This window comes from Hemibagrus wyckioides, linkage group LG08, assembly GCF_019097595.1.
Source record: "Hemibagrus wyckioides isolate EC202008001 linkage group LG08, SWU_Hwy_1.0, whole genome shotgun sequence".
NCBI lineage: Eukaryota > Metazoa > Chordata > Actinopteri > Siluriformes > Bagridae > Hemibagrus > Hemibagrus wyckioides.
Genome location: NC_080717.1, coordinates 16,143,429 through 16,420,878, shown reverse-complemented (window position 1 = coordinate 16,420,878; position 277,450 = coordinate 16,143,429). Strand labels below are relative to the sequence as shown.

Here is a 277,450-nt window from a genome sequence, read left to right as displayed (position 1 = left end):
ATACAGCTGACAGTTGACTGTGGAATATTTAGGAGCGAGGAAATTTCACGACTGGATTTGTTGCACAGGTGGCATCCTATCACAGTTCCACGCTGGAATTCACTGAGCTCCTGAGAGCGACCCATTCTTTCACAAATGTTTGTAAAAACAGTCTGCATGCCTAGGTGCTTGATTTTATACACCTGTGGCCATGGAAGTGATTGGAACACCTGATTCTGATTATATGGATGGGTGAGCGAATACTTTTGGCAATATAGTGTATGTGTGCTCTAAGTCTAGAATCCAGACATCAAACATATGCAACCATTTCTGTTTAATAAAACAATTTCTATTATTATACATACATACTACTACTACTACTACTAATAATAATAATAATAAGATGATGATGAAACAGTGTTTGTTATCACTCTATGTAAGCATCAGACTCAGATACAATGTATTTCAGTTGATAAGATGACAAACTGAAGGTAGGCCAGTTACTTAGATCAATGTTGTGAAGGTGTTTAAAGATTTCAGTGTGGTTGCTTTAAGCTTTTCTTATCTGTTAGTCTTACTGTTAGTACTTTTCTTTTAAAGGCCTTAATAAATAGTTCTACTACATCAAAATGTGTTTATCAATTTTATTTAAAAAACAAACTGTACAGGAAATTATTTACAGAACAAGAGAAACATTTAAATGATTTGCTCACAATAAAACAAACTAAACTAATTAACAATAAGACAACTGACACTTTCTAGTAATATAGTATTGTACTAGAGTAAGGGCAATACAACATAAATCATTTAAATGACAAAGATACAAAACAACACTGTAAATGTTACACAATTGCTGTTTATGTACTATTACTATTCACAACTGCTTACACAGGACTAGTGAACAGTCTGATCAATAATTAATGAAATAAAAAAAAAACCCCATCTCATTAATCATGGTCCACTGTGAATTTTCAAATCTAAAATCCCCACTTATAGAAACCAGCAGTGACAATATAATATGTGCTTCCAAGATGGGGGACTGAACCCGATGCAGCAGATGTTTTACTATAAAAGTACACAAATATCTCTTCATAAAGTACCACGCTGACACACTTACTACTCTAAACATTTTTAAACCTTTTAACAGTTTAACCAACAATATATTTTCTAGTACTCTTTGGCATCCTGTAATTTTAAAACACACTTCTGTTTGTTACAAATAAAATGGTGAATCACAAATAAACACTGCATTTTCATTCCAATAGTTAAATACAATATTTACATTTTAAAGTAATTAAACAAAATCTATAGGAATCGGTATAAACAAAATTAATGTGTAAACTTGATTATATGTAATCGCTCTTTGAGGCACAACTCCATAAAAGACACATACATTACATTAAAAAAATGATAACAGCTGCAGAAAACATTGTGGCATGGCCACACTTAATGTATATAAAAAATACACTATGTTTGAGCCTTAGAACCAATGGATCTCATCCCTTTAACCATAACTCACTTATGTATCACTTGCCAAATACTGATCAGATAATACAGTAATTCATTATCTATACATTTCAAATTACTTCTTGATCAGAAGTGTGAAGGAAATTTCAGACCAAAAGACAATGTCTATACTGTAATATTTGTATGTAGTGCTTAATGATTAAGGAGTTATTATGTTGGATGGTGCTGTATTTTAATAATTCCTATGAGAATTTAGTGGCTGTGTGCCCTGCTGACGTCACAGGGGGACATTATGCTATCACAATTGTAATGGTACTTAATAATAAAAATAAAAATAAATATAAAACATTAAAAAAAAAAAAGAAATTCAGTCAGAATTTTTTGTTCTTGGGTCCAAAAAACAAAAACAGTAAGACCTTCTTTTATTACTCACTTTTCTTCTATTATTGATATGTAATTCATAGACACTATCCTGGGCAATTAATAACACTAGCCTCATGAGATTTATACAAAACATAAGGCCTGTATACCATATTATACTCGTACTTCTTAAGCCACACTTCCTTCAACCTCGCTGATATTTTTACAAGAATATGTCTCCCTCTTTCCTTCCAGAACAGCTTCTGAATTCTGCATGGCTTCTGAGCTGTTCTTGACTCCATAGCCAAAGTAAATCAAAAAGCCTAAAAGAAACACAAAGAAATGATAAGAGATCACAGTAAACAGAAAAATCACCAATGACATTATACACTATTCACTGACTGGTAGTGATACATGGTAGTAATGCTCCATTCTTCAACCCTCATGTTAGTTATGTCTTTCTTTGTTCTTTCTACAATCATCTATCAGTTTTCTGTTCTGTTTATCCTACACAGGGTTGTGGGGAGCCTGTAGCCTACAGCACAAGGCAGAGGGACACCCTAGATGTGGAGCCAACCTATTGTAGGGCAAAATCATGCACACACTCACACTATGGAGAATTTAGAGATGCTAATCTGTAACCTTGGAAGTGCAAAGCAAATGTGCTAACCACTAACAATTATCTTTTTTTAATCAATCTTGCAGTGCTTGTATTATTGGCAGCTTCTGTTACTCTAACTCCATGCTTGGATTAAATTCTGACTCACTTATAAGTAGGATTAAATAAAAGGCTATGATTGAATCGTAAATGTAAATTTTATCTCAGGTCAAGTTATTCTCACTTTAAGTGATTAAATGTTTCTCTTACCAATAACCATCCATACTGCAAAACGAATCCATGTTGGTCCATCCAGCTGCATCATGAGGTAGATGTTAACAAAGATACTGACCAAAGGCAAGATGGGAAGCAAAGGCACCTGGAATGAAAGATATATAAGATGATAAGAAAGGTGCATGCCTGTAAAAGGAGGGATGAATAGCATTTTGTACTGTGCAGTCAGATCATTACAGAAAGAAAGCTACTGAAGAAATTACCTTGAAGCTGATGGCCTCGTTGCTCTGAGGCTGTCTCCAGATGATGACAACGCAGATGGTGGAGGCGATGCTGAGCACTGTCACTACAGTGACCCATACAGACTCCCCCTTTATGATGTTCTCACCCCACACTGCCAGCACTATGCACAGCAGAGTGAAAAACAAACCTACACACACACAGACAGAGAGAGCAAAAGAGAGAGAGAGAGTTAGAAAGGCAGACTTAAAGTCTCTAAAAATCTAGGGATCTGATACTGAATAACAGAACCAGGTTGTTAAAATACTGAAAGACTATACTGGGTTTGATATTTGATCCACTGTTGTGTTTCACGTCAGGGACACAATATATGTGGTGGCACGGGAAACCTCTTTAAATCTGGAAATTTCTTTGACTGACATTTTTGCCACTGCATTTGTTAAACCAGTTCCTTACACTTGCCTGATCTTTAAGGGAAAAATAGCTAGGCAAGAAACTAGAATTAAATAAAAAACATTTCTGTGAAATATTTCACATCCCATGGGATTTTCCAGGCCTTCACACATATGATGTTGACTAACTCAACAGAGATTTTTCATCTGAAAACAAGACACAGATTGTATTAAAGCTCAACACTTTCATGCCTCTGTTGTTTTGCATGTCTTGACAACAACAGCTTGTGGAGACTTGGCTCAATTACTGAGAGGATTTTGCAGCAGAGTTTGGTATCGCATTAAAAATGGGAAAAAAAACAGATACTGGCATATCAGTAAATTCAGGACTTCTTTTACAGAAATGAAAAGACTCTGGATTAGGATTTTACAGAAATATTTACCCTCTGCTAAGCCTAAAGGCACGGTGATGCTATACAAACATCAGCTTTTTGAAGATTAACATTTTTTTTATCTTAATCAAAGGTTCATCTGTTTCCATGTGGAAGCACAATGGGAGTAAACATGTTGCAGCTACAGAAACTGAATTCTTCAATATATCCATTATTAAGAAATAGAATTCTAAACACTACCTATAAGTTCATTTTATTTGCCGGATCTGGTGAGAGAATTGACTCATGTTTCTTTTGTCGGTCTTTTGTGGCCACTGATCATTGCTCACATCTGTTTCTAATGGTGTCAGTATATTTATACTTCTTAGTTATCACGTTGTCTTCACAATGTCTTAGATGGTTCTAGCTAGAATGTTAAGCCACAATTGCAGTTCTTGAGAAATCCCGTTTCTAAATCAAGCTTCATTTCTTAGTTTATAGCATTCTCTCCCAGTTCTAAGTAAGTACATTTTATTCTAAATTTTGGCCATGTAAAAAAGCCCCCTGTTTTTATTGGTGAAAACCCCCTTTTTTAATTACATGCATTCCTGGCTTCCTTCCCTTACAAATTTCAGTGTGAGTGTCAGACCCTACAATAAAAAAAAGCTGTTAAATGCACAGAGACGTGTTATGTGCTGATAGACAGAGCAGTGAAGGATTTCTTACAGGTAACAGCTGTAGTGACATAGACAATGAGGCCTGAGGTCTTGGTGGGTGACTCAGAGCTGGGCAGCAGCAGATGTCTGAAGGAGAACGTCTCATTAAGTGGCTTTTTCTCCTGTTCGGTCACATTCTCCTTTTCTGTCAGTGTCTGCAGCTCCATCTGATTTTTGTCTGTGCTGTAAGTCAGGCTGCATGGCTGGTACCTATACATAAATGTAAAATAAACATAAATCAATATAATATAAAGCATAATAAAAACATTAATAAACATAAATTATGCAGGAATAATGACCTAATCATAGCAAAAAAAAAAAAAGTTTTCTTCTACTCTTAGGAAGATAATAAGATCAGTCATTTGGACTAAAAGTCACATACCGAGTTAAAACCATTAGCTACGCCTACCAGTGCCTTTCTTTAAACATGTTTGTGTGCCATGTGAAAGGGAACCAACCTGAGGATAAGCACACATACTGCCACGAGTGTGTAAGCCAACAGGGTCCCAATGGACATCAGATCCACCAAAGCAGCCAGATCAAATAAGAAGGCCATTAGAGCTACACAGAGAAAAGAGGTCAGAGCACAGAAGTTTATTCATTATGTAGAAAATAAAGCTGTAACCTGTAGAAACACAAAAGTCTGGACTAGGCTTGTGTGATATAATAATTTTATCATCTCTAAATGATATTACAATGGCACAGTGGTATTTATGAAGTGATTAGACTAGCACATACTTGCTTAACACTAATCAGCATATTTGTTTAAAACTATTATGTTGCGGGTTTTGCTAGATTTTGAAATTGTGAGGAGGGAAAAAAATCTATATCACACAAGCCTAACCCTGAATGGCATTCCATCTCTACCTGCAACGACACCAGACACAATGGTGGCAAGCACAGGGGTCTTCGTTTTCTTGTGCATGCGGGAGAGGAAACGGAACAGCAGGCCATCCTCAGCCATGGCAAAGATTACACGGGGCATGGGGAACATGGAGCCCAACAAGCTAGAGCGAGGTAACAAATAATACAAATTAACATGCAAACCCTAACGAGAAAATAAAACTTTCAGGCAACAGAAATGAAACAATCAAATAATAAATAAGAAAATGAATAAATTAAAAAGGATGCAGAGATTATCTGCAAAATCATATCACTGCTTTAACCCATATGTTCTTTACATCAGCAAGTGAAGGGGTTTTATATTGTTTGTACTTCTAGTAAGTCAGGTAATAATAAGATACTGTATATTGGGTATTCTAAAATAAATGTACTGCTATAAAAATCAAAGGGATGTATGTTGCCAAGTAGTGAAAAGACACACACCTGGTGGAAAGAGCGCAGAGGGAGCCTACAGCCACAATGTATCGGGCAGGCATCCAGTTCACATAGTCAAAGGCCTCAGGCAATGGGCTTTTAGTGTTTAAAAGGTAGTAAGGCATCATCAGAGTGAGAGCTGCAGACACTCCAAAGTAAGCAACAAAGCAGATGAGCAGGGCCGCCACTATGCTGATTGGAATTGAACGCTGTGGGTTTTTGGCCTCTTCACCTATGTAAAGGGGAAAATCAGTTAGTTGGTACTTTACCTACTAGAAGACTGGATGCTACACTAGAAATTGTAAGTGACCTACTTGTGGTGGCAATGCAGTCAAAACCCACAAATGCATAGAAGCAAGTAGCTGCACCAGACAAAATCCCAGAAATGCCAAATGGTGCAAAACCTCCTGTGCCAAATTCCGTCATTCTAAAAAAATACAAGATATATACATACATTATTCTGTAAGGGACGGCATAAAATGTGAAAAATAACCTAGAAGATATGTTGCACTGTTGCTACAATGTAATAGGATGTAATATATCTACATACATTAAGGATTTATTGCTCATTAACCACAAAGCTAAGTTTTGTTTCTACAACAATATCCACGCTGTCTAAGGGATATAGGATTGGCATGTGACCATATTTCATGATCAGCACAATCAACACTTTCTTGAAAACAACACCTTCTGTCACCGCCTATACATCAGAGGTAGGGTTAGTTGACTCACTCGGGTACTGGAGGACTTTTGTTGTTTTTGATGTCCTCCACACTGATGTTCCAGTTGGCAGTGTCGCCCTTCACAAAGCCAGCAATGATGACAAAACTCAACACCATCAGGTTGATGCCTGTGAAGATCTTGTTCACCAGGGCTGACTCACTCACACCAAACGCCAGCAGGCCTGCAGAGTGGGAGGTGAGAGATGCAGAATTACTGCCATTACTGTTTTTTAGAACAGACTCTTTCTCACTAACAGCTAAAGTTGGGCTTTAGTGTATATCACTTTTCTATGTAACTGCAAATCTCAAGTGGTGTACACAATACTCACTACATAAATACACTTAATATTATTAGTATAATAACATGATGTGCTGTCAGTGTATTAAGTTGTACTCAGTAATATCATCAGAACTGCATCAACCAGTTGTTTCACTTTCTCAGCCGAGCAAGAAAAGACTTAAATGAGAAATGGCATTAAAATCTGTTGCAAGATTTAAAGAAATCTGACTCACAAGTAAGCAGCATGATAAGCCCAAGCGCAAACAGATCTGGATATTTCGCCAGCACGTTGCCGGTGTCTGGAAGAGACATGTATTCACTGAAAACGTTTGAGATGCTCTGATTCACCAGGTTGTCGAAAGTAGAGCTCCAAGCTCGAGCTACACTGGCTGTGCCTAAAAAGGAAAGCAAAAAGAGAGCATGAATGTAGTGTAATCAAACCCTCACTACACCTTCAGGACCTTTACAACCAAACAAACACTTTTTATATAAATATTTTATGTCAAACTAACTGTAACAAGTTCTAGCATTTTGCACTTATTTATAAGCTCTAATGGAGAGACAGCTAAATCATCTATTAGGATTCAACACTGGCAAATCCACACTTAACAAGTGTTACGAGGGTTCTTTTTAATGTCAAGTGGTCACTTTCAGTAGGAATTAATTGCAAGTGGCCTCTTCACTGTGTTCTTTCATTCCCAGTTGCATCGTTCATTTTCTGGAACACACTTCGCCAACTCACCTATTACGTAGGATAGAATGAGGTTCCATCCTGTGATGAACGCCCAGATTTCACCCACTGTCACATAGCTGTAGAGGTAGGCGGAGCCTGTTTTCGGGACCCGTGCTCCGAATTCAGCATAACATAGACCAGCAAGCACCGAGGACAGAGCAGCAATCAGGAAGCAAATCACGATGGCTGGGCCAGCTTTCTCCCGGGCCACTTCTCCAGCTAGAATATACACTCCAGCCCCTAAAGTGGCTCCAACCCCCAGAGCAACGAGGTCCAGAGTAGACAGACAGCGAGCAAAGCGAGTCTCCATTTCGTTGGTGTCCAGGACACGCCTACGCACCAGCATCCTCCCAAATGCAATCAACTTCGAGTGCATCATGGTGGCAAATTACAGGGGACAATGAATGTTGAAGAAAAGACTGAAAAGAAGAGAACAAAAAACATAAGCGGGTTCAATACTCAATTGTTCAAATAAATATATATATATGTATATATATACATATCTTTATTACACATCTTTCAGAGGTTCATTCAATGAAAAAACAGGGTGAGTTAGTGTAATAGTGTAAACTGAGAAAAGAGGAACACTGATGAATAAAAGAGATTCCTGTAAATCTACACATGAGCAAATCAAGCAAATGATTCACAAAGGAACGCCAAGAATGGGGAAAAACAAGACAGAAAAAATGGCAAAGATGTGTGTCTGGCCTGAAGGAGCAAGTCTAGCCAAGTAACTAAGGGCTCATTAAATTTTTAATTTGACCCTGTGTGAATGAATAATGATGCAGGGAAGCCTACCAGTACATCAACAGATTAACCGGAATGTCTAGTTTTCTCTCTTGGTGGACTAGGGCATAAAAACACTACACCCTGGAACCTTATCAGATCTTAAAGAAGAAAAGCCAGACAGGAATTTTCCATTTTAGGGAACTTATTTTGAGTCAGGTTCTTGGCTTGCTCAGCAACCTGAGCAGCCGGGCATGTTTGCTCAAGCACTATCCGGCGATTATAAACCTTATAAACCAGAAGAAGCTGGTACAGATGATGATCCATGCTTTGCTATAAAGGAAATGAGTTACACTGAGATCATTTCATCATTTGGTAATGACTTACAAGTAGCTTAAGGTCCGCCAGAAAAAAAAATGTGTGCATGTTATGGATAAGCAGAATAAAGACAGCAAAATGTTTCCTTGAAAACAAAAAAAATAAAGAAGGAAACACAAGACAGAGATTCAGTCAGGAACAGTCAAAGAATACTGACTACTACAAACCACCCACTTTGTTTACTAGATCTACACTGAATGTATATATAGAACTATCAGCTTCACAACCACCAAACAGCACCTGTATATAGTAGTAACCTCATGGTGACAATGAAGGAAGTTACAGAAAACCACAACCTACTACGTGTACCTCTAAATTCCACAGAATACCAGGTTTCTTCTCTGACAAGAAAACATACAAGCTTACATGAAGTGGTCGCTTCAATGAATTTAACAAGAATCATGGCAAATTTGATAGTAAATAAGCATATAAAGCTCGCCTGCATGTTGCCTCTTAAATACAGAGAGCAGTTAACACACTGCGTTTCATGACCTGAATGCTAATACTGTTATATGTCATATTTTATACTTGTGTTTGTGCAAAACCCTCTGATTGGCAATAGATCTCACTCATCCGAGTCCTGCTATGGCAAAACAACAAAAAAAAACCTCTCTCTGCCTGGATGACCACCTCGGGCTCCATATAAAGAATGTTATTTTAGAGCAGGGATAATGGATTTTAGGACAGCGTGTGATGTGCCTGCTGCGTGTACTACAGAAAGCCACAGTAACAGCATTTTTAACAAAATCCATGAAGTAATGTCATTTAACCCCTGAGGTCATTTGCGCAAAGGAAAAGAAAAGCTGGTGCAAAGCAATCACATAAGTATTGACTATTCTAGTGTAACTTCAGCATGTGTTTCATCAGCAAAAATATATTCTTGCCTTTTAATAACCATAGTATATTTGCACTTGTTCCGATACAGGAACTCTACCATTCAGACCAGAACTGATGCAACACTATAATCAGGTTTGCATCATTGCAAGAAATAGTGGGCGAGAATCATCGGCATATTTTAGTAAAGTAACACATTCATGAAACCATGGGTAGTATTAAGAAAAGGACAGAAAATGAGTGTATGAACATTTGTAGTCTGTGTGTTTTGCTTCAGAGAAATGTCTGTCCCATTTCCCATAGATAGATAGATAGATAGATAGATATGCAATGTAGAAGTACACAAATGCAATAAATAAATAAAATTAAAAACGTTAAAGCAAATACAACAAAAGAAAATCCTTGTTACTGACCTAATAATCAATATCTAATCATAAAGTGCCTGAATGACAGGATGTAAAGCCATCCTGCTCACCATTCACACCAGAGCTGATGTAACACTAAGCAGGTTTGCATCATAAGTAAGAAACAGCAAGAAAGAATTAGAAGATATTAGTAGATCATGAAGCCATGGTTAGTATTTAGAAAAGGACAGGAAAAGTGTTTAAAACATGGACAGGAAAAGTGTTAAAACATTTGTAATGTTTTAAAATTAGCTCAGAGAAAACTAAGAACTTAATGCTGTGTAGTGCACGTGGTCAAGAGGATTAGCATAAGGCACAGACACAAAGATTCACATATCAAAGATAACAAATATCCTGACAAACCAGGACTTTATAAACTCAACAACAACAACAAAAAGTCACTTCGGTGTTTGAACATATATTCTACTGGTTATTGTGAATGAATGGTATAAACTCGTGTAGATAAGATCACAGTGAAGCGTCTCGTGGTTTGATTGATTTGCGCGGCAAAACAATAACCAACATATTGCATTTATTTCCCTCTCATACAGTATATTTATTACATTTACACAAATAATATCAGCTTCTACACATCGCCTGGTTTGCTGCTGTTTGTCACCAGATTGCGGATTGAATTAGGGAATAAATTAGATGACGTCGTGATCTACATCACATTTTCTTCCTTTTGTTTTAAACAAAACTAAACATTTTCCTCATCTGATAATCCTTAACAAGTCTACTCAGAAGCTAACCCGGCTTTTTCTAACCCGATCCGACTTATTAGCTACGTTATAAAGTATTTGCGAGATCAGATATCTGACATTTGTGAGTATTAGGAATGAGAATATAATTACCTGTGATGTGTTTGAGTGTGTGTGTTTGAGTGGGTTTACACTCCCAGATGCGTCCAGACACAGAAGATGAAGAAGAAGATGATGATGATGAAGAAGAAGAAGAACCGAGACAAGGTTGTGTTTAAGAGCCGGTGTCAACTAAACTGTGGTGGAAATTCGGCTGACTTTGGTTATTGACTCAGACAGGAAATCCATGTAAGGGAAAAAACGCGGGCATTTTGTCAAGGTGACGTTTAGGGTTGAGTGACGTCAATGAACTAGTTATTTCCAGTTGGCTCAGGCGCGATGTCCGGTGTCTCTGTCAATCAGCACAGATAATTACAAATAATATATAAAAATCTGATTAGAATGCCTTATTTGCCTGAAATTAGATTATTTGTTATTTTGATCACATTATTGTATGTGGTTAATGGCACTGATGACGTCATTGAGGAGTTGGGAGGTAGCGATGCAACAAGTACCTACCAACCTCTGTTAAAACTATCTATTCAAGCAAACTCTCTCTCTCTCTCTCTCTCTCTCTCTCTCTCTCTCTATGTATATATATATATATATATATATATATATATATATATATATATATATATATATATATATATATATATATCCACAATATTGCCAAAAGTATTCGCTCACCCATCCAAATAATCAGAATCAGGTGTTCCAATCAATTCCATGGCCACAGGTGTATTTACAAACATTTGTGAAAGAATGGGTCGCTCTCAGGAGCTCAGTGAATTCCAGCGTGGAACTGTGATAGGATGCCACCTGTGCAACAAATCCATTCGTGAAATTTCCTCGCTCCTAAATATTCCACAGTCAACGGTCAGCTGTATTATAAGAATGTGGAAGTGTTTGGGAACGACAGCAACTCAGCCACGAAGTGGTAGGCCACGTAAACTGACGGAGCGGGGTCAGCGGATGCTGAGGTGCATAGTGCGAAGAGGTCGCCAACTTTCTGCAGAGTCAATCGCTACAGACCTCCAAACTTCATGTGGCCTTCAGATTAGCTCAAGAACAGTGCGCAGAGAGCTTCATGGAATGGGTTTCCATGGCCGAGCAGCTGCATCCAAGCCATACATCACCAAGTGCAATGCAAAGCGTCGGATGCAGTGGTGTAAAGCACGCCGCCACTGGACTCTAGAGCAGTGGAGACGCGTTCTCTGGAGTGACGAATCGCGCTTCTCCCTCTGGCAATCTGATGGACGAGTCTGGGTTTGGCGGTTGCCAGGAGAACGGTACTTGTCTGACTGCATTGTGCCAAGTGTAAAGTTTGGTGGGGGGGTATATTGTTGTTGGTCCACCTTTTGCTGCCAAGTCAGCACTGACACATCTTGCACTGTGTATTCCTCAGCAATATGAGCAATATTAGCTCGTCTGTTGGATCAGATCACACAGGCCAGCCTTCGCTTCCCACATGCATCATTGAGCCTTGGCCGCCCATGACCCTGTCGCCGGTTCACCACTGTTCCTTCCTTGGACCACTTTTAATAGATACTGACCACTGCAGACCGGGAACACCCCACAAGAGCTGCAGTTTTGGAGATGATCTGATCCGGTCGTCTAGCCATCACAATTTGACCCTTGTCAAACTTGCTCAAATCCTTACTCTTGCCCATTTTTCCTGCTTCTAACACATCAACTTTGAGGACAAAATGTTCACTTGCTGCCTAACATATCCCACCCACTGACAGGTGCCATGACAAGGAGATAATCAGTGTTATTCACTTCAACTCTCAGTGCTCATAATGTTATGGCTGATTGTGTGTGTGTATATATATATATATATATATATATGTAATTAAAAGGTTATTTAGCTTGTACAATGAGTATGTGAACTTGGATCAACCACAGTTTAACAGTTTGTGTGCATGTTTGTATAGTATTGCCTCTGTGTCTGTTGAGAATGTGCAAAGATAGAATGGTACTTTAAAACAACCAAATTTAAGACCATTACATTTATACAAAATGAATTGATATTAAAATGAATTAAGCCATCATGTTTACAACTGTGACAATGAGCACAATGAGAGGATCAGCTAAATGACAGATTTTCGAATGATGTGAAATTCGACTCATTAATTTGTACAACTTTCTTAAATGAGCTATCTACAATTGCACACCAGTCTGTTTTTATAGGGACATCGGCTACACAAACGAAATGTGATTGGTTGTCTTAAATGTTAGTCAGACGTTCTCTTGGGCAAAACTACACTACCGCTCAAAAGTTTGGGATCACTTGCATGTTTCCACTTGATTTCAGCTACGGAGGAAGACTCCATCAGCCAATCCATCTCGTGGAAGATGTTCCAGGAAGCATGGGGTGAAATCTCATCAGATTCTCTTGAAAAAATTGACCGCTAGAATGCCCAGGCTGTAATTGCTGCAAAAGGTGTTTTTTTTTTGACGAAGGCAAAGTTTGAAGAAAACATTCATCATTTCCATCAAAATCATTATTTCTAACTCTGACATGTCAGAATGTCCTGTTCTTTTGCTATATTTTCTATTCAGACTAATTTTGTGTGTGTTTCCTTGGAAACAATACAATTTTTGAGTGACCCCAAACTTTTGAGAGGTAGTGTAGATGATCACAAGTTCAGTTTACCCGCTAAATGAATCTTATTTTCTCCTAAAATAACCTAGTATTTCAAAGAATCCATGAGGTCACACAATGTCAAGATCACCAGTTCCCGCAACAGGACACTTGCACAACAGGACTGAGCCTCGTCCATAATTAAACATGCAGAGGGTGTGCTTTTTGCAATAAGCCTTGCTTTTCTTATGCCAGAAATACTGCTGATTATGATCCATGAGTTCCTGTTTAGTTTCATCACCCTGTAAAACTACCAGAGCTTTATTAGGCCTGTGCAAATTCCTTTTTGCACATTTAATTCGACTTTTGTGCTTCAACAGTGGAGTGTTGTGATGTATCTGGAAATAAAGTCCGTGCCTGTGTAGTGTTCTTAGATTGTTCATTGATATTTTTGTACCTGCCTTCACCAGGTCCTCGTGCAAGTCTTTTGGCAGTAATATGATTTGTTGTTTTTCCCCCCTCAGCTGTTCTGTTCAAATGTCAGATTCCTCTTGGCCAAATATTGCTCTTTCTTCCATGCCCAGGTCATTTTGCTGCTGTACAATGAGATTTAAACTCATAACACTGACAGATTATGTGAGGGCTCATTTTTTTCTTAGAAATGTTTAGTGCTGAGCTTGAACACATGCATGGTGGGATTTATATACACTATATTGCCAAAAGTATTCACTCACCCATCCAAATAATCAGAATCAGGTGTTCCAATCACTTCCATGGCCACAGGTGTATAAAATCAAGCACCTAGGCATGCAGACTGTTTTTACAAACATTTGTGAAAGAATGGGTCGCTCTCAGGAGCTCAGTGAATTCCAGCGTGGAACTGTGATAGGATGCCACCTGTGCAACAAATCCAGTCGTGAAATTTCCTCGCTCCTAAATGTTCCACAGTCAACTGTCAGCTATATTATAAGAACGTGGAAGTGTTTGGGAAAGACAGAAACTCAGCCACGAAGTGGTAGGCCACGTAAACTGATGGAGCGGGGTCAGCGGACGCTGAGGTGCATAGTGGGAAGAGGTCGCCAACTTTCTGCAGAGTCAATCGCTACAGACCTCCAAACTTCATGTGGCCTTCAGATTAGCTCAAGAACAGTGCGCAGAGAGCTTCATGGAATGGGTTTCCATGGCCGAGCAGCTGCATCCAAGCCATACATCACCAAGTGCAATGCAAAGCGTCGGATGTAGTGGTGTAAAGCACGCCGCCACTGGACTCTAGAGCAGTGGAGACGCGTTCTCTGGAGTGACGAATCGCGCTTCTCCATCTGGCAATCTGATGGACGAGTCTGGGTTTGGCGGTTGCCAGGAGAACGGTACTTGTCTGACTGCATTGTGCCAAGTGTAAAGTTTGGTGGAGGGGGGATTATGGTGTGGGGTTGTTTTTCAGGAGCTGGGCTTGGCCCCTTAGTTCCAGTGAAAGGAACTCTGAATGCTTCAGCATACCAAGACATTTTGGACAATTCCATGCTCTCAACTTTGTGGGAACAGTTTGGAGCTGGCCCCTTCCACTTCCAACATGACTGTGCACCAGTGCACAAAGCAAGGTCCATAAAGACATGGATGACAGAGTCTGGTGTGGATGAACTTGACTGGCCTGCACAGAGTCCTGACCTCAACCCGATAGAACACTTTTGGGATGAATTAGAGCGGAGACTGAGAGCCAGACCTTCTCGTCCAACATCAGTGTGTGACCTCACAAATGCGCTTCTGGAAGAATGGTCAAAAATTCCCATAAACACACTCCTAAACCTTGTGGACAGCCTTCCCAGAAGAGTTGAAGCTGTTATAGCTGCAAAGGTCGGACCGACGTCATATTGAACCCTATGGATTAGGAATGGGATGTCACTTAAGTTCATATGCGAGTCAAGGCAGGTGAGCGAATACTTTTGGCAATATAGTGTATATATATATAAATAAAATATATACATATTATATATATATATATATATATATATATATATATATATATATATATATATATATATATATACATATATACATATATATATACATATATATATATATATATACATATATATATATATATATATATATATGTGTATATATATATATGTATGTATATATATATATATATATATACACATACATACATACATACATACATATACACACACACACACACAAACTGGGGTTGGACAATGAAACTGAAACGCCTGGTTTTAGACCACAATAATTCATTAGTATGGTGTAGGGCCTCCTTTTGCGGCCAGTACAGCATCAATTCGTCTTGGGAATGACAGATATAAGTCCTGCACAGTGGCCAGAGGGATTTTGAGCCATTCTTCTTGCAGAATAGTGGCCAGGTCACTACGTGATGCTGGTGGAGGAAAACGTTTCCTGACTCGCTCCTCCAAAACACCCCAAAGTGGCTCAATATTATTTAGATCTGGTGACTGTGCAGGCCATGGGAGATGTTCAACTTCACTTTCATGTTCATCAAACCACTCTGTCATCAGTCTTGCTGTGTGTATTGGTGCATATTGGTCATCCTGTTACACGGCACCGCCTTCAGGATACAATGTTTGAACCATTGGGTGCACATGGTCCTCCAGAATGGTTCGGTGGTCCTTGGCAGTGACGCGCCCATCTAGCACAAGTATTGGGCCTAGGGAATGATATTGCCATGATATTGCAGCCCAAACCATCACTGATCCACCCCCATGCTTCACTCTGGGCATGCAACAGTCTGGGTGGTACGCTTCTTTGGGGCTTCTCCACACCTCTCCCGGATGTGGGAAAGACAGTGAAGGTGGACTCATCAGAGAACAATGTTTCACATTGTCCACAGCCCAAGATTTTCACTGCTGGCACCATTGAAACCGACGTTTGGCATTGGCACGAGTGACCAAAGGTTTGGCTATAGCAGCCCGGCCATGTACATTGACCCTGTGGAGCTCCCAATGGACAGTTTTGGTGGAAACAGGAGAGTTGAGGTGCACATTTAATTCTGTAGTGAGTTGGGCAGCTGTGGTTTTATGTTTTTTGGATACAATCCGGGTTAGCACCCGGACATCCCTTTCAGACAGCTTCCTCTTGCGTCCACAGTTACTCCTGTTGGATGTGGTTTGTCCTTCTTGGTGATATGCTGACATTACCCTGGATACCGTGGCTCATCACAAAGACTTGCTGTCTTAGTCACAGATGTGCCAGCGAGACGTGCACCAACAATTTGTCCTCTTTTGAACTCTGATATGTCACCCATAATGTTGTGTGCATTGCAATATTTTAAGCAAAACTGTGCTATTACTCTGCTAATTAAACCTTCACACTCTGCTCTTACTGGTGGAATGTGCAATCAATGAAGATTGGCCACCAGGCTGGTCAAATTTAGCCATGAAACCTCCAACACTAAATTGGCCAGCGTTTCAGTTTCATTGTCCAACCCCTGTATATATAATGTTATATATATATATATATATATATATATTGTTATATATTGTTGTTGGTCCACCTTTTGCTGCCAAGTCAGCACTGACACATCTTGCACTGTGTATTCCTCAGCAATATGAGCAACATTAGCTCATCTGTTGGATCAGATCACATAGGCCAGCCTTCGCTTCCCACATGCATCATTGAGCCTTGGCTGCCCATGACCCGGTCGCCGGTTCACCACTGTTCCTTCCTTGGACCACTTTTAATAGATACTGACCACTGCAGACCGGGAACACCCCACAAGAGCTGCAGTTTTGGAGATGATCTGATCCGGTCGTCTAGCCATCACAATTTCTAGCCATCACACCAAACTCGCTCAAATCCTTACTCTTGCCCATTTTTCCTGCTTCTAACACATCAACTTTGAGGACAAAATGTTCACTTGCTGCCTAACATATCCCACCCACTAACAGGTGCCATGACAAGGAGATAGTGTTATTCACTTCAACTCTCAGTGCTCATAATGTTATGGCTGATTGTGTGTGTGTATATATACATGTAATTAAAAGGTTATTTAGCTTGTACAATGAGTATATGAAATTGGATCAACCACAGTTTAACAGTTTGTGTGCATGTTTGTATAGTATTGCCTCTGTGTCTGTTGAGAATGTGCAAAGATAGAATGGTACTTTAAAACAACCAAATTTAAGACCATTACATTTATACAAAATGAATTGATATTAAAATGAATTAAGTAAATTAAAACAATTTAATTTGTCATTCCCAAAACAAAACATCAACTGGCAAATAAACACTAATACTGGCTGTGTGGCTGACTGAATGAAAAAGAGGTTAAAATGTGTGTTTTTACTTCAAAAAAGTAGTGCATAGGCTTTTATATTAGTAGGTGTAGATGCCACAGAACATGAAATAACCCATGCTTTTCCAAACTTACAAGCTTTCCTTTGCCAATTTAGTCATTTTGTCTTTATTTACATTGTGACTAATTGCATGTATTTATGTATACTTACTATTTACTTTATTAGTAACACATGTACACTGGCTCATTCATGCAATTATCTAATCAGCCAATGCATACAGTGCATAAAACGATGCATATACAAGTCGAGAGCTCTCAAGTCTCAGGGCCAAGATGTTTCTGAATAGGTAAAGCTGAGTACTATCAGTAACATTTAAATGAATGAAGAATAATTGTAGTGGACATGATGCAAACTGGTCACGTTTTTACTACATTTTGCTACTCATCTGAGCTGCTCACAAAAGTAGTGAAACGTTTCGATCTGACTAGAAAGAATTCTAGTCAACATAACTCAACTTCCAGATAATCGGACATGGATGACCGAGAATCTTCACAGACACATTTAGTGTACAGGGTTCATAAGAAAAAAAATTATGCATATTTGCATTTCCTTGGGTTCATATGGGGGTGGTGATGGAGTAAGATTTACGGATAGTTATAGAGGAACTTACTTAAATAGATGTGCTGACGGTTTAGTGATTTACTGGCTGCAGTGGTGAAATATAGAAGGCCAGTTATTTTTTTTTTCAACCTACCAGAGATTTCCTTACAGGAATTAATAGAAAGAATAAGAGAAATGCCAACTCAGCTGGAACAACTGGTCTTTTTTTCCTCTACAGGTTCCTCATGCCCCTGGATCAGTTTCTTTTTATTCTATTACACCTTTCTCATCAGGAAACAACTACATGAATAGTTGTTCAGAAATACCTTTTTGTTTCATTTTCTCATCACAATGAAGAAATCATAGAAAAATCACAGTGAGAATGTATCTATAAAGGTGAAACAAAAAACAGAAATGTATGATGTTATGATGTAATAATGAATTATGCTTCAATCATTATTGACTGTATTTTCCCAATTACAGGCTGTTCTATTAGAACAGCAAAATACTGACAAAAAAGTTGAGTATAGCACACTGTAGAAACAAAATGTTTCAACATCGCTTCTCGTCAAACATCGCAGTGTCAATTACTGGCAAGAACAGGAAATCCACATGTAACACACCCATATAATGTCATAAAAAGAAAAATCAGTGGTTTAATTTAAAAAATAAAAGGTTTTCTTTCTAAAAGGGGGGAAAAACAAAAATAATGTAAAGTGGGAAAAAATGAGAGGCTACATTACTTAATAAATAATCCTATTTAACAAAGTAGATGACAACAACCTACATACATGAAGTCATGCAGCCTTGTGCTATGTTCCAGATCGTTAAAGAAGCAGCTGCAGTTCTGTTTAATACATGTAGATAAATGAGTTTATGGTTTGCCATTCTGTCAGTGGTAAACAGGAAGTGGTAGCAAGAGGTTGGACAACTGGTCAGAAGGTTGGAAGTTCAAATCCCAGGCTCACCAAACTGCTGGGCTCTTGAGCAAGGCCCTTAACCCTCAACTGCTCAGTTGCATAAAATGACACAAATTTAAGTCAATCTGGATAAGGGCATCTGCGAAATGCCAATAATCTAAATATTACCTCAATCCAAAGCATGTTAAACTAGAACAGGACGTCCACAAGCGATGCCCCATCACTGTCTACGCCACAGAAACTCTATGTGCACTGTAACTGTTGTACAACTACAGACCATAACGTGTCATACAGTCAGTGTATTACATGCTAGAAAAACAGCAAAACACTACACCTGGATCTATACTAATACTATACGTCTTACAAAATACTAATTCTATAAAGCATATAATAAATAAAACAAAATACTCTACTATATTGTACTGTACTAAACTTTGAAAACAAACCACTTCTGAAGAAGATTCAGTGTTGTAATTGGGTTTCTGTAATTTCTGAATGTTCTAATCCTGTGTGTGGACAGAATTTGTTTTATCCACAAACCAAACAACATTACATATTGTATCTTTAATTCATGTATTATCAAGTCACCACAAACATTAAAAAGGGAAACAGACAATTTTGACTGAACATCGACTTTGTTAAATACAAATGTATAAAATCGATTTGAAATGGCTGTAATGACCATTTTTTAACAGTCTGTTTACTTGTCTGTTCACACAATCAACAAACAGAAATATTGTAGTTTAATATATTAATGTGTAGTGTACAACCATTAACAAGTTCAATGACTGAATTAAATAAAAAAGGCCTGATGGGCTCCAAGTTCACAAGTGATTTATGTAGTCACCTGTTCCAGTAAGAAAACTAAGGAAAAAGAATAGCTTTAAACAGTTTGATGATCTGTTAAAAAGGACATTATGATGAAAAATAATAAGTTAATCTTTTTATGAACAATATTACATTCTATTATACAAAATACATCAGGTTTGTAGCCCAGCCAAGTTCCTCTTCCTTAATGATGATCTGTGAAAAGATTTAAAGTTTTAAATACACTATATTGGCAAAAGTTTTAGGACACGCCTACAGTTTGTTGAATTTAGGTGTCGTTTTTCAGGGGTTGGGCTCGGCCCCTTAGTTCCAGTGAAAGGAAAGACATAATGCTTCAGCATACCAAGACATTTTGGACAATTTCATGCTCCCAACTTTGTGGGAACAGTTTGGGGATGACCCCTTCGTGTTCCAACATGACTGCACACCAGTGCACAAAGCAAGCTCCATAAAGACATGGATGAGTGAGTTTGGTGTGGAGGAACTTGACTGGCCTGCCTAGAGTCCTGACCTCATCCTGATAGAACACCTTCGGGATGAATTAGAGCGGAGACTGCAAGCCAGGCCAAAACTGGGATGTCTGCCTTTACATTCACATGAATTTAATATGGAGTTTGCCCACCCTTTACAGCTATAACAGCTTCAAGTCTTTCTTTCTTTCTCTCTTCAAGTCTGGGAAGGCTTTCCACAAGGTTTAAGAGTGTGTTTATCAGAATTTTCGACCATTCCTCTCTAGAAGCGCATTTGGGAGGTCAGGCACTGATGTTGGACGAGAAGGCCTGGCTCACAGTCTCCGTTCTAATTCATCCCAAAGGTGTTCTATCGAGTTGAGGTCAGGACTCTGTGCAAACCAGTCAAGTTCCTCCACACCAAAACTCACTCATCCATGTCTTTATGGACCTTGCTTTGTGCACTGGTGTGCAGTCTTGTTGGGGTCATCCCCAAACTGTTCCCACAAATTTGGCAACATGAAATTGTCCAAAATGTCTTGGTATGTTGAAGACATTAAGAGTTCCTTTCACTGGAACTAAGGGGCTAAGCCCAACCTCTGAAAAACACCACCTGAATTCAATGATTTGGAGTGGTGTCCCAAAACTTTTGGCAATATAGTGTATAGCATTGTAAGGAATGCCAATAGGTCAGTTAAAGAGTGCAAGTGACAGAATGCATACATTATTAATGTAAATAGCAGCTGATACCAGAAGAAAATTGAGTCACTTGAAGATGAATACCTGTTTGTAAACTTTTAACCTCCTTTAAATACGACTCCAATGTGTGTTGAAGCGAAACCCATTTTTTACAGTCTGAAAAAGATTGTCACAAAGACTGTCACAGTAGATTCATAACATCGCAAACAACTAAATATGCCAAAAAGATGTTTGAGAGCATTTTAGCAAGGCTAAAAATGCGGGCTAACATTATTACAAACCTGCTGGCAGTCGACCAAGTTCTTGTAGAATTCCCCCCAGTTCTTCATGAAATGTGTGTAATTTCTCTTGAAGTAGTGTACACTTTCCACAGTCTGAGTAAGGGAAATAGGAGGGAAAAGCTCATTTAGGAATGCACTACTACTGAAGCCCTAATCATACAAAAACTGGTCACTGACTTTGGTCACTGTAAACATCAGACTTTATTGAAAAGTCCATTCATTCATTCATTCAAACTGAAGCTTTTCTAAAGAAATTACATTTTACAATTACCTGTTTATCAGAATCTGAGGAAAAGGATATTTGTCCTAATTATTCAATAATACTAGTTTTTAAATCATTTGCTAGTCTGCAGGGCTACAGGACTGTGCGAAAACCATTGAGAACATTACAATGACATTCAATTTGTAACAACTGTGATATATATATATATATATATATATATACACACATACACACACACACACACACACACACACACACACACACACACACACACACACATGCACAGTCATGTTGGAAGAGGAAGGGGCCAGCTCCAAACTGTTCCCACAAAGTTGGGAGCATGGAATTGTCCAAAATGTCTTGGTATGCTGAAGCATTCAGAGTTCCTTTCACTGGAACTAAGGGGCCAAGCCCAGCTCCTGAAAAACAACCCCACACCATAATCCCCCCTCCACCAAACTTTACATTTGGCACAATGCAGTCAGACAAGTACCGTTCTCCTGGCAACCGCCAAACCCAGACTCGTCCATCAGATTGCCAGATGGAGAAGCGCGATTCGTCACTCCAGAGAACGCGTCTCCACTGCTCTAGAGTCCAGTGGCGGCGTGCTTTACACCACTGCATCTGACGCTTTGCATTGCACTTGGTGATGTATGGCTTGGATGCAGCTGCTCGGCCATGGAAACCCATTCCATGAAGCTCTCTGTGCACTGTTCTTGAGCTAATCTGAAGGCCACATGAAGTTTGGAGGTCTGTAGCGATCGACTCTGCAGAAAGTTGGCGACCTCTTCGCACTATGCGCCTCAGCGTCCGCTGACCCCGCTCCGTCAGTTTACGTGGCCTACCACTTCGTGGCTGAGTTGCTGTCGTTCCCAAACACTTCCACGTTCTTATAATACAGCTGACAGTTGACTGTGGAATATTTAGGAGCGAGGAAATTTCACGACTGGATTTGTTGCACAGGTGGCATCCTATCACAGTTCCACGCTGGAATTCACTGAGCTCCTGAGAGCGACCCATTCTTTCACAAATGTTTGTAAAAACAGTCTGCATGCCTAGGTGCTTGATTTTATACACCTGTGGCCATGGAAGTGATTGGAACACCTGATTCTGATTATTTGGATGGGTGAGCGAATACTTTTGGCAATATAGTGTATATAAATCCCACCATGCATGTGTTCAAGCTCAGCACTAAACATTTCTAAGAAAAAAATGAGCCCTCACATAATCTGTCAGTGTTATGAGTTTAAATCTCATTGTACAGCAGCAAAATGACCTGGGCATGGAAGAAAGAGCAATATTTGGCCAAGAGGAATCTGACATTTGAACAGAACAGCTGAGGGGGGAAAAACAACAAATCATATTACTGCCAAAAGACTTGCACGAGGACCTGGTGAAGGCAGGTACAAAAATATCAATGAACAATCTAAGAACACTACACAGGCACGGACTTTATTTCCAGATACATCACAACACTCCACTGTTGAAGCACAAAAGTCGAATTAAATGTGCAAAAAGGAATTTGCACAGGCCTAATAAAGCTCTGGTAGTTTTACAGGGTGATGAAACTAAACAGGAACTCATGGATCATAATCAGCAGTATTTCTGGCATAAGAAAAGCAAGGCTTATTGCAAAAAGCACACCCTCTGCATGTTTAATTATGGACGAGGCTCAGTCCTGTTGTGCAAGTGTCCTGTTGCGGGAACTGGTGATCTTGACATTGTGTGACCTCATGGATTCTTTGAAATACTAGGTTATTTTAGGAGAAAATAAGATTCATTTAGCGGGTAAACTGAACTTGTGATCATCTACACTACCTCTCAAAAGTTTGGGGTCACTCAAAAATTGTATTGTTTCCAAGGAAACACACACAAAATTAGTCTGAATAGAAAATATAGCAAAAGAACAGGACATGCTGACATGTCAGAGTTAGAAATAATGATTTTGATGGAAATGATGAATGTTTTCTTCAAACTTTGCCTTCGTCAAAAAAAAAACACCTTTTGCAGCAATTACAGCCTGGGCATTCTAGCGGTCAATTTTTTCAAGAGAATCTGATGAGATTTCACCCCATGCTTCCTGGAGCATCTTCCATGAGATGGATTGGCTGATGGAGTCTTCCTCCGTAGCTGAAATCAAGTGGAAACATGCAAGTGATCCCAAACTTTTGAGCGGTAGTGTAGTTTTGCCCAAGAGAACGTCTGACTAACATTTAAGACAACCAATCACATTTCGTTTGTGTAGCCGATGTCCCTATAAAAACAGACTGGTGTGCAATTGTAGATAGCTCTTAAGAAAGTTGTACAAATTAATGAGTCGAATTTCACATCATTCGAAAATCTGTCATTTAGCTGATCCTCTCATTGTGCTCATTGAAACCTCATTGAGGCAACCCATTAAAAAACAAACACTACACACATCTTCCGGAAATCCAACAAGTCAGATGACAACTTAAAAACTCCTGAATTGTTTCCAGTTTTGTGTGTCATATATGCATTAGACTTTCAACCAATGATTCAAACATCCAAAGCTGAGACTCATCAGACTTTCTAGCAAGACAATGATAACAAGCAAAGTCAGCCAAAGATTTCTTGCAAGATTGGTCCTGGAATGTTTTTTAGTGACCACTGATTTAAATGACAGTTTCATACTCCCAACTTTGTGAGAATAGTTTGGTGATGACCCCTTCCTGTTCCAACATGACTGTACACCAGTGCACAAAGCAAGGTCCATAAAAACATTGCGATGAGCAAGTTTGGTGTGGAGGAACTTGACTGGCCTGCACCTCAACTCGATAAAACATCTTTGGGATGAATTAGAGCAGAGAATGTGAGCCAGGCCTTCTTGCCCAACATCAATGCCTAACCTCATAAATGCACTTCTAGAGAAAAATTCCTATAAACACACTCCTAAACCTTGTGAAAAGCCTTCCCAGAGTTGAAGAGTTGAAGCTGTTATAGCTGCAAAGGACGGACCAACTCCATATTACTTTCATGTGAATGTAAAGGCAGACATCCCAGTTTTCGCATGGCTTGCAGTCTCCGCTCTAATTGGACCTTGCTTTGTGCACTGGTGTGCAGTCATGTTGGAACAGGAAGGGGCCATCCCCAAACTGTTCCCACAAAATTGGGAGCATGAAATATCTTGGTATGCTAAACCATTAAGAGTTCCTTTCACTGGAACTAAGGGGCCAAGGCCAAGCCCTTAAAAACAACACCTGAATTCAATGATTTGGAGGGGTGTCCCAAAACTTTTGCTAATATAGTGTAGTCAGTGCTTATAAGCAAAACAAGGTAAAAGCAACAATAAAAAATAGCTATTTAGCAATTCAAATCTTTGATCATATTCTTTGTAGGTACTTTAGGTTCCACTAGGTGTAACTCTAACCAGATACAGATAAAATTCAAAATTTGTACTAGAAATGCAGGCATATCTGATTAAAAATAAAAGCCTGACTGATAAAGTGATTCAGGAGACAAAGAGACAAGGCAGTCAAATACAAAGTGAACGGTCTATATTATTATATCACACACTCGTACCAGCACTGGGTCTCTTTGATGTGATGTCTGTGGGAGCGGCTACATTCTTCTGAACACCTTCTGCTGCCTCTGAGTCTGCTGGAGCTTCAGCACAGCTGGGCTGGTTCTGCACATCTGAGGGAGGAAAAGCACTTGAGCTAACATTCATCATATTTGTCAAGCCACACAACGAGCCTCATTTATCTTTTAATAAAGTTGTCTGAAAATAAAAGATGAACAAACATTTTTCTGCTGGATTTACATAACTGTGTTCCTGTCACAGCTCATTTGCGTTTGAGTAAAGGCAGAAGTGGAAGTTACTTTGACTCACTTTTATGCCAATAAAATAATTACTACAACTAATACTACTACTACTACTAATAAAAAAACAATACTAATAAGTGGTGAGGGCTAAATCTTGTTTCAGCTGAGAATTTGTTTATGGTTTACTTTAACTGTCATAATTCAATGAAAATAAAAATCAGTCTTAATTTATGGGCTTGTCTTGTTGCTTCCTTTATATTTTATACTCTTTAATACATAGTAGTTTTAGCTGCTCCCTGTTCGGGGTCGCCATAGCGGATCATTTGGTCCGCATGTTTCGATTTAGCACGAGTTTTAATGCTGGATGCCCTTCCTGACGCAACACTCCAATTTTTATCTGGCCTTGAGACTGGCACTGAGAGTGGCTAGGTTAGATTCCTGCCCGGGAATCAAACCCGGGCCACAGCAATATTACGCGGGATCCTGCTGCTGGACCACCAGGAGGCATTTTTATACTCAGATGTTTTTAAAACATCTGATGTTCCCCAAATTTCCTGAATAGTAATACTACTTCCTGAGCAAGTGTACTTTTGGCAGAGACAAATCACTTGTATACACTATATTGCCAAAAGTTTTGGGACCCCCCTCCAAATCACTGAATTCAGGCGTTGTTTTTCAGGGCTTGGGCAGGAACTCTTAATGCTTCAGCATTCATGCGCCCAACTTTGTGGGAACAGTTTGGGTGTGACCCCTTCCTGTTCCAACATGACTGCACACCAGTGCACAAAGCAAGGTCCATAAAGACATGGTCATAAGTAACATGACCATCAGTATAATCCGTATATGATCCGTCATACATACGTGATTTGAACTCGATCAAGTGGTGGCTTACATTAGGTAGCCTTCTTGTACATATATTTACACACTCACTCAGGATGATGATAAGGATAGAAATATTTTTTGGAATTTACATAAATATAAAATTTCTTGTGCAAACACTAGTATAAGTGATAAATCTTTAAATAAATCTTTTCCTATCCAGCTTGATAAATGAGGCCAAGTGTATTGTAAAAGATTAGCAAGTGATTAATCATACCAGTTTTCTTCCTTTTGGCCACTGGCAAAGCATCACTGCTTGCATGCTTCTGGGAAAAACCTGGAAGCAGCGACGTCCTTGTCCTTATACCTTTAAATGAGGTAGAAAAACAAGAAATTAACCAAAAGTACATACAAAATGGGGAGGGAAATGTAAAAGAAAGCTACCTGAATTTACTTTGGTGAGTAACATTAACACAATTTATGTACAAAAATCCCTGAATAAAATCTAACACATAACAGTTCACACGTGAGCTGGGAAATCAACCCACAACACACTTTAACCACAATAACACACCTCTGAGCTATACAAACATGAATGTTCTCATCAGGGCATCCTTGTCGGATTTCACAGTGTTTAAGTGTTTATGCTTTATGTTAATATTACACAAATTAATCACGCTCACATGTGACATTTAATTTACTGTCAGAACTTATAGAAAACTTGATTTAAATAAGAAACAAAATCACTGAATATTTTTTTATGTAAACAATACATAATGTTTTTTTTAAATCTGACCGACAACATTCCTTTTTCTCAATGTCTGTGTAAACAGATAGAAGAAATCTACATGTGGACAAAAGTCTGCAGTAAAGCACCTGATAAACCAGTTGGTTTGTTGTTAGTCTGGGCATGACTAGTTTCTTCCGAGGAAACAGCACTCCCAGGTGGCTTAAGTCCAAACCTCCCTCGACAAGGGGGTTGCAACCCAGAGGGTTTGGCCAAGGTCATACACACGTTTCCAGCCTTTTTATCTGCAAATACAAAACAACAGGACAAATTTCACTACAGGATTTCTCATCACTGTAACTCTTAGCTGTAATATATGGTGTTCAAAACACACATTTCACAGATGTGGTATAATCTGAACATCATAACAGCTGCATAAATACAGGTTGTATACTGTAATGATTTATATTGTATAGTCTTTTATAATAAACCTCTGCAAAGCTGAAATTACAATAAAACCTCTTCTAAAGCTTTTTGTGTGGTGTTTTTACATTTCTCAGGCGTTTCATAAGTGTTTGTGTATTTTAATGAATTTCCATCAAATAAATAATTCTGTTCATTAATTTTTACAAGCCTAGCTTTAATACTATATCACATCAACAGGTTCAGTGTTTATTGTCAGGGTTTTATAGTCATTCAGTCATATAATTTGTGCACAAGGGAACATAATGTTTCTTTAAAATTAGAGTGCAACACAATGTAGCAGCACAATGTACATAAAGTGCAAAAATAAAAGTGTCACATGAGATCAGTTTTTTTAGTGTCTGGCGACAACAAAAAATGTCTCCGAGTACCAGCAAAAAGGCCAGCAAAGCCGATAACAACCCAGTGGCTAAAAAGTTAGACAATTCAGCCAAACAAAACTGTGTGAAATGTGAAAAAAAAACAGAATGTTACATGTAAAAAATGCATGAGCAGGATTTCAGATGTCCTCATTAGTAATTTGGCACAACAGGACGAGTTGGAGCCACTCTGCCCCCTTCTGTGCTACCCGAGTTTAACATCACAACTCGTAAGCAATGAACATACTGCAGCTAAACACTTACTGTCTGCTATTGCTCTAAATAATATCAAAACATCTTAGGATAGGACTACGCCACACTAAGCGGTTACTGACCTGATGTTCTAGTTATCCTGTGGCAAAAATAACTTTAGCTGCATTTGACCTCCTTACAGGAAAGATTCTCCAGCTAACTGGATCAACATCATTAACGAAAGAATGAATGAATGTATTTCATTCATAGTTTAATAGAAAAGCCTACACTATATTGCCAAAGGTTTTGGGACGTCTGCCTTTACATGCACATGAATGTAATATGGAGTTGGTTCGCCCTTTGCAGCTATAACAGCTTCAACTCTTCTAGGAAGGCTTTCCACAAGGTTTAGGAGGGTGTTTATGGGAATTTGTGACCATTCCACTAGAAGCACATTTGTGAGGTCGGGCACTGATGCTGGACAAGAAGGCCTGGCTCACAGTCTCCGCTCTAATTCATCCCAAAGGTGTTCTATCAGGTTGAGATCAGGACTCTGTGCAGGCCAGTCAAATTCCTCCACACCAAACTCACTCATCCATGTCTTTATGGACCTTGCTTTGTGCACTGGTGCACCAGAGGAGGAAGGGGCCATCCACAAACTATTCCCACACAGTTGGGAGAATGAAATTGTCCAAAATATCTTGGTATGCTGAAACATTAAAAGTTCATTTTGATTAGGAACTAAGGGGCCGAGCCCAACCCCTGAATTCAATGATTTGGAGGGGTGTCCCAAAACATTTGCCAATATAGTGTAGATACCCTGAACTAAATGGAGAAATCATATAGGAACAATGTAAATTGCACTTATTAGCTAATTATGACAACATGAAATTAGCAGAGTAAGCATGGTGTGTAAAAAATAATTAAACACTCTTACCTGCAGTAGGATTACATGTAGTGGTAGAGAAAGCTGCAGATGAAGACTAAGGAGAAAAAAAAAAAGAGCAAGTTAGCCAAAATCAGTATACATTAATCATAACTTAACTAGAGGCGTCCTGTAGTTACCAACAAACCACAATGTCAGTTTATTAGGTATGCCAACCTGGTCCCCATATTCAGTATATCAGGTGCAGCAGTGATAGAGGATTTTTAAACATTTTGCATTTACTAGCCATGCTATCAGACATTGCTTCTTACACATTAGGACTATACAGTTAAGGCTCTTTTACATCCAGCTTGTCTGGGGCGAGCCAATCAAACATATCACCAATATAATCACTCCATCCATGACTGGATGCAGAAACAGCTGTACCACAGTCCTCAGTTCAGATCTCTTTCAGAATAAACAGTGGTGCTGGTGTGAGCATATTTATGACCGGCTCTAAACTAAAAAGAACGCCCTTTTAGGTTTATGGTACGGTTAGTGTTAGTCAGGGGATGTGAAAGTGGTTGGAGGATGTTATAAACAGGAAAGGGTGGGCATACAAGGGGCATTTTTTGTGAAATTTCTGTTAAGATTAGAACATCTGTGAAAGGCAACACAGTAAATGCCCCATTTCTATAAATATCGTTTATCTGACTTCTATATTTAGCCCTACGGCTTTGCATTCAACCAAAAAAGCTGCCAATGTGTTGTGTGTTATCTGTAAGCTTGTGCGTCACTGTTTATTATCAGAGTACTAAATGACAGGTTGTAATCAGGAAATACCAGAAACCTTCCAAACTACAAGTACAGCAATAAAAGCAGAGAACGCACCCGAGGGCCACTGATCTATTCTCTCTTAAGTATTACTCTCTGATGCTACATTCACACAGTGATTTTATCGCTGCAAGTCACCAGGGAATGTACTATGAAGTCGCCAGTAGGTGTTCCTACTACTGGTTGCCATGGCAATCCTTTTTATCAGTGGGTGATGCAACTAGCATTCCTCTTTTCTTGCAACTGAAATGAATCATTCTGGAGGGAGATTTGGCGTTTTATATATACACAATGAATACACTATATTGCCAAAAGTTTTGGGACACCCCTCCAAATCATTGGAACAGGAAGGGGTCATCCCCAAACTGTTCCCACAAAGTTGGGAGTATTAAATTGTCCAAAATGTCTTGGTATGCTGAAGCTTTAAGAGTTCCTTTCACTGGAAGCCCAACCCCTGAATTCAGTGATATGGAGGACATTTGCACACCTCTCGTCAATCATACTAGATTCTTCATCTGACACTTTATTAAGGAAAAAAGAGACAGTGGTTACATCCACACCATCCAAAACACTGCTATAGTTGTGTATCTCTGTGGTTCTAGAAGAGCTAACTTCAAATAAAATATTTTATTATTATTATTTTCCTTAGTAGTAATATTATTGCCCCCATAATAGTAATAATAACCGATGCTATAGTCACTGTAAAGATGAACCATGTTTCCTACCTTTACAGTAGAAGCTGCAGAAACCTTCTTTGGAGAAGCAAGACTTTTCCCTTTATTAAGCTGGACTGTCCTCCTCATGCTGTGCAGAGCAGATGAAGATGTCTCTGGCTGATTAGAGGCCTGTGCTCCTGCTGCAGTCTTTGATTTTACCACTGCTGATGTTACTTGTAAGATGGAAGGCCTTGGAGGGAGCTGGGTCTTGGGAATGCTGGATTTAAAAGAGGGCTGGGGAATTTTTCTTCTGACTGCAAGTTTTGATGGAGGTTTGTTCACAATCGCTGGTACAGAGGTAGTGGAATTGGACGTGTTGTTTGCTACAACTTTTTGGATCTGACCACAGGTGTCAGACCTGACAGACAACGGATTTGACTTTGATGCATCCGATCCTTCATGCTCGCTAACGCCAGCTGTGTCATTACTCAAGTGGGTGTTAATACTGTTGATCACAGAGAGTTGATTTTGTATGTTTTTGGGCTTTGCAGAGCCCAGCCTTTCGAAACCTCTTCCAAGGACTATAGGCGTGGATGCGACGAGGGGACAGGGTTTCCATTCAAGCATCTCATCCAGTGAAAACATACTACTTTGGCTGATGTCCAAGTTGACATAGCCCTCACCATCGGAAGTTCCATTTCTTCTCCTAAATATGTCCTGTTGCTCTTCTTTACCATCAGTCTCAGGAAGATCTAGAGTTCTATCAGAGCAATCGGTCACATCAACTCTCACTGGTGCGGCATTGTTGACTGGAGCCGATGTTTCGGATACAGGTGCGTCTTTTACAGTTGCACTACAGTTCGTTTTTGACTGCATTGGTAATTCGGTGTTAGAGCTTTTGATCATATTCATAGTGGTATTTGTCAAGTCCGGAAAAGGCTCTGGAGGTGTGAGGTCAGTGGTTGTGTTGTGTTTAGTGAATGTTCCATCAACTTGCTCCACATTTACAGAACCAGGCTGAGCAACTTCTGTGGAAACACCAGCAGTCAAGTCAACAGTTTCATTGATCTCCTCTGTAGCCTTCGTAAAAGTGCTTTGCTTCTCACAGTCCTTACTACATATGCTCTCCTCATTGCTCTGCTCTTGCTTGGGTCCATTTCTATTTGACTGAGTAATATCTACAGTTCCATTGAGCTTCTGCTCTGTGGTAGAGTTGGAGAGGCCACAGACATCAACAGTTGAATTGAAGCGTTTTTCATTTGAATTCTTCTCTTCCACACTTGCATCGTCATTAGAAATAGTACAACTAAGTCCTGAAGACTTTTCTTGTTCTACTGACTTTTCAAAAGTAACATTGCTTGACGTGGATTCATTAGGAACAGGTTTGGTCAAATTCAATCCAGAAAATCTCTCTTTAAGGTCTTTAGCCATATCAAAGGTATTATTCTTTGATTTTTCTGTACAGCTTGTGGACTCTAGGGAATGACAGCTGACATCAGGTACATCTCCTTTTGGATCGGATTTGGTTACATTGTTCATGTTTTCGTGGTCTTCCTGTGCAGATGTATTGGCCATGCTGAAATCTATTGAATGACCACAATCTATTGGCATACAAAGCAAGCTGTCAGATACAGCTGTTGCTTGATTTCCTGAAATAACATCATCATGAGAATTTGTAACTGCTTTTAACTGTTCCTGATTAGGCAAATTTGTGATCGCTACTGGTCCATTTGACATGAAAGAAGGATCCATAGTCTCATCGTAAATTCCTGACATGTAGGGAAAAGTCTCGTCAGCGATTTTACAAACTGAGCAATTGGAATACGAGTCTGGTAATAAGTTAGACGCGTTCCTCCGAAGAATGGGAGTCCTAAGCCCATTGCCATTGCTGCAAGCCTGCTCCTGGTGAATGCTCTCCATAATCACCTGAAGTTACTAAAAAGAGAAACAATGCATAGAACTCTCAAACGTTATGAAATAAACTTTCATTATTGTTTTACACCGACCAGGCACAACATAATGACCACCTGCCTAATATTGTATTAGTCCCACTTTTGCTGCCATTACAGCCCTGACCCGTGTATTCTGACACCTTTCTATCAGAACCAGCATTAACTTCTTCAGCAATTTCAGCAACAGTAGCTCGTCTGTTGGATCGGATCACACGGGCCAGCCTTCACTCCTCACATGCAGCAATGACCCTGTCGCCGATTCACCACCGTTACTTTCTTGGACCACTTTTGATAGATACTGACCACTGCAGTATCGGGAACACCCCACAAGAGCTGCGGTTTTGGAGATGCTCTGATCCAGTCGTCTAGCCATCACAATTTTGCCTTTGGTCAAACTCGCTCAAATCCTTACGCTTGTCCATTTTTCCTGCTTCTAACACATCAACTTTGAGGACAAAATCTTCACATGCTGCCTAATATATCCCACCCACTAACAGGTGCCATGATGAGGAGATAATCAGTGCTATTCACTTCACCTCTCACTGCTCATAATGTTATGGCTGATCAGTGTAAATCCTATACATTTTAATAGCCAACCATCAGGAACAGAACTAAGTGACAGCAAATCATACCATTTCTAATATTGTAGACTATACAGAACACAAGAAAGGAAGTCAGAAGGAGGATAGTATAATGGTAGACAGTGAACAGTCTGCATCCAGAAGACCTATTGCTTGTGTGTACTTTCCTGTGTTACAAGAAACCAGTGAATAATATCCAGGTCTGCCTCATAAGTTAATACACACACACACACACACACACACACACACACACACCAAACGACCATGAGCTGGCTGCTTTCTGGCGTGCTCGCTAGTTCTACTACCGGATCATTTCTATTTACATCAGAGGTCCTGTAATGATTGAACCCTTTTAGCAAAGAAATTAAAGCGCAATACTATGTAACTAAGAAGATATGACAGACAGAGCGACTTACCTAGTTACTTGTTTTAGCGCAAACTTACTAACCCAGCTAGGGAACTACATTGCAATGCGGAAGACTTTTGACTCGGAGAAGATTTGAAAGTTGCATCGCAGTTTTTGATTTGATCTGAAGAGAAACACGTCACAGCAGAGAACACGCCCCGGAAAATATTTCGATTATAACGGAAGCAGGTTCAAGAGAATATCATATCAGATACATACGAATAAATATAATAACGGGTACACATCATTTGACTGTACTAACATTAGTCAAATCTCCACCTGAAATGTCTGTTAAGTTTAAAATTTTTTTTCATTTATCGATAAGCTTTTTGCGTCACATCCGGTCCCGAGAAAACGCGGGTCTCCACTTAACATCTGTTCTATCAAACCCCTGGTTCAAACCCCTGGTTCAAACCCCTGGTTCAAACTGTCATGACTACATCACACAATCCCTGGAGGTTTTTAGAAGCACTTACATACTGTAACTCTCCCGTTCTACTTCATCTTAAATGGATTTAGATCCAGTGACTGAGAAGGCCTTCTACACTATATTGATAAAAGTTTTAGGACACCGCTCCAAATCATTAAAACTCAGGTGTTGGGCTCGGCCCCTTAGTTCCAGTGAAAGGAACTCTTAATGCTTCAGTATACCAAGACATTTTAGACAATTTCATGCTCCTAACTTTGTGGGAACAGTTTGGGGATGACCCCTTCCTGTACCAACATGACTGTACACCAGTGCACAAAGCAAGGTCTTTCTTATACTTGAGTAGATAGATGTCTAGATGTCTAGATGTCTTGTCTTGCAAAAAACAAGAGTTTAAAGGTACAGACCTAGTGAGGTGATGTGCAAAAACCGTTTATGTGCAAAACCTGCGGGTTTGAGTCCTGTGCAAAATCTTAGTGTATCGAAGAGTTCTGTGCAAACCGGAGTGTATTGTGTGTAGTGTGTAGTTTACTGTACAGTCCAGGACAGAGAGTAGCATCAGCACTGACTTTTCCCACCCCGTGTGGAATTAAAGAGTTGCATGGCATGGGGGAGGAACGACCTCCTCAGTTCAATCGAGCCCGCCTTCCTCACCAGCTTGTCCAGACGTGAGTCGTCCTTCATCTTTATGCTGCCTCCCCAGCACACTGCTGCATAGAAGAGGGCACTCACCACAACAGTCTGATAGAACATCTGCAGAAGCTTTATGCAGATGTTAAAGGAATGCAGCCTTCTTAGGAAGTACAGCCAGCTCTGTCCTTTCCTGCACAGAGCGTCTGTGTTGGCATTTCCAGTCCATTTTTTCATCCAGCTGTACTCCAAGGTATTTGTAGGTCTTGACAATCTCCACACAGTCACTGTTGATAGTCACAGGCTCAGGTTGAGGCCTGGGCCTCCTGAAGTCCACCACCATCTTCCCTTGTCTTTGTGGTGGTGAGGTGCAGATGGTTAACATCACACCATGCAACGAAGTCCCGTATCAGTTTTCTGTACTCCTCCTCCTGTCCCTTCCTGATACAGCCAACGATAGCAGTGTTGTCCGTGAACTTTTGCATGTGGCAGAACTCTGAACTGAACTTAGGTAGTTCAGAACTTAGGTAGTCTGTGATCCACATGACCAGGTGTGAGCTTACTCCCATCTCTGTTAATTTATCTCTGAGGAGCAGCGGCTGGATGGTGTTGAATGCACTGGAGAAGTCCAAAAATGTTATTCTCACAGCCCCGCTGCCGCTGTCCAGGTGAGAGAGGGATCTATGAAGCATGTAGGTAATGGCATCCTCCACTCCCACCTTCTCCTGGTATGCAAACTGCAGAGGGTCGAGGGTGTGGCGGACCTGTGGCCTAATGTGGTGTAGCAGCACCCGCTCCATGGTCATTATGTGAGACGTCAAGGCGACTGGCCTGAAGTCATTCAGCTTTCCAGGGCGTGGTTTCTTTGGGACTGGGATGATGCAGGATGTTTTCCACCGCTGAGGTGACATCTCCTGCTCCAGGCTCAGGTTAAACATGCGCTGTAGAGGGTCTCCCAGCTCCATTGCACAGGCCTTCAGTAGTCATGGAGATACTCCATCTGGGCCTGCAGCTTTGTTGGGACGGAGTCTCCTCAGCTCTCCACACACCTGGGCTGCTGTGATCATGGATGGAGGGATATTCTCCTCCTCTGTGCCACAGTTGTTCTCAGTGGGTAGATTGAAAGCAGAAGTGGGGGTGGGGGTGCAGTGTACTGAGGTGTGAATGAGTTGGAGTCGTCAAACCTGTTGAAGGATGAGCGAGTTTGGTGTGGAGGAACTTGACCTCAACCTGATAGAACACCTTTGGGATGAATTAAAGCTGAGACTGTGAGCCATTCCAAAACTAGGATTCACATGCATATGAATGTAATATAGACTTGGCCTGCCTTTTGCAGCTATAGCTTCAACTCTTCTGGGAAGGCTTTCCACAAGGTTTAGGAGTGTGTTTATCAGAATTTTTGACCATTCCACTAGAAGTGCATTTGTGAATTCATCCCAAAGGTGTTCTATCAGGTTGAGGTCAGGACTCTGTTCAGGCCAGTCAAGTTTCTCCACACCAAGCTCACTCATCCATGTCTTTATGGACCTTGATTTGTGCACTGGTGTGCAGTCATGGAACAGGAAGGGGTCATCCCCAAACTGTTTCCACAAAGTTAAAAGCATGAAATTGTCCAAAAAGTCTTGGTTTGCTGAAGCATTAAGAGTTCCTTTCACTGGACCTAAGGGGCCAAGTCCAACCTCTGAAAAAACAACACCAGAATTGAATGATTTGGAGGAGTGTCCCAAAACTTTGGCAATATAGAGTATGTGACATTATTATTATTATTATAATTAGTAGTAGTAGTAGTAGTGTTATAAAATAGTAGAAGATAAGAATAAAAGTGTAGATTTTTTTGCAGCAGGTGGTGAGTTCTTCTTTACAGTTCCAGTGGTATCTGGTTATCTAGTTTGATCTTGAGCTTGGTTTACTGTCTGTGAAGGTCCCATCTTGCTTCTTTGGTTTCCTTTGACCTCCCAAAAACATATCAGTAGGGAACTTTCGAAGATAAATTGACCCTATTGTGAATGTGCATCTGCATGGTGCACTGCAATGAACTGGCATCATCTAATGCGTATTCTGGCCTCAGGCTCAGTTTCTGGGACAGACTCCAGGTCTTAAGGAACAAACCAAAGGGGTAGAGTGCTGCAAGGAACTTTGTTTTCAAGAGTGTATAAAGATAGGAAGATGATACGTGTTCACTTGACTTGAAAAAAGAGTCCAAGGCACGGAGATGAACAAATAAATGGATTTATTTATTTACATCTATTCACCAAGCCGACACTTTCATTTCATTGTATGTGAACCCAAATAAGATTGAATTCAATCTCAGTATTAAGAGCTGACAGCTGTACAACAGCGAGATGACCACCAAATGACCAGAAATCGAAAAACAGTAGTTAAAGCACGATTTTATTTCATATAATATTAGAAATATATTTATTCCATAATTATATTAACAGTAGAGGTGATATCATCATATAACAACAATATTAATAGAATACAGTTTTATCAGAATAGAAAATAATAGAGCAGAATTTATTCTTCAAGAAAGAAGTCGTCTTTGCTCATGGCACCACAAACTAAACTTTTACTCGTTATATAATAAAAATAATATATTTTCTAGCAAGAACACAGCCAAAAAGAGTCAGTAAGATGTTGTGAAAGACGAGCAGTAACTTAGACACATTAACTAGCTTTTTATACTATCTTCGAGTTTAAGGAACGTTTAAGTAAGTGGTGCTCAGTGATTGGCCACTGGGAAAAAATCTGATCAGTGATTGGTCACTGGGAAAAAATCTGATCAGTGATTGGTTGCAGGCGCACCACAGTCAAGTTTACACACTGATAGTGAATCTTGCTCTCGTATCGCGTTGAAGTTTTATTGAAGTGTGCTCATATAGGCGCAAACCTATTTAAAAAATTAAAGTCGCTAAAATGGGTTTTTAAATCGCCAAATTTAGCGATAAAGTCTAAAGTTAGAAACAGTGTTTTTCTCTGTTGTATTATGCAACGTGTCGTCTCTACCACCCACCATCGGCAGCAGCAGAGCAGCGCGCGCATACTTCTGGTTAATGTAGTTTAAAGAAGAGACCCGACTTTAACTAACACTAGTGGGTTAACTAAAGGCGGAAATCCGGTCACCTGCAGCCACTGGCTCCACCTCAGCTCACTGCTATTGTCTACGTATTGTGACACGCTTTTTACAACTGAACATAACATTTTAAATGAATAGGCCTTTATATTGAATAATCCTTTATACAAATGATACCGTTAAGATATTTCCTTCTATGTAAATATGTTTTTATATAAATTAATGTAAAATTAAGCATAGATTACTGGCTAGAAGCCTATGGCTTCTAACATCCACTGAGTAAAGTGTAATGATTGGCACGATTATTTAAAAATACTTTATAACAACTGTAATTATTCTATTGAACCCTTTATACTCTCTGTCGTTGTAAATGTTCAGTTATTTGTTTGTTTATTGAATTCCGTTATTAATGAAGCCAATAAATCGATCCGCAGCCACATAGTCACCTCAATCTATCATACAGTGTTAAGAACATTAATAAGACTACACCGATTTAGCACCACAACACTTCTAGAAACTCTTACATAAGAAAGATTTAGAGCAACCCAGCTTTATCTGGATTCCTGCCATCCCTGTACACCGCGGTGTAACATCATACAGCTTAACTTCATTTCCCAGACACCTCGTTCGCGCATGCGCAGTAGCGGTTGGCTGGCAGTGGTAAACAGACGTCAGAAGGGAGTCTTCGCCTCGAGTCAAAACAAAACAAAACAAGATCCATACGATGAATGACTTTGAATATCAGAATCGGGCACACGACGGAAAGGATTGAACCCTAACTACAGCGGAAAAACAGCTTCCATGAGAAAATCTGCTTTCTTCCACTTTTAAAAGAGGGATTTTTTTAACTAACCGGAGGAGTTAGCCAACTAGGTGGCTACCTAGTTTGTTCTCACGTTAAAAGTCTGGTGTCGAGTTTTGTCCGGAGCGACGAGTTTGTGACGACGGAAGTCAAGATGCGGGGTTGAGTTCTTGCACTTTCGGATTACAAGAAGTACGAAAATTTCGCCTGGAATTAGCGAAGTGTGTACGGACGCTTTCGGCGTAGTTGCCGCGCAAGCATCGTGTGTGTGTGTGTGTGTGTGTGTGTGTGCGTGAGAGGGAGAGAGATAGAGTGTGTGTGGAGGAACATGGCAGATGGTGACACGCGCCTACACACAGCGTGTCGGAGCGGACACACTTGAACGAGAATAACACGGACTGGTTTATTTCCATTCCTCCAACAGATAAACATAATCAGGACTAACTAGTTCATATAACCAATAGTGTGGAAAGGTTGGACTATTAAAATTGCCTACTCAACACGTTTACTAGGCGACGCTAGCTGTGTGGCGGGGATCTGGGTGGAAGAATCAGTATAGTACAAATAACCTCCTACTGATCTCATCATATAAACTGATATCTGACTTCAGTGAAATGGAGTGTGGTGTGAAGTGACAGATGACTGGCTGATTTTGATGGACATGATGTTGCGCGTAAAACTATTACCCTTTAACAAGCTCTTCCTCACCGCTAATGTACGGTATTTTACTTTAAACAGCATGTCATTGCGGTCATAGTTTAATGACAGCGACCACAGTTTATCACAATAGATTTTAAAACATTGTCTATTATTATAGTAATGACTTGATTGATAGTAACTGATCTCATTTGTTGATGATACCTGGTCGGTTCAGGTGCGCGTTTAATAATCTAATATAACTTTACTATTTACTGAATTATTTTCTTTCCCTCCTTCATTACGCTTTCCTATCTCTTGTCATTAACCTTAGTCTTTAAACTCTAGAGATGATTTAGTCTTTCTAGTATTTGTCTCTCTTTCTTATTATTATTTAAACCTCATCCCTGACAGTCAGCTCGTTTTAATGTATTCAGTACAGTTTGTCATGTGAATTTCCTTTGTTCTTTATGTAAACAAAGAGACCCTCCGTGTCAGTGGGAAGGTTTATGATAGTAACTATTAAGGAGATTATTTGGCCCCTTTAATCTCCAATCTGAGGATTAAACGGCGCTGTGGATATACATATATATATATTTATATCTATTGGTGCGCACGGATTATTACGTCCCTGCTCAATCCGCCGCAAAAAAAAAAAATCAAGTCTTCTGAAATTATTATTGTTATTATTTTTAAAACAAATATCCATACAAATCAGCTAAACTACAAGTATACCATCCGCATAATCTTTAACGATCAAACAGCGTTATTAAGTGAAATCTAAACTTAGGCTGCTGTACAGTTGTAGTAGAGAACAAAAATAGCAGGTTGTTATTTTCAGAGCGTAATCTGTCAGACTCTCCTCCTGAAATTGGAGTAATTGCTCTGCACAATGGAGACGGACAAGGCACCCCCGATTGACCCAGATTTCGAGCCGCAGAGCAGACCGAGGTCTTGCACATGGCCGCTGCCTCGGCCCGACATCTCAGCTGTCAAAGTAGAGGGGCCAGACGGCACCGGGTCCGCCGCGGGAACCCCGCCTGCCGAGGAAGAGAAACAGGAGCCTCAGCCAATCGTATCCGAGCCCGAAAAATCCGCCGCTTCGGAGGGAGGAGCGCTATCGGGAGTGGGCGGGGCCGCACCTCGAAAGGGTTCATCACGGCGCAACGCGTGGGGGAATCAGTCCTACGCTGATCTGATAAGCCAAGCGATAGAGAACTCTCCGGAGAAAAGACTCACTCTGGCACAAATCTATGACTGGATGGTCAAAACAGTGCCGTATTTTAAGGATAAAGGTGACAGCAACAGTTCTGCTGGATGGAAGGTAATATTAAACATTCGACAGTCAATAATAATAATAATCATTATAATAATTACTATTATTATGATTATGATTATTATTGATTCAAATTACTCAAACCACATGCATTCATTATTCTGGACTAGGGTTATGCAATGTTTTAATGTTAATCTTGCATGTGTGCATTATTGAATGCTTTACTATAGATTTATTAATGCTCAGACATTATTAGCTATATTGTGTCCGGTCCAGTCACCTTATAGTTTTTGTGTGTGTGTGTTTTGCTTTCACTTAGAACTCAATTCGTCACAATTTGTCCCTCCACAACAAGTTTTTGAGAGTACACAATGAATCTACTGGAAAGAGCTCCTGGTGGATGCTTAATCCTGAAGGGGGCAAGACTGGGAAAGCCCCTCGGCGTCGTGCTACCTCCATGGACAATAGCACTAAATTGCTCAAAAGTCGCATGCGGGCAAAGCAGACCAAGAAGCAAGCAGCAGCAGGTGGTGTTGGTGGTCCTGGCAGTGCCATACAGGGTGAGGGAGTGTCTGGGGCAGGGAGTGCAGACAGTCCTGGCCCTCCAGGACAGTTTGGAAAGTGGGGAGTGAACAGTAGCAGCCCATCATCACGGGGTAGCTTGGATGACCAAGACATGTGGACAACCTTCAGACCACGCACCAGCTCAAATGCCAGCACTTTGAGTGGCAGGCACTCTCCAATTCCCCCAGTGAAAGAAGATGAAGATGACTTGCCTGAAGATGGACTTCTGAGCGGGTATCCCACTAGCAGTCTTCCACCTACCCTTACTGAGACCCTAATGGAGGAACTGGACCTAATCGATGGTCTTACCTTAATTACATCACAGCAAGGCGGTGCGAGCCCGAGCACAGCACCGCAAGCCCCACCTACTCCACTGCCATCTGCTTCTACCCTTCTGCCCCGTGGGCCTAATTTTACTCCATTTCGTAAGATGCAGCCAGTGAAGGGCTCTCAAGGACCATCTCAACCAGGGTCACAGAGCTCTGTTCAGCAGGCCGGGGAGCCCAACACAAGCCTATCAAGCTTTGGAAACTCCCTCTTTAACCCTTTGCCTGGTCCAGGATCTCGAAGTAGTTTCGGCACCCATGTGCCGTCCAGTCTCGAGGCACTCCTCACCTCTGACTCACCCCCACCAGCTGATATATTGATGACGCAAGTTGACCCTCTGATGCCCAGCCAGGGAGGTGCTAATCTCTTGGGCCTCGGGGATCCCATGTCTGGCAACCAGACAAAGGCTGGTCAGATGATGTTGGGCAAGACTATGGAACCTAGACCAGTGCCGCAAATGACCCTTCAGCCTCAATCCCAGCTACAGCCCCAGCAGCACCAGCAGCAATCTCAGATGGGCTTTGGCATGATGCTGTCTGGCATGGGCCAGGAACTCCCACAGCTAGCAGCCATGAAGACCCAGCATCAAATGCCAAGCGGAGGGCTAGTTCAACATGGAGCTATTCCTTCTGCAGCTGGGAATGGAGGAATTCAGGGCATAAGCCAATATGGGACACCAGCTTGCTTTCTGCCCTCTCAGGATCGTCTGCCCACAGACTTAGATATTGAAATGTTTACAGAGAACCTGGACTGTGATGTTGATTACATCATCAACAGTGACCTTATGGATGGAGATATGAGCGACTTCAACTTTGACCCCATTGTACCTGGTGGGCAAAATTACCCTGGGCCGGCCACCACACAGAGCTCATCTCACAACTGGGTTCCCAGCTAACTCTGCTAAGGACAGGAGTAGGTAAAGCACATCACAATTTTAGCATTTTGGCTTCAAAATGACTACAAAGCTTATTAATCACAATAGCTATTAAATTATTAACATATCTTTTCTTGTATATTATTAGTCCATGATATAATATGGTCACATTTAGGGTTTTTTGTGCCATTTCTTAAATAGCATGTTTAACCATTCTTCTGTTTGTTTATTTTTTACTTGCAGGTCAGCCCTTCATCCCTAACCAAATAATGGAATCTCACATGGTGCATTAAGTAAAATGTCACCCCTTCAGTTTTTTTTTTTTTTTTTTTTTGCCTCCACATTCGCCATTGTACCTCAAATCCATGAACTGCTTTGGCTGAATATACAAACTTTGGCCAATTTTTAAGAATTTTTTTGGCTCACAAAAACAAACCTTACACAAGTGCCAATATACACAAGGAAGTCAGCTATTAGACACCACACCAGACCCTGAAGATGTCTACCCAGAAGAAGTAGTTGTTTTCTTTTCAGTGATATTGACTAGGAAAAAGGAGAAGCACAAAAACTACTAAACAAGCCGATTACAGAAATGCCTCTTACTAATACCAAAGTAGTACAGGGCTGAGATGGTACTTTCCTAGATTTGAAGACAGAACTGATTTGGCCAGCAGAATCAAACTTTCCTGATACTTGAGAAACTTTCTTCACTGGTCAACAACTAAAAACAGCAACAACAACAATGAATGGAGTTAAAATCATCATGCAATTTCAAAATCATTGATCATTTAGTTGGAACCTTCCATATGAACATCTTCAGCATTAATCCCAGTTTGAATGGGGACTGTCCCAGTGAGCCCAGAACATGAATATTTGGACACTTATACACGAGTCGCATACTCTCAGTGGTACGAAGTGTGCCCATATTTTACATTGGAGGCAAACTATTTCGAGGTGGTTGATAATGATTCTTGTCATGATGATTAATGCTTTTACTTTAGCATTTATGACTCTACTCAGGAAGGTGTTTGTTTTTTCCCCCTTTGTGTCCGAAAGAGTGGGGACTGATCATTTTGAGTGAGAATTTGATGATTTGTTCTTAAATTGTTAACAGTATGAAGAAATGTGATTATACACCGGGCATTTTGATTTGACCATAGAACTGTAAAGCTCCAGGTTCTGTGGGTTTTTACCACTTTGCCAACTCTGTCAAAATTGAACGGCATTGTGTTGTTATCAATGTGCCCATTTGCAGGATACAATATTTGAAGGGTTTGTGTGTGTGTGTGTGTGTGTGATGATTTAAGTACTTACAAGTGCTTAAATTCAGCAGAGAGAAAAACAATCAAAAAATGACGTTGAATAATTTCATTCAAAGGGTGAAAGCGATTGAGTGATTCAACGTAAAATGTGCCCTTAATTATATAGAATTGTGTACAGCTGCACAAAGGGCAAAACATACTTTTCTCAGTGATTGACTTTTTCTTATATAGTACTAACAATCTTTTGTATGAATTTGTTAAACAGAAACGGAAAACAGTTTAAGGATACTGACTAATTTTAGTGTCGAATTTTACATTAGGGGCTGTATCACAAAAAAAAAAAGAAGCATTCATACTAATCAGAAAAATCCCCTCTTAAAACTGCAGAAATTATTTTTAACGGTCATTTTCTATGTAATCTTTTATTTTTGTAAAAGATGAGACGCATGTAGATTTTATACATAACCAAAGGAACACTAAGAAGAGCAGGTCAGAGTGGGATGGCTTGAGAGGAAAGTATTGCAGCTTTTATTACACCATGTTAACTTTATGTCGAGTAAATGGATCGCATGGGTGCAGTTAACAGTGTAACGCCTCGCAGATTAGAAACTCGCCGAGCGATCGCTACTATATTTGGAGTAATTTTTAAAAAAAACGACAAAAAAAAAAAAGAACGTAAAAGAGGATGAAATGATGAGCTCGATCATTTCTCCAGGAAATTTATATTTTGTCAAACAGAAAGCCGATGATAACGATGCAATGTCTAACTCTCAGGGTTTAATACAACAGTAGTAATATTAAGTAAATAAGTAATATTGATTAAAAACTTCCAGATGGAAGCGGAAAGATAATCATTGCTGATTTTTTTTTAGAAAAGCCACTCAGCCAACGATGGAAATGTTCTAACGTTACAGAAGTATAGCTTGATGCTCCACTTGAAAACGAGAGGTTGTGTAACATATGCATTCACCGAATTTTCGGTAAAGAAAAAAAAAATATATATATATATATGTAAAAGTTATAAACTGCCAACAAACACTAGCATGTTGCTCTAGAACAAACGATGTATCTCCATACTCTTTCTTTTCTTTTCCCTTTGAGCTGTTGATGTAGAAATGATGTAGTTCTTCCTTTGATTTGATTTCCCTTTTGTTTATGTAGATTGAACTTTGGTTTTCAAGCTGGATATTATTCATCATTTAACGGTAATAATCTGAGTATATTAAAGTATGAATTAACTGTTAAAGCGCTCTGGTCTTGCAGAGGATGGTCGTTTCCTCCTGTCAGTTGGTGCTAGACATGACAAAGTTGGCCATATTTAGATTTAAGGGCCTTTATCTTATGCAGCACATCTTCAGCACATTTTTTAAAATAAATATAGAATCCTAGATACGATGAATTTACCTTTATTAATCCACAAACATTTGTTACTTTTGTAGATCCTGAGTAAATTCCGTAGAGGCAGAAATGAGTGATTAGCTACGGAACGAGTCTCTTGACACACATCATGTACATTTCTTGAAATCTGTCCTTTTTTGAGGGGGGGAAAAAAAAGGAAACAGTGTTACTTCGTTCATCTGTATTTTAATGAACCGTTTACATTGCTGCTCTCGTCTTTCCGGACCGTTTCGTTGTTCCTCTGAGGTTCCACACGTTAGATGGGGTTTGGGTGATCTCGTATCGGATTCGAGGACGAACGTCTGCAACAGCTTGAGCGATGAACCAGCAGGCGAGGTTTTAGAGAAGAAGGCTGAAGAGCTGTGAAAGTGAAATCTTTTCCACACTGATAAGAACCTATTGTGATTAAGTTCAATGAAAACATGGCAGAAAGATTGCACACACACAAAAAAAAGATCACACAGAGCCGCATGTCGAAACAAAAGTCTGAAGGTTCGAATACTATTGAAAATAGAGACGACTAGCAGCATTCATTTCTCAGTCCGCTTGAGTGGTTGAATGAACAAGACGATAATTCCCCATAGACGGAGCAAGAAACTTTGGACAGGAGTTTAAATATCTTGACCTCAGATCACACCTCTCTCCTGTGCTTTCTCATGTTTAATATTCATTTCTTATTATGTTTTATTTTTTCCCTCCTGTTCTCCTTAAAAGGTCTGCTAAATATTCCAGTTGATAAAACACTATTTTTTAGTTTGTGGATAGATTTTGTTGTTGTTTTTGGGGAAGGGGGTGTAAAAGTTTGGTAAGTGCTTAGCCAGTTCACTATATATATATATATATATATATATATATATATATGTATGTATTTCATTCATTGCTTTGTATTGATTAATGTATTTTCTTTTTCTTTCCCCTGCTCTTCTTACTTTATCATTACGTTAGCCAGAGGTGACTGTAAAACAGTCCAAAAATATCTGAAATAAACTTAATCAGTTTAACTCAGCTGCCCTCTTTTGTTTGTCATGCTGTAAATCCCAGATTTATTTATTGAAGCATCAATGTTTTAAAGGTCTGGAACAATAATAATGATTTGAAGTTCTTAAATACAGACACATTAGAAGCCTTTATAAACGTTCATTAACTGAACCAGACTAAACGTGAATGAGGAGACGAATCATGAAGCTTCTTATATCTTAAAGTTTCTATGCTAAGCACCTGAAATAGTTAACTCTGGGTCATTGTAAACTCATGGGTTATCTAGTTTTCACCTTTCACACTGCTCACACTTTGCCTGGGATTAACAGATAATCCCGAGTATTCCTATTCTGATGTTTGAGCAGGTTAACTCTCAGTGCTGGTCCCAAGCCTGGGTAAAATGGGAGGGTTGCATTTGGAAAGACATCCAGTATAAAACCTGTGCCAAATTCAAAACATGTAGATGAGATAGCTTATCCTCTCTGGTGACCCCGAACAGGCCGCATTTCACACTGAATGTTCCTAAACCCTGGCTTAATAGTCTTATTTGCATATTTGCTGCATTGACGATCATGATTGGATAAATACAGCTTTTGTGACTGCTTTTAAAAAATGTCTCCATGTAAATCCTCCTTGGCCGGTTTAAACCTTCTGTGAAAACAAATACAAAAAGATAACAGAAGCAGATTATAGGAATGTATTGCAAAATTTCTTTACAGTATGTAGAGACTCCAAATGACGAGTCGTTCCCTGGCAGCATCATCATCAGTGGTGGCGTGTTTACTGAATTTACCCCACTTTCTCAAACGCGACTACGCTTTATAAAACACGTGGCGTTTCTGTGACTGTAAAAAGCACGTGACATAAGGTACATGTTTAATTTCTGACTTGTTTGACATCACAATGCCATATTAGCGCCACAAAATCTAAGCTAATCCTGCTTCTAAATTACACACAGGGTTGAAAACTCAGTGGGAGTGTTATGAAGTTATTTTAGGTCCTGGGTGTCAGTTAACTGCAGATTCAACATTCCATCCAGTTTATATAGCACTTTGTGCAAAACAAAGAAACATTCAGCAAGCATCAATTCCATGTGGGCAAAATCATTAATGATGTGAGGATGTACTGGATTTGAGCTGACCACTTAAATAGTCACTATTTATAACTGCGGTGAACAGAAAAGCATCTCCGAGCACATGTTAAACCTGAAGGTGAAATATAGTGGCGTTTTTTACAGTGGAGTCTAGAGATGAGGTACTGCCTCACACTCCTCTACCTGGCTGATAGGAGTAGAGTAGTATCTGCACCGTGGTCTGATGTGTTCGGAGATACTTTTCTGTTTGGCACAGACTGGTTATGAGATATTGTAGCTGTCTTGTCAGTTTGCATGTCCAGTCTGGTCATTCCTCCTTTGAGCTTCTGCTTGAAGATGACAATTTATCCACTTTATCATATATAAGGATGCTGGCAGTCAGAAGTGGTCATTCTTGATTAAAGTCATGACATAAGATCAAATAGTGGTCAGTAGTCTAAACATATAGAAATACATCAGTAATTATTAGATCTGTGTGAAATTAAATCATATAAAGTTGATATAACTATCCGAAAAAGATTACTGAATGGCCATGTTAATGCACTAAGGAAAAGGAAGGTGATGAACCTCGTCTCAGTATCATCCAATCTGATTAGCTTCTTTATGGTCTGGGAAGTGAGAATAAAAGATCTGGCACTAGATGGCACAGTAGTGCAAGGAATAGACAAACCTGTTCAGTCTTCACCATGGTGCTTATTGGCGTATATAAAAATAGACACTCGGGCCTTTAAGAAGCAGTAGTTTTTCCTCAGAATTTTTGTTTTTACCTCGCCTACTAAAGGTGATAACGGTTATTCCCCCACCACACACAGTTGTTTCTATCTTCAGGAAAAATGATAGGTGATATCAAATCCGCTTCTACTCTCCGAGACGCCCCAAGTGCTTGTTCATAATCAGCTAAAATATGTTGTTCTCTTCCAGCACTAAAATTCTGTGTAAGGTTATCCCGACAGAGGGGAAAAAAATATCCCACACTAAAAATAAAAGTCTTGACTAATATTATATCAGACTTGCTGTGATAAAAGATGATGTTTGTTTATACTGATCGAAAATGTCTGATTTCCATTCTGGTTAAAAAAAAGTACTGGTAAAAAGGGTCAAGCGATCTCAGGCAAGAAGCATCCAGATGAAATCTGTGCATTAGAAATCAGGAAAGAAAAACACACAGACACAAGTGGTATAGCATATCTTTATAGAAAAAATAAGTTCTTATTTCAGGGGGAAAAAAAGTTTGTTTTCTTGCTTAATTTTCCATGTTTTGACTTTTTTTTTTTGTGTTCTTTTTTTTAAACATCTCTACATTTACGTGGTAAATATTAAACAACTTGGCGAAAGCCACACTTGCTCAGTCTTTCAGTTTCCACCAGGGATCAGAAGGAAAGCCGAATAGGGAGATAGTCCACTGCTGCGATTCGATGTCACACACAAGGCTGCAGTGAGGGAGAAACCGATCCGGACATGCTGGTGGCAGGCAAATGACAGCACGTGAGCTGCAGAAAAAACGTGGAACAGCTTGAGAGCGCTAGGGATTGGGCAGTAGTGAGAAGTAAACCACTGTCCCTGTTCTGTTGGACCGCTTGGGAAGGAGCAGGAAGAAGCAGGGTGAAGACACCAGCTTGGCTCGTGCTACCAAAGCAGGCCTGAATCCACAAGCTTCAAACGTGCCCTCCAGCGTCGCAGCCACACCACCGGTCCACGTTTGCCTTACTGATTTAAAGCTAAAGGCACTGCGCTTAATAATCTCCATTGCTTCACACAGTCCAGCGCTTTGCTGAACGCTCATTAAGTGGAGACTCTCCACCGTAAAGTTCTTAAATCCGACAAGTTCAGCATTAGATGAAATGAATCCTTTTTTTTTTTTGCGTCTTTTCTTTCTCCGATATGTGACTGGGCATTTCCCAATAGTCCCACAGTGCTGTACTAGATAAAAGGCTGATGAGATTCAGCACTGACGTGGGCCATCGTGCCCCACCTCCTCTTCCCTTCCACAACAAAAACCATCAACAACAATCATCACTGGCTATGTTTAAACAGGCGCTTATGTTTAAAGTATTTCTCCTCACATGAGGATGTAATGCAGAAACACATTAGTTCCAATTAATATCCTGTCAAAATGTAGAAGACCAATCAGAATTGGGGGGGGGGAGTAAACCCTGTCTGAACATAGCCGTAGTGACACAGTAATGCAACATGTTTAAAAATAAATAAAAAAAAAAAAAAAAAAAGAAAGAAAGAAAGAAACCATTGGTGCCCATTTGCCACCTGTACCCTACATGAGCAACACTTCTGCACCAATTCAATACTATCATGGCTTTATCTAGCAAGTAACGCTTGGCCTTTCCCCCCCAACCAAAACATTTGCAGTAAGTATGGCATCAGCGTGGTACCAGTGAACGGAGGCCTCACCGGGTCATTTGTTCCAATAACTGTTACAGCTGCTCAGAGGCAATGCAGGTCACTTATGCAGTTCTGTGCAAAATAGTCCAGTGCAAGGAAACAAGTTGTGCAGGTCAGTTACAGGAAGCATCACAGCAGGCCTGACCTTTGACCTTCTTCGCATTATATAAAGTATCACAGATGGCAAAGTTTCACTGAAATGTTCTGCAGATAAATCAGGAAAAATAGTAATAATAATAATAATAATAATGTCCTTCATTTGACCAGAACAGACTGACATTAAAAACCACGAATTGAACATTAGCTTCTTTTTTTTTTTTTCTTCTAAACGTTGTAGTTGGGGATGGAGTGTAGGCTACATCATAAGCTAACTTATGCAGTAAAATTCCTAAAAAAAAAAAAAAAAAAAAAGAAAAGAAAAATGAGCCAGTTGGGTTGAAAAGTGCTGCCAGATTCACAAAAATCACTACCATTTTGTGTTCTCTGGATCCTTCACCAGCAGCACAACTGGCATTTCAACTGAAGCACAACCTGTTGTTATAAACCAGTCCAAGATTCTGTAGAATTTGTGCATAAACGGTTTTTTTTTTTTTAATCTAAATCTTAAAAGTGCCATTAAAACAAAGTTATAGCCACATAACTTTTTTTTTTTTTCCTATGTTGGCTGCTGTCTTGTTGTTCTGAGCTTAAATTCAAATGAAAGATTCAGGAAACATGCTGAGCTTCGTCAACATTCGTCTGTTCGTCTCAGCTTCAGTAAACACTGCCTTCCCTCCATTTCGGGAGAGGTTCGAGTCATCTGCTTTTGTCTTTTTTTTTTTTTTTTTGCACCCTTCAATACTCTAGGACCGAAATCGACACGCTCTTCACCTTTTCCCGACTGTCAGTTAACAGAGGAGCAACAGGCAAAAAACAAAAAGAACCTCGACAATACAAGGAAGAAGAATAAAGATAATTGCACATGAACAATCTAGGAAAAAAAACCAATATACAAACTGAAGAGTAGAAAACACACACACGCGCGCACACACACACACGCAAACACACACGCACACACACACACACACACAACATAGCTGAGGTCTTAAAAAGAAATGAAGGGAACAACATACAAAAAAAAAAAGAAAAGGTTGAGACAGAGAAATAAAGATTGTTATTGCCTTCAAGTGTCACCTTGAAAACGCTTCACAGCAGTACCTTAAGTCACACTTAGGCAACCTTAGAACAAACAACAAAACAACAACAACAACAATAACAACAACAAAACCCCACAAGAGATGGAGAAGAAGAAATATTGCTCTTCACAAGTCCTCTCTGTCTTTTTTTTAATCACGGATTTCCTTTCCCCATTGCCCCAAGTAAGGTCCTTTTTTATTTTTTATTTTTTGTACCATAAGTGACTGTGCAACTCTTTCTCCGTCTCTCTCGCTGTCTCTCTGCATGTGTCTTGCTGTCCTAGGCGATCATGTACTGAGTGATTGCTCGGAGTGCGTAGAGCAGCTCTGCCTGCAGCCGTGCCTCCATCACCAGCAGGTTGATGTGTACCTGAGAGAAACAGATCCACAACGTTAACAATTTCATTCAATTTTCATTTAATGTTAACTTTCACAGATTCTGGGTTTAGTACAGACTACCGGTCTTTTCAGTAGGTTTGTGCTTTGTTCTGAAACGTGGGACTTCTTTTTGGCTCAGTTCACTTTCATGTGGCAAAATTTCAGTGTATCAACGTGTTTATGCAAGTAAACTGTTCAGAATGAACCGGTTTATGTTCTGGTGTTTTGCTCATACATCGATCAGGCATAACATTATGAGCACTAACAGCTGAAGTGAATAAGACTGATCATCTCCTCATCATGGCACCTGTTAGTGGGTGGGATATATTAGGCAGCAAGTGAACATTTGGTCCTCAAAGTTGATGTGTTAGAAGCAGGAAAAATGGACAAGCGTAAGGATTTGAGTGAGTTTGACAAGGGCCTAATTGTGATGGCTAGATGACTGGATCGGAGCATCTACAAAACTGCAGCTCTTGTGGGGTGTTCCTGGTCTGCAGTGGTCAGTATCTATCAAAAGTGGTCCAAGGAAGGAACAGTGGCGAAACGGTGACAGGGTCATGGGCTGCCAAGGCTCATTGATGTACGTGGGGAGAGAAGGCTGGCCCATGTGATCCGATCCAACAGACGAGCTACTGTTGCTCAAATTGCTGAAGAAGTTAATGCTGGTTCTGACAGAAAGGTGTCCGAATACACAGCGCATGATGGGTCAGGGCTGTTTTGGCAGCAAAAGGAGGACCAACACAATATTAGGTGCAGGTGGTCATAATGTTATGCCTGATCAGTATAGCATCTAGATGGAAAGTCAGCAGCTCTGTGAGCTTATTGTGGCTTTCTTTTTAGCTGTAATCATTATAATTTATCAGTTTGGGCAGGAATCAAGGTTTCATCAGGACAACAGTTTCAATTCACTTTTAAAATGAAGAGGTTTGTGTTTTTGAATTGCTCCGATGTGAATTTGGTGATTAAGATCTCTAAACACGTTAAATTCGTGTTGCACTCTATCAGCTAACCAAACCCGCAGTAATGCAGTTCCCAGAATGCACTGCTATATAGAATGGTTTGATGATACATTGACACGTCGTGCTTTTTTTTTTTTTAACCATTTAAAATTTCATTTAATGTTGTGGAACATTCACAAGACAAGTCTCCTGTCCATTTATGTAATGAAAGCTATTAAAAGTATTAAAAAAAAAAAATGCAGCTAGTCACGAGCTATATGCAGCTTTGTGTTACGAAGTACCTATAAAGAGCAAAGGATGTCCTCTGCTCTGAGGAAACTGAGGATTTTCCTGTGCTGGAAAACGTGTCAATGATCTGTTTATTATTGGACTTAGATTACATAGCCTGTCCAGTCAAATCCCTGGGAGTGAGTTGATAATGATAATGATAATGCAGTATACTCAGCACATTAATATAAAACATCATTTGAATTAAACAGCCCACACTATTATTAGAGCTGCTGTTACATTTAATCAACATTTTGAGAGTTCATCAACAGTGTGGTATAAAAAATAGTGCTGATTTTCTCAAGGTTACCTTTTCTGAGGCTTTGAGAGAAACTAAAGGCAGAGGGCACAGAAGGTTCTTAGTGGAGTCAGGATAGCAGGCCACAGCCTTAATATAAAGCTTCAGTCCGCGTTCCAGCAGCTGGTTCACTTCTCCGTAATCATAATCATCATACCTGTGGAAACATACAAGCACCATGTTATGATTCCTGACTACAGTGAGATACACAACCTCCATGTTTTCCTGCTTGATCTCATTGTTCCTATTGTATCATCAGTATCAATTACTTTAAAAGGCTAAATTTTATTTTATCGTTCTTTTGTTAAATTGCTACTGAGCACAGAATTATACTATAGCAGTGATGGGGTTTGGAAACGCTGAACTGTTTCATGTCTCAGAAGAAAATGTTCTTGCTGCAAGTTGTCTTTTTTTTTTTGTGTGTGAAGGATTGTGAACTTGTGAAAGAGCATAAAAATAGAAAGAAAACCAAGTGATTAAGCCCTGAAACGAAACAAAAATGCACATTCATTGTACCTAATTCCATAACTGCAATGGATGTAGTTCCAGATGGCTCTCTTGAGGTCCGGATTGCGAGGGGACGGTAATGAGGCCACGCTGCGGAACCGCTCGTCTAACAGATGCCCGATGTCCGAGTAGAGACGGTTTACCAAGGAGAAACCGTGGTCCTCCCACGAGTAGTCCTACACACAAACACACACATCAGTATTCACAAATAGAATGAACTGTTTAAGGCTGAATTCTGCGAACACCACAGGCTTCTCCTTCCTCTAATATAACCACACTGGTACATCCGAGCTGCATTTTGGATCAGTTAAACAAATCCAAATTGACAAACAATCGAGTTGACCTTTGAGTACCGAGTACAAAGTCTCTCTTAGCCTAACTCCAGGGAAGACGAAGTGTAGAATTGCCACCAAGGGCACAGAGTGTGACTGAGCAGCTGCCATGTTATAATCTAATACATTGGCACGCTCCTCACCTGCACCCGCAATACTTGGAAATGGTCTTCTTCCTGCCGGGCGAATTCCTGATAGCCAAAATCAGGGTCCTTGACGAAGCGGGAGGGGTCTGTCGAACACATCATCTCTTCTTCTTCCTGCTCGTCCATGTCTGAAGCAGAAGAGTGGAGTGCGAGTCAGAGACAGGAGTGTGAGAGTGTTCCTCTGGCATGTTTGATGGTGAAACAGGTGAACACAGCTTACCTATATGCAGGAGGGTATAAGACTGAAGGCCTGCATGTCCTTTTCTCTCTTTCTCTTCCTGTGACTTGTGTATTCCTTCTCGTAGGCATGCCAGGTCACAGCTGGAGTCTAGAGACTGTATAAGAGAGGAAAGCCACCATTACACACAATAACCTCCACATCTACCATAATACCATACACACATAAATAAAGTCTTATGTGTGTGTGTGTGTGTGGGGGGGGGTATCTGACGATCTTCTGCTCACTATTTATGGATATCCAGAGCATGGTTTGGGTTTTACCGATTTCTTTATGCTATTGAAATGATCTATATATTTAAAAATAGAAAATGCAATGCTATATACAGAAAGCACAAAAAGGCAACGGCTTTTCTTAATTTTCTTGTTTGTGTGTTTTCAGCATTTCTGCTTTCTTCCAATTGTGGAAATGAATCACAGAAAATTCCATAGAGACTTTCCAGACCTGCACAAGCATTTTCGTAAATATACTTAACCAATTTAGCTAATGTTCAACACAATATACAAATATTTACTGAAATAGACACACGAGACTTTCACATGACTTTGGATCCTTTTAATAGCAGATGGGTTTTTTGATCTGGTGTGAGAGCAAATAAGCTACAGCACAGGTGGCATCACCGCTAACAGCAACAACAAAAAAATCCTAGCAGAGAGGAAAACAGAATTCCACCACAAAACCCCTCAAATATGTAGATATACAAAGCAACAGAAACGCTTCTAAATTGCACTGAACTGAAGTTTTTGGGTTTTTTATCGGCTCAGTCTTTCATGAATTCATAGTCAAAGTCACCTAGATAAAGTCAGTGGCAAGCGAAAGTACGTGCTATCAGAAGGAAATGCGTCTTTCACATCCTGCTTCGTTTCCCCTTCGGTGAACTGGCTGTTTTGCCTGCTCAGTATTACCAGTGCTCGCTCTGACTGCTGCTTTATCTCAAAGCAAAACGGCGTCGTTTTCAGGTGGCTCCCACATCAGCGCAGCAAGACGGAAAAAATCACAAGACATATAAATATTTCCGGAAATACACACAAAGGTTTATCAACCATACATGTCGGCACCTGTGCTATACTAAACTAAAAATGGCATTTTGAACACGTCACCCTGACCTTAGAAATCCCCAACCAAATGTTTTCACAAAACACGATCCTACAGGCTAGGCTTCACTGTCTGAGACTCGGGCCGTGTTAATGACAGAAAGCTGTGTGTGGGTGAGATGAGCCCTTTAAGCACTTACCCTCCTGCGAGGTGGGAAGGTGGCGTTGCCATTGGCAGCATCACAGAGGCAGTAGCCTGGGGGCGTTCCATGTGGCGCTCTCGGGCCGGGTTGTGTGTCCTGTTCAGAGCCAAACACGAAGCTGCAGAGTGCATGGCAGTGAGCCAGCAGAACTACAGCCTGGACCAGCTCAGCCAGAGACCAGCACTGCTCACCTGACTTCAACAAAGCCTGCAGACACAAACACAAACCCAGATCAGCACAACCACGGCATGACCGAGCTGTCGGGAGGAGAGCTCAGCTTTCTTGGTGCACAACAGCATAACTAATTATGTGCGTATCACTCTAATGTACTGAGATTTACCTTTAAAACACATGTTGTGCCCTTTCAGTACACACAATGCAAAGTGGCATTAATATTGGAACTTCCCCAACCCCACCCACTGTACCTGAATGTGGGAGCGAGCAGTGAGCCAGGGCTGGTGAGCGAGCACTTTGTTTATGTGGTCGAGCTGCTGGAGGCGAGGTGGTGCAGACTCCAGCCCTTGCAGCCACACCGGGTCTCCTCCCACCCGCAGGAACACAGCCGAGTGCAGGGACACCAGGTAGCTGCAGTGATGTCGAGCCGCAGCCTAAAAGACACACACACCGGTTTTCCATTTGTGCAGGTCATTTTCATTGGTTGATATCAATATGCCAAAGTGACTTGACTTGGGGTTTAACTGAAGACAACAGCCATCTTTTTCTACTACTACTACACATACTGCGCATTACTGGTTGCATCTTTCTATTTGTGTTTGTATGTGCAAATCTCCTCTCATAGCATGCAAATGATTTATCCAGCCCTGTCTTATAAAGCTGACGCATTTTCTTTCTCAATATGAATGTGTGCGAAGAGTTCGCCTAAAGGCATTCTTACCATGATGGCTATGTAGTGGCGGTAGTGATGGGGCAGAGGGCCATCCATGTTAAGGATGTAATGCTGTGTGCGCAGGAAGCTCTCTAAATACTGAGGATGGGAGGCCATTTGCTGTGATACTGTGTCCATGCGCCCCCTGCTGGCCAAAGCCTTCATGCACAACGGAGAGGAACTGTCCTTATCAGAGCTCACCTTCATCACCTGCACATAGAAAAGGACAATATATATAGCACATCTGGCATGCTTGTAAAAGTAGGGATAAACAGAGCAAATCTGTCTTGTTTTAGATGTTATTTATCCACATCCTGTATTAGCATTGTGTTTTACATTACAGAAAAAAAAAGCCAACCCAAAACTAGCTATCATTTAGTTCCCTGAAGTGAGGCTGTACTGCAGAACTTTAAATATAACACCGTAAACTGACAAAAGACTTGACATCTACAACACTACCATGGCTAAATAGCTTAAATCAGCTGAACTCCTCAGGCTCCTGAAAAAAGGGCGAAAGAAATACCAAACAACTCTACCAGCAGCACTCTAAATAACTCCTCAGCCAAAAAAAAGAGGAAGGGGGAGAAAAAAAAGAACAAAGAAGGACTCTGCAGCGCGTCCTGGAGGCATGCAGGCAGACTGAGAAAAATATTCCGCAGCGAGAGAGAGAGAGAGGGAGAGAAGGAGAGAGGGAGAGAGGCCTGCTAGTCTGGAGTTTTTAATCTTTGAGACAAAAGCCAGACTGGTGTCCAGCTGCAAAGAGAAAACAGGCAGAAACTGCTCGGCTAAAATCATTAGGTCTTTAAACTTTAAGTCAAAACATGTAATCATTGTAAGCAGTGCTCAACAAAGTCCGTGTTTGACAAACATTCAGGTTATGTGAGTGTTGAAGAGCAGGGTTTGACTCTTGGATTGACGTAATAGAGGGTAAGCTTTGTGCTTGACTGAAGAGATGAGAGAAATTTGCCCTGGAACCTCTTTCAGTCTCTTATCTGTGTATCCATAAACGCACGAACGAATGCATGCACACACACACGAAAAGAAGTAAATAGACAGTCCCAAAGCCAAGGACAGATTTAAATAAGAGATAGCTATAAGGAAAATAATCCAGAATTAAATTCTGACAGAAAATTCCACAAAAAATTCCTAAGACAAACCAGTTTCTTCTCTGAAAACTACTCCAACAGTTGTTCTAGAGTTATTATTATTGAAACTAAAATGGGTCATGCCTCTCTTTCCTGGTATGGGAAACAGGAGAGCAAGGCCTCCCGGAGCCAAATGTCTCCGTGCCAAAAGCACAGCAGTGCTGGCAGCAGTTATTCCTTCGAGTAAACCACTGCTCAGCAGGCCGGGCTGACAGGCAGTCATGGTGGGAAGGAGGTCAGTTACACACTGGGAGGGGGGTGGGTCGGGGGGAGAGAAGCAGCACAGCTTCTGACTAAACTCACACATGTTCACCAGCACGTAATTTCTCTTGTATGTTCTTGCACCATGGCTTAAAGAGAACTGAGTCATAGCTGATAGTTAATAGAACTGTTCACAAACACGTTTTCCCGTTAAAACACACAGCTGAGTCAACTATTAGCAAACACTAGTTGTCTATGAACTTGCCTTAGGGAATTTCAACAAGATTAACCTTAATACACGATTACACCTGAAAAACATACTAAAAGCAACAAGTAATTGTGCTAATACAGCTTGTTTTCTCTTAGATAAAAAAGTCTGAGGATACAGAGCTGAATTTCTTTTTAAACAGCTGGCCTATCAAGCAACGCCACCACATTTTGGGTTATAAACCTGGTGGTTGTGTTAGTTAGAGGCTGGTCTGGTGCTGGTATAGTGTCAGAACTTCAGACCTGACTACCATAAAAATGTAACCAGCTACCTACCATGTGTCCATACTCACTCCATCACATTATTCACAGACATGCTCGTTTATACACAATCTGTGCGAAAATATCATCCGAACCTTAATCAGTGCTCATGTAGAACAAAGTTAAAGGGGACAAGCCTACAGCTAATGATACCTTGAAGCCCTGAAGCAAGGGGGCAGTTAATCAACAGCAAGGCAGAATTGCTTCATCTAATGAAACAGGAATTAAAGCAGGATTCAACGCTACAGACTGTCCCCTATTTCAACTTCAATAGATAATCTCATTTTATACTAAACTAAGAGGTTTATTTATTCTAGCCTACTGTCTCCATTTCTACCTTTATCAGTTAGAACACAGTGCTTTACGACCGAACCCATTTTTCTTGTTCTCCTGAGCTGTGCTAAATATCTTGCTTGGAAATAATACCAATTATCTATTACTTGGCAGCAGAGTGACGTTCATGACGCAGACTTGTTTGTGCAGTTCAAACAAATACATGCACATGCACACATACTCCCGTTATTACATTATAAGCTATGGGAAAATGGGATTGTCGTGGAGTCAAATATCCAAACAAACAACAAGAAAAGATGTGAGAAGGAATTCGGTATGAAGTGAAATGACCAGCCCAATTTTGTATAGAGTATGTCATGCAGTTACGCCAGTGAAAGAACGTGTAATGCAATACAAATATCAGGAATAGCTTTGTGACATATGGAAACCTTGTCGCTGACGAGTATGGTCTCATCTCAGGGGGAGCGAAAGAAACCCCACCCAAACAACAACAACCCCTCAATCACAGTGACACTTAAACGCCTGTGTTCTATTTTTAAACAGCGATTCTCAAAACTTATTCAGATTTTATGGAGCCTTATTCAGGAATTTAAAGAGGCCAGGTGTAAATCTCATTAAGCAGTACAAATTCCAAACTCCCGAGCACTAAGCCGCACCAGCATGCAGACCGGTGGAGGGACGACCAGACCAGGGCTGATGTTTCCCTTCTCTATACAGCGGAGGCCAAGCCACCAGCATCGGGCAGTTATAAATATCTGAGTGAGACAGCTGGGATAGCAGTTGGACAGATAAGAGCAAAGTGGCATTCAAGCACAAGAAACAACAAGCAACAAAACACTGGAGCTCTCACATTCGCTCAGGCTTCAGCTGCAGTCCTCATGTATGGAGGAGCAGGAACCTAACACATGACCAGGATCTTCCTCAACATGTGCATGTTTATAGTAAATCCCACCTCTGTACACCAAAGAATGTGTTAATCAACCAATGTGGGTCACTGCAGGGGTTTTTTTGAGCGTGTGTGTGTGTGTGTGTGTGTGTGTGTGTGTGTGTGTGGTGTGTGTGTAACACACCAAGGTGCAGGTGTCCAGCTCCAGAGTCACACTGTGCACGCAAATCTATTACACCAGACGTCTGAATGAAGCAAAGGGAAAAATGACTCGCTATTTTAAATATTTAACCAGTTAATTGCTTCCAGGTTAGTTAGATATCAAACAATGGGCGGCTTGAAATATCCAGCCGTTTTTTTAAGAAATCGGCATCGACCGATGAAAGCAGATGTTACAGATTACGTGGGTGTCCATACAGAAAGGGGTCGGAAAATCCAGACATAAACGTGCTAATTAGTGGACACCTGTGTGAACATGTTATCTAGTCTGTTAGTCAGTCACTACAGCTGAATAAATGTCAGGGAAAAAAATAGAAAGCTGAATGAACTTATTGTTAAAAGTAGCATGTGTGTGGGGAAAGCTCGCATGTTCGGAAACACTGCTTTCCTGAATTTTTTGGAATTTCTGTTTACTTGCTTTTAATGAAAGGTTTCTGACCAAAACAACAAGGAAAGGTGTTTATTAAGGTTTAATGTCTCAAACCTTGGCTTTCCTGAGAAAGGCTACAGAGAACACTGAACCGCCAAAAATGCTGATAAACACACTGGACTGGCAAAGTGCCACAGAGTTCGGGTTGTTTTCCCATCAGACTGCAACCTGAAGCTTATATCCAGAAAAATGCAGAAAAGCTGCACGGTGTGTTAGCATGACAGAATCTGTTTATCATCATTTTGATTAATCATGACTGTAGAAGTCCGTGGATGCTTTTTCAAAGAAAAGGAAGGTCGTTTCGAAAACTGTAGACAAACTTTTGGGTTCCTACACATTTAACACACAGCGGTGAATCCTTTCAGGAATGATGTAGCAGCCAACTGCAAAGATGACACAAGCCTGTTGACTGAGTCAAAGAAATTACCCAAGAAATTATTATTTGCTGTAAATTGGTAGGGTAATAAAATAAAGAGAGTGCATGCTGTTCAGCGGCGTAGAAAAGGCTGCAGAAGTCTCTTTGGAGAAGGAATTTTGTGGTGGTGTTTTGTGATTGTTGCAACCAGAAAATGCCAGATTTTCCTTTGGCTTTTTTTCCCCCCTTCACATTGTGCAACTAACAGTTTCTTGTGCTTTAATTTAGCAGAAAACTTCACTTGGTGAAACTGGATTCCTTTTAAACTACTAACAGTGAAACATGTGATCACTGTCTATATTAGCTGTCCTCATGCTCAACACAAATGAAATGAAGAGGGATTTGGCTGAACGAGTGCTTCGTTGACGTCACCCGAGGCTTCTCGAGCCAAATCAGAGGAAATGTTGAAAGCGCCGCTGAATATTGCGGAGTGGACTTGATTTTGCATTATCGCATAATTGCAAAATTCTGGAAGGACTGGTTTATTAACTGCTGGCCAGCACATGCACTGTCCATGCATGTCATTTAGTGTTATTCAAATTTTGTAAACATTTTTTAATTATACTTAAATGACCTCAAATTCAGTGTTTTGTTTTTTTTGCAATCTTATCTGACAGGATTTCCTAGCTGACGGCGCAAATATTCCTTCTTAATTCCCTACATAAAAGGTAATTTGCTTAACAAAGAGGGTTAGGTGTGGAAGGGCTGGGTGTGTATCTGATATCTTGTCACTTCATGTCATGCAAAAATTGTGATAGATAGATAGATAGATAGATAGATAGATAGATATGTGGCAGTGTGTGAAATTTCCTCTAGGCACATTGCTAAACATAATCGAGTGCCACTGGATCAAATCCTGCAACATAATACATGCTACTTAATAATAAACCCACATGGGAAAAGCCATTCACAACTGAAATGAAAACATATGGCAGCCCCAAGCGCCCAAAGATTCCTATTAGGCGGGAAGCTAAAAACTGGTAACTGAGCTAACCGTTAATGGGGCTGCGAGCTGCAGACCTCGGCCTCCTGTAACAGCTCAAACGCTTCTCTCTCAGCGACTCTCCAGGGGGCACTTTCCGGGTAAATAGCTCTGCGATCTCAGGGTCCTAATATTGAATCCTACAGATCCAAAGCACTATATAAAACAGATTACTGTACATGCTAGAAATAAGAGAAATACTAACCCTGAACAATATGATGGGACATAGATCCATAATGACATGTAAATACCCAGCAGGGTCTTAAAGCAGTATTGAGAAGTGACAAGATTTCAGGATGTGTGCGTGTTGATTAATTGACAGGAAATAAATGATCTCTGTATATGTACCTGTCATTACTCATCTGTCTAATGAAATTTAGCTGCATTGACCTTTATTGTAAGCGCATGCTTGTGGCCGTTACATGACGGTAATGTAGGCTTTACCTGTGCTCGGTACTTACCTAAATCCCCCAGGAGCATTACTTATCTCACAAATCCTTTTAAATATCATCTAGATTCAATTATTCGGTGTGTACATATTGGCCACTACACTACAAACAGAAATCAGCACTCCCTGGGGAAAATGTTATACAAATTACTATACTGAAAACCTTTTTATTTTTATATAGGATACAAAGGACAGCTAACTTGTTTACTAGCAAGAGTTATTTCTACAAGTAACAGACACAGTAATAAAAAATGTTCCTGACGTGATAGATTTGACAGCAATACATAACTGTAATAACTACATCAAGTCTCAACGGAAAACACTAGTCCATTGTGTGACTGCTTGACAATGCACATACTAATGGGTGTTCTGAATTATTAACCCACACCTGCCTAAAGAAAGTGAAAAATTAAACACGTGTTATAAACGTTTCAAACGTGTCAAACGTGGCCATTAGGTCTCAACAGGTGACCCTGTCTGGTCATCTATAACATGCACAGGCATGCCCTTACAGACATTCATCATGAAACAGGAAGCCAGTCATGCATCCTCCTGGCAAGTCCCTTTAAAGTTCAGCCCAGGGCAAAAGTGAAGTTAGTACTTTCAGATTTGCATTAAGAGAACCCAAGAATTCACCTAATAGCACACTTTTGTTTTCCTTCCGAATGTCTCACCTCCAACAAATGATGTCAATAATGTTTGCTCGCTGCCACAGCAAACGATCTGGTTTACTCACATAGACAAAGACTGCCTCAACTCGTACAGCTGGTATCCGAGTCTGTTTACATCCGACTTATCGTGGACAAACCAAACAGTGAGCAGATTTGACTAGGTTTAAATGTATCCACTTTGAATGGTACCTTGCAAGGTGACAAGAAAATATCCGATGGTAGATAACAAGACCATAACCCCATTCAGGTGGTTTTTATTTCTCTACAGTACTTTATAACCAGATCATAGATTTACATACTGTGAATCTGAGGGATAAAATGGTGCAAAGCATCGCCCTATCACTTCTGAGAGACTGACAACTAAAGCACTCTGAAAAAGTCAGAGTATTGAACAAAAGGAGAGAGCAGAGACGGGTTTAGATAACAAGACAATAATTAAGCTACACCCCAAATCATCTAAACAAGTGTGGGACTCCAGCAGCAGGACAAAACAAGAGCTGGGTGAGATTCAATCTGCCTTCTCCGAGTGCTGGGAGGGGTCCGTCCTTGTCGTGCCCAAGTGTCCCTGGTGCTGTTACAAAAACAAAAATCCTTCTTGCTACAGTGGAAACACTCTTTTGGTTTGGCAACCTGAAGCCAGGGAGGGGAACAAAACAACCAGCTGCAACGTTCTGGGGGTTAGACGAAACCCAAGACAGCAACACACACACACACACACACACAAATGGCTGGAATACTTTCAACATGCAGGAGAACACGAACATAAAATCCAACATGACACAGCAATTCAAATAAAATAAAAAATCTACAAAAAATGTCCTAATAATACGGCTTTGTCTGTACCACCTTATCACTTTGGGGATTTTTTTTTTAACAGTATGAATGAGTTTATAATTACTAGATGGCTTCCTGATCATTCCGTCCGATTGCACTATTTGAAACAATAAATAATTTTAATAGCACCGAGTCTGAAATGCACGTCGGGTCACTAATAGGAGCACGTCTTAAAAACCACAAGAGTATGTGGCGTCTTTTATCTTCTGTACAGTCCATGCTATAATAGAATTTATACAAAAGACTTACATGACCTTGCCTCTTCTAATGATGCAAGTTAATGCCATTCTAGGTTATATTCTGAGTTTTAATGCCACTCCTTATTGTAAGGATAATGAATAACAGGTGTGTATACGTTGCATTATACCTGACAAACCTTCTAAACAGGTCATATAAAGGAAAATTACTGAAGATAGCTGGAAAAAAGCCCAGTACATCCATTGTTCCTTACAATACTGAAGCAGTGTTCTGGGCGCAGCGCCCTCTAATGGCCAGAGGCGGGATAGCAGATAACAGAGGAGAAAAACAACTTTGATTGGCAGTGCATCAGCATCACAGCACACAAATGCTAACAAAAAAAGGCCGCACAAAACACACCATTATGAAGCTAAACATAGGAAATCCAGCACGGAGAAATGTCACAGCAACATTTGGACCCTTTTTTTGTGTGTGTCTGGACAGACAGCATGCCTTCCCCCCCCCCAGCTGACCAGGACAGCTTATCCGAATAAGGCCAATGTTCATTCAAACTACCGAAACGACATTACTCATCTCCTCACACAAGTGTCTCTACTCAGAGGTCATTTTCTACATTTCTACAACTATAATCTTTATATGTGCATATTAAACATAATCCAGCTCTGCTATTCGTTGCTTTGTGAAAATGTGTAGGACTGTCGAAATGTTAGAAAATAAAATGTTAAAACGGGACATTTTCAGTGTTGCATATGCAGGAGGAAGGGGGGGGGGATGTAAAAGGCTTTAGTAACATATGCGAGTTATATGCTTGAAGCATTAATAGCATGCAATGCCCCTTTTGTGCAGAACACAGTGAACAAAAAGATTAGCCATCTTTCAGCCTGCTACCTCTAACACAGTCAAGAAGACCAGCACTAGACAGACAGACCTGCTGTTCATATTAAGCTTAATAGGCATTACAACACGACTCAGGACCATTTCAATGATGCGCAAAGCGAAAGGCTAGTTATACAAGGCCGAGTGTCTATGAATAAAGAGAGCTGCTACTTTGACTTAGTTAGCTAACGTTAACGCTAAGTTAACACAAACGCCCCCTCAAGTCAAGGGAAGTTTTAGGTTTAACTGCTACGAGCTAAGTTAGCTCACATCAGCTAGCTAACAATAGCCAGACAGCACAGGTTACCTTGACCGAGCTAGATATTAAGATTTTTTGGAAATATTCAAACTAAAAAAAAAAAAGATGTTAAACGAGTTTAGTATAAAAAAAAATCGCGTTATGTGGATATTCACAGTGATCTGACGTGATACAAAACAAAGTAGTTGAATTGAACATAGCAGGCTTTAGTTATAAATGACAGAGGAAAGGCTGAAGGAGGAAATGAATGAGACTGTATGATTTCATTATAATGTTAGAACTTTCACATCGACATGTCGAGCTCTGTGAGCTGCAGGTCAGGGGGAAAACGCAGCTAGAAAATGCTCTAATGTTCTTTATAACGCAGTGAACCGACCTGACTCCGGACACGCTGGCACTGGGTTCCAAAGCGATAATCCATTTTTTGCGCACAGATGATCATTTTCCTCGGTGTAAGTGCATGAATACGGCTCCTCCGTCTTTCCTGGGCTTAAAGTAACTCGCGAACAAAAGCCGAACTGCTCTGAAATGTAGTTACAAGTCCGGACATCAACCGCAGTGTTACTGGGTGAAAAGCATAGACTGACACAGACGAGGCCGCAGCGACCAATCAGAGCGGGACGGGGGCGGGACTATCACGGGGGGCGTGTTAAAGGCAAACATCCAATCAGCGGCCGCTTGTACGCTTTTGGGTTACAGCTGTAAGCGACCTCAGCCAATCATCAGCCAATAGAAAAGTATCCGCATGTTAAATAACGGCGCTTCTTCAGCTTCTGAGACTGAATTCCATCCACACTGAGAGAAATAGGAGGCGTGATAAGACCGTACTTCGAGAGTTCACACTATGGAAAAACACTATGGAGTTGAGCTTTACAAACAGTAAATAAACCTTTTTCTCTGGGTGAGACTCCACGATTACATAACCAACTTCCTGTTTTATTCCCAATGAATGCAAATTATATTATTGACACAGGCGGTGAGTGTGTGTGTGTGTGTGTGTGTGTAAGAGTGTGGGCATGTTTTTCTAGATATGAACTTTATATAGTTATGAACTTGCCACAGGACAGTGGTTAAGGCTCTTGGTCAGTGACCGGAAGATTAGGGTTCAAGCCCTAGCACTGCCAAACTACCACCGTTGGGCCCTTGAGCAAGGCCCCCAACCCACCCTACTTCAGGGGTGTTGCATCATGGCTGACCCCATCCCCCAAGGATGGGATATGTGAACAAAGAATTTCCCTGTGCAGTAATGTATGCGACAAATAAAGACAACTCAACGTAACTTATGGAGATATTTGCCAAAAGCCCTGTAGCACACAACAGCACAGAATAATAACTTTAGTTCGGGGAAATATTTTACCCAATGTTTATTCTAGCATCATTTTTTTTACCTAGCTAACTTTGGGTTTGGTTTGATCTGACTCAGGGTTTCCTGTTTCATGCATCACTTTGTACATAACCATCAGTCTAGGATGAGTTAAATTCAGGGCTGCAGGTCATAAACAAACAGCTTGTACCAGTCCAACACGGAAAATCGATTGTTTCTCCTCAGAGCGATCATATCTTTCCCTGATCTATGAAATTATGCTCTCTGTTCTGTTTGCATAATATTGCAGGTATGCCTCAAGGAATGACAATTATAAAGGATTATAGGAACATGAAAATTTGTATCAACCTGTTCTTGTGGCCCAGGCAGCTCACTTTGACTGGTTTTAGATATAAACACACCTGCTTTATTAAACACTGACTTTTTTGTGTGACACAACAGGTGCATTTCCCATCAAAGTCTACACAAAAGATCTAATGTCATTAACCAGGGTTGCCAGGTGTGAGCAAAATTTCCAACCCAACCACATCTGAAAACATACACAAAAGACCTGAAACTAGGCAAAGACTTGGAAAACTCGTTTTTATCTCTATTGTGCATAAGCATTCTGGATGTGCTGTCCTTATCTACTCCATAATCCCACCTTTTCCTTTCACTGTCATCACGATGTACCATATCTTAGTAATGTTCTGAATTCTGTACATCAGAGACATCTGCCTTTGTTGTTGGAAATGTATTAGCTATAATTCTGATTCTTTTTTAGAAGAGGAAGCCTTTATTTTGTCACATGTACATTACAGCACATTGAAATTCTTTCTTCACATATCCCAGCTTTGGAGGTAAGGGTCAGAGGGTCAGCCATGATGCAGCACTGACCTCGATCTTCTGATCAACAGCCCAGAGCCTTAGCCAATTGAGCTGCCATTTTTTAACCACTTCAACTACCTCTTTTTAACCACTTGAGCTTCCAATTTATTTTCTATGAAACAAAACATTGTTGCTGTATTTTTAACCTAGACCAATTTGGCAATCTTGTCTGTAACTGCCATTTCTCAGCATGGGGCAATACGATTTCTGACTCATTGCCTTTATTAGCACTTTTTGGAGTTCCCAATCTTGACTAGTGGGTGCAATAACAACTTTATGGAGTTAATGGGGCAGGTTATGACTGTGCAACATCTAGAAAGGCAACCATTGGCTTATATCTCGAATAGTAACAATTTTTAAAATGGTTGGTCACTCAACAATTTAATATTATAAATCTATGGGGTTTTGAATAAGGATTACAGACAGACATGTTTGACAGTCAGATCAGATAGAGTTATGAGATTTTGTGCCTGTTGTAAAAGAATGGAAACTACTCTGAAAGAATATTCCATGAAGATGGTAAAAAATAAGTTGATGTAGTTTTACTGCCACAGCAATCTAGACCTGGTCCTGTTTAGTGTAGAGTGATGGACAAAGGAACAAAGAAAATTAGGATAGTGAGCACTTTCAATATTTAATATTATAATAATCTAAAGTCATAGTGTAACTGCAATGATCAAGCCTTTATCTGGTTTTTGTTCATGTATTTTCACTTCAAATCAGTTATTATTTTACAAAATGTAACCGAACCAGATGGTAGCAAGCTGATCAAATGTTCACAGGCTTCACACAAAAGTGTAAATAATCCTGACAAAGCAAGCTAAGCAGAGTCACTAATGTCTTCCTATAGGTTACTTCTGTGTAGCCATGAGTGCAGTCATACATTCATTGTTCAAGTAGCTGTATATATTTACTTACACTGCATCAGGTTTTCTTTAAATGGTTAAAAACCTATTTATAGTTTTATACTGTACTATATATATGTACACTATGGCTCTTAGCTGAATAAAGCGGGTCTACTACTATAGGAACCTTTTCTATAAGGCAAATTCTCTGTTATTGGGTTTTAGATAAAACCTGTAAGGGTGCCACCAGAAGGAAAACTAAAAAGATCTATTAGTAAAATGTATTAATTATACAGTCTAGATTTATTAGCATTATAAATGTCATAAGACATTTATTCTATCCTTTTATTTACCTTTTTTTGTTTTTCCACAGTAAACAACTTAATAGCTTAATTGTACTGTAAGTCATGCCAGCATATTTTCTGATTATTATACAGCGTACAAAGCAGGGAAGTGAATAACCATGCACATATTTTTGTGCTTTCTTTGCTATAACAGAGATTGATTTGGCTCATGAAGGGCTTTCTAACCAGCTATATCAATTTCAAGATAACAAACACAAAGATTCTTGGGACAGGGTAGATTAGATTGAGGCTTAAAATTGTACCATCACTTTATGGCCTGCGTTGAGGAAATGTTGATTCAGTCACTTTGGGAGAAAAGAATCACTTGTAAGGTGATAATGATAGTGAACTTGATGTAACACCACCATGTCATTTGTGTTCCATTAACTTAAGCTATTAGAATGTAATCCTTGTTTGAATTGTGATCATGGATGACTGTTAGACTGCTATTTACATTAGTATTACATACGTAAAGGTAACAGTAGTAACAATAATAGTCTAGTTCTCTAGACTACATGCCATTTTCAAATGTTTTATCAAGATATTAAGAGGGTATTTACAAGACTCCACTGAATACCTAGAAAAACTAGTGATCATTTGTTTGTCTGTTTAGTTGTTTAAGGTTTTTGGGTGGAGATGGATTTTCTTTTGAGTCTTTGCTTCATGCAACAGTACTTTCTCAAATCTGTTTTATTAAATAATTGAAAGTCAAACAGACTCACAATTCCATGTCATGCCAAATCGAGAGAAAATCTAAACATTTGGATTATGGGTATAAATCATTTATGCATGAAAGGGTTAAAAAAAGGTTCTGCTTCAGATGCCATAAGAGATAGGCAACAATATTTATCTGCAATTCAATCTCCCAACTGAGGCTTTAAAAAATACCAGCACTGGGTAATGTACAGTATTTATGGTATACTATTGAATTATCAGTTCAAAGCAGGGCCCTGTTAGGAGGCCTGGGGTGCAGAGAGATAACTGACTCCTTTGTATTGTTTTTACTGGCTTTAGTGCTTAAGCAAACAGAACAAAAACTTTTAAAGCAGTGAAGGAATATACAACGTACTGAGCCTGGAATTTCAGAAGAAAGATCATGATTGTCGAAACGGCTAAATCGTCACGCATTTGTGATGGAAATAAAGGAACTGACATGTAGTTCGTTTTCTCGCTCAGAGTTCTAAACCACAAAACAGCATATTAAAAGCACTCTGGCTGCTCCCCACACTGACACAACTCTTAATACAGGCCTCTCTGGCCTTCGTTATTTTCTGCTTACTCTGGACTAATTCTGTCATTTCACTGACCCCAAATGAATAGTGCCGTTGTTTAGGAAAAGAACTTACTAACTGGGCTTCATTCAATTCTGCTTATTTAACTGGAGTTGTTTTTGTTTTCTCTAGACCAAGATCCTTGTGACATTCATCATACAGTTGCACAATTTACTGTTTATCAGTCAGGCTCAATAATGGCATTAACTGCATGGATAGTATTTTATGTGTGCTTTTTTAAAGTAGTCAGCCTTATCAGTAAAGGCTGTTTGAGAGTTTAGTATTAGTGCCAGTTATTTATTATCCTCTGAGAGCATTATCGCCAGTACCATTTCATACTGGCAATGTTTCCTCTCAGGCTTTATTTGTTAGTGAAGTTATTGTATTTTTCCAGAAGTGTCATATTTTGTAAGGGTGGCCCAAGGCTAGGAATAAAAATAGTTCATAAATGCCCAGGAGTGTCATTTCTACGATGTAATTAAGGTTAATTATGGCAGTAAGTTCACTGTCACTGGAACCACTCCCTAACTTTACAGTGTATTTAGTCTATTTCACATTCTGATACATGGAAACAGACTGATCAAAAGCATATGAAACGTTTATATGGAATATTTATACGTTTAGTGCCCCATCTATAAAACTATAATAGAGAAGAATGTTTTGTTCAGAAAAAACTATTAATTTTACCCTTTATAAAGTCATTTGCTGAACACACAGTTTAATTTTGTAGTCAGAGCTGAAGGTTCATTAAATGAGCTCAGTTCACATAAGAGGAGAGAGACTGTGTGTCTGGGTGGGTGGGGTGATATCGTTTTTGTCAAACACACAAACAGGGAAGAGTTGTAATCAGAAGCAAAATGATTGCGAGCCTCATTCCCTCTGTGTGCCATGGAACAAGCAAGCGATTCAGTAACATCCCTGCAATGGGCCTCTTAACAGTGCTAGTTACTGAATTATAAGTACTGAGAGGTGAACAGGGCCCGTGCTCAGAATTCTGCTCTCTCACACCCACACTGTGCAAGGACTCAGCTCCACAGGGAGAGGGCACTTCAGTCTCCAGCCTCTTCAGTACATAAAGCACTCTTTAATAGACAGGCATTATGAGGTGACACACAAAACACACACACTGGCACTGACACACGCGCACACACACACACATGCAACAATAATAATGATAATGAATTTACTGTGTCATGCTGTGTCTAATTATGAGTTAGTTTTTTTTTATATTCTATTAGACTCGATTATTAGGAACCAGTAATGACACACCAGAAGAGGACACACAAACAAACACACACACACAAAGAAACAGACAGATAGGCAAGCAGGCAGACAGACAGAAAGACAGACATACACACACACACAGACACAGACAGACAGGCAAGCAGGCAGACAAACACATACACATAATAATAATAATAATAATAATAATAATAATAATAATAATAATATAATGCATTTACTGTGTTCTACCTGGTCTAAAAAGAGTTTGCAGATTTCATATTCTATGATACTTAGTTTTTGGAAACCAGTAATGACTAAAAGAAGAAGCAAAGCTGGCAATATGGCAGATTAAAAATAGACAAGCTTCTCAGGAAAACCTTAAAATAGCTTTTATACAACTTAAAATTTCCAAAGCTCTATATTATGCATCTCACTGAGAAATCGTTTTCAGCAGTGAAAAACACCTTTGCAGCCATTTAAATGATTTATTTAAAACATCATATAACTATACTCCTTTTATATAACAGCAAATTGTCAACAATTCAAATTTTATTTGATTAATGAACAACACATTTCTAGTTACATTAAAAGTTGCTCCACAAGACAAGTTAGTTTCTAATTCATTTTATGTAACAGCTGCTGGTGGTGCACTATTTTCACACCATTATATACTCTATTATTTTTCCTAAAGGGTTAATATTATCACATCCTGCTATTACACCACAGCAATTTGCCCAAACATAACATTTTTAATATTTAGATAAAGACACATATTTACTTTTTATCACTTCATATTTGTATTTAATGTTGTGGAACATCTGTAAATTAATAGGACATACAGTCCTTTATTTCTTATCAGGGACTGCTTAGCACCTGTGTGTGTGTGGTCTTCACCAACATCTATAAACAAACAACCTCAGGGGGCAAAAAAACCCAACAAATTTCAGTATGTAGTCATTTTTTCTGCAAAAAGTAAACCCAAATTTAGAAACAAGGTGGGAAAAAATAAGTACACCCTAGACTTTAGTAACATGTAGTGAAGCCACCTTTAGCAACTTGAAATGTTTTCTGTAGGAGTTTTTGCTTAGATCATTTGCCAGAAGCCCTGATGAATAAAAATAGATTTAGTGTTAAAACACAGAAAGATAGATGTATGTACTTTTCCTTTGACTATTCACAAAAGAAGTCTATAAAAATAAACAGAATTATGAAAGAAAACCACACAGTCTGTCTTTAACCCATTTACAGTATATTGCACAGATTAAAAATAAAACAATCCTAGAACCGTTTCGCCGCCTAATATCAGGGAAATATCACTAAAAGGCAACCACCATCAGCTGTAGAAGTAAATGGTTACATTCGTCTTTACTAACAGAGGTCCCAGAGCGTGTCAGAGGAACACTGGGCTTGAGGTGGAAATACACTCTGGATGAGATGCCAGTCCATCACCATGCACACACACATTCACCCACTCATTCACACCTAGCAGCAGTTTAGTGTAACTAATACACCAGTGTTAGAGAACCCAGAGGAAACCCACATGGGCATGAGGACAGTATTAGTTTGTATATTTAATGGATGTGTTAATGCTGGACATTTTCCGAAATCAAACAAAAAAGCAGCTTCCTTTTTCTTGTATAAAACTCATATTTCATGAATAAATATCACTACATATGTATATGTTGAGAAGATTCAATAAGACCATGTTTTATGTAATTATGGAAAAGATTTTGCAATGGAGTTTTTTTTGTTTTCTAATTCTCACTTCCTTCATAATGAAAGAAGCTTTCTAACCACATCACCACTCTGCCACAGCAGTGCAACCTCAGCTTAGTGCTGTTATCTTACCACACATGTCCGTCATCTCTTAGTCCCTCACACTTTTCCACCCTGTAGCCTTCGACATTTCATAACAATAAACTACCTGTTTACAAGATCAGAGGGGCGATTTGTTCGGCATGGGTGTGAGAGACAAAACGGTTTGCTGACATTTCAGTCATTGCTGCACAGCTGCATTCCACCCACATGTTGCAGAAATATGTCTGGAGCTGCAAAAATGCTCCCACACTCAGGACGGAGTTTTTACCGAAAATCACAACCACATTAATGACTGTATGAAAGAAGAGAGCAGACAGCAAAAGGGAAAGATAGGAGATCTGATGTGGGGTTTGATTTCTAGAAGGCTGTTTATCTGTAAGGTTCCTGCCTTCTTGACACAGCTACTCATTCAGGCTGAGCACAGAAAAGGGGAAAAAAACAAAACAAAACATGGAAACGAGCATAAATGTTGGCACAACACCCTTGCCTACACCTTTCTAAATATAAACCCGCATCTTGAGTGTTTCATCAATTTTCTCCCAGCTGAGTGATTCGTGCTAACAAACAGGTATTCATACAAACCAATCACAGCTGACTGTGGCTGAGTGTGATGACATCATCTGTTACTAAATGTCAAAGCAGGTCTGCTGGTTGCTTAGAAGTGGAGTGAGATGGAAGATGGAGATAAGCGGCCTAAACGAAAAATGACTGGAAATTTACTACTCCTACATGCCTTAAGTCAAATACATAGACATCACATAAAGAGACAGAAAATATAATCACTGCCATAAACACAGAATAGCCTCAATTAATACACAAACCATTTTTGATAGTAACTGACCTAATAAATGTATTCATTCCAGGTCTGCAGATATAAAACATGCGTGCAACAACATTTCTTGTTCACTTCCTATATGACCTCAAAATTATAACATCTCGAACCCTTTACCTAAATCAAATAGAAAATCATTCAAAGAACCCATTACAGCTCATATACCGCTGATTCATATCCACATTGCTCAGCTTTTTGGCTTTGTCTGCACATCTATCATTGTTTGGTTGGTCATATCTGCACCTCAACATCTCCACTTGCCCTACTGCAGCACTGCTTACTAATATTTCTTCATTATCAGTACCCAGCTCCCTCAAACCCTTTATAATAATATATCACTCACTATTGCTAAAATGATTATACTACTGAACTGGAAGTGACAGCAACAGCAACATTCCTACTACCTTACTATACAGTTAACAAAAAGAGAAGTGAAATAAAGCACTATATATGAGTTCTCAGTATTCATTTCACTTTAAACAGCAGACAGGAAATACCTGGATGACTTGCTCTGCACCATAAGGCAACAGGACTGGCTTGGAAGAGCTGAGGTATTAAACATTGTTCCTTTTGGTTAAACTGTACTTATTTAACAATAACTGTTGTATGATTAAAGGAAGGGGCCTTTCTGTGTGGCGTTTGCATGTTCTCCCAGTGCCTGTGTGGGTTTACTCCGGGTACTCTGGTTTCCTCCCACAGTCCAAAAACATGTACATTAGGTTTATTTGGTAAATCTAAATTGCCCATAGGAGTGAGAGTGAATGTGTGGTTGTCTCTCTATATGTGGCCCTGTGATGGACTGGCGACCTGTCCAGGGTGTACCCCTGCCTTTCGCCCAATGTGCCCTGGGATAGGCTCCAGCAGACCCCCGTGACGCTAATTAGAAATAAAGCGGGTATAGACAATGGATGCATGGTTGGATGATTAAAGATTTAAAAAAACAGTTGCTGTTATGCTTTTATTATGATGTTGTAGGTCACATGACACTGCCAAGATTACGGATATATTGTGTCCAGACTGTATTTATACCACACACATATACTGATCAGTAAGCACTGTATCGATGGCAGAGCAGGAGATACTGAATTAAACCGAATGTTTATAAAATAATAAAATATTTTCTTTTTCTATTTAAGTCTGAATTATTCATATCTTACCTCTAGCAAGTTCAAAACAAAGGAAAAACATTATTAATTATTTTATTAATTTTTTTTTACTTTGAATCTATGCGTTTAATCGATGTATCTATCTATTATTAATATTAATCTATGATTACTTGTGAAAATGTATTTTTATGGGCATGTCTATAATTCACATATACAAGATTTATATTTAAATACATTTTTCAGCTTCCAAGCTCTGTACAATTTGTAGTGTTACAACCAGAAAGAGGAGGATGGACAGAAAAAGGCCAATTATGTTGTAAAAGTGTAGCTGTATAGTGTATTAATTTGTTCTGGTGCAACTGCTAACATCCATGACTTAAAAAACTGTAAAGAAATGGCACAAGCACACTCTGGCTAGAGGAGGCAGACAGGGTAAAGAGAGCTTTATTTTCATCTCTATCTGAGTCATTTATGTGCAGTCGATGGGCATTCTGATCAAAAACATGCTGTAAATGAAGCTCTTTTCTGGAAGGGAATTGTGGAGGTAGGAATGTAATAAACTAGGAGCATACACCTCATCTGTTTACTGGATTAGGAGTTCTGACAGGTTGTTTCTGAGCCTGTACTGATGTTTTATGGCCCTCCGAAGCATGCAGTTTACGCAGTTTACGCCGAGCCTGCTCAAGACTGACTAACTGATTCTGCAGCGCTCCTGAAAAAAGGACAAACACAATCAACTCTCTGAATATAATAATAAAATATACGCTCACTGGCCACTTTAGTAGAAACACATGCTCATTCATGTAATTATCTAGTCGGTCACTCATGTGGCAGCAGTACAATGTACAGTATTAAAAACCAGAGCACACCTACGACTGTGTGACCACTTCCAGCTCCAACAACATCATTAAGTTTGCGGACGATACTGTGGTGGTGGGCCCGATCTCCAACAACGACGAGACGGCCTACCAAGAGGAGATTAGAAACCTGGAGTTATGGTGCCAGGTCAACAATCTCCTCCTGAATGTCAGCAAGACTAAGGAGCTGATAGTGGACTTTAGCACAAAGCAGGAGAGGAATTACCAGCCCCTGACTATCAACGGGACCCCAGTGGAGAGAGTGGACAGTTTCCGGTACTTTGGTGTTTACATCACGCAGGACCTCACATGGTCCTGTCACGTCAACATCCTGGTGAAGAAGGCCCGGCAGCGTCTTTATCATCTTAGACACCTAAAGGTGTCTTCAAAGGTGCTAAACTGCCTTCAAAGGTGCTAAAGACATTCTACACCTGCACCATTGAGAGCATCCTGATGGGAAGTATCACAGCCTGGTTTGGAAACAGCACCAAACAGGACAGGCAAGCTCTCCAGAGGGTGGTGCGATCAGCCGAGCATACCATCCACACCGAGCCATCCACACCGAGCTTCCTGACCTGGACACTATATACAGCAAGCGGTGCTGGACCAAGGCCAGGAACATAATGAAGGACCTCAGCCATCCCAACAATGGACTCTTCTCTCTGTTGCAGTCAGGGAAACGTTTCCATTCCTTGAAGGCAAACACAGAGAGAATGAGGAGGAGCTTCTTCCCGCACGCCATTCGGGCCCTCACCAGAACACCTAGAACCTGGACTTTCTGGACTTCCCCCACACATGACATGACATTCTACCTCAGCTGATTGTCGCACACTCAATAATTGCACTACTTGCATACTCTACACACACAATAACCACACTCACTGTACATCTTTGTGTGCGTACTGCACTGACACTTTACTCCCTGATATTCCTGCACATTTGGACATTTATATTTGCCTTTTATATCTATATTTATATTTATCTTATGTATGTACACTGTACATACTGTATTTATTATTGTCATAACATTTATATTTGTCTTTTACATATATGTATATATTTTATATATTGTATTTTTCTATATATTATAGATGTTTATACACATTTATTATTTATATATTATTTGCTATATATTATTATACTATATATATATATATATATATATATATATATATATATATATATATATATATATATATATATATATATATTTGTATATGCATATCCGACAACTATTGGCTTTTCATAACTATTGGTATTTCATAATTTAACATGTCTTAAATTCTAATTCTTAATTTTAATTTTACTCTTTTTTCTTTCTTCAAACGTAGAACAGTTGTAAAAAGCATTTCCCTACATGTCGTACTGTGTATGATTTTGTATGTGATAAATAAAATTTGAATTTGAATTTGAATTAATGAGTCTTTATAGCAAATATACACCGGTCAGGCATAACATTATGACCACCTACCTAATATTGTGTTGGTCCCCCTTTTGCTGCCAAAGCAGCCCTGACCCATCATGCACTGTGTATTCTGACACCTTTCTATCAGAACCAGCATTATATTTTTCAGCACTTTTGGATCAGATCACATGGGCCAGCCTTCGCTCCCCACATGCATCAATGAGCCTTGGCCGCCCATGACCCTGTCGCCGGTTCACCACTGTTCCCTCCTTGGAGCACTTTTGATAGATAGTGACCACTGCAGACTGGGAACACCCCACAAGAGCTGTAGTTTTGGAGATGCTCTGATCCAGTCGTCTAGCCATCACAATTTGGCCCTTGTCAAACTCGCACAAATCCTTACACTTGCCCATTTCTTCTAACACATCAACTTTGAGAACAAAATGTTCACTTGCTGCATAATATATCCCACCCACTAACAGGTGCCATGATGAGGAGATAATCAGTGTTATTCACGTCACCTCTCAGTGCTCATAATGTTATGCCTGATCGGTGTAAATGGAAAAAATGACATTTCAGTGACTTGTGGCCTACTTGTAGGCTCATTCAAGTATTTCAGAAACTGCTGACCTTCTGGGATCTTCATGTACAATAGTCTCTAGAGTTTATACAAAATGATGAAGAATAAATATCCAGAGAGCAGCAGTTTGGCATGGGAAACACATTATTGATATTAGATGTCAAAGGAGAATGGACAGACTGGGTCAAGCTGAGAGGAAAACTACTAATACTGTCACTGTGGTGAGTCCAAAGGCATCTCAGATTGCACATCACACTAAATCTTGAGATGGAAGGAACAACAGCAGAGAGCACATCAGGTTCCTTCCACTCTTTAAGCCAAGTGTCTTAAGAGAATCATGATTTCTGCTCTGAGAGGCAGATGTTGGGGTCAGAATTTGGTATAAACTGATGAAACCAACCTGCTTTGTGTGATCATTTCAGGCTGATGGTGGTGGGGTGAATACATTCCTGGCCCAATCGTTTTAATGCTGCAGTTTATATCAGTATCACTGCTGACCAGCATCACTTTTTTTATTAACAGTACACCATTGTGTAAAAGATTCATCCAGTCTGATTATGTCACAAACAAGCTCTATGAATATGACAGTGAGTTCAGTGTACTTGAATGGCCTCCACAGTCACCACTGGGATGCTATTCATAGCATGAATGAGCAGCTGAAAAAATCTGCAGCACTTATGCCATGCAATCCTGTCAACATGGACCAGAATGGACCTACACCTTGTGGAATCTACGGCACGAAGATTTCAGGCTGTTCGTAGAGCAAAAGATCCTCCTGCCGAGTATTAGCATGTGTTTCTAATAAAGTAGCCTGTGAGTGTAAAATATTTTATTACCCTGTAGAGCCGTGTCAAGATTTGCCACATGTGGAGTGATGGAGATATATGCTCCTACAGAGTTACCTGAAGTAAAGAAGAGAAAATGCAAAATGAGAACTGTATACGTCTTCATTCATTCATTCATTCATTCATTTATTTACATTTATGATGACTTTTCTCTCTGGTTGAAAACAAACTGATCAGAAATAAGAACTCACGGTTGATGGTGCATACTATATATGTTTTGCGAGGGGATAATATTCGACTCGCATAATCCTGGAGTTGTCTGGACATGAAGAGCAGTGCTCCTGTTTCATCACACAGATCCACTAACTCTAAAACGCACACACACACACACACACACACACACAGAATAATTATACTAAAAAACATTTTAGCCATTAATACAAAGCCAGTGACTCTTTGCACCTTGTATTAGGCAGAGTGTAGAAAAAACAAATAAAGTTAATGGAATGAGCACTGCATTAACACTGGGTGTGCCACAGGTGTAAACAGACACCAGCCAGTATGAGTTAAGAGCGAGCCTGAAATATTTACATCAAGGTCAGCTGTGAAGATCAGACACATTACACATTTCTTTCTTTCAAGAGCTTTTAATATAACCGAGAATGATTTATGGACAGGCAAGTGTTGGGGAAATGTATTTATTACATGATATTCCTGTAATTCACTGTTCTTCTCACTTTTCTTCTGCTAGGATCTGCTAGGATTCCTACTGAAACCTCAGTATGTGTATATGATTGCAGGAAAGTGCATGTAGAAGTTGTTGTTCTGTAACAGGAGGTGAAACTTCTATACGTACTTACTGCGTGATTATGAATATTTTGTAATATAAGAGGAACCGGGTTTATTGTATACATTTCTCCTAAATGAGAACTCGCTCCTGCTGTATTGATGAAGAGCGTTCACACTGCAGAGAAAAAAAAAAAAACTCCTCTCCGTTTGGCTGTCTGCTGCGCTGTATTGAGCGAACAGAGGAAATTTTTCAGCAGTGTGTTGTGAATGTGGATACCTGACTCAGTTAGTCCTAGCTTGGATCTCACGTACTGGAGCAGGGAAATGTTGGAGCAGTTGGTGTTGACCAAGAACTGCTCATCCTCTAAATATAGATATTCTAATCAGTGCTTGAGATTTGACTATATCACAAAGAAATTAATGTGATTAAGCAGTAATAGATACAGAGAGATATAGAAGATCATAAATGACTTACCCCCATGTTTTATGTAAACAAACATCACGGTAATAATGCAGTAGAATCACCCGATGCCCGCAGGTCAGTTTATCTTTGTTGTGGACTGTAACACTGACACTGTGGGGCAGAATGATGTCACTTAGGATGTGAGTCCTGGCAAAGCTACATTTAAAGGGGCCTATGTTATTATTATCTCACATGATTTGTATTTTGAATGGTTGTATAAAGTGCTTTTTGTTCTGTCACGCCAACCCACTGATGCTTTTCCTTGACTCCGCCCACTAATAATTAATATTCATGAAGACAACTCCCAACAATCTTCACACTGCATTAAACCTCAGTGATGCTGAATTTTTAATGCTAATTAGTTAGATACATTTTCTAGAACAGAAGCACTGGTGATAGTTTGGCTGTAGTGCAGATTTATTTTACTGCACACAGTAATTACATTAATCATTGCTAATCTTAACTAATAACATTGAAAAAAAGGAAAAAGGCTGTTATTTAATGAAGAAAAAGCAAACGTTTTCTGTCACAGGACACAAGACAAGCTGCATTTTTCTGCTAATAACATTGAAAGAGCAAAGAAAGGCAGGTGAGTGGGCTTCTATTAAGCAAGATATCAGAAACTAATCTGGTTCATAGATGTTTCACAAAATAACTATATACTGATATAAATTTCCAAATCTCCAGTCCATCTTTAAGTAATAAAATGTTATGAAAGTTTAGTAGTTGAGAAATCTATCTATCTATCCATCCATCCATCCATCCATGACACATTTCTACCAGAACCAGCATTAACTTCTTCAGCAATTTGAGCAACAGTAGTTCGTCTGTTGGATTGGATCACATGGGCATCAATGAGACTTGGCGGCCCATGACACTGTCTCCGGTTCACCACTGCTCCTTCCTTGGACCACTTTTGATAGATACTGACCACTGCAGACTGGGAACACCCCCACAAGAGCTGCAGTTTTGGACATGCTCTGATCCAGTGGTCTAGCCATCACAATTAGGCCCTTGTCAAACTCGCTCAAATCCTTATACTTGCCCATTTTTCCGGTTTCTAACACATCAACTTTGAGGACGAAATGTTCACTTGCTGCCTAATATATCCCACCCACTAACAGATGCCATGATGAGGAGATAATCAGTGTTATTCACTTAAGACTGATTAACACTTAACACATAATGTTATGCCTGATCGGTGTAAATGGGAAAAATGACCTTTCAATGACTTTGATGTGGCCTGCTGTATATATACTGCTGAATTTGTTGAATACAAATGCCAAATCTGCTTCCACAATGTTTCATTTCAACAGCAAGACTAATTTCGAAAGCTGGTTGCACCACCCACTGATAAACGTTATTACCATAGCAACCAGTAATAGGTATCTACTTCTTCATACAGTAAAATACAGAGATAAAATCACAGTATGTGTACACATAGCAAACATAGCTTTACAGTTCTGTCCTCTGTCCCTTTGTGTAATTTGTTCTACTACACATCTATTGTATATCTTCTTTTAGCTTTGTCTCCAGGCATAGAGAGAAAAGTATAGTGTGCCTAATTCATTCATTCATCTTCTATACCCGCTTTATTCCTAATCAGGGTCACCAGGATCTGCTGGAGCCTATCCCAGCACATATTGGGCAAAAGGCAGGGGTACACCCTGGACAGGTCACCAGTCCATCACAGGGCCACATATAGACAGAAAACCACACACACACTCACTCCTATGGGCAATTTAGAATTACCAATCAACCTAATGTACATGTTTTTGGACTGTGGGAGAAAACCCACAGAAGCACGGGGAGACCATGCAAACTCCACACAGAAAGGCCCTTGCCTGTTCGAACCCGGGATTCGATCCCTGGACCTTCTTGCTGTGAGGCATCAGTGCTAACCACTAAGCCACGTTGCTACTGGTGCCTAATTCACTTCATTCATAATTCAGTCAGTGTAGATGATATCTTACCGGATGTTTAAGTGAAGCTGGCAGAAAAAAATCATCACAAACGCACAGAAAATCTACAGGTTGTCTGGGCTAGAGAGATTCAGCCACAGCATTGCTTTTTCATACACAGTTCTGTGTATTTTCTCTTTTCACCATCGATGCTTGCTTTCAGAAAAATTCCAAGTCATTTGCTAGCAGCAACCGAAAAAACAAAACAAGACCTTTCAAAGGATTACAAACGATAGAAAGTATGTCTATACACTTAGTGTTGATAATTACTTACATAGATATATTTCAAAGCCCTAAACAAATGTTCAAAAACAAGAAAACATGTTAATAATCCCAAAACTCTATGCTCTATGAATCAAAACATGCATAGATTGTAAATGACATCACAGTAACCATAGCAACAGGATTCCCTGTAACTCAGCTGCACATTGTCTGGTAATGTATTTCCACAAGAATCAGATATATTCTGAGATAAGGTCTGGGGGTGTTTTGTCTCATGAGTCTCACATCATTATGAGAGTGATATCAATCAGAAGTAGAGCCCAGAAGGTCATCCGTTACTCTTAACGTGGGGTTCTTTTCTCCATGTTATCTCCAGCTTGTAGTTGTGAATCTCTTTTCTTAGTACTGCTACATTTTCACAGCTACATTTTGTAACTGTAAGCAATCTTTTCTGATGCCCAAATAACAAGGAAGTCACGAGTCAAGACTCTTCTCTGTTCTGACGCCGAGGTGGTGGAATGAACTTCCCCTAGATGTCCGAGCAAACAAAGTGCTTAAATTAGCACTTAACCAAACAAAATTTGTGTTATCTGTCCAATTTTCTTTCTATATTCCCTCCCAGCAGAGGCTTTTTAGACTGATGTTGTTCTTAGTCAGTGACCTAATGAACCAGTATCAGGATGTATTTATTGACACAGATTTCAAAGCACTTCTGGAAATCACTGTATTGCCATAAATGTTGAAATATAAATGTAAATACAGCAAATTACAATCATGTAAATAAGTTGTTTTTTTTTTTTTTTCAAATCCTGAAATGAAAGAAATGTCTAAAATCTAATCTTGACCCACAGTGTTGATTTGCTGGTCAAAGCTCTTTCACTAACACCAGTACTCTACCCATACCTTGCTCAAACATATTTCGCCAGTACTCTAAAGTTATTTAATAAACTATTTACAGATTTAGACCAAAAAGAATGAACTGCCTTAACAAGATCAGATTATGGTTTAGTGACATCCTCGGACGTGTATTCAGACCCTTTGGAGGTCCCCCACCCACCACCCGGTTCTAGGGCACACATCCTCTACCTTTCACAGATAAACCACAGCACTATCTGCACTAACGTTGAAAAGGCGTACACTCACTACTCATTTTCTACTGTCTGACTTTCTCCGGGGATTGTTTACCAAAAAGTCCTTTTATATTCTGGTCAAAATTTATATTGAACTTTCTACTGTTTCAACTGAGACAGCTAGATTCCTGAGATGGTCCGAGATGGTCTTCCTGTAGAAATTCAGATTCCTAATAAAATGAATGAAATTTTCTGTTTCAAAATAGTTTTTTTTTTGTATTGTGGTCATGTTTATGTTAAAATTGAGATGGAAAAAAAGAAGCTAAAATTCATATCCAGATATCTGTGTAAAGCAGAGAGAAGCATTATAACTCATTTCTATGGCTAATTTGGATAAGGGCTACATAATTATTTGGACTAATCCTAAGTTTCTGTTAAAACGTATACTAAATCCCTGATCAGTTATAGTGTTATTTAGAGAGGTCTTAATATTTAGCCGAACAAACATATTACCTCTATATAGAGGAACCTGAGTGATGCCTTAAGGCAGCCAGAAGGTTAAAATAGGGCCAGGCCCAGGCCCAGATTGTCACCCTCGGCCTGTTTTAAAACTACAAGAAATAAAAGCAGCAGCTTGAGTTGTACGGTTATCTACCCTCCCTTAAAGGTAAGATTTGACCTCCAAATATGATTAAAACCTGCACTGTTGTCAGGCTTGACTTCAAAATCCAAATGAAGGGGAAAAAAAGTTAGTTGTTCCAAAATAAAGTATATTGACATGACAACATCTGATCATAAATCAAGCAAAATGAAGCCTTTTAAAAACCTGCTACTGACAGATATAAAGGTTTTTCCTAGAGCAGACCTCCATTCACTCTAGCTTAGGTTGTGTTTCACCATCAGAAGCTTGCTGAACAGAAAAGGAACTCGTTGGAATCCAAGAAAGGCAGAATGAAGAACACGAGCATTCAAGACTGCCAAAATACACTTGGATGATCTTCAAGTAGCACAATCGGGTTTATTTATAAAGACTGGGTCAACTAATGTTCAGTGTCAAAAAATATGAAATATGATCTTGTTTCAGTTGTAAGTCTCTTTTGAATAAAACAAAAGAGTAAATGAAGTAAAGGTAAATCATCCACTTGGCTTGTGGTCATTAACAGCAATCAGAGTACAGCATACAAGTACAGTATAGGTTTAGGAGATGGACTGCTCCGTAGGACCAGCCTCGGTTTTCGTCTCTGAAGTGGGACTTGGGTCACATACAACACACGGAGACTCAGTGTAATCTGGCTCAAAAGCATCCTTCAGGTCTTTGGAGATATAAACCCAGCTCTGAGGAGGAAGATTCAGGGAAAAAAAAAAAAAAAGCATGAGCGGTGATTTAGTTAAACGGTTAAATTATTTTAAGAATCAATACGTCTTTACCTCAACATTGCCGTTATGTTTCTTGAATAAATCCTGCAGACTCTTGCTTGGGTCAGGTACCACAGGAACGAAAACAACTCTAATCCTTCAAGTAACAAAGGCAAGCCTTAACAACTTAATAAAACAGCCAAAACACTTGTAATGATTTGTACAAATCTGTGTATCTGCGTTACCGTTCACTATAATACAACATTGTAGAAAGGATGATGAGGACAACGATTCCCAGAAATGAGCCCAGGACATGCCAGTACACCGGAGTCTGTGTTGTAGTCGATACAACTACAGAAAATAAGAAAGTGTGTGTACTAGATGAAGGTGAAAAATGACACTCTTTGTTAGTGCTGATGTAGTGAACACCTCCACACTCCAGTACCTTGGTTGTCGTTCCATTGTACTGGATCGCTCCAATCACTCCAAAATTCAGAACCACCGCAGGAATCTGTCAATCTGCTTCTGACTTGGAACGTATAGTCGACTCCACTGGAGAGAGGAGACACGTGGTCTAAAGAGGAACTCTGTATGGAACAGAAAAATTCCGATTTATTCAATTATGAAATAGGAGGCATAAAAATGGCAAGAAGAACATCAATCTACCGCATATCCTACACAGAGTCATAGGAAGCCTGGAGCCTGAGAGGGGATATAAGGCACAAGATGGGACACACACACACACACACAGGACAATTTAGAGATGCCAATCGTGGACTGGGTGAGGAAACTGGAGTATCTCAGGAAACCCATAAAGCACAGGTAGAAGATACAAACTCTAAATACACAGGAAAGAGGCAGGAATTGAACCCCCAACCCCTGAGGTGTGAGGAAAACATTCTGACCACTAAGTCACCCTACCCCCTAAAGGGAAACATGAGATTTCATTTGGGCTCCATCTTTAAGGGTACACAGTTCCCTATTGAGTCGCACATAGACTCTCTCTCTCTTGCACACAAACAAACTTCACACAATCAAACCCTGGGTCATGGAGCTGCACAAACAGCACACACTAAATGCAGCAGTTGAGTTATAGATAAACTACAGATTACAGTACTGATACTGATCCATTTTCATTATACATTATATCCATTAAAACCTTTTGCATTTATACTGCTCTCGAAGTAACAAGTCGAGGCACAGATATTCAGGCTCATGAACCAGAATTGAGTCCAGCAGTGGACTTGACAGCTCGATGAAGTTCACTGACACCAACAGAGCCTGTTCTCTGTTACAATAACACTACAGGCACAGATCTGACATCAACGTGCTAAGCCAGGCTGCTCACCTTCCAAGGACCGGAGGCTTTCCGATAGCGTACTGTATAGTCCAGGCAATTCTGCTTGATATTGGTACTCCATGTCCAGCGCACACAGACCTCTCCTTCTCTACTAGTCGAGTTCACAGAGAGGTTATAGGGAGGGTTGAGCTTCACTGGACATAGAAACAACACAGAATCCATGAGCAATCTCTGCAGTGTTGAACTGGTAATAATATATTTGCTTTTATTGAACGCTGTTGTTGATGCATTTAGAGCATGTTATCTCAGAGCTTTAACTTCTTACGCTTCTACTTAGGAGGTTGAAATCCACAGACCCCCCTTTAGTTGCAAAAAAAATGTATCTATGAACATAATTTAAGTGATCACAGTGGGATTACTATATCAAATTAAACAATAGTGTTTTTGACCATATAGTCTTTTCCCCTAAACCTTTCAGTCAAAGAAAACTTCTTTATTAAATGTGTCATTACACCTGAGTTACATTACAAGGTCTGGATTAATCACAAGACCAATTATGTATAATTATAATTATGAGAGTGAAGTAACTCTGATAATGTTAGGTTGTGATTTTCACCACTGTAACAAAATAAATAAAGGACTTGCAGAGCCACAGGGTTATGCTTCACGGGCTCTTGGCATGACAAACACAGAAGATTTGGAGTGTTTCAAAACAGCGAATTCTTTTCTTAATCCAAATCAAATAAATATTTTAGCATGTTTGTAAGTTGTTGGTATTAACTGGTACTAATTCGAACTGGGTCTGACACATCACTGGAAATTCAGATCTAAACGTATTCAAATCTTTCCTCATGCACGGGGATTTTACAGAAAGTTACAGCTTATCGCAGAGGACGTTCCCTCTTACCTCTTTGTTTTAGATCGGCGTAATTTTTACAAACTGACTGATTTCCTCCAACAGAGAGCACTGTATTGAAAGGTCCAAATCTCTGTGTTGGATTATCAAGAGGGATCCTGCAGCCTACGCGCTGACCGTGCTCCCAGAGGTACTCCGGACACTCCCGAAAGGAATTATACAAAAATCTGATTTGGAAAAAATGTGTGTTAATAAAATGACACGTGTATGTGCTAACTGTAAATAACATGAATAAATAAATGCTGGAGTGGAAACATACACACTGCTGAAGCTGTAGTTTGTCTGCTGCATCTGGAATTTTCTCCAGCTGCATTCAACGTACTCCAGATTGATGATCAAACAGCTGATGTTGACTTCATGATCCGTACTGATACATCTCACATCTGCACCTGGAATAGAAGACATGACCTTGAGGAGTACACAGTGGCACCTCCATGAGAAATGTTCGTATTTATTCATTTAGTCAAGTCTTTTAGCCTGACAGTAAAGAAGCAAAAGACTAAAATGCCATCTATCACCTGGAAAAAAAGTCAAAGTATTTGTAGAAAAAAAACAACACAAGAGCAACAACTAAACATGAACGTTGGAGCAAGTGCTTATATTCCACTAGCCATGTGGAAAACAATGCAGCATGCTGATACTGGAAAATAATCAACAACAGGTTTGTGTGATGCTGCCAGAAGCAAAGCCCTAGTCATTGATCACAACCAACAATAACAGCGTTTCCATGACTTATTGCTTTTAGACCACAGTAACTTGCTACTGATTTGCTTGCTGATGAAGAAAATGTTATTGTTGCAATTTGTGGAAACAAGTTAGATCTGGATTCATCGCCTACGCTCTAAAAAAAAGGTCACTAGCTCACCAGTTTCTATATTTTAACCTTTTCATGTCACCATAAAGCTCTCCATTCTAAATACTTTACCAGGGTCGGAAAACTTACAGCTAACTCAATACAGCGTATTTGAATACAAATATATCCAAGAAAATGTTACATAAAATACTTCAGACTCTTTTTAAAGGCACTTAATCAGCATATGTCTTAATGTCACAAGTGACACATGGGGAATCCCCATAAACTTTCCAAGACTTTCACTGAATTTAAACTACCACACTAAAGAAAATACTCTTAGGATTTTGATATATACTGAGGTTTTAAATTGCACATTCACATTCAAGACATTCACAAATTACCTCTCATTCTATCCAGCATTTGAACCAATTAAGGTCCATACTGATTTTTGTTGACTGGCTGTAATTATTAGAAACATAATTAACGTTAAAGAGTAGTTTATTTCTACTTACTAGGTGAGAAGTGAGAGCTAGACCAGCACACCTGAAAAAAGAGTAAAAGGCATCCTGGTAAAATGACAGCCGCTGGTAAATAAGTCATAGTAATGCTCAAGAGCGAGAGCTGTGCGTCAGATAGCGCTTACAAAACACAGGATGTAGGTTAGGACATGCTTCCTCTTTTTAAAACTTCCTCCCATGCTTACTGCCTACGTCAGATTTATGTCATCGAGTCAGAGGAAGACACATGTGTGGAACGGTCTTCGTAGAGAAATACTTTATTAATCATTTAGAAAAGAAATATGCATAATATTGTGCATTTGCTATTGTACAGCGGTGCTACTGAAAGCAATTTCTGTAATATAAAGTAACAATGTGAACACCACTATTTATCTCTGACTGGTTTGTTATGACATAAGCAGTGGTTTTCTCAGTCTTTGACAGTCTGCTATTCTCCAAAATGTTGGTATGTTGTGTAGTTTCTCTCAGTGCAAAACATCCAGCAATGCTCAAACAAATCCAACTGCTTTGTCCATGAACTGGGCAAAGTTTTCAGGCTGACCTCGCTGGAATGGCAGCAGTGTGGACAGGTCCATGTTACGCAGAGTCTCTGCCAGAGTGCTAGAATGACAAAGAAACCAAGAGAGAGAGTTTAAAACCTGCTGACTGCATAACATGCAAAAATAATATATTATGATACAGTAATCCCCCGTTATATCGCGGTTCATATATCGCGGTATCTGCAAACCTTATAGTGAATTGTTTTTATGTTGAAATAACGTAATTTATTAATAAAAAATATAATCATTAATTACAAAATATAAACATTAATTGAAAATGAAGTGAAATGTGCGGTGCGGGGATGCTGAAAATCAAAATACAGCACAGCTGGAGGAACGAGTGTGTTTTCTGTGTGTGTTTAGAGTGTGGGAGGGTCATTTACGGCTTAAACAATAAAAAAAAAAGCATTTGGGAGTGGCGTCCGTGTATCGCGGATTTTCGTTTATCGCGGGTGGTTTTGGAACGTAACCCCTGCGATAAACGGGGGATTACTGTATTGTATTAAAAGTTATCGATTCCTAAAATATTACTTGCATAAGTGCAAAAAATGTATGTTTTAAAAACCTTTAATGCCACATTAAGGTTTAGTTTTGTAGCAGATCCTGCAAGTACTGTAAGTTGTAGGTCTCCATGGATCAGACTTGTTTGTCCAGCACATAGACACAGATGTTCGATCAGATTGAGATCTAGGGACTTAGGAGGCCAAATCACCACCATCAACTTTTTGGCATATTCCTCTAACCATTCCTGAACAATTTTTTACAGTGTAGCAAGCAGCATTAGCCTGTTGAAAGAAGCCACTGCAATTAGGGAACACTGCAACAGTGTTTAGGTAGATGGTACATGTCAAAGTAACAGCCACAGGAATGCGAGAACCCAAGGTTTCCCAGCAGAACATTGCCCAGAGCATCACACTGCCTCCACTGGTTTGCCTTTTGGTAGGTACTTTGTTAGGTGCTTGTGTAAACAGTCCAGGCTGGTGGAGGTGGTGTAATGGTGTAGCCATGTGTAATGGCTACCTCCAGCATGATAAGGCACCATGTTACAAAGAAATAGTCAACACAATCTGGTTTGTGAACAAGACAATTAGTTCTGTGGTCTTCCCAGCCACGGGATCTGTGTCCAGTAGACCACCTTTGAGATGTGGTAGAACAGGAGATTCACAGCGTGAAAGTCCTCTTGAGAAATCTGCATGAATTGCGTGATGCAGTGACAGTCAACTTGGAGCAGAATCTCAAAGAAAATTTTCCAACATCTTGTTGAATCATTGTCATGAAGATTTTTGACTGTTTTGAGGGCAAAGTGTTCCTAATAAAGTGCTGGGTGAGTGTAGTAGGGTGTATGGAGCTGGTACGAGTATACCTGGCACAGCAGTTTTTATTAGTAACTTTATTAGACATAATTACCATTAATGGTTGATCTTGTAGGTGTACAGTTGGCTCCCTTTTTCATGCCATAATGTGTTAATCAATCTCTCTCTTTTTTATCATCAGTTTCAAAGAACAGCTACAGGCTAGACTTAATAATGACAAATAAATATAGATACAAGGTAAGTGTATGCAGTAGATGGGTGAAAGAGCATTAGTGTGTGTGTGTGTGTGTGTGTGTAGATAAAACCACATAATCTATACCTGCAGGTGCAGTAGAGGAGATGGCCATCAGCCTGCAGTTGCTTGGCCAGTTCCAGTTGATGGTTGTCCATTAATTTATCATTAATCACGACAAGAAGAGGCTTCCCAGTGCCCAAAACCTCCAGACAACTTCCAGCTCCTAAAAATACAAAATAAACAGTTAAAACTACTACCGAATAGACCAGATGGAAACTTAATGGAAATTCTAAAATGCTGATCGTATAAGACAAAGTGTAATGTGGCTATAAAAAAAAACCCCCAAAGTTTAATGTGGTTATTAATGCACGAAAACCTAGATCACAAAACAAATCACCAGGATCATTTTTGAAAAGAAACACAAGCCATCTGGATCCTGTGCAAATCACCTAGAAGACCAACCGCTCGCTGGATGATTCAGTCAGCATGGGCCTCCACTACATCCTTGACCTTGTGGAAAATACTGGTGTCTATGCCAGGATCCTTTTTGTGGATATCAGCTCACCTTTCAATAATCTCATTCCTAAATGACTGCATGCGAGGCTGGATGTCCCCACCTGAAACCTTGTCAGTGGATGACTAAACACCAGACAGACAGGATGGTGTGTATGCTCTTCATTAATATCTTTATTTTTGTGCACCACTCAGTCAAACTAATAAGGCTTGCAGATGAAACCATGATAGCGGGGTTCAAAGGACAAGGACGAGTCTATGCGCCACGTTAACACAGCACAGTTTGCAGCCTCAGAGTAATAACCTGTAGCTGAGCTTTCTGAACTTTCTGAGGCAGCTGAGGAAGCTCGGTGTATCTCAGCCAATAATGGATCGGTTTTACTGAGACATCGAAAGAAGTCTTACACTGCTGCTAAGTCAAAGAAACTATTACGAGTAATCTCTACTGCTTAGAAGATCATCATAACCCCGTTCACACCCATCAAAGGTTTGATCACTGCTGAAGCAAGGACAATGGGGTCAGAAAACTGTAAAGGACCCCCACCAATATAGGCAACCTCCTGTTTCTAAGCTACCATCAATCATGTGCTATTGAAGCATATGCACTCATCACCACAACAGCCTCTTTCCATGAGCTTTCAATCTCACTTACCAAGATCAGTGACGTTTTTTCTGGGTTCTGAACTCAAGCTGTTCAGTCAATCACCTAGAACTTATTAATGTGCTTAGACACATTACATCTGGACTGCAATCACTTGTCAAATAGTGACGTCCTGTAGACTACATCAACACAATGCACCTAGTATGATTACACTTCATTTACAATCCGTTCTTTGGTTCTTCTAAGTTACTGTTTTAACACATTAAGTCATGTTAAAGTATTTATTAGAATTGTTTATAATTTAGTAAACTAACAGGAAAGTTGTTATCTTATGAAAATACATGCTCTAATAATTATATGAGCTTAGAAAATAAATAGGGTACATTTCTTTCTTTGTTGTGGTGGTACCCTCACCATCCAGATTAATAGGAACACCTGCTCATGTATGAAGTTACGCAATCAGCCACGGATGCAGCAGCAGCACAATGCAACTGTCAGAACAACAGATTTGGAAGAAAATGTGATCTCTGTGACCAAATTGTGCCAGATGGGCTGCTTTCAGTATTTCAGAAACTGATGATCATCTGGGATTTTCACACAACAGCCTCTACAGTTTACACAGAATGATGTGACAACAACAACAACAACAACAACATCCTGTGAGCAGAGGGTCTGCAGGCTGAAACACCTTCTTAAGAAATCAGTGGAGAATATACTGACTGGTCTGAGCTAACAGGAAGTTAAAAGTAACTTAAATAATTACTCTTTAAAAACTTTAATGAAGTGGAGGTTATTATAACAGCAAAGTGAGGATTAAATCTGGAATAAGATTATCAAAAACGGTACATGAATGTAGTAGTGCGGTGTCCGTAAACTTTTGATCACATAGTGTACTTACAGTAGTAAAGGCACAAAAAGGTGTATGTCTGAGTGTATCACCCCTGTGACAATGAAAGTACAGTCTGAGGAGAATTCAGGTGAAAAAATTCCATGTCTCCAATAAATAGGCAATATACACCTATCAGGCATAACATTATGACCACCTGCATAATATTGTGTTGGTTCCCTTTTTGCTGTCAAAACAGCCCTGACATGTCGAGGCATGAACTCCACTAGATCCCTGAAGGTGTGCTGTGGTATCTGGCACCAAGATGTTAGCAGCACATCCTTGAAGTCCTGTAAGTTGCAAGGTGGGGCCTCCATGGATTGGACGTTTGTCCAGCACATCCCACAGATGCTCGATTGGATTGAGATCTGTGGAATTTGGAGGCCAATTCAACGCCTCAAACTCGTTGCTGTGCTCATCAAACCATTCCTGAACCATTTTTGCTTTGTGGCAAAATTTTATGGAATACTGTTTCCATGAAAGAGTGTACATGGTCCGCAAGAATGCTTAGGTAGGTGGTGCATGTCAAAGTAACATCCACATGGATGGCAGGACCCAAGGATTCCAAGCAGAACATTGCCCAAAGCATGACACTGCCTCCGCCAGCTTGCCTTCTTCCCATAGTGCATCCTGGTATCATGTGTTCACCAGGTAAGCGACACACACACACCTGGCCATCCAAGTGATGTAAAAGAAAACATGATTCATCAGGCCAGGCCCCCTTTTTCCATTGCGCCATGGTCCAGACCTGATGCTCACTTGCCCATTGTTGCTGCTTTCAGCAGTGCGCAGGGGTCAGCATGGGCACCCTGACTGGCCTGCAGCTATGCAGCCCCATACTCAAAAAAATGTGATGCACTGTGTATTCTGACACCTTTCTATCAGAACTATCAGAACTTCTTCAGCAATTTGAGCAACAGTAGCTCGTCTGTTGGATCGGACCACACGGGCCAGCCTTCACTCCCCACGTGCATCAATGAGCCTTGGCCGCCCATGACCCTGTCACCGGTCCACCATTGTTCCTTCCTTGGACCACTTTTAATAGATACTGTCCACTGCAGACCGGGAACATCCCACAAGAGCTGCAGTTTTGGAGATGCTCTGATCCAGTGGTCTAGCCATCACAATTTGGCCCTTTGTCAAACTCACTCAAATCCTCACACTTGCCCATTTTTCCTGCTTCTAACACATCAACTTTGAGGACAAAATCTTTACTTGCTGCCAAATATATCCCACCCACTAACAGGTGCCATGATGCTCCTAGTGGGTAGGATATAATCAGTGTTATTTACTGGCAGTAAATATTATCTGGCAGTGCTCATAATGTTATGCCTGATGCCTGGTGTATCATTGTATACATGTAAATAATGAGCTTAAAGTTTGAACAGTTTATGTTTGAAGGGATTTTTTTTATTGCATTAAGCCACGTTATATGCTTTTGTCTGCGTTAAAAGAATTGTAGAAAATCCTACTTAAATCATGAATCAACATAAACCTGATATTCTTTGCGTTTACAGTGTTTTATTCAGCTTCTTACCAGCATGACTAATAACTACATCTGCGCTCTGAATGTTTTCAGCGATGGACTCTTTAAAGCGAAAAACCTCGAGTCTCAGTCCAGGACAGCTGTGTGCATCTGGAATATTGGAGCCACGACCAACCTGAAGCACCAGGTCCGTGTATCCTCGCTGTATTAACGCCTGGGATTAGAAATGAGAAAAGAAAAGAAAAGAAATTGCATGAAGTGAAATTTGCTTGGCTAGCTAACATGAACATTTAAATGGCATGCAAAAGCTAAGTAGCTCGGGCTAACGTTACTGTATTCAGCTAGCAGTAGCTAGTCATATCATTGCCTTTAATGTGCTACCTGAGTACATTTTAATATACGTTCGACTTTGACTACCTGTATAACTTCATCTGAAGTCAGACTGACTATCAAGTCGTCAAAGCAAGTTGTTCCAACTGTCACAAATACGGTTTTCATTGTACCAGTGATGTGACTGTTTACATAGTGAAGAGGCACACAGTGACCGTCACTACACGAGCCGTTCCGGTTTGTTCTGCGCATGCGCGAAATTGCTACCAACAATATAACATTACATTATTAGTAGTATTATAACAACACTATATAGCGAAAACTGCCATAAATCGTTTCGTCATAATTTTTATTTTCAATATTTGGATATATTTTTTTTTCAATATTTAGGCACAGAACAAGTTTACAAAACAAGTACATTGTAGTATTTATAGAATAGTTTCGTCATACTTTAGACGAGAAGTTAGACGCATTCTCGCACATGCGCAGTACAAACGGTGTTCCGGTACGGATCGAGTAGTGACAGTGACCACAGTAAACATGGCGGCGCTGCTGACCGTCTTCTTCACAATAGTAGTCGTTTTGGACGCAAGGTGAATGTATTTTAACGTTTACTAATCAAACATAATTAGTTTAGTCATGTTTATTTTTTTCGAAATAATTTTACTGCCATGACCTATAGGTAAAATGAAACAACTGCTGAACTGGAAACCTAAATAAGCAGGATTTCTGCTGGTAAAATGCTAACTAGTGGCCTACAGACTAATACAATACTGCCACCTGAAGGAGTGGAGAATAAAATCAAGCTAAATATACAGTTTATAACACTATAAAATACACACATAGCATTAACATTTTAAAATAATGTCTTACCAGAATTTTAAAAACAGCGTCGTGTATATTTTGTGAAGTGACAATCCAAATAAACTGTATGGGTTTATACAGTGGAGAGAGAGAAAAAAATCTACATATCCTTGTTAAAATTGCAGGTTTTTGTGATTAAAAAAAGAAAGAAATCAAGATAAGACATGTCAATTTTTTCCCCCACCTTTTACTGAAATATAACAGCCAACAAAACTCAAATGAATCATATAAAGGGTTTATAAAAACGTATAATAAATAAATGCCCTATAGCTTCTAGTTTGTGTGTAAAATTATGCTTCTTCTTCCTTATTACTTATTTATTTACTAAGCACCAGCACACTAAGACAAATTCCTTGTATATGTAAATCCTACAGTACTTGGCAATAAAAGTGATTCTGATTCTGATGTATGTATGTATGAATGAATGAATGAATGAATGAATGAATGAATGAATGAATGACTAACTAACTAACTAACTAACTAACTAACTATCCTGGTATAAGTATGTACTTTGTTAAGTCATCTCTTGCTTGTAATACAGCACTCAGTCTTTTTGGGAAAGACTCTGTTCTGTTCTAGCAAATTTATTTCACTCTTCTTTGCAAAATGCTCCAGTTCTATCAAATCGTGAGGGAATCTCTTTTATACAGCCCTCTTCAAGTCATTCCACAGGTTATTGATAGGATTTAGATCTGATTTGTGCTTTGGGTTGTTAGATTTAAAATATCCACTGTCTTGTCAAGCACCCCAGTCCCAGAAGCAGCCCTACAGCATGAGGCTCTACAAAACATCTTGGCAAGATTTCCTGGGCCTGGATGTATTTTTATACCCTACCCTATAGCCCAGAGTCAGACATGCAGAATATAAGAAGCATGTATAGTGCATGACCAGAGCTTGAGAGACGTTCCTGCAGCTCTGATAACATTCCTGTAGGTCTCCTTGCAGCCTCCTTGATAACATTTCTTTTTTTGGAGGGAATTCTGCCCATTGTAATGTCACTGTGTTGCTCCATTCCCTCGCCTTGATGAAGGCTCTCACTATGTTCAGTGGTACGTCTATTGCTTTGGAAATTTTTGTACCACTCTCCTGATTGAAACCTTTCGACAGTAACATCCTGTCCATGGCTCCAGCAGTCAGAAGAAACTTATTTGGGGTTAATAAGAATCACTTCATTTTGATGACTGGTGCATGCTAAATACTTTTGAACACGAGGCTGATTGTGATTGGTTTATTCTAAGCAGTCACATTTTCCATTACAAAAGGGTGTGCTGTCAGGTTACGGAAAGTTTTTTTTCTTCTCAGTCTAAAAACTATTCTACTTGTTTTTCACCTGAATTCTGTTGGTTGCTGTATTACATTAACCTTCTGTTTCTTTTGTCCTTTTATTACAACACAAAACCGCTATTTTAACAGGGGAGTGTAGACTTATTTCCACTTACATGCAATAAGGTTAACTTTATTTTAAAATATTCTGTCCATTTCCCTACCAAATGATTTAGTCTTTGCACTATTGTCCCTTTATATTGTTATGGTACACACTGTTTTGACCTGTTTCAGTGACACTGGTTTGTATGGTTATCATAATGCTCCTAGTTTTGCATTTTAGTTCTCATCTTTAGACAGCGGTAAGAAAGGTTTCTGATGTCTAGAGGCACAGTGCTGTAGATTTGTCTGCCATATTATTTCAGTATGATCTTGTGTGTAAAAGATGTGTGTGTGTGAATGAGTGCGAGTGGAAGAGAGGAGACAGGAAACACGAACTCCACACACAAGTTTGAAACTGTAATCATTTAAGGCGTCATTAATGCTCCATTTCAGAAACAATGCATACTGTCACAAAAAGCAAAAAGGCCAATGGAACATAAAAATTCAATATGTATCCATCTTTGTAATTAAACATTTTAATAAATATACTATGGGGGGGGGGGGGGGCATACATACTGTAGTCTTAAAAAAAAAAAACAAAAAAACAAAAAAACAAAAAAACAGAAAAGCAAAGTTAGATGGTCCAGGCATCAAACCTTTGTAATGGCTATTATCACTTTAAAAGTAGATATCAAACATAAAATGTTAAAAGAAGTCTTGGGGATGTACAACTGAGCACCGTCAGCATGTTTACAGGTTGCAGAAATCCTGCTCATACACAATGTAGTTCCCCCTCTAAGAAAATAGATATTAATAGCCCTGTCACATTTGGCCCCGTTTCCAAAGTCCTCTGCCCTCCCACTGATGCTTATCATGCAGTTCCCAAAAACACCCAGTATACTGTATATATACTGTATTATATATGTGCTCTACAATACAGACACCGATGAAAGTCAGAGATTTCAAAGTCCCTGCTTTATGCTGCAGCAAAACCAAGGCTTGTCAGGTGACCTCATCAGTCCGAGTTCAGACGGCTCAGTGACACTGGTGTGGCTCATGGGGTCAAAACATCACTGAAGCAGACACGGGTTCAAAAGGGCCTCCTGCCAGGTGCTGTGGCTGCAGAAAACAAAGAACAAACCAGTTATTTTGCAGCAAACAACAAGACTAAACATATGCCTGAACGTTTATTTGTAAAAGTCTTGCTTATAACAATGACCTGTATTTGGTAACGCCTCTAATCAGCATCAAAAAGGATGTAAACAGAACAAATCTTTCTGTAGGTCACAAACAAAATACGCTATAACACTGTTGCTCAAAGTGGGTCAAATTCCTGAGATCTTATAGATAGACTTTTGACTCACTGCATTGAAATTGCTTTAATTCAAACCTCAATCATTAAAAACCATATAATCCTACAAACAAGGTCCATTTAGATTCAAAATGTGCTCCATTTGCAGATGTGCTTACAAAAATAAAAAGCTTTAGTATTATTGTAGACATTTAAATAAGGAGTCTAATATATGAATAGCTGGATTACATTCATATACCAGTCTGCACTGAGGGGGTCAGTGGAACACACTTGAAGGGGAAAAAGACAGACTTCCTGCTCCAAAAATGCCTGGGTGTAATATCCTGTGTAGATATTGCAACATCCTTGAGACTCTCTCCTTGAAATTCCACAGAGACGAACAACCACTTTTCTGCATTAGATTATTTATCATTCTCTCACATTCTGAAACACACTTGTTTCAAGAAGTTGGTAACAAACAGAATGGCAGCACACAGATGGAGAACTTGTTTCCTGTTATTTCGGAACATGAATTGTCATCCAGGACGTCGGATTTTCCTCTTTCTTTGCTGGGAATCTCCCTGCTCTCTCGTTCCGGACACTAGTCTAGACCGTGCTGCTTCTTCACGCTTCAGCAGTCTGCTGCTGTACTCGGGCAGTCTAGTTGGTCATGCTGCATTCTTTGGGTGATCTTATGATAACAGAACCGAGCCAGCCTGGACAAGCAGCCGATCCTCGACTGGCTCGTCTCGTGCACTATGCACCACACTACAACTCTATCTGACCCTCTCGTATATTTACGGACACACCGTGAACTAACACACACAAACATGACCTCGCACATTTGAAAATAAAGTCTTGTGCTTCAGAGGAAAATTAAAATCATACATAACCACTTCATTAACAATTTATAATACACATACATTCATAGAATGACAGAAATTCTAGGTAATCATGTGTTGGACCACATTTCCAAAGTGGATGTGGACATTTGTTAATTCAAGACATTATGCTTAGCGGGATAAATTAATTTGCCAACGACTGAATTCAAAGTATGTGAATATTTAATGGAATTGAACTCTTAAAGGGTAAAACTTGGATGACAATCCTGTAAGGTTTGTGGCAACTGTCAAAGTCTAGTGAGGAAAGTATGTGTCCCCTAGTTGCTCACTGTCCCTCTGAGTGAGTACAGCACTTCCTGTGTTCCTCTCACAGAAGCAATGCTTCTTTGTTAGGTTGCCAAATCATTTACACTATTTTATTTGGTAGTATCTCTATCGGTTTCTGTTGTTTTATTGGTATTGTTGAATATTCTCTGCATTTTCAGGCAGCCAGGATCGTCCGCATCTGCTGACCGAGTGTACTTCTCGTTTTGTCACCATGCTCATGTTGTCTGCCACACTGTACTGTCTTTGTAGGGCCAAACAGCACTGCTTTGTCCGTTTCCCCAATCGTGAGGTTTTTCTTTCTTTCTTTTTTTTTCAGCTGTGCTATAATCCAGTTGATTCTGACTAGGTTTTATTTTATTGTGAATCCGAGTGCGAGTGGCTCAGGAGTGAGTCAGGAGGTTACTGTGGTTGGTGTTCAGCTCTTGGTATTATGCAGCTTTAGAAACAATATGAGGAAGGTGCTTCCTGAATTTCACCTTTCCCATTCATGACTATTATGATTAATTGTGATCAGCCTAATTCCTCCCTGCAGACAATTTTTATGTTTCAAAAATCTGCCACATTCGACAGAAATTTACAGGTAAGCACCTCCTCCTCCCACACATTTACACTTTACAGGCATAAAAGAATTTACTTTAATTACCAAGTGCCAAGATCATGAAAAGGAATATCCGCAAAATGTATTGCTTTGCCTATTGATTTATTTCCCCCTCAGTTCCTCAAGGCCTGGTTAAAATTTCCTGAAGAAGCGATGCCTAAATCATTCTAGTTTCATGCTTCAGTAGGTCAATGCTCTGATGTAGACCCTGCACAGTGAGGAACAGAGAAACCACAGTGCCTACATCTCAGAGACAAGGAGTCTTGTTTTTAAGATGTGCAGAGTTTTTCTTCTAAATCCCAAAACTAATCTAAATACATGCATCAAGTGGTGTTTGGCTCAAGCAGCAGTCCTGTCTCAGTTTGTGTTCCTGAATTAAAATGTCTGTTTATTGCCAATTTGTTATCTAGTCTCTGTGTTTACAGATCCGATAATATTTAAGTGTCCTACACGGCTTTCAATGAGTCTGCTGAATAGTTTCTGAAGTTTCTTTTAAACCATGGAAGCATGTGCATAGCTGCTGTTTATTTTAAAAGGCCATTTCAAATGACAAACTGTGAAAGGCCTGAATGAGATGATCCATGTTAAGTTTTGCACAGAAGCACTATATGAAAAAGGCCCCTCATACCTGTGGAGTGTGCGGTAAGGCCGGGGACCTCACTGCATCACACACGCCGTGCAGCACTGCTCCTGTTTCTCAGGCAAAGTGGCATAGTTCATCTGCCTCACAATCTCAGCAAAGAGCTCATCCACCATGGTCTTGCTCTTAGCCGAGGTCTCGATGAAGGGGCAGCCCCACTCCTGCGCCAGGGCTCGGCCGTCGGACCCGGCGACCTCGCGCTCAGATTCCAGGTCCACCTTATTGCCCACCAAGATGAGGGGAACCTTCTCAAAGCGCTTCACCCGAACTATCTGGTCACGCATCGGTCTGATGTCCTAGTAGGCAAAATATGAAGACATAAAAAGACAGTGGTCAGTGCTACAAGCCTTCAGGTTATTGTCCACTTTAAGTCCAGTTACATGGATGTCGAGTGACTTCTTTATCTGATCCTACTCACTTCCTCTCTATATTTATCAGCATGTAGTTTGGTGTTTGATCACAATTAAAAAGCAAAACTTTGTTGTGAATGAAGCAGTTCTTACCTGAAACGACTGCTGATTTACAAGGCTGTAAACTAAGATGAAGCCTTGGCCGTTCTTTATATAAAGATCTCTCATGGACGCGAACTGCTCCGTTCCGGCGGTGTCCAGAATCTCCAGCACCGAAGGGGACGAGTCTACCTCGATCTCTTTTCGATAGAAATCCTCGATGGTCGGGTCGTATTTTTCTATGAAGGTGCCGGTGACAAACTGTACGGTCAGGGCGGACTTGCCCACGCCGCCGCTGCCCAACACAACCACTTTGTACTCCTTCATTTGGGACTGGGCGCTAAAACACTGAGCCAATCTCGGCTAGCTCCCTAGCTAGCTTTATCTGCTTCCCAACATAAAGCAAACAGCTGGCTGTTAAATTCACCCGCTTTAAATATCCCCCCGATAAGCACCTCAAATACTCTAAATGAAACCGGTTTAAAAAAAGTCTTGCGACTACTTGGTTTTTCGCTCTTTGTGCTCTGATGTCTGCCAGGCCAGCTAGCTGTGCTAGCTAGCTAAAACCAAAACGCCCCTGCTCCATCTATGTTCGAGTTTGACTTAGAATTTACGCAGTGCCGCCGAGTAAGTGCACATGGTACAAAAAAAGGCTACAAGACGAATTGAAAAATATTCCGCCAACACCTCGTTAAAGGCCTGTTAGTTAAGGTCGCGGGATATAAAGCGCGTTTAGGGTCCCTTCCATTTTGGCGTCCATGTGAATGCACTCGCTAAGAAGCCAGCTAGCGTCCTACACTTACTCCGAGCTAGTAGGCTAGTAGCTCGCAAAAAAAAGTCTCGGTCGCTGCACATTGACTGAATGGCGGATCTTCCCCAGTGATCCCCCGTGCAGAGTCTCTCTTAAAACAACAGGTGGGAATTTGTGCTAAAACAGTTATTTGGAATTTACATAAAATCCTCCGCTCCTTTTCTCCTCTGCTTGCTCTGGCCTCTCCCTCCCTGGCCGCCTCAACCCTATCGGCCAGCACACAGAACTCTCTACTGCTCCTTTAAATGAGGCTCGGCTCTGTCCGAAACCGCATACTAGCGCACTACATAGTGTGACAAATAGTAAGCGACCTACAGCAGGATGCAGAGCTGCCGGCACCTATAGCAGGCGTACTGTTTAGTGTGGTAGTATGCAGTTTGGGAGGTAGCAGCAGCCTGAACTAATCGATTTCTTTCAGAAATGCGCTTTTAATGTCATTTTCTTGCATTAACTGCTTATTATATACACCCGCTGACCGACTTACTAGGTACAGGTTATACTTACAGCTTCATTTACCGGTAGTTTATTTTTATCAGGTACATGACTGACTGTAGATCATCTGTTGCTATGCAGTTTGTCAGATTCAGATTCACGTATTCAGTGAATGGACCGCCATAGCAGGCTACTAGGTATTACTGAGGCTGTGGATAATTCTCAGAACTGCAATGACACCTGGCACTTTGTTACACCTTGTTGGGACAGGTATGACCTTCATCCATTTCATGTAAACCACTTACACTATTTTGCCAAACGTTTTGGGACACCCCTCCAAACCACTGCATTCAGAGGTTGGGCTTGGCCTCTTAGTTCCAGTGAAAGGAACACTTAATGCTTCAGCATACCAAGACATTTTGGACAATTTCATGTTCCTAACTTTGTGGGAACAGTTTGGGGATGACCCCTTCCTGTTCCAACATGACTGCACACAAGTGCACAAAGCAAGCTCCATAAAGACATGGATGAGTGAGTTTGGTGTGGAGGAACTTCACAGAGTCCTGACCTCAACCCCATAGAACACCTTTGGGATGAATTAGAGTGGAGACTGTGAGCCAGACCTCCATCAGTGCCTGACCTCACAAATGCACTTCTAGAGGACTGGTCAAAAATTCCCATAAACACACTCCTAAACCTTGTGGAAAGCCTTCCCAGAAGAGTTGAAGCTGTTATAGCTGCAAATGGCGGGTCAACTCCATATTACATTCATGTGCATGTAAAGGCAGATGCCCCAGTTTTGGCCTGGCTCGCGGTCTCCACTCTAATTCATCCCAAAGGTGTTCTATAGGGTTATATTATATATATATATATATATATATATATATATTACATTTATTTATCATCAGGATAAGCACTTCATCCTGGTCAGCATAATGGTGGAACCAGAGCATATCCTGGGAGGACTGGGCATAAGGCAGGAATACACCATAGACACAATATCAAGATGTCCATCACAGCCAACTAACCTACCAGCATGTTAGGGAGGCAACCAGAAAACCCAGAGGAAACCTGCACAAACCTCCCCATGTCTGTGACGGCTTCCCTCTGGAATGTAGACAGTAACTGAACTCAGGATCAAAATCGGGACCATATTTTATAATTTAACGGACAAGATAGTTAGGATATTTCATGCCATATGACATTGTTGTGGTTAAGATCTCACCTGTTAACGACACCTTTTAAAGAGAGAGAGAGGAAAAAAAACAGACCCAGACAGAGATTTCCATTTAAGTGCTTTATTAAAATGTCAAACAAAAAGAACAGATCATATAAGTATGTATATTTTCTATACATTACTATAATCATAAAAGGGATTGGCAATAAGCACAAATTTGTAGCACATACAAGTACAACACGCTAAATAGAAAGAGAAGCATTTCATATAAAGAGTCAGGGCATTCAATGCGATCTTGTCCTACAGTGGGGGAAAGAGGAATCAACAACATATGGCTTCGAAACAAGGTGGACATTCTTTAAAACCGCTTCTGGTTAGAAAGCACTTAATTTGCGTTTAAAATTACACCTGACTGGCGCCCTTAAAAGGGACAAAACCTCAAATCTCGAAACAAGAGACTGCATTTACATTTACATCCATAGCATTTTACAACATAAATATGAACTTAATCCTATACACACATTTTATATGTCAATACCATCAACATCAAGTTCCACACAGACTTAAATATGATGTGATTAAATATGAGTGACGGATTTTCTTGGTTAAAAATGAAATCGACAAAGGAAAAAAAAAAGCAAAAAAGCACTGTCTTCACAGAATGTCCAGGCACAGTAAGGTGGACAGCAGAAGGGTGTTAGTTGTTTTGTTTCGTTTGTTTTTTTTGTTCTCTAATAAGCACAGTGGTCAAAAGTGTCCTTTTGATTGCATTCATTTTCTGCATGTTCTGTAAATCAGGACTTAAGATAAAGATCAAACTCTGTGCTGAGTCCACTTTACAGTCAGAAGGTTTGGGACCATGTGAACGCGGTCCGAAGGTGCATCGATATGCAAGGAACCTTACAAAGACTCAGTCTCTCCCTCACTACTAGGACAAGTGCCATGGCAACAAAATTCTTGGCTTCCAAAGCAACTGTGGACCACAGAATGTACAAGATATACTCCAGGTTTCACTGTGTTGATAGGATTTGACTTTGAGATCTGAAATGCACCGAGTTATTTCGAATTATTGATGGATTTTTTTGGGAATGTGTGTATGAGTGTTCGAACACTGAGAGGAAACCAAATACAGAAATGTAACTTAAACTCCTTAGAACCAGTTGCAATGTTTTCCTGTTGTAATCTGACCCTGATGTTGGTGGTGTGTCCTGTATTTGGATGATGTTCAGCCCTCCTGAGAAACGCAGGGGAAAAGGGATTCAGCTGTCTGTTATACCGATTTCCATCTGCAGGGGGCAGAACATCACCGGTACAGAGCGTCACATGAGCTAAATTCCCAAGCAGATCCATTTTGAATCCCAGCTTAGATGCATGAACACATTAATAACAACAACAATAATAATAATAATAATTGTAATAATAATTATAATAATAATATGCAGAAGAGCAGAGAATATCCTGTGACACTAAATAGGCAATTCACAACAAATAAATGAACTAAACAGAAAAATGAGCAAGCTATTTATTCTTTGGTTTCTTGGATGCAAACGCATCACCTGCATACAATTTTAGGGGCCATGCTTCTTTCCAAACACCACCAACACAGTTTCTCAGATATAAACAGCCTCAGTGCTCAGTGTAATATGCTCATTTTTTTTGTAAACTATGTCCAACCAGAAAGCATCGTTTCATTTTCATCTATTTTATCAGCAAGCAACAACATGCTCATGATGAGAAGGGCATTAGCAATAAAAAAAAGAACATACAACGAATCCCTCGCATTTCTTGAACAACCCAGTAGAAGGACAGATGTTTACCTGTATTCCGAACAACAGGTTTTTTTTTCAATATATATATAATTATATATATATATATATATATATATTTATTTGTTTGTTTATACGTCTATATATTTGTATTTATCTATGCATATTCAAAATAAATTCTGAATATTTTCACTCATTTATGTACATAAGTGCAAACGAGGTGAAGGACACACATTCGTACACTGATGGGGGCACAGAAGGTCCCAGCACAGCTGGGCTAAAGGCTGGCTAGAGAGCACAGGGAGAGAAATGAGACTTTACCAGGAGGTTCAAGTTCTAGCTTACTACACCCTACATCTCGTTCTGCTCCTGACATCATCGAGTTAAAGATTCAAGCGCTCGTCCTCAAAACGAGTCTATCTGCAAGATCCTTTCTGGTGTCTACCAGTCCAGACAGCCCTTTTTTAAAAACAAAAACAAAAACAAAAGATGATTCTCCACCTGAAGAGACTGTTTTGCACCAGATTATCTCTTATGTCAATCATCGGAGGTTATCCGGTTTTGATCCAACAGGTCCGTACTAAAGCTCGAACACTGACTCGTCCGACTCGTATCTCAAAACAGACAACTATCCCCTTAGAAAAATAAGAAATCATAAAAAAAAAACCCAAATAACATGACATCTCCAAATGGATTTTGGATTTGAGGAATCTTCTTCTTCTTTTGTATAAAATAGGCATCATTTCTTAATCCAAGGTAAGATATCTACACATTCCCTTTCTGAATAAGTTAACCTTGTACATTAATTCAATTGAAAGTGTGAAAAAATTCACAATTAAGATTCACAAAGGTAGCCATGTTGTAGTTTTGTTGCCATAGCAACAACAACGTACTATCAAGTTACAATGAATTGCTCATTGTAATACAAATGTGTATATAGATCCATATTTATATAGAGAGATATTTCTTAGTTTTTTTCTTTATTTACTACTAACTACACAAACTATGTATCAGATTATTCAGATTATTTCCATTTCCATGCAATGAGAGTGTATGCTGTAGAATATGTAACTGAGAAGAAAACCATTAAATGATTGCGTCAACTAAAAACCGTGTTCATTTCCAAAATGTAAAACTCACAATAAATTTACTGAACATGTGGAAATACAGCTAAAATAAGTACCATTAAGAATGACATTAAGGTCACAATGACCTTAACGGTGACAAAACTATAGCAAGGATGCACTAGTAATATGTACATATAAGATTATCTAAGTACATTACACATGAATACACACTTCTTAAAAAGTGAGTGTTCTGAAAATGCTAAAGCCCCAAACGAGGCATGTTTTTTTTTTTCCTTAATCAAGTATTTTGTTAAATCCTGCTGGATAGCAGTTGGAGAAGGCATAACTCTTGATATGAGAGAAAAAAGTGATAGAGAGAGAGAGAGAGAAAGAGAGAGATCTATACCTTGGCTAGGCAATGAGACTCGCCCAACTACAAGAAATAATCCGTTATACAAATCAACAGCTTAGTACACTCCTAAACAATTTAACGGCCAACATTTACAGACACCCACACCTTAACATTTTATAAATTGTGTACAACACAGAAACTCCAATAACACAGTATATTGTCTTGTTGAGTTTGCATTTGACCTCAGATTACTCTTCTGACTATTTGAGCACTTCATGCTTATTTTGTTGTATCACTGTAATAAAAAGCAGAACATTCTTTCGGGCCTGTTTCTCAAGGCTTGAGGATGTTGGAGAGACTAAATGAAACTGTCATTGAGCATTAAAACTGACAGTTTCAGTCTTGGGTTAACCTTGACGTATGTTAAGGAAACAGGCCCTGAGCTTTTTGGCCTGGAGAGTCTCCTCTAGACAAAATAAATGCTCACAAATACACTATTTCCAAAGAGGTCCTCTCTCTCTCTCTTTTTTTTTTTGTTTGTTTTCTTTTTCTTTTAAATAGGTGCAGTGTTTGACCATCGAAATATGCTCCTCAGTGTGGCTATCTGTACAAAACAGCACAGCTGTTTCATGTAACGACGACGGCAACAACTCGACAAGGTCCTTGACAAGTCTCTCAGAACATTGTTTCTATAGTACATCAACAGTGAATGGCATTGGGAGAAGTTTACTCCCTTGATATGTTGAAATATGTTGTGGTTTGTTTCAGGAGGGGGAAAAAAAAAAAAAAAAAGGTGAGACAGGCATCCTCAAGCTTTAATGACATTCTTCTTTGTCCTAAATGTCACATTCAAATGTATATAAGGCCCTTTCCTGGCAACGTTTGTAAGTGAGGTTGGTCAGTACCCCGGCTACAGCTGATCCCCACCCCGCCTCTCCTCTACACCTCGGCACTTCTCTCCTGCAGCATTACTGCTTTTAGCACAACGTGAAATGAAGCGCTCGTATGGCTGACAGTCAGCTTTGCCCTGGTTTTTTAGAGTCTGTCGACTTTTGAACATAAGGACACAATAAGTGGTCAGAATCTGTAAGCTGGATAGAACAGACACACATTTCAGAAACACAGAAAACTTAATCCAGATTAAATAAAAAGAAACAAACAAAAAAAAACCACACCCACTACTATTACAAAAATGTTGCAGGCCTCGGTTGGTGCTTTATCTTACATCACTCTGTTTGTTCTTTCAAAACAAGCATCTACTCCAATTAAAGCTTATAAAAGGTTTTGCAGTAGATCAGATCAGAAATGGCCTTTAGTCCACACATGGTAAGTAAGCTACGGGAGCGCCAATCATATGGTTCAGCGGTATGAGGTGAGTGAATTAGGAAAGATTGAAAGGCTGAATGAAAGCACAGCATTAATGATTGCATTAGCTGTGGGGAAAATAACATTTTCAATCAGTCTGCTGTTGGGCTTTGGCATGTAATGACTCTACTCCTTTTTTTTTTTTTTTTTTAACCAGTGATTGGCACAGAGTGACCCAGCTCTTAGAGTCATTGGCACATAAAGCAAGTACACTTGTTTAAAATTGTACTGCTGCCATTAGTAATTTAACAGGACAGTGGGATTGCTGCAAACATCCGTATTCTGTAAGAGTGGACTCTATGGGTTTATCTCTCACCGATGTCTTTTGGGAGCGTTCAACTACATTCATTGTGTTTTCAATGATATATATGTATATATAGTTAAGACATTTTAAGACATGTACATTAGCTCCAAATGAAAAAAAAAAAAAAAAAAAAAAAGGTTCTATAAAACTCTAGAAGTGTTGCTTTGGTTGCTGTCATACTGCGAATATCACAGCATGGACAGTTCCAAGATCTTGTGTTACTGTGAGATGTAACAAACAGGGCTAAGCAATAAGCACAGACAAACAGACTGTCACACAGTGGGAGGGACTGGGCCATGGAGTTTGGCAGGGACTGTCCACTCTATAAGGGAAAGACAGGAGCAGAGATTGGTGGCAGACCCTAACATATCACAATACCTCTGATAATCCGAGTCAAACGTACAGATCAATGTATAAAGGGAAACGGGAAAAAAAAGAGAGAGCAGGAGATGAGTAATACGCTCTGACGTCGCTGACTACAGAGGAACAGTTGGGCTTTGAAATGGCGCTGCTCCAATCGACGGCCACAGCTGCTGTGCTGGCACTGCCTATCACAGTATGGTGATCAGACTCATCCTGAGCTAGTCATCTATCAGACCTCCTGTGCAGCGCTGGCTATAGGGCTGTAATCAGACCCAGCAGATTAAAGTGAACGTCGCCATGCACAATAAGACATGCGGGTACGCCGACACTTCTGCTTAAGGCGGATTGCATTAAGAAAACGGAGGTATTCACGCAGGAAGCTACCTAACCTCAGTCTGAATGTTTCACGTAAACAAATCTGTGGTATGTCCAGGCATGGAGAAAAAAAAAAAAAATTACATTTCCTCTAGTCAAGCGACTGCAGTTCTTATGAATTAGGCTTCAATAAATAACACCTCCCCAGTAATCACTCACTAATGGTACAGAAAGTGGATTGGGATGTAGAATAGGAATGACATGCTTGCTTTTTAAAGGGTATGCTGTTTGTTTTTAGTCTGTGAGAAGAGATGGATCAAGTGGATTGAGTAACAAGGCCAATTCACACCAAATGCATTTCTGAAGCATTTGAGTTGCATGTCTCACGCTGTTAATTATTTGGACAGTAATGTGTAAATATCTGTGAATAATAGGGAAAAAAAACCTTATGTAAATGTATGGATTAAAAGAAAGTTTAAAAAGTGCTTTCAAAAAAGCTTTCATACACACCGATCTCTGACCTAAGCCCTGTGCGCATTACATTCTTGTGTGTTCTACACAAGCTTTTTTCAGAACCATGTGTGCCGTCATGTGACATCGAGCCTCAGCTTCACTGCTCACAAAGGATTAATCCGGGGCTGAGACCTCACTCTTATCTGAGGAGGATGCACTGTTCTCAACTTTGTGTGTGTGTGTACGTGTTTGTGTACGTGTGTGTGTGTGTGTGCAGGTCTACAAATCTGTGTACTTGTATGGCTGTGAATTCAAAGGAGTGCTCAGATTCAGCATCTTCATGCTTCTTAAGTCTCCTTGCATCATGGCACACTTCCTTAAACAGTTGAAGGTCCTAGCTTCAATATTGCCTGTTTTAGCATCAACAAACCATTTTTTGTTGACGTCTGTTGATGTGGGGCATCAAATAAGAGGATGAAAGGGTTGTCCTTGCCGGACGCACTGATTAGGCACACGTTTGTTGCATTCATGTCTCTATGGGGTGGTTGGATCTGGGGGGATGGCGATAGTGGTGCGTTAACTGAGATTGCGGCCGAGGCTTACTGAGTTCAGGCTCACCGGTGCCGCCACCAGCAGTTTGGGGATTGGACAGAGGTGTGTTTCCACAGGAATGCAGTGGAGGTCGACAGGGTCAGCAGTCAGTACCTCGGTGGGGTCTACTGAACGACAAGGACAGAGAAAGAAAAAATTGGGTGTGGGGGGGAAGGGGGGAGAAAGAAAGACAGACAGTTGAGAAATAAAGTGGTTCTGATACAGGCATCACAAAATATGCAAACATTACCTCAAACCAAAATCTCTCAAATGTGTCTGTAAAAACAGAAGAAACTATAATATCCTGATGTAATGCATCACAGATCTTCCATCAAGGTACGTCGGGAGGTTATGTGGCCGAAAAACAGGAAATTAATAGACTCCTGCAGTCCACGGCAACACCGAGGTACTTGTTCAACACTGTGATCAGATTAAATAACACACTACAGAACTTTATTTACACACAGAGCTAGAAATAAAAAGAAAACACCAAATAATCTGCTACCAGCATATTGCTGAACTACTAGACACAATAATAATAATAATAATAATAATAATAATAATAATAATAATATTCTGGATGCCCTTTAGTTCAGCAATGTCAGCAGTCTGTATTGTGCTGGAGAAGGTGAAGCACTCGGCCAAGCAGCCGAACAGTGCTGACACCAAGATGGAGGACTATGCTGTGCTTCCTCCTCTTGATTAGTGCAACAGCATCACTGGGAATACACCGTGCCAGTGACAGCAAATTGTACAGGTGGGACTCCAGACTAAATCCCACTGCACCGCTACATTATGAGATGTGCTTCTGGGACCTAGGGCCAGATGTATGTACAGGCGAAGATGCATGGCTTGATGTGGCCACAAAATGCGTTCCCAATACATTCGTTTCTTTAAACTTTAAACCAAATTACGTCAGAACTTTTTCCACCCTCAGTGTGCAATTACAATATATAAAAATGAACTTTAAAAACAATCAGAAATCAGACATTTTTGGGGAAAAATGAAAAGCATGCATAACCTAGCAACATAAATGTGCACACTCCTAAACATATACAGTAACATTGGGCAGGTACTCTTACACAGATTGTCTTAATTGTAGGTTTAACGGCTTTGCTCAGGAGTCCAGAGGTGGCAGGTCTTGGGATGTGAACTGGGATCTGATCAGTAGTCGCACACCTTAACCCCCTTTTGATTTTCTTACACGACTCATTCTTTTGTACAAGAGTCTAAATCAGCATCTTGTCCTTCCAATATTTTTCTTTCTCTTTCTTGCAAAAACATTCTATATCCATCAAAAATGTTAAGGCATCTCCTGCTTCAGATATGGGCTTTGGGTAGATCATTCAAAAGCAAAGACCTTCGTTTATTTAAGCCAATCATTTGTTGATTTGGATGCATGCTTTTAATTTTTGGCTTTCTAGCAGACACCTGCAGGTATTGCACTAAAATCGACTGGTATTTGTAGCCATTCAGGATTCGCTTCACCTCGATAAAAGCCTTAGTTCTAGCTGAAGAAAAGCAAGTCTAAAGTATGATGCTGCCACCGCCATGCTTCACCGTGTTCTATTTGTTTTGTTGCACCAAACATACCTTTATGGTCTCATCAACACATTTTATCACATGCATTGAGGTGAATGAATGATCAGAAACGGCATCTCTCTAGCCACCCTAACCCACAGTAAAGACATAATAAAAGAATATGATGAACCCAAGATGATGTGAGGAAACCGTCCTACAGAAACATCTGATCTTTATTTAGGGTTAATCAGAATAATTTCACTGACAGCTGTATGATCGTTATTTTTAACAGAATGTGATTCATTCTACACACATCACCAATTATTAACAGGTATGCACATTTATACAACCAGGACATTGTATCTTTTATTTTGCTTCCTATTTTTATTTCCCTAAAATATTTTCATATGCTGTAATTTCTCATTGAGGGTGCAGAGCTCTCTCTCTCTTTTTTTTTTTACATCGAAAAACTTCCCATTTTAACAGGAGTGTGTTGACTGTACAAATATATACACACACACATACTGCTTTCACAAACACACACGGTGTTAATTTAGACTCGTGGTTAAAATAACACACAAAACTGATCACCACAAATTCCACAAAATTTAGTAAATGAAAGTTGCACATTTCTGCATGTATCACACATACAGCATTTGGGCTAACATGCCAGTTTCATATCTAAGGTTTTATGTACGTTATGTAAGGTTTTTCAAGCAACATGTCAAACTGACTGTATACAGCTTAGTACATCTGGCCCTGAGAGAGTTAAACAACAGCTAGCGACATTGCAAGTGTCACTGATTTACCCCTAATTAACCCCCAAAGCTATATCTGTCTGAAAACCAGAGAAAGAGAAAGAATGAATATGGACACTATAATGTTTTATCTACACAGAAGATGCTGTGTGCCAACATAGAGTGGAGACATTTGAAAAGGCAAGGTGAATACACACAGAGACACGGTGACACAGGGCTACACAGAGGCTCCGCACTGGTCCACAGAGAGTTTCAATCCAGCTGGGTTTTAACTAGTACAAACAGCTAGCTCAGGTGGGTTGCCTAGGGCCAGAGCTCCCATGTTAAACAGATCACAGATCTCAGAAAAACAGAAGCTCATTACAGTGAGAAAGTGACTTTGCTCTCATTTCTGTCATATACTTTCTGTCAGGATCGTCATCCATTTACACATTCATTCATCTTCATTATCTGCTTCATCCTGGTCAGGCTCTCCGTGCATCCGGAGCCGATCTCAGGAACACTGACCCCAGGCCTGGTATCCTGGCTGGGATGCCAATCCACATTCACAGGTTCATCCACTCATTCACACCAAGGGGCGATTTAGACTGAACGAGTCTAATTAAATCTACATCACTAATCCAGCATTTTCATTCCTTTGTGCAATTTCTCGCTACGCTGCTGGACGTGGTGTCTGTGGACCGGTGCTGGATGCCGTACAGCTGAAAAGAGAAGAGGCCAAAATGAAGGGGCAAACCTGATTGGAGGCAGCTGATTCGGCAAAAGGAACATTGGTGACTGGGGTCGTAGCCGACGAAACAGTGGAAGTGGTGGCACCGTGCATCATGGGAACTTTTTTCAGGCGAGTCAGACAAGAAACAAGGGAGAGGGGGGAGGTGGAGGGGAGGAGGAATGTTATGAGTACCATGACATTATATGCCAGAGGAAGAGGCGGAACAGTCATGGCAAGTAGCATTTATGTACTGCCAAGATGATTTTTCACCCAAGAACATGCAAGTAAAACTTACAGGTAACACTTTATAACAGAAGATTTGATGCATTTGTACAGCAGAAATTCAATAAACAATGAACTCTATTTTATTGACATGCACAGAATATTTGTTATGGATTACTTTTAAATGCATTAACTTTAAGACATTATATCAACAATAGTGATTAGTTGGGAAGTTTCTAACTGTCTAGTTTTGGTCTTTTGACAAAAGACAAAAAATTTCACCATATACATTTATTATTTGTGTCGTCAATCGAGTAGCCTTGCTAGTCATACCACTGGCCCTCACTACAGAGTCATGAGCTGCCTCTGTTCATAGAAACAGGCAATTTGACTGACATGGCACATGACTAACCTGGAAAACCAACCAGATTTTCCTGTAGCCCATTATCAAACACAAATAACTAACCTGTTTAACTCTATATTACCTGTTTTAAATTCTTTAATAACTTTGAAATAACTTCTGACATTCTCATCAAATGCTGACCTGATTTGTTTTGATTGCATCCTCCTTCTGCCTCATTTAGTATATTTTCATCCTCAGAGTTATGTTTTTTAAGTCTAAAATGTATGCACAGGTTGCTATATATTGGTGACAAAAAGATCTGTACGCTACTAGCAATTGTAACTTATGCAGCAAAAAAAAAAAAAAAAAGTATCCATAGTCTTTATAAAGTTCCTTATAAAGTGGAACAAAATGTCAGACTGAGAGCACTGAGCGTGCCTGGATAATATTATATAATCTATGGACATATTAGTGTCTAATTTTGTGATGTATTCAGAAATGTCTAGAAATATTTAGATTGATTTAATAAATGTTATTTTTCTTACTATTTAAATACCATCGCAGTTTATATTCATGACAAATGTTACATTGTTCAATCAATTTCCTGTCTTTGTTTTAAACTGTTCCTAGAAGAACTTCCCACCAGTTGTTATTATAAAGTGTTACCAACTTGAAATAACTAAGATCAATACTTATTGCACTGCAGCTGTGCACTTAAATAAAAGTCATCAAAATCATACAATCCAATCAGACAGATGTATCTGATAATTGTATTTTGATGGAGCTGGACCATGTATTGGAACGAAAGCAAAAACTAAAATAAAACTGACAAAAACAGCAGGAAATGTAGCCTACACATACATACAAGGCATTCCAGCACAAATCTATGCCATCTTTGAGAATCATGGCCAATTCCTTCGTTTTTTCTTTACATATCTGCTTATATACTTGATATGTGACTGACTAGTTACGATACTACTGATGTATGGATGTGTGAATGGCTCCCATAGGGAAAGTTGCCCTAAACCTCCTCTGTTTATGAATGAAGAGTCGTTATATGGCAGAGAGCAAACTAATACAGCATGATACACAAACAGCAACAGCATCCTACATGATACAGACACACACTTCCCCTCACATCCATACACACACATATGGGCATGCTGATTAAACTCTCTTAATTGTTGTTTGGGAGAGATAGAGGAGCTATCATTGCACATTAGGTTTAGACAGACCTGCGAGCGAATCCTACTCTCAGAACATATGTGGAAGTAATACAGTGTGTTTATGAGTTTATAATCTACAAAATGTGTCAACTGGGACTGATTCAGCTTTGACCTAGACTTCAGTAAAGCATATGGTGGCCAGGTGATGTATCCTCATGATAAGTGTATGGGCAAGGTGTGTGTGTGTGTGTGTGTGTTGGGGGGCGGGGGGCGGGGGGGGGCTCTACCCTCACCAGTCTGTCCGTGCCCTGATAGGTAGCGGCTGTGGGGGGGCCTGCAGCTGCTCCAATCCCGCCTCTCCCAGCGGCCCTCTGCCAATGGGCCGGGCGGTTTGAAAAGCCCTACAAAGATTTAAAGGGGAGATGACCAAGAGGAGAGGAGGAGGAGGAGGAGGAGGAGGAGGGGGAGAAAAAAGGAGCACAAAGAAAAAAAAACAGGAACCGCTCTTAGTGGATTAGGAATAAGGCCTAACTTTGGTGTAGCTAGCTTTGTGGCTCCATCACTTTCATACGTGAGCACACATACACAAATGAGCTGAAAAGCTGCACAGACAGCAAAAATAAATGAGCAAACAAGGAGAAGAAAAGCAAGCAGATAGCTGACAAATGATGTGGCAGACATTACAGGCCCAGGACTATCTAGATGAAAAACCTAGTTAGTTTTATTTTATTTTATTTTATTTATTTATTTACATTCAAAATGCTTGAAAACTATTTGAACTGCCATATATTAACAGGACTGTATATGTTTAAAAAAAAAATTCTAATCCCATAAACATGTAAAAGGTTAATTCACTGATGCCATATTTTAATAATGCCATGCCATCCAATTTATTTTCGATTCTAAATTATGTAATTATTCACTGGTTCATGTTTTAGAGTTCAGGCAGGTTACTGGCATATTTATTTTGCATCTTAGAGATACAGGAGCTGTTTTTGGGGCTCTGTCTCTCTCTCTCTGTCTGTCTCTCTCTCTCTCTCTCTCTCTCTCTCTCCTGCCTGCCACAAAGCCTCATCCCTTCTCTAAGAGAACCTGTGGAGCAGAGGTGACTCACAAGGGACCTACCAATGCCTCCAGATGGAGCCATGCAGAGCAGGGAACCTGGTGCACCATGCACAGAGAACCCAGCACGAGGGGTGATGGTGGTGGTGGGATGAGGGTTGGGTGGTGGAGAAGTAAGAGACGAGACCAAACAACAAAGTTAGTGTGCCACTAAAGGCTGTGTTGGTGACCACAAGCCATACAGACAACACGAAGGCCACACATGACACAGGTAAACAAAAGCAGAGATGCTGCTGAGGAGTGGATTACTCTGAAATCGTTTAATACATTCTGAAATAATTTAATACAATGGAAATGTGAAACACTCAGAAGTGGCGATTTCTTTTTTTTTTCTTCATTTTTTAAAAAGCACTATTATATCATTAGTACTACAGATGTTTCATACCCTTCTACTTACCGTGAAGAATATTTGGTGTTGACTTTATGAAGTGCACAGATGCACTGCAGCAGCTGCACACAAGTAAATAATGCAATGCGGCACTAGATCATTGGCAAAGCTCAGTGTGTGTGTGTGTGTGTGTGTGTGTGTGTTACGGGGGACCAATTAACAAGACACGTGTGCAGAGTAAAGTACCCAGAGACGCAAGAGATGCATGAGAGAACGAAGGGAGAACGAGAGGGCAAGCAGGGAAAGTCCGACTCCTTGCAGCTGAGCCGTGTTGTGTGAAACCAATGAACAGAGTGTGTCAGGAGCGGACAGAGTAAACAATAGCTGAGGCTCACCTGTGGGGATGAAGGCCGGCTGCTGCAGCTGCATGCTGGCCAGAGCCTGCTGGTAGTGAAACATGCTGGGGTTGAAGATGGCCGCAGCGCCGTTACTTTTCTCCAGGGTGGGCCTCTTTGGTATCTGTTGCATGCTGCCTGGAGGCAGGGCCTTGGGGAAGAGGACAGGAAGTGACAGAGGAAAAGATAGATAGAAGAAGAGAAAGAAGGAGGGAGCGATAAATCAGAAAAAACAAAAACTAATGCCAGGTCAGATTGTTAGAGCACAACAATGAATAGTGATCCATTTTTGCTTAAACACTCCGGTGGCTGATCCCTAGTACTTTCACAAACAGGGCTATATTTAGCCCATACTTCTTGATATTTGCATAAACGCAATATGCATAGTAAAGACATTATGCTGAAGAAAGCGTAGCACTACAGCGTGACATACACGTCCAAAGCTTCTGCAATACGCATGCAATATGCTACTGATGCGAAACATCGTCCGATCTTTGCCTCATGTTATTGTGTTTGCTATAGTTATCTACTAAAACCACTTCTTTTTGTTGGGTTTAGAATAGCAGTCTTGTCCAACGGCATAATTCTCTCTGTTCCAATTGGGAATTTATTGGAGGTTGAAATCAAAGTCATAAATTTATCCGTTTATAATTAGGTGACTGTGTACCAGCAGACTGCGCTACAACAACATAAATAATTAATTGTGCAAGCCCAGTACTGTGTAATAGGCTGAACTGTATTCGTGTGATCACAGTGAATGATGATAATACATTCGGAAAGTCATGCGTGAATGAGTACACAGTTTAGTATTTGGTGGTGAGAAAGGCGTCAACAGGAAAAAAAAAGAAAAAAAAAAGAAAGAAAAGAAAATGGTGAGAGATCAAAAGTACCAGGTCAGGGGTTGGCTGCAGGTTGCGCTTCAGAGGACGCGCTGCAGGCTGTGGCCAGGTTAGCAGGCAGTGAGCGCATGACGACAGCAAACCAATCAATGAAGATAGACAGACAGACAGACAGACAGATGCACAAACAAACACAGGGCACACAAGACAGTAACCAATGAGGGTGTCAGCTGAGATGGAATTTTAAAGCATAATGTGGAGACAGAATGAATAAATAAATAAATAAATAAAATAGAGGATGTTAGGGCAACACAGGGCACAAACATCAGTTTCACAATGAAAGGCTAAGACAATAAGCAGTATGAGGAGAAGAGAGCATAGCCTAAACAAAAGCAAAAAACAAAACAAAACTGTGGCAAGCTGATCAGCAAGCTTGAGAGCTAGAAAATGACACGACACTTCAATAAACCTGTTAAAAAACACCCTGCAGGAAGACTGAAAGACTGCAAAATCCCGGCTGGTGTGATGGTGAAATGGTACAAGCACTGCAGAGGACACAGAACAAGCGCTTGTGTCATGCAAGGGAGAGCTCACTGCAGCAAAACAGCTGTATGCAGAAGGCGGCCAGTTAGCTGGTGTTGCACAATTTCCTTTCTCTCTGCTTTATCTGCTTATCCGCTCGTTTCTCCTCTTGTTTTCTGCCCGCACCTTCACTGCAGAGTTGGTGTTTGTAACTTATCATTGAGCTGAACGTCTCCATACATCACTGAGAAGACAAAAGACCAGCTTCTAACACACTTACTTACCCCTCCCCTCTTTCTCTCGCTCTCTCTCTCTCACACACACACACACACACTAGAGGTTTCATGAATTATTGAATACACTCTCCATACACATAGTTTGTTAAAGCTAAGTTATAAACACACATACATATTATATTATGTAAAGAAATGTGTTTACTAGCGAATAACAGTATTGTGGAGAGTCCTTAAGGCAAATGAGAAACTACAAACAATTAGAACTCATCATCCTCAGCCTGTGACCTTGAACCATGAGCATCACTCACAAGACCTGCTTATCATTATCCCTGATAATGAGTCTTGTCTAGTGTATGTGCGGTCGCCTCCTGAGTGTGCTTCTAAAATCCTAACTCCTCCTTAATTCACCATCCAGTGACCAATTCAAGTACAGAGGAGATACAGAGGCTTCTAGCGCGAACGTACACAGGTGCTTCTTATGCAGGAGATATTTTTATAGTGTCTGATGTAAGCCTACAGTATGAATGCGCCACGTCTCCCGAAATAAAACAATAGATTATCCAATAGTAAGAACTGATCTTAATTAAATAAACACAAATAAAAATCTGTGCACAATAGTCATCAAATGGCTTGCAATGTACAGTTTTAATTAAGGATGATTTAGTGTGTAATTTCTGTTCTGTATAGACAGATCTGTTATACATCCCTAATTCACTCAGGTGCTTTAAAGAGACACTTCAGTGAAGAAGAGAGGATCGTTTGTTAAATATTTTTTTGCCGTTTCCTGTACAGATTTCCTTTTTTTTTGCTCAGAGTGAGGAGTGCTTTTACTGATACCCATGAACCTGCACCTGTGTATCTGACAAGCAGAATCCAGTTTAAAAAGAAAAGTGGAGTGGCTGTGTTACGTTGCTCCTGGTCTAAAATGAGCTTTACTGTGCAAACCTGAGGTAGACAATTGTTGTGCATGAGAGTAAACACTGTTCACTCCCAAGACAAATAGCTCTGTAGCCAAATACAGTCACATGTGGCTTTCCTTTTTGTTAGTTTCTCAACATATAAATAGCTGAATACTCTTTTTTTTTTTAAAAAATATGAATTTAGCAGCTTAAATGTTTAACTGAATATCCAAATATCTGTGCAGAGCCCTGCTACGTGCTGGGTATCCAGAGAATCTGAAAGTTTTAGACAAAAGCTCTTCATCAATGATGCAAGCAAAGTGCTTTGTGAAACTGTAAATAATACAGAAACTTTCATATTGTGCTCGATGCTGCAGTTTTTCATCTACAGATGGATGACAAATTAAGGGAAAAACAGTGGGTCTGCTGTGTGGTCAGGAACACTTAGCTGGCATGGTTTGGGTCCACTTGTCTTCTCAGAGCAAATCAATACAGTGTTATTCTGACTGATCACCTTTATTTTATTTCTGTCTGATTGAGTGGTCTCCAAGAGAATAACAGTGTTTCTATCCACAGTGCATGAGGACTAATTAAATGGTCTGATGGGTATAAAAATGATGTAAGTTGCATGCTACGTTCTTCACAGTCACCAGATTTCATCACAATTGAACACCTATGGTAGCTTTTGGACCCGACAGAATCATCAAAACAGCAGTTGAGGTGAATCTGTGTTTTGGAAGAATGGCATGCAGTACTAGATGGTGGCTTGTGGTGATCCAACACCTTGTTAAAACCTTTTATGCTAGGTTTATTTTCATTTGGCACCCATAAAGTTAGTTGTATTTATGTTTATTTCTATTTGCACTACCTCAACTGCTGCTGTTGTATTTGTGCACAATATTTTTTTTACATCATTTCATTTTATCTTATTTTATTTCACTTACATTCCATTACACGTTCTTTTCTTTCTTTTTCGACGCTAAGTGTCCTGTGTTTTTTTGTGTTGTCTTTCTTGTATTTATTGTCTTTTGCACTGTCTTGTCTATGCTCTGTTTGCACCTAGCTGCACACTGTGCACTTTACGTGGCTAAGACAAACTTCTGTCCTAGCTCTGTGTTGTTTTTTTTGTGTGTTTATGTAGCACCAGGTCCTGGAGAAACGTTGTTTCATTTCACTATGTACTGCGTCAGCTATATGTGGTTGAAATGACAATAAAGCTTCTTGAATCTTGAATTTGTATGTGTATATGTATTATTTGGTGTATTTGATGTATAAGGCTGCAGTACTCTAGGTCTCTATCTCACCATGGCTGCTGCTGCTGTAGCAGCTGCACTCTGGCTGGCTTGCTGCTGCTGTGCTGCTTTAATCCTGGCCTGCAGGTGTGCCGGTGGGTGGAAGTACTTGCACTTGTCGCGTGAGCAGCGACCCTTGACGTAGTCCATACACACGATGACGGAGTTCTCGCTGCCGTCCACCATGCCCGCCTCTACTGGGTGAGCGTAGCGACACTCATTCTCACCCCGTGTGCAGTTGCCCCTCTGGAACTCACGGCACACCTGGAAAGGAAGTGCAAAAATGATCAGAAACCCAGAGGAGTATGGCAGTACATTTTTAGACTTAGTTCATTTCAGGTTAATAATAACTGAAAATAACAAAAGAACATTTCTACAGTTAACCTGTAAGCCCGTCTTAAATCTTTTAACAATACAGTATCATATGTTTTTTAATATCTGATCTTAAATAACCCACTACGGGTTAAACAGAACTGCACCCAGGGCAGCAGCCATACCTCAAGCTTGTCTGTGCGAACATGCTTCTGAGTGGAGTTGCCGTTGCCCACAGTGATGCCCGTGGGGCTCCCCGGGACCAGCACGGGGGTGCTGGGCAGCAGCTCGGGCATGAGGCCGATGCCAGGGCTCATGTGGCCCATGTATGGATTTAAAGCCATACTCTGACTGGTGGCCAACGAGGGTGATACTGGGAAAGTGGTCTAACATACAGGAACAGTTTAAAAGGAGAAAGGAAAAGATTAGAAAAGATAGGCAGTGCACTACTTTCAATAAAGGCAACTGGATTTTGCAGGGATTTCACACTACATTTCATTAGCTTATTTCGTTGCCTTGACTTACTAATTACATAGCTGTAGTAAATTACACTGATTAACCTTCAATCGCTGTTTAAATCCATGCTTAATAAACACTTCTTATTAAAAAACATGCAATGGAGCATTGGAATAACACTGAGAATGAAAAGGTGTGCTCACTATGGGCTGTAACTGGGCTCCAGGCAGCATGAACTGCACCTGCTGAGCCAACATGGCAGCTGCAGCCTTCTGCTGGATCAGGTTGTTCCGGCCATTGATTTCTAGCTGGGTCTTCAGGTGTGGGGGCGGGTGCAGGTACTTACAGTTATCACGTGTGCAACGACCCTAAGAGTGAGCAAGAAAAAGGGGTGAGATAGTTGAATAAGGTTGGATGATAAACTGTGATCGCTTCTGGATAACAAGGAGATAAGGATCAAGCGAATCAAAGAATAAAATGAAATATTAACATAATGCAAAGTGGAAACAAAGCATGTGAAGCGAGTCTCATGGGGTGCTGGAAATTTAGGAGCCATTGATTAGATAATGTTGGACTAATGATAATCGTTATGATATATTTCCAAGCACTAGGATTTTAAATCTATTACAGTTATGCATGAATATGGACAGTAATCATAGCATACATAGCAAAGGTTCAGCAGGTGTCCTTCAAACACATGATGTCCTTAATGCAATTTGTCTCATGTTTAATTAGCTGTAAAAGTGGTGCAAGCAAGAACATTAATGCATCATCATATGAGTAAGCTTTTATATCCTACTGCCACACTAATACTGATATCTGGCTATATTCAGAGTGGAGTGGTATGTGTGTTATGAAGTGTTCCTAGCATTTTTGGGCACATTTAGGGGTATTGGGGCATTTGGGGTATTCAGATTATTCCTGTTTAAATGTTTTTAATTGGTAAGTTTTTGGACGTCTGCTATTACATGCACATGAATGTAAGATGGAGTTGGCCTGTCCATCTTTGCAGCTATAACAGCTTTAACTCTTCCTGGAAGGCTTTCCACAAGGTTTAGGAGTGTGTTTATGGGAATTTTGGACTATTTCTCTAGAAGCGCATTTGTGAGGTCAGGCACTGATGCTGGACGAGAAGGCCTGGCTCACAGTCTCCGCTCTAATTCATCCCAAAGGTGTTCTATCAGGTTGAGGTCAGGCGAGTCAAGTTCCTCCACACCACACTCACTTGTCTTTATGGACCTTGCTTTGTGCACTGGTGTACAGTCATGAACAGGAAGGGGTCATCCCCAAACTGTTCCCAGAGAGTTTAGAGCGTGAAATTGTCCCAAAATGGCTTGGTATGCTGAAGACATTAAGAGTTCCTTTCTCTGGAACTAAGGGGCCAAGCCCAACCCCTGAAAAACAAAACCTGAATTCAATGATTTGGAGGGGTGTCCCAAAACTTTTGACAGTATAGTGTATTACTCGGAAATGTATTTGTATTGTCTAGTGATTTTCTATTATATTGCATAGCAAGTGACGGCGAAAAAGTTCACAGCAAAGTGATTATAATACTTATTATTCACCATTCAGTTTCAGTAAGTGCTCTATCCAAACCAGGGTCTATCCTGGCACACTCTGGATGGGATACCAGTCTATCGCAGGGCATCACGTACACACACATCACGTACAGCCCACCTACAAGCATGTTTTTTATGAGCGGCTAGAAAACAGAACTCGGGGAAAATCCACTCAGACACTTCGACAACCCGTACTGTGAGTCTGTAATGCTACCTGATGTGCCACTCTGTCCACCATGGAGATTTCATTCCACCTCACATCTAGATGTCAGTCTAATAACAGCACAGGTGTGAATCACATACGGTGTTGAAATCATTTTCCAACCGTTCAGGAAACTGACGAAGCCCCTTAAACAAGAGGTGGCAGCTGAAGCCTGTGGAGGCTGGAATGTCAAGAAGAGTTCAAATCCCAAGACTAGCACACAGACACTGGTGGACCCTTGAGCAAGATGACCTCGACTGCTCAGCAGTATGCTTGGACCGCATTACCTCTCAGTTCAGTCATAATTCACTCCGCTCTGTTAGAATAGTTGTTCTTAAATTGGGTCCACAAAGAATAGCCAGGCTCAGTGCTTTGTTATGTTTTGTTTTTTTAAACCAATACAACAGACTTAAAGTTAAAATGTTAAACACGCTCATAGTCATGTTCCTGTTAACACAATCAGCACCATTTGACTCAATAGTACACTGTTATATTTATAACTGCACTATTCAGTGTCACCCAGAGGATGATGGGTTCCCTTTTGAGTCTGGTTCCTCTCAAACCTTCTTCCTCTTGTCGGGTTTTTTCCTGTGACCGTCTTGCTCATTAGGAATAAACTTTAAATATTAATCAGGATTTCTGTGAAGCTGCTTCGTGACATTGTCCAGTGACTATATATAAGCACTATATAAATAATAGATAAAGCACTGGAACTAACTGGAAGTGAATGAGTTCAATCGCCAACCTCAATAACATGAAAACAAGTAAGTCACATTATCAGTCATTTCAATTGGACCTAACGTGTTTTATCAGCAGAAACGTCCAGAACTAAGGGCCCTTATAAATTGGCAAAATATTATTGCACACATTTCAGTTCAGCGCCTGATATTTAGATTAGACTAACAGCTGGATTATTTAGGCACCGTCTCAGGATTCAGTGTTTATTTTTTTATTCTTAGACTAGTATTACACACATTAATTCTATTATATTATTAACAGTATTATATTCATTTATTATAATGAGACATTTATTAAAAACAGTTTAATCTTCCATACTCAGATGCAGTGCATGTTTTCTGCAACATATACACTGCCTACCTGTCTTCAGTTCCTGTTTATTTGCCTACGTTTAGGTTCTGAAATATTTATAGACACGTTATGGAACCACATGTTCGTTTTTCACAGCCAACCTTCCCCATATGGAGCCTTCCCATTGCATGACTGATAAGAGTTATTTGCTTGCCATGCCTTTGGCTTTTAGAATAGTGGGGAACTTTGTGCACTGCAAGCAGGGTGCATTAGCCAAGGGTGAAATCCAGTCAACTTACTGTAACTTCATTACCCCTGTTGAATAAATTGCACTCTGATCGCACTCTACAGAACAAGCACAAACTTCTTTGTTCAATCACCATCACACACACACACACACACAGAATGTACTTTCTCAACATGCTTCTGTGCAGGATTTCTTGTAGACAAACAACAAGGCGAAACCAGAAGACTGCGGGTTGGCTTCAATAAGATGGGATTCGATTCTAACTTCTTTCACTGTCATCATCGCTGGCTATATATCTTACTTATCACTAAAGAACAAAACACAGTTTAGATCTACAAGATGCCGTGGCTCGAAACCTTTGCCAAGTATGCCGTTAAAGCCAGTTAAAAACAAGTTCCTCTTCCTCTGTCCCCACTCGACCCCGGCCATAACAGCGCTAGAGTGTGAACTAGAAGCATTAGAAGTTAAAGTTGGCACTGTGAAGGTGTCTTTGCTCCGAACATTCATGAGCTGCTGGCAACTGAGATGATGGATGGGGATAGCTAGTGAGATGTGTTTACTCCCATCCACCAACGCAGCCACATGCGCACACACCCATCGTTCACACAACAAATGAATGCTACGGTGTCTGTCAGACCACGCTCCCAAAAGTCACACCTCTCTCATTAAACTGTTACATTTTTGACTTATTGTACCACCGATAACAGTCTTTCTCCATCAGATCAGTAACTGGGGACTGCGCCACCCACCAAGAGAGTTTGCCGTCTCTCGAATACAAACCGGTTGCCAGAGCCATCAGTTATAGGCACTTAGTTAACCCTATACCCTGAACAACTTGCTACTTAGTCTCTGTTGGTTACTCTTCTTTGTGACATCTTATTGGTTGCCGCAGTTCTGAGTGTTGTTGTCTGTACTGTATTTCTTTCATTTCTTCTTGTGACCAGCTGTACTTATTTTGTACTCTGGTTATCACTACATTAGCCTTGAGCTGGGATCTCACCTTCTGGCAAGTCAATGTCAGGAAAAAAAGCACCTCGGCAACATGGCCTTCAGGTTTGAAGGTTAGACCGGATCGTTACAGGGTTGCCGAAGATGAAACATGGCTTTCGAGGTACTTCCCATCAAACTACTCATCACCACCAAATTCGGGCTGCTGCCAAGTTTGGATAATCCGTTGACGTGACTTTTCTACCCTGCTGAGTTTATATCAGATCATGCATCCAGATTTAGGTATCATGTCAGTCTCATAATGACAAAGTGTGAATCAGAGACAAAGATTAAAAAATTTCCCACTGTACAGGAAACTGATGAAACCCTTTAGAACAGAGATATTGGCTCAGAGACCAGAGGAGGTTTAGCAGATAAGACTATTTTCTAAATATTATTCCGGAGCATTAAGATGGAAGTTCCCCAAAATTATAGGGGGGTTTTCTAGTCCAGTGTGCATTTAAACTACCTCCCAGAACAATTATTTATGATTCTAACAATTATTTCTGTCAAACATGGAGACTGGGTTAGCACCCTGAGGATAAAAGATGTAATGCACACAAAATGAGCAGACACCGAGCAGCTCTGAACACCCTCAGAACAACACTAATCTCTCTGCCATCCATACAAGCAGCTGCTACACCATAAGTGATCAGACACTGAACTCGCACCTGGGGGAAAGCCTGGGGATTTGGTCACTCAAAAACGAGATCTGGAGCTCTGTCACAACCGGCAAAGCAGAACAAGACACAAATAGAAAACCAAGAAAGTACCTAAGTGGCACTACAGAGGGGCATTCACTTGGTCATTGAGAGATCACAGAGAGCAAAACTGTCCATCAGAACAACTCTAGCCAACTGCAGGTTCTGACACGTTTCTCTGAGTGAGATCTGCTGCCCTGTCATGTAGCATGAGCAGGAGTTTAAAAGGCTTTCAGGTGTATTAAAGTTAGTACATAATAGTTTTTACCCTCCTGCTTGGTAGCTGTTGTACTATAGGAAGAAGCTAACTAGTGGGAAGGCAAAAGGAAACAGAACAAACAAAATTAATATTATTCACAGCTCTGAAGTTTCCTCGTCTGATTTCATGAATCTCAAGACTAAAATGGCATTAATGGGTACATTTCTGTTGGCGGTTAGCCCCTGAATTAAATGTATCCTAGCAATGCTTTATGCTTTAAATTCCTATACCTCAATGTTAACTGTTTATGAACACAATTAAGCTGCTTCAAAGGAAGCACTATCTTGAGGAGGCTCTCAGGGAGCACTGGAATCTGTAGTATGTTAAAAATGTTTAAGTGCTTGAATTCCCACTAGTCTAGGTGGGTGCTGCTTTTTCCGCACATTAATTCACGGGAACTTGTAGACCAAAGTTCAGATAAATTGCTTTGGTGAAACAGAGTACTTCTTGTTAGTACAAAGCTAAGTGTGATTTTGGTATAAACTGATACTATACACACGACTATTCATAACATTAAGACCACCTGCCTAATATTGTGTTGGCCCTTTTGCTGTCTAAAACAACCCTGTCCCACCATGAAACCAGCATTAACTTCTTCAGCAATTTCAGCAACAGTAGCTCGTCTGTTAGATCGGATCACACGGGTCAGCCTTCGCTCCCCACGTGCATCAATGAGCCTGGGCCGTCCATGACCCTGTCGCCGGTTCACCACTGTTCCTTCCTCGCACCACTTTTGATAGATACTGACCACTGCAGACCGGGAACACCCCACAAGAGCTGCAGTTTTGGAGATGCTCTGATCCAGTCGTCTAGCCATCACAATTTGGCCCTTATCAAACTCACTCAAATCCTTATGCTTGCCCATTTTTCCTGCTTCTAACACATCAACTTTGAGGACAAAATGTTCACTTGTTGCCTAATATATCCCACCCACTAACAGGTGCCATGATGAGGAGATAATCAGTGTTATTCACTTCACCTCTCAGTGCTCATAATGTTATGCCTGATCACTGTATATCACTGGTACTACTAACAGGTACTGATAATATGGTACCTGCTCTGTACCAAAGACAGCTCAACATGTTACTTTGCTGGTTAATATAGCTGCATTTTAGATCAAATGTTTTCATATCGGATCAGAACATCTGCAAATCTAAATTCTCCATAGACTCCTATTACAGTACTGATCATCGTAACAGACTTTCCAGCATTAAGCAACTTAACCAAGGTTGCCAGAAAATCCTGTCCAGTATCTGCCTCATAAATTCTTCTAAATCCATAAATCAGGATGTGAATATTATTCAGTTTACTTCTGGACAAAGCACAGCAGCTATTCTTCTATTGAATTACCAGCAAAAAAAGCTAAGTATCAAATCATCTCACATTAGTCCTCAGGCTGATTCCTCTGATGGAGAAATTCACATAAAACCATTGTAATTTGGTATTGTATTTTATTATTTCCCATTTAGTCATCTTGTAAACACATCGAGCGGTGTTTCACAGGCAACTAATGAAGCTTGGTGTGGCGCAGCGGTGCAGAGAAGCCCCAGAATACGATCTGAATACAAAATAAAAGTGTATAGACAAGAACGTGGAGTGTGTTGATAAGGTATATGCCTTTCCAAAGCTCGTCATAGGATCTGTGTGAATGATGTCAGCGGTGGAAGTGTGAGTGTTGGAAATGAAACCAACTTTAATGCCGTCATTACTCCAGCCGCAGAAAAGACATCCATGGCGAACACGCTTGTCTTATAAATAATGATTATGGACAAAGTCGCTTGTACGAAATGAAAGCTATGCATCATACACATATCTAAACACTGTCTGTTCCTGAGATAGACTCCAGCTTTGCGTGAGCACAGTCTGAAGGAGATCTGTTTGGCGCTAGAGGAAGCAAAGATATTTCAAATTGGGTAATGTCTTTCTTTTTTTGAAATTGGAAAGACAACTTTCCAAAGGCTTGTCAACTTCTGGGACTTGATTGTTAATAGACTGATATAAAATTATTTTCAAGAAATTATTATTATTAAATATTATTACAGTTTATTATTATTATAAATATTATTATTAAATATGATTACAGTTCAAAATAAAATACCGTTATAGAATTATCTAATCTGTTTTAATTGTGAGAAAATCCTGGATGGAATATGAAAACAAACACAGAAATGGGAATTCTATTCTATATTTCTGATTTTTGATTGTTTAATTTTTTTTAATGGCATACTGTATTAAGATAATTTTAATGTTTGTAAATGATCATAATTAATTATAATTATAATAATTATAATCATTTCAAATTTTTTAAATAATTTTAATTTGTTACAATTTTAACATTTTTAATTATAATTTAATTATCATTTCTAAATAATTTTAATTAAAAAAAAATAATCTGAACATTTTTTATTCTAATTTAATTATCATTGTAAAAATGCCATTTTTTTTACAAGTAGAATATTTATATATATATATATATATATATATATATATATATATATATATATATATATATATATATATATATTAAATTATATATATAAAACTCTAACATGCAAATCCATGTTTGTTCTAGTGCTCTTTGAAAAATATTGTTTTTGGGCAAGACCTATTGCTTAAGGTGACTGGTTCATTTGTTTTTTAATTTCATACTTTTGAATATTTGTAGTTGCCTCTGAGCTCATGCACGTCATCTGAATCTGATCTGTTTTCTAGTGCCTATAGTGACAGCAATGTTTGCATCAGAAGTAAAGAGAGTATGTTCAGGGAGTATTTAGCAGTGAGCAGACGGTCCCTCAAGAACAGAGGAGAAGGCAACTGAGTCCCCAAAACACAGAGGAGAAGGCAACTGAAAGCAAAGATCAGCAACAGTGATAATCTGCATTATTAATGGCCAAGCTGCATGGGTATGCTATCAAAAATCTGCCGTCCACCAACAAAATAAATAAGCAAACAAAAAAAAAAAGAGACTGCACGGCATATTTGTGGAGTTGTGTAAGGAGTGTTGTGTATTCCTCCTGATGCAGATATAGCCGGAGAGAGGAATGAAAAGCTGTAAGTCATGTCGTGCCGGATTCAGTGGGTCAGGGATCTCCTCGGCGTAGCCATGGTAACGCGCCCAGCAACTGGGAGGAAGTTTTGCCTCATCCGGTCTCCTCTCTTCTCATTGGTCACAGAGAGAGCGGAAGATGATAACAGACAAGATGCGGTCTATGATTACAGAAGAACCTGCCTGTAACTGGTGGCTTGTATTAATTCCTTTTAATATTAATGCATCATCAGAGGCATTCCTTATGCAGTCTTTTTGCTCATAACCAAGTTAAATGTCTCAAATATTTTCTACTCGTCTGGATTCACATAAGAACGGGGACATTTGTTAGCAGAACGCAGACATTAATAAAAGCGACACAGAGTTGAATTATACGGAATGCATAATTTATGTGTGCCTAGACCAACGTACAGGCAGGCAGGCAGGCAGGCCAGTCAGAACTAATGGATAAAGAAACGTCTCCAGCAGAAGACACTAGTTAGGAGAAAGGACATTGTGGTAGCCATTAAGGGACGTCGATAAATTAGCAGAGAGGAGGAGGAGGAGGATGAGAAAGAGAAAAAGGGGTGGGATGGGGGGATGGTCTCTTGTCCGCAGAGAAATGAATGAGTACTATTAAAATGAAGAGTGCTGTATAATTAAAACCTGAAGTGAAGTTGCAGACAGTGTTGCGCATTTTCCGAGCTCATTAAGTCATAGTGTACAGGGCTTCCTTCTTCTCTCCCTCCCTCAGCACTGTGACCCTCAGACTGCTTTTCTACTTTTTTTTAAATAATCCCATTTCACATTAGTAATCCAGACGGCGCTGCACTGCCCAGACTATCAGTGAGTTACTGGACGACGTGCTGCTTGGGTAAGGAGGATTAGAGCATGCTGAGCGGCGGCCTCTACTCGCTCTCAGCCCAGCTCCTGAGAAGGATTTCTGTATAAAAGCCACCGCTGCAACTCTCGAGCCTGCTGACCATGCTGCATCAGCGACTTGTAGTACTGAATTTATACATGGAGGAGATATGCAAGAAGCTTGAAGGAGAATGTGCTATTTTGCCGTATGAACACCCTGATGTTTTGGGGGGTCGCTCTTCAGTTCTCCTAATCGGAATATCACTTTCTCCAGACTCCAGGAAAAAGTGATCCCTGATTCTTACCACTTTAACCATTACGACCCTGTCGAGAGTTCTTTTTTAAAATATATATATATATATATAAATCAATGATAAAAATGCTGACTTGTCATTATGACCATAAACGCATGACCAATCAAATTCTTTTGGCTTTGATGCCTGAAATTAAGATTATTTTTGCATTGCCATGAAAGTGCATGAATACTGTGCATTTTGTCCACAAAATGTTCAAAAGAATGATATAAAGTGTTGGTTATGTTACTCATCTTGGCAGTTATTCTGCATTGTGCATGCTTTACAAAAGTGCTTCATCATGTTTTGGCAGATGTTGTTGCCCCAAGTCTGCTGTATACTTTTAAAGGCTGACACAGACACACGCTGCCTTTCAGGACATCAGCAGAAGAGTGATCACAACTCAGCAAAAAAGAGCCTGGAGGTGTTCGCATAAGAATACACCAGTGTGTGTTTGAGCATGTTAGGTCATATATATTTGATACAAAAGATATAAGGCTCTATATTCTGTACCAGAGCTCTTTGTGCTGTTTCAAGTTCAAGTGTGTGTCTTTGTGTAAGGGGTTACCTTGAGAGAGTCGAAGCAGGCGATGACGCGGCCGTTCTCCACATGGCAGGTGCGAGAGGGATGAGCAAACTTGCACTCGGTGTCGGAACGTGAGCACGAGCCTCTCTGGAACTCGCGACACACCTCTAGCGTCAGCCACTTGGTGTCCCGGCCTACAGCGACGTTGACGGCCATGACGAGCGGGTGCTTAGGGTGGAGTTAAAGGTCGTCTGGGGGTATGAAGGTTAAAAAGCGCACGTAGCAGGACAAAAAATCACTGTGCCACAGCACAAAAAACACTCTGGCAAAAGGAAAGGGACATGCTCTAATGTTCAGACAGAATGGTGGAAAACTGTTAACAAGAAAAACAGTGAGGAATCTATGACTCGCTGTGTTCCATATGAGCTGGATAGCAGGGCAAAGAGCAGGCGTGTCCAGGAGAAGGATGCTGAGGCAGAGCAGGTCACTCGGGCATGCCGAAACGGCTTCTTGACTCAGACCGAGGCACTAAAAGTGCAGACAGACACGTTCTTCTGGGCTGCAGTGGCCGTCCTGTCTCATAAAACCGCCCTCTGCTCTACATAAAACGACTTTATCCACTTTTCGCACCTCCGGATTCCTAAAGGCCGCTGTCCTGCTGCATGAAGCTTTAGTAGAGTTTCTTACATTTCCAGACAACAAGAGAGGAAGAAAAAGCTTCAGGAATAAAGCGTTGGGTACGAAAGAAGAAACGAATCGACTGTCCTTGTATTAACCGGATGATATTGCGAGCGAGGTGGGGGGAGGCTTGGAATCGAGGAACAGCAAATGGGCCGATTGACTGTTTGCCTGTCAGAGTGAAATATAGCCCGAGACAAGGCCAAGCGCAATCACGGATACACTTACAGAGGCAAGCAGTCAGGTCTGAGGGGGAACAGCAGCGTGGGAAAAAAAGCATGCGCCGGCACGAGGCTGCTGCAGCATCCAGCACATCCAGGCACTTTGTGGTGATGCGTGTCCGCTGCCTTCTACTTGAGTCGCATTCTTGTCCCTCCTGTTTCTCCTGTGTCTCTTCTTCTCATTGTAGCCCTCCAATGTCTTCTTCAGTTCCTTGAAGTGCAACCTGTCTTTTAAAAGAGAGAGAAGGAAAAATTACAAAAAGAGTAATGGCAAGTCAAAAGATATGAGTCCAAATAGAAAAACAATCACTAGGTGAACCTTTGTGAGACTGGGTGTGCTGAATGAACAGGCGGATAAAGAAAACTGTAGAAATGAAACTGTAGAAGCCAATGAAACTGTAAAAGCTCAAGTATTTACACTGCAAAGCTGTGAGTGTGGGATACAGAGATGGAGAGAGACAGCGAGAGAAGGAAAGTGCATGGCAGAGAGTGCATGAGCGAGAAGCAGCAAGAGAGGGAAAGAGAGGTAGAGGAGGCGTGCGGGCTGGAGGCAGGCAGCAATGCACAGGAAAGGGCAGGCTGTGTCTTGATTAAGAGATAGAGGGAGGGCGGGAGAGAGGGAAGGAGGGAGGGGAAAAGGAGGAGGGGGAGAGAAATACAGCGTGAGCGAGCGCTGCCGCTTTATGATCAGCACAACAAGTTGGTGTCGGTTATGACTGCGCATGTGCTGGTGCCTATTTCTTGAAAAGCGAAGGGAGACTTTGTGAATTTGTGCGGAATCCAGGTAGTGGAGGAGAAGAGGAAGGGAAAGCCTGGCCCTCGCAACGGCAGCTGCTTAATGCTCAGTGATGTGACAGCCAATCAGTGGCTGCTTTGCAAACAGGCTGAGTGGGCAGCAGCCAATGAGGAGCGGAGTTACGCAGTGACTGTCTTCTTTTCCTCTCCTGCCTCCGCTGGAAGAGACTGTCATTGCTCATTGCATGTGCTCTCGGGCTCGCCTGTAAAACCAATGAAGCACGTCTGCCTGGTTTTTTCCCCTCACGAGCATTATGGGGAGAGTTTCTGTACTGGTGTATTGGCTAAATGTGCTATCACCACACAGCCTGAGTCTCACACACACACACACACAAACACACACACACACACACCCTGAAAGAATGGCTATGTTTATCTTTAAAATATAAGGAATCATGGTTAAAGTACTACAGAGAAAATCATTATAATCAAAAACCATGAGCTCAACACAAGCCACGGCAGTGGGAGTGAGTTTGCATTTTTGTATGCATGTTTGTGTCATGGGTGGTTTAACAGCTGACATGCAGTCTGCGCAGAAGAAGAATCGGTGATGTAATACAGATGAAGGTGGGCGATACTGAGAAGGGCCGACAAGCTAAGAGTAAATCTGTGCCTGTTACTGCTACTGGAGATCTAAACGTTTGTAAACAGACTCTATAAACTGTATCTGATGCTGGATGCGATTGATGGGTTGATGATGTTACTGGAATAAAGTGCTATTAACTACAGTCTCTTTTCAGTTGATTTCAGGCTACTCTTATAATAGTCGAATAATTACCATGGCAACACTTAATATTAAGGTTCCCTGAATCAGCATTTAGTCAACATTACCAAACCATGTTTATATAACTGTAGTCAAGTGTTAACAAAACTGTACATAACAAAGTGATGTAACACTTTCATTACCCGGCGTCTGTGTAAATGTAAACTTCAAATACTTGCATTTTTTTGATCAATCTATGACTAAAAGGAAGTTCACATAAATGAACAAAGAGGTAATTACAGCATGTTTAAACATATTTGATGAACTTACTGAACTCTGGTGTCCTCGTGCAAATATGCAGACTTGCTTTTTCACCTCTGTTCAGAATTTCACCACTTAGCAACTGTTAATGATAAAAAAAAAAAACATTTACTGATTCATAAACACAGCTTATGAAGAACAAGTATTTCTCAAAGGTGAACAGATCGAAAAGACTTCTTCAGACTGACAATGTGTGAATGAAATTGATTAAGACAGATAGATAGATAGATAGATAGATAGATAGATAGATAGATAGATAGATAGATAGATAGATAGATAGATAGATAGATAGATAGATAAACTGACAGACAAGCAGGCAGACAGACAAATGGATAGATAGACTGATTGCTAGACAGTCAGACAGACAAACAGACAGATGAACAGACAGACTGACTGATAGACAGACAGACTGATTGATAGACAGGCAGACAGACAGATGAACAGACAGACCGACTGACAGACAGACAGACAGATGAACAGACAGACCAACTGACAGACAGGCAGACAGATGGACAAACAGACAGACTGATTGATAGACAGACAGACAGATGGACAAACTGCTTGATAGACAGACAGGTGGACAGACAGACTGATTGATACACAGACAGACAGATGGACAAACAGACAAACTGCTAGACAGACAGACAGATGAACAGACAGACTGAATGATAGACAGACAAACAGACAGACTGATTGATAGACAGACAGACAGACAGACAAATGGACAGACAGACTGATTGACAGACAGATGGACTGACAGACTGATTGATAGACAGACAGACAGACAGATGGACAGACAGACAGATGGGAATAATAATGTCAGTAGCAACATTACACAAGGAATCATAGACAGAAATATTTCACAGCTCAAAACCTCTGTCCAAGAAACCTGATTAATATATGATGCAGTGATTTGATATTATCTGAACTTATTTATGATTATTATACTGATAAGGACCGGGTTTGCTGGCTCTTTTGATTTCACCCACTACCTGCATTTCTATTAAAAAACATCTGGTTGTGTAATCTAACGGTTAAACCCGATCTGGGGAAGTGACTGTAATTAGGCGATTATGTGCTGAGTGTGACAGGCCTGATCACAAAGCTCCTGGATTCCACACAGCTACAGAAAGAGAAATGTTGGGCTGAACTGGACTGACAGTGTAATGACTGCATGCGCTACACTTCATGTAACCTAATCTAACAGGTTTATGAGGTTGGATTACAGATCACTTCTCCTAACACTGTATGTGGAAAGACATAATTAGCTCTAATAATGGTTTAAGACACTAGGATGCTTATTTTAGTTTCCGTCTGCTTTTTTTTTTTTTTTAATGACAGTCTGGGGCTACAATATTCTGTTTTAATAAGATGATTTGTGGAAAGTAAATGAGGCTGCTTTCACTTATGGGGCGTTTAGTCCATTCGAATCGAACCCTTGGCACACTTTCACACTACAGCAATCACACTCTGGTGTAGCACCAAAACAATACAACGCCCGAGCGATGTGCTCTCGGTCTGGTTCCAAACGAACCCCAGTGAGGTTCAACTGCAGTGAGAAAGCGGTGCGGCTCTGCTGCAGAAAGCCAACTGAACACGCAGTATAAATGTTTCGGGTCGCAGGCAGCATATTTGTTGAGCTGAATGAGGAGTAGCTGACCAGTGAATGAAAGAGTTATGTTTCCATGCTCCTCACACAATGTTTAGCTACATCCTGAGTAGCTGTGCGTAAAATAATTAAGTAATAATGCTGGCATTGCCCAAAAAACAAAAGAATCAGGAATATAGCAAATAACAAATGTATAGCTGCAGTTGCCTCGATCAGTGAGTCTCCTCAGTGGAACAAAACAGACTTCATTTTATAACTAGCACGAATCTCCTGGTAATGCATTTTGGCATATAATACACAGTTATAGAAGGATAGGTGGGAAATGATTTAAAATCACACCCAGATGAGGAGGAGTTCCCTTTAAGCCTTCAAGGTTTCTTCCTCATATCATCTCAGGGAGTTTTCCCTCGTCACCGATGCCTCCTTGCTCATTCGAGATAAATTTAAAATTCCTAATTGATTCCCTGAATTGATATATTCCCCTAAAGCTGCTTTGTGACTTTTGTTAAACGTGTTATTCAAACCCAATGGAATTGAACTGAACTGTACAGATCATCTGATAAAGTTTCGCAGGGATGAGTGATATGTCCCGATCTGAAGACGCAGCACTGAGGGATGAATGAATATTTAGCTATGGCGGACCTAGACAAAACAGCACTGCGGTCATTGAAAAAAAGAGAGAGAGAGAGAGAAATCAGAAAGAGGGAGGAAGCAATGGAGTGAAAGCGGGAGACGGAAGGGCAGATAGGATCTGTGCCCGCGTCTAACAGAAACACACACAGACGGAGGAGGCGGCGGGGGTTCGGGAGTGTGACTGCGCAGACAGACAGCCCAGAAGGGAAGGAGAGCACTGCAGTGAAGTGGGAGAGGGTGTGAGCAGGATGATGTGAGCATGTGTGTGTGTGTGTATGACGGTGAGAGAGAGAGAGAGAGAGAGAGAGAAAGAAAGCAAAAGAAATAAGAGAGAAGGGGGTGGAAATTAAATTACTAACTACACACTCCAGAACAAAGGAACCTCCACATGAAGCAAAAAAGCAACAGAAGGATGCTTTTTTCACTGGCGTTTGCATGCTGCGCTGCTCTTCCTGTGTGCTACAGTAAAAAGGCAGGCAGGCAGCGAGTGGCCTAGTAGCCAGACTACACCACACACACCTGTTCTCTGTACAAACACACGCTGTTTCTATACGGCTCAGAGACACGGCAGGTGAACTGCGACAAGAAGCGCCATGTTCCCTCACGGCCCTGTCTTTACAGCATAAAACAGCTCCGGGCAGCTGTGAAGTACGGAGTTCGGTTATAAATAGGGAGCTGATGCCATGACATGAATGTGTAGGCTGAATAATTAATGATGCAACACAAACCGGAAGACGGGTTTATGATGCAGGCTGGGCCTGGCCTGCTCATCCTGGACTGCGACTGCTGCAGTGCCCTTGAAAATGTGCTGTTCAAGCCTAGCAATATCCTACATATTAGCACGTGTCATGCAAGACTCCGCATCGGCTCGGAATAATATGTTTTGACAAACATGACGTGATGACTAATGAGGTTAGCATGTTGAACAGCAACCATCTCCTCTGCCTGGGCAAAGACGGAAGACAAAGGATCGTCTGTTTGAGCCTAATAATATTATCAATTCATGGGACAGGCTTCGCTGGTGCGGTGACGTGAAGCTGGTTTACTGTAATGTTCTGCTGCTGGGACTTGGCTAAGCAGAGAATAGAGATAGTACACTGTGAGATATGTGTGTGTGTGTTTCATTGTTGTAGGTCTGAGGGAGAGAGGAGGCCTGCAAATATCAAGCGTCTGGAAACGGTGAGTGTGTTGACTCTGCAAGGTCACTCAGCCAGGAGCACCAAGACACACACACACACACACACACACACACACACTTCAAATTGCAGTGACCTTCAGGAATGGAGAGAAGTGAACGTGGTTGCAGTGTGTGTGAGACAATGTTTATAATTCACAATCCAGTCTTTGTTTTCTCGAAGTGCACGGATTAAACGTATATGCAAAACAGAATAAAGAGAACGAACGAATAAATAACTCTATCCGCAGAACGAGTTTGCTAGATCTGTGCCAACTATCTGTTTCCTCATGTTTTTAGTGCAGACATCTGTCTTTCATTAAACATTAACTTTTGATATAAAAAAAAAACCCAACAACCTTGAACTAAATAGAAAAGCTGCAGGCGGAATAGCGCTGTCTCCCGCAGGCTGTGCACCAAACAATCTCTCAGCCCTGGGTGCTCGATCAGCTTGATCAATAAGATGTTAGGAAGGCGTCACCGACAGTGATACTTTTAAAATATCCTCCATAATACATGGCTATAGGAACAGGCTATAGGAACAGTAATTAACCAGCACTTCCAGTTCTATTCACTTCCTAAGCTGTTACTGTCCTGTCTTTTATCCTGAGAATTACGCAATGAAACGAGTGACTAAATGGGTCATAGCCTTGAAAAGATAATCAACTGAAACACACTAATCTTATCCTTCAACTGCTAGCCAGAATATTTTAACTTTTTTATCTCGGCCTTACAGAAGATACACAGTTAAAAAATAGATTTCATGACTAATTGTAGTATTACTAGTATAAATCAGCCACTTTATTATATGCATTTGTGCAATTATGGAATCAGCCAATCATGTGGCAGAAGCATTGTGGTGCATATATTCAGCACGTACAGGTCAAGTGCTTCAGGTCAATTCAAAGCTTATGTCAAACATCAGATTGGGGGGGGGGATGTCAGTGAAATCGCCTCGTTGATGAGGGATCAGAGGAGAATAACTGGACTGAATTACTCAAATTTGTCTGGAATCAACAGCCATGCCTCATTATCTCATTTTTCTGCGTTCTGATGATTGACCTGTATGTTATTATTATTATTATTATTATTATTATTATAATAATCAGAAAACATCAATTCAATTTATATAGCACTTTTAACAATGGACACTGTCTCAAAGCAGCTTTACAGAACACAAGAACTATAGTACAAAAGTTCAAGATTAATATTAGACTTATATTTAAATGTATTTGTATTAATCCCAGGTGACTGTGGCAAGGAAAAACTGCCTTGGATGGTAAGGGGGAAAAAAAACCTTGAGAGGAACCAGACTCAAAATGGAACCTCATCCTCATCTGGGTGACACTGGAGAGTGTGAATTACCATAAACACCAGAGAGTGTGATTACGAATAATGTCCTTTTGGTGGTATGGTGGTGTTTCGTCTCCAGTGAGAGCTCTGGTCAGGGTAATCATGGACCCCATCGATCCCCAGCGACAGACACACAATCACATGGCAGGTTAATCTAAAGCTATCAATCCACCTACTGGCATAGTTTCCAAAGGTGGGAGGAAGTCCATGTGGACACTGTGAGGACATCCAAATCTCCCGGCACCCTGCGAGGTGTTAGTTCTACCTGCTGCACCACGGTACCACCCACATATACAGGTGAATGAAGAAATAGCCCATGGCACAGGAGTCAGAAACAGCTGCAGTTTAGAAATTGTAAAAAAAAAGGCACCTTCAACAGCTCTTCACTTCTTGGGCCTTTTGTATCTTGACTGTAAATCTCAGCAATCTCTGTTCAAATTCAAATAGCTATTAAACAAACCTGGAACTTTCTCCCTAATTTGCTCTTGGGCAAGTGCCTCCCCTGGCCAGCTCTGTCACAGTGCAGCATAATGCATGATATCTGCCCTCTTCTGCATACACAAGCTCACAGATACCTATGATTGGCTAGAGTCACTGTGATTGACAGGGAAAGCACTATATCACCCCGCCCACTCTGTGAACACACCCGATTTTGGCTTAGATGCCCGTGGCATACTTGGTATTTAATCTTGCAATCTCCTGATGATAGGACAAAGCTTTTCTGCTGCACCCAAAAAAATAAATAAATAAAAAAGAAACCTTCTCTGTACATACTGACAGCTATCATTAGAAGAAATGCCTGTGTGGCCATGTCCTACTCTGCAATCTGCAGCTACAAATTTCAGCACAGTCTGGGTTTACACACTTCTCCCCGTCTGCCAATTATTTTGCACATGAATAGCCCATATGATGGAGGCCTATAAATGAACAGCAAGTGGGAGATGAAGAATACACTACAAAACATGCCTAAGAAAATGAAGAGTGCTGTTCGAAGAGACTGGAAACCTGATGACAGCGATGTGCGATATGTCATTCTCCTGAGGTTTAACATTAAAACGTGCCACAACACATGGACACTGACCTGTCCTAGCACAGACAGCGGAGTTCAGGAGGATCCTGGATATTCCACACTATGCTTTTAGACATGATGATTAAATGGGAAAGCTTTCTAACTAATAAAGACAGGCTATAAAATATATGATCTGAAATCAGGAGTGTGAGTGATGCTACATGAAGCTTGGGTGTGTGAGGTTTGCATAAAGGGTGTGGAAGTGAAGAGAGGTGGAAGACAAAGCTGTTTTTGGCAGCTGCGTCGAGCTGAAGCATGAACGACAGCATCAATTACAGTGGCTTCAATCGCCACTAGCAGAGACAAGAGCCATGTGATACTGTAGTTGGTTATAACACACAGGAAATGATGTTACACACACACAGCTATGTTCAGCATCATAGTGGATGGGTTAGATGAAGGTGAGGGTGGGAGTGAAACAACTCCCCAGCATGGATACTGCATACTGGCGCACTGCACAACATACCCAATGCAGACGTGCATGCAGTATACGAGCAACCCCAGGGTGTATCTAGGATTTTGTGATTTTACGATCGTAGAAATGAACACAAAATCAAGCAAACTCCGCTGAGGAGACTGCAGTTCATCAAAATTACCACCAATTTAGTGCAGATTTGGGCCAAGGAGCATCCTGTGCCATCATCACGACGCTCATTCAGCCTTCGTTCACTTTCTATCACAGAAAGCAATTACATATGTGTCTTCACTGCTTGTATTAAAAAAAGAAGAATCCTGCGCTGGCATTTTCAAGTAAAAAAAAAAAAAAACAGACAAAAATTGAAGGTGCATTGCAAATTTAGAAAAAAGGCACATCGAAATGGAGCATGTTCGGCCGCAAGAATCACACAAAAATAACCTGCGAGATCCTGGAGGGAGCGCATTATGCAAGCTGCATTAGAGTATGATGCAAGTAGCAATACTCTCAGCTCGGTAGTATTGCCAGTACAAGGTCATTAATCATTTAAACGTTTCTGTCCAGATCTCACATACTGTACAGTCATAGTGCAGTGCAGCTGTGGAATATATAATGCAATGAGCTGATGCATTCACACGCACACACACAATACTACGACCTTGCCCTCTTAACACCAAGCCAGTAAACGCCACAGCCGAATAACTGAGGGTTTTCACCTATTTCTGACCTTTTTTTAAAATAAATAAATAAATAAAACCTAGTAGGAAATACGACTGAGAATGTACGTGAACGTTTAAGTAAAATAGGTTATTGTAGGAATGACCATCAGAATGATCTCGGTTGCAGCCGAAAGTGATTTGAGATCTCCTCAACCATGAACGTTCCTGAAGCAGACAGAGCAACTCTGCAGCTTGCTTTTGGGAATTTAGCCACTGCTGAACCCACAGAGCTTCTGTGTTCCATGCAAATCCTTAAAGCCACGTAACCTCTGGGGGTTTTTTTCTATGTTAATCTTATAGCTAAAGCTTCTGGTTTTGTCTCTCTTAATGGTGATTCCCTTCAACAATGTGTACTGGGAAAGAGATGACTCTTGCTTTTATTCGTTTTTTTATCCGTTCATGTGTGCATTTATTTTAAAATAAAAAAAATAAATAAAAATCATGGATACGACATGGCTGTGTGTTTAGAAGTAATCTGACACAATCCACGGCGCGCACACTGCAACAGCTTGTGCAAAGCGATGCTGCCGGGGCAGATGCAACATATCACTGGAAATGAGGTCAGTTTTGATGTACAGTAAAAATGAGACACAGAGAAGGGTTATGGTATAGAGAGCGTCTTGGAGTCTTGAAGCTTTGGGTCTGAAAGCAGATGGACATGCAAAGTGAAATCCATGTGAGCAGCTGAGGCCTTCTGACTGTTTAACTTGCAGAACTGAAAGTGCAGGCAGCGGATCAGAAAAAGGAGAAGTACGCACTTCTTCAAAAAGAAAAAAAAAAAAAAAAAAGGACAAGTCGCTCGTTTTCCTCGTTTCAACTTAAGCTACTTTTACTGCCGAATATAACAGAAGTGAAACAAATAAACCTCGGTTATGTTAATTGTACAAGAATAATTTCATCTTGTGAAACACCGAAAAAAAAAAACTCCTGGACTGAGCTAATATTTCATCGTGTTTAAATTACAATATATATATATATATATATATATATATATATATATATATATATATATATTACAATATTTTTCATATGATACACTTGATATAGCTGCATATCAACTTTAATAGGACTCTATTAGAAGCTCGATTGGATGACACAGTGATCATACTGCGATGAGGAAAGAAGTGGCACGCTCCGAGCAGTCACGCTTTCCACTGTGTCGGAGTGAGAAATAGAGGAACGGCAGCAGAGGAGTGTGGGGCGGGAGCATGCAGAGGCAGAGCTTAAAATGGACGCCAGACAGTTGAGGTTGAGGTGAGTAAGAGGAGTGGTTAGGAGACAGGCGCCAGCAGCTGCAGGAGTTAAACTGAGAGAGAGAGAGAGAGAGAGAGACCATTTCTTAAGAGCAAAATAATTAGGTTAAGTATCTGTAATCCCCTTAGCTTACTCCTGCGCTGCAGTCTCCATTCACAAAAACCTCCAGTGTCCTGCGTCCACATGGAAACACACGGTTACAACACACATAACATTTACAGAATCGTTACAGAAAACTGATTTTTTTTTTTAATTCGCCACCGGATCTAGTCTGATCGAATACTAAAATAGCTAAAGAGAAAATAACTAAGCTGAACTAGGAGTAAAACACGTTATGGGGAAACAATCAAGCTGAAATGTAAAGCAACGTTCACTCATTCGGCAAAATTTTATCTGTGCAACTCGAAAGTAAGCGTTCCTACCTCTGGTTGCCATGGTAATAATGTTTATCAGTGGGTGGAGCATATAGTGTTTCAAAAAATAAAACATTCTGGAGGGAGAGTTGGCGTTGTATATAAAATTCACCAGAGTATATCTGCATGATATCAGACTAGGTGAAAGAGAAGCAATGGGCGCTCTACTCTCTTGGTTAAACCTTTCTAAACTCTGGACACGCCTGCATCCGATCTCCAAAGCCATCCGATTGGTCTGTGGTCACTTTGTGGCTGCAGGTCGATGTATGTGTGAACGCAGCGTTAATAAATGCTGACAGTGGAGACTCCTTCCAAAAAATGCTCTCAACATGCTTCAAAACAAGGGTTCTCCTCACAGACAGTGTCAAGTATTATACTGAGCGTTATAACAAACTGAGTTGAACTGAAGGAGTCTTATAACGCCTGAGCCGTGCTGTTGTATCACGACTAAAACAGGATACGAAAATAATCCAGAAAATAACCCCGCAGTTGATCGTTTTCCAATTTCAGCATGTCCTGAAGAGTTTTACTAAACTAACATTTTACTAAATCACAAGAACGACTATTAAATTATCAAAGAGATAAAGGTCCCCATCATCTTTTCTCCCAAATTTAGTCCCACATTGCAGTCGTCTCTCTCGTACCATACACCAGCTACCAAGTGCTGAAGAGACCTGAATGTGAAGCTGTTTTGAACTGCTGCTCATGTGAAATCCTGGGGTGGTGCAACACACTTGCATGTAATACAGTTTTGCAAGATAAGTTACACATGTATATTTGAAAGATAAGTAACTTCCTGTTATTACTTGCTTTATAACAGATACATAAACAGTTGCTTGCTCACCAGCCTCTTAGTTTCTGTCGTAACATCAACAAGACCAAAAGAAAAAAGCAACCTCATGTTAATGAGAACCTGGGAAGACCCTGAAAACCCCGGAAAGTCTCTCCCATTACAGAAAACTTACTGACAATGGACACCTGAAATTATTGCAGTATCAACATTTAAGCTTGTACGGTGGAACCTCGGCATACGAATGCCCTCCCTTACGGATTTTTGCCTTAAGAATTGAAATTTTGCAAGAAATTTGCATCGGCATACGAAGCGTTTTCAACATATGAAGTTGCACGTATGTCTTGGAGCCGTTCAAAACGAGTTTGCGTCAGCAGAAAGCCAAGCGACGTCAACTGAAGCGAGTTTACGCAATTTTTTTTTAGTCAGCGAAAGCTGTTTCGAAAGGATCAACCCACGAAACCAAGGTTTGCGTTCAAATGCCACGTCATTTTTCGCACTTTCTTTTTTTGTTGTCAGATTGGTGCCGTGGGTGTTGTGTTCTATTTTTAGCCCAAGATTTGTGGCACGACTTCCTGTGAGGAGCCTTGACATGGAATGCTTGGCTTGGGTCAGTTCTTTGTAAGCAGCCTGTACAGTTTACATACGCATCATATCGGTAATATTGCTAATATTTCTGGGTGGCTGGAACGCATGATCTGCATTTACATTATTTCTTCTGGTCAGATTTGTTTCGTAATACAAATTTTCGCCTTAAGAACTCGCCTCCAGAAAGGAATAAATTCATATACCGAGGTCCCACTTGACTATCTTCCTTAAATAATGCTATTTAACAAATATTATTACATTATATATATACAGATCATCCGCCATACAAGTCCCTCTGAAGGACCTGTTGCTAGAGAAATTATAGCATATAAGGACGAGTTCACTAATATAACCCTGTGGTCTGAATTCCAGCTGTCACTACTTTCAGAGCTGCCGTTCAATAATATTAATCAACACCTACCGACTAATCACATTAAAGACAGCACTGTGGAGCAAAGAAAACAAATCAACACAATCAGAATGAAAGTCTATCTGCGCTAGGAAAAGGTACACGGCACAAACAGTTTCTTATTTCATTATTTTTCCTGTACTCGCGACAAAGCCCGACTTGGATAAATATAATCTACGTGAACAGACAACCTGAGATCAGTAAGCGAGGCAAGGACAGATGGTACTTACTGCTAAATAAGACGTCTGTGAGATTACAAGTTAATAAAGCAAGATAAGCATGAGATTATATGCTTACGGACACGGTCTAATCCGTTATGCCTATGTACTTCATTATATACGCAGACTTGCCGGAGCATTCAAGCTGGCTAAGCAGGTCTTTGTAATGATAATAAAGTAGTCATTTCTTTATGAAAGGTTCAAGCTCAACTGTGGTAAACACTGAAGCCTCAGTGTGACTTCTATATATTCACTTCTTTCCGTCCTAGACTGCCAAATATAGATGGATCGACACCACGCTGCACCTTTTCACATGGCAGAACTAGTCAGAGTTGGCCTGTGAGGTAAAGGGGAAATGAGGACAAGTTGTATGTGTACAATAATGTTGCACGCCGGTGTGGAAACAGCGATAACAGCGCAGGCGAGTCAGACAAGTGCAAAGTCCACATGCTCAGAAAGGCAATGGAGGCGAGTCAGGACCTGCAGTGATGTTTCTGTAAACGACAAACCACTCTGTGAGGCAGTGTGTGTGTGTGAGGCTTTATGATGACCAGCCATTCCCTCATATCACTCTGCTCACCTCTACACAAACCGACAGCTCCCATGTTCCCATCTGCCATCACCAACCCCTGAACTCCACCTGCTTTATTCCTGTCCTATAACCTGCACTCGGTCTCCTGTTTGCTTGTTGCTTTGCTTTTCTTCTGTTTACAGATTGCATGCTGAGCTCGGACGACTAATTATGGCTTTCCCAATCCTTTCGTCATGTCCATAAGTGGCCGTTGCCTTGACTGGTTACATCAGCTTGGTGTAATGGTCTAAATGAGGAAGGGCATAACAATGAGAGCACTCAGAGTGAGACGTTCCACCTAAAAACAACACAGATATGTAGAGGCGGAGGATTGTGCAAGTGAGCGCTAAGATTAGCTGTAGCATTTAATATTCAGACAACAGCGAAAGGAAGAATATCATACCTCTGCCCGCAATCAATCCCCATGTCCGAAACACCTTATCCGCTACCGACACAGAATGTATTTTGGGTATGGAGTGGCCACTATGGTTATGTTTTTTGCTGTCAATCAACAAAACTCTCACATAAACTCAGTAATAAGTGTGTTATTAATGCTCTGTATCCACAATCGCATACTTATGCACAATTCTATGCTATTTTGTAATATAAATAGTGAAAATTCCAGCAAGAAGGCGTGCACTTCATGTACCCGGATGATGCACTTATTTAACCCGGAAAAATGAAGCGTGGAATGTTGGACACTATGTTTGCTAATGGAGCAGAAGATGGACGGGGCGAAACGGTGCTGGATGAGAAAAGACGGATGGTGACACTTCAGCAGACAAGACATCTTACAAGACATCTTGTGAACTGAATTCTTTAAAATCCTTTCAAAAGTTTAAGATTACTGTTTATATGTTGACACCGTTGAAGCTTGAGGCATTACATGCGTCCGACCTCATTTGCCACAGGCCGGGGAACCGTTTATACTTCCAGGCAGTAAAATACCATTAATGTTTCATCTGAGACAACACCACCCTTCAAAAATTCATGCACTCGATGTTAGACTGCATAACACATAGTGTAATTACACAATATATAATACATCATTACAAATATAATATACACAACTCAACCCCTGTCAACACAACCCTTTATATCGCACTTGGACACTCAAACTCTTGAAAGCCAAGTTGCAACTCAAAACATATAAACAGACTAAATTTCCCTCGTAATGATTTATGAGGGTGTGGAGGAGTAGTGGGGGTGTAACAATAAAATATGACAAGAGGCCAATCCAAATACAAACATAACATTTCAGACCGGAAGGCCTCCAATTTTTTTTTTTTTTTTTTTTTTTACAGCTATGTGTTCTGAGACCATGCCATAAACTATTATTTTTTTCAATTCTACATTATTTTCCACATTTTTCAATTCACTTTATTATTAAAATTTTAGCTTTACAGGAGTACAGACACAGGGAAGAAAAAAATGATAAAGTTTAAAGTTAAGTAACTAGTTTATCCCTAATGAGCAAGCCTGAGAGGACGGTGGTGAGGAAAATCTCCTTGAGATGTTATGAGGAAGAAACCTTGAGAGGAACCAGGTTCAGAAGGAAACCCATCCTCATCTGGGTGAAACCGGACAGTAAATAATGTAAAGGTAAATAATGTCCTTTCTACAACAGCACCCAAGGACTCACGAGGAACTATTAGGTCAGTGTAGTGTTTCTGAGTTCATTAGAGACACTAATTCCTTGCTGTCGCAAGCTGACAGATGTAATGGAAGATCTGTGATGGTGTGAAAGTCTCCAAGTGGTTCTGTCCACATTATGTGTACTAGTAAGAAATGAAAAATGTTGACTATCACACCTTTACCCACAGGCAGCAAGTGAGACAGAGCAACCCTTCTGATCTGATCTCGGGATGAGGCTTCGACGAGGCCGCAGTTCACATCATGTAGCGTGTGAAGTCAAACAGAACAAACTGCCTCACACACACACACGCAGTGCCACTACCCACCCTCCATACCCCTGCCATGCCCCATAACCTTTTACTGTGCAACACTTTACACGCACAATATGTACCGGACATATTGTGTCCTGAATCTTGCGGCCCATCAGGAAGTGCTAGTGTGAGACAAAGCGATGTGGAGGGAGAAAACAGAATGCTTGGGTGATCTTAACTGCAGCCTGAATGTGCAGGAGCAAAAGGTCAGTCTGGTCAATCAGGACATGCATTTCCTGTGGGTGTGTTAAAACTGCAGCCTGGACCATTACTATAATGACAACTGGAAGCACAGGAAACGGCCTACAGTAGCTGTGGATGAGAGGGGAGGGGAGGGGGGGTAAAAATGTGCACAAAATAACGAGACATTATAGAGGAGTACATTTTCAGGCTAGGTAACTAGCATGAAGTTGCTTCAAAATAGGTCGCGCGCGCGCGCGCTATATTTATATAGCGCGTTATACTTGTATATATTCACATGAAACTCATTTCTGGCTATTCCTTTCCTAACAGTTGATAAATAGGTCCCTGAATATTGCTCACCTTTCTGCCTCACTGCCCCCTCAATGTGAATACTGAGAAGATCAACAGCTGCACTGATAAACACACCAACTTTCATCTGTGTACAAAATATAAGCGACTGTGTGAAATATGCCATAATGCAAGAAGCCATTAGGAAAATGACATGTTATAACAGGCAGGGTTCAAGGCCATATGCAAAGCAACTTAGCCCGAGGCTCAGTACTAATGTCGAAGGGTTCAGGAGCTTTAATAAGATTTTTTTACATGCGTCAAAAGCTATATAACATATGCTACATTCTAACTGAGCTGTCATGTTGTTTGGCTTATAGCGCGAGCACATCGGGAAGATTAGGCTTAAATGCTAGTTTGCTAACTGCGCCAGAGTGAATAAGCACTTACCTGTGCAGACCTCTTGTTTTGCTCAGGGGGGGAGAAAAGAAGTGCTGAATACTGGAGCTCGGCCCCTCGATTTAAAGCAAACTCTACGCAAATAAGCCAATCATTTCTATAACCAGCTGCGTCCCACTCACTGGTTTGTGTAAGGAGCTTTTTCCCCCGCCGTTCCCCTAGACCAAGTTTACTTCTGCTCCCAGCTGTCGGGTACCTCAGCAGCTTTGTGCAGCTTTGAGCAGCAGCGCGATGTGGATTTTGAGGAGAAAGGACGAAAGCGAAGGAGGAAGCGTGAGGAGAACTTGCTAGCGGCTGGTAGGCAGCAGGCGAGGCGAGGAGCTAAACGAGGGAGGAGGAGGAGGAGGAGGAGGAGGAGAGCAGAGTGTGCACGGGGTAGTGCACTTCAGCGTGCACTTCACTTCCTCCATTTTAGGGGAATCCCATTCCTACTTCACCGACAGAAAGCCTGTTGCCAGGGTGGAGTCGGTGGAGCTACAGGGAAAAGCATTTCTTCCCAAAATATTTACCAAAATATTAAGATACGATCATTCACATGATTCAGTTTGAGCTCGGTTATTCACTTCCTTAACCATATTGACGCATGCAGAGAAATTTTTAAGTTTGAACGTTTAAGTCTTAATCATTTTGTGTAGTTTGACAAACACAAATACACAAAAGCTAAAACAGCTTTTACACAACAAACACGTCTGTTTATTACACAAACTGCTCATAAACGGTGTGTTAACTGACACGCTGGTGCCATCCGTTGTTGATAAAGAGAACTGCAGGTGAGTCAAGTTAAAGGTTTTCCTTTTCCAGGTGATGGGCCGTGTCTCAAATACTAATCAAGGCTCTGTGAACCGAAGGTGTGACCTGATTCCGTTAATATACATACACACAATATATATTGCCAAATGTTTTGGGATACCCTTCCAAATCATTGAATTCAGGGGTTGGGATCAGTCTCTCCTAGTTCCAGTGAAAGGAACTCTTAATGCTTCAGCATACCAAGACATTTTGGACAATTTCATGCTCCCAACTTTGTAGGAACAGTTTGGGGATGACCCCTTCCTCTTCCAACATGACTGCACACCAGTGCACAAAGCAAGGTCCATAAAGACATGGATGAGCGAGTTTGGTGTGGAGGAACTTGACCTCAACCCGATAGAACACCTTTAAGATGAATTAGAGCGGAGACTGTGAGCCAGGCCTTCTCATCCAACATCAGTGTCTGACCTCACAAATGCGCTTCTAGAGAGAAATGGTCAAACAAAAATTCCCATAAACACACCCCTAAACCTTGTGGAAAGCCTTACCAGTAGAGCTGAAGCTGTTATAGCTGCAAGGGGCGGGCCAACTCCATATTACATTCATGTGCATGTAAAGGCAGTTTTGGTCTGGCTCACAGTCTCCACTCTAATTCATCCCAAAGGTGTTCTATGGGGTTGAGGTCAGGACTCTGTGAAGTTCCTCCACACCAAACTCACTCATCCATGTCTTTATGGAGCTTGCTTTGTGTACTGGTGTGCAGTCATGTTGGAACAGGAAGGCGAACAAACTGTTCCCACAAAGTTGGGAGCATGAAATTCTCCAAAATGTCTTGGTATGCTGAAGCATTAAGAGTTCCTTTCACTGGAACTAAGGGGTCAAGCCCAACACCTGAATTCAATGATTTGGAAGGCTGTCCCAAAACATTTAGCAATACAGTGTATATGGGGTTATATGGAGACACTAAATGTAAAAAAAATGTAAATGTAAAAGGTCTAAACCTTCAAGTTATATTTTTAAAGCCAATCAAAAAATACTGGCCTTTGGTGCTAAAAAATTGTAATGATAACAAAGCACCATGATCTGTACTTACCTTTATGGCACAAGGAAATGAATGTTTTAGAGAAAAATTGTTTAGAGAAGTTCAAAAAAATCTGTTTAAATACTCCGTGAAGTCACCCACAAACCAACACATAATCCCCAAATATCAGTGTCCAGATACCAAAGCTACAATTAATATCAAAATTTATTTGAGTAGCAACCAATTGCATTTGATTACCAGCATATTCACACATTTATCTGTTCATACAATTTGTAATATAGCTTATGTTAGGAATTACAAATAATGTTGATTTGCTACAAGGTTTTATATTGAAGCCAGAGGCTACATAATCAGTACAGTAAGAATGCTAGAAAATATCACACCGCCACCTACAATCAAATGTCGTAGTGAAAGTTCAAATAAAAAAAAGTAACCATAAAGAAAGAAATCTCTTTGATTCAATAGCAACATAAATTCAGTTAAGGATTTTAAGGTACACTGGTACATAGGGAGGATTGCAGTGCGCATGGATTTTGTGTGGTATTAAAAAAAAAAAAAGGGCAGACACCAGCAAAATTCACTCAGCTCCTACTCGCATCTATCCGACACAAAAAAAAAAGCACTTTTCCCATGTGCTAATCTAGGACATAAAATTAATGTTCTGGTGTTTGAATGTGTAGAAACTGCATTGCTTGGCAACCCAGTGGAAATCTAGGAAGGTTTGCAATTCCACCCATTTTTTATTGAATGCCCACTTGATTATCACCACTGCTCAACATTGACCAAATAGTCCTCTATGGTTTCATTCTCATCATCGTCCTCCCACCATGGATCTTCCGAATCCACTCCTGTGTCTTCTTCTAATGCTTTCCCTGTCTCATCCTGTTTTGGCTCAGCAAGCCTAGTGGCTAACGACTGCCTCGTTTGTGGTGGGGTTTTAGTGGGTTTAATACCCTTCCCCCCTGTCCAGTGTGGCACTTTGGCACGCATCCTACGTCTCTCCTGCTGGCGTCGTTGGCGAGCCTGGCGTCGCTCCTTCTGCCGTGCGTACTGGAAGCGCTGCAGGAAGAGGTCGCGTGCGTACTCGTACAGCTCCACATCCCAGGCATTGAGTTCGCGGATGCGCTGCTGTGTCTCGGGTGCCACGTCGACGCTGGCGGCACGTGTGCCGTTGAGCTGTGTGAAGGGTGCGATGAAGGCCAGGCGGAAGGTACGCTCAAACAAGTACTGCGTCTTGCGCTGGTACTCAGTCAGGCCAAAGAAAGCCATGCGCCTGAGGTTGCGCTTGGCACTTTCTAGTAACACGCTGCCACGCTGCAGATCACTCATGACTGATGCATTGTAGCAGCCTACGAGGCTCAGATCAGCCAGCATGCGAGTCTGTCGATTATTGGCTAAGTTGTAAGGGCATGCCATGAACTCTGCGAGTGAGCAACCTGACCAGTCATCACCCGTATAGCAGCTGGGGAGCTCGGCCAGTGTAGGCGCACGGCCATCACACATGTGCAGCGAGGCTTTCCATGTGGCTCCACGCTGCACATGACGCCACTCGCTCAGGTACCGCGACACCGGATCCCGCAGGATCGTAATGTAGTAATAGTTCCTGTTGAGAAAGAGAGAAAAATAAATAAGTAAATAAATAAATTCTAAATAAATAAGAATATATTAAAATTATATTAAGAAAATAAGAATAAATTAAGAATAAATTCTAAAGAGAACAATTGTAGATTACATCTTGGTTTAACCTGAGGAGCACAGGAATATCTTCATGAATGTGACTGGTAGGCTTGTGGAATATAATGATTTAATTGCTTCTACACAATATTACACTGGTATCAGTGTAAGACAGTTATTATAATTATATTACTAAATCATCAGACTACCTACTCTTTATGCAATTTGTGCAGGAGTGCACAATTAAAACAGAATACTCTCAAATAATACTCTACAGTATTAACTGCGCTCTCACTATATAGAGAGAATAACCAAATTCATTAATGTAAAATCAAGTGGGACACAAGTGAGTGTCTACATCCTGCCAAAAAGAAAGGATATCAGCCATGACCTTAGAGAAGCAACTGCTGCTGCATCAGTCTGGGAATGGTTATAAAGCCATCTCCAAACCATTTGAAATTCATCATTCTACAGGGAGTAGTTGTTGTTGTTCCTTCAGCTGCTCCCTGTTCGAGGTCACTACAGAGGATCATCTGGTCTGCATATTTGATTTGGCACAGGTTTTTACGCCTGATGCCCTTCCTGACGCAACCCTCGCATTTTATCTGGCCTTGAGACCGGCACTGAGAGTTAACTCCTCAGTGGCTGGGTTAACTGCCTGAGAGAGCGGCGATGAGAGCACAGGATCCTGCTGCTGGACCACCAGGGGACTCATTCTACAGGGAAAAGTATTGTTTACAAATGGAGAGCCTTCAAGACAATCCGTCTAAGAGTGGGCACCCTGGCAAATGCAGCTCAAGGCCAGACCATTTGATGCTCATAGATATAAAGACAAACCCAAGAGCTATATCATGTGACCTACAGGCTCCTATAAGTACGTTAAATGTTTATGGTCATGACAGCAAAAATGTCTGAGTGAGTATGAATATCACAGAAACATGGCTAGCACAAATATGTTGTTTAGGCACTGATAAAGACAAACCTAGAATTAAAGAAGGGTGTACTTTTGTTTTTCAGCGCTCGTATGTCTGATGAAGCCAACATTAGATGCATAATAGAGTCAACATCAGTTAATTATATTTATTAGGCAAGCCACCAGAAAATTTCATCTGAAAGCAAAATTCTCTGTGTTGGTGACATGCCTAATGAAAAGAAAGAGACTAAAGGACAACCATTTAACCTAAAAAAGATGAAACAGGCCTAGCACACTGGGAAACCTGATTATTACAATGGGATTAAATATGCTGTTTTTTTTCCATGTGCTGGTCTGTGCTCAGATACATTCAGACACTCTGAGCAGAAGACATTATCAGAGAAACGGATGTGTTAAAGGAAGATAATGGAAATGTACTGTTGTGCTTCCTGTTTACTGCAGAATCATCTAAAGATTCACCATTCGGTTGGATTTTCTTACTTGCCACTGCCAGCAAGCAGTTCCTGTCTTCACACCAACTCTGGCATTAGTTAGCTGAAGCTAGCGGTTAAAATTCCTAATCTAAACCTATTCAGTACCTTCGTTTAGGGGTCACTATGTGAGTGTCGGAGAATAACTTTTTATAAACTTCCATACAACATGACATCAAGATCCTTTTTATCCTGTTTGGATGTTCCATCTTTCAGATCAGATGAAGATGCTGTCCTCCTGATAGAAAAAGATCTCCCTGAGCAAGGTGCTTCAGGGCCACCATAATTATTCCAGTCAACTTGCACAAGTTACCCTAAAGTGCTTTGAAAGGAAAGTCGTGAGTCACTATACAGCACTCCAGTTTCCCTAGAACCCAAACCATTCAGCTGATGATTCCAGATTTCCCCTTGGCCCTGGCCTACCTCTATATAAAAAAAGGCAGTATAGATATACTGGACTGTTACACAGAAATCTATAGGTAAATTGAGCTGGGCTGGAATTCTGGACTGCGAATCTGAGAAATCTTTACTTAGAAATCACCATCACACTGAGTGATACAGTCCCTCAGCGCATCTGTGCCGAATCCACTGCTGTTCACATAGCTGACTCACAACACTGCACATCATCATCATCATCACCATCACATCCTCAATCCCACGATGAAGGAGATTTATAAGAGTGCTGCAGCAGCTCAGGATGCTGTCTGAGAATTTTGAGGCATCATATACAGAAGACAATGAGTACATTTATTACAGATGCACAAATTCAATCCACAAATAATTCACTTATTCGGATTTAACTGACCGGCGATGCCACATAATATCGTACGTCATAACAGAGCTGGAATAGAGGACGATGTAATCAGATATTGGCAATGACTAACATATAACCAGTGCATTTTGAGAAGGATGGAAAACTACAGAGGTGTAATATTAGGAGTAGAGGACTAAAATTTCCTACATTAAAGATTTACATTTGATTTATACTGACTTAGCCTGAGTGTTTAAAATACAGCAGCTTAAATAAATTCTTTTCAAAGTGAAAACACTTCATTCATGATCATGAAAACACAATAAAAATGTTGACTTGAATGCTGTCTTTGTTTTATGATTTCTGGGTGTTTGGGTTTTACTGTAATTGATTGTAGTGATCTTGTCTCCTACAAGCTTATTCTCCATCTATAGTACAGATGTTCTATCTGCTTAATAAAAATAATGGAATATTTGTAAATATCTTTAAAAACAAATGTCCAAAATTTCGGTCATGATCCCTCCGCAATTCCATGTTTCCCAAAAGAAAATAATTTATTTGATCCATGTTGAATGCAATATTCCGGTCCACTAATCTGACTGAATGAGCGACGTTCCAAGGACGCTCATTTAAAATATGAAAATGTAAAGGAAGAATCGAAGCCAGTTTCCCCGGTGCACCTTTACTGGGAATGTGAAACAGCCTTTATTTGTCACATATACATTACAGCACAGTGAAATTCTTTCTTCGCATATCCCATCCTTGGAGGTTGGGGTCAGAGCGCAGGGTCAGCCATGATACGGCACCCCTGGAGCAGAGAGGGTTAAGGGCCTTGCTCAAGGGCCCAACAGTGGCAACTTGGCGGTGCTGGGGCTTGAACCCCTGATCTTCCGGTCAACGACCCAGAGCCTTAACCACTTGAGCCACCACTGCCCCTTAAAAAAAGTAAAAGTCTGAGTTGGACTAGTTTGTCAAAGTGTGAGTATAAACTGTGAGGCTGTAGTAGGGGAGTTTCTCTGTTTAGAAGGATGACCTTTATTGTCTCTGACAACCTCTAATTAAATTTAGCTACTGGTTAGTAACTGCCTTTCTCCAACACATGTAAAAAATCATGACTGGTGTATCGCTGATGTATTTTATGCTGTAGAATAAAATATCTTGAGCTTGTGTTAACCACAAACCTTATATCAGGCATTTAACCAAAACCAACTAAAACGTCCCCCACTGACTTCTGGGTAACGGAACCGGATGCGTCATTTCCGGGGTGGACTCAGGTCAGGGACTCACTCTGTAATGAATTCTTTAGGACTGATGGATTGCTTGTATAGTTCACATCACCTACACTCTTTACAGAACAAACGTGTGACCCTGTACATCTCTGTGCTCTGTTATGTGTTGCACCATGGCTCTGGAGAAACATTTCTTTCTGATGTATACAAGCAATATTGAGGAATCACCTTTATTTTTCCCCTCACACGTACATTACAGAACAGTGAAAGTCTTTTCACATATCCCAGCTTTGGAAGTTGGAGTCAGAGTGGAGCGTCAGTCATCAAATAGCACCCCTAGAGCTGAGAGGGTTAAGGGCCTTAGCTTGGCAGTGCTGGGGCTTGAACCTGTGATCTTCTGATTAACAACCCACAGCTTTACCCACTTGATGATTTGACTCAAACCAGTATAAAGAATAAAGAAAGCTGCAGCCATACAGTTTTCACACATGCTACGATATCATGATTGTAGCTGTCTGTATCTCTCTCTCTCTGTAGATACACTATATTGCCAAAAGTATTCGCTCACCTGCCTTGACTCGCATATGAACTTAAGTGACATCCCATTCCTAATCCATAGGGTTCAATATGACGTCGGTCCACCCTTTGCAGCTATAACAGCTTCAACTCTTCTGGGAAGGCTGTCCACAAGGTTTAGGAGTGTGTTTATGGGAATGTTTGACCATTCTTCCAGAAGCACATTTGTGAGGTCACACACTGATGTTGGACGAGAAGGCCTGGCTCTCAGTCTCCGCTCTAATTCATCCCAAAGGTGTTCTATCGGGTTGAGGTCAAGACTCTGTGCAGGCCAGGCAAGTTCATCCACACCAGACTCTGTCATCCATGTCTTTATGGACCTTGCTTTGTGCACTGGTGCACAGTCATGTTGGAAGAGGAAGGGGCCAGCTCCAAACTGTTCCCACAAAGTAGGGAGCATGGAATTGTCCAAAATGTCTTGGTATGCTGAAGCATACAGAGTTCCTTTCACTGGAACTAAGGGGCCAAGCCCAGCTCCTGAAAAACAACCCCACACCATAATCCCCCCTCCACCAAACTTTACACTTGGCACAATGCAGTCAGACAAGTACCGTTCAAACCCAGACTCGTCCATCAGATTGCCAGATGGAGAAGCACGATTCGTCACTCCAGAGAATGCGTCTCCACTGCTCTAGAGTCCAGTGGCGGCGTGCTTTACACCACTGCATCCGACGCTTTGCATTGCACTTGGTGATGTATGGCTTGGATGCAGCTGCTCGGCCATGGAAACCCATTCCATGAAGCTCTCTGCGCACTGTTCTTGAGCTAATCTGAAGGCCACATGAAGTTTGGAGGTCTGTAGCGATTGACTCTGCAGAAAGTTGGCGACCTCTTCGCACTATGCGCCTCAGCATCCGCTGACCCCGCTCCGTCAGTTTACGTGGCCTACCACTTCGTGGCTGAGTTGCTGTCGTTCCCAAACACTTCCACGTTCTTATAATACAGCTGACAGTTGACTGTGGAATATTTAGGAGCGAGGAAATTTCACGACTGGATTTGTTGCACAGGTGGCATCCTATCACAGTTCCACGCTGGAATTCACTGAGCTCCTGAGAGCGACCCATTCTTTCACAAATGTTTGTAAAAACAGTCTGCATGCCTAGGTGCTTGATTTTATACACCTGTGGCCATGGAAGTGATTGGAACACCTGATTCTGATTATTTGGATGGGTGAGCGAATACTTTTGGCAATATAGTGTGTATATATATATATATATATATCTGCTGTTCATGCCTAGCTGTCTATGGAGGAGCTTTATCATACGAGAAAGCAGCCTGAGAAACGAACAGAGTGACAATACACTGAAAATCAGTTTTTTCATGAACGTTATCTGTGTATCGTGACATGAATAAGCACTTCAGTGCACAAGTATAAACCAGCCATAACTCAGTAAGTTAAATCTGTAACGCTACTTGATTGGGAAGTGCATGATGTATTTATTTTTGTTTATATTTATTGTTTATTTAGCCAAAGAAGCAATTTGTAAGAGGCATGTTTCAGGAAGTTTACTGTTAATTAGTCTCAGTTTTTGATTGTATCTATTTACCAGAAGACACATAATTTTCTGTTATTTTTATCCTGAAGATCACAGAACAATCTGGCGGGATTGTACATCAATGTAAACATTCATCTATTTTTCATGTTCTTTGTGCTGTTTGATGATCATATACTCGTGTGCTTCAGCTGGACTGTCTGGCTCCCAGCTGCGGCAACAACCATGCACTGCAGGGGCATGTGGGCATGCTGGAGGGCCCATTTTCAAAATACTGCATGAGGTCAGGGTTAGTGCAAGTGCATGGAGAAAGACATGTTTCAACGTGTGGAAAAGAATTTTTGTGCACATGAAGTGGTGGAACAGACAACGCAACAAAAATAGAATTCGTTGTAGATCCCTACACTGATGTAACGTGACCTCGGCGTAGCTGGTTGAACTGTGGCTGTAATAACGAACACGTTTTTTGGAGAGTTTTGATTCTGGAAAATGATTACGTGATTTTCTGGTGTAGTGACTCCTAAAGGTCTTGACACCATCTCCAGTTAATTACTGCCTTTTATTTTTACCAAGCTGAAAGTCAGAGGAGCGTGATGAAATATTGCTGCTGAAAACAAAGATGCGTTAAACAATGAAACCCTGAGCTCATGTTCCAAATTGCTGCTGCTTAACGGTGCATGCACATCACGTCTCCTGCTCTCTGTGCCTTTACATGCTGCTATACAGTGCTATTTTTAGCATCATAACAGCACTGTTTCTGCTGGTACAGTATGGGGCCACAGCTAGAACTGCTCCAAATCATATTTTTGCTGTGTTTTGGAGATCTTCAACAGAAGCTTGCCTTCTGAGTCCCGACTGATGCAGCACTAATCTAACTAACTCACTTAGTTCTTTCCTGCAATATACACCTGGAGTTATTGGCTAAAAAAAGGGCACTGTGACGATCTGAGATTTTTTGATAATGTAAGGAAATACAAAAGGAAACACAGAGACGTAGGGTTATAGAAAAATAATCAAAAAGGGCTGGTGTGATGTAACACACACACTCATACTCACCCTCTCTCTCACTCACATTCTCTCTCTCTCTCTCTCTGTCACTCATACTCTCTCTCTCTCACTCACATTCTCTCTCTCTCTCTATCTATCACACACTCACTCATACTCTCTCTCTCTCTCTCTCTCAAACACACACACAGGCAAATACCCAAACACTAGCACACACATCTCAAACACTCACACACAACAAAACAACCAACAGTGTGCTGCTAAAAACTAGGAGCCACTTAACATCTACCTGTAACTCAAGAATATGAAAATAAATGTAGATGCACTATGTAATACACAATATACACAATGTAAATAGAATGGTCTTCCATGTCAGCACGTCTCTACACACAACTTCACTCATGAAGACTACTGGATTTCGTGCATCTTACTTATAAATAATGCAAGGCTGCTTTCAATCCCTTTTGAAATGCAAAGACCTGCCATGCAACCGGAGCAGTGTTCATTTAATTGGTGGTACTTTTACCCACTGCAACATTATATACATGAAAGAGGTTTCAGAAGGCGCATGCAAGATCACTAGCGGTTATCACTAGCGAAATACTAAAATGTGAAAGCACTGGACAGAGAACAGATGTCCAGGAGGACAGAAGTGCGTATCTTTCTAACACTGTTTCATTTGCATAGAAGCAAATTTCATTAGATCATTCAGCTTCAGTTCCTGCTTTATCCTGATCACAGTGGAGACAAAGCCCATCCTTACTCCCAGGAACACTGAGCAGTACACTGGGGAATACAACCTGGGGACACCTCAGGACACCATGCACATCCGCACACACTCACTCTCGCACACACACACATACATACACCCCAACCCACCCCCTTCCTCACAAACACCCCCCACACTCACACCCTCACACCTAGGGGCTATTATAATGCAGCCAGTCTACCAACTGCTATGTGTTTGGGAGGAGAACTTGGCCAATTTAGACAGTAATCTAATCAAAGCGTAATTATGTTGCAACACTACCCTCTGCACCTCCTTTACACTTTTAATTATCCATTAATTTAATTAGACTTCATTAGCCATTCGAGATAATCATACCTGCTCTTGCTACAACATGGAACACAACAAACTCACACTGGTTTGGGAATATATGCTGTAGCTGTTATACTGTGGTAACTTACTAGTCTACTATCAGGCTATAGTTGAGTTAAAACCTGTCTTAACAGGACAACATGACATTTTTAAAATCTAAAATATACACTATATTGCCAAAAGTTTTGGGACACCCCTCCAAATCATTGAATTCAGGTGTTCAGGAGGTTGGGCTTGGCCTCTTAGTTCCAGTGAAAGGAACTCTTAATGCTTCAGCATACCAAGACATTTCGGACAATTTCATGCTCCCAACTTTGTGACCCCTTCCTGTTCCAACATGACTGCACACCAGTGCACAAAGCAAGGTTTATAAAGACATGGGTGAGTGAGTTTGGTGAGGAGGAATTTGACTGGCCTGGACAGAGTCCTGACCTCAACCTTATAGAACACCTTTGGGATGAATTAGAGCGGAGACTGTGAGCCAGACCTTCTCGTCCAGCATCAGTGCCTGACCTCACAAATGAGCTTCTAGTGGAATGGTCAAAAATTCCCATAAACACACTCCTAAACCTTGTGGAAAGCCTTCCCAGAAGAGTTGAAGCTGTTATAGCTGCAAAGGGTGGACCAACTCCATATTACATTCATGTGTAGATGTCCCAAAACCTTTGGCAATATAGTGTAAAAATGATCCTGAAACGTTCTGCTTAGACGAGTATCCATAATATTAATCCATCTACCAGTGTGTGTGACTGTGTTATGTGTTACGATGTGGAGGGCAGGCTCGCCGCTGTTCTGCTCTCCACAGGACATGTCACCAGACACAAAACGTGGGGGTGCTGATCATTTGGAAACTGGTACTTTGCAGAAAATAATGCACTGAATAAAACATTGACTTCATCAGCAGCTGAGTGTTTAAGCTCTAGATATTACACTGCAACCAAACATTTAAACATAATGCCACAAAATCTGTATAATCTCTATGTAAGCAGGGCTATTCATGCAGTGTAAGAAATGATATATATATATATATATATATATATATATATATATATATATATATATATATATATATATATATATATATATATATACACACATACATACACACACACACACGTTTATTATTATTTTAATGGTCTCACACTCCCCCATTTGGCCCACAGCTCTAGTCTAAAGAGTGAATAGATGTTATAATAGACCTCCTGTGGTTTGAGTTATCTAAAGAAAGGCGAGCCCCTGAGCTAGTCAATGACCTCTTGGTGGCCTTTTTGTCTTGGCGCATCTGGTTTCCCAGCGGATTTTCTCCCTGAATAATAGTGCAGGTAGAAAACAATGACAGAGGGAGGAGAGCTCAATTCCATCAAGATTAGTAGTTATACACAAGCGCTATAGAGACAGCTAGCCAGCTCGTTTCAAGCTACATTTCTAGAAATATGCACGAATCCAGTGTGTACAGGTGAAGTTAAAGACACGGCACTCATCTTCCTCACCTTGTGCTCTTGCGAGGTTGAGAAGGCTCTCGGCTGTTCATCTTGTTCGGGACGCAGTTGGTCAGCTCGGTCCAGTCGGCATGCAGCCCGCAGCTCCAGCCGGTAGAAAAGCGCGAGAAGAGCCAGGTTTCCTTCTTCCCGGGCCGGTAGCACGTGCACTTCTTCTGCCCGACGTGACACTCACACGGGCGCTCGAGCTGAATGTTGCGCACGAGGTGGCGGCCGAACGTGGTGCCTCCGGTCTTCTGGATGTGAAGGAACACGATCACGTCGTCGCCCTTGATGTTGAAGTCGACGACGCGGTCCAGATCTTGCGGAGTGAAATTAAAGCGCGGCACAAAGCGAGCCAGAGCTCCGTCCTCTGCCACGTACGGATCACCATCACGGCCATCGCTTCCGCCGCCGCGCAGCTCGGAGAATGAGCCCAAACGGAGCAGCTGGCACTCGGATCCAGGACACACATACTGCAGCACAATGACGGCGAACAGCAGCAGCATGAGCAGCCCGACCAGCACACGACTGTAGTTGGACTTTTCATCCATCTTCTCGTTGAAAAATGGGAAGCATTACTCACTCGGACAGGGCTGCTGCTCTTCCCTCGCGCTGCTCTGCTCTGCTCTTCCCTCGCGCTGTTCTGTCTCGCTCCTGAGAGCGGAATGTTGTCCTCTGGATGCTTTGATGCTCAACAACAAACCCAGACTGGTTTGTCAGCTTTACCACACAAAACACACCAACCGCGGCGTTATTGCTCTCTATCACCCACCGCTCCCGTCGCGAGCTGCCCCGAAAGCACAAACTCACAAGCAGAACTTCACATTTTTAAAGCCAACCATTTACAAACAAGAGTGTAAATAACATCCTCCAGCGTTAAAGACTTCCATTATGCTCTCGTACAATTCGACTCTGACCCCCTTTTTTTCCCAGCAGAACTTGCGTTTGTGTTTTGTCGCTCCCCTTTTTCAAAATAAAAGTCCTACATCAGCGCCGGTAAACACGCAGTCTTCTAAAGCCAAGTGGACTATCACGACTTTTGTACTTTTGAAACAGGGTTTGTACTGCGCATGCGCGGAAATGCGTCTACTTCTCGTCTAAAGTATGACGAAACGATTTTCGGGTATTTATAACACTGTTGTTATAATACTGCTGATCATATAATGTTATAATGTGTTGTTGGCAGCAATTTAGCGCATGCGTAGAACGAAACCTGAGCTTCTGCACACGCGCAGTACAAATCGTGTTACGGCTCGAGTAGTGACAGGGATTTCTTTTTTTATTTATTATTTAAATACGACTCATTTAATTTTCCCGCGAGACATCACACCGAGCTTATGACATCATAATGCGCACGTGCTCTCCTCTGAAGAAATTATTTCCATAAGTGTGTGGGTTTTTAATTCAGAAACTTGGTCTGTTACTTAATGTAGTTTATTTCGTTCACAATCACTGATGTTGGTTTTTAAAATGAACATTTGAAAATATGAAATATGTTGTGAATTCGGACAATTTCTGAGCTACCACATTATGTAAGCTTTCATACTATTAATAAAATAAAATAGCGAAATTTCTAAGCTAAATGTTTCTATTCTATATATATTTGATATTCTAATATTCTTTATTATATTCTATTAGTCATATTCTAAAGAAGGCGGCCTTAAAAACACTTTAAATGCCGTCTTTGGGAATTTCGGATATAATTTCATATGTTAATGACACTGAAAATGTATTTGTAGCATGACATATGATATTGCTTAATAATATTCAAATATTATAGGAACCCAACAGACCAAGTACAATGCTGTTGGCTTAAAACCATCTTTCTTTCTTTCTTTCTTTCTTTCTTTCTTTCTTTCTTTCTTTCTTTCTTTCTTTCTTTCTTTCTTTCTTTCGCTCTCTCTCTCTCTGCCCCCTTTCTTTCTTTCTTTCTTTCTTTCTTTCTTTCTTTCTTTCTTTCTTTCTTTCTTTCGCTCTCTCTCTTTCTTTCTTTCTTTCTTTCTTTCTTTCTTTCTTTCTTTCTTTCTTTCTTTCTTTCTTGCGCTCTCTCTCTCTGCCCCCTTTCTTTCTTTCTTTCTTTCTTTCTTTCTTTCTTTCTTTCTTTCTTTCTTTCTTTCTTTCTTTCTTTCTTTCTTTCTTTCTTTCTTCTCTCTCTCTCTCTCTCTCTCTTTCTCTGCCCCCTTTCTTTCTTTCTTTCTTTCTTTCTTTCTTTCTTTCTTTCGCTCTCTCTCTCTCTCTCTCTCTCTCTCTCTCTGCCCCCTTTCTTTCTTTCTTTCTTTCTTTCTTTCTTTCTTTCTTTCTTTCTTTCTTTCTTTCTTTCTTTCTTTCTTTCGCTCTCTCTCTCTCTCTGCCCCCTTTCTTTCTTTCTTTCTTTCTTTCTTTCTTTCTTTCTTTCTTTCTTTCTTTCTTTCTTTCTTTCTTTCTTTCTTTTGCTCTCTCTCTCTGCCCCCTTTCTTTCTTTCTTTCTTTCTTTCTTTCTTTCTTCTTTCTTTCTTTCTTTCTTTCTTTCTTTCTTTCTTTCTTTCTTTCTTCTCTCTCTCTCTCTCTCTCTCTCTCTCTTTCTCTGCCCCCTTTCTTTCTTTCTTTCTTTCTTTCTTTCTTTCTTTCTTTCTTTCTTTCTTTCTTTCTTTCTTTCTTTCTTTCTGTCTTTCTTTCTTTCTTTCTTTCTTTCTTTCTTTCTTTCTTTCTTTCTTTCTTCTCTCTCTCTCTCTCTCTCTCTCTCTCTCTCTCTCTCTCTCTCTCTCTGCCCCCTTTCTTTCTTTCTTTCTTTCTTTCTTTCTTTCTTTCTTTCTTTCTTTCTTTCTTGAAAACAGGAATAGAACAGGAGTCCTTATTGTAGAAAGAAATAACCAATCCTTTAGACATTCATAACCAAAGTTTTCTAAAATGCAATCTGCATTTCTTTTTCAATTCTATTTAATTCAATTCAATTTATTTGTATAGCGCCTTTTACAATGAATATTGTCTCAAAGCAGCTTTACAAAAGAAGAGAAACAGAAAAAAGGAAAGAAACAAAATAAAAATAAATTATTAAATTAAATTATTAAACTATTTTTTCCCTATTTTATTTTATCCCTAATGAGCAAGCCTGTGGTGATGGTTGCAAGGAAAAACTCCCTGAGATGTTATGAAGAAGAAATCTTGAGAGGAACCAGGCTCAGAAGGAAGCCCATCCACATTTGGGTGACACTGGACAATAAATAATGTAACTGTAACTGATTAATGTCCTTTCTACAACAGCAATCAAGGGCTCACGAGGAACTATTAGGTCAGTGTAGTGTTTCTGAGGTCATTATAGACACTAATTCCTTGCTGTCACAAGCTGACAGATCCAATGACAGATCTGTGACGGTGTGAAAGTGTCCAAGTGGCTCTGTCCATGGCTGTCTCCTGGGTCACAGGCTGTCCACACAGATCCATCCACAGCATCAGTGAGCACCACCTAGTGACTAGACTCTGACCAGGGGTAGAGGCAGTGGTCACACTGGAAACTCAGAACACTGGGAGCTCAGGAGTGGGGTGTATAGATCGACAGAGAAAGTGCTTCTGATCATGTGATGTTTAAAGGCAATGTAGATTATGTGTAAAGTGCAGGCAGGGACTCCGGCAAGACTAGCTATGACAGCATAACTAAAAGGGAGAGTCAGAAGGTCACAGACATGAAGGCTTCCCGGGACATAAGGCGTCCAACTACTTCACAGTCAGCAAACCTGAGCGACTTGCGAGGGTGGTAAGGCGACAGCATCCAAACATCCCAGTACACAAAAACACTCTATGCCCATGAACCTTCCAGATCTGCTCCTTTACCTAAGAAAAACTATATATTAAAAGCTTGACTAAACAAATGTGTCTTCATCCTAGACTTAAACACTGAAACTGTTTCTGAATCCCGAACACTAATTGGACTGTGGGGCTTTGAAAGAAAAAGCTCTGCCCCCTGCTGTAGCCTTTACTACTTGAGGTACTACCAAATAACCTGCACCCTTTGATCGGAGTAGGCGTGGCGGATCATAAATAACCAAAAGATCGCTCAGGTACTGCGGCACGAGACCATTTAGTGCTTTATAGGTCAGTAATAGTATTTTATAATCAATGCAAAATTTGACTAGGAGCCAATGTAGTGTGGATAAGATAGGAGTGATGTGCTCATATCTTCTGGTTCTAGTTAGGACCCTAGCTGCTGCGTTCTGGACTAACTGGAGCTTGTTTATGCTCCTACTGGAACATCCAGACAGTAAGGCATCACAATAATCCAACCTAGAGTTAACAAAAGCATGAACTAGTTTTTCTGCACCATGAAGAGACATCATATTTCTTATCTTAGCAATATATCTGAAATGAAAGAAGGCTACCCGAGTGGTATTATCTACATGACCTTCAAATGAAAGACCACAGTCAATATTCACACCAAGATCTTTTACTGCTAGACAAGATGAAACAGAAAGACCATCCACAGTTCCTCTGTAATCAGAAAGCTTACTCCTAGGTGCATGTGGTCCTAGTACAAGCACCTCTGTCTTGTCAGAGTTAAGCACGAGGAAGTTAGTGACCATCGAATATCTAATGTCTTTAAATGTATTTATTTTTCTTGTTATCTGAAGCAATCTCTGGCAAAAGAATTTCCTTCAGGATTAATAAAGTTCAATCTTATCTTATCTTATCTTATCTTATCTTATCTTATCTTATCTTATCTTATCTTATCTTATCTTATCTTATCTTATCTTATCTTATCTTATCTTATCTTATCTATTGCATGAATACCAGTTTCAATCTCTAATATTCTATGAACTCAATATACTAAAGAAAAATTCTCTCTCCATATCACATGCAGTTCTACTCTCCCACTTCTCTTTGTGTCCTTGGTGCTACATTGTAATGAATGTGTCATAGTTAGTGTTTGGTTATCAGAGGGCAAGAGTAGATTAGATTATCTTTATGAACCAGAACAACAGCAGACGACTGTTTGGTCAGCTTATCTGTGAGTGTATTGAGAGCACAACTTTACCACAACGTGTCATTTTATTCATTAGAACTCTCAGTGGAGCAAAGCTGTCAGTTCACACACCATGTTTTAACATTTTTTTAATCCTAAACAGTTTGTATTCAGATCCTTTTTCGATAAGTTTGATAAGTTAATACAGATCAAATAATTATATTTTCTTATTAGTCTGATAAAACATATTCATAGTCAATTCATAAAAAATGTATTTATTAAAACACAACAGTACACAAGGGTCAGTCCATTTACTCAGCATTTTTCGTGATGCTCTGTGGCTCTGATTCTAGTTTTAAATGTTCTGAGATATGCTGCAAGCTTCTCACACCTGTGTCCTCTGCATGTGCACAGATACTGTGTGTGTGTGTATTGCATGGAAAATATAAAATATGGGCGTTATTAAAAGAAATGGTGGCGTAAATTTGCTCTCTTATAGAAAACAAACTTTAACCCTCCTATTATCATTTGGGTCAATTTGACCACATTTAAAGTTTAATGTCTCTAAATATCCAACCTGATAGAACACCTTTGGGATGAATTAGAGCGGAGACTGTGAGCCAGGCTTTCTCGTTCTACATCAGTGCCTGACCTCACAAATGCGCTTCTAGTGGAATGGTCAAAAATTCCCATAAACACACTCCTAAACCTTGTGGAAAGCCTTCCCAGAAGTGTTGAAGCTGTTACAGCTGCAAAGGGTGGGCCAACTCCATATTACATTTATGTGCATGTAAAGGCAGACATATCAGTTTTGGTATGGCTCACAGTCTCCACTCTAATTCATCCCAAAGGTGTACTATCAGGTTGAGGTCAGGACTCTGTGCAGGCCAGTCAACTTCCTCCACAACAAACTCACTCATCCATGTCTTTATGGACCTTGCTTTGTGCACTGGTGTGCAGTCATGTTTGGTCATCCCCAAACTGTTCCCACAAAGTTGGGAGCATGAAATTGTCCAAAATGTCTTGGTATGCCGAAATATTAAAGTTCCTTTCACTGGAGCTAAGGGGTCAAGCCCAACCTCTGATAAACAACACCACAATTCAATGATTTGGAGGGGTGTCCCAAAACTTTTGGCAACCTAGTGTTTGTTTGGTGTATTTTTTTTTTTTTGCTTCATATTTAATGACATTCCTAGTTTAATGGGGATAACCAGATACACATAAAATGATCATGATAATATGCTTTCAGTGTCCTGTACACATTTTGTGGCATCAGTGTTCCTTGGGGTCAGTTTGAGCCCAGGTTGTTTTAGCTGTATAAAACACATAAAACTACATTCGTCAGCTTTGGTTGTTTTGGTTAATGTTGAGGTCACTATAACTATTAATTTTATAATCTTCAAGAAAGTCCATCTGTTAATTAGAGAGAATTTATGGTTATTTGTCAATTTGTCTATAGAAATTCTGGGTGTTTAGGAGAATTTAAAATGCTGGGGTCAAATTGACCCCAAAAGATGGGCAAAAAGAGGGCAAAAGATGTTTGTACATTTGAGGAGGGTTAATACGGCCTGAAATAATTTATATAATATATATAGGCAAATAATAATTTGCCTGAAATTGTCATCTCCTCATTTGTAATGATACTGTAATATTTTCTTCTAACACAAGACAGACCCCGCTGCTGGTAAGCAGAGAAACACGACTTACTTCTAATCACAGTGCTTAACTCCTAATCCTGCAACAAAACTAATCCTCACATGACATAGCAAATATTAAGAACATTAGGTAAGATCTGAGGCTGAGATTAAGAGAAGCAAATCTCTATTAAGCTATAATACACAGTTAAACCCTGGTGGTAATCTGGGGTTTTGTAGAACCACAGTTATATACATAACATCTTTTCAGGCATGCTGGGACATTCATCGATCCTTCCATCCATTATCTGTACTCTTTATCCTACATAGTGTTGCAGGGAACCTAGAGAATGTCCCAGAAGACTGTGGTCACAAGGCAACCTGGACGGTTGTACAAACCCTTCGCAGGACACAATGACACACACTCAGACACCCATTCACACACTACGGACGGTTTAGAGATGCCATTCAGCCTATAATGCATGTCTTTGGACTGGAGGAGGAGACCAGAGTACCTGGAGGAAATTTCTGAAGCACGGGGAGAACATGCAAACTCCACACACACAAAGCAAAGGCAGGAATCAAACCCTGACCTCTGAGGCACCATGCCATTGGGACTTCCAGTGCACACTATATTATCACCTACAAATAAATCAACAGCAGCAATTAGTCTATAATCCGTCACTGTCAGGCTAGAACTTAAACAGCGGTGGTGGCTCAGGCTTGGTTATTAATCTCCTAGTTGTCACTGTGAGGTCCTTGAGCAAGGTCCTTAACCCTTTCTGCTCCAGCAGTGTTGTATTATGGCTGACAATGATGTACTCCAACCCCAACCCCAAGAAGCTGGGAATTGCATAGAGAGGAATTTGACAAATAAGTGCCTTCTGAGAAGCAATTAAATGTGATTAAAACATATTTCAACCTCTTCACCCTCCATTTAAACTCAAACTATTAGACTAGAAAACTACACTAGTGTGTTTAACTATCTGTGTATTATAATGTTGACCAGTGCTGAGTGTGTTCAGTGTGAGTACATTGGATGAGCACAGGACAGTGTTTACGATTGCAGCTGCAGTTCTTAGGTACTAATCTACAGTATCAATGTTCCACGTATCCATGAGATTATCCACTTTAGAAAGGGTGAGAGTTGGGCATTAACTGTTTTAGGAAGTGCTAATCTTTTTGAGAAGCAGAACAATACATTATCTAAGCTAATTATTTGGTGATGATGCACAGTGGTGGTGTAGCTATCACTCCCAAGCTCAGGTTTCTGCTTCCTGTAGTCATGTTCTCCGATTTTCTCCCACCTCACGATTTTTTATTGCCCCTGGAGGTAAATGTGTGGCATTATACAATGCCTTGCATTGTACTGGACTGGCATCCCATCATGCCTTTGACATCATGCAGCGTTTCCCAGGCACGTGACCTCACACTTCAATGGAGAGTAAAAGTATTTGAGTAAAAGTATCTCAAGAAATCTAATTGGAAATAGGTTGCATTTGAGTTTCATCTCTCACCTGATTTCACTTTCTCATCTCACCACTGAACAGCCTGGAGATAACCATGAAGAATCATCTGCCCTTTCTTTCTCGCATCGTTAATCCGACATGCTCATGTCACGTTCTCTTTTACAATATCAGAAGGATTATTCCACTTCTGTCCACACAGGACACTCAGGTACTCGTTCAGTCCCTTTGTCATTTCCAAACTGGATTACTGCAACTCGCTTCTGTCATGTCTGCCTCTGAGCGCCATTCTACCTCTTCTACTGATCCAGAAAGCAGCTGAGGAACTTTCAACCTTCCTAAGTTCTCCCATACCATCCTTTTGCTATGTTCCCTCCACTGGCTTCCTGTAGCTGACTGCATCAGGTTTAAAACACTGATGCTTTCCTCTGAAGCTAAAAACAGACCAGCACCCACTTGCCTCAAAGCACTTATCCCTCCATGCACTGCACCACACTCCCACCACTGCTCAACTGGTCCCACTGTCTCCTGTCCGAGTCCCTCTGGACTCCTCAGGGTACAAGGAAGTCATGCATCAAGACTCTTCTCTGTTCTGGTACCTGAGTGGTGGAATGAACTTCCCCTAGATGTCAGATGAGTCACTGACTGTCTTTATACAGTGTCTGGGATGTAGTAGCTTAGTGGTTAAGGTTGGAGTATTGAGTGGAAGGTTGCGAGTTTGAATCCCAGGTCCATTAAGCTGCCAGTGCTGTGCTCTTGAGCAAGGCCCTAATTGCTCAGTTTTATAAAATGAGATAAAATGTACCTCTGAATAAAGGCATCTGCCAATGCTGTGTGATTTTTAGCCTCATAGTAAAGGATCTAGATACTTATGTAATTTCAGTATTTATCTTGATTGGTGTCCAGCTACAGCCCTGCAGACCAAGTCTCCTCTTCCAACTAGCTGACTAGGGAGCAATTTGACATTGGGCCAGGATTGCGCAAGGCTCTAAATACAATGTCTACCTTGCCAAGTCTGAGCCAATGTTGGCACAGTGCTGTATTGGGAAAGCACCAGTATCCTACCGGCTCACCCAGAACCAGTATTCTGGTGTTTTTGCTTGAAGATATTCTGCACACTTTAACACTAGAGTCATCAGTTGCTTCGTGGCCTGTCCAATGAAATGATTAAAATAATTTTTTACCAAATGTTTTCTGACATGATTAGATTTTCACCTATTTATATTCTCTACACATCCAAGTCCAAGCTCTGTCATATTCTAGAAAGATGTTTACTACTTTCAGCTGATGTACTAACTAGAATGGTCTTCAGCAGATGCTGAGTGTGTTTACTGGTTAGCACATTTGCCTCACACCTCTGGGGTTTGGTTCCTTCCTCTGCCCTGTGTGTGTCAAGTTTGCATGTTCTCCCCATGCCTCAGGGGTTTCTTCTGGGTTCCTCAGTTTCCTCCTCCAGTCCAAAGACGTGCGTTGTAGACTGATTGTGTAAATGTGTATGAGTGTGTGTGATGGGTTGGCATCCTTTCCAGGGGGTCCCATGTCTTGTGCCCCTTGAGAAAGGCTTCCCCCCATACAGGCTGTGACCTGTATAGGGTAAGCACTACAGAGAATGAATGAATAGATTCTTTGCTCCAATTCTTTTAACTTAAGTAGAGCTTTAGCATATGATCCCAGTTGAATGATGGGAGAAATAAACACTACTCCACATCTCTATGGAGAAAAACATTTCATGAGGACAGACAGGTAAACATCACTGTTAGGATGATCATCTTTTATCCTAAAGTGCTGCTGAATTCTGATTGGTCAGAGCATGCTGGTTAACGCACATGATCTTTCACAGCTACTTGTATAGCAGATTCTCAACATAATCTAAGTTTAATGATCAACAGAAGGACCCATGAACAGGATTCATGTTTAATAGATTCACTGAAACTGGTTGGCTGTAAAAACTCACTGTAGCCTCAGCTCCCTGTTCTTGGAGATGAGATATGGTCTTCTGCTTTTGCAACTCATCCACCTCAACATGTAGTGATCTGCACATGCTGAGATGCCTTTCTGCTCAGCACGGTTGTAAAGTGTGGTTATTTAAGTTACATGTAGTTTTTCCTGTCAGCTTGAACCACACTGGACATTCTCCTCTGACCACATCAAGACAAAATAGATTGGGTTCAATCCAACATTTATGGGTAAAAACTAGAGACCAAAGCATGTGGAAAATACTCAGTAATCGAGAGCCATGTTACAGTTAAATCCCCACTATAATGTTTGATGTGCAGATTAGATGAAGCTCTTGACTGCTATCTGTATAATTTAATGGATTGCTCCATGATTGATTGATTAATGGGATGTTTTTACGATGCAATAAAAATAACATTTCAACCTAAAAATGATAGATATATGCATGCTGGCAAAATGGCTTGAACATGTTAACTACTAATCATCTAAATGCTTTTATTGCTGCTAGCATCTCCCACCATGCTGACAATGTTGAGAGACAAATAAATGGAATATAAGCATTTTTATTGCAGTGGATGAGGACAATTGCTTGTATGTCCTTTCCAATAAACATTTAAATAATAAAAGAATGATGCTTTCAGAAAGGTTCAACTGATGATTTCTTTTGTACAGAGATGGAGAAATGACACGTTGTTTTTAAATATCTGCAGTCTTTATTTTTTGCAAGACTTTGATGTGTTTAATACATCCTTTCTCTTACATTTTTTTTAGCATGTTCCCCCCCTCCCCATGTTAAGTCTATCCTCTGAAAGAGTAAGACTTGCACTATTATAACCTCTCTCAGAGACTGACTGCTCCATATTTACACAATTTCCTCTCTGTAGTCAAGTCTTTTGTAACTCCTTTTCAAAGATGGCGCTGTTCCATTGTTCGGGGCGAACGACTACACAGACTTCATCCTGTAGCTCGGTTACTCCGGCTAAGGACTTTTGGATCAGAAAAGGCGGTCGGTTCCAGTCAAACTGTTCGCCTCAACTCAACATGGAAGGACTTAAATGGCCGTTCCTTCTTTGTGTGAAACAGAGGGAAGGTCTGTTGTGGAGATGTTTAGGTATGCTCTCCTGCACAACAACCTTTAAGGATACATTACTTAACGTACGTTAAGTCAGAAACTTGATTTTTTTTTTAATCCATCTAAATATGAATGAACTCAAAAGAACCATCCAAAAAAAAACCCCAAACAGCTCTGTCCAGGGCCTCTGAGCGAGTGACCAGGACTGGCCTTCAATCAACAGCCACTGAAGAGATTCCTGCTAACACTTCAAGTGTCGGCGTTTCCAATGGCAATTTTAAAAAGTGCATACGACACTAAGACACTCATGAGCTCATGATCAACGCTATCCTTAACTCTGCACACCGTTTACAACATCCTTACTTAACGATTGGAGGGGGAAAAAAAAGGAATGACAATGGTAAGCTGGTGTATAAACAATAAGCTTTACATTACATGAAATTTGAAGCCAATACAGATTCAGGTAATTTAGAAAACTGTTAAAATGCAACCATCTACAGATATAAATATATATATTTTTTCCAATACTGCACTTTATGGACGTTATGTCGTGTTTGTAAAAGAACTTAGAGACATGCAGTTAAATAACTTACTGTACAAGAGCAAGGAGGGAGCAGTTCACTGAGAGAAAGGTGGGTTCATTTTAGAAGGGGGAACGCAAGAACCCCAGCTGTTTTCTAACATAACACTGTACTTGTCAGTCATCAGAAAGAAAACCTACATGTACAAATGGCCTGTGGAGCAAAAGAACAGTCCACAAGCCACAGAATGTGAGATTGTATGCTACCGTTGTGAGTCTTTTTGTCCCGATGTAGGGACGCATTAAAATAACGTACCGAGGGTTACAGATTAGGGGGAAAATAAGCGTCTATTGTAATGCGGAGTTGACGGTCAGATGGTGAGAATGGATTTAAATAGGCTACTCTCGGAGGTCTTCATTAGACCAGTGGGACAGACAAATGAAAGGAAATGAAACATTTACACACGTACAGAAAACCACTCCATCTCACTCAAGTCAGCACCATCAGTCATTCTGGACAAGGCAAATTTGCTGTAGTACCCAATACATAGATTTACACCTTAGAATACATTTCTAGCAAAATTAAAAACCGTCGAATAAAAACCCTGTGTTAATTTCATTATTGCTCTTCTGTGTCTCGAACACCGTTCTAACTAACTCGCATGTACACGTTTGTCCAGGTGGATGTGATTTCCTTCCTCGTGAAGCACCCGTGCACAGAACAGCCGCCGTGCAGTCAGGCTGTTTCAGTCGCAGTGTGCGTGCTAGAGCTAGATGAATAAAGTTGAATGGTCACGTCTGTGCACACAACCCTCACTTACAACAGGTCATCATCAGGTCACCTTTTGTACAGCGGCCATAATGAGCCTGTTATGAGCCAACCAGCCTTCGGATGAACAGAAAACCATCCAGAGTTTTCAGTTCCATTCATACACTTTCCATTTACTCCAATACACTCTTCCTATAAGACATGACGTCCCTGACAGAAATTTCAATTTGTTTTTTTTTTTGTTTTGTTTTTTTTTTTTTTAAAAAAGGACCCTTTAAATCTGCACATGCTAGCCATTTTTGACTCTGTACCATATTTCGCGGCTTGGCCCTCATCTTTTAACATTATTAACTGAAACGCTTGGTGCGCTTAAGGTTTCTCGACATCTATGTCACACACGCTGGCACTCAGAAGCATACACACATAACAGGTGTTTAACTGGTGATTGTGTACCTGCTACATTTTGCTTCACTCAGTCTAAACATGGTATAGGAATTAATTAATAAGCTATCTTAGGAAAGGCTCTCTCAAACAAACAAACAAAAAGGAAAAAAGTCATTCACACCAGCTCTTACTCTCTCGTACACACACACACACACACACACACACCTAAATATAGAGCAAATCTCAGCCTGTAAAGCTCCTTTTGGAAAAAAACAAACAAAAAAAAGAATATATATCCATGTGCTACTGTAAACACTGATAATGACTTTGGGAAGCAAAGTCCAGGAAAAATGGTACGAAAGGGAGGTGTTTCTGGTTCAGAATCCCATGTACATGAGAGTCCATTCGTATTAAAAAGGAACAAAAAAATATTAGGGTGACGTTATTTGAGTATTAATAACTTGAGAGTCTTTCCTAGATGGCAGACATACCATAGTCTTAAAGGCATCCTCTTTTCTTGGTTTGTTTTTTTGTTTTTTGTTTTTTTTTTTTTAAAAAAAAGACAGTTTCTTCTCTGCAATAATGCTCATCCTTCGCCTCTGAAGCGCTCTTATCTGGTGCGGGAGATCAGGAGGGTCAGAGCAGCACCTGCAAGGGTCAGCACCAGGCTGTACGGTGCCAGCCGCACACCGCTGGAGGAACTCCCGACATTTGGAATTTTGCGCACTTTCTTAGGTGTTGCTGTGGAGAAGTACATGTCTGTGTCGTTGTCACAGGAGGATGAATCACAGCCACTGCCGCTACCCTCTCCACTGCCATCCTCTTTAATAAAAAGAAGAGTAAAAAAGTGTTAGAAGCAGGGAAAACACTAAAATGGACGAACAGCTACAAGAAGAATTAGCCTGGGAAGCACTACCCAAGGAATGATGTAATATACACAGCAATGATGTCATCATGGTAAATTTCTGTACGAGTGGTCGATTCTTACCGGTGTCATACGTGATGTCGTTTCCACTGTGTGCTGCTTTCAGCCATACGGTCATTTCCTTCAGCACAGCAATCTGTTTGCGTATCACCATGTCCGGTTTGGTGATGTCCACTTCCACATGTGGATTGGAGACCTGATTGGCTAAGCCGTTGCCCAAGACCACAGACTCGTACCTGATACAGCACAAAAAACAGAACAATCAGAAAATTCAAAGCTACATCTTGCTGTAATTAAAATGATGGACTCAGGAACTGCCCCAGCTCACCTGCTCTTGGCTGTGCCATTCCAGCACTCATCCCCCTGGGTGACCCTGTCTCCAACACAGACTGTCTCTGGTAAAGTAGACCAAAACTTTTTGGCATGCTTTAGCTTCTTCTTCACATCGGCCACCTGAATGAAAATTGTGAAAATTATGACTTCCACCATAGCCTTGAAATTAAATTGGAAACAGTTTAACAGAGATCTGAGATGTGGGCCCATGCAGTAAAAATGTGTTTTTACCAGTCTATCCATGTTGGTGCCAGCTGCAGTGGTGGGTCTGGCATCTGGGCTGTATGGCCGGAAGCGACCAGGGAATCCTGAGTCTTTTGTAGAACGCCTGGAGCGCAGTTCTTTTTTTGGCTGCCCGCAACCCTGGAATACCTGTGGAACACAAACAGGATGAACATTCTACAATTACAAGGCAGTTATTCAAGTCACTTTTCTTCCATGCACCTACCATGAATTACAGGAATTGTGATGCATTTTTAGAAATGAGGTGATGTAAAAGCAAACAAAAGAAAACGTGGAAAAGTGCAGACAAACAGTAAACAAAATATGTAATTATCTATATTTATAACGTACTTATGATAAATATTTTTCTTTGAAAGACTTTTTCCTACCAGCTACGACTTCGGCATCTTTATTCTTGCAAACATTTGCATTTCCAGTGAAATATAATGCTGTTGTGAATGCTTCTTTACTTTCCATTCTAAGATGAATGAAGTTTATCATTAATGGTGGAATCATAAAGTACCCTGAGCAGTCACTGACCTTCTGTGAGATTTGCATGCTGTTCTCCTGCATGTTCATGATTGCTTCAGAGATCTTCACATCAATGGGGTCTATTACTGACTCAAAGTTAAATGGTCCCTCCAGTCTCTCAACCAGACTCAGCATGGCATCTGAAAGGCAAACACATGAGCATACTAAATAGGAAAGTATGAAATGTTAACCGAGACATGAAGTACCGAAAGCACTAGACACTATCATTTTCTCAGAAGCATATCTTTACTGCTCATTATTTATGCTTGGTGGGAAAGGGGGGAAAAAAACCCCACCCATAGTTGTAACCTATGAACACTGGACCTAAGAAATGTACACAATGTCTATTGCTGCTGTAACTAATGTTTTACCACTAGGGGGAACCACAGAGCTGGCTAAAGTGGCAGTAAAGGCTGCCATAGTTAGGCCTTGTTAAACAGCAAGTGGGCTTAACAAGGCGCCACAGAGCTGATGTTCGGGATGAGCAAAGCCAGCCAGAGCCAGAAACTGTGTAAGTGTGCGTGTGTGAGGTTGAGTCTATTGTAGTTTTACATACCATAGAGACCCAGCACACTGCATCTAACAGTAACACACTTGTTATTTTTAGTTACATCCTAATCCTCCAAGTCTAAACCATTATCCTCAGCTCTTATAACTCACAGTCACAAAAACACTGGCAGTAAATTTGTCCTGTCACACCTCTTCACTGCTCAGTAGATTTGCCCACACTCTCGTTCCTTACCCAGAAAGTTGTTCCACTCCGTGTCGAGGTCGGCTTGGTTGGCCAGGCAGCCACGCATTACGTTGAGGCAGTAGTTTTTACAGGGCTTCAGGGCCACTTGACCTGTGCAGTATGGGCAGTACAGCATCTTCATAGCAGCACGCACGCAGCTTGGAGAGGCACTCACCTGTGAAGGAGTGACCAAAGAAAATGTGAGCAAGTGGATGGCTGTTAATCAGATTCAGCTTAAAAAGAAAGTGCAAAGGTCTGCTGCAGGGGCTGATGAGTAACCAGACCACTCAATTACAGGAGAACGCTTTTAATCGATAATAAAGCGAAAGGTCAAAGAATCTTATTAAGGTCATCTTCTCTTTCAGGAAGTCCTTTATCCATCTGAATGAATCATTGTGCTCACCGTGGAGACTTTGCTGACCACCTCAGGTATGAGAGCCAGGCCAAGGGTGAAGGTGCGGGCAGCAATGAAAGCTCTGCTCAGCTGCAGTCTCAGCTTGCGCGGCACATCGCCGAATGGCATTAGCTCCTCTGTATGCCGACTCACACATTCCATGTATGCGTCGCTGAACTCGTACTGTGCATTGACCAGGCGGAACATCCGCTCAAGTAGTTCGGCCCAGAACTCCGACAGCATGTTATCGAGGTGCACGACAGAGCTGCCTGATATGTAGTAGAGCCGCAAGTCACGGAAAAAGTGCTTGAAGAGCTCGGCGTTCTTCACATACATCACTCCGTAGGTGAGCACGAACATGTCGTGCAATGACTTCTCTGCATTGTCGAGCAGCTCTTTGAAGAACTCTACAAGAGAGAATGGTAAAGGAAATGAGGTTAGATTAGACAGCTAAGCAAGAAAGTGCTAAGCAAAGCAGACCTTGACATAAATTATTATTCATTATTTACGGAGACAGAATATCTTTCAAACAGAAGACAATTTATAAACAGTAAAATAATTCAGCACATACATACAAACACACAAAATTTCCATTATCTTGATTACCTTTTAAAAACAGACATGATTTACATGTCAAAAAAACCTGCTCTATTGTGCTAAATTGATATTACATTGTCATTACAATCAGAGAGCAGAATTTCATAGTCCACAGCGTTCTGTTTCGCGTCTGGAAAAGCCACTAGGGTTACCAGTGAGGCCAGATAAGTATGGGTTATTCTCAAACACATTAATGCATTTTCCATTCAACCCAACATTGTTCTACAAACATTTTCTTGCAGCCAGTTGGAAAATAACTTTTTATCATGGGAGAAAAGTGCTGACAGGGGGGAAAAAGGGGGAGTGTAAGGAAGAATGAAAGGCAGCCTACTGTTCACCCGGTAACATCTCACCCATCAAGCCAGTTGAGACTGACCACCATCAATGGCATTTTTCTGTTGTCACATTCCATTCGCTTTTTTTCTTTGTCTCGCCGCTGCTCCTGCTCCGTCCTTCAGAGAGGAGCTTTCAATAGGATTACTGAATAATGCAGACCCCCTTCGCCAAAAAGGGACCTGTACCCTGCCTCGAGCCTCTCTCATTCCCTCTGCTCTGCTTTCAGTTCATCAGTTCCTTCAGAAAGCCCTCTTCAGTGGAGACAGGGAACAATGACCTACTTCATCCTGTGGAATGTCAACCCCACTCCCCACCACAAATAATCCAGCCCTTCTCTCCCATGAAACACCTTCCCCACGGCCCAGGCTTTCTTAATCTGAACAAAATGAGAATTCCACTGAAACGGCTTCACCTTTTTTCAGCCCTCGCACATACAAACAAATAAGCATTAACACACGTTTTTATTACATTAACATCTCCGTAACTGGCTATTTGCAACAATTTGACGCATGCAAGTTTTTGTGCATGTTAAAGAGTTGCACACACGCCCTTGATTAAATCAGTCTAAGCCCTCCATTCAATCAGACTATACTGGATCATATCAGAAGCACACCACAGCACTTCTTTCAAGCACAGTGACCGGCACATACGCTCAGGTCAGCCAGGCACCATCACTTCCACTTCACACTGACATCCACTCGGCAAAATGGCAGGTGGTGCGTGTGTGTTTTGTGTGTGTGTGTGTGTGTAGCGAGGGAGTTAAGGCCGTTCCTTTAAAAGCTGCTGTGTAACCACGGATACCGGAAACACTGCAGCCTTTACGTTCATCAGTGTTTCAGCAGGCGGCCATCAGCCTCTTACTGACATGGGAAGAGGAAAAGGGCATGCAGCTCAAGCTCTCTTGAGTAAGATTATAACAAATTCCCGCCCCAGCTAGACAGCGAAGAATGCCAGATCTGCCAAACGTTGAAAGTCACACAGCAGAGCCATGACTGGGACAGAGGAGCGAGAGGTAGGGAGACAGCTGGAGAAGGAGAAGAGAGAGCTGGAACTAATAGAAAGACGGTGAAAAATGACCAGTAGAGAAAACGCTATTGTGAAGAGTCACTATTCAGTAGAGGGAAATTACACAAGAAACCACTATGTAAAAATCCAACACTTTGCAGATTTTTAGCTTTATTCTTTTTAAACCACCGAGGAAAATTGGATTTCAAGTCACTACAAATGTCGCTAGTTTTAAAACATGGTTCAGGTTGATTTTGAAAACGTTTGAGAGATTTACACATCTTGTTTCATCATTAAGTGCAAGGTCATGGAGCAGTGCAAGCCTGCCAATAAGTGAACAAGTTTGAGACCTCCCTTCTGGTATCTCCATTAAAGTGAGCTGTCCGTTAGCGAGTAGTTATACACAAGGCTACTCATTTGAAGAGTAATAGGCACATCAACTTTAAAATGGGAACTTGATCTTCCAGAAAAATTTTCCTTACTTTTAAAGGGTAGCTCTCTGATCAGACCAGCCTGCTTTTGCTGCCTGTTTCCAGCGGTCTGTGCACTTGTACCATTTCAAAGGAAAACTCAGGTAACATTTAAACATGCTTCTGTACTGTCCAGAAAAACAGAATGCTAAAAAAAAGTAAGGTTACTGGCCACCAAGGCTCTATACTTTTCTACATCCATCCTTCAATACAGTCCATGTTCCCTGACCTTTCTTGTCCCAACCAGTAATTGCTTCCCATTTGTACCAATTAGTCAGTGAGTTCCTTTCTTTTCTTGTGGGATTGCAGGCACCCTGCCGCGCAGCTGTGGTGAGAGTTTGGGTAGGGGGTTTTAATCCTGCAGACAATACTGACCTGGCCACAGCTATCCAGACAAGACGCACCAAAGGAGAGCTATTTTGGGCCATGACTGAAACCTCGAGACTACTCTCACCACATCCCACACACAAACACACATGCTTACGGTCATTTTATCTTAATGACCATTTATTGTTAGCTCCCAGTGTAAATATTCCACTTTGTAGTTCTGTTTGCTCGATTGTGGGTGTGTCATTATCATCTACATCTCAGCTCCACTGTATACAATCTGTGCTAGTTCCTGTGGGCCTGCTCACTTGTTTGATGTCTTCATGTCAACAGTTTACTCCATGGAACTCTGATGGGAGAAAACTCACCTACTTCAACTGCTTCATCAACTAGACTCATTTGTGTGCCTGTTTTTTTTTTTTTTTTTTTTTTTTTTTTTTTAGTAGTTTCAAACTCAAGGTAAAACGGATTCATGTGGTCATGTGTGTATTTGTATAGAGTGTAGTCTAACATGTTACAGTCATAGGGCTGTTTAGCTTGTTAAACAAAGTGCATGAACAGTTTTCACTGACTAGCACATCTAGGCTTATTCCCACGGTAATAGTTCAAAAGAGCTGAGAACCTGGAGCTGGCACAGAAATGAAAGGCAGAGAAAAGGAGAGAAAAGGAACAAAGGGCAGAGAATAGGAGCTAGGAGGAGGCAAAGGGGGAGGAATAAGGCTGCCACTGCATTCCGAAACTTCACATTCCTAATCACATCTGGCTGCAATACAGGCATTTTTGCTCGCCATCACTCCCTAAAGCTTTTCCTTCTAACACTATAACATGGACACACACCCTGCTAGAAAAAAAAACTACTTAGCACAAACATCCAGTATCATAAATGCAAAATGCTGTGCCTTTTTGTGTGGGTGTGTTTGCATGTCACTCCATAAAACTCCCTGATAAATTACTCTTCCCCCACTATGAAAAAGTCATATGATACTCTCCACTTTCACTTCCACACAAACACATTCATAAAGTGTCATATGCCACCACACTGAGCAAGTCAGCTCAATACATCAGGATGAATCCCTTTGGCAGTGCACACTCTGGCTTAGCCTGGATTCAAACCTCATGTGTGTTATAATTGCTACAGAGTTCTGCTACAAACCACTGATATTTGGAGCAGGATGTTGGAAAATCTCATTGGCTTAATGAAATCTGTATGACCACAGTGGCAATTTTATAATAATCTTAAGTGTCATACAGGTTTCTTTGCTACATTTACTAAACCAGTAGGAAAACAAGCATTAATGCTCCAAAAGCTTCACAGAGAGGTTGAGACGTGATGTATCTGGTGCGAAACGTGCAATCACAACTGAAGCGATTTGTGCCAAGTAGAGTTGCTTGCACTGGCATTTAAGCTTTACAATGGAGTTGTTTTTGGAAATGTATTATCTTATTTTTCCAGCCAGCTTCATATCTGGGTGCCCCTGCAGGAGAACGGAAACTACCAATTTCCAAGACATTTTAGCTCCTGAGAAAAGTTTCACGTTTTCTCACTGGGTGTGTCGATTCAAGTATTTGGAATTCTACCAACAATTCACATGACAATCAGTTCACAATAAATGTGTCTGAGAGCATGATGCATCACCACATCAGTATCTAGTAGACATCTGACATCAGTGTTAAGCTAAGTATTAAATGAATCAGCTAATAAGTCTAACAGCTCTGGTAATTTCCTATCCGAATCAACTTAACTGGCATTGTACTGAAACTTCTAACACTGGCAGCTCATGGTAAAGCCTTCTTTATCCCAAACCACTTCATCTCATGCTGTTTTGTAAATTACGGTGTTCGCACCTGCAAGACTTTATGACATGAATGTGATGATATGCACCCAGTCTCTCTTTGTGTACATGCATGTGCGGGGGTTTTCCCCTCCTGGGTGAGTCAGCAGAGGTCGTCACGTGTTCCCATGCACCCCATCACCCTCGGCAAAGCAGAAATCTGATCTCCCTCCCCCTGCTTGATATTTACAGCCACAGGAGAAAGGAAGCCTGGCTCTGGACGTGTGTGTGGTCTGTCTGACAAGCTTTTCTGTATGTGTGTGAGGGAACGAGTGTTCTGTGGGACAGGTGGAAAGACGAATGAGAGAACACAGTCTAGGTCTCTGGACAGCCGTGTTCGAATTACCACTCCACGCTTATCTCAAATCAGATCCTGATGGATTCATTCTAGGCATCCTTCATGAAAAGGAGAAAACATAGGATAATTGATAGTACTAATCCTTGGACCGCATAGGACCACTGACTGGAAAGGCTGTGAGTTCAAATCCCAGGTCCACAATGTGTCCACTTCTGGGCCCTTGAGCAAGGCCCTAAACCCTCCATTGCTCAGTTGTATAAAATGCGATAAAAAAAAAAGTGAGTCACTCTTGGATAAGGACGTCTGCCAAACGCTGTAAATGTAAATGATTGGCACCCTCACAGTGCGGGGAGACTAACAGCATTGCGGCTCTTCCTGTAATGTCTAAAAAGCTATAAGTCACTTGCAGACTGATCCTGGATGACTCTATTGATCCTTTTGAATTCATTTTCTCTTCACATACTTATACATTAGGAGCTACAGGCTGTACTTCCTGCTGAGTGGATTTTCTTTCCTTTCTCTGAAGTCTGTCTTCGTTCTGTCAAGCATAACCTATAGGATTATAGGCTATTTCTCTGGCATGTATGATTTACTTGCATGCTGTTTCTCTTTTAATCTGTGATCTTTATACTGTCTGGTCATTAGTCTAAAATAAATAAGTGTGTAGGATTGTCTAGACTGTATATGAAATATCTGTACATGATATGAACTTGAATACAATCTCGCTAAGAGGTGTAATATAACACCATTCTCTTCCACAACACCATCTGGTGGACCAGCTGGGAGTTTTGGTCAAACTGAAGCATTGCTGGACAGAACAGAAGGAGTAGAGGTGGCTGACAAAATTCCAGGAATGAAGGTGACTCAGAATAAAAACGTAATACATCTAAAAGCATGTACTGGAGATGTACAGATGTTCTGGTGGATCACAGCTGGATGTTGGACCTTGCACGGACACCCAGAACCTTCTCGACATGACCAACGTGAAGTGTATGATGTGTGTGTGATAGAGAGAGAATGAGCCTCACGGTCAAAATGTTGGTGTCTCTGCGTGAAGGTGGTCTGCAGGTTGGAGCTCAGCTGGGAGATTGGGGCCTTCAGGTCCGAGCGACTCTGCTGACTCAGCTTCTCCTCCATCTCCAGAGTGCAGCACGAGAAGCCTTGAGGGCACACCTTCAGATCGGCTTCTGTAACACACAAAGCAGGAGAGAGCTCTTACACAAGTGATTTTTAAACCACTACTCGTATAATCCTGACAGAAGAAAAACAAGCTTAAATGCAAAAATGCATGAAACTGGGGCTGGGGCAGTAAGAAAAATTCATGGTATGCTAGGAATAAAAACAAATGTTGCTGTGAGATGCTAGTGATAATGTTTAAAATAACTTCTTTTTTTTGCAAACACTAGCATCTAGAAATCTAGCCAGAAGTAATTAGACAGGTTTACTTTCTTAAGCAGCAAGATATGGAGGCACAGATAAGGCTAAACCAACTGCACAAGACTTCCAAAAAAGACATGTGGAACCACACACTATAACTTTAATCACTTTCAATCAGTCATTTGGTGAAAAAGATAGGGGTGGGTACACTACATCAGGGAAAAGGCTGACACACTACATAATTTCTCAGCTGGAGAAATTATTATTTTTATTCTCAGGAAAATCAATGCAAGCGCTATCTGACATGCAAGTTAAAACTAGAAAAAGAGAACAATGAGAAAATGTGCAAGGTTGGGGAGATTCAGACAGCGAGGACTGTTCTGCAAAAATGCAGCAATGCCAAAAAATCATGTGTGTTTAGTTCTGCTGTTCTTAACAACCATTTAGGTATGACATGACAATTTCTGATAGAGGCAATATTACTGGATGGAGTGTGCACTAGGCATTCACAAGCGGCAAAGGAAGCATTAATTACTCTCAATTCTGATCAACATTAACTAGCTCAGACTACTGTGTAGTAAGGTAGTCGGTAAAACCATGATTAGTTTAGTTAGTCCACTGGGTTAACACATTTTGTGCATTAATACTAAGAAAAAGGTATACACACTAAGGTCCCTGGTATTCACTGGCCTACTGAGGACACAATAAAACTAATAGCCTGGGCATGTAATCTTATTGTCTCAGCCATCTAGGCTACTGATCTGTCAATGAGAAAAGAGGCATTATGAAACAAGACCGGTTCAGCCGGACCTGCTCGTCCACTGAGGCGTCATTCGAGAAGTCATTCAAATCACCATACCAACCACGGCAAAACAGTGGAAGTTGACAAAGCTTTGGAGATGAATTCCTTTTTTTTGCTCACACTTACAGTCCAATCAGAGGACTACTTGGAAGTTACTCTTTAAGCTTACTGGATCTCTTAAAATTGCTAAGGTTTCAATCTTTCAACTATGTGATGTCAGTCACTGAGCGAGCGAGAATGCCACCTGAGATGTTCTTTAATCTGGAGATTTCAAAAATCACATTTTATGTTAAGGTTTAGCTCAATCATAATATAATTAAAGCTGTGTTTGGGAGAAGTGCTGAAATATAGTGAATTTCCAAAATGGCACAGCCGTTCATGGCTCAGCGTCCAGTATTCCTCCTGCTCCACAGCCTCTGTGTGGCAAAGTGGGCTTGAAGAGTGTGAAAAAACAAGCTGACTTGTCACGATAGTACAGGGGGAGTGGGAGTCAATGCGTAGTCACAGCTGCAATAATGTTTTGTTTTTCTAACTTTTTAACGCAGTTGCTGGAATTTAGGGACAACACAAGGGGCCTTTCAGTGGACAGGCTGTTTGGTTTTCCCTGCCAGCCTGCTGGAACCGTTGCTACTCCAGTCTGCACTCTACAGACAGACACGTCCACTCATTCACAGTGAAGGCTGCCGCTGAGAGCCAAACCGGCCGTTTTACAACATTTACAACTTTGCTTAAGTGACCCAAGTCTTAAAGCACACAGGAAAACAGGCGTAAATGGATGCGCCTGAGGGGCATACAAAATAAAAACGCTTTTAATTCGATTTCATTCTAGCTTTAGAAATGAGGTTTTCTGAGCAAACATGTTCATGTTTTTAGCTTGTAGTTCTTCCTACAGATCTCTAAGCTCTTCGTGTCTAGTCAGCGAAACACTTGCAATGAGTTACTAATGCAGCACTTAAAAATGATCCAGTGCTAAAAACATCACTACAAATATCTAGGAATTCTCATGCCATGGTTCCATAATTCACAAGAACTCCAGCCCTGTCCCAAAAGGTGCATTAAGCATGGCTTAGTGAGAAACTCTTCTGTAAAAAGGAGGAACGGTTTGTGTTCTAAATACCTGGTTTTAGTGTAGTCTCAAACGCCAAAAGGTTGATTACTCTTTCAAATGTTTCAGACTGCTCTCTCAAGAGAAAGTAAAAGACATCCACACTGACTTCCAAACATTTGTGCTTGACCTGTTTTGAGATGCATCTGATTCTCGAGATTTTAACATACATATAAGTACAGGAACATCTGCGTTTGGATGTGTACCTGCTGATCGTACTGATTAAATATTATGCAGAAGGGAAAGAAAACAAGCACTTCAGTGCACAAACCCATGAAACAACATTACAGTGAACACAAATGAGTTGCATACTGTCCTGTCCAGGCTAAAAAACATGTTACCTCTCTCCATACACACACCCCATTAAATCCCTTCCACCATCATATTTCTCCCTAACACTTAGCTCTTTGTATGGGGCAAAGTGTGAGGGGTGGGCCGAATACCTGGGTGAAACAAGTAAAACACACAGAACAGGACGGAATCTTGGGTCTTGTAAACTGTTGTACCTTCGAGCTGTCCATCGAAACGCAAAACATGCCTCTGGGATTCGGTCTACTTTTAAACTGGTTTAAAAAGCTAATCAGGCCAAAACTCAAACCTTTCCAGGCATCAGGCAAAGATCACAATATAATACAAGATGCACACTTTTTGCTTTAGAATTAAACAATTAATGAATTAATCTCCTAAAATTTTATTAGTCTTTATAGTAGCACACACAATTCTGTAGCCCACGAGATTAATGGTCAAAAAACATCATAAATTGGAGAAACACAGTCTGAGTGAATTTTCTTTGGCCAACAACCTTCCTCCAAACAACTTTAACAGAAATGATACAGAACTCTAGCATATTAACATGAACACTGATTTATTTCATTGTTTCTATTATTTATATTTATTTTATACAACATGAATTTTACACTACTTTTGATGTACATCTACTATTTGATGGTCTAAAAATACAGCTCAAGATCATTGTAGGTGATAACCCTCTTACGTGGTACAGTGTGTGTGTGTGTGTGTGTGTGTGTGTGTGTGTGAGGTGCTCAAAAGCAGTAAACAGCCAAAAACACTGCTGTTAACTATTAGACTGAGGAGGAGATGTGTTGGTGTGGACACTGTTTAAAAAAATTATACTGAGAAAAGGAAGCGCTCAGGATAGTACTGGTTTAAATGAGAAAAGGTTAATCCATAAACTTAGGCTAAAACAGTATTTGCTCCATGAGACTTTGTCACCAGGTTAAATCTAACTGATGAACCCATGCCCAAGTTAGCCAACCTACCCGTTGTACTTATTGCTCCTGTTTTCTAATCTGTGGTGGGCCCTCACTGCATCGATCTCATGCTTCATTTAAATAGCTATCCACTCTCCTGCTTGGTTTCCTCGACTGACCCGACAGTGCACTGCTATTAGTATCTAGCCATCATAATATTAACGGCTAGGAATCTGTTGGAATGGCTAGGAATTGTATCTCCCTCTAGTTTCCTGCCCTGACAATCTGTGGCCAAAGTGTTCGACTATAACTTCTGTTCCATTAAAACTGCTGGTCACAATCGTCTGTCTTCAACTGATCCACTATCTACATTCCAGTCAAGCCCAATCCACCTTGATCGTTCACGATACATCTTTCACTACTAACTACACCTAAATTTAGCTAAAGACTACTAACAAAGTAAACCAGGACTGTTAGACAATCAATACTATATCTCACATGTTTTTGTCCAGAGAAACCTGGTGCTACACTGTTCCGTTTGTGTGGAATAGCCTTAAAACAAGTTTCATTATGTGAAATACTTTGTGCATGTGCTCTTTGCTGGCCCTTTATCTCTTTATCTATCATCTGTTCATCTGGGCTTGTGTGCAGGCAAGTACAGCTATGACTCAAAGTAACCAGTTAGCAACAGCATCTTGCATTCTTGATAAATGTGTGATAATTTCTTAAAATGTGAGATAAATTATGCTGGCATGTCTGAAAACATAGTAGTGACTCAAGATATATTAGTGTTGGACAAAGTTCTACCTTTTTCAGCAACGAGCATTGTCATTAGACTAAACAATAAAGTTTGCATATTTCCTAGGAAGTGTGCACATAATTTAAAGATGTACAAAATATTTAAAGACAAGAAATGTAAACTACAATACAGAAATATATTTACAGTAGTTTTGAAAAGAACTTTATAGACATGTTATATGCAAAATAAAATCATGTAGCCTCCATATGATTAAAAAGGACAAGGTGCCAAAATAAGTAAACAGACTCATACAAAAAAATGGGGGGAAGTGGAGCTAGAGTTCATCCATGGAGCTGAATTTTATCTGTGCGCTGCATGCATGCTTTAATTCTACACTTCAGCAGATCACATGGCAGATGAATAGCAGTATTGTTTTGATTGCTGCTTTCTTCATGTGATTGTCATCATTTACCTGGGTGCAGTTAAGTGAAAACAGGGTCTTGTGGTCAACTCTTCCAATTCCTGTTCAATAGTAATGTAAAATGCCACAGCCCATCTTTAAGAAGTAGTATATAAGCATCCTTACGATGCAGTATTCGTGTGCATGGCTGAATAATTCGTCATCATTAACAATAAAACCAAATGATTTATTTAAGGAGTCTGGCATCACAAATACATTTTTCATCTCTTTCCATCTTCCTAGAACTTTCCTGGCGGCCCACATTAGTTAACTGGTGCAATGGTCTCCATTTTTACCGTGCAGTGAAAAAGAAAGCATTAACAGCGTTCATACAGAAAATCCATCAGAGTGGTGTCCACTGCTTGTTCAGAATCACTTGACTCAAGAGCAGAAAAGGGGCTAGAGTCCTTGATTCAAAGATTTGCATTTCTTTTTTGTAGCCTTACCCATCCCAAGCCATGTGCAAGTCTCCTATTGGAGCCTTAAAGGTGTGGTTTCCTCTAGAAGAAAAATACTCATCATCGGCAGAATATAGAAGCAAACATTACGAAACACCCAATTAATGAAACGACAGGTTATTCAGTAAGAGGTATCTAACATGAATGTAATGTTGCTCTATTTTCCTCACTTATACTTAGTGGTAAGTGACCTCACAATAAATCTTAATGAGCTGTGTCGGTTCTCAATTAACGACAGTCACTTCCTGTTTACATCCTTCGTTTTCCAGCAACAATCCATTTTGGTCGAAAGAGGAATGTGGGTGAAACCTAAATTAGCTCTCATGCCCTTACAACCCTCACCCCACCGTTTCTTTGCCCCCGGCCTTTCTCCAGAACCCAGACAGACATCAATGCCCGTCGCTCCATGAAAACAGCTTCCAAGCTTAACCATTGGGGTCAAAGGTTAACAGCCACTCCTCTGAGAGGGGCCGTGCACTCTGACCCTGCCAGGCATTGGCCAGCAGACCCACCACCCGCATGCACACACCAACACACACATTCTACCACCAGCCCTGGGCCCTCTGAGTCAGAAGTCATAAATTCTCAAGGGGATTATTTCAGGCTGCCAGCCGCTATAAATTGTGATGGCCGCCACATCAATGTGCTGTTACCAGAAAGACAGACTAATAGGCTCCCCTTGGTGTCTAACTAAGGGGTGTTCATTCTTGTCTGCAACGGGCCGGTGTGGCTGCAGGTTTATATTCCAGCCACGCAAGACCAACACCTGATAGTCGACTGAAGGCCAAGATCAATTGAAACAGGTGGTCTCAGGGCATGATGTCTGCTTGGTTGAAACTGGCTCTATATGGATAAGGTAAACTTATGCAGCAGATCAAAACATGGGCTCTACTAGAGTCACACTTTACTTTTTGAAATGTAAAACAAGTTTTTCCATCAGCAGGAAAGCAAACTAAGTACTCGGTAAATTTACTGAGATCTCAACCCATACTCTAGGAGAGCACTTCTAAGACATACAACTACAAACAGACTCAAGAGTCAATCTGCACCCCCCCCCCTCCAGTCATATCTTACTGCTTATTTTCACTTACCATAAGCTGCAATTACCACGGAGGGGAGAGGAAACTCCCATTTGTCAGGGAACATCTTTCTCACCCTGAGCAAAAATGATAAACACACCCTACTGCAAGCAGACAAGCTCCACATACATTCCTATTGCAGTAGTTGCTGACTAAAGAATTAAGATTAAAGGGATGAGATGAAGAGTGAAACACAGCAGAAACATTAAGGGGAGATAAAAGCTGGATATTTGATTTGTAAATCATGGATATTATGCAGCTCTACTCGCAGCTTCCCAAATCTGCCTTTCGTGTCTGGACAAGACACCACTGTTTGCCTTCAGCGCTCTTCTCTCTCTCTCGCAGTTCCAGCTGCTGGAGCAATATTTCTATCTGTCTTGCATCTCTTCCCTCCTCACTTCGTGGCCTGAGGCCATTTTGAGTGTGTCCATCAGTTACTTGTGCTCTGCAGTACACACTATTGAGTCCTACAGGCTGCTCAAGGAAACAGCCTTATCCCAAACTTGCCCGAGTTAGCCACATACAAAGGTCATCGCTCTGTCCTATATGGCCAGAGATTTGTGGACCATCATACCCATATGTACTTTCTGAATATACCATTCCAGATTTAGTCCCTTACCCTTATGCACTGTCATACTATATTTTAGTCAGGTGAGGAGGCCTGGTGCACAGACAGCATTCCAAATTACCCCAAAAATGTTCAGCGAGGTTGAGGTCAGGGTTCTGTACAGGCCATGTCAATTCTTCTACTCTAACTATGGCAAACCATTGTCCTTCATATCTCTGCTTCTGTGCACAGGAGCACCGTCATGCTGGAACAGGTTTGGACCCCTTAATTTCATTGAAGAAAACTGTAATGCTACAGAATACAACATTTTCTATTTTAAGGCAACTTCTTTGGGGGAAGATGCACATATGGGTAGGATGGATATACAGTGTACAAATCCTTTGTCGTAAGATAACATGAAATAAAAGTATGCTTGCTCAAGTACACATTTGGTGTATAATAGATACTCTTTATTTTTATATTTATTATGCTTCTGCTCTGCAGTTAAATTCGTAGTGTTTGTGCACTGCCTCTAAAAGCTTGATGAGGCAGAAATACCACAAGCGCTATAGTTAGAGCTCTATACCACATACAAAACATGTTCAGTGTGAAGTTTCCACCTCAGTGGAAGTGTATTGAAAAGGGATGATTGTAACATGAAACCAGTGTTACAGCCCAAGAGCTCATATGGAGCTGATCAGTATGGGCATTGTTTTTTCTCCCCTATTTCCGTCCAATATCTCTAAAATACTAGCAAGACAAGTTTAGAACGCATTTGCCAAAACAATAATGACTTTCATTGCTTTCAATAAAAAGTTCAACTGGACTGACAAAGCCCTGGTTTATACACTAACAAAATAGCGGATAACATAACGCCTGAGACATTTTCATTCGTTTCCACCACAGAAATAGATTTGTTCTGCTTTAACAGATAAGTCGGTTAGCAACGGGAATCTTCAGGATAAGCAAATGCACACAAGAAATTGAATAAGTATGACCTGTTCTGGCTAAAAAGAATTTACAATCCTTAAAAGCAACTGCGATAGGACTGGCCGCATTCCTAAAGTCTGACACCATGAAAAAATAATGAGCCGAGAACACTTATTCTAGAAGAGCAGCATTATTACCATAAGTTGTTCTGCTTCCAAAACCCTCCTTCCATTCCCAGCACAACTTTACATACGCCCTATTTGTCACTTCTCTGATGAGCACGGGTCCACAGGGGACATATACCCAGAATCCCCTTCAACTGGTGTACACTTTTTTCCAACTGGCTCTCCTTAGAGAGTCATCAGTTCCAATCCCGACACATGGGTGAGCATTTGAATGGGCGCACAGTCATACCCCCATGGGGCAGGTGTCGAGGTAGTGAGGAAGCAAATTAACAAGACGGATATCCAAAGCCAAACAATATAGCTGACATTTCCACTGGCCAGGAAGGCTCTGACAAAATGGACAGGAAGGGAGGTCAGAAAGTGCATTTAGTTTTCAATAATATTACATGAACTGTAGTCAGAGCCAACATTTTCCTATTACATCCTTTGGTTTTCAATATAAAACATTTTAATGACCAAAGATTATGAGTGGAGGAGGATGTCAAGCGTTCTGTAGACTTGCTCGGACGTCTGAGTGAAGAGCAGACAGCGGTGTATACTGCTTGTACTAGCATTAACGTAAGTAAAATGTGGCCCAGAAGGAATGTTTGTTTTAAGAGTCCACTGAAGTCTTGATTAATATAAAGGAACATTAACATTCACTTAGAAATGGTTTGGGAATCAGGAATTACACTTGCAGCCACTATAATTTGCAACAAAAGTAAGGCAACATGCCACAACTCCTTGGAAAGCATGTGTGTAAAATGTTTCCTTTTATAAATCATGAATTAAAATCTCTTGCCAAACACAGCTGTCAAAGCACTAAGCAACCTGATTTTTTTTTTTCTCAAATGGCATTTTGTTTTAAAAAAAGGGGGGGGGGGTACATATGCAGAGGCAGATTTCATAGAATTCATGTTTCAAAAAGTCAGCCTAGGAGCAGCATGCATTTAATCACAGGCTTAAGAGTCTAGACAGCTGTGTGATCATTAACCAGGGTGATAGTGCAGCATGGCGGAGGCTACAGCTCTTCTCATCGTCTCTTTTACACTACAGAATTTATTAATCAGAGCGTTTGAGGCAACACGAAGCAGACTAGTGTGATGAAATGTATGGTATTGTGGGAAATCCTCATTAATAGCTGAAAAATAAATTTGTAGCAGAAGACAGAACGGTCTTCTGCTTCAAGCTCGCCTCTGATTACGAAACCAGGCAGAGTGTCTGGCCAATTAAAACTCCCCACTGGTGAACTTTCCAAAAGGTTGTCATCCATGAACATTCACCCAGAAGCCCCAGGAAGATTCTACAACATGGATCTGGCCTCTCGTTCTCTGTCTGGCTCCATCTCCCTCCCCAGTGTGCCGTCTCCGGCTTTGTCTCTGAACACAAAAGCTCCCTGCCTACACCACTTCCCAGGTCAGCTCATTGTGAAATGTTTCACTTTTTCCAGCATTGTCATAGAAACTCTATGAATTCACTTGCATACAGCTGACAAACGAGCATTTAGCTGTAGAGAGCAGGGGCTTTCTGTTATGCATTAGGGATTTGGGATACGCAGGAACATTGGAATGTAAGGCCTCATTCCAACATGGAAGAACAATCAGGTCACAAGTGAACCAGCAGAGCTGTGTGTGTGATCGATGAACTTCAACCCGATGGTACAGCACACTGAGGCGGTCTAACCAAGCAGAGCGCAGTGGTGTGGTGAAGCTGTTGAAGGCAAGTGAACAGAGCATGGTTCATGTGGAAGCAATTCCACTTTCTCAAACTATACAACCAACAAAGGTACAAATGAGTGAGCGAGAGGGAGTAAGAGGCTAATTACAATGCTGGGGCAGGTAAGAGGAGACAGCTTTGAATGCATGAAAACGACCGAGACAGTTGGCGAGGAGGGAGACATGAAGAGGGCTGACTGAGCTGATGACAGGAGTTGCCATCAGTGGTGTTTGCCACTAACATTGAGAGCAAAAGCACGCAGCTATTTGCATACACACACAAACAAATTTGTGTGTGTGTCTATGCATGCATGTGAGCATGCGCATGCACAGGAAAGCATACTAGGAGGTTTCAAAGTGGGTAAAATTACACTTGTTGGAAGGAAGAGGGTAGATTTGGTTAAATTCTTGGGCTAAGATTCATTTGAGAAACTAGAGACATTTACAGAGAATGTACCAAGCTTGTCCTTAAAAAGTTTGCCTTTTTGTAACAATTCTATTTGACTTTAAATCACCTAGTCAGTAAAAGGATGGGGAAAATAATGAGTGATAAATCTTAAAGATTTGCAGGAAAAAGTAGCAAATCTCCAGACATCACGTCACAGCACCACTGTGTTACAACAAAGGAAAAGCCTGTGCAAAAGCCTGGCTCATCTCTACTCCCAAAAGACCTTGTCTTCATACCCTGCTCTTTGGTGCTTAAATGAATGGAGACAAGCTAGGACTTTCAGCTTGAAAATAACTTTTCCTCCCTCCCTGAAAAGTGATTTAGTGTTATGGAAACACCACAACAGCGGGTCGTGGTACCGAAAGGGAGAAATATACATAGCTAGAGGAATCCTATTTCTGTTTACAATGTATACACATGAACTAATACTCCATCTATACATACCCTAAAGCCATTTTACTTCCAAAAGCATTTAAACACAATGTGCTACACCTTGCCTTCATCAGCAAGCCACCAAAAAACCTTAGATGACTGATATGAACTTAAGAGTGGATGAAATCTGCCAGATGTCTAACTTGAAGGACAAGCAGCATAACTGTGTGCGCATTTACAGCTAATAGAGCGAGAGGGGCCCACTGGCAAGATGAGGTCAAACCCATGATCATGTTTCCAAGTCCTCAATGCGACAACACAGCCACAATGATTCTGATATAGCTGCTGGGCTCAGGAAACTGGATAGCAGTGATGCTGGTGGGAAGAGCAGCATTATTAGCCAAGTGCAAAAAAACGGAAACCTACACCAAGGTATTATACTTTAGTCATGGACATCCCTTATCCCATCTCCAATGCGATACAGACAGCCATGTCGATAAATCATTGAGGCCTAGGAGTAAGAAGTCGCATATGCAAAAGCTGACAGATCAAACATGACCATCTCCATTTATTCAGTGAAATCCACCATTTTGTTTCCACAAATTCCTTCAAAGACCATACTACAGGCTATAGGCAGGAGCTGATTGATAAAGATATCAGGAATCAATGATTGCTTCTATATAAATGAGCTGGTTGTGAAACTGAATGATACGAGCAAAAGGTGTGCACAACTTTAACATAGCAAACCTCTCTCCACTATTTGTTGACATATTTATTAAACAAGCAAATAAACTCGGCTACACAATAACATCACCACACACGTCCAAAGAAGATTGTAGCAGACAAGTGACAATAAATAAACCCCAAAAACTTTGACCACCTTTTCATGCATTTAGACATGGTACTGATACGATATCCAGTGTCAGGGTTTGGCTGATATTGGCAGAAAACGTTGGCTTGGATATCAGACGGAGAACAAAAGAGAAAGCATCTGAACAGAATCTGTAACAAATCTAGCATGAAGTATCACAGAATTTCTGTTAGCTGAACAGAACGCAGACATAAAGCAAGGGAGAGAAAGTAGGACACAGGAATAACCAACATAACATAGGACCTTCTTTTATTTTATGTCGTCTAAAATTGTACACATTTACAGTATTAATGACTTCAGTTATTCAGAAGTGTTTTAGTTCAATCTAAAAATCTCAGTTTTACATAAGGTTATTAAGAATGTTTATAAGGCCACCTTGGTTTTATATAGCTGTATTAAGTGAAGTGCTTCAATTAAAAACCGTTTTCACAAAAAAAAAAAAGTATTATTTTCCTTTAATTCTGTTTTATTTTAGTTGGTGTTTTTTTTTTTCACAAGGCAGGAGACTTCACCCTGGCCAGTATATAGCACTGGCCATTTGTCACTGAATACCTGTTGAAGGTGTTTTGGGAGCTGGAGGAGACCAAACCATCTGGACTGTCTGGGAGAACTGAGGACTGGATTGTGTTAACAATGGCTTGGTGAAAAATTAAAGACGTTTGGCCTGTTTAAAATACTGTTAATTTCAGCCATTGTGTGGTCAGCTTTAGGAAACACTGTCTAAAAGCATAATGCCTCTTCAAGGTTTTTTTTTTTTGTTGTTGTTAAAAAAGGGTCTGTGGGAAACCAGAGGTCATTTAACTCCCCCACCCTTTTACCAGAGAACACATCAAATCAACACTGTCTCTTTATCCTCTTCAAAAGACTTTATGACATGTTCAGAAGGTCTGTAAAAGTGGGATCGGGGAAGTGAGGGCGAGTTACCAGTTCCAGCGGAGATCTGGTCTTAGGTTCATCAGCGCTAGTTCCAGTGAAGCTTATGGGAATAATTAGCAGGGATTTACAGAGGTTCTGTATGTTAGCAAAGCTGGGGATTCTGCCCAAAGCCCACAGAAAATCCCTGGCCCATGTCCTTCCTCTGTCTCCACAGCCACAAAATGTTTCTCCAGGACCATAAAAACACCACAGTTATTGGCACCATCAATACTATTATTCCCATTAATATCATTGCTAGCGGACGGCAACTGTCTCGGGGCTTCATTTTCAATGCCATGCCAACAAGGGAGTTTCACATGGAGCTGTGCCTGCTAAGGGAAGGGTTTTATCAAAAACATCAAGTTAGAGACTCTGGGAGCTGGTGGACTCATACTAGTGTTCTCTATTACATGCACAGATGAAACACGACAACACAATGTCTTCTTTCAAAAACTGCAAATTTTCTCCGCCGAGCAGTTTGTCTCTGCAAAAGATCCGAAGAGCATGATTAAACATGACCTTGTAACAACAATGTCTGTCAAGGCAAACACACAAAACAACGGGTTTTGGTATTAGATTCAACTGAAAGAGCGAAGAGAGCAGAAAGTAAAATAATGAAGGATAATAAAGGAAGAGAGACCAGACCTTGGATGAGGCCTTGGAGCAAGCCAGAACAGATAAAATGGCCCAACAGAATGAGGACAAAGGAAAGAAAAGCTTCTAGATGTTAAGGCTAGATAAAAAGGAATGCCTGCATCAACACTTCCTACAAAGCCTGCTCTTTAAGACAAGGCAGGATGCATGAGCCAAGTGAATGGGCCCCAGGGAACTCCACATGCAAATTGGAAGTGTTAACAAGGAGCTTCGGTGACGGCCTCTATCTGCCTTGTGGTGAGGAAAAGGCACAAGTTTGGAGGCAGATTTCACAAAGCATCAATCAAAAGTGGCTCTGCACTGTACTGCACAGCCTGGTTCACTCAGAGAAGAACAGAGACTTAAACAATGTCACCAGAGACACAAGCTTCAAAGCTGTTTGAGTGTAAGGGTACGAAAAGGTCAGTTAGCATATGTCTCATCCATACAGAGAGTATGTGTGTATATTGGTAAAAACAAACACTTCAGGGCCAGGCTCCAGAGACATCCAGCTATTCCCCCAAAAGTGTAACACTCAAGCGTGCTTAAATCACATAGTGCCAACTCCTTCCTGAGTTTTTTTTTTCCTCTCATATCCATCAGTCAAAATCCCCCTGTAAGTTTCACTCAGTGGTGCAGCCCGTCAATCCTCTGTCGGCGCAGGCTTTGTTGCTGCTTGGGGCTCTGAGCTCCCAGTGTGTGGGTCTTGGTGGTCTCATGTGGAATGTATTTTGGGTGGGGGGTGGGGGGCACCCGATTGTTCCCGCACGCAGCATTTACCCCCTGCTGGGCCGTCACTCAATGGAGGCTGTACAGAAAGAGTGCCGGGTAACCGCGTGGAGAAACCAGAGTAAACTTAATGTTACAGTTAGGCAGCAAACTCCAGTGGTTTACAGAGAAATAATGAATCCAAAAGAGGATACAAGATTCAGAATGTGAGTTACATTCAGAGACCAGTTAATGCTAATGCAGTTGTTGGCTCCCATAAAGTTGACATGACCAGCTGAATTAGTAACTGATTTATAGCTTCCGGTTGTTCCAAACGTCATGAAGTAACTTGACACGCCCATGTGTTTCCAAGTAGCAATGATACCACAGCACTATAACATTCATGCCTTCATTTCAGCATGTGCACTGACTAATCTGTGAAGTGAAGCAACTTTCAGAAATGTAAAGCCGACCGTTCCAATATTCACGTCCTCGAACACCCACTCACACTTTATGTAATGTGTGTCAATGTGTTTCATATCTTCTTTCTGATAGCCAAATAGTCAGCCAGCCACAGGGCCTGGCCATGACACAGGAACAGGCTGCAGCAAGGTCATTTCAGCCTCACCCATGGCCAGAGGCTTTAATTACCCTTACTGATATCTTCATCCAGCTCAATAACAGTACCTCAGAAATGCTGCCAATGCCCTAAAGTACAGACCTATATACATTTTGATTGAAGTGAATTTCTCCATCCACAGACTGAAGTTAAACCCACAGCTGTACTGAAATGGCAAAAATGTAATGACTCCGAATGCACATTTTAATTGCACTCATTGCCTACTTAATTAGGAATACCAATTAACCACACAGCCAATTATGTGGCAGCAGCACAATGCATACAATTCTGGAAATATAGGTCAAGAGTGTCAGTAAATCTAAACAATGTGATATCAGTTACACTGACATATGAGTTCATCTTGAATATTTCAGAAACTGATGACCTCCTGGGAGCAGTCAGTAGAGTTTACACAGAATTGTTTAAAAACAAAACAAAAAAACACCCAGTGAGTGGCAGTTTTGTGGGTGGAAGCATCTTATTGAGGGAGATCTGAGAAGAGCGGCTAGACTAGTTCAAGCTGACAGGAAGAGTAAGGTAACACAAATAACGGTGGTGATCAGAAATGCATTTTAGGAACACACTTTCAGTGGAGGGTTCACCATATCAGCAGACCACCACATCATGCTCCATGCCAAGAACAGACATCTGAGGCTACACTGGGCACAGACTCACTAAGATAGGACAGTTGCTCAGTCTTTTTCCAATCTTTGTCTGATCTTGAATCCCCTTCTCCCTTTAAATTCATGATCATTTTTGATGGCATTTCCACCCACAGTGATAGGCTGCCAGCTACAGTGATGCGCTTGAAATTATTCTCTGCTAAGCAAAAACCAGCAAGGTGCCAAATCAAAAATTTCTATGCACCAGAATGAATTTTCCACACATTTCAACACATTAAAGCCAGACACACACACACACACGCATCTTTGAGCAGTGCTTCTGGTTTAGGACATATGCTTTTGAAGTCAGCGAGGTTAGTAGAAAGGAGAGCAGGATTTTTGCACTTTTTGCACATGTTCTTTAGGCTTGTAATCTTGCTGACAACAGGGAGGAACCATTTCTGTTGAGCCAGGATCAATTTCCTTCATTGATACTGTTGATATTCTAGCGGCCCATTACCTGACAAAAGCGTTAATCCTTAGTCACTGACAAAGAGAAATATAATTCCTGATGCGTTTGTTCTTACCCAACACTAGAAAGAACACAAAGCTGTGTTCACATGAGCCCTGCTGTTTAACTGCAGCAGCATATTTTACATGTACCAAGAGAAAACAGCCAGGATGCAGCTGGGCTCACTCAAATATGCTCTGCATTATAAAATATGTTCTAAGAACGAAAAAAGTATCATGATCGGTGAAACCAGGCAAAATGGTTAGTCGATTTCTGCAATCGTATTTCAATAATTAAAACACTTGTGTGTGCTAATGCATGAAGCCTATTTATCACCAAAGCTAATTTAAATGTTGAAAAAGTATTAGTATTATTGCTGATATTAATAAATCTAATCTACATATCCAGTCCAAAGCATCTGATATGAGACAAACTCAGAGGTAAAAGCACTGAGTCTTATCAAAGCCATTTTTTTTTTTTTTTTTTTAAATTCAGCACTTGTTTCAGGCAAGGTTTTATCTGTACCAAAAAAACCCACCCTGCATGTGTGAACATAGCCAAAGGCTTCTGTGCTGCAGAAATAACTACTGTGCAATCCAATACACAGAACTCTGGGATTAAAATGTAGATGCCACTGATCAGGCCGTATTAGTTCAACACCTTATTACGTTAATTTGAAGGTGTAAAGCAAAGAGGTTAGTACTTTGGGCCTGGCAGAACTGTTATTAGACTTGTGTCTTATCACTGCAGTGATGTAGCAATTAGTCAATTATTGATCAGAGTCCAAGAGGGAGGCAAAGTGAACATAAGTGAACTCTAATCGTGAATGTAATGTGTGTGTGTGTGTGTATGTATATATATATATATATATATATATATATATATATATATATATATATATATATATATATATATATATATATATATATATATATATATATATATAGGGGGGGGTTATTTTAAAAGTATAGGTGCATACTACATCAGGGAGTGGTAGCGCTGTGGTTGCACTAAAGTATTTAGGACATGAATGATCCTTCGAGCAAAGGGAAGGTAGAGCCTTTGATCTTCACCATTGTCCATACCTGAGGCATGACATAAGACCCTGCTGCCAATATGAAGCAAAACAGACCACTCTAGCACAGGAAAAAGTGTTCCACTGTCTCCCAATAAGAAACTGTTGACACAAAGAGATACCAATCTGGTCAGTGCTAACCACTCTCCTTTTGAAGAGCCACTGCGCAGCAGGAACTCCACACACACGTTTTACAACATCTAGGCCAATCATCAACCATCACAAACAGTGGGGATTTTCTTTAAAAGGCCAAGACCCTCTCTGCTTTGGTTAGAAATAGGAGGGTGTGAAAGCATCAGACTTTAGTGGGGAACTGTATGTACTTCAGGGCTAAAGTAACTATGAGGTCCCCCTAAGATATCATAATCCTCTGTATCTTTTAAGCAGAAAGGATCTGAGGAGACCGACTGGTTGGCGAATAAACATCTTAAACCCCGGACAGTATAGAGAAGCGCAACAGTTTTTCCATTAGACTGTGGAGAATGAATTCCACTGCGTTTTCACACAGGCAGATCGTTCCACTTTTCAACGTCCTCCTCAAACCACAAACATACTTATCTAAAGTTAACACAACCACCAACGACAGTATAAGAGACCAACTACAGTTGGTTTAGGTATGAATTTGTGTAAAAATATTTTCAGCTTTGTCCAAAGGAGGAAAAAGGAATAAAATTACACATTTATAACTTGACAGGAAACATTCAATCATTTTCTTGCCCTGGATCATGTGCACAACACCACAAGCACTAGGTCTTAATTGAAAGGATCGAGATCCCGTGGGCAAATACCATAATTTTTTCACCACAAGCCGAAAACAAAAGATGCTTGTGGCTGGAAGATCACTAGTCATATTAGACGCTTTGTCTTAAAAAACTGCGCTCTTGTTGTTTAGGCTCCATCTGGGTGAAGATGAAATGACAGAACCTTATAACACCACGTTCACAATACGTCCATTATTGCATTGTATGATGAACCATACCAACGAGCCAAAAAATAGGAACAAAAAATGAAAAATTTTATTTGGCCAGCTTGGCTGGAACATACCAGCTGAAAAAAAAATGCAGAGGGCAAAAATAATAATACCCTTGCTGATTAATCACAGAAAAGCAGAAAAGTTGGCTTGGAAAGGATATAATTTTGGCCATCAATGCTGTGTTGGATGTACTTGGCCTAACTGTGGCTAGAATGTGGATTTAGGACCATGGAAATATAGAGAATAGATGTTTTGACTACCAGGTGAAAAGGGCCAGTGCTGAAAGCCAAAACCAGAAGGGGACACTGACAGTTCATTTACGTTCTCCTGTGGACCATTTTCACCCTTGCAACAGGAGGCATTGTTATCCAAAATCAGAGCTTTGTGTGTTCTCTTTCTGCTTTCTAAGAAGCCTCCACCCTTCAACGACAGTAGACCTTGTTACTCGTGCTGGATCAATTATCTCAGGCTCTACTAGTGACAAAGAAACAAGTCCGATGCATAACATGGTCTATTGGGAGATACACATGCACATGGAACCCAGACTGTTCAACAAGACATAACACATTCACACTAACCATCAGGACAAAACCAGAGTTGCGCTAGAGATCAACGCAGGTGAGTTGGGGTATAATCAGCCACATTTAACAATACAATGATACACCAGGGGAAACAATGGGCTTTTGGCCCGGTGTAAAATACAAGGCAAATCACAAGCAAATGGTGTCCGTGATTCGAGACAGCTGTTCTATCTCACATGTAACACAGCTTCCAGCTACTAAACCTTACAGGATTCCACCTCCAAACTTTCCATGATAAGTTTTTGATAATAGATAAGCTAACATTGATGGGAAAAAAAACCCCCAAACAACTGTTATAGTAACAGAGTGTGTCTCTGTGTGTCAACAGGACAGGATTTGTAATATTACAATACTTGGGTTAATGTCGACAGGTCATTTTAAAATCAGTAAAAAAAATAAATAAAAATAAATAAATAAATAATGATGTAATCTTTCTGAACACAAACACAGGCCACAAAAGAAAGCTACAATTACAATGGATTTGAATGAGATGAAAATCACAGCGCATACTCATCACAGTTGCATTACGCCAACTGTACGTCATCAGGTAAAATGATTCCACCCAAAAAAGGGCTTCAGGAACTGCAAAAGGGATTCATTCATCACAAATCACACATTAGTAACGACAAACCTGAGGATAAATCTGAATTTCTTTGCAAATGGCCTTCATTTTAAAAACAAACAAAGGAAAACAAACAAACAAAAGCAATTGTGTCACATTTACTGCACATCTGGAGGTTTTCCTGCATGGATTCAAATCTGGGAGACAAGAACGTTCACTTACATAAAATAAAAACCTGGAATATCAGTAACAGAGGCTTTGACTAGCATTAGAGGGATAGGAAGAAGACTCTCCTAGTCCAGTCAAGTTTTTTTTTTTTTTTTTACAACATGCCCCTGAACCCTCAACTGCACAGGCGTACAAATGAGATTAAATGTAAGCGAAATGCCATAAATGTAAATGTACATGGTGACCAATACAGTGGGCTAAGAGTACTGGGAAACCTTGTTAGCCTAGTGGTGTGCTTCTCACTTCAGGTAGACAGACAAATCCTTGTTGTGTGTGTGTGTGTGTAACTGGGTTGGGGGGGTTGTGGGTTCAGTGTGTGTTTCTTAACATGAAGTCCAGATCACAGGACTGTCCGAGAGCCACAGCTGGGCCCTTGGGCAAGAGTAAAGCTTGAGAAAACACTGAGATGCCTTCTGTTCATTTTAATATCACTTTTCGATCATAAATAGTCCAAATGAATACATGGAAATGTAAAAAGCCACGGCTTTCCTTTACTCGAGTAGAAAGATATAAACAGAGTGTATCCTGGAGGCAGCTTCACTCATCCCGAGCACGCAGCAGAGCTTAAAGTGTTCACCCCCCCACCCCACCCCCACCCCGATAAAAATCACTACATTTACATGCCCATTAAGGTCTACTACGATAAGATTTGGGTTACGAGTTGGACAATTTAATTACTTATTGCTTAAACGTGCTGTGTGTGCTCGGATCAGAGGATGAAGGAACCACTAAAACACAGTATGAAAACATCGCTAGCTCTCCACATACCGAAATGCTGCTCCGATCTGCTTCCTCATACAAAAAGAAACAAGAGGCACCGGTTTCCCGGCGCAAAATCACGGCAAGACGTTTAGCCTACGTGGTTAAAACATAACTAGGCATGTAGTAACGCCTAGGCTATATGAAATGCTCTTAGCATTATTATGAATGTAAACTGTGAAGCTATTTGTCTTTAGCAAACTTTTTCACGCTCTAAACAGAGTAGCGCTGGTTGTAACAAGCAGAAGCCAGGGCTGTATATCCCCTTGTTCATTGTAGACACCAATGTGGCAAGAGTAATAAAAGTGTTCAGAGTCAGTCACAAACCTACTTGACTTTGAGAGGCCGGAAAGTTGCATGAGAAAGGCCGAGAGAGACTCTTACCATACACTCCTTTGTTGGGAACGTCGTTACTGTTGAAGCCCTTGGAGCTGTACGCTGTTCGGACTTCATTGCAGTTCTTTGACTTCTGTTCACTCGGGCTGGCAGAGACAAAAATCACTGCGGATACACAAACTGCAAGCGCAACAATCGCCTTCATCGTTGTGTCCAGCTGCCAAATGCTTGAAGAAAACACAACCGATCACAAAAATACAATTTCTCCTCGGTTAAAATGTATCTTCGAGAGCCGCGTCGGATTTCCACATGGAGATGCGCCGTCTCACTGATTTCACTGTAAAGGCAGATTAAGTTTTAGCGACTCGACGGACTTGGAGTTTCGGCTTAAAAAAGTTTGTTAAAGATAAAAACAACTACAGGGAAAAATTAAAACAATAAAATTTGTTTGTAAAAGACTTGGTTTCTATCGGCAGTCTCGCGAGGTCAAACTTTTGCGTGAAAAAGCCAGTTGCCAGAGAGCCCCGCGCCGCCGCGAGCACACGGTTAAAAACACTCAACTCGTATTAAAAACGGCTTCGAAAAATGTTTTCGCTGGAAGGTATCCACTCGGATTTTGATTCCGTCTGAAGAGAATAGTCGTGAAAGGATTTAAAGTTTGTGTGAGAAGTTGTTTTTGTTTTTTTTTTTTCCCTTCCGAGCTCCGCGTAGTATTCAAGACGGGACGCTTCAAGGCTGGAGTCACTCGTCGTGTGCTCGAGCGTTGCCTGCGCGCGCGCGGCACGACGTCTTCGGCGCGTAGACTTGCGCGCTCACGTGAACGCAGCTCCAGACAAAGCGGCGTGCACGCGCAACACGCGTTCACCTGGAGTCCACCACGCTCAGGTATCTGAAGGCGGGGGGAGGGGAGGGGTAAAGACAAGTCAAGGAAAAAGTTTACAAAGTGGATTATAGAGAAAGAAGAATTCTTCTATAATCATTAAACATTTTCTCGTTTCATCGGTTGAAAACACAATTTTTAATGCCTACAGTAATGAGAAATATAACATAACCTTGATTTATTTATGTGCCTCACACGAAATAAATCACCTTGTCTAAATGTACCCTTTTATACAGGTAACAAGATGCAGTCACATCCAGATGTGTTTAATTAGCTCAATCTCACACTAATATATAAGAGGAATATAGTTTTTAACTGATAAATTTATTCTAAGAAAAAATGTTTTGAAAATGTTTTTTTTAACAACAATATAAAAAGCTTGACTTTATTATTAATTTTTTTTTTTTGCATGGAATTGGATATATGTTTTTGATGTTTGTCCTGCTGAAATAATCAACCATGACCCATTAATAGCTTCTTGGTATAAATATATTTCCATTAAATATTTCCTGGTACTTCCTGGAGTCTATGATGACAAATATGCTCACAGGATAAAAGGGTCCATAACATCTCTTCACAGATCCTCCACCATACTTAACACTGATGATCAGGGTCCTTCATTTTCACATCAAACCCATCTTTAGTGTTTGATGTCACTAACCTCGGTTTATGTCACATCTGTCCATAGAGCAAGCCAAAGGGTTTCAGTCAAAATGTTTAGTAGTGTCTTTGTGGTTAGACAAAGAAAAAAGTACAGCTTGTACATTGTTTGCTGGCAAGGAGGTGTCTAATTGTAGATTTGCAGACTTTGGTGACCTCAAAATGCTACCGTCATCTGTCCAGCTGTGATCCTTAGAGAACTCTTTGGCCCTCTAACCATGCTCCTCGATGTGTGTGTCTTCTTCCAGGCAGGTTTATTACAGCTCTCGTTGTTCTTCTTAATTATTGCTCTAACAGTGGATGTCTGCATGTCTGTATCTATTTTTATAGCCATTGCTTTTTTTCCCTTAAATTTATGACTTTGTGTGTTGTCCAATCTTCCACATGTTTCACCTCATATGTATACCTCTGTCATTGATGTTGGCTAAGAGTTCGTAAACATTTCAATTTTAAATAAAGATATATGTGAATTTTACCATTAATTATGATTGTCTCTATGTATGTGTGTGTATGTGTTTATAAACATAATAAAAATATATGGAATAAGACTTTTGTATTTTCATTCTTCAGGTAAAGTTTGGATTTCTCTCATTCTTTCAGTGCATATCAGTGTATAATATTTAGCTACTTAATCACTAAGATTACATAATATTTTACTCCATCTTTTCCAAGGATGGCAGCAATTTTGGACTTGACTGTATACTGTGTAAGGCATCAAGGAACATGGGGCACATTAAGGAAATATAGTTTACATTCTTCTATCTTTGCTGATCAATAGAACATTATTTGGATTTACTGGCATCATGAGAAGGGGAAGAGACTACATTTAGAACCCCCAATAAAGAATGTAGGTTATTTAATATTTTAATTTAATCAAGATTAATGTTATTTATTAGACAGTCATTTGTAGCACGTCCCATATTACCAAGTTAGGTAGTTAGATAACGTAGAACCGCATGATTCAGGTAATGTGTGACACATGCAAGCATTTTTTGCTATGGAAAAAGAGAGGGGCAAAAAAAAAAAGCGGTGAATAAAAAACAGGCAGCGAAAAAATTCCTTCAAGGTGCACAACTGGTGGAGAGAGGTGAATCAGAAGGGAAATGTCAAGGCTTTATAGACACACACAAGGTAGCATTACTGCCATACCAAAACAATTGCTGTTGTCTTTGGAAGCGTGACTCATCAGCGGTGAGTTTCTTGACTTTTTCAAATATTTCTACATTTTCAACTGAATAATAAACATTTTATTTATTTGATTTTTTAACAATACATGACACAATGCTTTATGAAGAACCATGGACACAGTACAGTATGTTACCCTATACGATAGTAAAAACCTGTAGAGACTATTACATAGCCCCGAGCCACAAACATGCAACCATCTGATATTTCTGCGTGTCATGAAATGTGACACAGCCATATGAACACATGGAGTAGCAGTGTTTTGTTAGAGGCGTTGCAATCCAACTATGTCAGATAAGAAAAAACTAGTTCAACATTGAACACAAATGGCATTCGGTGATAATATGCTACCTCCAGCCTTGTGTTAAAAATGTAACGTGGAAGTCGTGACAGATCATAAATTTTGAGGAGATTCTAATGATGTTGCCTATGACATATATTTGTGAGTGTGTGTGTGCTTGCTGTGAGATTCCTGAGGTTAGGCCTGCTTCGTAGGTGAGAATGAGCGACAAATGGAAATGGCAGATTTTAACATAGTTTATGGAACAAAGGATATAGACTGATTAATTAACATCTAAATCACTGATTTGTGTAACAAAAGAAATCCTTCAGTGTAATAAAATCCCTGTTTTCCCAACACTCACATTCTTACTGTACCCCAAAATTATACTTATTATATAGTTTATGTAGTTGTATAGTTATGTCCTGCATTTGTGTAAAAAGTTCTATTTGACGTGTTGGAGAAACAAGTTTAACAAAAATAATAGCATTAAAATGCAGACTAAATGTATTCAACTGACAGAAAAATCTTTTAAATGCCTATTAATAAATATGAAGGATAAAACAATGAAAAATATAAATGGTAAGAATTTCAAAATCAAATGTAGATAGCATACTTCACTGTTTAAAGACATGACAATGATTTAGAACTACTATTTGGCTGACTCATCTAAAGTAGGCAGTTAAAAAAAAATGGATGTTATTTCCTATGCTGATATTTTGACAAACCATTTGGTTCACCATGTGACCAAGAGAGAGGCAATAATTTATGACTGATGGCAAAAGTTAGAAATGCAATTTATAGCCTCTTTAAATTAGACCCATGATTTATCATTTAATGTCACACTGGTAATCGTGTATTTATGCACTCTTGGCCTAAAGTATATTTTCCCACACCAAACTTCATCAAGAGCACACTTGGGGCCTCAACATGTCTGGATTTGTGAAAGCATGTGTATGTATCACTGCGGCTGTGTGTGTGTCTGCATGGTTTGGGGGAGGCTTTCAGCAACCTCGCATTCCGACTATTGTGTCCCGCATTCCTCAGCCGGCCCCATTCATTCTGTGTGACTGTGGCTTGGAAAGTGGACGACCAATGGAAAGCCACTGAGGAGTTCTGGGGATCTGTTGACTATGGATGTGAAAGTGGGCTGGTGTTACTTTCAATGGACAACAAAAGGTGAGCACTGTTTGCCTCAGAACTCTCACTAATGGACAAATTTGTGGCCCTGGAATTCCACAGAACATGAATAGGATTGAGTGTAAAAAGAGAGAGAGAGAGAGAGAGAGAGAAAGAAAGAGAGAGAGAGATAGAAAGAGAGAGAGAATTATACTTGTCTCAGGAATGGCTCTTAGAGCAACATCGGTTTCATTAACATGTCAATAGGAACTAGCTAGTGTGAATCATTTTGTTACAGCTTGATATCACATGGCTGACTACTTTACAATGAAACGTTACAAATAATCTATACAGGATGAGTTTTGGTGGCCGAATCATTATCTCGCCACCATCTAACAATGAGCTGATAATATCTGCAAGAATTAGCCTAATTGATGTTCTCGGTAATAGATAAATCAGTCTACACTCAGTTCCCCAGTGTCCCTTTCACCCCCACATAATATGGACCAGTTGACCCTAAAATTGGGTCGTCCTTGTATTGCCACTTTATTACCCTAAGAAAACATTCATCCTACGCATCTCAATGGGTCTGTTTGCCCATTCTCCCATCCCTATTAACATTCAGAGTGTAGGCAGGAGCTAGGGTCAGCTCAGCTGCTGCCTCCCTCTCTCAAGCCCCCATTGGCCCAGGCCTGATAACCAGGCTTTCGTTACCATTCTAAAGGTTCTTCGCAAGTTCCGAGAGAAAGGCACAGCTAGAGACGGGCGAGCTTTATCTGGCTTTGAGGGAGAAAGGAGCAAGTGTGAGAATGCAAAAGACGCTGCCTCAGGGTGTGTGGCCCCATGGTCAGTTAGGTGGCCAGATTAGGCGGGTAATGGGAAATAAATTAGAGCCTGCTAAATACACTGGTGGGGGGCATTAGAAGGTAAACACTCAGGCAAAATGAGGTTTGTTTGCTGCCATTGGTGTGAAACTCTATAGCTGTGTCTGACACTTTTTTTACAGATCAAAGGAGTCGATGACTGAGGAAGAAGATTGTATTTTGTTTATATAGTTGGTCTTGTGTGGCTCCTCATACCTTAATTAGTCTGCATTTTTGACACACACATGTGAAATTGGATATCAAAAAAGGTGTCGTTGAGCCGCAGAGCAAAAACACAGAAAACTTCATACAGATCCCGTGTGTCTTATTAACAAACAAGAAACCTTCTCTAAAACCACCGAGAAAATTCACAACACAATGTCAACATGTTTATTGACTTTAATAAATATGAAAACTGTGAAATCAAAATGCAGTCACAAAACCAGAAAACATTGTAATCTGGTTTGGATAGGACACACTCTGTTACCACACACTCTTCAAAAAAAAAAAATTCATATTGACTTCCACAAATCACAACTACTGGTCATCCAAGGAGAAGTGTTGCAAATACAAGACGGACTTGTCACTGAATGTTGAACAGAGCTGCCAAATGGCCTCAGATACTCGCCCAGTACACAGTCTGCTGTAATATAAACAGCAATGAGGGAATCTGGTGTTTAATTACAGGACTTCTTAACACAATTCACTTCAGGCCAGTGTGTAGTCACTAATTTAATTCCCACTGGATTTTAGATGTGATTTCATTCATGAGTCTTTGATTGTTTACTTGAACTTACAATGCCTATTGCTTTCAGATGAGATTGGAATGAGACGCTTTTTATTCCAGAGTCTCATACGCTGCTATACGTCTGGGCAACATATGGCTGCGGATACTGGCTCGCTTCTTCAGACATACTGTAGCATCAAAATATTAAACCCTTTCCGTAATTTACAAGAACATTTACTACTCTACACTGTAAAAAAAAACAAAAAACCCTGTACATTTACAATATTTATTTTACAGCAAAATACTGTTTATTAATGTACAGGATTCTACTGTAAACATCTGGCCAATTAGAGCAGTGAATTTGTTTTACAGTAAAATACCACAATGCATTGTGAAATAATTAATGTTTTACTAAAGATTGCCATTGTGTCAACAACGGAAAATTAGTGGATCTGAACTCTTTCAGGTCAATTTACTAATCCCTCCAGGATTTTGTGATTTTGTCATCGCAGAAACTGATTAAAAATCGAGCAAACGTGACCCTATTCAGAGGAGCTTGCAGTTCCAAACTACTGTGGATTTTCCGCATATCTGGGCCAAGACGCATCAAGACGTCACCACAACGGTGATGATTCAATTAAAGCCTTTGATTCATATGCGTCAAACATGAGTACAGCTATAACAGAAAGTAATTAAATGTGTCTTCACTGGTAGTGGTTTAAAAGAAGAATACAATGCTCGCAATTTTGCCAATTCACACTGCTTAAAAATAAATAAATAAATAAATAAAAGCAGATAAACCTCACAAAAAAGGTGCAGAAAAAAAATCAAGCATTTTTTAGCCAAAACAATCACAAAAAATTTCACAAATTCCTTTAGGGACCATCTCATACCTTCTCCGATGTAAATCCAAACTGCCAAAATGTGCTGGTTGACGTTTAACCTTTACGTTTCAAAGAAGCATGAGCCAAATGTCAATAGAACTCACAGTTAAAATTTACAGTACTGAAACAATGATATACTGTAAAAATATCTAAAAGTAATTAACTGTAAACATATTACAGTATTTTAATGTAAATATATTTTATGATTATTTCCTGTAAATTGTACAGTGAATTATTACAGCGGTCTGTAATACAGGATTATCCCTTCACGTGCCAGTTTTAGAAACAAAGAAAAGCACAGTCTGGCACTTCGGCCATCAACCCAGCACCTCCTTTCTTGGATGGCATTGTCTTAGCAACTTGTAAATCAAAGCATGGACAAGAGGAGGACACTTAAGGTTGTCCACGTGGGCCATATCTTTAATCATCCAGGTCCAATGCACATTGAAATATGACATGGCCACTCACTGCGAGAGTCAGAGAGACAGTAAAGGATACAGATACAAGAGAAAGAGAGAAAGATGTGTCTCCGAAGCAAGAAAAAAATCAAAGCGAGTGTGATGGATGGGAGAAAAGATAGCATGACTGCAAAAGGTAAAGATACCATTCTAATAAACTGTTATCTCTCCAAATAAAATTGAGCTGGTGTCACCCTGCAGTGAGAAGATTTCACAACGACATACCAATCCCTTGATCTCCTGCAAGGATCATTTACTGCAGAGGAAATGAGTGGCAGAATTAGGATGCAACGTGGTGTGTGCATGTGTGTGTGTGTGTTTGTGTTTGAGCGTGTCCAGGAATCAGACAGACTTCATGTCCACTAGAGAAGCATTACATTTCCCCAGACCCCATTAGTCACAGTCTTCCTCCTCTACAAAGTTCAATAAATTACAAAAGCATGGCCTCTAAAAGAAAAAAAAGGGCGGTCAGGTCCTTTACCTACAGGAAGCTCGATTCTTTGTGTAAAGCTATGTGTAAAACACCAGAGAGCAAATAATGTCCCATGTTAAACAGATGACTGTACTGTGGGATAAAAGCACAATAGGATACAGTTAGGATATGTGACGTATTTATCATGCTCTGGGAGAGTACGTCTTTAATGGTTTGGCAACTGAACAGGTCCTTGTGGAAGTACAGAAAAAAACAGACGTTCATTAAGTAAAAGCAGAGATAGCACACATAAAGGGAGAAAGAGTCTTCTGTCCTTAGTCGAGCTCATCTTTCACTGTATGTACAAAGGTTCAGCTGCGGTGTCCTTTCAAATTCACTGTTGATGAAGATGGGTTCGGGAGTGGAGTCTGTGGAAAAGAGACTGGAAGGTTCACTGAAATCCAAAGAGAAGGAGGATGACGAACAGAAAGAAGACGTGGTTGGGGACATACAGCCCGTGTGCTGCTCCGGGTACAGACGCTCCGCCATGTGTGTCTGTGGCAAGTCTCGGGGTCAGGAGCAACTCGTGAAAGGTCAAGTCATCCATTGCCAAATTATCTGCCAGATCTGAAAGAGAGAGAAATAGGAGAAGAATGTAAGTACCTACACAATGTGTAATCTGAAGTGGAAAGAAAGGGCAAGAAAGAGATTGGCCTCTTAAATTAAGTGCAGATAAAAGCTTGAAAAGCTCTTTCACACATTTCACTGCTGGTATAAAATAGTCGTATACTTGTATAATGCTATAACACTTTTAGTACAATAAATAACCTCTAACGCTGAGATTATTATCCTATTGACATATTCTAAAAAAAGAAAGGTACATCCATCCATCCATCTTCTTTATTCTACACAGGGTTGCAGAGAACCTGGAGTCTATCACAGTCACACACACACACACACACCTGATCACACATTATGATTTTAGAGATGCCAGTCAGACTGCATGTCATTGGACTGGGGAGGAAACCAGATTAACCCTGAGAAAACCCTCAAAGACAACATGCAAACTCTGCTCTCCAGGGTGTAGTGAGCATTCAACCACCATCCCTAGAGGTACAAGGCAAACATTAAGCCACTATACCAACCACCCCATTTCACAAAACTGAATGCTAATAAGCTAATAAGTCCAACAGCTTCCCTAACCAAGTAATACAGTGTTTGCACTGTTTCCATAGTGTTATATATAAATTACTGTCATTCTATTTGAAAATGTGGAAGTTGGAAGCAAATGTTACCTTGCTCTCTATCATTGTGACCTTGTTGTACACCCTTCAAGATGTCTGAAACAGCATGTCCACCAGGCATGCCATCACCCTCAAAAGGAGACTAAAACAATTTTTCATTTATGTCAGCATCCCATATTGGGGGCACATTGTCTGAGAAATGCATAAGAGAGACGCTGATATAAGTAGGGAGTTATGAGAAAGGCCAAAAGGATATCAGTAATGAAAGAGCACTAAGGAGAGGCACTTCAGCTATGTGTGGAAGCGCCTCCTATCAAGCCAGCTGTGCAGAGCCTCATTCTTTCAGAGACTACACACACACACACACACACACACACATAGAGCATGTGCACAGACACACACCATACATACAATAGCCTACATGCATGCACCCACTGAAGCAGTAGATTTCTAACATAGCTTTCCTGTGATACCAGCATACACTCCCCATTATCCCAGACACAACAACCACCCACACACCCTCCCACACACACAGTACTCTACGCTCATACAAATTCAGTTGATTCATAATAAACCATGCATATCACAAGAATCTAATATTAACTTGAATAAAAACACAAATGTCATTACTAATGTCTGTACTGTTTATCCCACACAGTCACAGGGAACTTGGAGCCTATCCCAAGGGACTTAGGGCACAAGTACGAGATGCCAACCCATTAAAGGGCACAATCATACATGCTCACACAAGCATTCTCACACTATGGACAATTTAGTGAAGCTTAGGGAGGAGACCGAAGTACCCAGAGAAAACCCCTGAAGCACAGGGAGAACATTGAAACTCCACAGACACAGCGAGAAGGTGGGAATCAAACCCCTAACCCCAAAGGTATGAGGCAAACATGCTACTTCAGCAAATTTCAAGAATACCATAACATGCGTGTAAATGGTACAATCTCTTATTTTGATGAATTGTGACTTCTATTACTAGTATATTTTACTGCTAAAAAACTATTTTTCCATAGACATGAGTGTGTCTCTAGAAGTATGGGCATGTGGAGTATTTGTATCACAATACAAATTTTTCAGACAAATTAATAACATGAGGTATGAGGAGCATACACCCTACCCCCAGACTATTATTTATTTATTTGTTCACCCTAAAGTATTTTAATAAGTAAATGCTATGCATTATTCAGTGACTACTGTACAACTAACAGAAAATGTTACGAGTGAGGACAGGAAGTCTGGATCGCTGACTATGATTATATTGGGATAAGAGAAAATAGCCATGATTAATTACTTAACCAAACGGTAACAGTGCCTGTGTCTCACCATATAAGGATATTTAAGGATGTTATATAGGAGGAGTGCATGTGTTTATTGCTGTGTGTATGGCTTTAAGACAGAACATGCCACAGGGTTAAAAAACATTTCTGTACATAAGAACATTGTATAAATCATTCACAAGAAGGTTTAGTAAATAAACATATGTCAACATTTAAGTTTATTCTAGGCACATCATTCTAAACGAGGCCCCAGGCAACTGCTGCACTGTACTGTCACTGCTTCAATTTGGGAGCTATTGCTCCACAGGGAGGAAGTCCACCATTTGCACAAGTGGCTGCGTGATGCTGGGACTGGCAGGAAAGCCTGAAATGTAATTAATTCTGGGTCTTAAAAACGGCTGGCAGTGAGAACCCGGCTGAGCGCAGGACAGGCAAAGAGATGGAGGCCTAATCTTGGGGAGGTGTCTAAATGCCAAGGGGCCCATTTCAGCGCTGCCACCTTTAAAACAGGGGAAGGGGGTGAACAAATAAAGCTTGGGTACTGGAAACTCCTTGAAATTTCTTTGCAATTACGACAAAGCTTGAACGCGAGCCAGAGGACAATTAACTTTTTCTTCCCCTGCCTCCATGGTCAGGCCAATGGTTAGGGCACACCTCTAGCCTGAAAGCCCGATTTGTCATTGTGACAGCAGCACACTGTACAACCACTCCCATTAAAACAGACATGCAATTTGATACAGTGTTTATATACACTCACCCTGCTTGAGAAAAGTGAATAAACCAGCAACGCAGGCATGCAAGTGTGTAAGAGCATTGTTCAGGGAAAGTATGGTGAGCTGCGAAAGGGTATGAATCATTTAGTAAAAATCTTGGCCTTAAGAGACATTCACTGAGTAGGAAAAAAATGCAAAAAAGGGGCTGGCTAACTGAAACTGAACACCACACACAACCGGTGTTGTGGAAAAAGTCAACGGGGCTTGAGTATTATAAAAAACAGTGGGTCCACTAGTGGGTCCCAACTCCTTAGTACTGGGACTAATGGGACCAATGTGATGTAGCCACAAATATGTGTTTTTGTCAGGGTAAAGGAGAAACAGACATCAGAAGAAAGCTTTCTTCCTCACTCAAGGCCGCAATACGAAACCTGTGTATAGTAGCAAGGCTGAAATAATTAAGTAAAGGAATGTATAGATGTAGCAGGTCAACTACAAATATCAACAGCACCCTCACTGGTGTTGAATGTTACCAACAGGGAACATTCTGACACACAATATAGCAGGGTCATCCTAGTGCTGGAACAGGCTACAACCCCCCACCATGCCTATCAGTTTCCCAGAGGATAACGCCCCAAGGGTCAGCGCTGTGCCATCATGGTCTGCCTTGTGGTATCACAAAGTTGCGAGATCCTGTTACCACTCAGGGTGAAAGGTCAAAAGGCAACCATTGATTGTTAATAGTGGGACATAACTGGCTCAATGGAAATAGTGAAATAGATCACAAACACACACACACACACACACACAAACAGGATTATGGCAAGTCATCAGAGTAGAGAATAAGACAATAAATGATTTTGTAGAGTGAAGTGAACTGTTAATTTTCTTGTTTTGGTGTTTTGACTGTGAGCAACTTTATAATATATCTATAAACCTGCTTTTTAATACATCCATAAATCATTTTTACTCATGTTAAGGCTGTTAATTCCAGATAAACAATACAAAACTAAGCCTAATGACCAAACACAAATCTAAAACTAATTGCAGTAGAGGATAAAGAGTAAGAACCGATGCTGTTCCTGGCACAAAATGCATTAAATAACAATGTGCCACCTATTCCATCTGAAAAAAAAAGAAGCTAATATTGACTCTCTACAGTGATTGTTTTTGTTGAGAAAACAGTATCCATGCACTGACAAGACAAAAGAAAGAGAAACAAAATCCTTATACACCCAGCAGACTCCACTGTTACCCATGTGTCAATTTATTGCAGAACATTCCTCGAATCATAAAAGCTCTCTAGGGAGACTTGGATAGTATACATTATACAAATTTTTCTCAGATGTTCCAGACAAAAGACGAACCTCCACCTGTACATCTACCGTGTTTATCCTGCAGGCCTGAGCTGGGTACAGGTGTGCCTCAGAACTGCATGGTCTATGGAATGTGAGTTTCCAAACACAGGTGCTTCTTATGAAATGGGAAATGGTTCATATTGCAGCTGCATTTGCTGAGCAAATGCTTATGAAAATACACATGAATGCAGTAATATTACAGAGGATCCCAACAGCTTAGCTGGTCTTCTGACATCAATGATTGCAGCCAAGTAGCTTGAATACAACCTTTTTGGCAGACCTGTCTGTCAGTGTATGTACGATTTAGACATAAAGGGCAGATTTTGATGCACATTTGCATAAATTAAATGGTCCTTGAGATAGGTAGAGCAGGGAGGACTGAAATCAGACAGTTCATATCTCCCCCAAGCTAGATCAGCTCAAAGTCCCTTTTCAGCTTGTCAGAAGTGATACAAAGACTATGAGATAGATCGTCTGTGCTAACAACTGGCCCATTTCTGATATTACTAAGAGCAAAAATGTAAAAGTAAATGATACAGGCTGCCAGAGGTCCTTTTACTAACATATTCTTGACAGATAAGTCAGCAAAGAAAATGCAGCATGTCACACAGAATGCATTGCTAAAACACACACACATATTTTATTTCAGTAAATGTTTATCTGGGTAAGTGAAGTGAATGATTTCCGACAATTCTCTCAGTAAGCGTAAGTGTGAACACAAGCCATGCGGTAAGATGATACAGAGTTATAATATGCAAGTCATCATGATCCATCATCCCACATGAATCTTTACTCTTTGGGTCAAAAGTTTTTAACATGACCAACCTAAAAAAGGAACAAAGACTAGTATAATGAATACACCTAGAATCAGGAGCTTTTAACTATATGAGCAGAGATTATGTGCCAGCTAAAAAGTATTCTGAGATTCAGAAATATCTAACAAAATGACCCTGAAAGTTATACATTATTTTGAAACGCAACGCCGAAAGCATACCAAGTGTTGTCAGAAAACAACGTTCAACCAGTTTTCCATTTAAAGTCACTAGTTACTCAGTTACTCAAGTAATAGTTGTGTACAGTGTGTGCAATGGCTGTGTCTTTTGCAACCAAAACCAAAAACAAGGTCCACAAAGACAAAGCAACCACAACAAAAAAAACAAACACACTGTAACCCTATGATGTAAATGCACAGGCAAGTTCATGCTGTGTCTTTTAGAGAAGATAGAGAAGACTTTTTTTTAGGCTGAATAATCTGTGGAAGATTCAGTAAAACCACTGTGCTCAATTTGATTAGTAACAGAAATCTAACATTTCTAACATTTGTTTTAGGTTCTTTCAGTTTCAGGGTCATTTTAAAGTATAAATTGTTAAATTTTGAGTACATATTTAATGACCAGTAATTCTATCTATAAGTACAGTATTAAATTCAGTAACTACAATATTCCCCTTTAAAAAAAAATATACAATGTATTGCTGTAGAAAAGAGGATTCTGTATTTGGCAATAACAGCACTATACTGCACATTTTTAATACAGAAGTATTTTTCTGTGAAAATACAGTAAATGGCTGGCAACCCAGATGACATTATGTTACTGTGAATTTACAGTGAAATGTTATGCAATATAAATCTCCTGTTGGGGTTTTGTAGCTCTGTATTTTTGTGTTTGGTTCAGTTGGATAAGTATTCACTTCACTGATATTTATTAGTTAATTAGTTAAATAGCAGGTGGGTTGTATATGAAGATGTCTAAACAATTCAGTTAAGGCTGTACTGTTATTTTAGGGACTAGTGGACTGCTAAGCTCCCACACCCACCTTCCTGACCACAGGGTCAAACTGATCAGCGTGCCAAGAAAAACCTACCAACCTTGAGAAGGTTGAACCCCACCTAAAGCGCTCAGCACAGTATCTTAAACAACGTTCACTCACACTCGCAGCTATCCCAGAGAGAGTGAGAGAGAGAGAGAGAGAGAGAGAGAGAGAGAAGAGTCTGGAAGTAGTAAATCAAAGCAAATGAATATGTAGTATAATGGTGAGGAGAAATTAATTGCTCATGTGAGGGACTTCATCACTTGACAACGCCTCTTAGAAGAGTGGTGAAAAGGACAAGGTTATAACACAAGACCCGCCATCTTTCCTATTACAAAACATTTCAAATGATCCGGAGGAGTGAAAACATTCATCAAGAAAGACAAGTAGAAAAAGTCTGTAGCTGCTAAAAAAAAATCAGCCAAGACTATGGAGTAAACAAGAAAGGCAAGGAGTTTTAGTGGAGATGTGCAAAGGGCAAGCCTCTATGTCTCTCCTAATGACTCAAGCAGACTAATGCAGGAAATATGACTACATGCTTGGACATAATTGATTCCTTTCCCTTAAAGCCGGACCGCAGCAACCCATGGCTTACATTCCTCACTGCTCTCCAATGGGCCCCATGGTGGGCCAAATGCAAGTCAACAGCTATTAATTAGACACACTGGTGTCTGCAGAGGGATGACCAACACACCGCAGTCATAATGCTGCTCTCAATAAACCCTGACACAATTAGATTTGCCCTTGCGTATTTATATCCCTGACCTTCTGCTAGAGACAAATCAAATGTTTAAAGCCAAAGACACAGGGGCTGATGTAGAAAGAAATAAAAGCAAAGTAGTCCTTATAAAGACTACGTTATAGTGTAAACAATATAAACAGAAAAATCTTTTATCTACACAGCAATGAAAAGATGTGAATATTGGTTAAAAAAAATACAACATAATCTGAAAAGAGAGAATCTTTGCCAGTCGCTTCACAAGCCTGCTTCTGAAAATGTCTGTAGAGAAATGATTCCAGACATTAATCAGGCACTCCATGGCTCACGTAGAGGTGGAAATATTAACAATGCAGTGGATTATGGGTGATCTGGAGAGCTCAGGTGTGCTGAACAGTTTGGTGGAAAAGCACTAGTAGTTACACAACTAGCAGGAGAATTTTATACTAAACACAGACACGAAAAGCAACAAGCAGCTGCATTCATTTCACTCTGAGTCATCTAAACCATCACTGTTATTAATGTCCTAACTCTTAAAGCAGATCTTTGCTCCTTTGTTGAAGCTTTCCACAACTTCATTGTAAATATGCTTTGTAAGCTTTGTAAAAACGATGAAATTATGACAAAAGACAAAAAGGAATGCATGTCTAATGAACTTGATAATGTAATTCTTTACATTTTCAGTTCTTTTATATGAGCATATGTTAAGTAATCTTTATTATTTCTCTAGATGCTGCAAAAAGAAAATTTTTCCCTTCCCTTGCCATGGTTATAATGATAACCCGAAATGTATAAAGCAACTCTAACTAGCTTTTCAGCATCAGGCATGGTAGCATTACCTATCCAGCTAGATTTAATGCCTCAAACCTGTTCATACTCAAACAATATGGAGGATTCCCCACAAGTCACAGTAGTATGACATCACATTCTCAAACCTGAAAGTGTTAAATGTTTAGAAAATAATGGTGATTATTTGCATTATTATGCCCATTGAAGCAGCCAAGGCAGTCTGAGAGACAGGTTAAGATTTTTTACTGGTACACTGGTGGAAATGACTTATCAGACCTTTTCAATCAGTATAAAGGAATTAATCATTTTATCAGCACATGATATTAGTCAGAACACTGTTGGATTTCAGTGTGTGAGATTTTACAGTTTTTACATCTGTTGGGATAACCTTACACAGAATTCGACTGGTTAAAGATAAGACTTTTAAATTTTAGATGTTTCTGAACAAGCACTTGGGGCGTCTCAGTGAGCAGAAACGGATTTGATATCACAGTTCACTTTAAAGATGAAGTGAGAAATGAAATGAAAACTAACCCTTTTTAATTTTTTGCAACTTTTCTATAAATATATTGCCCATAGTAAGCTAGGTAAAAAGAAATACTTGAAAGAAATGAAAAACTACAAACTATGGAGCGTGACATGACAAAGAAATTCAATGCTGAACTTGGGCACAACCAAAACAGACTGAAATTCCATTTTTTGATTAAAAGGAATCGCACGTGACAGTACTCATGCAAGAGACTGAAATCCATGTCACTGCTCTTGTGTACTAGTCATTATTATTCAAAAAACTTAGCTAGTAAAGTCACTTAGTTTTAACATTACTGTTCAGGTACTGGCCTGCCCGGTCACTGAAGGAATAAACAGATGAGCCACGATGCTTTCCCCTGGCTCGAGTCTCTAGAGAATGTGGTTATGTTGACAGACATGCCACAAGAAGCCGTCTGGACTCAATTTGTTACGTCAAGAGCTTTTGCTCATGTAAATAACACTCTTAAACAAACAAGCACGATATTTGAAAGAGAAAAGCAAGACTCTTGTGAATGGAGGAGGCTCCCTGTAGATTATGGTAAATATTGTTTGGATTTATTTAGGATTTTCTCTTCTCTTCTCACAGCTGAAGTCAGACTTCAGCCCATTTTCCCACCATCATCATGACCGGCCTCCTAAAGTGCTCTATTATACAAAACAATGCAATGTGACAGGTTTAAATTCCCAGTGATCAACTTGTCTTATAGTGGGAACCAGCAAGAACCCTAAAATCATCTATAGAGGCCGTCCATCACGAGCTTGTGCACATCAGGCCAGATGCTGTTTACACAGATGGTGGTTTAGTCTCATTATTTTTGTGAGTATGTGGTTGGACGTTTATGTGTGAGCTGTGTGGGAGCGGGGAGGGACTGGTGTTTATAAGCCAAGGGAGAGGGGAGGGAATGCTGCACAATCCTCCAGATCCGTTGCGCTGTTCCTCAAGGCAAACTTCCGCTCACTACGATCAGGATGATTTGCAGATGAGATGGTGCCGCCACTGCAGCTTCCTCCCAGGAGGAATGAACCCCCTTGCTTCATTTCGGGTTAATGAGCTCATTTTCCAAAGAGGCCATTAACCAATTCAAATGTGACTCAACTGTGCTATAGATAGACAGTGTTGCACCATCACTATAGCTCTAATCCCCTGAAATCTATCCGCCGTATCTGATTACTGGACCACGTAGTGCACATGAATGTGATCAAGTGCCTTCCTTCAAAGTCTTTGTGCTGTACCTCGACAGATCAGAGCTCAGAGATTTCCCACAGCACATTCAAAAACATGATCCAGCCCTGGAATATCATATCTCTGAGACAGCATTCTCAATTCCAGTGTGGTGGAACTGATTGTATTAAAATTCCTTTGTCTGATTGACCAATTGCTTAAACAGCATACATGTGTCACACCTGTCTCTTCCTGAAACCATAAACTACACTTCCCAGGATCCTTAGCCAGCCATATAAACAAACACAAGACACATATCCGACCAACAATCACTACATTCTGGTCAAGTACACCTGCTTATAGTTATACACACCCAACGTAATCAACCCCGAGTCCACAGAGATCTTTGTGAATTCTCACTCCGGCATTCTTTGTGTGACGTTACTACATTATTATTCTGTATATCCCAGTTTTGCTTTGCTTTTGCTTTTGATCCTGATCCTGGCTCTAGCCAGTTTTTTTTCAGTTTTTTCAGACTCTTTGCCTGATCCTGACTCTGATTAAAGCCTTGCCCTTTTGGTTTATTTGCCCTGACCTTACTCAGTGAACTCAACCCTGCATTTCTATGAGCCACTTTGAAACCATGAAGATGGCTTTGAACTGCAAGTGATGTAAACACTTTTGCTACGATAGCCTAATTTCCTGGTTATGTAATTGCATTTTTTGACCATATAGCAGTTATAAATTGGGAATTATTTAGAATCACACTCTCCGCTGTCACCCAGATGGGTTGCCTTTTGATTGTGGATCTCTCAAGGTTTCGTCCTCGTATCGTCTAAGGGAGCGAAGGAAATTTTAAGTTACAAGCGTTGATATAAACTAAAGAAGTAAAAACAATAAACAAACAAACAGAAAAGCTATGTGCCTCTCAGACTGACTGCAAAACGTGAGTCATTTTGAGGAAGTATAGGCAGCTAACCCAGACAGACAGCAAAAAGGAAGTGAATTTAAGATTGCACAGTCAGTGGTAAAAGCACAAAACCAATAAAGAACTCAATGGGGTCATTTGTTGGGTAAAATGAAGAAAGAGAACAAACACGAGACAAATTAATAGGAATCAGAATAAACATTTATTATGGTAAGATGCATGTAAGAAACCATCACTCCCTCCCAATTAAGGCCTCACACTACTGTGCACTGTTGTAGAGAAGGATATAGCACGATAAGCACACGATATAGAGTTAACTCACAAACACCTTTATCACTAAAGAATATCAAAGAAGAAGAAACAGATTTAAAAAAAAAAAAAGAAACCTGAAGCAGGTCTACTCATGATGCTTCATAAGCTTCAGAGTGAGATAAAGCATCAGAGTGAGATGAAGTAAAAATTATAGACAAGCTATGAACTTCGCAAAGTGGAAAAACTATATGCTCTAAGGTAAAAGCGAGGAGTATATGTAAAGTATAGCTGCACAACAAGTACTATGTGCTCTGAAATGTGATGGCCAGACGAGGGGACAGGCTGAAATATGAAATATCTGAAAAGGTTGAAAAGAGGAACATGCTTGATATGTATATAAGTACACTGAAGTCCAACTGGGTGATTACACTAATTGTACAGCTTTCTTTGTTTGCATGACTGCTAACTACATTTCTCATCTGAATCCTGTATTCGTGAGTTTGGCTGTTTAAGTCTTGATTAAGAATTTATTGCTTCATTTGTAGTCAGATTGTGTGAGCTAGCCTGGGCCAATGTAGGATGAAGAAGAGAATTTTCCCACAGGAGTTTTTCCTTGCTACCATCACCGCTGGCTTGCTACATAGAGATAAATGAAGAAAGTTAAAATTTAAAGACTGAATATCTAAAATTAAAGCTGCTTTGTGACAGTGTCCCTTGTTAAAGGCACTTTTTAAATAAAATTTAATTCAGCTTGTTGTCCCAGCCTGTCTGTTTCCTGATTCCTGCAATTAAAATAATCGTCATTTAATCCCACTGTTTGAACAACAAACATCACTATTCTCATGTACTATTATTATTTAACTGGTGCATAAAACAAATACAATTTTACAGGTACCAGAAGTTCTTATGCCATAATGGCTGATAATTGACCATAAAATTCTTTTTCAAATAAACTTTACCTACTGGTGTGAGAATTTCCGCCTCACAAATCCTCAGGTACAAGTCCAAAGGCATAATTCAGGTCTAATAATATAGAAATAATATAAGCCTCCTTTATTTAAAGTTACATATAAAAATATACCTGAATTCTCTTCAGTGTGTGCAAAGTGTAAAATTCAAACAGTCTAGTACATCAATTTAAGACGTCCTCAAACATGCATACATTTTGAGGATCTGTCTTTCATTTTTTTGGACACACTTCAAAAAAACAGGTCATCTCTCATAGTGTCCTCTTTGCCCAAAGATTAACTAAATACAATTATGCAAATCTAAGGCTACACCCGTTTTTGAACTGTGGTTCAGAGATATAATTATTGTGCTCCATTTAAAGCAAATGCAGTCTAATCTCCCTGGTAGATCTGAAGCATTTGTTAGAATGACAACGGATACTTAAGACAATAACACTGAGTCATATAGGAAAATAAAGGGATAAATAAATTTAATAAATAAATTTTTTTCTGACATGCTCATTGAGCTGCTCACACTAAATATTCCCGTATAATTAATTATGGTATAATTGTTTTGTATTAACTTGAATTTTTCTTCTTCTTTATGTTTAGGTTGTGTTTAGATTTTTTTTTCTTTTTTCTAATTTTCTAATCTTAATTTCAAAATAATTTTTCACAAAAAGTTAACAAATATTCTCTAAAAAAATAGGTATAATTTATTCAGATATGTGTCCTACAGATGGGAAAAGTTGTTTGGAATTCTAATGAATAATATAACTGTAATTAAGTCTGATTTTTCAAGTTAAATATGTGTACTCAAGCTGCTCTATTGGCCATTTATGACAAAGCTGTTGATTGATAATGTTTTTACAGTTTACTCACCTAAATTATTACGCAGTCTTTATTCTCTATCCTTATGACATGTTTATCTAATTTGACCTACAGATTGCAATCTTGTACAGACTTTCAACTTCATCCAAAAATGAATGACAAAACCCCAAACTTACTTTTTTCATTTAAAATGATTGATTCAAAATATAATTTGCATTTATATTTCACAAGCTCTCTTAAAAGCAAAGCCATAAACTGAAAAAGGGAAATTGGGATAATTAAAACAATTTAACAGAGCAGAACATCTAGTGAAAGATTAGCCAGAACATAACTCCGTGAACCCAGACAAGGGATTGTTTTAGTTTCACTGTAGTTACTGAATAATTATATAATAGTTACTAAATAAATAAATAACCTGCAATAACCTTAGAATTACTTTTACTCACAGCCCATAAAACTCCTCTTGGCATGCATAAAGTAATAGACATGGGACATGTTGGCTTTAATAGAAAGCTGGCTCTTTGTTCCTCACCTATCAGGTGCCGAGGGTCAAAGGTGCCACATGGAGCTCATTAGCATTCCAGCCTCCAAAATGGAAGAAGCATGGGATAAGGTATGTGTATTCTGGAAAGAGGGAATTGTGCATGTGTGTGTGTGTGTGTGTGTGCCTGCTTGTTCATTTGTGTGAGTGAAACATACTTCTGGTGTCTGTCACTGTCTCGGGAGTTCCACTCCATCATTCTTCTTGCCACTCACCGTGTTTGAGTAAATTTGTAGCAGACCTGAGGTTCGGGAAAGGCCCTGGCTCTTGCAGTGAGCTGCATGTTTCACATTGCAGGCATATTTCCACGCTCTATTTTGCTAACCTCTGCCTGCTGATAAAGGGCCAAAGAGCACTGAAGGGAAAAAAAGAGCGCCTCCACCACACTTACAGTGACCGAGTGTCTGCTGAGCGCTGGAAAATAACAAGAGCTCATTTGACACGGAGCTCACTGTGTGGCTCAGAGCTAGGGCACTTCCAGTCCTGCAGGGAAGCCTCTACTACATTGCTCAGGCCCTATAGTGACAGCTACATTTGTCAACTTTGCCTGGGTTCTTGCCTGCAAAGATAATTAAATGGGGGCATGCAATGCAAAGCAAAGGCATCTTTAAAGTCAAAGGTGGGGCACAAGACTTGGTAAGAATTGTCATATAAAAGAAATATATAGAGAAGATAATGAGAGAATGTTGGGGGGTGGGGGTGGGGCCTAAGGATCCAGGAGAGGAGGTACAGAGCAGCAATACATGGCATGAAGACCATTAAAGGCAACTTCTTGGTAAGCTTGATAAATCTATCTATCTATCTATCTATCTATCTATCTATCTATCTATCTATCTATCTATCTATCTATCTATCTATCTATCTATCTATCTATCTATCTATCTATCTATCTATCTATCACCATAACATTAAAACCACCTGCTTAATATCCTGTAAATCCCCCTTGTGCTGCCAAAACAGCTCTAACCCATGGAGCCATGGACCCCACAAGAACTCTGAAGGTGTGCTGTGGTATCTGGCACAAAGACCTTAGCAGCAGATCCTTTAAGTCCTGTAAGTCATGAGGTGGAGCCTCTATGGATCAGACTTGTTTGTCCAGCACATCCCACAGATGCGCAATCAGATCTGGTGAATAAGGAGGCCAAATCAAAACCTTGAACTCTTTGCCATGTTCCTCAATCCATTCCTGAACATTTTTTTTTACAGTGTGGCAGAGTGCATTACACTCCTGAATGAGGCCAATGCCATTGGGGAATACTGTTGGCATGAAGGAGTGTACCTAATCTGCAATAATGTTTAAGTATGTGGAACATTGCCCATAACTCTATCGCAGGTTCACCAGATGTTCTCCTTTGGACCTTTTTTTGCTAGGTACTAACCACTGCATCCCAGTAACACCCAATAAGACCTGCCATTTAGGAGATGCTCTGACACTGTTGTATAGCCATCACTATTTGGCCCTTGTCAAAGTCATTCGAATCTATAAACACTCTAAACTGAAGAAATCAAGATGGATTTGTGTTCAACAGAGCACACACATACATAAACAATTACAATTCAATATCTTAATGCTCTACTGCTTCATTAGCAGTTTGACCTGCTAATGCATCTATTATTGATCATATCATTACAATTACATTAATCAATATGGGCATCTGGTGTAAATGGACTAGAAGGGCTAAGCCCCTGAGCACAACAGCACTACGTAGTGAGAGAACAGAATGAAGAGCTGACGTTTTATAACACAAAGAAGCTCCATACAGCTTATCACTGACAGTTATGTCAGGTAAATACACATTTTTCATTTTTTGTGTGTATTTGGGATGATTTATTTCAACTCGTGATGCTCATGCATGGAAAAGGCTCAGGTGAAATACAGCCAGTGTTGTGATGAATGTGAATGGCATGGATTATTTACTCATCATCATTTTTTTAAAATGTTTTTATAACATTTGGCTTAGCTGAATCATAGTATAAAGCCAGTAGAGCATCACACACACACACACACACACACACACACACACGAATGTAGCTGCATGTGTGCCTTAAAATGTGTGTGTCTGCTTTTAAGTGTAAGTGAGAGCATGTGTGATCATGTATAATTGTTTATTCAGGCCCACATTATTCTTATTATGCTTTATTGTTTATTGAGAGACATTATTTTTTAGCCTCGCAACTAATATTTACGATATTAATGGAAGCTATTACTGCTTCTATACCTCTTCTATACCTGATTGTATGCAGAGTTCAACCACTCAAGCAAAGAGACTAATCAATTAAAAAAACTTTAGAGAGAAATTTAAAATAAATCAAGCTAAATTGGAATTTTTGAGGTAGAAACACTTGTCACTGTGATGGAATCTTCAATGATAAATGTTTTGTACCTTTCGACAGAGTGCTTAAAGTCCAAAAGTAAAATAAATGGCCTTTGAAAACACTACTGTGTCTTACATTGATTGAACAACGAGGAAGAAAAATGCACCTGACACTGTAGAGCCATGTTATCAGGGCCTTATGGGGACCCTAGCCCTGACTCTATACATCACTGGGTGTCTGGAGTGGACACACACAGACTGCCTGGCCTGGAATAGCTCAGTTGCTCTGGAATGCTCCACAGAATGCATCAGGGTTAATTCCATGTCCAGAGAGAGAATAGGGAGGGACTAGGAGGAGGGAGTTAGGATGCCTGGCATCCCATGCTAGAGTGAAACACATCGATCAATCACTTCAGACCATCCCTGATGTGGTCAGTTGACTGACAGCTCTGACTTAGCGAGGTCTGAGTCCAGGCCATAAGCTGTCTGCACCTTGTTGCTGACTTGCCAGTCGCCCCTGCTGGGGCTCTCTCTTCTCTGCAGATCTTTGTGAAACCAGATCCACGTCGTCTATCTCGTGGCACCAGGCACAGACAGGCCTCCTGTTACAGAATCTGCCTGCCGATGACCTTTGGCACACTGACCCCTCACTCCCTCAGGCCCACTCGCCCAAAACGGGATGAAGAGACTCAAGAGGTCAACCATATTTTACAAGGTCATCAGTAGCCACCAAGTTATCAGCTGCTATCTGTATACCTGCCTCACCAGGGACGCCCACAAGGTCTCCAAACAAGACAAACAGTTTCATCCCCCCATACACATATACACACTCAAACACACAAAGCCTTGATGTATTGAACAAAGGTCCATGCAAGGACTGTTCTTCTAATAATTGACCAAATTCTCTCCATTTTAAGTAATTAAAGCAGTAAATCCACCCGGATAGGGTTTGGGAGTTTCAGAAAACATTTAGAGCACTGGACTGTGACATGAATCTGTCTGGATTTACTGCCAGTGCACTCGGTGTAAGCGTTAATTATTAACTTTATCCATCCTTTTCACATGTAGTGCACACACCAGATTTTCAGCCTCATGTCTCAGCTTCTGATGCTGCTACTCAAAGTGCTACAACAACATGGCCTGGCTGTGTTTGTTCAGCTGGGCCGCTTTGTCAACCAGTATCAATCTCCTTGTTCCTACCCTTCTCCTGTTATTCTTCGATTGTGTTTGGTTTCTTTGCATTTCTATGCTTTGTTGGCTCTGTAGAGCTTTGCTTTGCATCAAGCGAAACTTCTCCTGTTTTCTTCCCTTCTGTGTCGTTCAACAACAAGATCAAAAAGTAACCGATAAAGATGAAGTACTCTCGTTCAGCTGAGGCGCAGCCTTATAAAATTCACCAAAATGTTTAAGAGTTAATGAAGAAAAAAAGAATGTGGCAGATAATTAAATGTTAAACGAGTGAAACAAATCACTGATTGCAATGGGGCTGGGTGTTTAATGCTTCACTAGCATGATTTCCTTTAACATTTTGCGAAAATGGGACAAGCAGACTTTGTGGAAATATTAAATACCAAAACAATATATAAATATGTACAACCCAATTCACATTTAAACGAATAAAGCTTAGAGTGCAACTGACCGGCAAAAATACGTAAACGTTTGCGTCGTGTGGGTAGCCCGAGTCCTGAAACTCCAGCACATTCGTCTTCATCATCACAGTCACCACTTTCTAGACCTTCCTCATCCTCTTCCCCTTGATTCAGTCGGTCTGGATCTCTTCGTGGGGTGCCCCCTCCTGGGCGAGCCCTCCATCGCTTCTCCGGTGACATCACCATCCGTAACAGCTGGGGAGGCAAATAAGAGTTGGTGGTTTACATCCAAACAGCAAACAAGGGTCTGCAAAATTCTCAAGTTGAACTGTTTATAGTGTGCTGAACTGCTAAAAAAATGATACAATAGCAAGTCTCTATGTATGAGGATGAGACCTCCGCCTCAGTGAATTTCCAAATGAGCTCTCCAGAAGGGCTTTCATTCACAACATGCTATAACTGAGTAATCATAGCACAATAGAGCTGTTATTAACAAACCAGATATTTTATTTCTCTACATTATATATTCACTGGTGACAAATAACTGTAATTTAGGTGCTGTTAGAGAGGGATATGTAATTTGTTGGCAGACACTTCCAGTAGTGTGTCGTCCCAGTTACGCTCCTGACGTAAGTCTGTGCAACTTCAGCACATAACCATCTCTGCATGCAAACTGAGCTAAATCTGAATCTTCAGAAATATTCTGACTGCACACCAGTCTAAGGGGAGTACAATTGTTTACTGAAAGTGATTTATATGGCCTTTGGAAACTATATCTTTAAACATAAATGCTGCATATTAAGCGTTTTATTAATAAGGTCGGTAAGTATATTTAACCTGATTAGCATACTGATCATACAAATAACACAATTTACGAACATAAGCCTTGCACATGATATTTCCCAGTCAGGAACCAATATTTCCAATAAAAACAGTAGAATTGATATCTGATATCAAATGTATAATACATGTAGTATTCATTTAAGGCTTGACGGATTAGCAAAATGCTTTTAAGCCATGCCAAAACAACAAAAAGAACGATTTCTCTTGAGTGGAAAATCTAATGTGGGAAAGTAACGGAAACAACATGGATGTTCAATAAGTTTTCTATGACAAACAAGTTCAATGGTTTGCCAAAGTAAATTACTCTACATTCCCCGCCTTCCGCCTTTTTCCTTTCATCTTTGCCCGTCTTCTGACTCTTTCTTTTTTTATTGATTTCCTTCCGATGTGCAAACGCAAGCATGTGCTTGTTGTTGGGTTGTTTTTTTTGTGACTTTTTTTTTTGTCAACAAGAGAAAATTGAGATCAGATGGGTCGTGCTCTGGACCGCTTTCCTCAAAAACAAATCTGCAAGCCATGGCCCATGACAGGGACCTTAATAGGGCAAAAGGGAGAGAGCGATAATCATCTGCATCAAACGGAGGGAGAGCAGCCGCAATAACTTCTCCTGCACACTACACATCTGTGGTTTTAATGCTGGTTTAATGCTGGAGGTCAGTAAGGACGCACATACAATATTTTCCACCAGAGTACCAAACAAGCCTCCATTCAGGGCCAGATACTAGAGGCATACATGAGTCTCTCTCTCTCTTTCTCTCTCTCTCTGCCTGAAAGCACTTCTACTGCTTCTGGCCAAAGGAACTTGTGGTAAACACTGATTCTTTTAAACAAGCAGCTCAGCAGAGCTCACTCACACTGAAACAGCATCGTTCTGTATCATGAAGACCCAACCGGAGTGCACTCCAGCAGGAGAGGGGCTTTACATATAGTGCCAGCTACTGAGACTCCTTTCCACTGGGTACAAACTGTTCCACTGAATGTAAGCGAACTCAATACAAGCCTTCTTTTTTTCCCTGCACACTCGATTTTCAGGGACGAATGGGTCATTAATGCATCTGGCCCTCTCTTCTCTTGGGGCTTTTCCAGTAAACCACAAACATTCTTCTCTTTCCCATATGTTTGATTTTTGGTGACAAACGGTTTTTAATGCATCCGGCTCGCTCTCTTGTTTAAGCGGAGGCTTTGCGTGTGCCGCATGTGCCAGAGGCCTCAATGCAAGTAGCTCTGAATTCCTTCCCAAAAATGGTTGCTTGGAAACAGTGGGAGCCACGCTGTCCCGCAGAACAAATGAAACTAAAGGCAAACAGTCATAAAGAGGGAGCATGAGTGGCGGTTGAGGGGATTTCAAAACAAACCCCCAATAAAGTAGGCTGAGGTGGAAATAAGACGAAAAAAGCTTTCCTCGCTTGGTGCCTTGTTTGATGTGAGGTTTGTGGAGAACAGGATACGCTGACAGAGACCATGAACTTCCCCTCACCCACCAACACGTGCACACACACACACTTACACCGCACCCTGCTGCGGTGGCATGGAATGGTTGCACAGAAAGTGACGTTTTGCTCCAGGCAGCTGGGACGCAACAAACGCCACAAGAGGAAAAACCACCTACAATTCAGAATTCATTAAAAACATTCTCGTGTCCGTGTGCGCACACACACACACAGAGTCACGATGCAAAAGGAATCATTGGAAAAAAAAACAAATAAATGAAAACATCTGAAAAATCAAGAACACGCCTTATATATTAGGAAAAAAATCAATCCCCTTCCCCCCTCCTTTCTCTTTGTGGTTTGCAGGCAAGCGCCGCACAGATCCTCTGGAATGTTGCGGAGCTGAACAACACGAAACATGCAATCAGTGTGTCTGCAAACCTCCTCTCCCATAGCAGCAAGTCACAAAGGAAACTAAGAGAAACGGGTCCATTCAAAGGCGAGGATATGGTGGAGTGTTCAACATGGAGGAGACACACACAAAACACACACACACACAGGACCACAGGACAGCTGTGTTAACACTGAACTACACCACTGTCCATTCTATTAGTGTTTTTCAATGATCAGCATACCATAACCCGCACTGTCAGGCTTTGTGTTATTCATACTCGCAGCCTTCAAAGAGTAGCGGCTCTTAAATCATCCAGACGTTTCTCAAAATCATCCTTCTTCACAATGCTCATGTTTTAAATCACCATCAATATGTCCTAAAATAAATATATGAAGATATTAGTATGTAACCCATCCTTTCTGTTAATGCATCACTGTCTGTTTTCCTAAGAAATGCATCAATCTTCCTAGGATTTCGACACTAGCTTACTTTTGCAGGAAATTACAGCAACCGAGGCTCAGCACAGTGCACATGACTGATGTTTTGATGTTCTGATGGTGTGCATTGATAGCGTTACCATTGAAAAGTCAGCGCTGTTTGCTGAACCTCCCTGCCCTAATATCCACCTGATTTCCTCTTTCAAGTTATCACTCTTCCATCAGTAAACGTAACCACTCCCAGATTTAGCAGTTCTTTTCCCTCTTCGGCTAATAATCCGAGTGTCTCCACCTCAACCGTAACTCCTGTTTACAGTAACATCTGCAGCGAGAGCCTAGCAGACTCCTTGTCCTCTAGCAAGAGCAGACATGTTTTTTCTTTCTTTTTTTCTGCCGTCTTTTGTAACCACAACACACAGCATGGAGGCGGTGAGTAAGAGACAGAATGTTGTTAAGGGCCATGGGTGAAGGACCCTAGAGGGAACCCTGCCTGTGGTTTGGTCCCATGTGTCATCCGGCAGCATGTGTTACTCTGTGTGTGTGTGTGTCCAGCACAATGTAGAGGCATCTTCCTTTAATAAAACCATGACCCTTGTGTGTGGCTGTAGATGAGGGACTGACGAAAGCGAGTTTCCCCTGCCACACTTTCCTGATAAGCATCTGGCTGTGCACATCCTCTCTTTGGACAAGCGTGGACATGAGAAGACGTGTAAAGTTTCGTACAGCCTGTCGACTGGAGCTTAGATACAGAGAAGTTATGACTCTTGCCAAGACCCGTGACTACACAGCTTACATACTGTACCATTGTATGGTTTAATTAAGAGCGGTATGAGCACTCGGATCTTTTCGGGGCACTTGAGTGTAAACTTGGCATATTTTATTAACGTAAAAGGAGCTGAATAACCAAATAAGCTTAGTGCTTAAATGCGTAGTTAATTTCATTTTAATCTCAATTTCCTGCATTCTTCACATTGTTACATTATTAACTTGGATCTGCAGGGAATACGCATGAATATGTACACTAAAATAAAATCTCTCTCTGTCTCTCATACACAAACACACACACACTTTTATTTGACTATCCTCCTGAGGAACGTATGCTGACATAATCATTGCAATTAATTAATGCTATGCTCGATTTCTTTATTATTGATCTATACTTCAATAAACAAAGTTAAGCTTTAAACGCAAGAGAATCAGCCAAATGTCCCCACAAGGTCAAAGCTGTCCGATATTCCTGTTCTTCTAAGAAGATTTGTTTCTCGCCAAGATGTAAAAACATACCCCCATACACAAACACAGTGTTTAAGGAAGTTAAGGATATCTGGGGCCTCAGATCTACACTGAAAAAAAGGATTATGTAGTCAGTCAAATTTAAGTATAGTTTCTCAAGAAAATATGAATTCATTACAACTTAAACCAGTTTAATTACTAGACTGAATGATGTAAAGTGAGCATGATCAACCTAAACCAGTTAAACTGTGAAATCTCATGAGGACGGTAGTGCTGACGGGAATTATATCTATACTGTTAAATTTAGGTAATAGGATAGTGCTTTGGTAATGTGTCTATTACAAAAAACCAGTGTCAAGGGTCCGATTCTCAGTCCAGGTGTGAACCTGGTGTTATTTGATTCAGAACTTTTACAATACACGATCAAATCACGTCAGATATACGAAAACATTCACCTGTGTACACATCTGGAACCTGTGTACGCATTTTCAAATAAGTAAATTCAGTGAGCCTTTTTTTCCACTGTACATGAGAGTGGTTAGAAGAAAATGAATGTTTGTATGTTTTCAGGTGTAACTCATGGCAACATCCATAGATGAAGGACCAGGAAGAAGACATAACCACTTCCTTTAGACTTTTTTGAAATGAAAAAAGATGGAAAGATGGTGTAGACTATGATTTTGCTTTATATATTTGTGTCTTGCCACATGTTCTCGATTTTACTATCTGTATTGAGAGCAGCCATGTGCAGTAGAGGAAGCTGCAGACAGCTGTCACAGATACATTCATACTCCATCAGCAGTAATTGTGTATGTGTGTGAGAGATAGATAGACAGATAGATGAGAGAGACAGACAGACAGAGAGAGAGAGAGAGAGAGAGAGAGAGATTGATTCTGCTCCACTGGGCATTTAAAACTGGGTGTGTGCCACTTTTACAATGAATTACTATGCTCTTACCACAGTTTTCTAGGTCATGTTAAAATCTAAAACATGTTTTCGGGATCCTAAATATTTCTCCCTGCTCTCCCTTCAGCCTCAACTAGTGATGCATTTTCAACAATAGAACCTGATTATATATTTACGCTCTGTAAATGCAAATGTAAGCATATACGATTTTTTAAAAAATAAATTAAACGCTTCTGATATGAATTCCCAAAACTTAAATAAAAATAAGCATCAATTAATGCATGTATTTGTCACATGAGAAACCGGGACTGAAAAGGTCATCTTCGAATGTTCTTGTGGCTAAATCTGATTAGAGCTTTCAAAAAGAGCATGCTCGCTTCTGGGTTCAAAACATTAGCAGTGTAATACTCACAGTCATGAGATCTAGTTGCAGCATTAGATGCAATTGTGTATGGATGTTACAAAGGGCATCAAGGCAGTACTGAATCATCACTACCAATAATAAGCTTAACAAAATTGAATTAATTCTCCAACTCTGTTTATGATTTGCCTCTGAGTATTTTTGTTTAATATATTGCTGTGAAACTTGATGAATAATGAGGTAAAGAAAATATATCTTTCAAGTCTAGCTAGTGTTATTCGATAGCAGGAACTATGAAAACACTGATACACTGTTTTTATAGTGTGATGATAAGAATATTTGACTGTTCAAATGACCAAAACTATGCTTGTGGGTCTAGCACAGCCTCTCTGATGGTACCAATTTACATTTCTGGCATTTACCCTTACCCAGAGCGACGTACAATTTAGCTGAGCAACTGGGGGTTAAGGACCTTGCTCAGGGGCCTAGCAGTGGCAACTTGGTGGACCTGGGATTCAAACTCTCAACATTACAACCAGCAATCCAATGCCTTAACCACTAAGCTATCACATTCCCAGTTTGCCATCCTACAACACCTATACACACTCATTGTCTTGTTTACTTAGGGTACACTATATAGAATTTGATCAAGTACATACGAATGTGGTTTTGGGTCCAAATGTATTTGGTCATTCTATAGTAGCCGCTCTTTTAGCAGGATTGTGCTAAATCTGATGGATGTGCCACATAATTTAAGGCTAAGAAAAAGATCTAAATAAAAAAAACGATGCTATATAACAAAGAAAAATGTGTCATCATTGATATGGTCCATATGCACCACTGTAACAGTCTGTAAGGAGATTTCACACTATTTTTTTTTTTATTCGCATCTTTCACTACAAACAAACTCACACCATCTCCTATGCTTCATGGTCTACATGACACCTTACACATTACCAATTTTTCATGTGAACCACACTTTCAGATTCAGACTGAACTGAAAGTTTTCCACAGTGAGAGAGAGAGAGAGAGAGTAGCTTACACTTTGTGGTTTCTTGATGTCATGTTGAATTTCATTGTCTTATTGACTTCAACAGAGAGGAAAAAAGTAAGGCTATTGAGGGAATGATTGTTTATGGCTGTTTTAATGTAAGCGATGACAGTAACAAACATGTCTCCTAGACATTCCTCAACATTAGAAGTAATTATATTGTAATCATTGGCAAATCAGTGTTTCTAAGAGAAATAAAAAGCTTAGCGATGTGTTCATCACATCACACCATTATTTCCCTTGTTGTGTTCAATTCCTTGCATATTGCATGTAACATTGGTTTGTATCTTAAATTATGGTTAAGTTTATTCTATATTTTTCTGTATGATCTTTTGTGTGTAGGTGTGTAGCTTCTTTTCTAAAGTCAGGCTTATTGCTAATAGCCAATGACACTAAGCAATCCTTTCACACTCACTATGTGTGAGATCATACTCCCTCGCCTTCTCTCTCTTTGTAACGATGGAGGCAAGGGTCGAGAGGCCTCCATAACAAAAGGGAAGAGAGGCAGAGGGTCGCACGACCCTCGCAAGTAGACCCTCTGATGACCTGGTGCAGACAGGAAACAGGAAGTGGGACCTCTGACCTTGCCGAGAGGCTCCCATTGTGCTTCCTGGAGTGAAAATTGCTGACGGAGGTCCGTGTGAGCACCACAGGACTCAGACGAGCCATGAGAACAAACCAGCGCAGCCGAACTCTCCCAGGCAGCCCAGGGGAGGCTCCGATTACACTGCAGTGTGAGAAAGAATGCAAGAACGCTGCCACCTGTAGGCCTCTTCCTCTCTCAGGCCTACAGACTTGGGAAACAGAAAAGACCTGAGCTGCATATATAGTGAAAGCCTTGCGCATGAAGAAGGAGGAGCATCAACGCTCTTTTTAAGAACAAGAGAATTTGGGGAAAAGACATGTATGAATTTAGCCATGTTTAAGTATGTGATCCATTTACTCAACTTGTTTCCTCATTTAATAGGGTGGTCTACAGCGTATATATCATCTTTCCTTTGGTATCTCTTAAATTCTGTTTAATTCAGGTCCTAAGATGATCACAAGTAAATAAATACACAAGCGCAATGCTATCTGTAACAATTATGCCGATCTTTGCAAAACCATGCCTGTGGGAATGAGAACCACACTCCGGCCTTGACATCTATGAATGTATTATAATTTACATCGAGTCAGCTCCCCTACTGCATCCTTGCCGGGGGGGCTGATGTCGACCTACAGTGGGGTAATTGCAGTCTGCCGGGGGGATTAAGTAGAAGATGGGAGGTAAAAGCTGGAAGAGGAGGGGTAGATCACCCTTGGGTTTCCGGGCTGAAGGGGTAGGAATGGAGCAAGAAAGGGAGGACAGAAGAGGTTCAGCCTCATTAGCAGCCAACTAATTGGGAGGAAAAGACCTCACATTCTTCACCTAACCTCCTAGCCAGCAGGGAAGAGAGTGACAGATAGGAGTAAGTATAAGTGGATGAATAAGAACAAGAATGTGAGTCTGAGTTGTACAGCAGATGTATGGAGAGGAACAGCGGTAAAACAAAGCAAGACGACTCAGGGGTAGAAAAGTGGAAATAAATAAAAGACATCATGAGAGGCAAAAAAGGAGAGAAAATGAGCTAGGTTAACGTGGGGAAAGACGACTGTGGGAAAGATATACAGGTTTCCACCTATTGTATATAAAAGGCACCTATACAGAGAGGTGAGAGAAGGATGAACGTGTGGAGGAGGGATGCAGGGAGGGGTGAGAAGCTTTCATTTCAGCGTCAAACCTAACCCCATGCTGCACCTCTGCCTATATGGACGACCCAAAGCCAAGGTTTTGGATCAAATGACAAACCTCACTAGAGGACCTCTTACTCTTGCACCCCATTACATATCATATTATATAAGTTGCATCTGTAACACCAGACTTGCACCAGCAAGTGCTCCACTCAACTGAGATCTTACAGATTGTGTGTCCACCAAAATCTTGAGAGAGAAGGCAGTGAGAATTGCTGCTGACACCAAACATCCAAGCAACCACCTCTTTGTCAGGCTGCCATCACAGAGGCGCTACAGGTTTATCCCCTTCCAAACTACACACCACCCGCACGGTTTCTTTCCAGACGCTATCCATTTGCTGAACCGACCCAATCCATTGCAACTCTTACCGAACAAGCTCAAACAATTGTTTTGCAATGCAGTTTTCACACACTGAAACGTTTGTCTTATGTCTGTGTCTCATATCCTGTTTCTGTGGAATCATAAGGGCAAAGTAAATAATCAATCTGAGTAGCATTTTACCAGAAAACACACACACACAATCACAAAGAACTATAGTAAAAGTAAAGTATCTTTATACTATATGTTATGAAAGGGTATCATTCAAAATGGAACTTCTTCTTCTTCTTCTTTCGGCTTTTCCCTTCAGGGGTCGCCACAGCGAGTCATCTCTCTCCACCTATCCCTAATAAGTATATACTGTACCAGTGGCATATTTTTAGTTTTGTAGATTTGATACTAATTTAATTCTGTTATCACAGGGTGTGTCTCAATCAGCTCAGTAGTTCAGCAGTCAGGCAGCTGATCGGCCATTTTAACATCTCGCTCAATCACACGATTCTTCTAGTGCGCTGGAATGTTTGCTTTCCCACAACGCACCGCAAAAACCAGGGAGCATCAATGCTCACTATGTTTCTTTCCTGGAAATGGCGTCACGTTTTCTGCTGCTATTCCGATCGAAAACTTCATCTACAAATAGTAAGTAGCTCTCAAATAATGACTACACTTAGTGATTTTTAATTATTTGACAAAATTATTTTTAAATTAAATTCAATTGTTTATATAAATAAATGATAGAATTTATTTAGACTTTCTATTAATGGTTTGTTTGAGTCTAACAAATTTGAATTGTTTTATAGTTTTAAAGCTCCACTAGCTAGCTTAGAATCCTGCTTGAAGCATCATTACATGTATTTTACACAACATACAAAATAATGTCAAGGATATCGATCTACCCTGTGATTCAGAAATGCCAGTGGTGATATTTTATGTACATGACTATATAGTCACGTCACCAGAAACATCAGTGTCTCTCTGTGTAGTGAACCAGGGTTTTTACCAGTGCCCAAATTTGTGTACACAATATACTGATTCACCACATAGGGAGCAAAAGAGCTTATTGAGACACACCCTCTGATTAAGTTTAACAAACATGAGTAGTTTAGACATCCAGAAGCAAGAAAACTACCAGCAACACAGTGAAAAAGTGTCTACAGTGAAATACCCAGTGCAAAGTGGAGTTTTTGTAATGAGTTTTAACAGAATACTACATATTTTAGAAAGATGTATTCGATTTTAAGCCATCGGTCTTTTTCAGTATACTCTGCCCAACCCTGTGCATGCTTTGTGTGTGTTTGTATGTACATGTGTATTGAAAAGAGAACCAGAGAAGGAGAGGGACTTCAGGAACAGGACTGTACTTTTTCATATAACAAAGGAGATTACAAAGCAGAAAGGCCACATGGGAGGGATGGAGGAAAAATGAAGCATGAAAAAGAAAAGGGAGTGAGCATGGATGGAAATGTAAGAAGTCAGAATGCCACCCCAGGACAAATTAAGAAGTCATGAAGTCCAGATGAAGAGAGAATGAAAAGAAACAGAAATGCAGGGGAGAGGACACGATGAGAATGATGCAAGCAGGGCGTATAGCCTGCGAATGTAGACGCAGTTGTATAACTACGAGTCCTTAAGTACAAAATCTGTTTTTTTTCCCCCCTAACAACACATCTTAGTGACACTCCTAGAGCCTCCACACCTCTGTAGTTGTGCTCAAAACGATTCTCAAAACCTAGCTCTGGAATCAAAGGCCAATCAGATAATTGCGGCATTTTAATGCGAGCTGCAGTGCTTGCTGGGAGAGAGGCTGCCCTCTGCAGTAATCCTATACTCTGGGAATTTCAACAGATGGTTTCAATGAAGGTAGAGACAGCAAGACATGTTACACAAATATTAAAATCTAATTCAACAATCAGTGTAAGTGAAACTACATGCACTGCAACAGAGTTCACAGATCATATAAGCACATGACGACAATCTGCAAGTCTTTTTCCCGGTTTTCCCCAGAGTGCCTGCAAGCAACACACTTATATAAACAAAAAACACAAGGAGAGACTTTCTAGAAATGAGACGAAAATCCTTCTCCAGCACTCTTCCTTTCCCACAGCACATTCTGCTGCCTAAAACTCAACACTGAGCTTCGTTCAGGACTTTCATTCAGCAGATCTATGATCATGTCATGCTGTTTGTGTTGGAGTATGGCGTCACCACTACTGTTTCGCACAGTTGGGTTATATTTGTATAAAATTTCTTTAAAAATGTTCAATATACTTTGTTGCTCTTAGGGCAGAAAAGTTAAAGGTGAAAGCAGAGGAGAGCGAAAGAAAAGAGCAGCACTACAGAAACCGTACGGACGGATGGATGGACAGACAGACAGACAGACAGACAGATATACAGATGGCTGAATAGATGGATGGATGGATGGATGGATGGATGGATAAAAAGCACTAGATCTCTCACAACTCCCTAACCAATCAAGAATCAATTGATTCATTTCTCTTCCGTAACTGTGTTCACTGAAGAGTTAATACACACACTCGTGTTCAGACCTCAGGCATAAGCACAAGCTTACACACTTCTTTGACAGTTAAACAGGATTCATGCATCTGAGATAGAATTTTCCCAAAACTCCAGATCCAAATTGTGAAGTCAAGTTGTTATAAACAGGCAGTCATCAGGCAATTAAGAAAGAGGCAAAGCAAGACAAGGACAAGAATCAGAAACCAGGGGACGAAAAAGATCATAACCAGATAAACAATCATAAACAACAAGGCTTGTTATGTCAGAAGATGAGGCTACACTGAGCAATACTTCACACTGACTGCGCGCTTGAGTGTGTGTGTGTGTGTGTGTGTGTGTGTGATTGAGTCCAGGTGTGCTTGATCAGTAATCAGCTGAGCTTAAACATGTGTGTTTGAAGTTGTCCTTGTCAGCCATGTTTGTACGCTGTAATGTCTCTTGGGAGTTAGACATTGTTTATATGACATTTTTTTAATTGTCTCTTGCATTGGTTACATATTACATTTGACAGCAAAAAAAATGATTTGCATTCTCAGTCTGTATTTTCTATCCCCGAGTTTTTTGGGGGCTTGAAAACAAGTGGCTATGTTTAAAGTGATTGGTCTACACACTGGAAAAAACTATACGAAGCTGCGATTCAAGAACAATCTGGCAACCTCAGAGACGTGAACCACACGCAGGTCACTATAATAATCTGAAGCTTGGCTGAAAGGGACTTGCTGTCTATCCAGGGTATTATCCTGCCTTGCACACAGTGTTCTGAGCAGGGACTGGGACAGAGCCATTACTGAAGAAAGAAAGACAAAAAAAGATAGACAGACAGACAGATAGATAGATAGATAGATAGATAGATAGATAGATAGATAGATAGATAGATAGATAGATAGATAGATAGATAGATAGATAGAAGGAAAGATAGAAAGAAACACAGATATATAGACAGACGGACGGACGGACGAAAAAAATCCACTTTGAATATGAAAGACTTTCCCCACATACAGCGAATACTGAGATATATCCGAATATGGGAACATTTACAATTTTTGTATCCTCCGTTCCCCCTACAGTCTTATACTGATGGTCCATGACCTTAGTGAACCAGTATCGATGCATTGATAGACACTTCAAAAGCTCTTCTGTAAGTCACTCTGGATAAGGCCGTCTGCCACATGCTGTAAATGTAAATGATTGTGGCTGAGTGTGACAGTATGTAATGGAAAACCCTGATGAACTATTTGTTTGCTTTGTACATTCTCATTCTGACAAATCTGATTGCTGCTATTTTGAGTAAATGAGACGTACTCACAGTACACAGGACATGCTTGGAAAACTCCTTGATCTCGGCACACAGACTATTCCAAAGAGGATTGATTATCACATGATTTTTAGGCACCTACATCTGCCTAAAAAAATTCAGACTCCTTCGATTGTTTATTGCTGATTGTTTGTTTGACTTGTTACTGCTGCCTGTAAACAGGTTTAATACACTTCTGATCTAGATAAATCGGATGAAACGGTCTGTAATTAAACGGTATGTAAATAATATGATCATTTGAAGATGGTATTAATTACAAAGTAGACAATTCACCAATTCATCCGTGTACAGCTGTACAAAAACTGAACACACACGTGCATGTGGTGTGGGCCATATAAACATGTGTGTAACATTATGTCCACAAACAAGTCTTCCTAATTCCTGAGCATCATTAAACAGCTGATAATTACTTTCATACGGAGTACGCATTGATACCTTCCAACAATATTTTCAGTGTCCACAGGAAACTTCAGCATAAGTGAAGAAAAATTATAGTTCAGCATGCAGATAAGAGCTCATGTGTTCTTTGAGTACTTGCCGACATGAAATAGCTTCAGCACAAAGTCATTTTATTTCCTCAGTTTATTGAAGCATGTTCACTTTTAACTTGGCCCGACTCAGGCATTACATCAGCCACTTTTAGGCGTGAGAAAGCCGATCCTAGAGGATTGGAGGAGGCTAAAGTTTGCTGCGTTCTAATTCTATAAAATGTTTCTCCGTGTTTAGCACAGTCCCCACTGTTAGAGTGTCAGGAGAGGTGTTAATCTAACACCAAATACTCTACACCTCCCTGCTATTGAGCTCCACCACTGCTAGACATCCACAAGCCATTAGAGACAAGCTAGTCACGCTAGGCGTCTGAAACTGTGTCTCTAAAGTTGTGGGGAAATTTAACTGTTCCATAAAAATGACTCGGTCAACACCCAGAGCTGTTTAATAGTTATAGAGAAGTATCAGTGTTTCCCACAGATCTGAAATATACTTCTATCAGGGGACTGAAGACTGGTGGGGGGCCGTCATGTACTAGCATGTTTAATACATATTTCAACAGATACCGTATAATGTATAATGGATAGGACTGAAAGACATGACGGATATTAAAAATAAAAACCAACACCATTTCTATCTATCTATCTATCTATCTATCTATCTATCTATCTATCTATCTATCTATCTATCTATCTATCTATCTATCTATCTATCTGTCTGTCTGTCTGTCTTTTTTTGTCTTTCTTTCTTCAGTAATCTCTCACACCTACACACACTGAACTCTCTCTCTATCTCTCTCTCTCCACCTGCACACTTCCTTTTCTCTTTCTTTCTCACCCGCATTTTCCTCTTTTGTACCACACTCATCCCTCTCTCTTTCTTACTTTCTTTCTCCTCCACACTCTCAGCTCTCTCTCTCTCTCTCTCTCTCTCTCTCTCTCTCTCTCTCCACCTGCACACTTCCTTTTCTCTTTCTTTCTCACCCGGATTTTCCTCAATTGTACCACACTCATCTCTCTCTCTCTCTTTCTTACTTTCTTTCTTTCTCCTCCACACTCTCAGCTCTCTCTCTCTCTCTCTCTCCCTCCAGTCCCTTAGCTCTATCTCTGTCTTACTCTCTCACACCTGTACACACTCCTCTTTCTTTCTTTCTTTCTTTCTTTCTTTCTTTCTTTCTTTCTTTCTTTCTTTCTTTCTTTCTTTCTTTCTTCTTTCCTCCTTCCTTCCTTTCCGCCCTTCCTTTCTCTTTCTACACCTGCACACTCTCCTTTCTCTTTCTTTCTCACCGCATTCTCCTTTCTTGTACCACACTCATATCTCTCTCTCTCTCTCTCTTTCTCTCTTTCTATTTCTCTCTCTCACTGATGAGCTTACCATTTTTAAGAGGTAGAAAGCAATTGTTATAATCAGTATGAAGCAGCTGTTGTTGAAAGTGTTTTCACTGACATAAAATTGATTAATAGAAGTAAGGTAAGTAAAAGAATGGTGCAGCATGACATCATCAATTATTTTGTTTAACACATGACTATAGTAGATTTGTCCACATTACTTTTATAAGCAACATCACTTTATCCTAGCAGTCTGCCTTCTTTGCTGGTTGGCGAAAGTCGGATATTAACATGTACTCCATACTACACAGAAAAAGAGGATTAAAGCAGTTTTTCTGCTTGTTTAGAATGCCAGTTAGTAGCTGACAATCAGACATGAATTCACATGTCAGGGAAATAAGGCACACTCAGATTCATGCTGAATAGTTTAACAATGGCTAATTGAATCATTTTGGCTTGTGTGGTTGATTATTTAATTTAGGATGCCATCTGGTCTGCAGGCTTAGTACAGTTTAAGAGGAGATCATTTATCCACAGGGTTCATAGAGTCTTTTACCGCCCTTCTAATTTGCTGTGTTTCTCAGCAATGTTGTTGGTTTTTTCAAGTCCTTCATCACTTGTTATTTGATTATGAGGTAATTTAAAATGATTGACCCATTGACCCTAACTCAGGCCCCTGGACTTCCTTGTTTAGATCAGTCTCACTGTCCGATTTAAAACAAAAGCAGAACGGGACATGTCTGCTGAGGGCAGAGCCACAATGAGCTTCTTTTCATCGAAACAAAAAAGCAGATATATAACCAGTTTGGAGTTTTGTGTACAAACTCACCCATTATTGTGAACTCTAGTGCAGAATTGTATAGGTGCTGGGGCTGTGAGTCTGTTATCAGTCCAAATGTTATGGATGAATCTAGATTTTTGGGCTTAATACATTTTTAATTGCTTCATAGAATATGTAAGACTCAAACTGCTTCTTTGAGTTATTATTTGTTTTTGTTTTATTTAGGTGGTGTGGGGAGAATTTTATGCCACAGGCTTTTATCTGTGGAGCAGTTTATTAGCAAAAACAGAGCGTGAATTGGCAGAGGCTGAACTTTTTCATCGAGAAAGCTCAAAGACAAAAACAAATGAAAGGACGGATTTGGTCAGCAGTTACAGTAATAGCATTGTTTATTTCTTTAGTGAGAAATTTTGGTGAATTTTAATTGTGTAAGGGGAAAAAAACGGCATGAGAATGTTAGAATGGTCAGAAAGGATTTCTAAGATTGTTCGTAAGAAGGGTTTTTTAATCGTGTGTGCAGTATGAGTTGTATAAATCTCTCTCTCTTTCGCTCTCTCTCACACACACACACACACACTGCATTCATGTCCTTAACAAATTAGATACATGTCAATTTCTCAAAATGGATTAATCACTAAAATGCAGGAAAAAATCAAATATAGTACACAGGTCATTAAAATCTAACACTGTGCAGCACCAACTGATTACCAAAGTGTGGGAAACATTTAATAGTATAGACACGCACACAGCTGGGGGTCTGAAGAGATCAGATCTTGCCTAGCTGAGGGATCTGATCTCTGCTCTTACATTAAACAGACTCCAGTGAGGGAAGCTCATAGGCAGCATGTGATGTCTCTACAGCTCAGTGAGCAGAGCTCCTGACTATAGAAACCTCACAGAGACCTGCTTTACTTGGGGAAAAAAAAACAGCGCACATACCTCAGGAGAGACAAACTGTGTCAGATCTCTGTACATTTATCAGATAAAACCCTATGCAGTGGTCACACCGGATGTTAACTCAATGCCTGAGCTGTTTGAACAGCCAGTCTGTAATCTAGCAATTGTTCGACTTAAGAAAACAGAATAAAAACATTTAGCTCAGCGTTTGTGTGGTTGCTGTTAGAACTTGTTCAGATCTGACTCACCGGGGACTCGGGACAGTGTGTGATGAGGGTAGCTTGTGGAATTTGTAGGGTGATAGCTGACGTAGTCTTTCATGCTGATTGGTGTTGTTTGTGAAGGAATAATACAGCGCTGTTTGTACTAAACCCCTGTGTATACATGCAATATCCTAACTCCAAACCAGCATCTCTGAACTTTTTTACAGAAATATACAAACACAGGCTCCTTTCTACTTTTGTGTGTGTGTGTGTGTGTGTGTGTTTAGAGGAGTAGCAGATGTGTTTGCCCATCGCATACAGAAACTCTGCTTCCTCCAAAGCACACTCAGATGCCTTAAGGAAGTCAGCCCTGATGATCTGCCCCCATAGCCTCCATACAGCTGATCCATGATCATGTGATGAATTTATGTGTGTGTATATATATGTGTGTGTGAGTTTGCTTGGCAATTTGTGGTTATAGCAGCATGTCTTGGATGTCTGTCTTCATTTATCTAGCACTCCTTCCCAAGCCAACCCCAGGCTATCTCCTTGATATAGAGTAGGAAAGAGTTGAAGTCTGCTGGCATGAGGTAATGCAGTAGAGTCATTGAGAAAATGACGGCTTGTCCCTGAGGAGGAGTGAACCTACCCCAGACCCCTGGACTTCCCCCCACGTCCTGCTCAGATCTGCCTCTCCATCCTGTTTAAACAAGAGCACCATGTTAATCCACTCAGACGTGACTGGTGAGCGCAGAGCTGCAGTGGGCTTCTCTGTCTGTCTCTCGCTCTTTACTGACACACACACACATAAATTCTCTTGCACGCATGCAACAAGGATACACACAGACCAGCACACATACAAAATGTCCATAAACTTCAAGTCTCACTTGATGATGCACGCAACACACACACGCACACACACACACACACACAGGAAAAGGGCATAATCCTGACTTATGGCTCTGCACACTGAGGTTTCAACACCACATAACTTTTGCTTTGACCAAGCAGACACAACTAAGTGAAACTGACAGACCTCACACTCACTCCAACTGCTAACATAGTGATACTACTAAACAAAAAGAAAAAAAGTATTGTGTGTAGTTTGTTTACGCTTGTATGCATCTGATATGACAGGGTTTTTTACAATTAGTTACAATTTTTGATTTATTAATGAATGACACACTGCAACTTCTAATGTTATGGACCGTCCATAAAACTCATTCTTCAGGACAGAATAGTTTATGCTTTCAGGTTTCTCAGTAATTTGAAACTCCAAGAGCAAGAAAAAAAGAGAGGCTGGTGAGGGAATGACTGTGAATAGCTACTTCAACATAATCAATAACAGGAACTAACTTCCTCGCCCTAAAATCTACTGACATTTACAAAACGCAGGGAATCGAAACTCCTTCCATGATTGTTAAATAATTGCCTCCTAAGAGAAAATTTCACAATATCAATGATTATATAATTTTCGACGAGAACACATGGCAGAGTTTGAATTCATTTATTATTAGGCTTCGATTATGTAGTGCATCCGACATACAAATCGCTGTGAATGGGATGTTTCCATAGAAATTTAAACATATTCAAACGTTCATTTATGTAGATCAGAGTCGTGCTGTTATACAAAACGAATCAAAAACTGTCGATTCGAATCGTTGTACATACACTATATTGCCAAAAGTTTTGGGACACCCCTACAAATCATTGAATTCAGGTGTTGTTTTTCAGGGCTTGGGCTTGGCCCCTTAGTTCCAGTGAAAGGAACTCTTAACGCTTCAGCATACCAAGACATTTTGGACAATTTAATTGGGGATGACCCCTTCCTGTTCCAACATGACTGCACACCAGTGCACAAAGCAAGGTCCATAAAGACATGGATGAGTGAGTTTGGTGTGGAGGAAGTTCACAGAGTCCTGACCTCAACCTGATGGATGAATTAGAATTACACCTTTGGGATGAATTAGAGTGGAGACTGTGAGCCAGACCTTCTCGTCCAGCATCAGTGCCTGACCTCACAAATGCGCTTCTAGTGAAATGGTCAAAAATTCCCATAAACACACTCCTAAACCTTGTGGAAAGCCTTCCCAGAAGAGTTGAAGCTGTTATAGCTGCAAAGGGCAGGCCAACTCCATATTACATTCATGTGCATGTAAACGCAGATTTTCCAAATCTTTTGGCAATGTAGTGTAATTATCTTTTGCAAGAAAAATGATGTGACTATCATTCAGGTGTGACATCACAGCTCATGCCACATGGATGAAAATTCCACCATAACAATCTAAAATGTTTTCTGCATCCTTGGCTACAGATATGCTCCATTAAAGGCAAGCTATTTAGACATACAAGCCTAGGGTCTGGGTTGTGTTATGGATGTTTTTCAAGCAGGTTTGAGTTATAATATCAACATCATATAGAAACATTTAATAAATCTAAAAATAAACTGCATCTAAAAATATCCTTTTTCTGAACCGCTTATCCAACAAGCGAGGAACCTGGAACCTCTCCCATGGGACTCCGGGCACACCCCAGGCAGGGTGGCAACCCATAGCAGGACACAATCTCCCACATGCTTACAATTTAGATGCCAATCAGTCTACAGTACATGACTCTGGACTGGGGACGGAAACTGAGGTATCAGGAATCAAACTCCCAATTCTAGAGGTGCGAGACAAATGTGAAAACTACTAAGCCATAGTGCCCTTGCATGTGAACCAAACAATAAGTTATGAGTTGAAATATTTGTGACAGCATCCTGTAAGGACAATAGTGACATATCACTATAATTAAAAGCAAATAAAGAACAAAAAATATGTACAATATGTAAAATGTAAAAAACTAGACAGATAGATAGATAGATAGATAGATAGATAGATAGATAGATAGATAGATAGATAGATAGATAGATAGATAGATAGATAGATAGACAGACAGACAGACAGACAGTATAAAAAATTTGAAATAGCACATAAGCAAACACAACAAACAAACAAATAAACAAGTGTGCAAAAAATGGCAGTGAATAATATACAACATATGTATGATATAAACAGGATGTACAGATGGTTGTGCAGTAGTGTGTTCATCTATCACACAGAGATGAGCTGTTATAGCAAAAGGAACAAATGATTTCCTAAAATCTTCTTCATGAGCTGAACGAATGATGGAGAGCAGTTTGTTCAGTGACCTTCTGCTGCCCACTGACCAGTTTTCATCCAATGATTCAAAGTTTCCGCCTTGTGAATGAGTTTATTCAGCCTTATTAATTTTTTGAGTCAGTCTAGATGAAAAAACTAGATGAAAACATATTCAGTAGTTGTGATTCAGGATTTAGAAACACACTTAGGGTTAAACACATCTCCATGACCGTGAGTACACAGCTACTTAACAGCAGAATGGCAAAAGCTCTGTGCTTCAGATAGGCTACAGTCTCGCCAGTAAAAAGTGAGCTGTGTTTCATTTTGTTCCATTCTAATGCATGATTTTCATTATACGCTGCTAAGAATGCGAATAGATGACACAAAGTTTGAGTGATTGTACTTTTATCACGTTGAATGATTTAATCAGTTGAAATTGGAAAGTTATACATTCTAGAGAAATGTTGATTATTATTGTATTAACTTGTATTATTGTATTATACTGAGACAACACCACATCATATATCATCCTGAATTTAAATGCTGTGTATCGACGCCCTAGTTATTAAGGGATTATAGTTATCGCTTTATTGATTAAATACTTGAAGTAAAAATTCAAGTGGTTGAAATGATGTCTTAGTAACATGTTCTTCATACACTAGTCTAAAGCTGAAGCATAAAAAATAGATGAGATATAAAGGTAGAAAAGGTGAACGAGAGAAAGAGACAGACAGACAGACAGAGAGAGAGAGAGAGAGAGAGAGAGAGAGAGAGAGACAGAAAGAGAAACCGAGATAGACAGAAAGAGACAGAAAAAGAGACAGAGAGAGATACAGAAAGAGAGAGAGAGAGAGAGAGAGAGAGAAATGACAAAGAGAGAGAGAGAGAGAGAGACGTGACAGAGAGACACACAGAGAGAGAGAGAGAGAGAGTTTCCTCAGTGACAAAGATAAATAATTAATATCTGAAGACAAAGCGATTTTTAATTGATTAAAAGTGACATTTCTATAAAGATTAATTAAAAATGGTCTCTTCAGTATAAGAATATATAGCTGTGGATCCAGTGATATATCCTGTGAATTTAATTTTTGTTTATTTTAACATTTAAAATTTAACATTTTTAAAATTAAAATTATTATTATTATTATTAAATTATTCTATTTTCATCTATCATCCTGAATATGCTGTGCATCAATACAGCTAAAGTATTTAAGGATTCTAGTTGATTGATTACCTGCTATAAAAATGCAAGTAGTTTTAATGATGCCACACTAACATGATTTTTGCTGTTGTCTCAACCACCTGCTGTATTGTCAAAGGAGGCAGGCTGGTGCTGTGTATCCTGTGTGTGTGTGTGTGTGTGCTGAGTTGAGAAAATACTGATACAAAGAGTAACAGCAAGTGACAATGCTTTTGATATGAAGTGAGGGTTGTGTTTTAGTTCTGTGTGTGTGTGTGTGCTGAGTTGAGAAAATACTGATACAAAGAGTAACAGCAAGTGACAATGCTTTTGATATGAAGTGAGGGTTGTGTTTTAGTTCTGTGTGTGTGTGTGTGTGTGTGTGTATGTGTGGATACACACTCACCTGGTTGATGTGTTTGAGTTTGTCAATGATCTGGCTGACGACCGGCTCGGGCTGCTTGTGTTTGGGGTCTGATCCGTGAGGGTGGCTCTTCTTCGGCACTGAACCTGAAAACCTGTTCAAACACAACAGAGTCATTAGGCCATGTACACACACTCACAGGTCATGTGCTCCAGTTATTTCATTTCTATAAGCATGTAAACCCAAGCTTTAAGGAGTTTAAGAGTAAACGTGGACTTTATTGCCATCTAGAGGTGAAATAAACAAAAAGGCTCCAGGATTTGATTTAAAGAAATGATTTGATCAATGATTAGAAATAATAGGGTACACAATTAGACAGGAAGTTAGCGCTCTCTCAGAAGAGAATGGCTGTATTTTTTGTAGTGATTTCTATGTCAAATACTTCACAGCTGAAAACTGATTGCCGTGACGCTCTGTGAAGCATCAGTGGACAATCATGAAGAAGCACAACTGGATAATTAAACCTATATACAGTACTAGAAATATTTCTGGAATTTCTATATGTAGGATGTGGGTAGGTATGTGAGTGTGTGTGTTTGCTCTCTCTCTCTCTCTCTCTCTCTCTCTCTCTCTTTCTCTCTCTCAGAGGACCAGTGAGGCTCGTGTTCCAGTAGATTACTCCCTATTAAAATGTAATTAGTGTTGATGCACAGAGACTTGCCAGGACAGACACTGAGGCACACTGAAGCACTGAGCGACTGCTACAAATCCCACTTTGACACACAACTTACACTTGCACTAACACTACACTGTCAACCTTACAACTCCACTACAGTCAATAGCACCTGTTTGATTGCGGTACGGTGTGAGCATTATCTACACACTGTGACTTTACATCAGCGCCAACGATAAACACAGACAGATAAATCAGTCTTAGCATTACATCCCTTAATTGTAAATGATTCATTAAAATATGAGAGAGAGAGAGAGAGAGAGAGAGAGAGAGAGAGATCAAAGATATGAGATCATGGGCCATTCTTAGCAATGACATAACCCATCATCATTCACACTCTTTCTTTGCCCTGTTTCTTCATTAAACCAAATTACATTTGCATACTTATTTATTCTCCTTCTTAGCCTTGATGGCAGCCCACCTTCCGCCCTTAATTATTACATTAATAATACATACATATATTCCAGAAGAAAGAGATATGAAGATAGAACAGATGAACAAGTGAGTGAGAGAGAGAAAGAGAGAGAGAGAGAGAGAGAGAGAGAGAGAGTTTCAAAGTGTTCAGTGGCGAAGGTGAATGGTTATTATGTCAAGATGAATCAATTTTAATTTATTAAAAATGTAAGCCTCTCTTCAGTATAAGAATATATGGTCGCTGATGGATCCCTCTTTTAAATCATTATTTGACTGGAACTCTATCAAATTAAGTAGCTTGACTTTAATTGTTCAAGTCCATTACGCTTCAATATAGATTCATTACACAAATCTCGGTTACAGAAGAGTGAAAGAAGGTATGATGTGAAAGTGATTTTGACTCTAAATAATAATTACCATGGCAACCAACAAACCAGCATTAACAAAGAGGTGTTAAATCTACCACACTGACTTCCAGCTGGCCAAATGAATCTGCTACATGTGCCCAGAATCTTCAGCTTTGAAGTCATGTTTGTGTACCAGAGAAAGCAGACGGATGAGTAAATAAAGCGAAAGGTTTTGTTTTGAGGTTATTCATTTTTATAAAATATTCTTGCAGATGGTTTTCTTCCAAAATCCGGTTCTCTGTAGCTTCCAGACACATCAAGCATCTGGAGGAAACCAAGGAGCATAAAGACCTGAAGAGGGAGCAAGAAGAAGCAAAACTGTAAAGGTTCAGTCTCTAAAAAGTCACTGACTATCTGATGTTAGAGAATCACAGCTCTTCTGGGTATTACATGAGTTTATTGGAGTCAAATGCACCGATCCACACCACTGACGCAAACACACCCATGACTGGAAGGAGAACAAGGAGAAGGACGAGTGCAAGCATACAAGGATATGGTATAATTATAAATACTCTGGAGAAGCATTTTCTAAATCTTTACTTGAATCTTTTCCCTCACTATGATCCCAGCATAACTAGAAGATAACCATGAGGAAGAGCAACTGAAGGAGGAACTGACGGAAAAAGAGCTGATGGATAAAGCAGCGTCTCCAGAGAGAATCCCTGACCTCCACTGTTCCTACATGATCCCAGAGGTTTAGGAAACTGAGTCAAACCTGCTTCAGAAATAGTAATCCTTGAACAGTCACCTTCATCACTGCTTCCTGTCTGTGTTTATTTGAATTATCAGCATTGTGATTGGATAAGAAATGTGGAAAGGCTTGTGTAGTAATTACAGCCAATTAGTTGACAACCTCCCTGGGGGACAATAACAACAAACACCAATAAGGTGTGTGCACCTGGATGAACACGGTGTAGAAGAATGCAACACAGACACTGTCAGGATCCGGGACGAGGAGTATGTGTTTTATAGGGTCCAATCTGTGTGTGAAATGTTTTTCTGATGAACATGATGCAACACCGGGACACTGCAAAATCACCGGACTGCAATCCCATAGAAAATATGCTGGATCAGCAGGTTTAAGACACTGACGGCATCGTTACTTGACAGAATTGGCCCTATTATTAAGGTGAGGAGAGACGTAAACAATACGGATGCTGTCTGTTTTTAGCTGTCTCTTTCACTCCCTGGCTACACCACTCAGCTGGAGTTGTGATGCTTTATTATTCTGTCCCAGTTTGTCTTTGAAATGATGAATCTTTTGAGGGCAGCATGATGGTGAGGTGGGGAGTAGCATCATGTATTCTCATGTATTCTTTAGTGCTCCGTCTGTGATGATCAACATTTTGATGGAATTTATAGTTCGGTGGTACGCTTGGGGGAGCACAGTGATGCGTTGTGTAGCATTCTCACCTCACAGCATCAGGATCCCCAGTTCACACAATGCAACACAACCCAGTACCTCCAATTCAACTGACTGAGTCTCGCATACACAAACACACTAAAGTGTTTATCATCATTCCACAGATACAGATATACATACCAAGATATTGCTTTTTTTCTTACAACACACACATTAATTTTACACACAAGTAATTTCTGTCCTACTAGACTAATTGAGGGATTCTTTATAATTATAATAACACTAACAATAATAATAATAATAATAATAATAAGAAGAAGAAGAAGAAGATTATTATTATTATTATTATTATTATTTATTTATTTATTTATTTATTTAGATTATTATAGTTTTATATATTTAAAATGCACCAAACTGAACCACAGTATAAATTAATTTCAACAAAAATAACATACAACAAAGTATACAGCATTGAAGAAACTCAAACTCCTACCTCTTATTTAAGTGTTTGTTTCACTTGAGTTTTTCACATGATTTCACAAATGTAATAAACTATTTAATCTTTTCTAAAATGGCAATCATAAATCTTTTCTTTTCATTTCAAAAAATCCTGCAGTGTTATCTACTTATAGATAAAATCCCCAAAAGTAATTTCAGCTGAATATTCAGTTTAATATAAATGCTTCATTGCTCTCCAAGGGTTTAACATAGAACCATATTTTGGGGGGAAAAAAATTCTATTGGCCAAGTTCAGAACTTCAGTGCTCTACATAGAACCCAAAGGAAGCTCTTTTTTGTACTTTTATAGACCTCTAATTCTTACATAAATATATAACTGTATAATATATACAGTTAATTCCATGAAAAACAAAATGAAAAGAAGGCAATTAGAAAAATATATTTTTACCTTTGACATATGAGCTCTTAAATAGTGCATTTTTTCTCCTTATAAAACATATATAGTTATTATATATATATATATATATACATATAGTAATCCACCTTTAGAGAGATCTGTACTGAGCCTTCAGACACTTGTAGAAGGATCTTAAATGATCTAAAATTATCTAAAATAATTCAAGTGTAACGTTCGAAGACGTTCGGGGAGCGAACCTGCGCACTGTTTAGCAGACCCACATACAGGATCAATTAAAAGCAGTGCTTTATTAACAAAACTAAAACAAGACTTACACACAACACTGGACAAATACAAGGTGAATAACAAAACCTAACGATTACAGAGGAACCTGGAAACACAACAGCATCTGACCGTATCACACAAACAAGAAACAATGACTGGCAAAGACAATGTTATATTATCTCAGGGAGTTTTTCCTTGCCACCGTCCTTGCTTGCTCATAAGAGATAAATATTAACTTAACTTTATCATTTTTTCTGTTTCTAAGCTGAAATAATGTCCATTGTTAAAAGCGCCATACAAATAAATTGAACTGAACTGAACTGAATTAAATTGAATTGAATTGAAAGCAGAATAATAAGAAGGGCGTGGCACAACACATGTGGGGAATACAGAAACAAAAAGAATGCCTGTCCCGGTAGCTCCTGACATCAAGATTAAAGAAGTTGACTGTGTTGACAATTTAGTCAACAACAGGACTTTCAACAGGATTTAAATCTGGAGGCTGAAATTTATATAAATCACATGATTTCTGCAGTTACAACAATTTACTGTCTCCTTTGCATTAAAAGCTTTCGTTTCCTTCATAATCGCAGCTATATTTGACAAATAAAACATCCTGGAATCTAATCCCTTAAAAAAATCAAGGCTGTTAATTCTATATTTATCTTATATATTCCCTAGTGGTGCAAATATATTTACTACATTTTTTAGTGTAAATACCACTGAAAAATTTGTCTTATTTATTGTTGTTGGAGGACAGATGAATATACTTTTAGGAGATGTAGAACCCTTAAGGGTCACTCTAAAAGAACTCTTAAAGGTTCTATGTAAAAGCCTGTAGCACAGCGTTTCCCAGAAAGAGTCGCAAGACCCCCTTTTAGTAAACCTTTATTATCCAATAAACCTGTAACCTCTGCCTGCTTCACTGGAAAGTACTTGGAAATAATCCTGAAGTTGACTCTATTCCTAGCAAATTATAATCTCATCACAGTTGTCAATTCCTGGCATCTGCACATTCTCTCCTACAGCAGAAGACTATTTATCTCTCCCAGTTTCTGGTTCTAATTATCTCTGGAAGGTAAAAGAGTGACCACTGACATTTTCTGGATGCTCATCATCCTACAGTGATTGCGCTCTGCAGCTGCTTTCTGTTCTACTTATCATCACATCTCACATCTGAAGCACTCGAGCTAGCCGCATAACCACATAATGTCAAAACACACAAATAACACAACAGTGACACAGGGTGTGCGTCAATCAGGTCTGTAGTTCAAAAGTCAGGGAGCTGGTCAGAGACTCGGTCATTTTAAGGGCTGTCCCTCTCAATCACAAAATCATTCTAGTGCACTGTGTCCTAAAAAATCCCACAATGCACCACAATAACCAAGGAGCATCAGTGGTCACTATGATCCCTTACTGTAAATGGCGTCATATTTCTTGAAGCCTCTCAGTTCAAAAAAGTCGGACGGACTCTTTTGTGGCTCTGAAATGCTTACCTAGGTTAGAGATTTTTAACTTTTGATGTTTTATATATGGTTTGTCAGAGTCTAATAACTTTTAAGTGTTTAATGATTCAAAAATATCCACTAACTAGTCTACAATCCTGCCTGAAGTACCATGACACAAACTCATGAAGAAATTAAGTCATCAGTGTCCCATTGTCCTTATCAGTGCCCGAACTCCTGTACACAATATACTGATTCACCACCATATACTGATGAAGTCTGACTGATAGAAACCACTTCCACCAGCCACTACAGCAGAATTCCACCCGAATGAGCCAAATGAGGATGCAGACAGACAGACAGAAATAAACAGATTCTACACCAAAGCTGATACGGTTATTCAGACATAATTATAGTTATAATGACAAAATGTCATTAATGGCATTGCACTCAGAAATGCACATGCTGTGAGGCCAAAAAAAAAAGGTGTATATGAAGCTCATTTTACTGGCACTAATGTACTCTGCATTGATAAGGATTATCTTAGCTCAGATCAAAAGAGAGACAAAGTTACAGAAGGTGCAGGTGCAGAGACAAGAGGCAAAGTGATATACAACAAACTCCAAATTGGGTTCTGCTGGGTGAGTGCAGAGCCAAGCAGAGGCAGTGAATAGGATCGAAGGAGCAATTAAGCAAGCGGAGAGAAGCAACAGCTTCGAACGACATTAATAACCCTTCACGCAGCCTGAGTCAAGATTTACACCCTAACGCCTGTCAAGCGAGGGATGGAGTGTGCAGAGCTCATCACTTCTCAACAAACACAACCTTCAGCTCACCTACATCCACTCTCTGCCTCAGGCACACAACACAACTAAACTCAATTGCCTTCCATATAAACCATCCCACAGCATATGTTCCTTCGGTAGATTGGCAGATATCCTAGGAGGAAATGCAGCAGGATAATTGCACAACACTCTGATCTATAATTCATTGAGCTATATGATAAAATGATGTATACATGATGCCTTAAAAAAAAGTGAACTAAACTAAAATAAAAATAGCCGGTTTGTATAATAACACTGCTCTCGTTCACTCACTTGTCTGTCATCTCTTGCCCGTTCCAGCAGAGGGAGCCGTTGAGTGCCGCTGGCTCTCGGCTGCACAGAGTCTCACTGAGATTAGCATAGAAGAAACTGAAGCCCCTCAGACTCTGGATAAACTCTCTGAAAATACAAATAAATAAAGAGTAGAAATATAAAATGATGGTTTAATATTAGTTGTGAGAATTAAAACAGTAGCAAAAAGAAGAGAATAAAAGGGAAGCATATAAAATCCAAAGAAATACAGGGGAAAATAGCCTGTGAAATCTGATCTACTAATTTTCCATGTGTTTCCAGGAAGAATAAGTTGATTTGTAGTGTTTTGATGGTAAATTGACATTGAGGATCAGACTGAACTGCCCGCTGCTCATGGCCCAGGCTTACTCATCTGTTCATCAGTGAGAGGGAGGGAGGAAGCATGCAAGATGGAGAAGGCAGAAGGCGGCTCAATGTCACTGTCACGGCAGGAGACAAAGCCAGTGTTAATGAGCCCCTCTCTGTCAGCATCACCACACACACACACACACACACACACACACACAATCACTGCACATTCAGACCTGCAGACACCTGCACAGACCAAACACCTACATTCATAACTGTAACACACACACACACACACACACCTTAACTTCTTTTTATTTATTCAATAGAATGTTGCATAAGATTTTTACACAATGACTAACAAACTGTCCTTGTAGTGTTGGAATTTCAATGATTTTGGTCACATACTTTCCATACAGAGTTACACAGTGACACACACACACATGCACACACTTCTTAGGTCAGCATTGCTCAAGCCATCATTAGGAGAAGAGTCCAGTCTGAGCTGTATGCAAGCCCTCTGGATGGGTAGGTGAAGGTTAAGGGCAGAATCAAAGGACAGCACTGAACATTATGTGTGTGTGTGTGTGTGTGTGTGTGTGTGTGTGTGTGTGCTGTGCTGAAGAGCTATCTATTACAGTATGCCAGACTGCTCTCAAGGATGCGGATCTAAGAGACATCAGTGAACTGTATGAGTTCTACAAAAGGCACAGATGCACCATGAGTAGCTTCAATCATTATTCAGCCATTAGATACACTATTGACTTACTGTCATTTTTTTCCTTTTTTTCCAAAAGTGGAGCAATGAAGAATCTAACAGTGTAATGAACTATAGCTATCTCAGGTAGTCTAGTGCTTGGGTACGACTGCGTATGGTCTCGCCAGATAAAGCTGTTACTTCAAATGCTCTGTCCAGACTGAACAGCTTTTAGACAATGCATTTCATTTCAGTATTCACCGAATACAAAACCTTGGGTATAGAAAATCTTATTTTAATTGAGAAGGATGTTTAAATCAATACTCTAATTTCATGTACATTAAATTTAATACCATCTTCTAATTCATTTAGAATATTGCAAATATAATTTTGGCAAGTGGCCTAGAAAGGAGTTTTGTACTGCCTAAAGGGACATGTAAAGGAATATTATATAGCAAAGATGCTTTTAAAAATAATTAAATAAAAAAATTTGGCTTTGGCTCTCACTTGAGCATCTCTCTGCAGTTTCCAGACTGGTCTGATGATGTTTTTATCAGATAAATAGTCTTTCTCTCACTCACTCACTCACTTTAACTGGTCAGGGTCTCAGAGGATCCAGGGTCTATCCCAGGAACAGTGGGTGTGAGGTGGAAATACACTCTGGCTTGGATAACCGTCCATTGAAGGGCAACCCAAACACACCAGCGTGGGCACACTTAAGGGCAATTTATCTTACCCAATCCAACTACTTGCATGTTTTTTTCAGACATAGAAGGAAACCAGAGAATCTGGAGGAAACCCACACATACACAGACAGTAACCTGAGCTCGGGATCTATCATTGGACTCTGGAGCTCTGCCACCTGATAAGTGGTCTATTGATTTTTTTTATTTTAATTTAGAAAGCTAAATTGTGATCCATTCTATTGATACAAAAATACAGAAATCTAAAATACATGTCTATTGAGAAATGAAGATTCTGTGCAGTAATGTGTTTTAATGAACACAGGCAAGTTTGAACCTGATCGCTTTGTAACAAGATGTGAAAATATGTCTAATACAGTGCCATGAAAAAGAATTTGCCCCTCTATTTTTGCCCATTTTCCACAATGGTTTCAAATCCTCTTATAGAATGTAATATATGACAAGAAAAAACATGAGCAAACACAAAATACATGATTTATGAATGAGTAATGAGTAATAAATAAATTGTTTATAAATTATTGTTTCATTTATTGAAGAAAAAATATAATAACTATATTCACTGTAGAGGAATTTTGGCTTACTCTTCTTATTCAGCCACATTGGAGGCTTTTGGGCATGAACTGCCCGTTTAAGGCCACTCCAAACCTTCATTTGGTTTCGTTTGATCCATTTCGATCTGGACTAGCTGTTGTGCTTCAGATCTCCGTCACATCACATACTGCTGATTGGACTTACTCTTTCAGGATTTTCTAGTAGTGAGCAGAATTCATGTTGCCCTCAATTATGTCTCAGGCCCTGAAGCAGCACAGCTTTCCCACACCATGTTATTGTCGTCATGATGTTTGTGTCATGGAATGCTGTACCAGCTTCATGTCAAATGTAATGAGACCCATGTTTTTCAAAAAGTTCCATGTCCACAGAACATTATCTCCATAGGTCTGGGGGTCATCAAATGGCTTTTTGGCAAACATAAGACAAGCTTTTATGTTCCTCTTGTTCAGCAGTGCTTATCTTGCATATTTTCCATGGATACCATTTTGCCTTTCTAAATGTGGAATCATGAATACTACATTCTTGCTAGGCTGGACACTTCTCAGAAGCTTCAGCACTGTTCCAAGTTTTGTCCATTTGGAGATAATAGCTCTCACTTTGGTTCACTGGATTCCCAGAACCTCAGAAATGGCTTCCAGACCGAGGTATTTCAGTCACTTTATTTCTCATTCAGTAGGGTTGAATTCATCTGGGTGTCACGGTTGCACTGAAGCCGATGCATGATTACAATTTCCATCACTGCACCCCAATGGGTCACGTCACACGACTGCTTACACATGTTCCATGTTTTGGGTTTAATGGAGTCCAGTCTTGCACAGCATTCATTGTTTAGCATTTGTCTTTTGTCTTAAAACCATAGTTTATGTACTGTTTATGTACTGTTTTTCGTTCAGAAAATTAAATGATCCCTTGATACAAATATGAGTGCAGTCCCCCTTTTGTCTAGAAACTGTCTGTTTGAATCCCAATGGTGGCCAGGAGAGAAAAATGGCAGAAGTGTCAGAGTTATTATAACACTATCTGAATAATATTGAATAAATCAAAAACATTTTCATATCAATATGGGAATATCAATTGTGATTTCAGTTATTAGTTTACATGGTAGACCACTAAAGTATCAGCCAATATTCAGTGAAACCATTGTAACAGTGTCCTAGCCATTCCTCTGACCTTAACGACTTAATTTTCTGATTCTTAAGTAAAAGGTCCTCTTCACTTCTGTCATCCAGTAAATTTTAAAAAGCAACTTCTTACTGAAATCCCAAAATTAGTAAATATGGGCTTTTAATGGAGTTTGAATGAAAAATGGCAAAATAAAAATGGTGTTGTGGCTCAGATACAGTGCAACACCTCTGCACTACTGTATTACAGACTTTTCTACTGAAACACACCTATTCATTTAACCATTACCTGCGCTGTCCAGAAAGAGTCTCATCTGGATCGAAGTTGACAGGCTGAATGACTAGCGCCGGCTCCACCGGTGACGTCACTGCACGAGCCTTGCGCTTGGGTGTGTGTGAACACATGCTGCTCACCTGAAAAACAAAGAGAGTATTTAGGTCTACATGCCTAACTGTTTACTGCTGCAAAATTAATGTCCAAATGACTAAACCTCCGGTGACACACTGTGCTATTTATTGCATTGTGTTGTATAGTAGTGTGCAGGGTCTGAGCATTTCATTCAGAGATGAGGCTGTGGAACAACAACAACGAAAAACAAAATTAAAACCTTTTTAAATAGCCCTTGTCAACTTGTAGTTTCCCTTGGGGGAATTCCCGCTGGCATCTTAAGGGCCTTCCAAGTGCATGATGAAAACAGTTTTGGAGCGCAGGGCAAGAGGGAAGACATTAATGAGCCAGAACGGCCCGAAACTTTTTTTTCCCTTATTCAGCTAATCACTTGGCTCGCCGCACAGCCTTCGTCTCCAGTTTGTTTACTCGGGCGACGTGTGACAATAGGATTTACATAACAAAGCTACACCACTGTCAAGCTAGTCAGCTACTTGCACCTTGTTCTTTCACTAATCATTATCCTGCGCAGCCTCTTGTTCTCTCTGATAAACGGTATTGTTGTTATATGGGACAACATCATCATATTAAACACAGAGGCCCTTCTCTGTGCAGGGATGATAATAGAAAGTGCCTATTGTATTCAGGTGCAATAAAAATGCAAATGCATGTTACTGTTTAGCTTGTGCTTTAATGAATTGCTGGTGGATTAATTTCCCAGGGGGTTTGGGAACTTAATTCTTAATTCTGGACTGAATTCTGCGGTGTAATGTTAGGAGCTAATTGTGCCCGGCTGGCTGTAAGTGAATATGTGCAATACACCAGCTGCAGAATACCAATGGGACCAAGCATCGCAAAGACATCTTCATCAAAAAGGTGAGGGGAGAGAAGACATACACACACACACACACACACACACACACACAGCTCAGAAAATCAGAATGTAGAAGGTGTAAGAATGAAGATGACAAACACATCTACATATCAGAGAGATTGAACAGCACAATCCAACCTAATCTCTACCTACACCTATTGCAACATATCTCCCACATTTCAAGGGGGAAAAATGCTTACTGCAACCCAGGTATAATGGCTGTCTAAAGGAAGTTTGCTGTATTTAATACAATACGCATTGCTGTAATTGTATCGTATTGTATAATGCATTGGTGTATTTCAGCTGTAGGTTCATTAGGGATTAGAAATCAATACAAACAATACATTTATTAATACAAATACATTTAAATTTAAGTCGAATATTAATCTTGAACCTTTTGTCTAACATTTATCTTGAATTTTTTGTACTATGTTTCTTGTCCCCTGTAAAGCTGCTTTGAGACAATGTCCACTGTTAAAAGCGCTACACAAATAAAACTGAACTGAATTGAATTGTATGTTAAGTGTGTGCTCATGTATTAGCAAAATTGTTGTAACATATTTAGTTTTAAATTCATGTTATATAATCAAAAAGAGAAACAATTATTAGTTTCCATTAAAAATAATTTTCTGTAATTTTCTGAGATGCCCAGTGATTACACTATGAAACACAAGAGAAGTCTTTCACATTGTGTTGTTTGTGTTTGCATTAAATTGATTTTCTGTAAATAGGTAGTTTTTGTGTTGTCTCCTCTTTTATAACCTCATTCCATTGTTATTGATTGTATTATATTAAACACGTTGTTTTTGTCACATCATATATCATAATATTTACAGTATGGGGCATGCGGTAGAGTAGATAACGGGAATCATATTAACTCCAGCAAGGAATAAAACACTGGAGTATGTGCTATAATAAGAAAATATTAAATAAAGAGAACAACATCTTGAGGTTTTATTCCTCTTTATCCTTACATACTGTTGTGTTGAATTTGAACTCTTGAATTTTGACAGCGGAAAAAAAGCTGAAATTTTGATGATTTTCCTACAATGATCCAAAATGCATAACAATAAAAAATATTTTAAAATGTTACACTTGTTGTACAGATGTGTGTTTTTCTGCACTGAGGCTATTCAGATCAAATTTATCCTGTATCTACTGAAATGGGTTTTACAGCTACTAGTGTGGACGAAACATCTGTTGTTTTTGGGAATGAAACTGTGAAACCTCACATGCCATGCCTATGTCTCTCTATGTCTCTCTCTCTCCATCTCTCTCTCTGTCTGTCTGTCTGTCTCTCTCTGTGTCTCTCCCTCTGTCTCTCCCCCTGCCTCTCTCTCTGTCTTGCTTTCTGTCTGTCTGTCTGTCTGTCTCTCTCTCTCTCTCTCTCTCTCTCTCTCTGTCTTTCTCTTTGTCTCTCTTGATGTAGTGCTCCCCCTCTCAAAATTAAGACATGTCTTGTCATGCCCACTGTCCTGAAGACATTCCTATGTGGAAGAAAGTTTACAGTTTTACCTGTTTACTGTTATAAAATGCTGACACTGGAGATTCCTTCCAGAAATGGCAAACATATATCATCTATGAACATTTAAACACACACACACACCGCTACCCCACATTTTCAGCTCTTTGTTGATGTCCCGTCCAACCTCTCACCTATCACAAGATATCTACCAAATAGGGAAGACTGGGCAAACACATGCTTCCTCTTTGACATTTAAATCAACCACTGCATCTCTGCACACTCAAAGGAAAGGACAATCTTCTCTGTTCCGCATACACCAGCTCACAGATACCCATGATTAGTGTTTCTCTAATTGACAGGGGGAGGCATTAATGCCACTCCTTTCATTGCTAGAGTACACACCATACAAGATTGTGTTAGGTGTCACTAATCATGATGTATTATAATGATGGCATTAATATAAGCCTGTCATTTATTTTTGCTGTGAGGAAACGATCAGGGCTGCAGTAACAGAAAAATAATTAATACCTTCCTCAGCATTGTGGTATAAGCTATTACATTACACATCCCTATACTTGAGTTTTTACTGGGCCTACACAGGGGTGCTTATATCCCAAAACACACACATACACACACACATACATACATACATACACACACATTTGGAGCTCTGTGATACTATCATCAGTGCAGATCAGTAGAAACTCTTTCTACAGGACAAACCCACAGGAGAGTAGAATTTTGCTGAAGCACATGAAGAGACAGGAAGTGAGAAGGTGATCACGCTATTCATAACAATTTAAAATTCAGATTTATATTCAATCAATGATGCAACATGCTGTATATTAGTGTAAGTCCAAAATATCTCTGCAACACTCACACTGCACGCGCACACACACACACACACACACTAATTCACAGCCACGACACACTCTCTTCTTCTAATGCTCTTCCTCTTGCTTGCTCTGGGGAAATCATTAGTGGCCAGCCTCTCCCAGTGTAATTTTGTGTGTGCAGAGAGGCCTTTTCCGCCCCTGGCCTTGATTAATGTGGGGCTTGTGATTTTCCTCTGAGGTTGGAGGCAGCATGTGTGAGACTCAGGGGACCTGTGGCACAGGGGAAAGTGTGGGTGAGATTGTTTCTCTCATTAGCAGAGTATTAGTAACAAGGAGAAGCAGTGGCCATGCTACTGGATAAGAGTGGTGAAGAGATAAGAGCGGTGTCAGCGAGGGTTCTGAAATATCTACCAACTATCTCATTTAATCTGTACTTTACACACCCTGAGAGCAGGGGAAAATAGCAGTGTGAGGCCAGGCATTAACTTCATGAAAGCTATCTTGTGCTCACTCACACGCTGTTTAACACACACCTGTCCTGCACAGTACAGTGTGTATATAGCACATGCAGGATATTTGCTTAACTCCCAGTCATGTGTGACAAACATTAAATCAGTTACAGGAATACTCCAAAGCTTGTCAAAGGTATGTCTGATTAATGTGACAATTTAGATGTGGCTCCCTGCACCTGAGAAAATAATATCATTATCAACATCATCATGATGGCTATCGTGTTTCAAGTAAATGAGTTTTTCTAACTTCATAACTTTATAATGAAAGTGAGGAATGCTTCCCCAGGTCCATGTGGACTTCCTGTGGGTTCTCCAGGTTCGTCTCAAAAACATGCTGCTGAGTAGTAATTGCTTCTCGGTGTGAAGAAGTGTATGAGTATGTGTGTGTTTGTGTGTGTGTGTGTGTGTGTGTGTGTGCATGGAAACCTACAATGGACTGGCCAATCACATCAAGGGTGTATTCCTGGCTTGCATTCTTAGGATAGGCTCCAGATTCACCATCCCTGAGATAAAGTGCTTACTAAAGATGAATATATGAATCAAAACCATTCATGAATTCATCAATGGTATTTGTAAATTAAGATGTTTTCCCTTGTAGTTTGTTCTTATGCCACATTTTCCAAAAAAAAATGACATAAGAACAGCTTTGATATTTTCTTATGTCAGGTTTCGGTCATTTTGTTATGTTATCTAATCAACCAATCATGTCGCAGCAGCACAGTGCATAAAATCATGCAGATACAGGTCATGAGCTTCAGCTAATGTAACACATCAAACATCAGACTGGGAAAAATCCTTGATCTCTGTGACTAACCATGGCATGGTTGTTGGTGGCAGATGGTCTGGTTTGAGTATTTCAGAAACTGCTGATCTCCTGTGATGAAACAGATCAGAGAATAATGACCAGACTGGTTTGTGCTGACAGGAAGGAGATCAACCAACAACCTGGGCTAAGCTTGAACTGCAGAAAACACTGAAAACTGAGGTGGATGAGCTACAACAATGTAGTTCATCCACCTAAAGGTCTGATGTTTTGCACATGCTGAGATGCTTTTCTGCCCATCACCATTGTAAAGAGTGATTATTTACATTACTACATCCTTCCTAGCAGCTCAAAACAATCTATTTTCCTCTGTTCTCTCTTATCAAAGGCATTTCCACCCACTAAACCGATGCACATTCAATGTCTTTTGCATTATCCTGTGTAAACTCTAGAGACTGTTGTGTGTGAAAGTGTCTGAAATACTCAAAACAGCCCTTCTGGCACCAACAACCATACCATGATCAAGTCACAGAGAGCATGTGTTTCCACGTTCTGAAGCTCTTGACCTGCATCTTCGAGACATTTTGCTGCTGCCACATGATTGGCTGATTGAAGCATTGCATATGAGTTCAGTTCCAATCAAAGTGGACAATGGGTGCATATGTCTAAGCTGCAAACATTTATTGAGTGAGTTCAACTTACATTAATCTTGAATTTCAGTTTCCTGACCTTTTTTATCCTGGTACAGGAAAACATGTTATGCAATCATACCGACACTACAGAAGTAGTGAATATAGATAAGGTTAAAAAACAAATGAAAAAATATTCCTTGTCTCGGTCATGCATAAATTATTGAATGCAGCATAAAAGTTTGCCTTGAAAATAAGCTATAAATGAACTGGAAAGAACAGTCTGCTTTATGGTAATAAATAATGCAGCTGGCTAACTGTTCCGTTATGCCCACGCTACAACTTTCTGACATCTTTGGATGCAGGAGAATTCAGCAAAATTGGTCCACTGAGGAGTGAATAATAGTGAATACCCAAAGAGTGAGCTGGACAGATATATATTTATATTATTATATTTTTTCCCTATGGACAATCAGAGCAACAGCAAATCTCCTTCCTGCAGCCGACCACATCCACCTCCTTCCATTTCCTGTGAACGTTCTGGCTGTGTGTTTGTGTGTATCCTTTCTTTCTTTCTTTCTTTCTTTCTTTCTTTCTTTCTTTCTTTCTTTCTTTCTTTCTTTCTTTCTTTCTTTCTTTCTTTCTTTCTTTCTTTCTTTCTTTCTTTCTTTCTTTCTTTCTTTCTTTCTTTCTTTCCCCTGAGACAAACACACATCAAACTCCCTAACATCCAGTCATGTTCTTGAAATCACTCCCCAAAACCTGAAAAATGTTTTTCCCCTTACAGCTCTCTCGTGCCTTCAATTTATGTGTCTCTCTCATCAGATCATCATCATTAGTTTTCTACTTCTGCTCAGTAACTGGTAAAAATAGTGCTTCATAAATCATGCATCATCTCTTTGTCCCTTTTTCTTACACACAGATGTAATAGAGGGGGAAAAAAAGAAAGAAAGAATAGAAAGAATGAAGAGCTGATGACTGGGTTTGTCGTCTTGGTTCAGATGTGATACAGCAGGGTTTAAGCTTGAATGAGATCAACTAAAAGTACATAATCATTCTGAACGACTGTTAGTACTTTTGTCCACAAGCAAGTGCTCCATTCTTAAGGACTGATTAAGACCAACAGCTTCAGACTCAGTGTCCTTCTTGAGCACACCCACTTACATCTTACATCTCCTAAATATAGAACCAGGTTCACTCCTCTGGTTACATGCTATAATCAATAAAGGACAGTTTACTTCTTTATACTCAAAACTCTCAGCTCTAAACCACAGACACATATATACACATGCACAGATTCTTTTAACAATAGGACTGTGTTACAAATCTGCACTAGATTGCAGTCAAGGGCAAGGACGCTGCAATATGAAACTGCACTCTGTGTTGTGATGCCAGTGCGACTGACTGCGCTGTGTCCACATCGATGCCCTACTCCCTATTCCCTACAGGTGACAAAGTGTATTTGGGTATTATATTGTCTTCTGTGTACATTATTTAAACACTAACTTATTACTGTGCATTGTGGGATTTTAATGAGCACACTACGCTTTTTGGATATGGCTATTAGTGGCGTAGGCAAGAACTGATTTCAGCAAGATGAGAAAATATATTTAAGCAAAATCGTGCTGTGAGCTGTAAATTACACTGATAAGCCTGGCACACTCATGTATTTTGGGTGGATGCCAGACAGTAGAAGCAGTAATGGCAGAAATTTATTTACTATTTAAGCCACCAACCAATCTTGCTATAGCAATAAAGTTGCCATTAAAAACCTTTAAGACAGTTTGACTGAAAATGATGAAAAGAAGACTCTGTAAGTAATAGGGGAAATTACTTTTTAATCTCATAAACCCAGATCCGCATCTCTTTTTCTCCTTCTACAGTAAAACCTGCAGTGCTTCATCAGCTGTCCTGCAGATATCCTAATGTTCATCTGGTGAACAAACAGAAACACGAGAACTGCATAATCTTTCTCATTGTAGCAGCTGGTACCTAAATATGTGATTAAACAAATGAACAGTGTATCATTTGATGTTTGGGCCTGTAATCGTAACAATGAGTGTTGACCTTTAATAAAGATGGTTGTAGCACAATATATGAGCTGCATTGTGTGTATTATTTGAACCAGCCGCTAATAAGTGTATGGAACTGGAAAATATTGCCGGGGGATTTAACCAAGAAATCCAACCCCTTAGCTATGCCACTGATATATATATTTATATACATGGGCCCATTCATTATCATTATTTACTTCTTCTCGCTCTCTCTCTCTCTTTATATATATAGAGAGAGAAAATATAATGAACATAATGAACATACCGTGCATGTTGACCAGTAATTATTAATTTCTTCCACCACGGACAGTCAGTGCTTCCCCTAATCTTACGCACCTGTATTGTAATTACTGTATTGCCTAGCCCTTTTGGAGTTGAGTCAGGTGTGTCCAAGCAGAACAGATGCAAAATAAATGCTGACTATAAGGTGTATAAGACTAGGAGTCATTTTGGTGTTGTGTAAGTAGATTAAGTAGATTAATATGTGGGTGACTAACACTGTCCGAATTACATCGTGGCACCCAGGAGGGGAGGAGAGGGGAGGCAGTATGTTCTTCATGGCATGCTCAAATTCGGTCATTTATTAAACTGTACAAATGCACACATGCTAAGTCTTGGTGTTTGGTGTTGTAAAGTTTTAACTCTAGAAAACACTGTCTATGCTAAAATGCCCTAGGCATGAATGAGTCTGTGATGTATGTCTGAGTGTGTGTGTGTGTGAGAGAGAGATGTGTGTATGTGTGTGCACTAGGGATTTAACCGAATACAAATGTTTTCCTAACAGATATAAATACAAATACAAGTAGGAGGTACACCATCAGGTTTCTGTTTTTTCTTAGAAAGTTTCCCAGCAAAGATTAAATGCATGCATCTAGACTGGGATCTCAACAAAAATGTTACTCAAGCAGGCGGTTTTTACTTTCATGCCATCTGGGATTTGAACTCACAACCTTCCAAGCAATAGTCCAACATCTTAACCATTAAGCAAGAACATCCCCACATGGGCAAATATAAGAGCACATCCATAGTATCTGAACCCAGAACTAATCTTTACTTGCATTTTACTCAACTACAGAACTGCGTACTGGTCGGCGCTACGTCTGTGTACAATGGTGTATGGTATTGTATTGTCCATCTTGCACTGTTTGCACTTTCTGTATAACTGTGTTCGTTTACTTAGTTCTTAGTTCTGTTATTGCATGTAGCTCTGTACTTTATGAGCACCAGGGTCCTGGAGGAATGCTGTTTCATTTCACTGTGTACTGCAGCAGCTATATATGGGTGAAATGACAATAAAAGCTTCTTGACAGGTCCACAGACTATGCTGACAATGCTGGCTCTTCCAGTATTTCCCATTGTGGAAGGGTATATAGACCCCGCCTATACTGTGTTTAAATCCACATATGTATGAACATCAGGAAAACAAAACAGATACAGATAGTGAAATTGTGTTACACTCCTACTAACCAGATCGGATCGATTATGTCCAAAAATAAACTAAACTTTGTTGCTTAGTTGCTAAACATCACACCCACTTCAACTCATGGGGAGCCTGATAATTACCTAATGTGTTGAATCAGGTGTTTTAAAGCAGGGAAAGCCCTCAAATGTGCAGCGTGTGCCCTTTCAAGTCCGGAGTCTGACATCTCAGTTTCACACCATCTTATAGATGAAAACCAAAATGCTGTTGCAGCAAGTGGATTGCTGCTGACATTTCACACTTCAACATGGAGCTGAAATAAAGTGAAACATACTGGATGCAATGCCTCCATCTAGTGCTCTAAGAACTGAAGCCTGGACAAAGTAGACATTTCCCAATGTAAAATATGCCCAAGTACATTCAGATTTTACATAGGCAGGGGACAAACAAATCATCAAATTTCATACAATGGACATGTGGCAACATATACATATACTCAAGATCACCCAACCATGCAACACACCAACACAAACGCACCAGATGCTATCAAGTTTCAAGCACAGTAGAATCAAAACAGCATCATTTCAGGCACACAGCTGAGAATTGTATATACAGTCATGTGAAAACAATTACATCCTCTATTCTATGGTTTTATATATCAGGACAAAATCCTCTGGTCTTTAGCAGGTCTTAATTAGGTAAAACAACCCATGTGATATTACACCAGGTCATTATTTATTAAACAAAAATGAACTCAAAATGGAGAAGCCATGTGTGAAAAACTAAGTAGACCTTTATTGCTTCCATAAGAATTAAGTAGCAGGCAGGTGATGCAAATGAAATGCCCTTGATTAATTGAGCGTCAGCAACTGTGACCACCTCTATAAAAGCAGTTTGCTGGTCTAGAACATTCAGGTGTGTGTTAACACAGTGACAAGGAGGAAAGACATCAGCAATGATCTTTGAAAAGCAACTCTACTGTGCTACCTTAATTTCTATAGAAGCAGTAAGGGTGTACTTAGTTTTTCACACATGGGAAAATATAAAACCAAAGAGAATTTCATTTTCACATGACTGTATTAGAGATTTTATACAAGTAATAGACAAGTATAGGTGTGTGTGTGTGTGTGCGATAGACTTATAGGTGTTAAATATACCATCATGCAGAAACCAGATACAGAGCAAGCTCTGAGCCAGCACTTTTTCATATTTCATGAGCATTTGCCCTCATGCACACAAGAGCAACTGGAGTGTGTTATTGCTGTTTAACTCCTTACGCTCCGCTGAAAGGGTCACCACTGAGCAGCGAGACGAAATGCACTTGAGGGCTTGTCAGGCACTGCTTTATGGAAAGTGCTGGATACAGTATGGCTGTTAAGGCATTTAGGAGTCACACAGAATGTGGAGAATGGGTTAACAGAACAAAAAGGGACGATTTCAAGGCAGTTAGTCATCTCTTTGAATCCCAAATTTTTGTAAATCAGATGTCACTCAGTTCTTCATGGGCTATATCAGTTAATGGAATAATACAATTCTTTTCAAAGCTTACCTCTGCATACTGCATCTATAGTGTACGTGACACTAACAGTGACAACATTTCCTTGTACTGAGAAAAGAAAGGGAAATTTACTCACTTATAATTGTAGTTTAAAGACAGTTGTATGATAGTCTATGATGCTATAGTTCCCTTAACTAGGCGTTTGCTAGTTCAACTGCTTGACCAAATCATAGCGCATTTCATATATGTACAAAAGCAGTAGAGGAAATTAGCATAGCTGTATAAGGAACATGGATCAGCTAGTATACCTGCCATTCAATTTAAAGAAAAAATGGTGTCTATATATATACCTGACCTGTTCATTCACTCTGTTCTTGGTCCCCACAATGTGTCTGAGTGCCATCCGGATGGTGACATGCAGCCTGAGCACCACTGCCTCAATGTCCTGTACTCCTCTCATGGCAGCTGCCAAAGTGCCCAATCCCTCCACGTAGGCTCTCCAGTGCGGCTGCACCTCAGCTGCCCCCCCAAGACAGGTGCCCATAGTTGCAAGACACATTGCTTTGCATGGTCGTGCCTCTATCAGCCCTTGACACAGCGGACAGTACCAGAGGCGGAGCAGTGCCCGGCCGCACTCCCGTCCCGCCTTCAGGTGCTGCGTGGTGTTCACCACCTCAATGCCCAGGTTCAGCGCCTGAAGGAAGAGACGCGTGGCCAGCAGTGAACGCGAGAGGCGTGTCATCATTAGCTTAGGGTAAGAGCCGAATGCTGACACCTCACGCCACGTCCTCTGCATGCACTCATCTGAGATTCCTGCTGCTGCCCCATTGCCCAAGAGGCGGCGATAGGCAAGAGGGAAAAGCCGTGAGAAGAAGGAGATCACCATGTCATCCACGTTGGCATCAGATCCAAGGATGTAGAGGGACATTTCCAGGAAGAGCTGAGTGGCAGCACCATTGGCTGCACTTCCCAGGCTGGGGAACTCCTCCCTCAGGAGGGTGAGAGTAGAGTTACGGCCCAAGCACAACACCATATCAAAGGCCTCTGAGAGAGAGAGAGAGAGAGAGAGAGAGAGAGAACCCATATATATTAATTTATTTATTTAGATATTTTATATGCCTAATTAATCTTGTAATCCTGTTTGAAATGTTTACACTCCCATTGTTATTCAAAGTTAATATTAATATACTACACATCAGAAAACATCTAAACATTAAATCTGATTAAAGTCCCTCAGTCTCTACAGATGACAGACAGCAAAAAAAAGACTCTAAAGCTTCCCATCCTTCCATATCAAATGAAAACCCCAGTTTTCAGAAGTGACCTTCCTGAACAACAAAGGCTGCTTTTCAACAGTTTTAAAGACTTAAAAGGAAAGCATTCATCCACACTGGAGGCTGTTTGAGATGCTGAGCCTCAAAGATGCTGAGAGAAGAAAACAGCACAAATTGTAAGCCGGAGCTCAGAAATAATCAGATGCATATGAGAGCTCTCAGTGGAGTCTTATCAGTGCAGAAGCAAAGAAGGGCTCCTTTCCAAATCCACACCAGCAAGCAGGGGAGAGGGGAGTTGCAGTGAGGAGAAGCTGAGATTTAGGAACATGAAGAGACGGAATGAGATAGATGGGTTAGATGAGGAGGGCATATCAGTGCAAATGTATGATTCACTTATTACGAAATATGTAGCATTTTGTTGGTGTACAGCATATTCCTTGTACTCACTCTATTAGAAATGGACCACCGCTGACACAGTACACAATGTACACTTGTTGAGCCTTCAATCATAAATCATTCATAGAATCATTTAAACAAACAATTCTCTATTCACGAAAATAGTATGGGAGTGTCAACTATTTCTGCCGCTGTCCTGTGTTTACAGAGTTTGCATGTTTGGGGGGTTTCTTCCAGGCACTCTGGTTTCTTTCTCCATGCCTTGTATGCTAACTGGCATCTCTAAACTATCTGTAGTGTGTAAATGGGTGTGTGAGTGTGTGTGCGATTCTGCCCCATGATGGGTTGGATCACTATTCATGATGTCCCCTGCTTTGTCCCCTGGGATTTGCTCCAGGTTCCCCATGACCGGCTGCTGGACAAGCAGTACAGAAAATGGATAGATGAATAGTTGAATGGAAAAGTTCTGAAAAATCTTTCTCCCAAGTGAGTATCGATTTCTCATGAGCAAATTAACTATATAAACTTGACTGATCAGACTCAAATCATATAAATTGAAATATTGCACCTTTATGTAAAGATGACACTGTCTAGTTAATTACACAAACATTTTATGAAAATACTGTGAAACCCAGTTGTTTCATTTTAATGGCAATAACTAAAGAAAAATTAAATAGAAAACAAGAAAGAAGAAGATGCCATGGAATCTTCGTGTCTGTTTCACTTCATCCGATTTACATCTATGCTCTGGATTTTGGCCTTTTCAGGCAGTGTAAGTGTATATGTATATTGGCATAAATGTAAGTCAAGTTAACTTCAACGTCTACCTCTGAGAATGTATCGTGGGTGTTTCTGAAACTCATCCTCCGAAAAGATTTATGAGTGTGCCTCTCTGTGTGGAAATGAGACTCACCTACTCAGTTAGTCCCCTTTGTAGATGTACAGTTTGAGAATACAGGTCATTTTTATCCATGTCCAGTATGTGCTCAGTATCATTCTCTAACCCATCATCAGTGGCAGTTTCTAGGCCCAGAGCAGCTGTTAATTGGATATTTTTGGATGGATGACTATTCTTAACCTTGACAGTGACATCCCAGGAATTGTACCAAACACTACGACTTTGCTGAAAATGGGCCACCACCCAAAAATATCTGATCAAGGTTCATATGGCCCTTTCACATTAATAAATAGAAATACATTTCCTACAGTCAGTAATAATTGTACAAAAATCAGCAATATGGTAAGTTTAGCTACTGCTTTATCATTATTAATCAATCAATGCTCAATACTAACAAATGAAACAAAAAAACAGTTATTTCAATAAAGGGAACTTTATTGAAATATCTGAGTGAAATAATTAAACTTAGGAAAGGCATCCAGAAAAAGTCTGGCTCATTAATGAACAGGTCAGAGAGGCTGAAGGTGATCCAAAAGAGTGGAGCCTCTAATTAGGCCACACTCCTGGAGTGCCGTGACATCAGCATGCTGCTAAGCAGACTGTTTTCAGCCGTATTCATTAAGTGCGCCATCCATCTCAACCAGCGAGCGCTGCTGTCAGGGGCCAAGGCTGTTACTAAATCAATCCAAGCTGGACGAATCTATAACATACACTGATAGACACAAATCACTAAGCTGTAAAAGGTTAAACGGTTTAATGCGGCTATAAGACTAACAAAAACAAGGTTGGTAGGCTCTTTATCTAGCCGGGTAAAGGTCTATGTTACATGTGTTTATATGTGTTTACAAGCTTGTGCTCCAATGCTTGTGCAAGGTGCTGCAAATCCCGTTGCCGTGGTTGCTAGATAAAGGCTGGTCCACGTTTTAGAAAGGTTCACCACCTTCTAAAAACTTTTAAAATTAGAAACATGTTCCATCTGGAGTGCAACAGTATAAATGCACCTGGAGCCTGAGGCTAGACCCTACAACCTAAATCATTTCTGCTCACCTTAGCAGATACAAAACTGCATCATTTTCTATTGGCGCCTGAGGACATTGCGAAAGTAGATTATAAGAAAAATGATAGAAATATTCATATCTCAAAAACAAAAGAATTGTCAGATACTGTATTAGCCATGATGGTTTTAAAATTACCCCAGAGCCTAGCTTCGGGCTCATAATAGCTCACAAAGTGTAATGGCATGATGATTAGAGTAATGTAGTGGAAGTGTATTGCTCAGTATTGTACACGTGAAACATGCCGTACTGCAGGATGATGGTTTCAAAGATGATGGAAGGTTTTAAAGAATCTGGTAGAACGGTCTCTGTTGATCCACAGAGGCTTACATTTCCTTTAAACAGTCAGCTTACAGAAGAAACAAACGTTCTACAGGACATGGAGAGTGAGGACTAAACACACGACTCTCTTAAAGAACACACAAAAACACAAAACTAAGTGTACTCACAAACTGTAAAGCACATCCACTCATAAGCAAGTACGTTAATTACCTCATAAGTTGACACTCTTATTGAAAAGGACAACAATTGGATTTACTACACACACACACACACACACTACATAAGTATTCATTGAAAACCAGTCCATCTAAAAAGAAATGCACAACACAGGCATATTAAATTCTGGGATTTCAGAAATGTCTCCTTCTTGTCAGTATTTCTGGATGGATTTGAAGTTCAGACACTATTTCATAAGATAATTAAGTATGCATTTTGTGTGTGTGTGTGTGTTTGGAGTTTGCATGTTCTGTTTGTGCTTCAGGGGTTTCCTCCAGGTGCTCCAGTTTCCTTCCCAAGTGCAAGGACATTCATTCATCGTAGAAGTTTTGGCATCTCTAAACTGGCTGTAGTTTGTGAGTGTGTGTGATTGTGTCCTGCTATGAGTTGGCACCCTGCCCAGGATGTCCCCTGCCTTGTGCCCTGAGTCCCTTGGGATAGACTCCAGGTACCCTGTGTAGGAAAAGCTGTATAGAATATGATTGACTGTCTGATTGACCTTGGGTGGAGAGGATATTTTTGGGAGATTTTAGAACAGGCACTAGCACCAGAGATGATCCAAGCCAAAAGCCTTATCAGACATAGCATTTTCTGTCTGTGAACAGTTTATGATCAGCGATGCAGCTTCCAAATCCCTGACTAACTCTTAAGATAAGAAAAAGAAATGTAGCAGATTTGCTTCTAACTACTATGTTGTAAAGAAAATGAAAAAAAAAAAAATGAAAGAAAATAACTCCTGTAACATGATGTATAATTAGAGTTCAGAAGATGTCACATCATCAGTAATGTCATTTATAATTCAGACTTTTTGCTAGCTAATCTGGACACTAGCTAGCAGACAAGATGAAGCTTGTAGCTATATTAAGCTCTCACCAACCCAAAGATTCAAATATGGCAGCAAGTTAACAGGAATAATTTAACAACCGATGAGGCAGTGTCTATTCCATCCCACTGAAAAGTCATACATCAGATCTACTTAGGTTTTGCAAGGGTAATGTTTGTACTTCTGAGTGTTTTTCTCCACTCATAGAAGAATGTACACAAGAAATTTGTTATTCATGAAACACCAGAAATTCAAAAGGACATTTGTAGCTTACTCAGGTCTCCGACTGTGTGTAAATTTAAACATAAAAAGACCAACATAGACTTCAAATCATATCATTTGCATGCATTTGTGTACTTTTATATATGGATTATACAGTCAAGTTTAAATTGCTTATTTTCCTTATGTTTACAGCATTCTGCTAGACGCCCTTATCCACAGCAAATTATAGAAGTGTCTTGTAGTCTTCAAAAACACATCCAAGTTCACTAGGTCAGGGGCTAAGATCCAACACATGCCCAGGAATTAAGATAAATAAAACTAGTCTTTCAGTTTTGACAAAGAAAGACAGGCCGGTCTGTCTGTGCAGAGCCATAAGCCGTAAACATTTGCTTCAGATGAAGGAAGATTTACTGCATGTCAGGATGAAAGCTGGATTTTACATCAGTTCTGTTTGTCACTGCATTTTCTTTTAACGCAGTGTGACACTTTCAGCATCTCGGCCAAGACTATTTTAAAATAGCACTTTTCCTATGTTATGTGTGTCACATATGAAGGCGGACAGGATGCAAGTGCAGGTAAGCGGTGTATTAGAAAAAGCAAACAATTATGAAAACATGAGGCAAAGGTAAAGTTAGGAAAAAAGGCAAGGGTCAGGCGATCTACAAGGAGAAAATAAAAAATATGGCACGTACAAAAATAGCAAGGGAGGCTAGAATCATAAACCAGGAAATAAAACCAAGACAAAACAAACGGCTTGGTAACAGCAGAATACTATGTAAACTTTTTGGCAACAGGGTTTAAATGAACAAAATAAAATCAAGAGGTAAACTCAAAGCAGGTGTGGGAAATGAGGACAAAACACATGTGCTGATGTAAACAAAATAAACACATGAACACACGGGCTGTGCAGCTCGGCTTGCAGTGCTCTGTGCGAGTGTGGGATTCCTAAGAGTGTCCATGATCACCTGGGTATAGTGTAGATCTTTCATACTTCTCAGTTTTCATGTCACACTATTTTCTCATCACCTCACTAAATTCACACCCAGTTCACCTTGTCGCAGACCTTTTCAGGTGCTGGCATAGAAGTGAATCAAAATGACTTCCACTTCAGCCTTTTCTTTTCACCGCTGAGTGGTCATTTTGTGTTTCCAGGTGTCTGAGTGCTTGACCTTTTATGAAGATTTCATGAGAATCACTAAATGCAAATGGGCTGTGGCATGAACATGCTTTGCACATCATGGCTGATCAGAATGTGCAAGCGAGTATAAAAAAGATCAGCATTTCTGAAGTGTTTGTAAATCCAACATTGAATAAAATTCAGTGTGGCTTAGGCAAACATTTACACAGAATATGGTCAGATTTTGCTCTTTGTTTTTGTCTATCGATTTGGATTTGTTTTTTTGGACACAGTTTGTTACAGACAGTGTCAGCGTTTGACTTAATGACTGAGAGCATAACCCAGTGTGGTTTCTGAAGGGTACAAAGCGATACAGATCATCCATCAAAATGCTAATATTACCCTTATCAACTGAAGTGTCACTACTGAAATCGTCACTACTGGTCTCCTTTTAAAATTTCTGCAATTTCAAAACACTTTGATTGCCTAAATTTTGCAATGTGCACTCTATTTTGATCTGTTCATCTTTAAATTACAAATATTTGATGTATTTTGTCTATCCCTGCTTAGTTTTATTTCAGTAAAACACAGGAGAAATCACACTAGGAAGCTCCAACATACAAGAGTGTAAAAAGAGGCATCTTAATTCAATAGCTTCTCTCCTTCATATACGGTTCTAAAGCCTAAAGACAAATCATGTTTGAATCACTTAGAGATGACTAATAGAAGAGAGGAGGAAAACGGCAGAGAGAGAGAGAGAGAGAGAGTGAGAGAAGAGAAAGATAATCCCTCTTAATGTAATGCTTTATTTTAGTAAAAGGGTCATACAGATCAGTTGAACTGTGCACTGTTCTGCGCTTTCCTATCATTTTTCTGATCAGAGGGTCTGCATCCAGCAGCAGGTCCCATATCAGGTATCCTCTAATGGAGTAAGCAAAGTTGCCTGACACAGCACGAGCATGTAGTGAACAGAGAACTCTTATCTTTTCTAATGGATTACACATCCCCTTTACCAGGGCACTGCTATGGCGTGACCTCATTGAGCAGAAAGCTTCTGTCCGATAATGCTCTTTATAGAAAGAGAAGAATCAGCTGTATGAAGGATGAAGGATATACAGTCTATGTGCCTGTGCAAAGGGAGGAAAACAATGGCTCACAAGCCACCTGGATCACATATCACACACTGTACTGAAGGATAACAGATTAGCTGAAACTTTTATTTCCACCTTAGTCAGAGGTACAGCTTATCTCAATGTTTTTATGGACAAAAGGATTACACTATTAATGAGCTATTAGGATCAGAGATGAATGCTTGGTCAGCTTATCGCTTAAAATGCAGGCATTGTTCTTTCCTTCATTGAGTGCACACATTTAACCGTCAATGCACAATACGAAAAAATAAAATGCTAACTATTAAGATATGCTGAATAAGTACTCTGTCATACACTGCTCAATAATGAAGGTGGAAACCATATTTTTGACATTAAACCAAATCTATTCTTGTAGCAGTGAATAAGCAATATACTACCCTCCTATTCAATATTTATTTCCATGCCTGTCAGCTTTTCTTTGTATTAATATCTAAATTATTGCATTAACACAACATTATATGTCATTGTATTAGCCTTTGATTTCTTGCTTTTATTTTACATCATATCACATCTGACAGCAAAAAAAAACATGTGCTGTGTCTGTATATTCCCTATTACACGACTATCCAGTCAGCAAAAAGCAGTAACATATCCGAATTTTTCATATTCATAAAACAGTAGGCGAGGAATACTTGGACGGCTTACTGCTTTCACAGAGATTCTCACAGAGAACGGAAACAATGGATATTGAAATATCCCATAAGGCAATGGGACTGGAGCAGAAGCTATCAGAATCACAAATGGTGGAAGGCAACACCTTAGCACTTTTAAAGTGTAAGTGATATTTGGTCCTTTTGGTTACAATGGACTTGTTAAACCATGTGAGTACATTATTAACTTGGTGTCTTAAACAAGAAAAAAACCCTGCACTTATTATGACATCATAAGTCATATGAGAATGGCAGCATGGTGGACGTACTGTAGAATGTCCAGACTGTATTCATACTACACACATATACTGATCAGTATGTACTGTATCATTGACTGAGCAGTACTGATTCGCATGCAGTAGGATCTGTCACAGTAGGTGATTTCTTACACACACATGGTCTGTTCCTCAGTCTGGATTTTATATCCTGGATTATCCCTGATCTACCTTCTGTCTTAAACACAAGTACTTGTGTTTAAATGCAGTGGTCTAAAAGCTATTAGACTTCAAGACCTCTACTTTGCTAAAAATCTGGTGTGAACTACACTCAGATTCTTCTAAATGCATGAACTACTCTGAATGAAAGCAACGTTTCTCTGCATAAACAATGACTTTTGAACTTAAGTTGCCAAATCGGAATATGGTTTTATGTGAATATAAACAGCCAAACTTCTATTTCTTGGTACTTCTCGTCACAGAGACATGAACTCGTTGCAAAAAACGCAAACAAACCCAGAAACACAGGAAAGGCTAGCTAATAATGAAGACTCTCTCAATCACTCCATCTACAGCTAAAAGATGCACCAACAAAGGATACTTTGCAGATGGAGAAAGATCTAATTTCTACTTAGTCTGGCCATTTATCACCAATGTCATTGGATGTGTAACCAAGTAGCAGTGATACACCATATCTGAGCAAAAAATAGATGAGCACAAGCTTTGACCACCCACTGGCAGGGGGGATTAGCATTTCTGTCATGAATTTCCAGCAGTTGCACAGCAGTTTAGTGTGCGATGAGCACTGCATTGGTGTCATTTTGTTTCAGGTTTACCTCTGTTTACACTCCCATGTGCTATTCTTTCTGTTCTAGTCCTGTCTTCTTTCCTATGCTATCGGATTGTGTTCTGCTGCTCTGTGTTTAGTCCTTAATTAGTTTGTCTATTTATACCCTGATATTTCTTTGTCTCAACGCAAAAAGTATTATCGTGCATTACTTGTTGTAACTTTGAGCCTTGTTTTCATGCTCTAGTTTCTTTTGTGTTGACCCATTCCTGTTTATTTTGGCTCACATTTATGGACATGCCTACGATTACCTTGTCCGCTTGTGTTCTGACCTTGGGTATGGACTTTCCCGATTCACACCCTTGGGTCCCGGCTTCTCTAACCGCACATTACATTGCGGTATATAGAAACATCAGTGTTTGTACCATATGTTAAGTCTAGTCCTCTTTAATGAAGCCATATTCCTTGACCAATATATGGTTCTGTGGAGCCGTAATTAGACCTAATGACTCCCATGAGCAGCTCATACCATTATAGAGCCATACTTTATTCAACAGTAATATTTAACATCAAGCTGAGGTCATAAGTTTGCCGTGTTTAGCTGCTATCCAGTTAAAAATTCATGTATCCTAGCTGCTGATCTTTGGCAACGGATGTTGCAAATAAACTCATTTCCTGATTTTGCCCGGATGAACACCTGAACAGAAATATTCATTTGTATTAGGCTGTAATCAATATGTCCATGTACTCTGTGCTCATCTAAACAAGTCGCTTGTCCCAGGTGACAGGTATGCAAAGGTAATCCCAGCTCTGCTACACTGACAATTCTGACATCAATCAGAAGCCCTTGCTTCTCAAACTCATTATCCCTGCTAGGGGCAGATCATCAATAAATTAGCTGTGCAACGAGCACAATCAATTTCCCTGATGGAGTGTCACCTCTAGCCGCCAGGGAGAGCGATGAGGAGGAGCGGCGCCACCTGGCCATTGCTGCTAATACAGTCACTACCTGCCAGCTGAGAGCCACGCTCCATATATCACCTAAACATTTTGTTCATTCCCACTAGCTCCATTGATTAGAAGCAAGAAGCTTACGCAGAGCAGAAAGGATGATGGACGGCTTCTAATCACTTAGAGCTCAAGTGTAACCCGAGAAGACACTGGACACACCTGTGGAAGAGCGTCTGCGGATTCGGCGTGAGGCGAATTGCATCTGACCACCAGGGTGCTGCAGAGATTTGTGCGGGAACACAGCTCACACTGAGAGGGGGTTGGTGCTTCCAGCAAGACAGGAGACAGAGTTCTGGTAAGCGTGCAATACCATCGTTCAGACCAGAGACCAACGCAGCGACGGATCATCAGATGAGAGCATTAAGTTACTCACTTTCCCAAGCCATCGCTCATCTCCGCCGGCTGCTATCACTCTCAGACAAATGGGCTGCTATAAACAGATGGATTTCTGACCTGAAAGCAGCAGCAGATTCTGCTCTATCTTTCTTCATCCTCTTGTAACACTGTGGATATTCTGATCTGAGAATAACAACAGAGCGTAAACATTGCCAAACATTGTCTCGGTTTTTGATTCACAAGAAAGACATAGTGCGTATAAGGTTTTAGTGTGCATTTGAGGCCAAAAATGCCAGCAAATTTCTTTCGATCCAGGTCATTATCAAAACATTCTGCTTGACGGAAGCACACGGCATTATTAAGGAACCCTGGTCATCCAAGCCACTCTTTCTTTGGCCTTCTACCGAATGGCCGGTCTTTGCACTTTAACTCTACCGAACTTTCTCTCACAGTGGCATTAGATTTTCATTTACTTTGGGATTTGTGTTAGTGTGAATGTAAATATCAGTGTGTGTGTGTGGGGATGTAGGCTGTGTATATGCGTAAATGTCTTTGTATATTTGCTGTTCCTATTTCCTTTTACTCAAGTATGCATTTTATTATCACAATGCATCCCAGAGGCTTAAAATGTGCCAGACATGGCAGCTCGAAACGTGCCAGAACTTGCCCGGAGAGCCTTGCTTTGAAACCCTAATCAAAGGCAGCCAGAGTCAAGTGATGGCAATCTCACAGTCACATGAAACACTCAATAAAACTTGAGTCACTGCCATTTCTTCAAAGTCCTTTTCTATGAATGCCTACTATGCTTCATGCTGTATACGTCTGATGAACACACGACACAATTCAGTGGCATTCGGCTTTGTTCGGATTTTAACACACAGACAGACTGCACCTCTGAAAAGAGCAAACAAAGACCACAGAATACAAAAAGAAATATTGCCACAAAGAAAATAAGTGAATCCACAGATGACAGAAAGACTCTAGACTCTGCTCTCTGGCCTACCTTTCTACAGCTGGCATTTGTTTTAAAATAAATAGAAAAGCTCACCCCACACCTCTCTTCCTCTCCTCACGATTTTTTCATCTTTCTTCCTGGTTCTGTCATTCCTAAATATCACACCCATCCATCCAATTTCTCTCTCTCCTTACCACACTTTATTTCTGGGGTAGATTTTATTTAGCACTACACACACATATTAGCTGCTGGATTTATATGAATAGAAGGCTTTAGTATGAGTAATGAAGTGATAATGAATGAAAACTTGCTTCCTTTTTGAAGCAGGTCTTTAAAGCCAGATAAAAGAGCATGGGGCTGAACTGAAAAGCAGAGCAGTGAGGGGATAGGGGCAGGGTTTGAAGTGCTTGCGCCAGATGTAACACAGACCAAGAGGGTGCCTGGGGGGAGAGGAAGTGCGAATACGGGAGACGGCTTAAGAAATACAGAAAAGCACACAAATAAAAAATAAAGAAGAAGTCACTTGTGCTCAGTCCATCAAAAGTGAATGCAGACATGAAGAACTCAGCATCTTTATGTTTTTCTATTTCTTCAGTCTCTATATCTGAACTTCTCACACAACATCGCATATATTCACCAAGACATGGAGATCAGCAAATATTTTCATTCATGCAGATTCTGTCAACACTTCATTATCCGGTGTATTTATTGTCATCACTGGAGAGTTAATGAGGAAAATTAACTGAGCAAAGAACAACACCAGTCACACGCTCAATAAAGTTTTACCAGAACAACACGCTGCTATTTCAGTCAGTTGAAGTGGTCGCTTTTCTTCTTCCTTATGGCATCAGCAAAAATCTCTATTATCCTTGTATAGTGTATTTTTGTTCATGTCAATCCATAAGGCTTGTTTAATGCAGTCTAATATTTATAAAGCTATAATTTATGTTCTTATGAGTGTTTTAATCTCTAAGAGCATTTTTCTAAGCTTAGCTGTTGGATTTT

At 40.2% G+C, this 277,450-nt stretch overlaps 11 protein-coding genes across 39 annotated transcripts in view; 1 reads left to right on the top strand and 10 right to left on the bottom strand.

Moving 5' to 3' along the window:
- Positions 1 to 609: 609 nt before the first annotated feature.
- slc7a3b (solute carrier family 7 member 3b) lies at positions 610 to 10,790 on the bottom strand. Its single transcript, XM_058397173.1, has 12 exons — positions 10,606 to 10,790; positions 7,419 to 7,828; positions 6,910 to 7,071; positions 6,407 to 6,578; positions 5,989 to 6,101; positions 5,684 to 5,906; positions 5,225 to 5,364; positions 4,816 to 4,918; positions 4,368 to 4,567; positions 2,902 to 3,068; positions 2,675 to 2,783; positions 610 to 2,129 (listed from the first exon to the last, which is right to left on the bottom strand). The coding sequence occupies exons 2-12, from the start codon at positions 7,786 to 7,788 to the stop codon at positions 1,996 to 1,998; spliced, it is 1,893 nt and encodes a 630-aa protein (XP_058253156.1). The 5' UTR covers positions 7,789 to 7,828; positions 10,606 to 10,790; the 3' UTR covers positions 610 to 1,995.
- Positions 10,791 to 17,736: 6,946 nt separating this feature from the next.
- Positions 17,737 to 33,199, bottom strand: si:ch211-126c2.4 (uncharacterized). The gene is made up of 9 exons (XM_058396153.1): positions 33,074 to 33,199; positions 30,194 to 32,059; positions 28,707 to 28,752; positions 26,885 to 27,040; positions 26,286 to 26,375; positions 24,947 to 25,060; positions 21,184 to 21,276; positions 20,987 to 21,058; positions 17,737 to 19,949 (listed from the first exon to the last, which is right to left on the bottom strand). Exons 2-9 carry the CDS (start codon positions 32,042 to 32,044, stop codon positions 19,939 to 19,941), a joined length of 2,433 nt encoding a protein of 810 aa, XP_058252136.1. The 5' UTR covers positions 32,045 to 32,059; positions 33,074 to 33,199; the 3' UTR covers positions 17,737 to 19,938.
- Positions 33,200 to 37,839: 4,640 nt separating this feature from the next.
- foxo4 (forkhead box O4) lies at positions 37,840 to 43,803 on the top strand. 2 transcript variants are annotated; one of them, XM_058396253.1, is made up of 3 exons: positions 37,840 to 39,955; positions 40,227 to 41,710; positions 41,916 to 43,803. In XM_058396253.1, exons 1-2 carry the CDS (start codon positions 39,524 to 39,526, stop codon positions 41,691 to 41,693), a joined length of 1,899 nt encoding a protein of 632 aa, XP_058252236.1. In that variant the 5' UTR covers positions 37,840 to 39,523; the 3' UTR covers positions 41,694 to 41,710; positions 41,916 to 43,803. The 2 variants fall into 2 exon arrangements, with proteins under 2 accessions (XP_058252236.1, XP_058252235.1); XM_058396252.1 differs by having other exon boundaries at positions 40,227 to 41,714.
- Positions 43,804 to 48,143: 4,340 nt separating this feature from the next.
- On the bottom strand, positions 48,144 to 64,178 carry sesn4 (sestrin 4). The gene is made up of 9 exons (XM_058396254.1): positions 63,986 to 64,178; positions 55,233 to 55,433; positions 54,763 to 54,945; positions 54,335 to 54,544; positions 53,083 to 53,197; positions 52,860 to 52,990; positions 52,394 to 52,560; positions 51,890 to 52,034; positions 48,144 to 50,345 (listed from the first exon to the last, which is right to left on the bottom strand). The coding sequence occupies exons 1-9, from the start codon at positions 64,049 to 64,051 to the stop codon at positions 50,256 to 50,258; spliced, it is 1,308 nt and encodes a 435-aa protein (XP_058252237.1). The 5' UTR covers positions 64,052 to 64,178; the 3' UTR covers positions 48,144 to 50,255.
- Positions 64,179 to 73,442: 9,264 nt separating this feature from the next.
- Positions 73,443 to 80,835, bottom strand: lg08hxorf65 (linkage group 08 CXorf65 homolog). The gene is made up of 5 exons (XM_058397779.1): positions 78,132 to 80,835; positions 77,934 to 78,020; positions 77,119 to 77,235; positions 76,919 to 76,984; positions 73,443 to 73,952 (listed from the first exon to the last, which is right to left on the bottom strand). The coding sequence occupies exons 1-5, from the start codon at positions 78,154 to 78,156 to the stop codon at positions 73,816 to 73,818; spliced, it is 432 nt and encodes a 143-aa protein (XP_058253762.1). The 5' UTR covers positions 78,157 to 80,835; the 3' UTR covers positions 73,443 to 73,815.
- Positions 80,836 to 81,087: 252 nt separating this feature from the next.
- On the bottom strand, positions 81,088 to 92,405 carry zgc:92907 (uncharacterized protein LOC436733 homolog). 5 transcript variants are annotated; one of them, XM_058397774.1, is made up of 11 exons: positions 91,880 to 92,020; positions 88,427 to 88,565; positions 86,797 to 86,855; positions 86,250 to 86,280; positions 85,204 to 85,333; positions 84,936 to 85,111; positions 84,077 to 84,222; positions 83,174 to 83,315; positions 82,974 to 83,079; positions 82,801 to 82,885; positions 81,088 to 82,707 (listed from the first exon to the last, which is right to left on the bottom strand). In XM_058397774.1, exons 2-11 carry the CDS (start codon positions 88,452 to 88,454, stop codon positions 82,570 to 82,572), a joined length of 1,041 nt encoding a protein of 346 aa, XP_058253757.1. In that variant the 5' UTR covers positions 88,455 to 88,565; positions 91,880 to 92,020; the 3' UTR covers positions 81,088 to 82,569. The 5 variants fall into 5 exon arrangements, with proteins under 5 accessions (XP_058253757.1, XP_058253759.1, XP_058253758.1 ...); XM_058397776.1 differs by lacking the exons at positions 86,797 to 86,855; positions 88,427 to 88,565; positions 91,880 to 92,020 and adding an exon at positions 86,381 to 86,741; XM_058397775.1 differs by lacking the exons at positions 86,797 to 86,855; positions 88,427 to 88,565; positions 91,880 to 92,020 and having other exon boundaries at positions 86,250 to 86,741.
- Positions 92,406 to 94,821: 2,416 nt separating this feature from the next.
- Positions 94,822 to 99,574, bottom strand: rap2c (RAP2C, member of RAS oncogene family). The gene is made up of 3 exons (XM_058397828.1): positions 98,589 to 99,574; positions 98,074 to 98,381; positions 94,822 to 95,506 (listed from the first exon to the last, which is right to left on the bottom strand). The coding sequence occupies exons 1-2, from the start codon at positions 98,859 to 98,861 to the stop codon at positions 98,103 to 98,105; spliced, it is 552 nt and encodes a 183-aa protein (XP_058253811.1). The 5' UTR covers positions 98,862 to 99,574; the 3' UTR covers positions 94,822 to 95,506; positions 98,074 to 98,102.
- Positions 99,575 to 101,059: 1,485 nt separating this feature from the next.
- mbnl3 (muscleblind-like splicing regulator 3) lies at positions 101,060 to 145,549 on the bottom strand. Of its 23 annotated transcripts, none has more exons than XM_058397870.1 (12): positions 145,143 to 145,549; positions 144,765 to 144,840; positions 131,070 to 131,142; positions 128,385 to 129,469; positions 118,857 to 119,021; positions 118,383 to 118,583; positions 117,898 to 118,149; positions 114,988 to 115,035; positions 114,098 to 114,248; positions 113,378 to 113,413; positions 112,546 to 112,653; positions 101,060 to 107,658 (listed from the first exon to the last, which is right to left on the bottom strand). In XM_058397870.1, the coding sequence occupies exons 4-12, from the start codon at positions 128,556 to 128,558 to the stop codon at positions 107,516 to 107,518; spliced, it is 1,278 nt and encodes a 425-aa protein (XP_058253853.1). In that variant the 5' UTR covers positions 128,559 to 129,469; positions 131,070 to 131,142; positions 144,765 to 144,840; positions 145,143 to 145,549; the 3' UTR covers positions 101,060 to 107,515. The 23 variants fall into 23 exon arrangements, with proteins under 23 accessions (XP_058253853.1, XP_058253858.1, XP_058253863.1 ...); XM_058397875.1 differs by having other exon boundaries at positions 128,385 to 129,465; XM_058397880.1 differs by lacking the exon at positions 144,765 to 144,840 and adding an exon at positions 110,546 to 110,640 and having other exon boundaries at positions 101,060 to 107,655.
- Positions 145,550 to 147,129: 1,580 nt separating this feature from the next.
- hs6st2 (heparan sulfate 6-O-sulfotransferase 2) lies at positions 147,130 to 158,625 on the bottom strand. The gene is made up of 2 exons (XM_058397668.1): positions 157,665 to 158,625; positions 147,130 to 148,546 (listed from the first exon to the last, which is right to left on the bottom strand). Exons 1-2 carry the CDS (start codon positions 158,204 to 158,206, stop codon positions 147,706 to 147,708), a joined length of 1,383 nt encoding a protein of 460 aa, XP_058253651.1. The 5' UTR covers positions 158,207 to 158,625; the 3' UTR covers positions 147,130 to 147,705.
- Positions 158,626 to 170,231: 11,606 nt separating this feature from the next.
- gpc4 (glypican 4) lies at positions 170,232 to 199,962 on the bottom strand. Its single transcript, XM_058396990.1, has 9 exons — positions 199,221 to 199,962; positions 179,421 to 179,579; positions 173,537 to 173,934; positions 173,143 to 173,308; positions 172,410 to 172,540; positions 171,879 to 172,019; positions 171,643 to 171,767; positions 171,378 to 171,550; positions 170,232 to 171,211 (listed from the first exon to the last, which is right to left on the bottom strand). Exons 1-9 carry the CDS (start codon positions 199,375 to 199,377, stop codon positions 171,000 to 171,002), a joined length of 1,662 nt encoding a protein of 553 aa, XP_058252973.1. The 5' UTR covers positions 199,378 to 199,962; the 3' UTR covers positions 170,232 to 170,999.
- A 4,573-nt stretch (positions 199,963 to 204,535) lies between these two features.
- gpc3 (glypican 3) overlaps positions 204,536 to 277,450 on the bottom strand; it is a 105,556-nt gene continuing 32,641 nt past the window's right edge. The window contains exons 3-9 of one of the 2 annotated variants that reach the window (XM_058396213.1): positions 265,413 to 266,101; positions 254,908 to 255,032; positions 251,218 to 251,343; positions 244,660 to 244,771; positions 240,583 to 240,633; positions 223,707 to 223,911; positions 204,536 to 207,267 (exon numbers count right to left, since the gene is read on the bottom strand). In XM_058396213.1, coding sequence (XP_058252196.1) covers positions 207,092 to 207,267; positions 223,707 to 223,911; positions 240,583 to 240,633; positions 244,660 to 244,771; positions 251,218 to 251,343; positions 254,908 to 255,032; positions 265,413 to 266,101 — 1,484 coding nt within the window. In that variant the 3' untranslated portion in view covers positions 204,536 to 207,091. The remainder of the gene's footprint in view (positions 207,268 to 223,706; positions 223,912 to 240,582; positions 240,634 to 244,659; positions 244,772 to 251,217; positions 251,344 to 254,907; positions 255,033 to 265,412; positions 266,102 to 277,450) is intronic. The other variant, XM_058396214.1, reaches the window with a different exon arrangement.

Coding starts and splice junctions, on each gene's coding strand:
- slc7a3b (XM_058397173.1), bottom strand. CDS start 7,788: ATGATGCACTCGAAGTTGATTGCATTTGGGAGGATGCTGGTGCGTAGG. Junction 4,568..4,815: donor GTATGTGTGCTTATCCTCAG/GTTGGTTCCCTT, acceptor ATTTATGTATAG/GTACCAGCCATGCAGCCTGA. Junction 2,784..2,901: donor ACGAGGCCATCAGCTTCAAG/GTAATTTCTTCA, acceptor CTTTCATTCCAG/GTGCCTTTGCTTCCCATCTT.
- si:ch211-126c2.4 (XM_058396153.1), bottom strand. CDS start 32,044: ATGGAGAGCATTCACCAGGAGCAGGCTTGCAGCAATGGCAATGGGCTT. Junction 28,753..30,193: donor CTGCAGCTTCTACTGTAAAG/GTAGGAAACATG, acceptor TTTTCTCCTTAG/TCTTCATCTGCAGCTTTCTC. Junction 27,041..28,706: donor TACATGTAATCCTACTGCAG/GTAAGAGTGTTT, acceptor TTGTATTTGCAG/ATAAAAAGGCTGGAAACGTG.
- foxo4 (XM_058396253.1), top strand. CDS start 39,524: ATGGAGACGGACAAGGCACCCCCGATTGACCCAGATTTCGAGCCGCAG. Junction 39,956..40,226: donor ACAGTTCTGCTGGATGGAAG/GTAATATTAAAC, acceptor GCTTTCACTTAG/AACTCAATTCGTCACAATTT.
- sesn4 (XM_058396254.1), bottom strand. CDS start 64,051: ATGATCATCTGTGCGCAAAAAATGGATTATCGCTTTGGAACCCAGTGC. Junction 52,991..53,082: donor TTATACCCTCCTGCATATAG/GTAAGCTGTGTT, acceptor CTTCTGCTTCAG/ACATGGACGAGCAGGAAGAA. Junction 50,346..51,889: donor CTCTCAAAGCCTCAGAAAAG/GTAACCTTGAGA, acceptor TGTTTCTCTCAG/GTACACATCAACCTGCTGGT.
- lg08hxorf65 (XM_058397779.1), bottom strand. CDS start 78,156: ATGTTTGTTTACATAAAACATGGGG. Junction 78,021..78,131: donor TGTTTACATAAAACATGGGG/GTAAGTCATTTA, acceptor ATCTATATTTAG/AGGATGAGCAGTTCTTGGTC. Junction 77,236..77,933: donor GCTAGGACTAACTGAGTCAG/GTATCCACATTC, acceptor TGTGCGTTTTAG/AGTTAGTGGATCTGTGTGAT.
- zgc:92907 (XM_058397774.1), bottom strand. CDS start 88,454: ATGGCCATCTCCTCTACTGCACCTGCAG. Junction 86,281..86,796: donor ACTGCTGCCATTCCAGCGAG/GTCAGCCTGAAA, acceptor CTCTTTTTTCAG/GTGTGCTGGTCTAGCTCTCA. Junction 82,886..82,973: donor ATGTTGTATTATAGTGAACG/GTAACGCAGATA, acceptor TGTTACTTGAAG/GATTAGAGTTGTTTTCGTTC.
- rap2c (XM_058397828.1), bottom strand. CDS start 98,861: ATGAAGGAGTACAAAGTGGTTGTGTTGGGCAGCGGCGGCGTGGGCAAG. Junction 98,382..98,588: donor TAAATCAGCAGTCGTTTCAG/GTAAGAACTGCT, acceptor TTTGCCTACTAG/GACATCAGACCGATGCGTGA.
- mbnl3 (XM_058397870.1), bottom strand. CDS start 128,558: ATGGCCGTCAACGTCGCTGTAGGCCGGGACACCAAGTGGCTGACGCTA. Junction 115,036..117,897: donor CTACAGCAGCAGCAGCCATG/GTGAGATAGAGA, acceptor ACCTGGCCACAG/CCTGCAGCGCGTCCTCTGAA. Junction 107,659..112,545: donor ATCAGGGCACGGACAGACTG/GTGAGGGTAGAG, acceptor CTTGTCGTTCAG/TAGACCCCACCGAGGTACTG.
- hs6st2 (XM_058397668.1), bottom strand. CDS start 158,206: ATGGATGAAAAGTCCAACTACAGTCGTGTGCTGGTCGGGCTGCTCATG. Junction 148,547..157,664: donor CAACCTCGCAAGAGCACAAG/GTGAGGAAGATG, acceptor CTTTCTCAACAG/GAACTATTACTACATTACGA.
- gpc4 (XM_058396990.1), bottom strand. CDS start 199,377: ATGAAGGCGATTGTTGCGCTTGCAGTTTGTGTATCCGCAGTGATTTTT. Junction 172,541..173,142: donor GGAGTGGAACAACTTTCTGG/GTAAGGAACGAG, acceptor TTTGCCTTTCAG/ATGCCATGCTGAGTCTGGTT. Junction 171,768..171,878: donor GCACCAACATGGATAGACTG/GTAAAAACACAT, acceptor ATTTTCATTCAG/GTGGCCGATGTGAAGAAGAA.